The following is a 288,358-nucleotide window of genomic DNA, read 5'->3' as shown; positions in this document are numbered from 1 at the left end:
TTCAGGGCCTTTGATCGTGCTGTCCACAGTGCCCATACTTTCCCTTTCCATATTATCTCATTAGTACAGTTTCTTATCATGAGATCCCTCTACCAGGAGGACTGAGCCATTTTGATGGTAGAGTATGATGTTACAGGAACATCACAATAACCATCTGCTAATGGAAGTGATGTTAGAGGAGCTGATACTAGATTGCTAGGGTGTGGTTTCTCACATGAGAAAAAATAGGTAAGCTGATGAGCACATCTGCTTTTTCATTTAGAGATATGTTCTTGTAAGAAACTTCTAAAGAAGTAAGTACATTAAGATTTTCGATTCGCCATGCCTTAAGCCAGTGGTCAGCAAACTTTTTCTAGCAAGGGCCAAATAATAAGTATATTAGGCTTTACGTGTCATATGATTTCTGCTGCAACTACTCAGCTCTGGTCTGGTAGCATAAAAGCAGCCATAGACTAAATGGAAACAAATGGAAGTGGCTGAGTTCCAATAACATTTTATTTAAAAAGCAGGTGGCAGGGGAATTGGCCAACAGGCTACAGTTTGCCAACCCCTGGTTTAAGCCCAAGATTATCTATTCTCTTGGGTCATTTTAGTTTCATTCCTCCCATGTGTTCCAGTTCCCCTAAAGAACGACACTGATTAAAATAAATTATAATGAGTGTCCCACAGTATTGGCATGTAAACACACACACACACACACACAACTCTGAAATTTTGGGCCTCTTAGGAAGTTATTCTCCTGCTACTGAATCTAAATCTTAACTTTTGAATTAAAGTTATTTCTCTAGTCTCTGTATATGACTTTTGTTACTGAAGACAAGACATCCTCAAGCGAGGACAGATGCCCTAAAATTGTATCACCATCTGGTCAAACACAGTGGGAACCAGTTGTCTTTGAGGGCAAGGTGTGAACACCTGTTCTCTCTGCAGATTGAAGATTTACTGTTTCAGGTATATGAAGTTGTATTTGCCCACAGCTATGGCAGTTAAGCCTATTTTTTAAAGCTTGAGCAAATACATCCTCAAGTTGGGCCATGGTCGGCTGATTTATGACTCAAGAACACTCAATTCCCACATTGGAATCTGACCAACAGTTACATTGTTCTGTACACTGCCTGCTGCTTCCTACACAGATAATTACCGGTGGCTAATTTACAGATGCCAGCGGGAACAGAAATGGAGTGAATGGCTGCCCACAGAGCTAGGAATTGGATTTTATCAGGAGTCACGGTGAAGAACGTTTGCTCTAAAAAAAAAAAAAGTTCAGAAAAGTGACTAGTTAAGAAATATGACAGCAAAACGACTAATCCAAAGGGCCCTGCAGTATTTAAAGGCATTGCTTTAGAGTTAGATAACCTGGATTTAACCCCTAATTGCTCTACCTAATAGACGGAAACTTGGCTGAGTTACTTCACCTCTCTAAGTTTCAATTACTCGCCTGCAACAAGAAAGCAATTGCAGGATATGTTTCAAAGCTGTGAGGACTAAGTCAAATAAACACATGGAGACCATTTATCTCAGTATCTGGAACATAGTAAATAATGAATGTGTTGGTTATTATATTCTAATTCATGCCTTCAATCTAGTGTTTATTAAGTTTTCTTCTGTATTCAACAATCATAAACATCTCTACCTTCCACATTCATTCAGAGTTATTGGAGATTTCCAGGGCATTTCATTGCTTATCTTACAGAATAGAAAACTCCACTTTGATAGTTGGTAAGAACATCTCACAGTCACCCTCAGAATTGAGATGTAGATAAACAAGGTGGTAATGATAAAGTTATCGCAAATTGATGCAAATAGATATGAAAACTGTTTACAGTTAATATATAATACAAATAATTTAATGTGTGGAAAACAGAATAGTGTCTACACATATGTGCTTAATGTATGCCAGGTATTACTATTACTATGATGATGGTGGTGATGATGATGATGATGATGATGATGTCAGAGGAGAATGCAACTAGGAATAATAGAAGAAAAAGAGTGGGTTTTCATATGTATTGGATAGCATGACTTCCATTTTCACTTGATTGATGACGCTTAGCAACAGGTGCTATTACAATAAAAATATTAGGGTCCTAATTTACTGATAAGAGTGCAAATGCTGGCATATTTAATAGGGTTCAGTATTTTTTCATTTGATTAAGAAAATGAGTTTGTACCTTTTATCTTTCAGAGAAGCAACAATCCACAAAGGCTCCAAAAGAACAGCAAGTACATTCTGCTCACCAATATGATAGGTTATTTTACTCAATTGTTGACAAATTTGTGAAATCTGCATACCAGAAATGTTCTCTATTTTAAGAATTTTGACTGCTAGCCTGATAGGGATTTGACTTTCTATCTAGTACATGATCAAGGAAAGGAGTCTCTTTTTCAAATGCAACTTCATGATTGCCATTTAATATTCTGGGAGGCAACGAACCTTATAGTAGTGATTTTTAACATCCAGGGAGAGCTTGAGAGTCTACAAAGTGCCATTATGTCCATTACCCCATTTCCATGTGAGACAGGCTGCATGATTTCCCATATGGCTGTACTTCAGAAAAGTTGCTCACCCCGGGTCCTTCTAATGGCAAAACCCTGAGGTGACTGCTCTTTCTACCGCATCATGGTATTCTGTGGCTTTAGCTGAATGCATTTCTTCTGTGCTTACTTGAAAGCACAGGGAAGATACTTCCTCTTCCCTCAGTGTCATCTGAAGGTGGAAAGATGAAGGCAGGGAGAACAAAGAGCAATGCTCCCTCACTTTTTTTTTTTTTAATTTACTAGAGGCCTGATGCACAAAATTCATGCAAGAGTAGGCCTTCCTTTCCCCGGCTGCTGGCACTAGCTTCCCTCTGGCACCCGGGACCCAGGCTTTCCTCGCAACCCCAGCTTTGTCTGGAAGGTCATCCGGAAGGACATCTGATCTAATTAGCATATTATGCTTTTATTATTATAGATTTATTGAACCAGGCTAAGCCAGCTCTTTATTTTTTTACCTTTTTTTTAAAGAATGTGATTGCTCTCCTGTAACTAGATGCATTGGCACCTGGGTAAATCATGATAAAAGCAAGGAGCTGGCAATGATAAGGAAGACATCACATGGGGGATGTCACAATGGGGGACATTTTGGGGAGGAGCCCTCTTTGGCCACTCGATTTGTTTCTTTTTCTAAACTCCTCAGTCACACACTGAGACAATGAGGCAAGTCAGGAGGGCTGTTCTTGGCTTCTTAACAGCGAGCTAGGCTCTAGTTCATTTACTCTAACGGTGCTTGTTGCTGGAGGTGTCACCTGTTTGGAGGAAGGTCATTTCAATCAGACGGCTGCACCGAAAAGCCCATTTCCTCTTATTCCGCTAGCTATTGTGACAGTCTCAATTTTGAAGGAAACTAAACCCAAGCACAGAATGTCTGGCAGAATTGCCCAAGGGTCGTGGCAAGGCCAGGGAAAATTTAGTGATCACGTCACTTTTCTCTGGTAGAGGTCACAGCTCAGGAAAGCAGGGTCACTGAGTCAAGGAGTTACCAGTACACAGTGTTTTGTTTTGTCTTATTTCCAGGGCACCTTATAGCCACCCATTTCCCTGTAGGCGGGTCCTGCTAGAGGCTCTCATGTTTTCTCTTTCTTTGACACTGCTTTCTAACTTCTTACACTATTTAAAAAAATACACTCCCCCCCCAACACACACACACATTTTCCCATTGCTGTTATAAACATTAAAACGATGGTCCTAGAATTTACCCCATTTTGTTCTTCCTTTGTTCTCTTTGTAATGTTATTTAACTTGATCTGTTGTCCCCTGTGTTTTCTATAATAGGACTTAGTTTGTCCAAAGGACCAGTTTGATTCAAATTCAACTTTTTGGGCAAGAATACTACACAGGTGGGTCTGTGTGCTTCTGATCGGGCCACATCAGTAGGCACACGATATCTGGCTGTTCCCATGTCTGAGTCCCTAAGTAGCTTGCAGAACTTTGGACCTCGCCATTTGTCACCACTTGTGTGAGCCACACTGAACAGAGATCGTAAATGAAATCAAACTCTGTGGCCCAATACCTGGAGAAAGGTAATTTGAGAAAGGTTTTGCGGTACCTTTTATGAAGAATACCTAAAGATATAATTAGAATATTAAAATACTGTAATGAGGACGGGGTGGGGCCAAAGCTGATATGATGTCACAGTGGCGTGTGAAAACTGAACAGGAGGCTGAGGCCGAGGAGGCAACTTATAAGAAGAAAGCTCCTAGTGCCCTTCAGCAATGAGCATGCCTGTGAGTCTCTGGTTGAGACCATCCCAGTGGCTTCTCTGTTTCTTCAGATGTTGATTTTAATTCTGCAACATCTACCAAAAGCCTATATATCCAGAGAATTTGCTAGGTTTCATGGAACACTTAAGAAGGTGAACCAGTCAATTTCTATCCCTCAAGATGCTCATAATTTACTAGGATGACACACAAAGTTGCTTTAATCTAGGTCAGGCGGTGTTAAGTGCTGCAATAAAAATGTTTATGTCAGGGCCAAGGAAGCACGGTGGAAAGAATTACTAATTTCTGAAAGACAGAATAAGGGAATTCACAGAGGATTGGGCATTTGAATTGGATTTGAAGAAGATAAATGGATTTCACTCCATGGAAGGGAGAAGAAAGGGAATTCCAGTTCACAGAAATAGCTTGAATAAGAAAAAGAAATATTTTAAAGTGTGTGATGTTTTCAAGAAATGGTCGAAGGCTCATTCTAAGGAAGCCCACGGTACATGTCAGTACATAGAAAAAAAGCCTAAAAGCTACATAGAAACACACCAGGAAAAGAAGGCAGAGGATCAGATTGGGAAGAGTTTTAGAAGCCATGCTAAGGATTTTTGAATTTTAAAAAGTTTTTGGAAACTTTTTAAGAAACATTGCAAAATTTATAATGCAATCAACATGAAAATTTTAAATTTTTCATCAACACCCGCAATCCTATACCTCCTCTTATTCTTTAACCCGATAGATGGCACCATGCAGTTGGTCATGTTACAGATCTGGTCCTCAACCTCATTTCCTTTTTCCTCTAACATCTCCCACTTCCTATCTGTCACCTATCCCGTGCTTTTCCCTCCCAAATATTTCTCAACCTACGCTAATCTTCTCCATTCCTGCTGCCACCCATCTGGCTGAGCCACCTAGTGCAGCTACTACATTCATCACTTTCTGGTCCAAGGCAGTGTTCTCAGAAGCCAGGGCACATTTGGCATTGTCTGACGACAGTTGTGATGATCACAACTGGAGCCGGGGTGCTACTGGCATTTAGCAAGTAGAAACCTGGGATGCTGCTAAACATTTTACAATGCATAGGGGAGCCCCCAGACACAACAAAGAATTATCTGGTTCAAAGTGTCAATTATCTGGTTCAAATGGCTGTTGAGAAACCTTGGCAAAGGGACATTCACTCTTCCCATCTGCCTTTTCCCCTGATAAAATTTCTCCAAAGCAGTCTGTGTAATCTCAAAAATAAACATATTTTTTAAGTGACATTTCTCCGCAGTACTGAAACCCAAAATGGACATCCATTTTAAACTAAAATGACAAATCCTATCAAATAAACCCAGTTATTCCAATAATTAATTATTGTCTCAGTGGTTAACATTAGGAAAACATTGTCTTAACATACACTAGTAGACAACTTTCTCTGCATTAATTTCTCTATAATGTGGCTGTGTACCTGCTCTTGTTAATTTCTTTTATAACTATTGTTTTTTACATTTAAGAATATGCTCACTATTAGAACCTGCATATATGATATTCAGTGTTTAGTAATCAAACTTAATTAAAATCCCAAGAAAATAAAAACAATGTAAACAATATCACATTCACTAAGCAAACTGACATCACAAAGGGAAAAATAAAATGAAATTATCCCTGTTATAAACAGTGCTGCTAACATTAGCTAAACACAACTATTTCAAAACAAACATTAAAAAATAAAATGGCAAATTTTGTCACTGTCAAGTTACCTGCTTCCCAGATCTCCTCTCCTGATGAGATGGTGCAGGACCAAACTCCCAGTAGATGTGGGGGAAAATGTTCCTTAATCTGAGGTAGGATTTCAAATGAAACTCCAGAGATAGTTGATTTCTTCTATTGGAAATGGATATAGTGGGGTATAACTATATTAAATTTATATTGTTTTTATGTTAAGCAACAATATAACAATGAAACTAATTGTGTCATATCCTGCTTAACATCCTCAGTGGCTTTCTTTGCCACTGGAGTAAGTCTACATTCTTGCCTAAAACTTAAAAAGCCATGCAAGTTTCCATCTCAACACAAGCCATTCTCTCCAATCTTACCATTTGGCCTTCCTGCACTTCTTCCAGGTCCTTGCACATGTGGTGCTCACTCATCCTTTTATCTCTGCTACTTTACATGTGCTTTTTCTGTCTGGAACAATCATCCCTCCCCTCCTCCTAACCTTCGTGCCAGGCTTCTCTATCCTCCTTACTCTATTTGCTTTTGGCTATAGAGTTTACGTGTGTTGTTTTATTTACAGTGTTGGAAATTCCCAATGTTTCTGTGAGGCTCCTTTAAGTTTTCCAGAAAGTATACCCCACCCTACCCTCAATTAAAAAACAGAACTATTAGAAGCAAAGCAGTAGTTTATGAGTTGTAAGTGTTGTGCTCCATCAAGACCAGTTTCCTTCACTTACAGATTGTGTTTTTCATAGCACAATTATGATAGTATACACCTGAATGGAGCCCTCACAAACTACCATTCATAGTAAAGTAAATGGAATCAACAAGAAATGAAAGCAGAAGAGTACATCAGTAGGAAGCTGGAGGCCAGAATAGAGTTAAAACTCTTTGAAGATTCCACACAATGTTCTTAATCATTCTTTGATACTTCCATAAAATTTCCTAGGGGTGATCACTTTCTTTGTATGACACTGGATCCCATAGTTTAATAAATCTAGTTAAGATATTATCATCTCCAAGTTAATTATTTCTGGATTATTTTAAAAACTAACTCTTCCAAGGTAGAATATAATTTTCATCCTGAGAATAATGCTTTGACCTTCTCTTTAGAAAATTTAAAAATCATCTTAATGCTTAGTGATTGGGAGGCTGTGTTGCAAGACTCACCCTATGATATCAGGAAGTCCATTTTGGCTCAGTTTGAATTCTGGTTTCCGACAGAGCTGTGCCCTTGCTCTATAAGTCTTCTGAATTTTTAGCTGATACTATTAGGGAGTAAAATATGATAATCTGTCAAACTGTCAATGAATGCTTTCCTTAAATATAATAGGAGCTTTATGACCAAATAACAACATTATTTGAATTTTACTTTATTTGAATACCAAGTCTGCATTTATGTATAAGATACAGTATTATGCTATATATATATATATACAGGGGTGGGCAAACATGGGTTTTCAGCTATAAATACACAAAAGAGTTTATTATTGTGTTATTATTTATTAATTATTGTATTGTTTATTTGTGTTAAAACTATAAACCTACGTTTGCCCACCCCTGTATATTATTGATTTTAAAAAATTATACCCGGCCTGGCTGGTGTTGCTCAGTGGTTGAGCATCGAGTCATGAACCAGGAGGACACTGGTTTGATCTCAGGTCAGGGCACATGTCCTGGATGTAGGCTCTATCACCAGTAAGGGGCATGCAGGAGGCAGCCAATCAATGATTCTCTCTCATCATTGGTGTTTCTATCTCTCTTTCTCTCCCCCTTTTTCTCTAAAATTAATAACACAAAATAAAATAAAATTTTTAAATTATACCTGGCTATTCAACTAGATGGTCAGTTTTTTTAAGGGCAAACAAAGACTGGCCTCATAGAGTGTGCTCTGCAATGTTTTGAATATTTGAATTCTTAGAAGTAATACTTTTAAAATTCTGGGGAAAATGGGGTAGCATAATTGTTGGGAGCTCATTTGGAGTAAACTGTTATTTTGACCACAGAGAGAACAATTATGTTTAATACTGTAATTTCTTAGCTCAGAAAAACATATGGTAGCCAAGAGGGCTGGAGAGGTGTCAGAGTGGAACCTACTTAGGGTGTCTTTCTACTAATTATGGCATTTAACTAAAAAACAAAACAAAAACAAAACAAACCCAAAAAGGGTACACAGTGTGGACAGGGCCTCCCTTAATCAAAGGGATTAACATTAGAGAGATAATGAGCCTGAGAGAACTGCCCAGCAGTCAGTAGTTTTGCCTTGTGAGATAAGCCACAAGTGAATCCTGTGCTAATATAATACTCATGAATAGAATTAGTTTGGTTTGGCTAGAGTTCAACACAAAGTTGGGTGCTTTAAAAAAAAAAAAAACGTTTTGTCTTTTAATGTTGCAGATTTTATTTAATAATTCTGATGTTGTATGTCATCTTTCTCACGTGTTAAAGCCTCTTGAACTATACACTTTGATTAGTTAATTAAAACATCTAGAATGGGGCCATCTAGATAATAGGAGCAGACAATTTGGGGGCGAGTCTATATTCTAAGAACTGTACTACGCTCTGCCTCCTGCCGCTGCGTCGGTGAGTGTGGTGGATGGGGAGCTCCAGCTAGCTCGAATAAAGACTCTTTGCTTTTGCATCAGAAAGAAAAAAAGAACTGTACTAGATATTTTACTTGTATTACCTCATTTCCCTTTCAACAAGCTCATACTGTGTATACTTATTTCTTCACTCAGTAATATTCTCCCATTTTACAATGAGAAAACTGAGGTTCAGAAAAATATATTTAACTTTGCTAAGGTTACTGTTGTAGGTACGCACATATAACTATTTGTTAAGATCCATAATATATAGATATGATCCATGACTCAGTAAGAAAAGATAAATGGTAGAAAAATGGACAAAATGCCTCTCTCGCCATTTTACAGAACAGTAAAAATACACCTATGAAAAAATTTAATCTCATGAGATATGTATAACAATAGGATTCAGGAGAAAGCAAGGGTGTGAGACTTTAGCTTTTTTTCATAAATGAGTTTATTTTTCACTCTTGCACAACATCATCCTTATTTCGCTCTTCATTAGCCATCTTTATCTCTATCATCCACTGCTTAGCTTGATGCACTGGTAAGTAAAATGTACTTTTGAAAGTCTCAAGTGGGTTTGCTTTCTTTGTTAAGGGTATAGTATGCCTTCAAGACACTATTTGGGTCAAATTCCTAATTTTTGCCATTATCTCAACAGCAAATGAGTCATGCTTGTCAGTTAAATGGGAAAAATGAAGAAATTGATCGATTCCCCTAATTTAAAAATCATCAAGTTTATAATTGCACATCTTGAGCTGATTTTTAACAATATAGACTTAGGTTAAGAGAATGAGTTGGCTTAGTTTATAGATTCATGCCTCTGGCCTTTACTACACACCCTCGTTTCCTATGCTACCATTTGTCACTGTATGTGAATAGTCAGTTCACTTTTCCCCAAACACTTGAAATTCTGACACAAGCCTGACACCATGGCAGCCACTTAAGTTTTATTGTCAAGGACAAAAACATTCTGACTTAGCTATGAGAAGAAATAATGTTTCTAGGTTTCCTTACTTAGAGAGTTCCAGTTCACCGGAGTGCCTTGTCTTTTATTGCTCGAAGCCCTTGGAATAGAGTAAATCCCCTGCCTCCCAGAGAGTCATTAGTTCCAGAGAATAAGGTTGTACGTTGTCACCTACATGCTCAGGAGGAATATTGCGAAAGGTTAGTTATTTTCAAGGGGAAAGTACAATGAGGTCATGGAGAAGTTTGAGAAAGAAGAAAAACGTTGTATTGCATGATTGATAATCCATATCGGACATAGGCTATTTTTCTTTTTGTTTTATATCACGTGATTTTTGCCATTCACAAATTCTATATTCTAGCTCGTATTCTGATTCATCATTCATTCAGTTTCCAACACATTTATCGAGTGCCAATTACATGCCACGTCTCCTCTGGGGATTTATGGAACATGAGTGAACAAAACTAACAAAAATCCTTGTCTTCAAGAGCCTGGATTCCAATGGGGGGGAAACTGGCAATAAACATCATGAATAAGTGAATTAAATGGAATTCTGGAATTAGACAGGTAACATAGAGAAAAGGAACAGAGCAGGGTAAGGGAAGGGACATTGGATTGTTGACAGGGGATGGCTGCAATTTTGAATCGGGTTTTCAGGCTGGGCCTCCATAGGAAGGGGACATCTGAGCAGAAACTAGAGGAGGAAAGGGGGTGTGCCAGGTTGTCATATGGAAATTGCACTCTAGCTAGAGAGAATAGTCAGTGTAAAGGCCCTGGGGCGGGGGCATGCTTAGTGCACTTGAGGGACAGCAAAGAGTCCAGAGTGGCTGGAGTGGAGTGGGCACAGGGAAAAGTGGGAAAAGGTGAATTCTGACGGTGAATGGCAGAAAGTGGTGGGAGAGTCAAGGGTGGGGCAAAGGTAGACAATCAGAATTTTGCAGACCATTGACATAAAAGGAGCTTTTACTCTAAGTTAAGTGGGTGCCTATGGTGAGAACAGACTGCTAAGGAGCACGTGAGTAAGAAGAGAGACCAGTTAAGATGTTGCGTCACCAGGGAGAGATGTAGGACTCAAGAGAAAGAGGTTAAAGCATGACTTTAAGGTTTTAGGTCTGAGCAGCGCAAGAATGTTTCCACGGACAGAAATGGTGCTGACTACCTGCACAGCAGGTTTGGGGGCTGGGGAAAGATCAAGAGTTTGGTTTTGGATATCTTAAACATGTGTAACCCATTAAAACTTTACATGGAGTTGAAGACAGAGGTTTGGGCTGGAGATAAACATGCAAGGCCTGATACACATTGTTGCATTACAAGTTGGCTGTCTGATTGAGATGGCCAAGGGGTGATTACATATAGAGAAGAGATATTGAATGTGAACTACAATTGGGGGAGGGGGGGTATATGGGAAATTGTATGTTATATGCTTTTTCATCACAATAAAAAGTAAATGAAGTATAGAGAAGAGGTGACAGAGTGCCCGGGACACTCCAGGGTTAGGAGATCCAATAGAGAGAAAAGTTGATGATGCAGGAGAGTTTTCAATGCCTGCTTCAGTTTCCTTTCCTATCATGAATTTTACTCTCGTTTCCTTCGGTCATTTCTCCTTACAGTGCATTTGCTCCTTGGCATATCTGGCTGATACAGACTTTGGAATGCCACCAATCAGCACCTCTGCTCATAATAGAGCAAAAGTGATTCAGAAGCAAAAAGAAGGCTGTGGAAACCGACATCACATAATGGACGAAGCACTTCAGATTTTAACAGTCAAGCTTTGATTAAACATGAAAACCTGCTTTTTGAAAAGTTAAAGAGTTTGTGATTTACAATACAATTCTAGAAAGAAAGCATGGAAATAACGAGGCTGTCTGCTCCCCTGATGTTTTAGGGGGGTTTGGAAGGGCCTGGTTAAGTGTGGGACCGTAATTTACTGAAATGTAGAATTCACCTTCAGTGCTAGTGGTTTCTGTGGTCTTCAGTTACCAGAAGCCAGAGATAGAATGGATATTCTGTAGAAAATGTCAGAGAGTGGAGACAAATGTTTGAAATACTCTAATATTGTTCCTGCTTTGTCGCCTCTTCCGTGACCTTCATCAAGTCATTTAACCTTCATGCTGAACTATTCTTCAAGTCCACTCTTAGACTTGAGTTACCCAAGCTTTCACATCCCTGTTTGATTTCCCATACTCATGGTGCTCAACTTTTGGCCCTCCTTAGGACACCATTGTCTTGTAATCATGGCAGGAATTTAGTTGTGGGATGTTTTATGTTGAGGTTATTTGCTAAACAACTATTTAAGTATGTGTGTGGATGGGAGCGGGGCAGTTGTGTGGGTGTGGAGGATTTCTTGCTTTTTCTCTTCCTTTCCTCTGAAGGAAAATGAAAAATAACTTCAAGTTGAGCTCTCAGTTATGTAAGAGTGGCTATTCAGTGATGTGTACACAGGAGATGCCTTAGAAAGAGCTATTTTGCAATTTTCAAAAAAAAATTCTAAATTTCCATACTGTTTCCAGTAAAAACATCTCAAAGACTCAGAGCCTCAAAGTTCCTGAGCATTAACCAGTTTCTGGTGCCATTTCCTGCATATTAGTAGCACACCTCGTATTCTTAAGCTTGAAGTTTGAAGTGTTGATTAAAGAAGAAAGACATAAAGACTATAAAGAAATAAGATACACTTGTGTTAATAACTATTGTTAACATTATTTTGTGAAAGCAAGTTAAATGACGCATCATCTGTTCCCCAGCCATCATTTTACCATTTAGGTATGCTGGGAACTATGAGGACTTTTAATAACCTCCGATGCTTACTGATTTACATGCTTATAATTTGATACCAGCAAAGTATATCACTAGAGAATCCAACAATGAAGCCATAAAACCTTCGATTTACATCTCGGGGCTATCGGAAATGAAATTGTTTTTCCTTTGTGGGCTGGCATTGAAAAAGAGACCTCAGCATTAGTGGGAAAGAGATTCGAGCTTGGTAGTTTCCAAGGAAGATCAATTTTTCATTTATTAATAATATCTCCTTATGTGGTACGTAAGTGGAGGATAAATAATTCTGTCTGTACCATGGGTATTCTGTGGCACTTTTAAGTGCTTTTGTTAAGTGCTTTCTCATTTAGTTAGAGAACAGAAGTAGCTGCTGAAGAATCTTCACTTAAGATCTGGCTGTAAATTATTGCTCCCCTGTAGCTTTTCTGTGCATATGTTTAGGGAAAGGGGGGTTGTTAAGGAAAAAAATGCAATTGTATTCTGCTTCCTTGGCTAGGAAGCACCGGTGTGACAAGTTTCTTGTAAGTCTGATTCTCAAACAACAAAATAAAGCTTTGTGGCAAGGAAATTGATTAACAGGAAGGTACTGAGGATGATGACCTTTCCACAATGACAAAGTAAAATGAAATTGGTTTGCAGTTAGAAAAAAAAAAAAAAAAAGGGAAAACTAAACAGTCATTAGACCGTTATCAGGTTGCTATAAAAGGTGATATTTTTCCTTCCCTCATGATGAAAGAATTCTTAGCAATTCATAGAAATGACCAGTTCAGTTATTGATGGAATGGTTACCAACTTCTAGGACAGTGATGGTGAACCTTTTGAGCTCGGCATGTCAGCATATTGAAAAACCCTAACTTAACTCTGGTGCCGTGTCACATATAGAAATTTTTTGATATTTGCGACCATGGTAAAACAAAGATGTATATTTTTGATATTTATTTTATATATTTAAATGCCATTTAACAAAGAAAAATCAACCAAAAAAATGAGTTCGCGTGTCACCTCTGACACGCGTGTCATAGGTTCGCCATCACTGTTCTAGGGAAATCTTGAAGACAGAGAGGAGAACAAATGATCCCTTGTGGTTTCTACCAGCCCAGACCTAGTTTAGAAAACCAGGTAGTGAACTTTATAGAGCTCTAGAAAAATGGGTACACAGTGGACAACTTGGGTTTAATCATCAGGTTACACAGTTCGTGAGCAATCGGATTTCCTTTCTTTTGCCCTATATGACCCTAAACGTTTTTTCTTCTGAGCCCAAGGTCACAACTTGGAGAAAATAATGGTGTCTGTCTGTATAGGGAAGGATTCAGAGGTCATATCATTGGGAAGAAAGATCTTAATTGATTAGTGATATCAGGAGGAAAGGGGAATGGCAATGTGTGAGGTGTCCATCATCCAAATTCTAGACCAGAGGTTGGAAAACTTGATCTGTAAAAGGCCATATTCTAGACTTTCAAGGGCATACAGTCACTGTTGCAACCACTTAGCACTGTCATGATAGTGCCAAAGTGTCCATAGACAATATGAGAATGAAAAAGTTGATAATGACTGAGTTTCAATAAAACTTCACTTACAAAAACAGGCAGCAGGCCCGGTTCAGCCCATGACAGTCATTTGCTGACCTCGGTTCTGTAGACGATTAACCAAGAGGTCCCTGAGTCAGAGTTGCTAGCCCTCTGCTGATGCTATCACACCCTCTCCAGACTCTCATCTTTGTGTAGGCGCTTCACACACTATAGAATCTATCATGCTTTCACCAAGACTGTTGGACAATGTACTTTCCCAAGGGTAAAGGCTGCAAAAGGAAGAAAGTTGTGTTAGAGTAAAAGCTGATGCTTTGTCAAGGGAAGTATTTAGGTAGCACGGCTCGAAATGCATGTGCACAATCTGGCTACATTGGAAGCTAACTTCTGGAAGAATTGTCAGAGCATAAAATTAGGTCTAGCCGAGGAGGAATGCAAGCCCCAAGGTCTGACTAAACTGAGACAACAGGATGAAGGAAATTAACAGTGTGATAACTGATAAGCTTCAAAAATACAATGTTTTTCATAGCAATCAGTGCCTCTTGAGAATAAGAGTTTATGTGGTTTATTAAATCTTTATTGCTTGAGTAGATTAGAAACTCATCCTGCACAATCGGAATGAAATGACTCCAATTGTAACAATACCTTCTATGATGCCTCCCAAATCCTGCCAAGTCACTCCTGCCCAGGCCTGACTCGGAACAGACTACCATTGTCAGCATGCTTCCCAGAAAGGAAACTTTAATCCACTCCTAGTCAGAGGGAAATTCTAGTTTCCTGCCAAGACAGTCGTACATTCTGGCCCAAGTATAAGCCAAACCGACAAGTTCCTATGTTACAAGATTTGAGCAATGCAGGCTCACCTGTTGAAAAACTTCTTCCTCTAAAATTTACTAAATTGCATGAGATTTCCAAAACTATAAAGCATCTTATCTCAAGTATGCAAAACAAAGGCACAGAGTACAAAGGAAAATAGGAAAAGGTGTTTTAGGATTTTTTTTTTCCAGTTATAGCAGAGAAAGTGTGGGAATAAAAACAAGGCTCTGAATTAGGCACATCAGTTACAAGAAAGAAGCCAAGATTCTTTTTGAAAGAGGGGAGACTTCCAGTTTCATGAAAAATCTGAAACCCAAAATCTAACACCCAAGGTCTGCGGTGTTACTATTTTTATGGAACCATCTTTCCAATCTCAGTCATTCAGAGTTATTGAAATAGTAATCGCTTTTGAAAAGAAGGATCTAGTTAGACCTAATATAGAGAACGGTATATAGTCACTGAATACCATGGAAGTATGGCAGAGTATAATTTTTTACATTATGGCTCAGGTGTGCATAAAAAGTAATAATGCCCTTTATCTACAGTTGGGGACAAATGCAACTGGAAAAGACAACTGGAACCCTTATTTTTGCTGCTGATAGAAAAAAATATAGAGGAGAACCAAGATGGCGGCATAGGTTAACGCCGGAGTTTGCTGCTTTGAACAACTACTTCAAAAGTGAAACTAAAAGACAGAGGGACATCACCCAGAACCACTGGAACGCTGGCTGAGTGGAAGTCCTACAACTAGGAGGAAAGAGAAACGCATACGGACACTCAGAGGAGGCGCAGTGCTGAAGTCAAATTCTGAGGTGCGGAGTGCGCGCGCGGAGCGGGCTGGCGGCGGAGGGCGCGGTTGGCGTTTTCAATCGGGAGGGAGTCGCAGACTCTGAGCTCCAGATCCGGGCGAGTCTTTAGGGACCCAGACTCAAACGGGAGAAGCGGGTCTGCCTGGCTTTGGTCAGAGCGAGTGCAGCTTTCCCTCCGAGCTTTGCAGCCATTGCTGGGACTCAGAGAGGCAGAGCCCCTGGGGACAGGACTGAGAGCGGCCATATCTGCTCTCTCTGGCCCACCCTGTTGATCCTGTGCGACCAGCCCCGCCCAAGCCCTGCACCGAGGCATTTGCCGGATAGCCTCAGGCAAAGGCTAGATTAGCACCTCCCTAGAGGACAGAAGTTCTCTCACTGCTGACACAGCTGATTCTCATAGCCACTTGGCCTGGAGGTCAAACCCTCCCTGGAATTAGCTACAAGACTGCACACAAAGGCCACTAGGGGGTGCACCAAGGAAGCATAACAAAATGCAGAGACAAAGAAACAGGACAAAATTGTCAATGGAAGATCTAGAGTTCAGAACCACACTTTTAAGGTCTCTCAAGAACTGTTTAGAAGCCGCCGATAAACTTAATGAGATCTACAAGAAAACTAATGAGACCCTCGATGTTATATTGGGGAACCAACTAGAAATTAAGCATACACTGACTGAAATAAAGAATATTATACAGACTCCCGGCAGCAGAACAGAGGAGCGCAAGAATCAAGTCAATGATTTGAAATGCGAGGAAGCAAAAAACACCCAACCGGAAAAGCAAAATGAAAAAAGAATCCAAAAATGCGAGGATAGTGTAAGGAGCCTCTGGGACAGCTTCAAGCGTACCAACATCAGAATTATAGGGGTGCCAGAAGATGAGAGAGAGCAAGATATTGAAAACCTATTTGAAGAAATAATGACAGAAAACTTCCCTCACCTGGTGAAAGAAATGGACTTACAGGTCCAAGAAGCGCGGAGAACCCCAAACAAAAGGAATCCAAAGAGGACCACACCAAGACACATCATAATTAAAATGCCAAGAGCAAAAGACAAAGAGAGAATCTTAAAAACAGCAAGAGAAAGAAACTCAGTTACCTACAAGGGAATACCCATACGACTGTCAGCTGATTTCTCAACAGAAACTTTGCAGGCCAGAAGGGAGTGGCAAGAAATATTCAAAGTGATGAACACCAAGAACCTACAACCAAGATTACTTTATCCAGCAACGCTATCATTCAGAATTGAAGGTCAGATAAAGAGCTTCACAGATAAGGAAAAGCTAAAGGAGTTCATCACCACCAAACCAGGATTATATGAAATGCTGAAAGGTATCCTTTAAGAAGAGGAAGAGGAAGAAAAAGGTAAAGATACAAATTATGAACAACAAATATGCATCTATCAACAAGTGAATCTAAGAATCAAGTGAATAAATAATCCGATGAACAGAATGAACTGTTGATTATAATAGAATCAGGGACATAGAAAGGGAATGGACTGACTATTCTTGGGGGGGAAAGGGGTGTGGGAGATGCGGGAAGAGACTGGACAAAAATCGTGCACCTATGGATGAGGACAGTGGGTGGGGAGTGAGGGCGGAGGGTGGGGCGGGAACTGGGAGGAGGGGAGTTATGGGGGGGAAAAAAGAGGAACAAATGTAATAATCTGAACAATAAAGATTTAATTAAAAAAAAAAAAAAAAAAAAAAAAAATATAAAGTTATTCCTAAAGGTCTTTAGTCCATTTCAAATTAATTTAGTAGTCAGATTTCTTTTCAGGCCTGTTTGTTTCTTTTCTCCAAAAATCTCCCCTGATCTTCCTTTCATGCCAGGTTGGCATCAGGGGAACAGAGAAGCCTCGCAGCCTCTCGGCATCCTTGGTACAGCTTTGGCATCCTGCTGATATCTGCTTCACCTCTAATCTCTGGGTTTGGGTGTCTGTCTTTATTTCATCCCCTATGAAAGTAAACATGGCTATCATTACTTGAGGTTTTTACTATCTACTAGAGGCCCAGTGCATGAAATTCGTGCACTGGAGGGGTTGTCCCTCAGCCCAGCCTGCACCCTCTCCAATCTGGGACCCCTCAGGGGATGTCCAACTGCCGATTTAGGACCAATCCCTGCAGTCGGACATCCTTCTCAGAATCCAGGACTGCTGGCTCCTAACTACTCGCCTGCCTGCCTGCCTGATTGCCCCTAACCGCTTCGGCCTGCCAGCCTGATCACCCCTTAACTGCTCCCCTGCTGGCCTGATTGACACCTAACTGCTCTCCTGCCAGCCTGATCACCCCCAACTGTCCTCCCCTGAAGGCCTGGTCACCCCCAACTGCCCTCCTCTGCAGGCCTGGTTGCCCCCAACTGCATTCCCCTGCAGGCCATATTGTGACAACGTGGGGGTGGCCATCTTGTGACAGTGTGGTGGTGGCCATCTTGTAGTGGCCATCTTGTGATGATGTGAGGATGGCCATTTTGTGATTATGTGGAGGCAGCCATCTTGTGATGACGTGAGGGTGTGAGGGTCAATTTGCATATTACCTCTTTATTATATAGGATATGGTTAGAAACAACCTTATCTGCCCAACTGCTGATAAGAGCCCACCTTGGTTCTTGTTGGGATAGAGCCTCTAAGTCCTAGCCAAGTCCTCTCTCTAGCCTCTGATGTAGGCCCTCAAGTCACTGTCTCAAAATGGGGGTGTGGTCTCTAGGCCTCGCCATTACACAGCAAATTGCCATTTCTGGCCTGTTGCAACTGCACCGTGTTGGCCCAGAGTCATCTTGAAAGGTGGTCTCCCCTCAAGAAACCAAATGGGAAGCGGAGCATTTCCTGTACTTTACCTCTTCTGACCTCTTTGGAGCTTCTGTATTCTCAAAGGTCTCCTTAATTCAGGTCTTAGTTCAAAGGCCCTAGGATTGGGGAGGTCAGATCCTTGAAAGACCCTGGCACAGTCCTACTCCTCATGCTCACTCTGTAACCTCTCTTCTTCCTACTTATGGGATTTCCACTTTCCTCACTTGTCTGGTAGTGGCTGTCCTATGTCTGCCTTCTGCACATCACAACAGACCATTGTTCTCATTGATCCTACCCTCCCATACCCTTTAGCAGGGGTGGGGAACCTTTTTCCTGCCAAGGGCCTTTTGGATATTTATGACATCATTCGTGAGCCATACAAAATTATCAGTTTAAAAATTAGCCTGCTTATATTTGGTCAAACATTTAATTAACTCACCCCTAATGCCATGTCAGGACCAACCCAAATGACTTTGCAGGCCTTATATGGCCCGTGGGCCTGACGTTCCCCACCCCTGCCCTATAGGCTTAGGTGACTGATTATCCTGCTTCACTTGGGACTGTCCTGATTTTAGAACTGAAAGTCCTATGTCCTTGGAAACCCCTTGGTCCTAGGAAAACTGGGATGGTTGGTCACCCTACCTGTGATAAATTAGCCTCATGGCCAAGTTTTAGTAGCCAAAGAGCTTTAGGGGAAGGGAAATTGATTACTCAGAAAGGAACCATATGTGCAGAACTGAAAAATATTTTTCTTCACTATAGAAATAATAGCAGAAAGTTTGTTCCTATTACACCTAGCAACTAATTTGTTGAAAAGGAGCTGAAGTCACTGCAGAATTAAAATCTGGCTGGAAGCTGATTTGTTGAAAGGAACATGGCTGCTACATTTGTGAAAACTTTTCCTCTCACTGTAGATATTTTTGATCCAGAATGCTGATCAGGTTCAAAGTTTTGAGCCCCTTGAATCATTTAAGAGAATATTTTACTGCAAAATAAACTGAGTCCTGAAATAAGTCTTAAATATAAACAAAATGGATATTTTCATTGTGTTAGAGCACTGTTTATTCATTTTATAATAATGTTTGAAATTGAATTAAAGATGAGGATAGAAATGAAAACTATCAGTAAGTTACTAAAACCACACTTGATTTGGGGCAAAGGAAGTCAAAGAAAGCCCCGGCAGCATATCTGGTTGTGGCCATGAGGGATCTTCATGTTGACGGGTGGTAGGCAGCCTGAGATGGGCTGGCCTGTGAGTGTCCTGGAGGGACCTAGAAGCAGAAAACATGGACCAGCATCTCAGGCCTGGCAGTGTCTTAAAGACATATGCCAAACCCAGCAATGATTCAGGAAACAGCAATGAGTCAGAATTTCTAAGAGATAGTAGCTGCCTTCCAGGCAGGTGTGGATGAAGCCTAGGTGAGAGGACGAGGATCCTGGGTGAAGGATGTCTGAGCCAGGTGGACAGCTGTTCAACATGGGCAGGGCAGGCAGTAGAACAACAGGGCATGGTTGATAGCAGGAAATAACCAGTAAAAGCAAGAAGAAATTAATACCCTAATACAAGATTTTTTTTCATGGAGTGGGCATAATGGAGCAGAAACGTGATAACCTGAGAGCACTTAGGAGCCCAGTGACATTCACTGGGGCTGCTGACATAGGATATGATCAGATGCTATAAAGACTTAGGGTACAGCCCTAGCCTGTTTGGCTCTTTGGATAAAGTGTCAGTCTGCAGACTGAAGGGTCCCGGGTTCGATTCCGGTTAGGGGCACATGCTCGGGTTGCGGGCTCGATCCCCAGTTTGGGGCATGCAGGAGGCAGCCGATCAATGATTCTCATCATTGATATTTCTATCTATCTCTCCCTCTCCCTTCCTTTCTGAAATCAATAAAAAAAAATTATTTAAAAGACTTAGGGTACAAAGTGGGTAGACTTGTGCTATAGATGAACAGAACATGAGGCCACCATGTTCAAGTTCAGTTGGTCTGGACCCTGAGACTGGATGAACCTTCAGTTGGGGAGAACTCGGAGGAGCAGGAAAAGTAAAGACAATTCCATGGGATCAGGAACATAAGGGCTCAAGTGCTATTTTACTAAATTGCCTTCGAGGCTGCTTACATCCACCAGAAATATGTCACCAGAGTATTTGATTGAAGTATGAAATTAAGAGCTGGAAGGAATCCATTTGTTTACATATTCAGGTTTTTAAAATTATTTTTATTGAATTTTTTTTTGAGAGAGAGAGAGAGGAAAGGAGAGGAGAGAGAAAGAGAAACCTAGATGTGAGAGTAGAACATTGATGGGCTGCCTCCTGCACACCTCCTACCTGGAATCTAGCCCAAAAACCAGGCAAGTGTCCTGACCAACCATCAACAATCAAACCAACAATCTTTTGGTGCATGGGGTGATGCTCCACCAGCTGAGCCATCCAGCCAGGGCTACATGTTCATTTTGAATAAATAAATATTTGTTGGTTCTCTATTACTTGCCTATGTTGGGTGCTGGGAATGCAATGGTGAAAAATCTCAGCAAGTTGAGGGAAGACTTGGATTCTTGAGAGAAGTGTCAGACAGATACACAGCTACCTGTGGAGCTGTGCTAAGAGCATCAGAGAGGCTGTAGAGACCCATCGGAGGGGGCACCCAATTAATTGGAGGGTCACCCAATTAATCTAGGCTGGGTATGTGTGTGTGTAAAGGGCTTTCAGCTAGTATAACCTCATCTTACAGCAAAATAACAGAAAGATTAAGTAAATTATTTTATGTCACCTAAAACTTCAAGGCGTAACATCTTCTGCAGCAAGAACAGTGTCCTCTAGGACAGTGGTCGCCAACTAGTGGTCCACGGACCACTAGTGGTCTGTGAGGTCTGAAAGGCTGGCGACTGCTGCTCTAGGAGATCCTAGATACCTGTTAGGTAAGGCCTGGCAAAGCTCTCGATAGGACCAGTGGCCCCAGCTCCTCCCTCCACCAGGGCGGGGCAGCACATATTCTCATCTCTCAAGGCCTGTAGATGATATGAGCACAGGCATGCAACTCCCAAGAGTGGCTGGCATGTGAGCTCAGTTCATTTCTCCATTGGAAAGGCCACTTTCTTGCTTGTCCTGTGTAAGACGATGGAGTTACAGCGTGGAAGGGAACCCCTCCTGGAGCACAACACACAACATGGCCTGGCCTCCATGTACCCTCCATGGGATGCTGACAACTTGGAGGATGGCGGGCCTCGTCTTGTCTTACACACCTCCTGCTTGTAAGTTTCCCTAGTAAACTTATCTTCACGTCTGCACTGCATAATGTTGTGCTGTTTGCCTTCATCTATCCTGTCACACTTCCCTGCATCTGCTATGCATTCAACACAGATGCAAATGTTCAGGACAAAACCTTGAATGGGTGTAGAAACAATCCAGCACGAATCTAGAATTCAATAAGGACAGCTCAGTGTCCGATGCAGATTGAAAAGCAGAGGATTGTGGCCCTACTTCATATGGTAACCTCCATCGGGAAATGAAATAACTTACAGAGTAGGTGCTAAATGTTCTGGTCACCTTAGGTGAGAAGACGAAGTTAGAGGTAACACACTCTGTTTAGTGGAACTCCCATGCAGTGCTGGGAATAGGCGACCTATGATTAAATTTCAGTTCTGCCACTCTGACTTTGAGAAAGTCACTTTTCCCTTTTGTTGTTAACCCTCACCCCAGGATATTTTTTCCATTGATTTTTAGAGAGTAGAAGGGGGAGAGGGGGAGAGAGAGAGAGAGAGAGATGAGAGAGACACATTGGTTGCCTCCTGGTTGCCCCCCAACCAGGGTCGGGGATTGAACCTGCAACACAGGTACAGGCCCTTGACTGGGAATCATACCAAAGACCCTTTGGTGTGCAGGCTCTAACTGCTGAGCCACACCGGCCATGGCTCACTTCTCCTTTTAACATCATTAAACATTGGCTATTATTAAGAATATTTTAAGGTTATTGTGATAGTTAAATAAAAAAAACAAAGTAACATAGTAGCATAACAGAGCTTAGAACAGAACAGATGCTTCATAAATGTTTACCGAATTCAGTAATGCTAAAACATATGCATTAATAGTAAAGAAATCCAAGAACACTCAAAACAGCATATCATCAAGTGTTAAATTGTGTGGAACACAATGGAGGAAGTCCTGGAGGCTTATTCACAAGTGAGCTTGATGAAAAATTAGCTGTCACATTCGCGTAATGAATTTCACATGGACTCAGTCACAGGATGCAGCCATTTGGATGCTGAACCAATAATTTTAGTTTTACATCAGATAAAAAGTATTTACATTTTTGTCTGTTTTTACAAGCAATATAGACACACGGTAGAAAATATGAACAGTCCAGAAACTTTTAAAATCAAATCAACTGCAAAACTCATTTCTAGAGATAACCATTATTAAAAAATGTACATATTCTCAATGTATCCTGCCTTTTTATACCCTGCTTGTTTTGTTTTTTTAAAATATATTTTTATTGATTTCAGAGAGGAAGGAAGAAGGAGAGAGATAGAAATATCAATGATAACAGAGAATAATTAATCAGCTGCTCCTGCACGCCCCCTACTGGGGATCAAGCCTGCAACCCAAGCATGTGCCCTGACCAGGAATTGAACCATGACCTTCTGGTTCATAGGTTGATGCTCCACCACTGAGCCACACTGGTTGGGCACACCCTGCTTGTTTTTAACTTATATTGTATGGTGAGAAATTTCTCATTTCTTTTTAAATTTCTGGAAAACTGTATTTTTAATGGATGCAGAGTATAACATATTGTTTATGGATGTATTACATCATATTAATTCTTTTGTTTTATGACAAATGTCTCTTTTCTCTTCCTATTTGCAATGAACATCTCAAGAGATTCAGCGTTTGCCAGTATTTGAGAACATTTCCTTAGAATAGAGTCCTAGAGGTGGAATTGAATTATCAGGTCAAAGTGTAGGAGCATTTTAAGGTTCTTGATATGAATTTCCTAATTGCTTTCCAGAAAAGTTGTACAGAGTATGTCTATCAGCCACAGTTTATGAACAAGTCACTGTGGCTATTGAGTTTAAGGAATTTGATTTAAAATTTTTATTTCATACTTTACATTTAAATAGCATGTGTAACTAATGGCTATAATTTGGGACAAAGCCGGTCTAGAGTGGCTTTCTCTGACTAGGAAGGGCGCCATGGAGGCTACAGGGTCAACTGGAACACCATCAGCTTCCTAGACCTGTGGTCGGCAAACCGCGGCCCCTTGAGTGTGGCTCTTCCACAAAATACCACGTGCGGGCTCGCAGGTACAGTGAGATTGAAACTTCGTGGCCACACTCAAGGGGCCAAAGAGCCGCATGTGGCTCATGAGCCACAGTTTGCCGACCACTGTCCTAGACTATGGGAAAACTCCTCCCATAGGTGGCAATAGATTGATGGTCAGCCTCAGCACTTGATTTGGGAAAGTTTTACTATTTTTGTGTGTCTTTATAGGTATTTTGGTGGACACTTGGGAATTACTGCATGGAAGAATGTTAACAACCATTCTAGAGCATAAATCTACCATATCATTCTCCCTCCCTCCCTTCCTCCTTTCCTATCTTCCTTTCTCTGTTCCATCCCTCCTTCCTTCCTACCAACTATAAGTTTGTGAACAATGGTGAGGATTTTAAGGACAAAGTTTTATTCTACTTCCTTCCACTTTGGGCCCTTATGCATAGAAAAGTAAGTGCTGAGTTTTTTATGGCAGGTAGGTAGATTAGCACATAATGAAGAAATGCTGTCTTTCAAATTCCAAGTTTATCTCCTTAGCCATTTTACAACAGTATCTTCCTTGAGGACATTTTGAAAGCAAAGAAAATGAATTTCTATGTATTCCATGACATGAATGTGTTTTTAGGGAAGCCCATTTATAACGAATTCATCTACTAATTGGTTAACTGATTACATAATCCATAAACATGGTGAGCTCAGTTTCCTGCAGATCTCTGTGCTAGTTCCTGTGGAGGAGAAAGGGGATAAAGTGACAGATGCAGAGTCTGAGGATACTTCTTTTTCTGATTTTTTAATTAAAATAATGGTCCACAAAAGACAACAATTAACTAACACTAGGTTATATATTAAGCATATTGACTTTATAGTAAAGAATGTGGTTATTTGGAATTGGGACTGCCTAGAAAATCTGGGCCTTGGATGGCTTTTATATGCATTGAAACATCTCTTGCTTGAGAAAAGTTGATGTTCTTTTCTGAGGAAATAAAATTTGCACAAAAATGTAGCCCTCCCAAGAAGCAATGTTGAATTCTAGGGGATTAAAGTAATTTAATTTTCAATTAAAAATTGATAGTTTTATGCCAGTTTTGAGAACTGCTCACAAACACAAAAAACTTCTTTAGTACCATACCTTTTCTTTATAATCATATCTCACCTTCAGCTTCAATGTTTCAATAAGATCGAGGGTAAGTCAGATGGGGTGGCACACTGAATTCTTACATTCCACACATATGTATTATATGTACTACATGCCAGGTGCTGGGCTAATGCTGGTCCAGGGAAGAGAGGCCCTTGAACCAAACACAGACTGAGAATGGATTCACACTTGACATGAGTGGTTTCTGCTGCGGCGCGAGAACAAAGTGTGAGAACCTGAGAGATGCTTGTCATCACAACAGGGCGGATGCGTTACTGAGTGCAGGAGGAAAGCTTTGGTATCATGTTTAAGTCCTCAACAGACCTTTTTTTTTCTGCTGCTTTTGCCTTGGTAAGCCTCTATAGCATCAAATTGAAGCAATTTTAGGTGTAAAGGATGGAGTGAATGAAAGGGACGGAGGCTGGTAAAGGTTGCTGTGAGCCACATTGAGAACTGCTGCCCTAGAGGGTAAGCATAGTTTTTTGTAAACTGGTCCTTAGCTTTTGTGTTTGCATCACACTTTCAACTATTGGGGGTTGTATGACAAAGCTACAGGGATTGAAAAGCAAACACTGCTTCTGTTGTTGTTTTCTCAAAAGCACATCATTGAAAAGTTAAGAGATACTAAATAGCTAAATAGACTTCCTTGAGAATTTTATGCTTCAATCTTCCCTAAACTCTACTGTGTAATTTTTCAGTCAATATTATGTCAAGTGTTTCATGACTAGGGAATATGGTATAATAAACGTAAGAGAAAGATCGTTTCCCGGTGAGAGAAACAGAATTGGCCTCAACTACATGCATGAATTTCAGATGCCTGCAGTTTATGCTTTGGGGGATTAGAAGAAAAGAGCTGCAAAATTACAGACAATGGGAAGCATAGAAGTGTTACTAGAAAAAGTAAATGATTAGAGCATGTAGGCAAATAATCAAAGTACATTGAAGGGAAAAAATTTCTAAATTCAAAGAGGTCTTAAAACCTAAGAATGAACTATAAAAATATGGATGGGCAGCTAAGACTTGGAGGGAAAGGAAGATTAATAGAGGATCATTAATTAGCTCATGCTGGTTAAATTCACAATGGTGGCAAGGCAGGATTTAAAATAACACATTATGAGAAAATGTCAGCACAACAGTGTATTCATTAGAGAAAAATATCAAATATGTGGAGAATGTTAACATTCTATTTAAAAGAATGCTTATTTTAATGAATGTGATTGTGTCTAGACTACAGAAATGGTCTCTTTTTTTTTTTTGTCTTTTAAAAATATAAGATCCTTGAAGTGACATCCAGTCTATTAAAACAGTCAATTAAATTTATTTTTAGAACTTCCCAAACCATCGAGTATGACATTCATTCAAAGTTACCTCTACCCGCACTGTGAAAATAGGAGATATTTTTGGAGAAATCTCATTTCATAATAATATTTTATGGGAGAATGCTGTAGCCTATTTGTATACTTTGCTCGATAGTACAATGTAGTTTTGTAATACTGTTTTCCAGTATAGCCATACAAAAAATTCCTACTTTTTCTATCCAAAAGAACTGCCAAAATCCACAGTGATTCCCATATCTTAAGTTTTTCTCATCCCATTAGAGGTAATGACACACAATACAATCATTAAAGAGAATGGTGTAGAATGAAGTAATCGACTCTTAGGTGAAAAATTAAGTTGTATGTATGCTCACTAATTAGATATATGTGTTGGCAAGAGTAGGTTTTCAGTTGTGAGTACACAAAACAGAGTTAATAAGGCTATTGTAATAATCATAACCTGTACCTCTTTTTCCATACAAACAACTGAAAACCTGTTTTTGCCCACCCCTATACATCTATAAGTGACTAACACATAGAATAAAATATATATACTATGCACGCAAAATGTTAACAGTGTGCTGTTTTCTGAGAGTTGGCAAAGATGGTGGTGGGGTTTATGATTACAGAGAACTTTCACTTTTTATGCTCTTTTATTTTTGTGATATTTGATTTTTATCCTAAAAGTGTGTATTCCTTCAAAAATTTAAAAATAAAAGTAACATTGCATTTTATTTATAGTCGAGAGTTTCAAAGGTAGATGTTAGAGAGAAGAAAAAGTCTTAATAAAGTTGGAAAGAGAAGTCATAAAAATAACTACGATTTAAGGTAGTAGAAGCAGAAATGTATTAGTATTATAGCAACATACTTCGGCATCAGAAACTATTTCTAGATATAAGATTAGAAATAATCATATACCTCTTAGAATCATGGCGACAGGCACAAATTCCACTCCTAGATTATTTTGTCTTTATGAATGAATAAAGGTGTAAAGTCAGGATAGAAAAAATCAAATGCTCTGAGAGGTTTCAACTTATACTATTGGTAAACTTCTTTTTTTATCTTCATGGGGAAACTATTAAGAAATCAGTCAGGTGGGGCTGACCCAACCCCCAACCTCTATAGATGGACAAAAATGTCTAACTTCTGGGAATCTCTTAGCTTCATGGGGCAATGTCATCCTCATTCTCACGGGCGGGATGGCAGGTAGGAGAGAGGCAGAGATAATATGTGCTCTAAAAGGGTTTAACTGCATAGAGGTAAGAGAAGGAAGGGCCTCCAAACATTATTTGCCAAATGATCTTAACAAAGGCTCCCATAGAAAAGGGGTCTGCCCATCTCCAAAACTGAAGTCCGATGGAAGCATAAACAGAAGATTACATTGGAAGACCCTGGGGCCAGCCTGAGATACTGTACTCACTAGAAGAGCAGATATTCAGTGCCCTGGTCAAACTGTTCCAGGAAAAGAGGCTAAATTCTCAGAATACTTGTTCTATGACTAGAGTGACCATTTATTCCCGTTTGCCCAGGACAGTCCCATTTAGCTTCTGTTTTCTTGGCATAGTTATGAATAGTTTCCTCTTCTACTCTAAAAAGGATCCTGAAAGATAAATTATAGGGCATTCTTCTTATGGCTGGACTGTTGAGGAAAAGGTAGTAGATGTGGTAGGTTGTTGATTGATTGGCAAAACCGTGATTCCCAACCATCTTTTCTATCATCTTCCATTACAATGTCCAAGAAAGTGAAATACTCATTTTTGCAGCCTCCTTGCAGCTAGGATTGACCATCACAGTTTTGAAAAACAAGAACTTTCTGGGACAGTTCACCAATCTATTGGTACTGACTTCTCTTTTTCCTGTATTGAATATGGAGGTGGTACCTGCAGTTACCTTGCAACCCAGTGAAAGGCCAAGGAGATCTCAGAGACTCAGAGCAGTGAGCTAATCTGAGAACAAATCACAACTCTACTGGTTGTAGTTTCTTCTAACTGGGGTTTCCGTTACCTGCAACTAAAATCATTCTCAATATGCACAATAGGTTATTTTTTCCTTACTTTAGATTATTCCATGAGGTGTGCTAGACCTGGGAGTCAACCACTCTTTTTGGTATGCAGCTAACTGCCTTTTGTTGAGGTCAAATCAGTCCTTTTAATAATATCTCCCATTTATGGGTACTACATACAAATGCCAAAAGACTAAATGATTGAAAGAATGTATCTAGAGTGGGGATGAGGGGAACTGGGGGTAAGCAACAAGTTCTCTTCTTTTATCACAGGTAGTTCTTATTTGGGGAACACAGCATTTACTTTCTGAGAACTTGAAGGACTGTGCATTTGGCAAGGACCGACTAGTTTTCATCTTCCCCACTAATGGCTTAAGGGGAGGAAAAGATAAATCTGATGTCTTCGGGATACATATGGAGCTGAGGGCCATAGTTACTAATGAAGTCTTCTCCAAAGGCCCATTTGGATGTCTCAGCATAGGAGGTAAAGAGGCTGCCCAATCATCTCTTACTTTTCCAGGAGTCAAAAGACCTCAGATTATCTTGTGTTCACGAGAACAGTAGAAGGATAAGATACTGCTACAATCCCCACATAGTTCAGGCTATCTTCCTAACCAAGGACACTTCACAGCTAATGATGTACACATTCCAGACCTGCTGGGATGCAAACCTACCTAAGTACTGGTCCCTCTTTGGTAACATTCTTTGAAGGTGAAACTGACCCTCATCACACAGCTCACACATTGTTATAGGTTCGATGTGTTTATCTTGCCAGGTTAGGCAAAAAAGAGAAGGTGCTCACTAACAGAGGTACTTTACTGCAATGCCCACATAACAGTTAAACAAGCTGTTTACACTGCTGAATTATTACTCAAACTATTTAAAACTTATATTTTAATCTGAACTGAATGAAGGTTAAAACATGCTTTAGAAAAATGCGCTGATTTCTGCATTATGTGTACAGTATTACACAAAGGATTTTACTCAATTTTGGTGCATTATTTTGAATAGTGTCTCTCCATTTTAATGAAGTTATAATACTTTTTTTAAAGGATACAGATAAAAACCTTTAAGACAAAGGACCCAGTACATGCTCTCCTTTCACCAAAATGTGGCAGGCAGGTTTGATTCCTGGTCAGGGCACATACCTAGGTTGTGGTTCAATCCTGGGTCAGGAAGCCTATGAGAGGCAACCGATCGATGTTTCTCTCTCACCTCTCTCTCTCTCTCTCTCTCTCTCTCTCTCTCTCTACCTCTCTCTCTAAAATCAATATTCTCAGGTGAGTATTTTTTTTTAAATAAAGCAATATCTTAGGAGTGTGCAATGGTTGTTACTGGCTGCTATTAGCAATATGCTGTAAGAGATGAGCTCAGGAAAGAATTGGCTGCTTTGGAAGGAGATATCAAAGAGAATAAAGTCCAGAAATTAAATACCTTAGATGGTTGGAAAAATGTTATTCTGCTGGACCTCAAAACAGTGAAAGATAAGACAAATGTTTTGAGTACCTGAGATCCATTAAAAATCAGCCTTAGGTAAAAATTCTTTCAGTAATAGCCAGCATTTACATATCTAAAAACTCACTCCTGTGCTATGCTAAATTTAACTAAATTGATTATTAACCTTGAGATAACTTTAGTGATTTAAAGAACTGCCAGAAGCTATGAAATTTGAATTTTATAAAAATATGTTCTGGATCAAATTCTTAGGCAGAGACCCCGGTCTGACTGGAGCAGACCACGGTGGTGGTTAGAGGAGATGATAATGGTGACTTTTCCCATGTGGGGGAGGAAGAGACTTTACTCTCAGAGTTCTCTCGGCTGATCTAATAATTAAATCTACATGAGACGTTAGCCAGAGAAAATAACCAAATTTAATTACATAAGTATGCATGGTAACCCCAAATACCTGAGAGAATCAGAGACCCCCACATCCATGAGAGGTTCAAAGCCAGTTAGAAGGAGGTGTATATGACATTCTGAGCTAAGGATGAGGTAAGGTACCTTGGGGCTTCAGAGGGGAGGAAGGTCATTCAGGACAATAAGAAGAGCAGCTGTTCAGTAATTAGTAGTTTGTGCTGCCCTATAGAGAGGTCATAAAATGTTATTTCTGGTGATAATGCTTATCGTGGGAGATATAAGAGTTTCTTGTGAGCCTGCAGGGTCTTGATTGACTTCAGCTCAAAATAATTCACATGCCAAAGTGCCATGTTTTGGGAGGCCTGTTTTGGACCCCTATACTCACTTAATCAAAATAATACATGTTATACACACAGTTATTGAGCACTTCCTACAAGGTGGTGGTGGTGGTGGTGTGTCAGCTGTAATGAGAAACAGTTTGGGTGTACAAGAGCAAAAGTAACACAGAGAGCTAAAATACAAAGTAAAACATTAAAAACTGCCAAAAGAGTGGTAGAAAAATGTTATAGGATTTTAGAATTTAAAACAACTGTCAGCTAGAACATTGATGGAAGACCCATGTCATGCAAAGCATTTGACTTGGGCTTCAAAGGACAAGTAGGGCTTTGATATAAAGCAAGAGTGGTGGGCAAGGACATCATAGGTGAGTAGGAAAGCATGGTTAAGGCATGAAGTGGGAAAGGGTCCTATGTATTTAGGTGAGTCATCTTTAGGAGATAAGCCAGAGATTTGCGGGCCCTGGATTTGACACCAAGAATATGACATTTAGGTATTAATGTGGGGACTTTCAAATACGATCAGCAACATAGGCACATATGGTAGCAGAATATAACATCAACTGGAGAGAGAATAACGGAGAAAGACCTGTTTGCAGATCATCACAATAGTCTTGGCAGTGGAAATGGAAAAGAGGGACACACGCATAACATAAGAAATTTAATAGGCTCAGGGAAATACTTGACTATGGGAGGCAGAGGATAGGTTCAAGATATAGAAGAATTTATAAGCCTTGATTTCTCAGTGTGGCTATACTTTTGGAAATATATGAATGCATTGTATTTTATAAGTAATGGCCAATTTAGGAATCCAAAATCCTGAACTGGTCATTACTTTTCTTAGTTAAATAAGGAATGAAATGTTTAAAAAAATATTTACAATCAGTTGCCCAAAGTAGCACTATAAATAAGGACAAACATCTCTTAAAATTCAAGGAAAGTGTATTTGATGTCTTAGTATAAAAGTCTCTATGTTTAATGACAGTCAGACATGTAAGTATTTCTACTTAACCACCTAAATTTCTAAGTCATGGTTGCTATAGGGAATTATGGTTGTTCGCTTTAAAGTTATTGAAATGGTTGAACGTTGATTTTGTCATAAAAAAAAGACCTGAGCATGTTTGAGTACAAGCTATGAGAACTGTCTTTGAGGCACTGAACCTCTGTTTTGTGGCGTATACGCAGGAACAATAATATCCAGCTTGAAAAGTTGTGATGAATAAATGAATTAATGTATTAAAAGTGCTCAGAATGTAGCAAACTTTCAATACATGTCTTTGTCTGTATTTGCTACTACTGCTACTACCATAGACATTTTGGGCTCATGTCTAATGTAAGTGCAAGGAAGAGTTCTCGGGAGATCACTTTGTGCAACTTGGAGGTCATATAAACACAATTACACAACACCAAAGATGAGATTAAGTCCCTCATCATGAAGTCTGGGGTTAGCCACCAGCTCATGTGGCCTTTAGTGAGTGATTTCATTTCTGTGGGCTTCATTGGCCAAGTGAGGGATTCTTGTTACATGATTTCCAAGATCCTTCCCAGCTTTATTTTTCTATAATTGTGTTCACTATGTGTCCCCCCATACAGAAGGGGACAAGAATTATCACTATTTTATTTACCATTATTCCTAAAACCCAGCACAGTACCCGGTGCTTAGTAGGTCCTCAACAAATATTTGTCCTGTGAATAATACTGTAGTTGCACTGAAGTTCATCTAATGAAGTGACCCATGGACTGGGGAGATATGCTCCAAAGGTCCCAGCTCTGTGCAGCACTCCCTGTAGGGAAGGGTCACTGGGAGTCGAAAGGACAGTCCAAGAGATTCACAAGGTTGGAGGGGAGTTGGTATCAACTGCATGCAAGTGTGGGGCAAGACCAGCCCCATTCCAAAGCTACACAGCTCAATGACTGTCTGAATGTCAGCAAAGTGGGAATAGGGGGAACATGCCTCAACATAGTAAAGGCCATAGATGATAAGCCCACAGCCAACATCATATGCAACAGGCAAAAACTAAAAGCATTGCCCTTAAGATCAGGAACAAGACAGGGATGTCCACTTTTACCACTCTTATTCAACATAGTACTGGAAGAAGAAATAAAAGGCACCCAAATAGGAAAGGAAGAAATGAAACTGTCATTATTTGCAGATGTCATGACTCTGTATATAGAAAACCCTAAAGACTCCACCAAAAAAAAAAAAACTAATGAATTCAGTAAAGCAGAGGATATAAAATTAATCTTAGAAATTAGTGGCATTTTATACCAGAATAAACTATCAAAAAGAGAAGCTAAGAAAACAATCCCATTTACAATTGCAGCAACAAAAATAAGGTACCCAGGAATAAATTTACCTGTAAAAGACCTGTACTTGGAAAATTATAAGATATTGAAGAAAGAAATTGAAGAAGATACAAACAAGTGGAAGCATATGCCATGTTCATGGATAGGAAGAATTAACATCATTAAAATGTCCATTCTACCCAAAGCAATCTATAAATTTAATGCAATGTCTATCAAAATCTCAATGGTGTGTTTCACAGATCTAGAACAAATATTCCAAAAATTTATATGGAACCACAAAATGACCCAAGTAGCCTCCGCAATCTTGAGAAAGGAGAACAAAGTTGGGAGGTATCATGTTACTTGATATCAAACTATGCTACAGCCCTAACTGGTTTGGCTCAGTGGATAGAGCTTCAGCCTGTGGACTGAAAGGTCCCAGGTTCGACTCTGGTCAAGGGCATGTACCTTGGTTCTGGGCACATCCCCAGTGGGAGGTGTGCAGGAGGCAGCTGATCAATGTTTCTCTCTCATCGATGTTTCTAACTTTCTATCCCTCTCCCTTCCTCTCTGTAAAAAATCAATAAAATATATTTTAAGAAAAACTATAATACAAAGGCATTGTAATCAAAACAGCATGATATTGACATAAAAATAAGCTTATAGATCAATGGAACAGAATAGAGAGCCCAGAAATAAACCTATGCCTTTAGAGTCAATTAATATTTGACAAAGGAGGCAAAAGACTTTTGGGGTAAAAACCTATTCAATAAACAGTGCTGTGAAAATTGGACTGATATGTGCAAAAAAATTTAAACTAGACACCTCTTTACACCATATACAAGAATATACTCAAAGTGGATTAAAGACTTACATGTAAGTCATGAAACCATAAAAATTCTAGAAGAAAACATAGGCAGTAAAATTTCAGACATTTCTCATAGCAATATTTTTGCAGATCTGTCTCCTCGGGCAAGGGAAACAAAAGAAAAAATAAACAAATGGGACTACATCAAACTGAAAAGCTTTTGCACAGCAAAAGAAGCCATCAACAAAATGAAAAGGCAACCCACTGAATGGGAGAACACATTTGCCAATGATATATTTGAAAATGGGTTGATATCCAAAATTTTAAAGAGCTTATACAACTTAATACCAAGAAAACAAACAATCCAATTAAAAATGGGCAAAGGACCTGAATAGACACTTCTCCAAAGAAGACATACAGATGGCCAATGGACATATGAAAGAATGCTCAAAGTCACTAATAATCAGAGCAATGCAAATTAAAACCACAATGAGATATCACCCGACACATGTCAGAATGGCTATCATCAACAAATCAACAAACAACAAGTGTTGACGAGGATGTGGAAAAAAGGGAACCCTTGGGCATGTTGGTGGGAATGCAGACTGGTGCAGCCACTGTGGAAAACAGTATGGAGTTACCTCAAAGAATTAAAAATGGAACTGCCTTATGACCCAGTGATTCCACTTTTGGGAATATAACTGAAGAAACCCAAAACACTAATTCCAAATAATATATGCACCCCTATGTTCATTGCAGCACTATTTATAATAGCCAAGATTTGTAAGCAGCCCAAGTGCCCATCAGTAGATAAGTGGATAAAAAAGTTGTGGTACATTTACACAATTAAATACTACTCAGCAATATATATATATGTATATATATATTTTTTTTTTAAAGGAAATCTTACCTTTTGCAACAGCATGAATGGACCTGAAAAGTATTATGCTAAGTGAAATAAGCTAGTCAGAGAAAGATAAATATCATATGATTTCACTTATATGTGGAATCTGATGAACAAAATTAACAAACAAAATAGAAACAAACTTGAAGATTCAAAGAACAAAAGACTGACAGCTGTCAAAGGAGAGGGTGAAAAGAATTAAGGAAAAAAACATCAAACAGGCAACAGTATGGTGATTGCAAGAGGGAAAGGGGGGTGAGGAGGTAGAAGATGGCAAAGAGGGGATAAATGGTGGTGGAAGCTGACTTGACTTTGGGTGGTGCACACACGATGCAGTATGCAGATGATGTATAGTTGTACATTTGAAACCTATATCAGTGATGGCGAACCTATGACACGCGTGTCAGAGGTGACACGCGAACTCATTTTTTTGGTTGATTTTTCTTTGTTAAATGGCATTTAAATATATAAAATAAATATCAAAAATATATATCTTTGTTTTACTATGGTTGCAAATATCAAAAAATTCTATATGTGACACGGCACCAGTTAAGTTAGGGTTTTTCAAAATGCTGACACGCCAAGCTCAAAAGGTTCGCCATCACTGACCTATATGGTTTTATTAACAAATCTCACCCCAATAAATTCCATAAATTAAATAAAATGGCCAAAAGAAAATAAATACATACATACATGCATACATCTTTAGGAAAAGACTAGCTCACTAAATCCAAAACATACATGGGATTCAGACCCCCAAGAATTATAACTTCCTTGCATAACATGTAGAAAGGACCAGTGAACTTTGTGAGACCATGTGCCCAAATAGAAAGCAAGCACTTTGACAAAAGCAAATATAAATGCTGAGCCATCACACATAGATGGCTGGGGAGCCAAATTAGGAAAGGAAAGCAGAGACTCCTATCATTCAATCCAAGAACTGAAAAGCAGCCTCCTTAATGCTGACGAGGGAAAGTGGTAGTAACTTTGATTTCTAACCAGGTGTGCAGGGTTTTCCCCCCACCATCCAAGAAAGAGATGACGTCCAGAACTTTGAACATGGTCTGAAACGCAAGTCTTTTGACATTAACAACACTAAAAAAAAAAAAAACCTATCAGCCTCTATATAAACCCCAAATGTTCAATAACAGACTCTTAATCATTGGAGATCATGTAGGTGTTTCCTAATAACCATTCTTCTTTGGTAATAATGGGGTTGACTGGATCAAGGAGAATAAAGGGAAAGATGAGGTGGTGGCAGCCTGGGAAAAACAGGCTAAGTGCTGAGGTATGACTATAAGCTTCCTAACATTGGACACCTTCCAATGGTTATAAGATAAACCCATCTTGCTGGAGTCTTGTGGGAATGAGGTAATCAAAATTATGCTAGTGCTTATTATGCATAGAATGATGAACAGATGTTTTCAATCTCTGAGGAGCCAACAAGTAGGAAAGGGCACACACTGCAGCATAAAGTATGTCACTGTTTCTGCAACTTTGCTGTGTATCAGCATTGCCTACTGAATCAGAATCTCTTGGGGGACGGAGGGGTGACATCATTTGCATATTAGCCAGCACCATGGGTGATACACATAGAGGTGGTCTATGGGCCACATTTACATAAGCCCTGCACAGAAGTGAACCAGAAGGAAAAACTCTCCAGAAGTTGGGGGTGTGGAGGGGGGTGGGGTGGTAAAATCTCCAGAGTGAAATACTGGTGGGATTAAACAAGGATCCTGCTTTCTTCACGACCTGTGCAACGTTCTGAAAAGCAGACGGAAGAGGATTTGGAGGCCAAACATGTCCGTTCAGAATAAAACCTCGTTGGCAACAACAGCAGAAGGTCAATAAGTAAAAGCTAAGAGGTCTAGACTGAGCATCATGCTGCTGAGTGCCTCAACGAATCACTTTACTCCTTGTACTTCTCTGGGCATGATTTTCTTCATGAGGAAAATGATATTAGCTTAGAATTTCTAGGTGCCCGTCTTAGTTTTCTATTACTTCATAACAAATTCCCGCAAACGTAGCAGTGGGAAACAACACGAGTTTATTATCTCAGTTTCTGGAGACCGGAGGCCAGGCTTGGCAAGGCTGGATTCTCTGTCCCAAGTTTCACCGAGCTGAAATCAAGTGTTGGCCTGGACTGGTTCTAGTCTAGAGTCCAGGGTCTCCTGTCCTGCGCTGAATTGTGTCTCCACACAATTCATATGTTGAAGCCCTAACCTACTGTACTTAGAGATAGTGCCTTTAAGGGGGTAATTAAATTTAAATGAGGTCATAAAGGTGGGGCCCTTATCTGAGAGGACTACTGTCCTCATAATAAGAAGAAACAACAAAATCTCTCTCCTCTCCTCTCCTCTCCTCCCCTCTCCTTTCTTCTTCTCCTCCTCCTCCTCCTCCTCCTCCTCCTCCTCCTCCTCCTTCTTCTTCTTCTTCTTCTTCTTCTTCTTCTTCTTCTTCTTCTTCTTCTCTCTCTCTCTCTCTCTCTCTCTCTCTCTCTCTCTCTCTCTCTCTCTCTCTCCCTCTCTCTCTCCATATGCTCTACATCACATTGCCCCAAGTTCACACAGAGGAAAGGACATATGAGAACACAGTGAGAAGCCCACTGTCTCCAAGCCAGGAAGAGTTCTCACCAGAAACTAATCCTGCCAACATCTTGATGTTCAGAACTGTGAGAAATTAAATTTCTCTTCTTTAACCACCCAGTCTCTGCTGGCTTGTTATGGCAGCCTTGGCAAGTCCAATACATCCTTCAAGCTCACATGGTTATGGCAAAATTCAGCCCCTTGTGGTTGTAAGACTGAGGTGCCTGTTTCCTTGTTGAATGTCAATGAGACACTATTTTTTCAGCTCCTGGCGGCCACCTGCATTCCTAGCCATGTGGTCCCTTGCATCTTCAAGTCAGCAACAGAGACATTCTCCCACTGAATTTCCCTCATGATTCCAATCTTTGACTTTCTCTGCCTCTGACATCTAGACCCAGATTTAAAGAGCTCATGATATTAAGTCATGTCTACCCAAATAATCTCTCTGCTTTAAAGTCGTTTGATTTGGGACTTTACTTAGATTTGGGAAATCTCTCTAAGTAGCACCAACATTCGCGTTTGATTGAACAACTGGAAGAAAGTATATCCTCAAAGTATTTTACCCTAAAATACTTTATATACACTGTTAAAATACCTTTTAAAAGTGAGCATTTGCAGCATACCTACAAAAGAGGAAAACAGAAAGAGAAAAACAGAGAAGGAGAGAACTTAGAATATATTGAACATATATAAAAAGAACAATAATATGATAGGTTTAAATACAAATATTTGGGTAATTACAATGAATTTAGCCTTATAAATAGTCCAACTAAGAGAAAAACATTGGTAGATTTTAAGAAAAAATAACTTAATTCTATATTCCTTATAAGAAACATGCATTCAATCTAAAGACACCAAAAGGCCTAAAGTAAAAATTGGAAAAAGATTCACTATGCACTATACAAACACTAACCAAAAGAGAGTTTATGTGTCTATACTAACATCACACAGAATAGACTTTTGGGCAAGAAGACTTATTACAGACTAGAGGCCCGGTGCACAACATTTGTACACTGGGAGCGGGGGGGGGGGGGGCAGGGGGGGGACATGGGGGTCCCTCAGCCCTGCTTGCACCCTTTAGCAGTCCAGGAGCCCTCAGGGGATGTCCGACTGGAGCGGGCCTAAGCCGCCGTCAGACATTTTTAATGCTACCACAGTGGTGGGAAAGGCTCCCGCCTCCATCTCTGCACTCGCCAGCTGTAAGCCCAGCTCAGGGCTTCTGGCTGAGCAGCCCTCCCCCTGTGGGAGTGCACTGACCACCAGGGGGCAGCTTTTGTGTTGAGCATCTGCCCCTTGGTGGTCAGTGCACATCATAGCGACCAGTCGGTCTGCTGTTCGGTCTATTTGCATATTACCCTTTTATTATATAGGATGAGGAAGGATATTTTATAATGATAAAAGTACCATTTTAGTAGGAAGCTATGATAATTTAAAATGTGCACACACATAATAATATAACCTAAAAACAAATAAAGGAAACATTGTTAGAACTAAAGGAAAAGTAGACAAATTCACAATCATACTGAGAAAGTTTAACATACCTTTATGAAGAGTTGACAGGACAAGCAGAAAAAAAGAAGCAGTTACGGATTAGAAAAAATTTAAAAACATGACATTGATCTATTTATACAGAACACTGCCCCTAGGAATTGCTGAAGACACATTCTTTTCAAGTATATATGGAATACTTACCTAAATTAACCATGTATTGGGCCATAGAATAAGTCTCAATACATTTCAAAGGATCAAAATCATTCAGAATATCCTATCTGATCATAATAAAATTAAACTAGAACTCAATAACAGAAGTATGACTAGAAATTACCCACATTTTTCCAATTAAACAATACATTTTTAATCACCAATGAGTCAAAGAAGAAATGACAAAATTAAAAAAAAATATTTTTAATTAAATGCAAAGGAAGGTATAAACGTACTGAAAATAGGACAGTACAACTAAACCTGTATTTAGAAGGGAATTTAGTCTTTAGAAAATATATCTAAAAGGAAAGAAGACTGAAAATCAATTATCTTATCCTAACAGAGATACCAGTAATTGGACTTGGGGCCCACCCTGTCCAGTCTGACCTCATCTTAAGTTGGTTACTACTTCAAAGACCCCGTTTCATCCAAATAAGGTCCTATTCATAGGTATCAAGATTAACCTTCAGCATAACTTTTGGGGAACACAATTCCTCCCACTACACAAAATATTGAAAATATGGCCTTTCTAGCACATTTGTGTATAGATGCTAACTTAATCAAAACCAAGCAGATTTGTTGTGTGTTAAGGGCCATTGGCAAAAACACTTGGCTTAAATACATCAGCTGGGACTCAGAGTGAGGGCAGAGCCACGCCCTGAGGGCAGGACCAGTCAAAAGGTTGGATGCCACTCAGTCTGACTTTCCCCGCCCAGTGTTAAGGGGGATGGATCTCATGATGTCGAGCTGGCTCAAGGCCCACCCAGATGTGATATAACTTCCTATAATTCAAGTATATAATTAACAGCTTTCGGTGCTGGCGCTCTCTCTGTGTCTGTCCCTCCATCAGAGGGCAGGCTCCCTCTGTCTGTCCCTCGAGTCAGGGGGCAGACACCACACCCAGCCCAAGCTTTTAATCTATTTTGTGCCTGTCTTTCATTATTCTTTAATCCCAAAAGTGCCTCCTAACTTATACAAACCGGTTCATGTCTCCCCCTCCATGCAGGATGTGGAGAAGGGAGACCCCAGCCCCAGTCGCCCAGCATAGTTGTGGAAATTGATAAACTGATTCCATAATTAAGATGCAAATAAAAGAGTCAAGAATAGACAAGGCAATTTTTAAAAATAAAAAACAAAGTAGTCAAAGGACTAACACACACGCCAGAATGTCTAAAATAAAAAGATCAATATTGCCAAGTGTTAGCAAGAATGAAAGCAATTACAACTCTCCTACGCTCCTGTTGAAAGGATAAATTGGAACAATCACTGTGAACGATTATTTGGTAGTGAGATAACACAAAGAATCAGATTGTCAAATCGGACTCAGAAGATTCAAAGGTCATATCCCATGTCAACATATAATTACAAGGTAATTGTGACCCACGGGCAAAGCAAGGAGAGATTGGTGACCCATAATGCCACTCTCCACATTCTTCTTTGTCCTGTGAGGAGGATATAAGCAATGCATATGGGCATCACATATGCCAGTGGGAGCTCTTTCAGGTGTGAAACATCTACATTTTCTATTCTGATAATTAAATAATTTAGATGACATTTCCTGAAAGCCGTATTCCATAAGGCATACATTTTTGGTTTGTTTACAAAGAACAACATAAACTCTTCAAGTATATGCTGCTAAAAAGCATTCCATAGATAAGAACTCCCACAATAGTAAATACCATTAGTGTATCTGCCAGCAGGTCTTTCATTAGCATGTTTATAAAACGGTTTACCTGGGTCATTTTTCTTTCTTTCCCAGGCATCCCCACTAAAGAGAGAAAATTGATTGCAGGACTGCTGTCAGATCTTCCCTTCCCAGGCAGTATATCTGAAAACAGAATACATGTTTAACCTAACGCACGCCAATTCCACTCCTATATTTCTATCCAACAGAAAATTATACTATATAGACACCAAAAGACATATATAGCAGCTCTACTGGCGAGAGCCAAAACTGGAAACAACCCAAATGTTTATCAACATTAGAAAAGAAAAATAAATTGTGACATTTTCATAGATGGATTACTATATGGCAATGCAAGTTAATGAATTACTTCTATAGCCAACGAACTGGATAAATCTTGCAAACACGATGTTGAATAAAATCAAGTATCAGAGAGTTTTACCTTATATACTATATAACTCCAGCCAAATAAAGTACCATAAAAGGGCAGATGAATCTATGGTGTTGGAAGTCAGGGTGGTGGTCACTTTAGGATGCATTAGCTGCTCTGTGGGGTCATGGGAAGGGCTTCTGGGGTGCTGTAATGTTCCACGTCTTTTAAAATGGTGGTTATGTGTGTGGATTCACATTGTAATCATTTATTGGTCAGTGCAGTTATGATTTGTGCACGTTCTCTGTGTTATAATTTCTTATTAAAGGGGTTTTAGAGTTTTTTTGCCCTGGCCAATGTGGCTTAGTTAGTTGAGCATCATCCCATGCACCAAAAGGTCACCAGTTCACTTCCTGATCAGGGCACATGCCTGTGTTGCAGCTCGATCCCCAGTAGGGCCTGTGCAGGAGGCAGCTGATAGGTGTCTCTCTTTCACATAGATGGCTCTCTTTCTCTCTCTCTCTCTCTCTGCCCCCTTCTTTCTTCTCTCTCTAAAAAAAAAAATCAACAAAAACATATTTTTAAATTTTTTTTAATTCCCCGCCACAAAACCTGCCCTCACCATCTCATTATAAGTGAATGGCTTTGCTTCCTACTTCGCAGAGAAAATAGATGTCATCAGTAAGAATGCCTCATCTTCCTGCCCTACCTGATGGAGCAACCACTCTCCCTTACAAACTCATCTGCAACCGAACCTAACCTGCCTTTCCTCCAAGGCTAGTGGAAGAGCTAGCCCCCTCCTGCCCAGGTAAATTCTCCTTCTCTTTTCAGGATTACCTCCTTAAGAGCCTCATGCCATGAGGTACCCTCTCCTCACCTCTCTAACTCGACTTTGTCCTTCTCAGTAGCATCTGCATTTCTCATTCTGAAAAAAATCACATTGTGATCCTAGGTCCCCCTCTGGTCACTGCCCCCTTATTCTTCTTTCCTAGTACCACTGCTTGAAAGATTTATCTGTGCTTGCTTTATCTATTCATCATCTTATATTCCCTACTCACATCACTGCAATCTGACTTTGCCCCTGCCGTTCCACCAAATGCACCCTGACCACCTGATGGCTAGACAATAAAATGGATATTTCTCAGCCCTTATTTACTTATCTGAAGCAGTTGGCTTCTTCTTTCTTTTTTTATTAATTTTTTTTATTGACTTCAGAGAGGAAGGGAGAGGGAGAGAGAGAGATAGAAACATCAGTGATAAGAGAGAATCATTGATCAGCTGCCTCCTATACACCCCTAACCAGGAATCAAACCCTGACCTCCTAGTTCATAGGCCTTTGCCCAACCACTGACCACGCCGGCCAGGCATCTTCCGCCTTCTAGCACTGCACATTCCTTGTGGGCATTTACTTGAACTTCCCTGGCTGTTTCTTCACTGCAGAGGCAGTTCACAGTGTGGTCTTTGCTTCTTCAAGGCCAGCAGGAGAATGCCTGCTAGGCCTACCTAGGACAATTTTGTTAGACCCAGGTCTCACCTCCGGACTGCTCCATGGGGAGGCTATAGCTCTGGTTTAGAGATAGAAAGGCTCAGAAAGCACCTTTCCCTAAGGCCAGAACTGAACCTCAAATTCTGGTCTAAGGCTCAAGTTTAGATTATTTCCATTTCTGAGTGTATCCCTTTTGTAAGTGAACAAAGAGGGAGAGAGAGAGAGAGAGAGAGAGAGAGAGAGAGAGAGAGAGAGAGAGAGAGAGAGAGAAGGAAGGAAGGAAGGAAGGAAGGAAGGAAGGAAGGAAGGAGGGAGGGAGGGAGGGAGGGAGGGAGGGAGGGAGGGAGGAAGGAAGGAAGGAAGGAAGGAAGGAAGGAAGGAAGGAAGGAAGGAAGGCTACAAAATCTGGAAGCTACTGAACAGATCTAGACCAGAGGATAATTTATCTTCTTACCCCTTCATTCTCTATACCTTCCTCATCTTTCCCCTTTCAACTACTCAGTACTTTAACTACATCACATCCCTATAACTTTGCTACACCATGCAATGTGATTACATCATATTCACAGATCTGCCCACACTCACAGAGTGGCTTAGACAAGAGCATGGGTCACTGGGGGTCATCTTGGAATTCTGCCTACCCCAAGGCTCATCTCAGAAAGGGCTCCTAGAGATCAGATGTCTGAAGGGGAACTTGTAGGATTAATATAGACTTCACCAGGAAATAGAAGGGGGATGGATTGATCCCCACCCAACTGAGGGGATCTCCTGTCACCCTTACAAGCCACTGGACAACTCAAAGGGCCTTGGCCCAAATAAGAAATTCTGCCTGGAGTCAATGGCACCTCTGAATGGGAGATTTTCCCCTGAAGGCAATGCCCAGGTGGCCCATAGAAGGTGGACAAAGGGACAAGAAATCAAAATCTTGAAAGGAATATGAGAGATGGTGGTGTGGTGTGTGTGTGTGTGTGTGTGTGTGTGTGTGTGTGTGTGTGTGTGTGTTTACATTTATCAAAAGAAGTCATGGGCTTGAAAAATTGAACAATGCTGCGGTAGATATTGATGCATGAACAATGAATGCATGATCAGATCTAGGTAAGGGGAAGACAGTGTGAAAGCAAGTGCAGGGTCCTGAGCAGAAGAGATCTGCCGTTCCCATCCCATTTCTTCCTCCCGTGTCAAGGTCAGTGTCCGAGCCTATTGATGACAGTATCAGCTGCTGATTTTTGAACTCCTATGAGTAGCCCTGTCATAACACGGAGCTGGATGCATGTTGTCTTAGCCTCACAACAATAGAAGGTAAAATGACCTTCAGCTTACAGATGAGGAAACTTGTAAGCATGTTTTTCGAACAGCCTGGCTAGTTAGTGGCCAAGCTGGATTTAGGCCAAATTGTCTGACCCCAAAGGCTGTACTCTTAATGTGATTCTTAGCCCTCCCACTCCCAAATAACCCCCAGCACCAGCTCTGTGCCTCACAAGGTGAGAAGCTCTGCAGTCATCATCTCATTCACACCTCGAGACAGCTCCATGGGGAGGCATTAGCTCTGGTTTAGAGAGAGAGAAAGGCTCAGAAAGCACCTTACCCTAAGGCATAAGTGCCTGAACTGAACCTCAAATTCTATTCTAAGGCTCAAGTTTAGATTATTTCCATTTCTGAGTGTATCCCTTTAGTAAGTGAAGAAAGAAAGAAAGAAAGAAAGAAAGAAAGAAAGAAAGAAAGAAAGAAAGAAAGAAAGAAAGGAAGGAAGGAAGGAAGGAAGAAAGAGAAAGAGAGAGAGAAAGAAAGAAGAGACAGAGAAGGAAACTACAAAATCTGGAAGCTACTGAACAGATCTAGACCAGAGGATAATTTATCCTCTTACCCCTTCATTCTCTATACCTTCCTCACCTTTCCTCTTTCTTGATTACCACCCCTCCACCCACTCACCCCCCCCCACACACACACACACACACACTCTATTTCCTTGAAGCATCTACATGTGAAAGAATCCATCTTTTATACCTTGGGATAGATTTAAGATAATACATTACCCAGGGATATGTACTTTTTTATTGATTTTGAGAAAGAGAGACAGAGAGATTTGTCGTTCCACTGATTTATGCATTCGTTTGTTGATTTTTGTATGTGCCATGACAGAGATGGAACCCACAACGTTGGCATATCAGAATGATGCTCTAACCAACTGAGCTGCCTGCCCAGGACTAGGGATATGAACTTTTAGGCCTCATTCCAAACTGTGGAATCAATGGCCCTGTTCCCAGTTAATGAATTTTAGCAAACATAAGGGAAAATTGGCAGGGAAGAGGACACCTGAAAGTTTGGTAATAGATTGTCAATTCACTTTTCTCTGGCTGTGAGATTGGATATCGGCTAACTTCCTAAATAAAAAGTACATATATATGATATTATATATGTGATATATATGATATATGATATATATATATCTATAGATATATATAGATATATATATATGTCAGAAGTTTTAGGGGTTTTTTGTTTTGTTTAAGAGACTTGGGAATAAAGAGAAAACTATTATATCATTCTTATGTCTTAGGGCTTCTTCAAATCCCCAGTTCTTATCATTCAAATAATCTTGAAATGTTAAATTCTGTTCTTCTAAGGCCACCAATCATATAGAATTACTACCCTATGACCTCGTGTAACCTTCATTACCTCTAAAAGCTTTATCTCCAAATACAGTCACCTGAGGGGGAAATGCAATTCCGTCCATGGCCAAGACGAAGGGTATGTGAGATACGTGGGGTCTCAGAATGAACAGCAGCTGGTCTAGTTGCGGAACAGAATTTGATCATCATGTGATTGTGGCACCAGGTTGTCTAAATTAATCTTTATTGAGTGCTTTCTCAAACCAAGTTTCTTGAAAGGATAGGAAATAAAAAAGCAATAAGCTTCTGTAAGACACACATCAAGCAGTAAATGCCTAAATTGATTGTTCAATAGAAGGATTTTTTTTTTAAGTTTCTGTCTCAATTCTACACAGCAACCAGTCTTGACTTCTGTGTCTTCCTTTTGCTAACAAAATTAAAACAAGGAACTTCTGGGTGCACAGATTTGTGTTTTTGTGAACTGAGCCCGCCATCCAGTGGCTAGTGTGGAAATTGCACACGCAGAGCTTACAGTACTTCAACAAGTTGGAGATAGAACTGCCCCACACCCCCTGATGGCAGCAGCAGGGGTCTGACCTGATTCAACTACTAACTTAACACCGAAAAGTTAGAAAACTGGGGAACCCAGAGCCAGGAAACCTCCCATATGAAGCCTGATAGGAAGGTCTTATAGGAAGAAATCAAGTCATGCAAGAGCAAGGACCTCTGGCAGATTTAACCCCCTCCCCACAGAAAAGCAGGATCCAACCAACAGCTTAGCCCCTCCCTGAAAGCAGGAATTATGGGGAAGAAATTCCCCTCACAACAGGCAACAATAATAATAGACACCTTCCCACCTCTTACAACCCCATTCCCTCTCTCCCTCTTCCTCCGAGTTCCCCTTCCCCCTTCCCCTCCTCCTCTCTCTCCTCCTCTCCCTCCCCTTTTCTTCCCTCTTACTCTCCCCCTCCCTCTCCCTCTCCCTCTCCTGTACACACACACACACACACACACACACACACACACACACACACGCACCTTTTACTCTTTTGCCTCAGTGCTGGATCAACCAAGTTCATGATGAGCTGGGAACATGGCTCTCTCTCAGGGAAGAAAACCTGGAGCACATCAGGCTAGCTTTGCTTCCACGTTTGTGAGACCTTTCCATCTGTATCTGTTACTGTTCTTTATGTATCTTCCTTGGGCTCATGTGGATGATATTTTTGTACCTAAAGGATCTAAAATGGTCAAAATTGAATATTTAGTAAATTAACTTCTAGGACCAAGATACACTCCCTACCTATTTCCCATCTCCAATTAGGCCCAGCTGCACTGTCTAATGAGCTCCCCAAAATGTGTGCAAGGAGCAAAAAAGACATTTTAAATCCCCAATTCTTTAGCGATAATATAAATATGCACCCAATTTAAACAATATGCATCCCCTCAAATACTAAGTGTCTAGAGAGAAATTGGACTCCAGAAATAAAATCCTCTTGTATGTTATGGCTGGGGGGAAAAATGAATCCCTAAAATATTCCCCTCCCAAATTCTTATTTTGCTTAGTCTTAGAGACTCTTACCTTGATCCCTGGGTTGAGTCAGGTCCCTGCTTCAGAAGCCAAGCTAACTTTCACGGAATGAGCACCTTCATCACCTCCCAAGTTGAAATAACCACACTCAAATCTCTCCCTTAAACAACTTGTCAAAGAGCGTAAAAAGGAAAAGAAAAAAAAAAAGAAGAAGATACCAAGCATAGCACCAGGCCCAAAATGTAGAAAACAGAAATGACCAACTCCTGTGCCATAGTTACTCCAAACAAAAACAATCTTCTCCAAACCCAGTATTTAAAACAATCCCATTAGGAGAAATATGCTACCAAAAAGGAATTGTGACATTATACACCTGGTTTCCTAAGAAAAATAATTCATCATACCTATCGCAGCCTCTCTAAGAAGGGCATTTGAGACAACTCTGCCTCTAGCATGTTGGGCAACGACCTCAGGAGCTTCCCAGGTGAGATCTGAAACTGTTCCCCCTCGGGGGCAAGGAGAGACCTAAGAAAGAGATGCACCACCCAGATTGGTGGGTGGCAGGTTTAATAAGCAAGGGAACTTACTTAGGAGACTTTTTGGGCGCCCCAGGAGTACATCTCCACACCCACCTCCCCACCAGAATCTTCTGTTAATAGAGGTCTGAATGGGGTTGAGTCCCGTACACCATCCAGATGGTTTCAATAACACTTTGCTCTCTCAAGGCTGTGTCCTTGGAAATGGCTCCGGCTGTGGGAAGGGAGGGTGGAACCTACATTCCAAGAGTCAGGAAGAGGTGGGGAGCCTCTGATTGCTGGGATCCAGCTCCAGGGTCAACCAGAGTCACATCCTCCCGTGACCTCTTCCAATGCAGCACAAGAGAGGGATTGGCAAGGTAGTGCCTCCAATTCTCCAGGTTTTACCTGAGATTCTCTTTCTTCCCCGGGACTCATTCCACACATTTTAAAATCTTTTAATGCTCAGCTTCCTTTTGAGTCTTGTGTTTCTGGCATCTTCCTACTTAACTAGTTAGAAGCCAGACGGGAAAGAGTGATGTTATAAATTGTATGCTCCTCAAACAAGTGAACAATTTACTAACAGTCACAAGAACCCCTCCCACGCTCAATCCTGACGGGAACACAGATCTGGCATGTTTTATATCTGTCTGACCTGACCGCTAAGATCTCAATCTTTTTCCTAAAGAAATTCTCTTCCTCCTCCTCCAGCTCAATTAGCAGCCTTTTCTTTATTTTCCTTTCACTTTCCAACTACAGTGAAAGTAGGCCTGGTTTTATTGTGCTTCACTTAATTGTGCTTCACAGGTGTTGTGATTTTTAAAAATTGAAGGCAATTTCCCCCTTCTCCTCCCACCCCACAGCAAAAAAAAATAACAACTCCCGCCCTAACCGGTTTGGCTCAGTGGATAGTGCGTCAGCCTGCGTACTCAAGGGTCCCAGGTTCGATTCCGGTCAAGGGCATGTACCTTGGTTGTGGGCACATCCCCAGTAGGGGGCGTGCAAGAGGCAGCTGATGGATGTTTCTCTCTCATCGATGTTTCTAACTCTCTATCCCTCTCCCCTCCTCTCTGTAAAAAATCAATAAAATATATTTTTTTTAAAAAAAATAACAACTCCCATTATTGTGTTACTTGCTTTATTGCAGTGGGCTGGAAACAAACCCACAATATCTCTGATGTATGCTAGTACTCCTATTCTGAAGTCAAGCCTAAAACCCAATTTTGCCAAGTCTATCCCTCCTTGAGTTTCAGGAAAAAACTTGATTCTTAGAGATACCTGTATTCTAGGCACAAGCCCTTCAATTTTCTTCTATGTTCCGGGTTTAGCATAATTCAAATGAATTTATTCTCAATCTCGGGGGGCAAAAAAGATGAAATAATAAGCTCACTTTGAGGACCCATGAATTTACAACATTTGACACTCAATAGTGAGAGACCCAGTTTTTCAGAAGGTAGTTCTTTGCTCCCCACACATTAGTATAGCTGTAGTCTCTGGTACTGTGATTTATCTCATAGGCATATTTTTACTCTCTCTCTTTCAGGGCAGGATCAATATTTCCCCCCTCTTTTATTTACATGCCCTCAATTTACACCTTTGGTAAATGTCCATGTTTATTTATTTTATTAAAGTCAAGCCTGTGTGTTACCTAAAAAGTAGTGACTAATCATGAATCAGGGCTTCTGGCAACAAAAGACAATCCACCACTCTCATCCTCCTGTGCTGGCAGTCATTACAGAGAAAATGCTGATGGAAAGATAAGAAAATATAGAAGCCCTGGCTAGGTGGCTCAGTTGTTTGGAGCATCGTCCCATACACTAAAAGGTGGTGGGTTTGATTCCGGGTCAGGGCATATACCCACATCAATGTTTCTCTCGCTCTCTCCCTGTAAAATCAATTTTTTTTAAAAAGAAAATATAGGAAACTCTACTTCTTACAACTAAAGATGCAGCAGGAGCTTCCTCTGGAAAGCATCATCACTCCTCTAGTAGAAAAGCAGGGAAACTGAAAGGCCTGAGGTTGCAAGAGGCTAAAAAAAGGAAGTTTATAGATGTCCTACTCCCTCATCTCTTTCTGTGGCCTCTTAAAAAAAAAAAAAAAAAAAAAAAGCTCCTTAGGCCTGGCCAGTGTTTCTCAGTGGTTGAGTGTCAAGCCATGAACCAAGAGGTCCCAGGTTCGATTCTCAATCCCTAGTAGGGGGCTTGCAGGAGGCAGCCGACTGATGGTTCTCTCTCATCGATGTTTCTATCTCTCTATCCTTCTCCCTTCCTTTCTCTCTAAAAATCAATAGAAACATATTTTTTAAAAAAGAAGAAGAAGAAGAAGAAGCTCCTCAGGAAGTCTGTCCAATTAAATCTTTTTCATTATAAATGTTATTTAAAGCTATTTAGATCACTGCCCTAAGGAAAACTATTGTTTTCACTCTCTGATGCCCTGAACTAACAAACGGGGGTAGTTAAAGGTGACCTCAAACCCTGTACTGTTACTAGTATGATCACAAGCTCCAGTTCTGTAAGGTGTGGAGCACATTCAACCTTAAAGCAGCACACGAGGTGAAGGCTTTTCTAGTAAATAAACTCAGTGTTACTGGAGAGCTGCCCAAGTCAGAGGAGGCTCTCTTCTCCTTGGCTCTTGTCATGCTCACAGGAAAAAATCCAGACAAGTGACAGAAAGCAGTGTTGAAGCAACGCAAGCTAATTTATTAAGGAAGCAAAGAAAGTGAATGTATTAAGAATACACTTGGCATAAAGCACAAGTGGGCAACTCAGCTAGTCTGAGTGCCCCTCCTGGTGGGGGTTCAAGAGTTTTATACCTTTCCCTCCTATAGGTTTCAAGGTTTACCTGCTTGATAGACTAGATTCCAAGTTCCCCTTTTACATTGTTGTGACTTTTCCCAGAATTTATGAGAACATCTGGTGATTTTATCTTGGCAAATGCCAAGACTGCTGACTTTTTTGTTCAATGGGTGAGATAAACTCCCCTTACTTTCCCCTCTTCCTTCCCCTCTGCCTGCCCTAGCAGCTATCTATCCTGCCTAAAACAAGGAAAGATAAGTCCCAAAGCCCTTAGACCAGTGGTCCTCAACCTTCCTAATGCCGTGACCCTTTAATACAGTTCCTCATGTTGTGGTGACCCCCAATTTCATTGTTACAAATTGAACATAATTAAAGCATAGTGATTAATCAAAAAAACAATATGTAATTATATATGTGTTTTCCGATGGTCTTAGGCGACCCACAGGTTGAGAACCGCTGCCTTAAACATTGAACTTTCTGGTGACTCTGAGTGACACTGAAATGGATGTTTGTTCTGAAGACAGATTCTCTTCTCAGTCTCTTCCTCAGGGCCCTTATCCTGGGAGCATTTGGAGGTTGGATTGATAAGAACAGGCTATCAAACAATCAATGGGTTTGAAGGATGTGGACAATGGCTGTTCATCAGTCTGAGAGAACTTTAGATGACGCTGCATAAGAAGAACCCTAGCAAATAGGGCCCCCATGAAACAAAGCATTAAAGAGGCAGAGAGCTGCTTCTCCCAGGATATGGAAACTAATTTTAAAGGAATGAGTAATTCAGAAATAAAGATGAATTTCATATTGAGCCTGAAGGGGTTCCCCTGGGGTCCTTTTAAGAAAGCTTGAGTTCTTTAAGAGCAGACTGAGAATAGAGAGTGAGTCACTCATTTCTCTCACAGATTAAGCACAAGCCTCCAGGAAGCAAGATACTGGCAGGCACCATTTAACATGACAAAAGGCAGAAAAGTCTCAGCTAAATTCAGTCCTAAATGTAGGCAGGTGGCCAGCAATTCATTGTCTCAACACCCTGCTGTCACTGAGAGTGAGTCACTCTCTGAGCCCAGCTAGGAGGCAGCTCAGTGCCCCCTGAAACTGCATTTCTTCAGAAACCACCATCTATCTGGGCCAGGCCAAGACAAAACTGTGAAGCAGACAAGCGTGCCCCTAGCATCTTCCCAAGGGACACTTTTTTTAAAAAAAATATATTTTATTGATTTTTTACAGAGAGGAAGGGAGAGAGATAGAGAGTTAGAAACATCGATGAGAGAGAAACATCGATCAGCTGCCTCCTGCACATCTCCCACTGGGGATATGCCCGCAACCCAGGTACATGCCCTTGACCGGAATCAAACCTGGGACCCTTCAGTCCGCAGGCCAACGCTCTATCCACTGAGCCAAACCGGTTTTCGGCCCAAGGGACACTTTTGCAACCCCTTTTGGCTGCTGAGCAGAAGTGAAATATCATCTCCCCTTCTCTGAGATACATGAGTCTCCTGATTTGTCTTATTGTGAGGACCATCCTTAAGAGAATTAGTGCAATCAGCACCTCTATCCATGTTACAAAAACATCTCCAAACCCTGGACCCAAATTTGCATCTCCAGGTTGGAACTCTCTCCTGAATTCCATTCCATAAGTCATTCTTCTCTACTTTGCTACCAGCACATTTCAGAAGTACTCCTAAACTCAACAGAGACACACTGATTATCTTCTCAACCCAGCCCTGCAACACCTCCAGTACCCCGCCTTGGCTAAAACACCACCATCCAACCACTCACCCAAACAAGAAACTGGGCACCATCCAGGTTCCTCCCCCAACTCCAAAGCCCAATAATTGTATCATTTTAATATCTTTAAAATGTATCTCTTTTCTCTGCCCCCACTACTTCATTACTGGGAAGCAATTTTGGTTACAAAATTGAAGTCATTCCTTTTAGTTGTGATTTTTTTTTTTACTATTTAGAAGAATAAAAGGTTAATTATGTTTTACGTTGGAAGATAATTAATTCTATACTAGAGGCCCGGTGCACGAATTTGTGCACAGATGGGGTCCCTTGTGGTGGCCTGCAAGGATCAGGCCCCAGCCCATGCCCCCAGGCTCACAGCCCCAGCTTGCAGCCCCAGCTTGCGCCCCCAGCCTTGCAGCCCTGCAGTCCCACCTGGCACCCTGCTGTGGCCTGGCGCTGCCCCCTTACCTGCTCCACCATCCCACCTATGGGGTGATCGGTCGGGGCTGGCCCCAACCCACCCGCCTCCTCCCCCCCCCCAACCCCCCGGCTCCCTCGGCACCTTGGAGGCCGGCACCCCATGCCCCGCTGCCACTGGTCACTGACGTCCGCCATGTTCCACATTGCCCCCTGGTGGTCAGCGCATGTCATAACGAGCGGTCAAACTCCCGGTCGAACAATTTTCATAGTAGGCTTTTATTACATAGGATTGAATGTGAAACAAACGAGGCTTTGTCTGAAATTATTGAGAAATACCACCTCTACTTTTGTTAGCATAGGTAGCTAGTTAGTATTAATAAAGGAAGGGAGCAAAGGGAATCAGACATAATAAACTGGTGAGCTGAGCTGGACAATAAGCCTGCTTCACCAGGAAGTTGCAGCATTCAAGGGTCCCCAGGAGACCCCTGCATCCTCCACCCTCAGGACCTAGTCCCTGAATGGCAGGAAGGATGCTTACTGGTCATTAGCCAGTATCACCAGTGGAAGAATAAAAACATTTAAGGGGACATTTCTCTGCTGGGTGCATGCCCTGTAGGAACCCAGAGGCACAGGGGCAAGTCCTTCTACTTAAGGACTGAACATTTGTTTCCCCCCACCCCCTGAAAAAAAAACAAAAATTCCTGTGTTGAAGCCCCAATCCCCAATGTGACTATATTTAGAGAGAGAGCTCCAAGGAAGAAATTACCGTTAAATGAGGTCATGGGATGGAGCCTGATCCAATAGGATTAGTGTCCTCAGGAGTCACCTGTTATGTCAAATAGTCCTTCTGTCTCTAACTTTGTTGTCAGCTGTCACTAGCAGTTTCTTTTCTCTTAAAATGCCCCTTCTAATTTGCTACAAAGTACCTGCCTCCTTAGCACAGTAGGCAGCACGTCAGTCTCATAATTTGCGACAAAGCTTTATTTTAAGGAATCAGCTCTACAAGCGGATTCTACGTGGATGGACACTCCAGCAGGCCTCCCTCAGGAAAGCCTCACTCCCAGATGGATGGTGATGTGGGTACATCTGGAAGCCCAGGCTCCGCACTGTCAAACCCGCCCCCCCCCCCCGCCCCCCATTCCACAGCTCTCAAGTCAAACTGTCACCTTTTTAAACTACTTCGAATTGCCTCCTGCCAATCTCTCTTCTAATAGAAACTGGTTCCCCACGCTTTCTTTTTCAACTGTTAAGTGTTTACATATTATTAATGAATATCAATTAATCCTCTTCCAATGAAGGGTTGATGTCCCTTCCCCATGGGGCACAGCGAAGCTGGGCTGGCCCCTCAGAGATGGTGTTGCAGTCAGGGCAGCTGGCCTTGCATTCCCTCAGACACCGGTCAGTCCTGCGGGCTGCCCCCAAGCACAGCCCTGGGCAATTTCCAGAGGGAGCTGCAGGCTGTCTTCGGGCTGCGGTCCCAGCACTGGGGGGACGAGTCCTTCCCCGTAAAGAGGAACCGGCATCATGGCATTGACGCCAGAAAGGAAGTGTAGATAGAGCGTGTTCGTGTACTGAAAGTATCCCGCTTAGGGAGCAGACGCTCTAGCCATCACGCCTCAGAAACTACTAACAACAAAGAAAAGAAGGTGTTTTAAAGTGCTGATTCCTGGTGCTGTTATATTTAGAAACGAAGAAACAGTTGAGCCGATGGGGAGCAGCCCCTGAATGCTGATGTGACAATCTTCGGGGTCAGGGGACCATTGGAAATCTGTACCCAGAAATGTCAGAGGCAGTGGGGCGGCCCCGTGGCTTATTGCTGTGTCCCAGCTTGATCCTCAGGGAAACCTCAGATTTTGAGATTTCCTTGAGACACCAGTGGAAATGCGTGAGAGTTGGTTCCGGAACTGGAAATAGACCAGAGCATGGGACCATCAGTACGTTCCTTTGCATTTAAGAGCAGCTTCTCTACCTGTTCTAGGTTTAAGCCGTGTGTTCTCTGAGCCAGGGGAAGGGGCAGCAAAATGGAAGGAAGGGCAGAAGAGGGGAGGCAGGAGGGAGGAGAAAGGAGAAAAGGAGAACGAAAAAGCAAAATAATTCCCCAGCTGGTGTTGCTCAGTGGTTAAGTGTTGACCTATGAACCAGAAAGTCACGGTTGGATTCCTGGTCAGGGCACATGCCTGGGTTGCGGGCTCAATCTCCAGTAGGAAGCATGCAGGAGGCAGCCGATCAATGATTCTCTCTCATTGATGTTTCTCTCTCTCCCTTCCTCTCTGAAATCAATACAAATATATTTTTTAAAAAAAAAAGAAAGAAAAAGCAAAATAAGACTGAAGGCCCTGACCAGTGGGTTAGAGCATTGTCCTGATATACCAAGGTGTGGGTTCGATCATGTCAAGGCACATACAAGAATCAACCAATGAATGCATACATAAATAAGTGGAACAACAAATCAATGTCTCTCTCTCTTTAAAAATCAATCAATCAATAAAATTTTTTAAAGGCTGAGAAGGGGGAGGATGCTGCCCCAGTGTACTACCTCAAATCAGGGCCGTATGCCCCTGTCCCCACCTACCAACGCTGATTTCATACTGGAGAATAAACACCATTCTACCTACCAGTGTTGGCCTGGAGAACATAGTAAAGCTTTATCACATTTCCTCCCCAGCACTTCTAGCAAATGATCTACAGAAAGACACAGTCCTGCACTGAAACCGAACCCTCCCACTTAAAATAAAGTGAGTGAGAGACAAAGCCAGGGAGAGTGACACCCACTGAGAACCGAGTAGTGGGAGCTGACAGCAATCTTTTACATTTACACTCAAAGTGAGACTGTGAAAGGAAGCACCTATTTTTCAAGTGACTCGCTCTTTATAACAAAGCGTTCAATGCAGAAAAAAAGTTTAATAGTTCAGAACTAGCTTTGGGACTTCATATACAGGAGCATTTCTTCAAAATGTTTCTCCTGCAAAAAACTGGACCCCATCTGTGGGAGAAAACAGGATATTTTGAAAGGTTGAAGAGCCAAAAAAAAAAAAAGCATCCTTTAGATTTTCTAAATAGTGTACTAGAAAATTCTCTTTCTTGCACTGAAAGATCCCCTCAGAATGTTAAGGATACATTTACTCCAAAAGTAGACTACCGTGAGATTTTCATCTTTCTACTTTTTTTAACAGGTCTCTTAGCAAGACATCCAGCAACCTTGGCCTCCTCTCACCCAGGTAGCTGAAAACTTTTACAGGTTAAGACAGGTGTGGGAAAATTGCTTTTATGACTAACAATACAGTGAATTCCTATCATAAATTTTTAAAATGTCATTCTTACATAAATTTAGCTAAAACTGGTGTAACCTGAACCAAACCACACTTACAGGAAGGATGCTATGAAGTATAATCCTCGTTATGCAACAGGCTGGCTTCTTCCTCTTCATTTTATGTTTGGAGTTCAGCCCATAAATGCATAGAAACACTGTGTGGAATGATTAAAAGTAACTAGGATAGGCCATAGGTACTCAGAAGCCAATTACATATTAGTTTTTCACACCAAGTTGTTTGTTGTTGTCATTTCTGGAGAGAAGGTTTCTGTTTCCTTTCGTTTTTCTTTATTTTGGTGTTAGAAAATACTCCTGTGTGCTGGGGAACGTTCATTTTGTTATTAAGCCATTGACGTATATTTTTACATTCATGAACCAGGAATTTCACTGAAGAAATGATAAGGTTGAAGCATTTAGCCAAGAATATGCTTGAAGTTTCCACTGGGTAAAGGGGAAGGACTGGGGATGGGGGACACACTTCATAATTTCCTTTCCTTCTGAACTAAATGCTGTTTCTAACTCCATCGCTAAGGCTGACTCCAACACTTCTAAATGCAGCCTGTCTTACTTCTTTTATTTAAAAGAAGGTGAACATGAAAAAATAAAATAAATAAAAGAAGGTGACAATAATGTTGTTATTCCCATAGATATAAAAAATGGGTTCGCTTAGACAGACATTCCCCAGCCACCATAAAGTATTATACAAAACAAAACCCCAGTTCCAGCAACATTCTGGGACCCTGGGATTTCAGAGGCATGGTGTCTCCAATTTAGTGACTTCTCCGCCTCAACAAGGTCCTAACGTTTCTGTGACCTGTTTCTGTGCCTGGCTCCATTTTCTGCAGGAGTATGTCTTCCCAGGCAGGCATCGCCTGGCAGGAAGGGGCGCTCAGAGCAGAGGGAAGCATCAGATCGCAGCCCGTCAGACACCGCAGGAATAAGCTGACACACGCAGCCTGTCACAGGCAGGAAGGGTAAATAAAAACGTATCACTTCAGCTGTGCTTCTGCTTCTAAACGCGCCAGTGTTGGAGGGTGCGGACCCCTGCTGGGATGGCAGCGAAGGTGTCAGTTCACAATTTCACAGGCCCCAGGGCTAAGAATTTAATTTTCTTTCCCATCAAGTTTTGAAGTGTTATTTCTCTCCTTTTCTCAGGAGCACAGAGAGACTGACATCGATGCAAAAGAGAGAACTGGTTTGTTTCAGGGTTAGAAAATTACCCTATTTCTGCTTAGCACAGACTTCTGTGAAATTCTAGGTACGGTCTATGTTGTACTAAACGAGTAATTTAACTAAGGTGCTAAGAGGACGTAGAGGGGTCATCAAAAGTCTCCACTTGGGCCCAGCTGGCGTGGCTGAGTGTCAACCTATGAACCAAGAGGTCACAGTTTGATTCCTGGTCAGGGCACATGCCTGGGTTGCAGGCTCGATCCCCAGTGTGGGGCCTGCAGGAGGCAGCCAATCAATGATTCTCTCTCATCACTGATGTTTCTCTCTCCCTCTCACTTCCTCTCTGAAGTTAAAAAAAAAAAAAAAAAAGTCTCTACTTGGGTGGATCCATGAAAGCTTCCTGGTGTGACCCTGAGCTGGGCCTTGAGGAGAGAACCAGGTTTCCCTGGATGTAGAACATTCTAGTGCAGTGGTCGGCAAACTCATTAGTCAACAGAGCCAAATATCAACAGTACCACGATTGAAATTTCTTTTGAGAGTCAAATTTTTTAAACTTAAACTATATAGGTAGGTACATTGTTATTAACTTAATTAGGGTGCTCCTAAGGCTTAGGAAGAGCCACACTCAAGGGGCCAAAGAGCCGCATGTGGCTCGTGAGCCGCAGTTTGCCGACCACGGTTCTAGGAAGACAGAGAGCATGAAGGTGCGGGGCACCCACGGTGAGCGTGGGGCTGGGTGCAGGACACATGACCTGAACTCCTGGAAGGTAATAACATATCCTTCCGTCACTTTTAAAAATAGCCTCAATTCAATAGCTGAAATACTGAGTCCCATATAACAGTGCAAGTTCCCAGACTTAGCTCAGTGTTGGATTTTTCCGTCCTTCCACTTTTGCTGACTTCAGTTCAGAAATGGGGAAGTGGGTGTGTAGTTCTGCCCTCTGCTCTCTCCTGGCTCCTTCTTCCTTGCAGAGAAGCTGTGATTTCAGACCCCTCCTGGGGTGGCAGGGGAGGCAATGAGTGAGGAGGTGTGGGATTCTTGCATCACCAGTGTTCCCACAGGGGCCTGGCTGCAAGCTACACATGAGATGTGGTGGCGCTTTCCACAGGTTCTTCAGAAGGTCCTCGAGGTTCCCGTGACCCCAGGGGCCTCTTGGCAACTCCTTCTTCAACCCTTTGGCAACCAGAGGCAGTGTCACCAGCCTCCTCGTGCTGCGTTTTCCTCACTCCACCAGTCAACCCTGCACAACAGGCCCCGAGAAGACCACCCACCAGGTCTCCCTCCCACTCGGCCCATGTGTGTCCACAGGAAAGTCACACATCCTGGGCCTGACGAATTCCAGGAGAGCAGGCTGCTCCCAGCACAAGCACCTCTCCTGGCTCTGCCACCACAGCAGCTTCAGTCCCCCTGGGAACCTAGGCAGGTGCCAGACCCAGTTCCCGCATCTCCCACTGTGGGGAACACACTGCAAAGCTACCCAATTGGCCTCATGGAAGCTCTTGCAGGAAGTTGGAATTAGAACACCCTGTCAGCCCTTCTCCAAAGGAGGCCTGTCTGTGCACGTGTGTGTGAAGAGACAGAGGTAACTGTATTCATCAGGAATCCTCTGGAGGGAAGCACTGACTTTCCCCTTGAGCCAATGTCATGATAAGTCTGGAGGCAGAAGATGAGTTCCCGCCAAGGGCCTGGCTTGTGCCTACAATAAAAACCGAAAAACGAGTGAGGGCCCATGCTGCTCAGGGGGAAGAACCTGAAGTTCTCGGGAGAAATTAAGGTGGGGAGGAAGGAAAGGAGCCTTAAAGCTGGGCACAGCATGAGGACACCCCTAGTGATGTAACAGCCCCGAGGAGACTTTGGGAAGGACAAGAACATCCAGATAGGTTTACTGGCTGTGGAGCGTACACATGAATACACGCCGCCTGCTGAAATCCTTAGGGAAGCCCAGACGGCTCTTAAAGTCTTCCTGTGTGAATAAATGCCACTCCAACCGGTGTACAAGGGACGGAGTTGGAAAGAGAATGCACTTCTTGACACAGAAGCAAAGAACATGCTAACAACCTGGGATTCTTTGTGTGTGTTTTTAAGTCATGGAGTGAACTCGATTTTTCCAAGGTACACTCAGCAGAGTCCAAGCTGAGTATGCCAAGATCACTGAGGGAGACAGGAGAGGTGAGGGGGCGGGGGGTGGTGACCAACCGACATCTGGGATATCGCGTATGATGGGAAGAATTTGAGAAAACTCAAAAAATTCTTTCCATCTTCAGGAGACTGTAAATTAATAGGATTTAATCCTATTCAGTACTGTTAGGGGTAAATAAAGCAGACACTGAAACCTGGTGAGGCCCACCTGAATGCCCCAGGACTCATCAAAAGCAAGAAATAGCCCAACATAGCACAATGGTGGGAACCATTCTTCCTAGAGGCAGAGGCAGAGTTCTGCTAATGAAAGAATTACTCTTTCCTTCATCTAGGATTAGACTGTGTTGTTTATTTAAAATTTTTCCTTATGGACAGTTGACTAGTTGATCGCCTGGCAGTTCCATGGACAGGAAATTACACTAGAAAGGAAGCATTGTTCACCTCCCTGGACTCCAGCCCATTCCCCTGCCTGGAAACGTGGGCAGAGGCAAATAGCAACATCTTTTCTGGGAAAACTCATAGAGAAGCAAGGTGGACCCAGACAGGCACCAAGATCTCCTCCTGTGGAATGGGTACATGAATATAATTAAAAGGTAAATGGCAAAAGAGAGGGAAATTAGAAATAAATGTAACAGAGAAAAAGTTCAATTCTTAACCCATAAAAATTGTTTCATAATTTTGTGCTTTTCAAAAGACCCCATTTTTAATGAATAAAGTACAATTACCAAGAAACTCATGAAATAATGTTTGACTCTCACTAATAAAAGAAATTCACATTATATATAGTAGTGGGACCATTTTTGACCCATCAGGTTGGCAAAAAATACAAAAGAATGATAATGCTAGTGCTGGTTAGAGGCTAAGGAAATGACTCAGAGTGTTGTATGGAGAACAACTTGATAATAAGTGTCAAGGCCTTAAAATGGGAAGTCGTGATCCTACAAGTCCATATCCAGGAATTTATGCCAAGAGGATTTTCATTTCTTAAAAGTATTTTAAAAGATGGCCATGGCAGCACAGTGACAACAAATAGCAATATTCTAAGTACCCAAAATTAGGAGAAAAGTTAAAAGCATGGCATGGCATGCAATATGCTGTGTAGCCATTAAAAATGTGTTGTGGCCCTGGCCGGTGTCTCAGTGGTTAGAGCGTTGGCCTGCGCACTGAGAGGTCATAGGTTCCAGGGCACATACCTCAGTCAGGGGGTCAGGGCGTGTGCCAGAGGCAACCAATGTGTCTCTCTCACATAGATGTTTCTGTCTCTCTCCCCCCGCTCTTGCCCCGTCTCCCTTCTACTCTCTCTGGAAAGCAATGGGGAAAAATATCCTCAGGTGAGGATTAACAAACAACAAAAATGTGAGTGAACATGACAAGGTGTCAGAATTTATATCAAAGTGAACAAGAGAGCAAACCCTCATTGAAAACCATAGTTAATTCTGAGTGGGGAGGATATAGAAATTTTATTTTTCTAATTGCATTTCTATTTTTTCTAATGAACACGTACTGTATTTGCGACTTTGCTTTTCAGTTTAATACGAAGAGAGTTGGTGCCAAGCTGCAAAAGGCCTTGTGTTCCAGGTGAGAGGTTCTTAGAGCCCTTAACAATGCAGACAGGCATTTGCAAACACCCGGGAGCTTACTCCTGGCTTGATTCTCCTCCATTCCCCTCTCTACTGAGTTCGGCATCTCCTGAGTATGGTCTAAATATTTGAGAAATAGAGTCCCAGGACCCCACAGGATGTGTGTGAACGGAAAACTTTGCTCAGAGAAAGGCTGTTTAAATGGCCCGTTTTACAGAATAAATTTAAACAGTGAAAGACTCCAGGTGTTTGCTGGAGCTGCCACAGATGGGTGGGTTACACAAAAGACGTTTGGAATCCAAGACGGAGGTGTCGGGAGGTTCGGATTCTTCGGGGCCTCTCTCCTTGACTTATGGACGGCCTTCTTCTTCCTGTGCCTTCATCTGGTCTTTCTTCTGCAAGTGTCTGTGTCCTGATCTCCTCTTCTAAGAACACCAGTTTATGTTGCATTAGGGCCCACCCTAATGTCCGCATTCTAACTTAATTTCCCCTTTAAAAACACTATGTCCAAAAACAGATGCTGAGGCACTGGGGGTTAGGACTTCAATGTACAGTGGGGCCTTGACTTACGAGTGTCCCGATTAACGAGTTTTTTGAGATACCAGCTGTCTCTCGGCCGATTTTTTGCATTGAGTTGATAGAGTAATTTGAGTTAACGAACTCCTTAACAAGCTCGGTCTCGGAACGAATTATAAGTCAAGGCCCCGTTGGGGGAAGGCAGGAGACACAATTCAGCTCCTAACACACGGCTATCCCGGGACTACGGCTATCACAGATGGGGATGGGTGGCAAGCAGTATGGTACTTAGCAGAGGCTTCAATTCTATCTTCAAGACACTTAGAATCTAGGTTTGGAGACCAGATGTAATGAGTTCTCTGTTAGGGGGTAGGACAGGTAAAAAGAAAAAAAGTGTTTAAGAAGCTCCTTTTTAAACTAGGGAGCCACGGAATTTTCTCAGTAAAGGTCCAAAGAAGATTTCCAGTTGACAAGAGAAGTAAATCCTATTATGCCCAGCACAATAGGAACTGGTTGACAGACTTATCTAGACTTAAATCCCTGCTGCTCAAAAATGAATGCACAGAGTCCAGCTTCTATGTGGCTCACAGAAACTGGCCCAGAATAAACACCTCTCTCTCCTTTAACATCTTGACACATTAGCCACACACCTGAACCCCAAACCAGAAACCAATGCTCTGGCTTCCTGTGCACCATATAACCTGAATTACCAGAATTAACCAGTAGATGGTGGTCTTGAACCAGTGAAGTAAAGGTTCCTTTAGTCACTCCCAGCATGAAAATGAGCCAAAGGAACAAAAAAACTGCCTTTTTTGTTCATGTGTTGCTTTCATAATGCAATGTACAGATGCCATATTGTGGAATTGTATGCTTGAAACCTGTGTAGTTTTACTGACCAGTGTCGCCGCAATAAATTAAAACATTTTTTTAAAAGAAAGAAACTGACAGTTTCTTGCTGGATGCTTTAAACTGTATAAAATTCAAGTGAATCAATAAAAATAATAAAGTGCCCCCATTAGGTCCCAAGACAAAGAGGGCCTAGGGGCTTGATAAGCCCATCCTCTCTAAGGCTTACGGAGTTCCAGCGACACCTTCTTCCCCTGCCTTGTTCCTCACTATCTTGCACATTCAGCACTCCACAGCTTAAAAATCCCTAACCTTAATCGGCTACAATAGGCCTTCGAAGAAATTAAAAGTAATTTATATTCAGAAATTTTAAGACTGTCTTAACAGATACTGATTCATGAAACAGAATATTATATCGACTTCCAAATATTTTATTATTCCAACTAAGCTTAAAAGGTTTTCTTTTTGAAAGTTTCTGGGATGCCCATCCCTTTGTACCCTTCGTTCAGTGAAAAATAAATTACTTTGGTACACTGAGAAATTTACCCCTGTGCCCTTAAATGTCAGAATTACGTAACTCCCCTGTCATTAAGCAAACCACTAACAGCCTTCTGATTACAATGGGGCTGCCCCTGTCACATTCCTATAGGCGAAGTGTGAGGATAGCTAACCTTTATTATTCCTACAGTATATTTAGCTCTAAAATGACTTCAAGGTCATTCCACGGGATCTTTCATGCTCTTAGTTAATTCCATCACAGCCCCTGTGAATAGGAAAAATCAATCTGGTGGGAACACAGTGCTTTTGTATTCTAAACAACTGTCAGGGATTCCTCTGACAACACGAAGATAAAGTAATTAATACTTTCTGGAGGAGACAGCATGAGATATTCAGAAATTCCTTGTTTTTAAGAATGAACCTGAGACTGGACTGGAGGCCTGAGACTACTGAAGAATGGTGCTGTATCCAGGAAATTCAAGTTCAGTCCATCTACTCTTACAGTAAATACTCTATGTGCTGTGACCATTTTGTACCAGTTACCTGCACCTGGTAACAGATTCATACAGCAGAGCTTCCAAAACACACTCTGCTGGTGGGGAGAGGGGCAGCCTGGAGAGGGGAGGAGAACAAAACCACAGGGGAACTCATGGGAAATGAGAACTGGGGAGATCTTGGAACCTCTGTCTCTGCCCAGGAGCGTGTGCTTTGTCATCCACTTGGCAGAACCCTGAGATTCTATATCCTTCGCCAATGAAGAAACGTCTCCTGGGTCTGTGGGAGCGCCTTTCTATCACCCACATGACGTAAGGTTGTGACAACTGCACACAATTGGAAGTAAAACAAAAAACCCTCATTGAGACACATTTAACACCAGTAAAGAGAATTTGATGCCCCATGTAGCTGAAATATCCAGTTATGTCTGACTTTAGGAAAGGCTTGAACTAGGAGCCCAGAAACATCACCAGCAACCTGATTTTGTGCCATGTTTTCATCCTGCCTACCTCAGAGCTAGCTTCGCTAAAGGATGATTCTGCATGATCCTGAAACTGCTCCAACGTTCCCAAGGTTCACACTTCTTTCCTCATTAATAACAGCAGGGGAAAGAGCATTTTGGTTTAGCATTTCCATACAAATCCTGAGGTTCACTCTGATTGGAACAGCTGAGGACACGTGCCCACCCCAGATCCAAGGGCTGTTGCCAAAGACTAGCTCAGATGAGGTCGCAGGTGCCTTCGCATGTCAAGGCCAGAATTATTCTCCTGTAACAACCCAAACAGAAACCAAGGGCCACACATGACGGAAAGGCATCAAGTCCACAACAAAATTCATTTTCTCTCTCCTTCTGGTATTGCTGTGAGACTATTCCATATTTCATTTCAAAGTGGTACTTAAAATAGCGGAAAAACTGGAAGCAACTTTAATGTCCAACATGAAATTAGTTAAATAATTCATATATGTCTTCTGTATAATAAAATACCATATAAACAGTTTTCAACCTCCTAGATCTCAGGACCCTATTATATCCTTAAAAATTATTAAGAACCCCATGGAGTTTTTGTTAATGTAGGTAATAGCTATCAGTATTTACCATTTTTAGAAATTAAAACTGAGAAAAAATTTAAAAATACTTATTAATTTGTTTAAAAATAGCAGTATTACATGTTAACATCAATACAGTTTTTGGAAACCCCACTCCCAATAGTGAGAAAAGTGACATCATCATCTGGTTTAACAGAAGTGTCTGGATTCTCAGATCTGCTTCTTCATTCCATCTGCTTCGATATGCTGTCCTGGCCAAAGTTTATGAAGAAAGTTTGATCTCAAACAGGTATGTGGTTGGAAAAAGGAGAAGTATTTTCATAACCTTTCCAGATAATTGAAGACATTCTTCTTTGAAACTATATCCAAACTGGACAAGTGTTAGTGTCTTACTGTGCTATGTGAAAATCCTTTGGTCCACTGTGCACTCTGAATGGATCTTTTGTTCATGCATGATTTTATTAGACACTAGAGGCCCAGTACACGAAACTCGTGCACAGGTGGGGTCCCTAGGCCTGGGCGGCAATCAGGACCAATCAGGTACCCTGCCTCCCCTCCTCCTTCCCTCACTGCCTGCGTCTGCCGCCACCCACCCCCAGTTCTGTCCCAGCCTGGGACCTGCCAGCTGGGGGAGAGGGGCCAACCGCCACCACAGCAGGTGGGTGGCAGGTCAACCAGGGCCTACCGGCTGGGGGGAGGAATCAGGAGGGTGGCCAGCAGGCCCCATCGACAATCAGGGCCTGTGGGCTGGGGGCAGCTCCTGCGTTGAGCATCTGCCCCCTGGTGGTCAGTGCATGTCATAGCAACCGGTTGTTCTGGTCACTCTGGTCGTTCCATCCTAAAGGTTGCTTAGACTTTTATGTATATAGACTAGAAGCCCAGCGCACAAAATCGCTCGGCTGTGCTCGCAGCCCCGCCCACCCGCACCAGCCGTTGGTCGTTAGGGCAGTAGGGCCACAGGCCTTTTATAATATAGATGTATTAATCATTCAGAAAATATTGGTTGTCTGAGTTATGCAGATCTTTTAACTGTTGCCAAAAATCTATAATGTTTAAAAAAATTAACCCTTTCCATCTCATTAGAAGACTCTGTGTTATGGTGTGGGAAGCTGTCAAACTCCTGGTAACAGACACAAGTTTTTCAAAATTATAAATTTCTCTAGAACTCTCCAATTTTATCATTGGAGACAAATAATCAGCAGTTTTCCTTGAAGTGAGAGGATGACTTTGCTCAGTTTTCAGGAAATGTCCACCTAACACCCACGTCTGGCTAATCACAGTTTCCCGTCCGTCATTCTTTTCAATAGAAGTGGTGTTACATGGGGACAACTCACACAATCAAAGGAGATGACCATCATGCTTTGGCAGCTGAAGAGCTTTATGTATACTGGCATTTCATCACACAGAGTACTGAAAAGGACTAAGAATTAGTACAATCAATAATTCGGTACCATTGCCTTGCTTTGCACTAACACAGTGGGTGCCAACCTTTTGGACCTCACAGACCACCAGTGGTCTGCGGACCACCGGTTGGTGATCGCTGCACTAAAATATCAGTGGTTTTACTCCCTATTACTTTGCACCCTCATTGCAAATATCAACATAATACAAAAGGCAGATAATATCTTGGTATTATGAAAATAGTTCTGGCTTTGCAGACCCCCTGAGAGGGTCTTAGGGACTCCAAACAGTCTGCAGACCACACTCAGAGAATTCCTGTACTGCATAAAGCCACAGAACAGATTCTGTGGAAGATTATTCAATGACAAAACTGTTCAAATAGAAATGACCAATAGAAAAGTGATTATATAAATTATAGAAGAGAATATTGTTACTGTAAAAAAAACAATGAGATCAATATGTACTCACATAGAAAGATCTTCATGATATATTAAGTATAAAATTTGCTGCCGAAAATTATAGCATGATCTCATTTGTGTTAAAAAAAAATAATATGTACAGATGCAAATGCAAAAGCATGTAAATGCAGAAGAAATGATTAGAGAACCACATGTCATATATATGACAGAAGTTACCTTCTAGTAAAGGCTGGTAATGGCATGTGAGGAAACTGGACTGTGGGGACTTCCATGTTTTAAGTGCAGCTTGAATGCTTTACAAAGAAAATTCTTTCTTATATTATTCATGTAACAAACTTAGAAAAGAAGTAAATATAAAAAGTTATGGCAAATGTCATAAAAGGGGTTAACTGGTGGGACTATTGGTGATTTTTCTTTTTTTCGTTTTTCTAAAACAATCATACATATATTTCTTCATTAACAACAGTTATTTGTATTTACCAAAGTCAATTAAGGCTATATGATAAACTGCTTAAAGCTATATTAATTATGGTTTACCCAAATCAGAGTCAAGAGTATGGGTTTCAGATATTTAAGTTATATGTATGACATTAATAGATTTTAGAATCAAATTCTGACACCCTCAAAAAATGTTATTAAGTAAATGAAGGCTTAAAATAGATTTATATATACTCTTCATAACATTCAGTATAAACAACATTTTTAAAGTTTATTATTTAAAAAATAATAGAAATATTGTAGAAAATGCAGTTTTTTAGTACAAATGGTGTCTTTTGTTATATTCTTTTCCCCTATTTACATGGAACCCAAAATGTTTCACTTTCACAGCTCTGGTTCATTTAACAACGTGTAGAGGAGTACTGTCTAAAGAGAGTAAGGCAATTTGTAAAATCACTGTTTTCCTCATGTACAAGACAGAATCTGGGTAATACAGGAATGTTTTACATCACGCACATTATCACCACACAGCTGCTAATCTGTTATCTGTATCATATCACACAAATTACATTTTCCAGATATACTGCCGATATAAAATGATTAGAAAACTGGGCAATAACAATTCTTAAAGCAATCTTAAAGGAAACTCAGCATTCTATGTCGTACTCAGAAGACTCAATTTTATGGAAATTGCACAAGGCTGTTTTAAGATGCCAGCTGATTAGTGAATAGATGAATTTTACTTTGAGATGAAATAATTTTTAAGCTTACATATTATTTCCCACTCTTTTCAGAAATAAAATTCAGTACCTCTCTTATAATACAGCAGGACAAACATAATTCTTCTAGCAGCTGCCATTTTAACTAAAAAGACCCTTCTTTTTTGTTTTGGCCATTGATTTCTTGCTGGTAACAGCTAAAGTCTCATTTCCTTTGGCAAACCATTCAGGTAATTTTCTCTGTGAGGTTTTGGGTGAAGTCTATAAGAAAGAAACAGAAAAGGAATAACAGATTACTAAATATACAGACATAAGCCTTCTCTTGCCAAATAAAACAAAATAGTGAAATCTATACAATTTATTTCTGGATCAAAAAGTAAAAAAAGAGATACAAGATCACTTGATACAAGATGATACAAAATGATACAAGAGATATCATTGCTTTAGGCAATTTACTTGCCATCCTGTAGTGTATGCTTAGACACTCAAGTACAGACACTCAACTCGGGAAGGAAAAAGCTAGGTATCATTTCAGGTCTACATCCCATAGTGTATGTGCTTTGAGGTGACCAAAAAGGTGAATTTAATGCTCTGAGGAAGATATCCGCTTGGGTACGTGTGTGCACAAACATGTGTGCATGCACACCCCGTTATATTAGGCATCTGAAAAAGCACGTAACTTCTACACGTACAATGGTAGATGGAGTAAAATGGTTTAGTTACCTTCAGTCCCTTACAGAGTTACTGAGACATAGAAGATACTCAAATTAATTTGCCAAATAAATTTAAAATTTTTTTCATTTCATAGACTTTTGAGAATCTGCTAAAAATCAGAGATCTGCTTCTGAGAAAAAAAAAAGACAAAGGTATCCATGTGCAATACTTTGCACAATTTTAGGGGCCCGTGCACCAAATGAAGCCTCAGAACCCTAAAAATCCCTGAAGAAAAATTGTTTTAAGAACCAAAGACAGTGATTGTGCACTAAACAACCCACACATGAACAAAATAAAAGTTGTAAGTAGGTAAGTGTTCCATAAGGCTAAAATTGTATTAACTTGTGTTATCTTAGTTTGAGGACAAGACAGAGAAATCATCCTACCATTGGTACACTGCGGAATCCAGCAGAGTTAGTTTAGTTATCAGAAATATTTGAAGAACTTTATGATATGGTGGCCTCATCTCAGTTATAATGTCTGCTAGCCAAAGGTACAAAAGTATGGTTTATTCCACTTAAAAAATGAAGACTATACCTATATATTGTACATTAATGGCTTACTATTTTATTGTGTTTTCTATGTTTAAAAAATGGTTTCTAAATATTTAAGGATGGTGTGTGGGGGGGGTGGGGGTGGGGAGTAAAAGATACTTGGCAAAAAAACTCTAAAGCCTATATTTAAAAAGGTAAAAAGTGCTCTGGCTGGTATGGCTCAATTGGTTGGAGTGTCATCCCATACACCAAAAGGCTGTGGATTCAATCCCCAGTCAGGGCACATACCCAGATCTTGGGTTTGAGCTCCAGTTGGGTAGTGTGAGGGAAGCAACTGAATGATGTTTCTCTCTCACATCAATGATTCTGTCTCTCTCCCTCTCCCTTTCTCTCTCTAAAAATCAATAAAGGTCGTATCTTCAGGTGGGGATAAAATAAATAAGTAAAGCCCTAACCAGTTTGGCTCGGTGGGTAGAGCGTCGGCCTGCGGACTGAAGGGTCCCAGGTTCGATTCCGGCCAAGGGCATGTACCTTGGTTGTGGGCACATCCCCAGTAGAAGGTGTGCAGGAGGCAGTTGATAGATGTTTCTCTCTCATTGATGTTTCTAACTCTCTATCCCTGTCCCTTCTGCTCTGTGAAAAATCAATAAAATATATTTTAAAATAAGTAAAAATAAAAATGGTAAAATCTGTTAGCTGTTCCAACTTAATTAAAGAAATCAAGTATAGAAGAAAGGACTATTCACATTTTTTCAAAAGCTAAAAGTAAAAAAAAGAGGAAAACCAAGATGGCGGCATAGGTAAACACCGGAGATTGCTGCCTCGCACAACCACTTCAAAAATACAACTAAAAGACAGAACAGACATCATCCAAAACCATAGGAAGGCTGGCTGAGTGGAAATTCTACAAATAGAAGGAAAGAGAAAAGCACACCGAGACTCAGAGGAGGTGCGGCGCGGAAGTAAAATACAGAGGTACAGAGGCGCATGCGAAGTGGGCTGGCGGTTGAGGACACGGTTGTCTTTTTCAATCGGGAGGGAGTCTCAAGCTCTGAGCTCCAGTTCCGGGCGAGTCTCTGGAGACCCAGACTCATACAGGAGAAACTGGACTGTCTGGCATCGGTCGGAACTCGAGGGCAGCTTTCTCTCAGAGGTGCTTGCAGCGATTGCCGGGACACTGAGAAGCAGGGCCTTTGAGGGCAGGACTGAGAGCAGCCATAACTGCTCGCTCCGCCCTGTTGATCCCCTGGGACCCCGCCCCGCCCAAGCCCTGCACGAGGCTTTTGCATATGAAAGGCCTGACCCTTTGCAATCTTATAATTACCTAACAAACTGCAGCTGGCTCAAGGCCCCAGGGCAACTTGCATTGCGTCACAGCTGACTCCTGCTGGGTAGCCTCAGGCAAAGGCTAGATTAGCACCTTCTTAGAGATCCAGGAGCCAGTGTGCCCCGTGGTCAGAGTGGGACCATCCAGATTGCAGCTCCTCAGATTCATAAAGGACACACTCAGGGGGCAGACTCAGTGAGCACCAAAGCCCCACTGAAGCAAGTCTTGCCCTGGAGGGGTGTCTCCAGCACAGAAGTTCTCCCACTGCAGACACAGCTGATTCTCACAGCCAATTGGCCTGGAGGTCAAAACCTCCCAGTGATACCAACAACAATCAAGGCTTAACTACAACAAGACTATGCACAAAGCCCACAAGGGGGTGCACCAAGAGTATCTACCTCAGGTAATTGGGGAGGCTGAGCCACTGGGCCCGATAGGACACCTAGCACAGAAAGCCACGCTATCGACACAGCGAAGCATAAAAAAAATGCGGAGACAAAGAAACAGGACACAAATGACAGAAATGGAGGAAAGCAAACTACTGGATATAGAGTTCAAAACCACACTTTTAAGGTTTTTCAAGAATTTTCTAGAAACCACCGATAAACTTAATGAGACCCTCGAGGATGTGATAAAGGACCAACTAGAAATTAAGCATACACTGACTGAAATAAAGAATATTATACAGACTCCCAACAGCAGACTAGAGGATCGCAAGAATCAAGTCAACGATTTGAAATATGAAGAAGCAAAAAACAACCAGAAAAGCAAAATGAAAAAAGAATCCAAAAATACGAAGATAGTGTAAGGCGCCTCTGGGACAGCTTCAAGTGTACCAACATCCGAATTATAGGGGCACCAGAAGATGAGAGAGAGCAAGATATTGAAAACCTATTTGAAGAAATAATGACAGAAAACTTCCCCTACCTGGTGAAAGAAATAGACCTACAAGTCCAGGAAGCGCAGAGAACCCCAAACAAAAGGAACCCAAAGAGGACCACACCAAGACACATCATAATTAAAATGCCAAGAGCAAAAGACAAAGAGACAATCTTAAAAGCAGCAAGAGAAAGACAGTCAGTTACCTACAAGGGAGTAACCATATGACTGTCAGCTGATTTCTCAACAGAAACTTTGCAGGCCAGAAGGGAGTGGCAAGAAATATTCAAAGTGATGAATACCAAGAATCTACAACCAAGATTACTTTATCCAGCAAAGCTATCATTCAGAATTGAAGGTCAGATAAAGAGATTCACAGATAAGAAAAAGCTAAAGGAGTTCATCACCACTATACCAGTATTATATGAAAGCTGAAAGGTATCCTTTAAGAAGAGGAAGAAGAAGAAAAAGGTAAAGATACAAACTATGAACAACAAATACACATCTATCAATAAGTAAATCTAAAAATCAAGTGAATAAATAATCTGATGAACAGAATAAACTGGTGATTATAACAGAATCAGGGGCATAGAAAGGGAGTGGACTGACTATTCTTCGGGGGGAAAGCGGTGTGGGGTATGTGGGAAGAGACTGAACAAAAATCGTGCACCTATGGATGAGGACAGTGGGGGGGGGGGTGGTGAGGGCGGGGGGGAGGGTAGGAAATGGGTGGAGGGAAGCTATGGGGGGGAAAAAGAGGAACAAGTGTAGCAATCTGAACAATAAAGACAATTAAAAAAAATTTAAAAATAAATAAAAGTAAAAAAAAAAAAAAAAAAAGAAGCTGTTTAATATAGCACCTTTTCTCCTGAGCACTTATTTCCTCACAGGGAAGAGATGATCAGGAGAAGAGATTATTAGATTTACTATAATGTTTGCCTTACAGATAATAAATATTAGGGATATAAAGTAGCACAGATAAAAGGCATCTGGGTAGACATAAAATTGACACAGAAATATTTATTATTCCCAAAAGACCTTAATATCTACATCCCTTGTAGCCACAGACAACTAAAGTTGCTTACGATTAGAGTTAGGCCCCTGAGTGCATTTAGAAGAAGGAGAACAGCCATAACTGGTTTGGCTCCATGGATAGAACGTTGGCCTATGGACTGAAGGGTACCAGGTTTGATTCTGATCAAGGGCACATGCCCGTGCTGCGGGCTTGATCCCCAGTAGGGGCATGCAGGAAGCAGCCCATCAATGATTCTCTCTCATCAATGATGTTTCTATCTCTATCTCCCTCTCTCTTCCGCTCTGAAATCAATAAAAATATTTTTTAAAAAATAGAACAGTTAAGACAGCGGTTCTCAACCTGTGGGTCGCGACCCCTTTGGGGGTCAAATGACCCTTTCACAGGGGTCACCTAAGACCATCGGAAAACACATATAAAATTACATATTGTTGCCGTAGCCGGTTTAGCTCAGTGGATAGAGCATCGGCCTGCAGACTCAAGGGTCCCAGGTTCGATTCCGGTCAAGGGCATGTGCCTTGGTTGCGGGCACATCCTCACTAGGGAGTGTGCAGGAGGTAGCTGATCGATGTTTCTCTCTCATCGATGTTTCTAACTCTCTATCCTTCTCCCCTCCTCTCTGTAAAAAATCAATAAAATATATTTTAAAAAATAAAAGTAAATAAATAAAATTACATATTGTTTTTGTGATTAATCACTATGCTTTAATTATATTCAATTTGTAACAATGAAAATACACCCTGCATATCAGATATTTACATTACGATTCATAACAGCAGCAAAATTACAGTTATGAAGTAGCAACGAAAATAATTTTACGGTTGGGGTCACCACAACATGAGCAACTGTATTAAAGGGTCGCGGCATTAGGAAGGTTGAGAACCACTGAGTTAAGATTATAACAAAGCCAAACACTAAAACATAGCATAAAATCTAGGAGGAAAAAACCTGAAGTCATATTGTACCCAAATACCATGGGATAAGCAGGAACTTTGAACCCAGACAGAACTAGGTTAAGTTCTAATGGAGTCACTTGATAAATGAATGACCTTATGAATGTTCTTTAAGCCTCAATTACTTCACACAGAAAATGAGAATAACAGTACCTAACATTACTAGATTATTTGGAGAATTAAGTGAGAATAAATGCAAAACATCAAAACACATTCTGATTTATTCATGACACTCATTAATTGGTAGCTAATATATGAAGTCTTTTATCTTCTGTAACATTTCTGTAGAATATGATCTTCAGCATTTTTCCTATAATAATAATTTCATTTCAGCGAGAAAAAGGGAAAGCTTACTTACACTGTGTGTATCTTTTGAGTCTCAACAATAAGTATCTGAGGAAATTTTAATTATGAAGTCTAACTCACCTACCAGAAACAATGCCTGTCAGAGATGACTTCCTTCATCAGTAGACTAAACTTCCCAGCAATCACAATAACATTTTAAGGTGACATTTACATCTTCTTGATACTCTAAATTCTATTAACAAACTATTACCATTAAGTTGAGTATACAAAACATTAACTCATTTGCTGATTTTATGTGCACATATATAAAGCAAATAGAGAAATATCTATATTTGTATTTCATTTCATATAAAACAAAGATATATCTAAATATATTAGTTATCAAGCCTAATGTATTTTCACAAAAACTATTTCACTAATCAATGTTACCTGTAACTGAGAATCTGTAAATAAATCTTCTATTTCTGGATCACTGGATGGCTGACTCCAAGAAGTTAGTGCATTTCTGTGATTCTTCTCCTTCAGAGAAGAATCACAGGATGTTTTCCATCAATCTTTAACATTTTTTAAAAAATATATTTTATTGATTTTTCACAGAGAGTAAAGGAGACAGAGAGCTAGAAACATCGATCAGCTGCCTCCTGAACACTCGCCACTGGGGATGTGCCCGCAACCAAGGTACATGCCCCCGACCGGAATCGAACCCGGGACCCCTCAATCTGCAGGCCGACGCTCTATCCACTGAGCCAAACCGGCCATGGCAATCTTTAACATTTTTATGGCATACAAAATATTTACAGCATGCACTATTTTCTTTTTTTCTTTTTTTTTTAAATATATTTTATTGATTTTTTACAGAGAGGAAGGGAGAGAGATAGAGAGTTAGAAACATCGATGAGAGAGAAACATCGATCAGCTGCCTCCTGCACATCTCCCACTGGGGATGTGCCCGCAACCCAGGTACATGCCCCTAACCGGAATCGAACCTGGGACCTTTCAGTCCGCAGGCCGACGCTCTATCCACTGAGCCAAACCGGTTTCGGCCATGCACTATTTTTTTATAAAACACTATGCCTAACAAAGCAAAGCTTAAGAAAATTCTTATTGAAATACTTCCATCTGTGACAACATGGATGGATCTTGAGAATATCATGCTAAGTGAAATAAGTCAGATGGAAAAAGTCAAGAACCATATAATTTCACTCATATATGGGATGTAAAACTGAAAGCAACAAATGAACAAACAAGACAAACAAAAACGCATGGACACAGACAACAGTATGGTGGTTCCAGAGGGACACGGGGAGGGATGTAATAACGGGTAAAGGGGGTCAAATATATGACGATGGAAGGAGACTTGACTTTGGGTGGTGAAAACACAATACAATATACAGATGACGTATTATAGGATTGTACTCTTACAACCCATATAATTTTATTAGCCAATGTCACCCCAATAAATTTAATTTAAAAAGAAAATTATTATTCTGAGGTATTGAATTTTAACAATGATTGCAGTAATATTACTTATAAGGCATTTTTATGAGTATCTTAAAATAGTTTGCAAATAATATTGTATATTTTAATTTATAATGAAACTCAGTGGCAGGGCAGGAGATTCTCTCTCCTTTGGAAGTCAGGAAAAATAAGAAGGAAGAAAGCGGCCGAAACCGGTTTGGCTCAGTGGATGGAGCGTCGGCCTGCGGACTGAGAGGTCCCGGGTTCGATTCCGGTCAGGGGCATGTGCCTGGGTTGCGGGCACATCCCCAGTGGGAGATGTGCAGGAGGCAGCTGATCGATGTTTCTCTCTCATCGGTGTTTCTGACTATCTCTCTCCCTTCCTCTCTGTAAAAAAAAATCAATAAAATATATTAAAAAAAAAAAAAGAAGAAGGAAAAAAGCGATGCAGAAGGAGAGGGTGCTAGGAAGATGGTAGAAACAGCAGCATAGTTTTAAAATTTCTCTGAATCCCAGCACTAAATCAAATAGAACTAGATACGAAAAACAAAAATTCATCATCTACTTTTACAATAAAGAAAGCTGAAAGGTATCCCCGGGAAACTGAAGCTGTAAGCATGTGAAGACAAGCCAAAGACCTGCCTGGTACAGCATCTGTATGGGAGGAAGCAGAGGCAAGCAGTGAGGTGCCTGAGCACAGGAGAACTTCAGTCTACTGGAAAGCATGACAGATGAGCAGAGAACAGCATCCGAAAGTGGGAGGGCTTTTGCAGGTGGCTGAAAGGGGCCCACAGTAGCCCTTTGAGTGGCGACAGCAGCTGGCTCCTGAGAACTCTCCTGACCAGGCAAAGCTGCCTCCCAGGAGAAGGCCCCACTCACGGGAACTGCTGGGGTGAAATAAAAACCAAGCTTGACAGGCCTAGCAGAGGCACAGGGAGGAGAAAGCCCGGGGGGAAGTGGCAGAGGAGGGCGCCTCATAGCCAAGTTTCCACACTTGGAACATTACACAAGAACCACAGGCGGGATTGCTCTGTGAACCTGGACAAACTATCCTGAACCATGCCTTCTTAGGAAAGTGCAGGAAAATTCATTTCACATGAAAATGAGCAACAGGAAAGTATCACGGTCAAATCCCAGACACCAGAAAGACTTTCTAAGACACAGAATAAAACTAACTTCTCAAAATGAGCTGAAAAAGATTAAGAAAATAATTCAAAACATGAAAGAACACCATAAATCAAAATCAGAAAAACTCAAAACTGAGTGAAGAAAAGCTAGAGAGAGAATTAGAAATGAGAAGTAAAATTTAAGAAAAGTTTCCTGAAATAAACAAAATCTTAAAAACTATCAGAAAACTTTCTGAAATAAAATATTTACATATTTAAAGAACCCACTGTGTACCTCTGTATATTAATTCACAGCTACCACATATTAAGACATAATCTTCCTCCTTAAAACATAGGCATGACTAGGCCTCTACCTTAACAACATCAAAATAGTTGTAAATCTAACAATGCACCAACTGATAAAAAAACTAAATCTTGTCCTGACATTATTCTCTTTCAGAAGCCTCAGAATTATAAGAAGAAATACACAAAGGGATACAACCAAGTCAGTAGAGACAATGAATGTTAATACATGAAAGATCCTGAAACTAGGACTCTGATAGACAGCATTGGAGTAGTTTTCCATAGCAGGAGGTAGATGAAAGAAAAAATACTTTGGCTGGCTCACTCACCTCTTAATCTACTTCCCAGCCCCCAAACCCTTGTTCCCCTAAATGGGAAAAAAGGCTAAATCCATCCCCCCCAAAGTCTCCCCACTCTGTTGTTGGGAACTGATGTTATTTCAATAGAGGAAAAGCAAAATGCTGATGTGTGGTTAAAATAATACTTTATATAAATGTATTTCAATATTCAAGAAAAATTAAAAATTACACCTTTTTTCTGTATTGATAAGTAGAAGTTGGAGAAAAATAAGGTCTTAGGCACCTGGTATAGATTTCAGAAATAAAAGGCTGGCATAGAAGCCAAATCTCACTAATATCACCCAACATATACTTTCTTTAATGTCCTTCTTATAGCTAACTCAATTGTCAAAATAATGTAATGAATTCTAATAAATCAAATTTCATGAGGTTATCTGGAACAAAACTATAAACAAACCTAACTGAAGTACATCTACACTAATAAAAGAGAAACATGCAAATTGGTGTCACTCTGCTGCGCCCACCAGCCAATCAGAGTGACTATGCAAATTAACCCAACAAAGATGGTGGTTAATTTGCATACACAGGCGCAGAGTGAAGACTGAAGGCTCTGGCCGGAGTGCAGACTGAAGACTGAAGAGGCGTGGCTTCTCCGCTGCGGCCGGACCAAAGGCCTGGGTCCCAGGTGCCGGAGGAAAACCGGTGCCGGCAGCCAGGGGAAGGAAGGCCTATTGCGCGAATCTTTGTGCAACAGGCTTCTAGTAGTTAAAGACCAGTTCTATTGAGAAAAGGAGTTTAACTGTTGGAAAGCCTATAATGATTACATTAGAACTGAAATGGAGCTCTTAATTCTCCAATATAAATATTAGTAACCGCCTACAACCATGCTGAATTTATCATCTAGGAACTAAAATAATTTTTAGTTAATTATTAGTTTTCACAAACACATATGGAGTCCTGTAATTTTTGACCTGGAAGATACTGAAGGCCAAATTTTCAAATGTACTAGCATACCATCATTTAATAGTCACATTGCCAAAGAATAGTATTTTTCTCACACCAGACACAGAAATAATTTTCAAAGTGTTTTTTTAAATAAAATGTGCCACCTAAAATAATACTAAATTCATGGTCTTTCTCTGATCTTGCAAAAAGTGCACTGGCATACGCTCAGGACCAGGAACCATGATTACCCTGTACCTGAGCTGATGAATGAGAGAATGAAACACACACCAGTTTGGGAGGCATTTATACTAGAATTTGCTTTCATTTTCATTAATCACATAAACTGTCATATACTTAAAGACAGTATTAATTACCTATAAAAGATAGGTAATTTCCAGGCTATATGAGGTAGAGAAAAAATTTAAGTTAATACTCTACACAATAAGCTAAAATGACAGACTATATTCACCTTTTGTCATGTAAAAAATCACTTTTCTCAGCTCAGAGTGATGAAAAGCAACGGAAATACAGCACACAGATTTAAAAAGTAACCTTATATCAGAATTTATGACAGTTTAAAAAATAGCATTCAAGTGTTAGAATATGCAAATTGAACATTTTATGAAAATTCTTCATATAATTAACACCTTGGTATCAGGGCCTACTTCTTCCTTGCTTCTCTTAGGACTTGAACAGCTCGCTTCGGAGTTGGGAAAACATCTCTTTTTGTTGGAATCACATGAAGGTTGGCATAACAGTCTGTTGTCACAATCTTTTTCCAGGATTTCAATTGCCATATGGATAAGGTACGTGTCAATGTTTTCAGGAACAAACATTCTAATGAGTTTAATTTTATTCAACTCTGTAAAGGATGAAAAAAATAAGACTTAAAAATATAATACACAGAACATTTTCAAAAACCCATGAGCTGGAAATGGTGAAATATTTTGGAGGAAATAAAGGAGGAGGGTGGCCAAAGAAAATGTTCCGCTTTCAATGCCGCCAGTCCTACAGAACAGAAGTGGGGTAAAATGTGTCCCTTACTCCTGCACCACCTACACCCTTTACCTACACGATCCAAAATCAGGTCAGTGTCGTGGATGCTGCATAAATTATGTTCCACACTGTCTGGGAATCAAGGCCACCATTCCCAGAATTGTTTCTAAAGGAATGACATATGCTTCAAATTCCAAATATCAAGTTAATGTGTTGAAAATAATTTATTCTTAAAATAGAAGCTAACCTTACCTGTAAATAAGATGCCAGTAAAATGATCCTTTCAATGGATTTGGTAGCATAACATAACATGTGAATTATTTAAAATGCATATTAGTAACTAAATTAGTTTCCTGGGAAAGGTGTATCTTATTTTCAGAATCAAAGGATTTTTAATTTTTGTAATTCAACAGAACTGATTCAGACTGTCAGTCTCTTTACACCTTTACAAATTATGTAGCCATGCCTTTCAGACCACTATTGATGTTTCAAGTACTTCCTTCCAACATCACATTCCTCTGCAATTCTCCAGCTTAGAAACTACTATTCCCTCCTCTTCCTGTGATTTAAAAAACTGGTATCACACATTTCTGACACGCAATTCAAATTAACAGCCAGACACCAAGTATTTTTAAATGACACTCTGAAAAGATGATCTTTAAATTACTAGTTTGCAGGTTTATATTCTCCTTCCTTCCAAAGTTCTTATCTTGCTACTCCAAGACAGGACTTCCCAAATAAAACTGCAGATTAAAAAAAAAAAAAAAAAAAGTCAGGAAGAGAAGGTAACACAGCTAATACATATTAGGATAGTGGTCTAATTATTTGGCTTATACCAGTGGTCGGCAAACTGCGGCCCCTTGAGTGTGGCTCTTCCACAAAATACCACATGTGGGCGCGCACCTACAGTGCGATTGAAACTTTGTGGCCACACTCAAGGGGCCAAACAGCCGCATGTGGCTCGCGAGCCGCAGTTTGCCGACCACCGGCTTATACTGTTTCTAACTTTATTCTAACTTTAAAGCTTTAAAATGTAAAACTGATGCTAATCACAACCTTGGAAATATAAGATTACCTCTAAATGTAAAAAAAATCAGCAATGTGACTACCATATCTATCAACCAAACTAAAATTTTATTTGTCCCTTGGTCATATCACGCTAATACCACTGAAATTCTGCCAATCTTACTACTTCATCATTTTTAAAATCATCATCTTTTGTATTTATCTATCATAATTTACTTAGAGTTCTCTTCCATTTGTTTTCAATTTTTCTTTGGGAAAAAAAAGTTCGGATGAACATTATATTACAAATATCTTTCCAACTTTCTAGATTCTCAGAAGAGGGGTTGCTAGTTCAAAAGTTGTAATCTTTGATATATATTGCCAAACTACCTCTGTTACTCTGTTGTCGATACCAAACTACTAGCCAGTTACTGAGCACCTGGAATATGGCTAATATGGCTGATGAACTCAAATTTTAATTTTAAGAAATTCTAATGCAAGTATGCAGCCCTCAAGTGTCATAAGAAAGCAACTCATCAATGACTAATTTCTCTGGTCAGAAGCATGGAATCTTATTTTACAATGATGAGAAACTGTTATTTTATGACCTTTTCATTAAAAGCTTGATTGAAAGTCAAAAATTAAATTAAATTTAAAACTGATACTTTTAAATATGTTTGGAAATAAATTGGGTACCTTCATTTACTTTATTCAAATATGAATTTTATCAAAGCTTTATACAGACTAAGTATTTCAAATTAAAATTTAGCATCAGAATTGAGATATATTATGAATATAAAATACCTACCTGATTTCAGAAGCTTAGTACAAAAAAACCTCATTAACAATTTTTATATTCGTTATATGTTGAAATGACAGCATTTTTTATATATTGGGTTAATTAAGTCATATTAAAATTAATTACATCTGTTTATTTTTACTTTTTAAATGTGGCTACCAGAAAATTTTAAATTACATATTTGTCTCATGTTACATTTCTTTTTGGAATAGTGCTGCTCTAGAAAAACCATTTAAATTTTCCAATACCCTAGCCAACTAATACACTACATTGTACTAAATTAATTTTCTTCTGTGGATATTTAAATATTGAATAAACATGCCTCCATTTCACTTAGAAAGAAAGGAACTCCTACCACTTGCAACAGCATGGATGGACCTGGACAGCATTATGCTAAGTGAAATAAGTCAGCCAGAGAAAGATAAATATCACATGATCTCACTACTTGTGGAATATAATGAACAACATAAACTGATGAACAAAAACAGATCCGGAGACAGAGAAACATCGATCAGACTGTCAAACCTCAGAGGGAAGGCAAGGAAGGGTGGGGGAAAGGGGGAGGGATCAACCAAAGGACTGTATGCATGAATATAAGCATAACCAATGGCCACAGACACTAGGGGGGTGAGGGCACGAGCAGGGATTGCGGGGGGAGGGGAGGGCGGTAATGGGGGGATAAGGACACATATGTAATACCTTAATCAATAAAGAATTTTAAAAAAGCTATTAGATCATGAAAAAAAATAAATATTGAATAAACAAACTATACTAGCACATCCTTAGTCTCATCATACTATAAATGTAAAATATAGAAACCGATTTTGGGGGATACAGCGACACATCTTGTATGATCACATCATCATTAGCTAAATGAATTATTTTTAAAAAGAAAAAATAAGCTATTTTATTTCATTTGGAACTATTCATAAAATAAGAATGTCTCTTTTTTCATAAAATATATTGATATATAAACATTTGCCTACGGTATTAAACTATTAGTGATTTAATAAATTATAGGTGTTATACTGTACTTAGAATATAATTTCAAGATATAATTAGAAAATTTATATATTTACCTACATATTTCTTATAAGTACTCTTTATATTTTTATCTTAAAGTCATCCTACAATATACATATGCCAATAAGTGGCATCTAGCTGTAAAGATGCATGTTATTCTGCCCTAACTTTCCAAGCAGCTAAGTGTTAAAAATATCTACTGGAGAGTGAAATAATAAGCACTGGCTGCACTCCTTCGTTGCTTTAGAAGAGATCATATTACCCCTACTTTTGTTGCAGGTCCCTGGGAAGCCAGCCCTAATTTCCAAGCACATGCACATAAAAAAACAGGAGAATGAAATTATTCAAAATACTATCCAGGTACCTCATTAAATGTCTTGCTTAATTTATTATTAAGCATAGCTAGAATCTAAACTCCATAAAAGCAGCAGCTTAAAATTATATAAACATGATAAAATTCAAAGAAAAACAAGGTACAGATTTACAATATTAAATTAGGACAAAAATCTACATAGCAAAAATACTCTATTAAATTAAAATACTCTATTTTTAGGAATAAGATTATACCATAATAAAATATAGAAAATTCTCAATTCAGGATTGTATAAAATTTAAATGCCAATCAAACTTGTTCATTAAAATACCAAATTATAAAATATAGCTACAGTTATATAAAAGATCAAAATAACATCTCTGAATCATTAATATACTATGTATATCCTCATTTCTTTTCATTTATGACACATTTTTCCAATAAAAGAACAAATAGTTTTTATCAAGGAAAAATAAGATTTCAAAAGCAAAATCTCACATCGATAAATTGTATCCTACAGGCTATAAAAGTACAATCAAAGGAAATAAAATTTAGAGCTCATGGTTCTTGCAATCTCAACTTTGGCTTTGGCAGTAAACTACAATAATATGCTTTTTCATATTATATGTACAACCTACATATGGTATATTGACAGAAAAATGAAACGTATTCAAAAGTATTCTACATTGATCTTTGGAATTTCAATTTAATATTTATCTGAATGAAAATTTATTTGCAGTAAGTATACAATGGTAAAGACAAATGTTTTAACTACTGTTATAGTCACTAATGATTACAAATGTTTTTCTCATGTCCCTAATATTTGTGGAATCAGGCTGTGCAATTATAGAGAATTTTCCATGTTTATATATCTGCTGGATTTTAGTATTTCTTAATTTTAAAAGTGATAACATAAGCAAATTAAAATTTTTAAACTCAGAATGTAGAGGGTACTACATAGAAGATATTTAAAGATACTAGGTATAGCCCGGTTTGGCTCAGTGGATAGAGCATCATCCTACAGACTGAAGGGTCCCAGGTTCAATTCCGGCCAAGGGCATGTGCCTTGGATGCTGGCACATCCCCAGTGGGGGGGCGTGCAGGAGGCAGCTGATCGATGTTTCTCTCTTGTTGATGTTTCTAACTCTCTATCCCTCTCCCTTCCTCTCTGTAAAAAATCAATAAAATATATTTTAAAAAAAATAAAGATACTAGGTATATAAATATAGTAAACCCTATATAATTAAGTATATTTATTTTACTCATCAATTAGAGGATTATAAACCCAAATCCTCTACCAGGATTAAAAAACTGCATATTTCTTTCTTTTAAAGAGTTGGCAGCACAACTTTGACATGATCTAGTAAAAATGAAAGCTTGCTCTGTCATTAACCTTGATGTGAATTTAAAACAATTTACAGTCCTCTAGGCCTCAAATTCCTATCTCTGAAACAGGATGCCAGTAGGAAAATGAAAATATAATGATTTCCAATTTCCTTTCCAAATAAAAAATTCAACAACTTTACAACTATATGATTTAGAAAGCAAATTAGCATCCCCCTCTATTCTTCTCCATAGCCAAATAAAGTAGATGTTGCCAATACTTGACTGAATAATAATCTTAAATCTCCCATTTTCCCATTCATAGTTTTGAAACTTCCCTTCTGGTATACCTATTAACCTCATATTTTTTTAATTAGCTTCTAAAATAATAGAGTATTAAAGTAATTACAAAGGGTATATTTAAGAAGCCACCATATCTTGCCATCTACTTCTTCATCATGATATTCCCCATTACTGCTTATAATACCTAATACAATGTAAATGCTATGTAAATAGTTAGTATACTGTGTTGTTTAGGGATCAACTTTCTGGAATTTTTTTTCCCAAATATTTTTGATCCACAGTTAGTTGAATCCATGAATGTAAACCTGAGGATCCAGAGGGCTAACTACTTACCAAGTGCCAGAGCATTCTGCGTAGTATCTAATTATTTCTCACAACTCTGTAAGAAAGGCATATTCTCCCTCCCTGTTTAAGAGAGGAGGAAAGTGAGGCTTGGGGAGACTGGGTAATTTGCCCAAAGTACCATACATAGCTCCTTTGCTCTTACTAACTAGGCCAGTGGTTCTCAACCTTGGCTGCACATTAGAATCACCTGGGAATCTTTTTAAAATCCTGATTTCTGGGCCGCATCCTCGGGAAATTCTGTTTCTTTGTTACTAATGTTGTGGCCTCACCCCATAACAAAGAAACAGAATTTCCGGAGGATGAGGCCCAGAAATCAGGATTTTAAAAAGATTCCCAGGTGATTCTAATGTGCAGCCACGGTTGAGAACCACTGAACTAGGCTAACACCGTCCATCTTCAGGATTTAAGGAAGGCAGCTAAACAATCACAAACATGACTGTCAACAGGAAAAACCTGCCTATTCCAACAGCTCATCAAAGACACTCATTTCTCTGAGTCCTGAGAGAGGGGCCCTTACTTAATACACTTGAAGTCTCATTGCCAGGATTAGAAATTGCGTATTTTTTTCTTCTAAATAGTTGGCAGCACACGCTTAGTATGATATAATAAAAAAGAAAAACTTCAGTTCCCTGGATTCTACTTAGATGACACTGCCCAAACTTGCCCGTGTCTCTCCTTCCCCTATGCTTCCATGGTTGACCGATAGAAGGGATGGAGGTGTTCTTTCTTAGACCTTCAGTCAAGTCTTGCTCAGGCTAGAATTAATACTGCCTTCTAAGGGGACTTGAATGTCTTTGTTCTGATCAATTGACTTGCTTTTAAAGGATGATCTTACTCCTCTCTTTTAAAAATGTTGAGGGAGGTGGGGGGGGGGGGGGCGATTGTGTAGTTATTCCCAAGTGGGAAAGAATTTGAGATAATAAAAAATTATTTGCACTGCAACCATATGCCCACTGCTCTGTCCTAACAGTCTGAATAAATTTATCAGATTTATTGAGTTATTAACACACCAGTTTATATTTGTACATTTAGGAGGGGAAATCCTCTAATGTACCTCATTCTATTTAAAAATGTCTGCAGGGCAAGCAAAGTGAGCACAGTTGAGGTTCTGCAGCAAAGTAAGAAGAGGAAACCCTCCTACAAAGGCCTAGCGACCTTGGCCCATCCCTTCAAGGTCACAGTGAAGTCCCACTGACTGTAATGATTAGAACGGCTGCTTAAGTGAAACCAATGACAAGGAAGCAGAAAGATTTAGGCAAAAACTAGGAGTAAGTCTTGGGGAATGAATATAGGAAAAACTGGGTATCTTCCCCCAAGTGAAGAGGTAGAAATCAGGAAAGAATGAAAGTGCTCTGTTTCAGGATTGGTGTGTAAGTTGTCATCTGAAGCTGAAAAGAAAAACATGAATTTCTCTGACTCAGGCTTTCCCCTGAGTGATAATGGGAAGAAAGACTGTTTTTCTAATACAATAAAAAACCTTACAAAAGTAAAGTTTTCATAGTAGCATGAAGAGTTGATGCTAAACTGAAAAATATTAGTGGATTGCTTGTTTACTTCATCTGGGTTCAATGACTCAAGTCATTAAGGCTGCAGACCAGGGTGGTGGTGATCACCTGAGTTGATGGGAGGGTTTCGGATAACATCAGTAATAATCTTCTGAACCTCTGGAGTCAGGCCTGCTCGCTCCATATCGACTGGGTAGCCAGCTTTCACCGCTTGGGATAAGTGTATGCCAACTGCTGCAAGAGGCATAATCCTGTTCTCAGCTACACTCTTCTAGAGAAACAGCAGCAAAACAACCAGTCAGTTTTTTAAAGTTTCCACTGTACTCTATGAAAACAAAATGTCCAAAACCTTCGGGTAATAAATGTTCACTGAGAAATAAACAATGTACTCAACCTTCACTTTATAATAATCAATTTCTTTAAAACTACCTACATTAGAGAACTCCAAGATTCTACTTTTTACAATTATTATACTGAATACAACATAATTATCCAGCATTAGCTAAGAAATCAATCCTCATCTCTCCACAATTATTCACTTTAAAACCCATTAGCGGCAGAGAGTACTATGTTAAGTCTAAAACCTTTGAAAATATAGTAAACTGTAATCCAATGTTCTATATACTTGAAATAATATATCATGTGCCTAGAATTGAATTAAACAATTGTGTTAAAATTGAGGATACTGTTACATATTTCTGTAGCTTTTATACAACTGTAGCTCCAAACTCATTTAAGATTATGTATGAGATACAATATTCTTTTAAACACTCCAAGAGTTTAGTCACTCGGCTCTAAATTAATTCGTAATACTCTCTTTTAATACAACCTGAAAGTCTGAATTTGGATTGGATTTGTGTAAATGTTGACACTTCATAGAAAAGAGCCTTTAAAGCAATAATTTCATCCTTCAAAAGTAGGTTTTAAATTACTTTCATTAAATGTCTACCCTTTCCTACTAGACAGTGTACACCATGTGTGCAGGGTTACTTGATACCAGGCATCAAATTACCTAAAACTAATTGCATTATTGCTCCTGATTAATTAGTCCTTAGGCATGTTTAATTTTATAGTTAACTGGCAAGACCGTCTCAGACTCCTGGGAGGTAGAGATAATTACACCATGATATTACACAATAATATACAACCAAATAACAGCAAAGGACATAAATGAAGATATGCAATTTTTCACATTCTTAACCATGACTATGTAATATAAGACATAAAACCTCATATCATGGATGAGTATTAGCATGCACTTTATTCAGAAAATTTGAAGGCTATACTAAATTTTCTTAGAAACTATATTCAGTTATACCACGCATATATGGTCAAATTATGCATTATAAGTATATTTAACATGTACATTTAAGTTACTACTTAAGAGGCAGAACTTTATTTCCTATTTATCATGTAATTTGTTTCAAAAATAGTACACTGGAATTATTTGGTTTCCTGTGGAATGGATTCTGTACTTTTAATTAAGGAATCTGACTATCAAATTAGAACATCTATTAAGTAATTAAGACAAGCTATGAATTATTTATTCTTATTTCTATTAGACCTTAACCAGTATAAAAAGTGTGTAATGTGGCCTAGTGGATGAAGACACAGAAGAGAAAAACCAGGCATTGGACTAATCAATTTATGGTCAGAGAGAATAAGAATTCAAATTAGTAAAACTTAGCTGGAAGCCTCATTCTATCTTTATTCCACTAAGGTAAACTCTCTATTTTGGACAGAATAAGGCAAAAGTAGGTTTATAGTTACTCATATGGAAAATAATACAATAATTATATAATAATACAAAACTAAACTCTGTTTCATGTACTCACAACCATAAGCCTACTTTTCCCACACCATATATTTAAAAAATACTCAACAGTCTTAAGGATTTATGCCAGAACAGTGAAGAAATATTAAACGTGGCTATTTTTCACAGTAGATTTTTTTTCAAAGAGCATCAGGCATGGTTAAAAAATAGAACAGAGCCGAAACCAGTTTGGCTCAGTGGATGGAGTGTCAGCTTGCGGACTGAAAGGTCCCAGGTTCGATTTCGGTCAAGGGCATGTACCTGGGTTGCGGGCATATCCCCAGTAGGGGGTGTGCAGGAGGCAGCTGATCGATGTTTCTCTCTCATTGATGTTTCTAACTCTCTATCTCTCTCCCTTCCTCTCTGTAAAAAATCAATAAAATATATTTTAAAAAAAATAGAAGAGAACTAAAGGATATAGAGTGAACAGCAAGTATGGTGTATATATAAGTACGTACATATTTATATGTTTGTTCTTCACATTGCTCTGCATATTCCTTTTTTTTAACTTAATGTGTCTTGGAGGTTATTTCTTATCAATACATATGCTGATAGTTTCTAAACTATTAATCCAATTTTTTAAAAAAGTTTTACAATATGGCTGCTCTAATATCCCTGAGCTATAAATGTGTTTATCAGTACCTCGGATATAATCTCTATAAGATAATCATGGTCAACCTATACTTGCTGTTTTTACTCAACTGACAGAAGTAGGCTTAGCAAAAAGAAGATGACATTCTATTCTAAAATTAAATACACAATGAAACAATGTAAAATATTATAGGATTAGAAGAAATGTACCCCAAGTCACAACTTTAATACTGAAAAGTTGATAAAACGTGTTTAGATAAATTAAAAAATTCCCTCTAATATGAATGTAACACTTACCAAAGACATCTTCTTTTCTTGGAATAAAGAATACGTGATGGCCGTAGACGGTGGGAGGGAGCATTCTTTGTCTTTTGCCACCAGGCTTTTCTTCTGTTCTTCTTGAGGATTTGTACTTGAAAAGAGATCTGTCTACAAAAGTTTAAAAGCAGCACAAATGGTGAATAATAATATCAACATAATGATAGAAAGGTTATCAATATGATCATTAGGCCTTAGAGGGTAAAAATAACACAAATAAAACCTCCAAGGAAGAGGAAAAAATTCCCTTTTTATGGGGAGCTCGAAAAAGGTGTTTGGTGTTACTTTTTACATATTAATTTTAAAAGGAAAAATAAAGCTAGAAGGAATCAAGTGTTTGTAATAATAAATGTGGCTATAGAACTAGAAATCCCTAGTCTTTCCTTTAGCCAATAAGAGGAAAGAAAAAATGAACTATAATGTAGACCATTCTGCCTTTAAATATTAAGTCCCCAAGCCCCCTAGAAGTGAATGTTAAATGAATAAATAAAAATGATTAATATTCAAATGTAGAAACTATAACCACAAATTCTGCTAACATATCTTAAAGAAAATTTCTCATTAACTACATACAGTACATTTAGTTAAGAAAAATACATACAAACTGTGGCTCTTGAAGCATTATGTAAATTCTTAAATATGATTCATTAAGACATTTTTTAAAAAAAAAAAAGGGAGAAAGGGTTAAAAAAATAAAATTAATGAATACTAGGATTTTTTTAAAGCCTGAAGAAAGTAAAGGCCAAGTAATAGTTATGATAGAATTAGTACATGATAGAGGATTCACATCGATATAACAATAGTTTTCCTCCAAAATGCCAACTTTACCTTCCAAACGTAAGAACCAATACTAGATTAAAATAATTAAATCCAACAGAACTTGGCTTACTGTAACCCACACTAGTCCCTTGCTATCCTAAACAAAAAGGGAGTCTGCAGATTAGTTCACAGACACCTGGGACAACTGCAGCTTGGCGAACAGAGAAGCCAGACAACACCGAAGACCTAAGGTCTCCAGGTTGTTTCCAGGCACCGCTAGGCTTTCAAAGAACACATTACATATTTTATTAAATGAAATTAAAGTGTTTCCATCTGAGACCTTAACACGGTCAGAATTGGCCTTAAGTTTCTAGGAATGACTAAAATCAAACTCCATTAGCCAGATTCTTCAGGATTACAGTGTAAACTATACCTGCAGGCAATCATGGGATACCCCTATACCAAGGTCTTAGAAATGTGATCACTGGGCGTTATACTGGCAAATACATAAAGATGTTAAGATATATGGAACAAAATCATGCCACCATCTGTAAATGTGTGACTAAAAGTGTTTGGGAACATCAGCAAATTCATATGAGAGTAATAATCTCAAGAAGATAGGGCTAGAATGTGATTCTAGTAAGCAAAATATCTAATCAAATCATGCTCTATGTAGATAAAAGACTATGTGAACAGAGAACAATCAATTATGAAAACATAAGTAGGAAAGGCAGAAAAACAAAAGTACGCAATGCCTATCCAAGCGCTGTTCAGATGAGAAGCAGCCTTGGCCAACTAGATTTGAATATTAAAGTTCCTTTGGCAAGTAGTGTGTAAGAATGCCTCATCCTGCTTTTGCTGCTGAGAGCCTATTTAAGACACTCTCAGGGTTTCCCTTATTCAATTCCAGGCTCGCTAAACAACTTCAGATAAGCCAGTTTCTAAAGGAGAGAACACACTCATTGGGTCAAGTGAAACTTTCCAGTTGTATTTCTCACTACAAATCAATGAATTTGCATTCTAATATATATACTTATATTTATATACACACACATACACATAAAACCAGGTTCACAGAGAAGAATAATGCAAATCTACTCCCCAAAACATAACTATTTTGTGACAAGACATAAGACTTTTAAGATTGCATGAATGAGGACGGAAACTCTAGCCTAGACCATGGCAAATGCCAGTGTGGCAGCCAGCTAGGCTTCCCCAGAAAATATGTAATCTGTCTTGATACATGTTTTCTACAATCTGCAATACACAGCTATTCTGAAGCTTTAAGATAGAAACAGAAATATATAACACCTGCCTGTTTTGTTTAGGTGTACTGTATGCTCAGAACACCAACTGTCTACCCCTAGGGTTATCTGATTGGAATTACCCTTTGTGTTAATGTGAGAACACAGCCCTGATATTCTTCTGAAGTATGCAAAGTAAAATGCCAAAAAGATTTGGAAAGCACATTTTTTTTTGCCTTAGGTCAGAAAATTCAAATTCTAAAATTAGGCACCATGTATACGATGATGTCATATAGATGAAAAAATCAAACAGAAACATTTCTATTTTTCACCAAGGAGTAAACCAATATTCAACTACTATAATTTTTAATTAAAATTCCTAAATGATAGGATATGGATACAAAAATTACATTTCTTTCCCAAATAAAAGCTCATAAATATATTTCCTCATGTATCTATAGATAATATAATGAACCACAAAGATAAATAACCTTATCAAAATGATTCCAACATTATTCAACAAGGTGCTGGGGTCCAACCCAGTGGGTCCAGGGGTCCCCAAAGGTGTGGACGGAGTCGGCGAAGAAGGAATGACACGGAGACAGTGTTCAGTTGATCAGCAGCCTAGCCAGGATCTCTAGCCAGGATCTCCAGCCAAGTTCTGGTCTGGATCTCCAGAGAGGTTCTGCTTACGATCTCCAGCCAGGTTCTGTGTCCATGTTGTCTTGCTAGGTTCTCCAGCCAGGTTCTCCAGGTTCTCCAGCCAGGTTCTGTAGCCAAGTTCCCTTGCTAGGTTCTCCAGCCAGGTTCTGTCCAGGTTCTCCAGCCAGGTTCAGTCACCAGGTTCTAGTCAGGTTCTCTTGCCAATTTCTGTAGTCAGGTTCAGTCCAGGATCTTTTGCCATGTTCTCTCGCTAGGTTCTGTCTCTAGGTTCTAAGGCCAGTGTCTGTCCAGGATCTTTTGCCATGTTCTCTCCAGCGAAGTTCTTCTGTCTCTAGAGAACGTTCTGTGTAGGTTCTGTGCCAATTTCTGTCTCTCTCTCTCTCTCTTGCTGTCTTGTTACATCTGTATTTATACTAGTTGATTCAATCCTATCAATCTCTATTACAAAGGTGAGGGCGTTTCTTATCTCCATTCCAGGGAGTAAAGATTATGTAGCTTAAGCATGATTGTTCATAGTTAAAGTGATTAATTACCCGCCTGGCAGTTAGTTAAGAGATTTTATTCCCTCCCTAACTTCAGGGGAAAATCCCTACCTGGGGAAACAACCTTTCTCAGAGACCTTGGTTAAAACACATAGTGCCAAGAAGGTGAGCAAACATATTAAGAACAGTATGCCATATATCCAGGACCCTTGAAACAGCAAGCATGGACCGGCTCCCGGCAAATTCCCCCTTTTTTATTTTTTAAAAGCAGGCATTAAAAAGAAAAACCTGAAATGCTCTCTTGTATCCATTTTAAGAGTAGGATTGGCGCTTTCCGCTATTACCTGAGGCCTGATCTATCACCCCAGGGAGAGCTTGCCAATCCTGCACTTTCCCGGGGTGGAAAGGCTGCAGTGGGGTTAAAGATAAGGCTTCTTGGGCCTACCTCCTCCCATGCCTTTACATTTACCTTTCCTTCCTCAGAAAAGCATGGACATACTTCTTGTATAAAACGTTCTGTCTGACTAGGAGTAACCTTAATTCCTCTGCTAGCAAGCATATGTGTTAAAAGATCAATACAGAGTCTTATTTCTTTAGACTCAGTATGGCGCATCTTCTTAATCTATAAAGATCAATACAGAGTCTTCTTTCTTTGGACTCAGTATGGCACATCTTCTCAATCTAAGAATCAATACAGAGTCTTCTTTCTTCGGACTCAGTATGGCACATCTTCTCATTCTAAGTTCTGTACTATCCACCTTCTTACCCTACTTATCCTCTATAGGGGGGTCTGCAGTACCCTGGTGGAGTCCTATCCGTCCCGAGTGTGGGGGTTCTCAATGGGGGGTCTTACCTAAGGGAATCCTGTTCCAGGGGTTCCCAAAGGTGTGGACGGAGTCGGCGAAGATTATCCACCCTCTTCCTACGGTGGAGTCCTATCCATCCCGAGAGTGGGGCTTACTTACCTAGGAGTCCCTGTTCGGGCGCCAGATGCCGGGGTCCAACCCCAGTGGGTCCAGGGGTCCCCAAAGGTGTGGACGGAGTCGGCGAAGAAGGAAGGACACGGAAGCAGCATTCAGTTGATCAGCAGCCTAGCCAGGATCTCCAACCAGGATCTCCAGCCAAGTTCTGGTCCGGATCTCCAGCGAAGTTCTGGTCCGGAGCCCCAGCCAGGTTCCGTGTCCATGCTCTCCTGCTAGGTTCTCCAGCCAGGTTCTGTAGCCAACTTCCCTTGCTAGGTTCTCCAGCCAGGTTCTGTCCAGGTTCTCCAGCCAGGTTCAGTCACCAGGTTCTAGTCAGGTTCTCTTGCCAATTTCTGTAGTCAGGTTCAGTCCAGGATCTTTTGCCATGTTCTCTCGCTAGGTTCTGTCTCTAGGTTCTAAGGCCAGTGTCTGTCCAGGATCTTTTGCCATGTTCTCTCCAGCGAAGTTCTTCTGTCTCTAGAGAACGTTCTGTGTAGGTTCTGTGCCAATTTCTGTCTCTCTCTCTCTCTCTTGCTGTCTTGTTACATCTGTATTTATACTAGTTGATTCAATCCTATCAATCTCTATTACAAAGGTGAGGGCGTTTCTTATCTCCATTCCAGGGAGTAAAGATTATGTAGCTTAAGCATGATTGTTCATAGTTAAAGTGATTAATTACCCGCCTGGCAGTTAGTTAAGAGGTTTTATTCCCTCCCTAACTTCAGGGGAAAATCCCTACCTGGGGAAACAACCTTTCTCAGAGACCTTGGTTAAAACACATAGTGCCAAGAAGGTGAGCAAACATATTAAGAACAGTATGCCATATATGCCAGGACCCTTGAAACAGCAAGCATGGACCGGCTCCCGGCAACAAGGGACTAGGATCTTTAACTTTTTTAATTAGTTTGTTACAGGTATCATTATGATTATAGTATGCGGTTTCTATCTACTTTTTATGTATAGTTAAAAAAATAGTTGTCTCCTTTTAGGATTTTTTAAGTAGCTGCCAACTATGAATTCATCTTTGGAGGAGGTAGACATTTTTAAAACATTATAATTCTCATAAAATGTATTTCTACAAAGTGATTTTAACTTCTTTTTCTTAAATGGCCATCTTAATGGGTTTAATCCCATGTCCTCATATTTATAACTTTTGACTTGTATTATGACAATACTTAAGTTTTGCTTCAAAATTTTAAGTAAATATGTTAAAGCTTAATGAAAGTGATGAATAACAAAGCTGGCTTAATAAGCACTAAAATTTATTAATTTATTTCGTCGGTAAATGGTTTAAATGTGTACAACAATGCAGGCATAATTCCTAACCACCAGAAATTAACAGTCATTTTCTCTATCCAGAGGCTCAAAAGTCCCATACCTATCCTTTGGAGTGTTGATATTTTTACCCTACTTCAATTTACTCTTGAGGAAGGTCTGAGGAGGATAATTCTCTCATTATTAAATCAAACCACTAACTCATGAAGAAGATCCTACCATCAAGTGTCCAAAGAGAAAAAAAAAGTATTCAATTACTACTGGTATAATCTCTTTTTATCAAATTGTTAAAAAAATATCCAATATGAAATATAAGGCATTTTCATGTGATGTCTTACGTAAGCACTAGAGGCCCAGTGCACAAAATTCATGGCCTGGTAGGGTCCCTAGCACCTGCCGGCTGCCAGCCAGGTACTCCCTCCCTTCCCCTGGCCACCTGCCACCGCCGTCAGGGGCCACCCTCCCTTCCCGGTCGGCCCCACCGCCTGGTCAAACTCCCAGATGAACTCCCGGTTGAGGGGACAATCTGCATACTATGCTTTTATTATATAGGATATTAAAAGAAAATTTAAAGTTACCAAAGATATACTATATTAAAAGAGGGATATGTTACATACAAAAACCAGAAGAGTTTCTGCTTATAGTTACAGAATTATTTCTAAAGTGCGATCCAGTCACTGGAGTCGCATGTGGAATTTAAGAAGAAACCCAAACAAGCCTGTGAAAATGGTCATACGTGGTGGAGCAAGAAGAAATCAAAGGATACAAAGAAAGCGCTATTACGATGGACAAAATGCCATGAAGCCTACTTAGTTTCAAAAGACAGCATGACTGGCAGGGGAGGGTAATTAGGGATACAACAAACAATAAGAAAAGTAGTCAGAGAAAGACAAGTACCAGATGACTTCACTCGTATGTGGAAATTAAGAAACAAACTGAACTACCAAGCAAAATACAGACAGACTCATAGATAGAAAGCAGACAGACTGGGAGAAGGTGTGTGGAGGGACTGAGCAAAAAAGAAAAAAAAAAAAGAGAGAGAACTCACGGACATGGACAAGAGGGGGGAGCAGGGAAGGGGAATGAGTGTAAGTGAAAGAGAGCATAGTGATGGAAAAATAAAATAAAATAAAAAAATTTTTAAAAAGAAAGAAAAACCAAGTGGCTGAACCCCTTACCAACTTATAACAAGGATAACTTTACAGCTTTAATTTCTATCTATACTTGAAGGTAAATAATTTATCAACCTAAAACACAGTACTTATTCAAATTTTAAAAAAATATCTCCCAACAAAATAGAAAAACATAAATAGCCTGGACAACTACTTCAGTATCATCTTAAAAATCAGGTAACTAACATGTTCTTATTAACTGATTTACTGTAGAAACAAATCTGAATTCATTTTCTACGTATCTGGTGTGGAAATAAAAATAAAGGGAGAAAATGTTGCGTTTGAAGGGTGTTTTTGAAATTGTCAAAAATATTTATTCCTTCAGAGCTCCTTACACCACAGTATTTTACCTGAACGCTATTGATGTGACAGAACTGTTTGATGACTTCCAATAGAGGGGCCAACATAGTAGCTTTGCCTTCAGAAACTCCATTGATCCTTTTCACATTTTCAACTGTAGTAGGTCTGTCATTTAAAAAAATTTAAGTCAATAAATCACTGAAACATTATATTCTAGCAACATAGCTGATATTTAGCTCTTTTAGTAATTTATGAATAAAAACTCCAGCACCACCATTACCACAAAAACACAGTACTAATTGGTAAATAGGCTATTACCATAAACATTACTAATTGGTAAATAGGCTATTATCATAATGTTCTACTCCATTACTGACCGTATCATTATTACTATTTTTATAGATATGAAAAGAAAAACTATGAGGTACTAACTGAAGACAACTAAGAGGCTAAGAAACTCAGAAAATTTCATGCAGTGCTTATAAAGTGTTTACCTGTAACAATAAACCAAACTACTTTAGTCTTTTATCTCAATATTTCTTATCCAATATCCAAGAGACTGTATAATGTCTCCTTTCTAAAAATATGCCAATCTAGTGATATCAAATATTTTCACTGAATATTGCAAGGTGGTCTGTGATTATTTATTTTTAATGAAATACTTATTATAAAATAAAATATAAGTACTATGTAATATTAGAAAATTCTACACTAATGAAACATCTCATGGATGAAACTTAGTGACATAAACAATTTTTAAAATAAACTTTTATTTTTCAATTACAGTTGGCATACATTATTATACTAGTTTCAGTTGTACCACATGGTGATTAGACATTTATGTAACCTAAAAAGTGACCACTCTGACAACTCTAGTACCCGTCTGACACTGTACATAGTTAACAAATATTACTGACCTTATTCCCTAGGCTACAGTTTACATCCCCATGACTATTATGTAACAACAATTTTTTAAAAGGAGGCATAAGAGGCAAAATTATCAAGCAACTATTCTTCGGAAATAATTTCTCCTAAATAGTTATTGACCACATAGTATTTAGTAAACATTGTGCTAGGTGCTTTGAAAGACACAAAAAGATGAGGAACATATTATTGTTATTCACAGAGATAAATATCTAGATGATATATGTATGTCACTAATAACAAAAAAATAAAGCATTGTGTGATAAGTGCTGTAGAAGCATCTTTAAAATTTGTATTTAGAAGTCCTTTATGAATAACAGAGACAGGCATTACTTTGCTAATACAAACTTCATGGAGAAAATAATAACAAAGCCAGATTTTGAAGAATTTCCTAACAGGAGTTTTGGGGAATCAAGGAAACTACAAAGAAGAAGCACCATCGTAAGTAAGTATATGGAGGTTGAAAAGGGGTCTTCAACAAATGGTAAAAAAACCTAAACAAGATAAACCATTTAAACTGTTGTGACTCAGATGGAAAAGTAGGTTTAAGTTCATACATGGAGGGCCTTGAATTATAACCTAAAGAAATTAACATACTGGGAATCTAGTTAAGCAGAAGTATACATGATAAAGATTAATTTGGTAGTCTTATATGAGATGAAACAGAAAGAGAGAGACTGAGGAAAGAGGAACTAGTTAAAAGGCTTTTGCAATAGGCCAAGGGTAATGGTCCAAACAAACATGGTGATACTAAAACAAGGGAGGAAGGCAGAGGCAGACATATCAGAAACATTTAAATGAAAAAGTCTAGAAACTTCAGAGAAAAGTAAGAAGGGGACATAGGTTAGAGGAGTGAAAATAATATCATCGGTTTTAAACATACGTGATTGGGCACATCATGGTCTGACTAACAAAAACAAGGAATTCAGAAAGAAGAGTTTTGTTATTTGAATGAAATCCATGTGAGGAGTGTTTGTGGATTATGACAGATTGTTTATGTACTGGGTCTGATTGCTGGAGACAGTTGGTTCCCATTCATGTAGAAGCCTGAGCCTAAAGCTCAGAGAAGAGATCATTGGTAGCAGCCTGAAGATTTGGAAGTCACCAACGGATGTGACAGATACCTAATCCAACAGCTGTGACAGTTAGAGCCATAGTCATTATCACTTAAGATATGTTTTACAAACCTATTATGTTAGAAGAAAATTAGGTTAGAACATAAACAAATAAATAGTTTACCTCATTTTGGCCATATCCAACAGTATCTTATTTGTTGCCAGGATAGCTGGAGGAATATCCAAGTTATTGGCAAGTTTCTGCCTAGCTTCTAGCAATTTGCCATATAATACAGTCTAAACAAAGAACAAAGAAACAACTCAATATCTAAAAAAATATACTTAGAAAAATCTAGTCCTTCATTTTAAGAGCTTCAGGTATTAAATTTTCCCTGAGGATGAAAAACAAAACAAAACTGAACTCTATCTCAGACTCTTAACTAAGAACAATTTTTTAAAATACTGGCAACAGAATTTCAAGCATGCATAGAATCCTGACCATCCTCTCAAAAACTACCTGCCTTTTTACAAAAGTCATACCTGAGTCTCCTGCTCTTGAGCCGAAATAACAGGTTCTGAAGACTTGTAAGATTTTCCTGGTGATGGCACCGTGATGCTAAAATATTTAAAAGAAAATAAATAATAAAAACTCTTCTTTCTCCAAGTTCATTTTTTATTTCACCCCAAAATGAGACTATTAAGTATATTTCCAAGTCTTATGCTAACGTGTATTCTTCCCGATACCAGTAGGGCATTGTTACTTATATGGCAGCTAAGATTTTAAACATCTGGGGTCAAATACATTCATTACAATGGTAAAGTTAAAACTGTAATACGAGTTCATCACAAAATTGGTGTACTTAAGCATTTGCCACATCTTCCTTCTCAACCACATACTTTGAAAGAAAATACTCCTTCCCTATATAGAAGATAACATTTTTTTTGTTTTTCAGCCAAGAGGGACACAATCTATGATCCTTTGCTATGATATTACTAATCTTTAGATAGTGGGGAACATCAGCATGAGATTAATGAAATTATTCACAATATTCTTCAAAAGAAAACAAAACTAAGCAAAAGTAATTTTGCTTTTGACTCCTAAAAAAGGATAAATAACATCCAATTAGCAAACAATATTGTATGAAAGGTACTAGGCAGCAAACTAGATAGAAAATCAATATCTATAAGCACATCTCATTTATTAATTATAAAGAGGAAAAGTTATAAAAATGAAACTGTATAGAACATCTTATATGAAAGACACCAAATTTAAATAAATTCCTGCTTTTGGGGAGAAAGGGAAGAACATGTTTACTATTTAAGAATTATAAATTTCTCTATATCAAGAATTCAAAATTTGCATGTAAAGGAAGATTTCATTTTTACAGTGATCAAATTCTATCACTGAAATTAAATAGATTTGAACCCGAAAAAAAATAACTACAGTGCAAAAAAAAATCAGTAATATCAGGTTACTCAAGAAAATTATAAATGTGTTTTAAACAATATAATGATATTAACCATCATCTTATCATTTATGGGAATCTTTATAATAATGTACTATTGCAAAATGGTATTTTAAGTTATTTCACAAACAAATTTTATTATCATATATACTAGCAAAATTCTGGGTAACATGTTCCTGAAGCAGAAATACACATGGAAAATGTTAAATGAAAAACCTTTTGCCTATGAATATTATTACAAGTACAAAGGAGAAAGGTTCAAAATAACTATAATGAGTATCATCAAAGAAGTAAGTGAAGATACTGTATCCATGAAACAAAAAAAGATTGCTATTAAAGAAGAAAGAGTGCAAGAAATAGCTCATAAAAGCTAAATATGTGATAACTGTAATACTTACATGCACAGCCCCTGGACACAGACAATAGTGCAATAGTGTGGTGAAGGCATGAGGTGGGGTAGCGGTTGGGCAGAGAGGGGCAAAGGGGGAAGGAATGGGGAATATCTGTAATACTGTCAATAATATATATATTTTTATATATCCTATATAATAAAAGCCCAATATACAAATTGTTGACTGGGAGAGTGGAAGTTTGACCGCTCGCAATGATGTTTGCTGACCACCAGGAGGCAGCGCGGAACATGGTGGGCATCAGCGACGCAGCATTGGCAGCGGACGGCAGTGGAGGTGCTGCTGACCCCGATGAGAGTGGGACCATGGTGGGATTGTGGAGCAGGTGAGTGGGTGATGCCAGGCCAAGGCGGGTGTAAGCAGGGGCCCCGATCGCCCAGCAGACAGCAACCAGTGCGACTGCCCAGCAGACGGCAACCAGTGGCAGCAGCAGTGGGGGATGGGGCCACTGCCTGGCTCCCAGGAGCTCAGGGAGCCGGGCAGGGGCTCGATCACACCGCTGATCACTCTGCAGACAGTGACCAGCAGTGGCTCTGACACTTCCATTACAGAGAAAGGGCAAATAGCAATATTAAAGTACTAGAGGCCCGGTGCACAAATTTGTGCACTCGGGGGGGAGGGGGGGATCCCTCAGCCCAGCCTGTGCCCTCTCCCAGTCTGGGACCCCTCGGGAGATAACGACCTGCTGGTTTAGACCTGCTCCCTGGGTGGCAGAGGGCAGGCCCAATCCCTAGGTGCAGCCCCTGGTCAGGCTCAGAACAGGGCCGATTGGGGAGTTGGGGCGCCTTCCCCTGTCATGCACAGAGCAGGGCAGATTGGGAGGTTGCGATGCCACCCTCAGTCACGCTCAGGGTAGGGCCAATTGGGGGGTTGGGGCACCGCCCCGTCACACTCAAGGCAGGGTTGATGGGGAGGTTGCGGCGCTACCCCATCACGCACAGAGAAGGGGCCCATCAGGGGGGTTGGGGCTCCGTACCCTGTCATGCACAAAGCAGTGCCAATCAGGGGGTTGGGGCGCTGCCCCCTGTCACGCACAGAGCAGGGCCCATCAGGGGGGTTGGGGCTCCGTACCCTGTCACGCACAGAGAAGGGTCAATCAAGGGGTTGGGGAGCTCCCCCGTCACGCACAGAGCAGGGCCGATCATGGGGTTGAGGAGCTCCCCCTGTCACTCACAGAGTAGGGCCGATAAGGGAGTTGGGGCACCGCCCCCTGTCATACACAGAGCAGGGCGGATCAGGGGGTTGGGGTGCCGCCCTCTATCACCCACAGAGCAGGGCTGATCAGGGGGTTGGGGCGCCGCCACTATCACACTCAGGGCAGGGCCGATGGGGAGGTTATGGCTCTACCCCGTCACACACAGAGCAGGGCCTGTGGGAAGGGCGGGTTGGGGCGCCGCCCTCTATCACCCACAGAGCAGGGTCGATCAGGGGGTTGGGGCGCCGCCATTCTCACACTCAGGGCAGGGGAGGTTATGGCTCTACCCCGTCACACACAGAGCAGGGCCCATGGGGGGGGGGGGTTGGGGTGCCGCACCCTGTCACACACAGAGCAGGGCTAATCAGGGGGTTGGGGCGCCTTCCCCTGTCAGGAACAGAGCAGGGCCAATAGGGAGGTTGTGGCCCCGCCCCCTGTCACACACAGAGCCTCAGGGCAATCAGGGGGTTTGGGCGCTGCCCCCTGTCACGCTAATACCGGTGCTGGGAGGCATACTACCCTTTTACTATATAGGGTAGAGGCCTGGTGCATGGGTGGGGCTGGCTGGTTTGCCCTGAAGGGTGTCCTGGATCAGGGTGGGGTCCCCACTGGGGTGCCTGGCCATCCTGGGTGAGGGGATGATGGCTGTTTGCAGCTGGTCACACACCCTTCAGGGTGGGGGTCCCCACTGGGGTGCCTGGCCAGTCTGGGTGAGGGGCTGAGGGCTGTTTTCAGGCTGGGACTGAAGCTCCCAACTGCTCCTTTTCTTCTTTTTTTTTATTCTGAGCCAGCTTTAGCTCTGAGGCTCCAGCTCTTAGGCCTCCGCTCCTGAAAGCAGGTATCTGGTTTGTTTAGGTTCTACAATCGAAACTCTGTATCAACTCCAGGTCTGAGATCCAGGCTAGCTGAAAGCTGGTTTCTGGGGTTTTGTTTAGCTTCTATTTTTGTAACTATGTTTCAAACTGCTAGCTCAGAGGCCTGCAGCGGCAGGCGGGGAATGTTGGAGTCCTCCATCACTGAAGCATGCAAGCCTCATGTTAGTTTCAAGCTGCCTGGCTGCTGGCCGCCATCTTGGCTGCCAGTTAATTTGCATATCGCCCTGATTAGCCAATGGGAAGGGTAGCGGTCGTACGCCAATTACCATGTTTCTCTTTTATTAGATAAGATTTCTTCTAATTATTTTCCTTTCAATATGCACGAATCTGGGCACCGGGACATATATATATATTTTTAAAAAATAAAATTTCATTAGATGGGAGGGGATATAAAGTCAAAGAACTCTCCAAAGAGAGTAAAAAAAACAAAAAGTTTGAAAATAGGGAGAAAAGCAAGATTAGTAACAGGAACACTAAAAAACAAGCAAAACAAAGACAATTATTATCATCAAATAAAATTAAGTTAGTGGTGGATATAATAACAGTTTGGCTTCATAGTATATAGTATTTAAATAGATGTAACAATGTAAAAACAAATTATTAATGTGACCAAAACTTGAAATATAATTATGTTGGAGAGGAGGGGGAATGAAGGAGGTGAAAGAAGGGAAGGGGGAGATAAGCCCTAATCTCCCATTATAGGATGTCAACAGAAAATTTCTAAAGAAAAAACCAAGATGGCGGCATAGGTTAACGCCGGAGATTGCTGCCTCGAACAACCACTTCAAAAAACAACTAAAAGACGGAACGGACATCATCCAGAACCACAGGAAGGCGGGCTGAGTAGAAATTCTACAACTAGGGGGAAAGAGAATATCATACCCAGACTCAGAGGAGGCACAGTGCTGAAGTGAAATACTCAGGTGCGGAGTGCGCGCGGAGCGGGCTGGAGGCGGAGGGTGCGGTTGTTGTTTTCAATCGGGAGGGAGTTTCAGACTCTGAGCTCCAGATCCGGGCGAGTCTCTAGGGACCCAGACTCAAACGGGAGAAGTGGGACTGTCTGGCTTCGGTCGGAACTCGAAGGCAGCTTTCTCTCCGAGGTTTGCAGCGGTTGCTGGGACTCTGTGAGGCAGAGCCCCTAGGGACGGAACTGAGAGCAGCCATAACTGCTCGCTCCGGCCCGCCCTGTAGATCCCCCGGGACCCGCCCCGCCCAAGCCCTGCACAGAGCCATTTGCCGGATAGCCTCAGGCAAACGCTAGATTAGCACCACCCTAGAGATCCAGCACAGAAGCTCTCCCACTGCAGACACAGCGGACTCTCATAGCCAGTTAGCCTGGAGGTCAAATCACCCCCGGTATTGCCGACAACAATCAAGGCTTAACTACAACAAGACTGCACACAAAGACCACTAGGGGGTGCACCAAGAAAACATAAAAAATGCAGAGACAAAGAAACAGGACAAAACTGTCAATGGAGGATATTGAGTTCAGAACCACACTTTTAAGGTCTCTTAAGAACTGTCTAGAAGCCGCCGATAAATGTAGTGAGATCCTCAAGAAATGTAATGAGACCCTCGATGTTATGATAAAGAACCAACTAGAAATTAAGCATACACGGACGGAAATAACGAATACTATACAGACTCCCAACAGCAGACCAGAGGAGCGCAAGAATCAAGGCAAAGATTTGAAATGCGAAGAAGCAAAAAACACCCAACCGGAAAAGCAAAATGAAAAGAGAATCCGAAAATACGAAGATAGTGTAAGGAGCCTCTGGGACAGCCTCAAGAGTACCAACATCAGAATTATAGGGGTGCCAGAAGAGAGAGCAAGATATTGAAAACCTATTTGAAGAAATAATGACAGAAAACTTCCCCCACCTGGTGAAAGAAATAGACTTACAGGTCCAGGAAGCGCAGAGAACCCCAAACAAAAGGAATCCAAAGAGGACCACACCAAGACACATCATAATTAAAATGCCAAGAGCAAAAGACAAAGAGAGAATCTTAAGAGCAGCAAGAGAAAGAAACTCAGTTACCTACAAGGGAATACCCATACGACTATCAGCTGATTTCTCAACAGAAACTTTGCAGGCCAGAAGGGAATGGCAAGAAATATTCAAAGTGATGAATGCCAAGAACCTACAACCAAGATTACTTTATCCAGCAAAGCTATCATTCAGAATTGAAGGTCAGATAAAGAGCTTCACAGATAAGGAAAAGCTAAAGGAGTTCATCACCACCAAACCAGTATTATATGAAATGCTGAAAGGTATCCTTTAAGAAGAGGAAGAAGAAGAAAAAGGTAAAGATACAAATTATGAACAACAAGCATGCATCTATCAACAAGTGAATCTAAGAATCAAGTGAATAAATAATCTGGTGATCATAATAGAATCAGGGACATAGAAAGGGAATGGACTGACTATTCTTGGGGGGGAAAGGGATGTGGGAGATTCGGGAAGAGACTGGACAAAAATCGTGCACCTATGGATGAGGACAGTGGGCGGGGAGTGAGGGCGGAGTGTGGGGCGGGAACTGGGAGGAGGGGAGTTATGGGGGGGAAAAAGAGGAACAAATGTAATAATCTGAACAATAAAGATTTAATTAAAAAAAAAAAAGAAAATTTCTAAAACTGTTAAGTCAAAAAACGGTAATCTAAGCATGTCACTTAGATATATGGTGGAAAGTACCAGAAACACCAGCTGGAACATTTGAGGGGGACGCTTCTATAGAACAAAACCAAGTGGGTTTGGGTAGGGTGTGAACTGGTATACACTGTTATGTCTTTAGGTATCAATTGACTTTAAAAACCATGTACATGTTTTGTTTTTGTTGTTAATCCTCACCTGAGGATATTTTCTCCATTGATTTTCAGAGAGTGGAGGGAGGGAGAGAGACAGAGAGAGAAACAATGATGTAAGAGAGACACATCGATCAGTGGCCTCCCACACTCTCCCTGAACCAGGCTGGGGACTGAGCCTTTAACCAAGGTTCGAGCCCTTGACTGGAATTGAACCAGAGACCCTTAAGCCCACAGGCCAACCCTTTATCCACTGAGCCAAACCAGGTAGGGCTGCATATATTATTTCAATGAAAATGCAAATGAACTTTAAAATAATAGTTATTAATAGGTAGCATCTTTCTCACTTCCATAAACCAATCTCATATATTAAAATTAATTTCTGGACCACTCAACAGGTACCTCAAACTCAGTGTGTCTATCACGAAACTCTCATTTTAACCTCACTTCCTAAACTTTCAGCCCCTCAGCACTGTGTTCCCCTTATTGCCCAGGGAAGGAAATGACAACACTTGCACCTGCAAAGACAGAAACTTAAGGGTTATGTTCAAATCCTCCGTTTTCCTTAATCCACCTATCTTTTCAATCACTGAGCCCTAACAATCCTGTCTCCTACCTATCTTACAAATCTATTTCTCTCCACATCCACTGCCACTTCCCTCATCTAGAACACCACCACCTCTTGCAAAGGCTGCTGCATAGCCACTTAACCTGTTTGTCTACCACCCTGATCCTGCTGAAATCCATCCCCTCCACTCCAGTCATCTGTCAAGGATCTGCTCTCTGGGGTGCACAGGCCAAATCCGTCTGTGCTGGTAAAGCTTGTCAGCTAAATATGGTCTTTTACATTTTTAAATGGTTAAAAAAAATCAAAAGAACATTCTGTGACATGTGAAAATGATATGAAATTCAAATTTCAGTGCCCACAAATAAAGTTTTATTGGAACATAGCCACGCTCATTCATTTTACTATCATCTATGGCAGCTGTGAGGCCATAATGGTGAAGTTGAGTATATTGAGACAGATAGCACATGGCTCTCAAAGCCTAAAATATTTACTATCTGACCCTTTACAGAAAATGTTTGTCAGCCGTGTTCTCAACCATACATTTGGTTATGTCACTGTTTTACTTAAAACCTTTCCTTAGCTCCAAACTGCCTTCATGATCAACCTGAGTGCTTCAAAGGAACTGCATATCCTGGATCCTCTTTAATTCTCCACCCTTACATTTTACCACCCCTTTGTTTCCCTCTACCAGGTCATCGCTAGTGTTCTGTTGAGTTCTTCAATCATGTCATATGCTCTCATTTTCGGTTTTAGTATGTGAGCCATTCCTCTGCTTAGAAAACCTCCCCTCACTACTCTGGACTGACTTAAACTTAAGCCTCAAATGTAACTTCCAAAATGTGTTTCCAAAGTGTTATGACCCTGGATGTTTATGCTCCCTTACCTGCACATCCCACTAGAGCAGTGGTTCCCAACCTTGGCTGCACATTAGAATCACCTGGGAATCTTTTTAAAATCCTGATTTTCTGGGCCGAATGCTCTGGAAATTCTGTTTCTTTGTTAATAATGTTATGGACTTACCCCATAACAAAGAAACAGAATTTCCGGAGGAAGAGGCCCAGAAATCAGAATTTTAAAAAGATTCCCAGGTGATTCTAATGTGCAGCCAAGGTTGAGAACCACTGCACTAGAGTATAAACTAGTCTTCGTTATGTATCCAGTATTCCCCACTGAATCCCAGTGCCTACACTAGTAAAAACACAGTAAATGTTTAGATGAAGAAATGCTTCAGCATGCTGAGTGAATATACTGTTTTGTACACTCCTTAAACCAGTTTTTTTCATAAAACATAACAATCACATACTACATATCCAAAAAAAATAAACTGTTTGGGGCGGGAGACTGGTATTATGGTAAATGTTTATGTCAGATCCAAAGCAGTAGTATCTAAGTGAGAAAATCATTAGAAAATGAGATTAAAGCACATTAATTTACTTTCATCCAATATGTATGTAAACATTAGAGGCCCAGTTCATGAAATTCGCACACTTATGGGTGGGTGCCCTCAGCCCAGCCTGTGCCTCTCACAGCCCAGGAGCCCTCAGGGGATGTCCAGATGACAGCTTAGGCCTGCTCCCCAGACATCCTCAGCACAGCGGCAGGAGAGGCTCCCACCACAGCCGCTGTGCTCACCAGCTGTTAGCCCGGCTTCTGGCTGAGTGGCACTCCCCCTGTGGGAGCGCACTGACCACCAGGGGGCAGCAGCTGCATTGAGCATCTGCCCCCTGGTCAGTGCACCTCATACTGACCAGTCGTTCTGCTGTTCAATTTGCATTTTAACTTTTCATTATATAGAATAGTCCATTTAATTTGCAATTAAGTCCTAACAAGTTTTTCAAATGCCTCATCTTAAGACCTTCTGTAATTCTGTACTTTCTCCACACTTTTATTAAGTCAGAAAGTCAAATATTAAACTTGAAAGTACAATACAGGGGTGTGCAAAAGTAGGTTTACAGTTGTGACTATGCAAAGCAGTTTATTCTTGCATTGTTTATTAATTATTGTATTATTTTCCATACAAGCAACTGTAAACCTACTTTTGCCCACACCTATAGTACATTGCCTTTATCTTCTACCAATTCTAATACCTACCATTTTATGTTGCCATAAAGTCTTTTCTTTTTAATGTGAGTGAGAATATCTATTTCATACAAAAACAATTAATTAATGTTTAGGTGAAAATATATATTTCATACAAATGTAAGTAATTAGTGTTTAGATACTAGAGATGGACAAATATAGGTCTGCAAGTCAGCTTTGCCATTAACTGTATGCTTAACCATTGGTATCTTCAACTATAAAATGAAGATATATAATAGTAGCTACATCATAGGTTGTTGTAAGAATTCAATGTTCAATGAGGGAAAAGAGAGACATATGTAATACTTTAAACAACAAAGAATTTCAATTAAAAAAAGAATTTGAGCCGAAACCGGTTTGGCTCAGTGGATAGAGCGTCGACCTGCAGACTGAAAGGTCCCAGGTTTGATTCTGGTCAAGGGCATGTACCTTGGTTGCGGGCATATCCCCAGTGGGAGATGTGCAGGAGGCAGCTGATCCATGTTTCTCTCTCATCGATGTTTCTAGCTCTCTGTCTCTCTCCTTTCCTCTCTGTAAAAAAAAAAAAAAAAAAAATCAATAAAATATATTTTTAAAAAATAACAAAAAAAGAATCTGATGTTATCTACACTAATAAAAGAGTAACATGCGAATTGGTGTCACTCTGCTACGCCCACCAGCCAATCAGAGCAACTATGCAAATTAACCCAACAAAGATGGCGGTTAATTTGCATATGCAGGTGTAGAGCAAAGACTGAAGGCTCTGGCCAGAGTGAAGACTGAAGACTGAAGAGGCGTGGCTTCTCCGCTGTGGCGGACCAAAGGCCTGGGTCCCAGGTGCCGGAGGAAAACCGGTGCCAGCAGCCAGGGGAAGGAAGGCCTATTGCCCGAATCTTCGTGCAACGGGCTTCTAGTTACATATAAAATGCTTAACACTTAGCATCGAGTATGGCAAACAATACTCTACCCACAAGTATTAGCTATTATAATAAAATTCTCAGTATCATTTTATATGTCTGTTTAAAAATTATAACATTGGAGACTTATGCTTTAACTTTCTTTTGCCAGTGAAATGGCCACATGTCCGCTAGGCCTTTCTCTTTAGGACAGAGAGAAAGTGCTGATAAAGTAAATATAGAAAATAAAAATTTTGAACTGTACCTTTTTGTAGGAATGTTACTCCCAGAAGAAATTTTATCAAGTGCTTTGTAGGAATACATCTTCTTCAAGTTAGACTGATTTTAAATATAAAGAATGCCATTTTTAAAAATTAGAAATTTCAAAAAACTTTTAAATATGAAGAAAATAAGAAACAACATCTTACAATTACAATTCTTCCTCTGACTAATGAAATTATCAAATAAATTAAGTTCTTGATTACTACCTTTTAGGGTTCTAAAAGCAGTTAGAAATGTAACATAATGTCCCATTCCTCCCAAATCTATAGAAAATATACGATCAAAAGGATTCTTTGAGACATAGCAAGAGCCCAAGTTACAAAAATGATTCGATTACATTCTGCATTACTTTGATAAAGCAGAAAAAGCTCACCTAAAAATTTAAATCAGCAGATTTTTCTATTACCCCCATGTTCTAATTAGCTGGCTATTACCCCCATGTTCTAATTCTCTGGCTATTTAATCTGTAATAGTTATCTAAGATCCAAAAACAAAGCAAGAATGTTGTATGTGTGTGACTTTAATCAGATTATTTAGAAACCAGGCTTATTTTTCTATCTGGTATACTAGTATCATAATATGTAAACACACACACAAAACTTCAAGACAAAGGAGTTATAAAATAGGTTTAAAAGATAGTGTTACTTTCTCACATACTTCTATTAACCTCAGAAATCATGTACTGCACATTTTTTTCTGTTCATATTACTTCTCCAAATTTTATGTTCTGTTATGTATAGCATTTTCCTCTTTAATTGGAGGAGAATTAAAATATAAAATTTTAAAATAGAAGTGAAAATGAAATAAATAAAAAATGAAATAAATAAGAACCACCTCTTTAATAAAAACAAACCTTCTCTGCAGTTAAGTCAGTGGGCACCTGATGAGAGGAATGCTGCTTAGTGCCTGGAGACACAGTTTTAGAACTGGAAAACAATAAAGTTTAATTATCGAGAATGTTAAAATGTAATTATCTAAAATGTAATAATCTAATATCCTGAATGTAATTATCTAATCATTGTATCTCCATGCTCAGAAAGGCAGATGAGATTAAATTACTTTTAGAACCGATGATTTTTAAAATTGATTTTTTTTTCCCCCAGAAAAAGCTCTGGAGTGTTTTAAGCTCTTTAAAGTTAAAGTTTAAAGCAGAAGCTTTTTAAGTTTAAAAGAAAAACTGATAATCTAATGCACAACACAGTGATTATAGTCAACAAATACTATGTTATAACTTCAGAGTTGCTAACAGACTAGATCTTAATTTTTCTCAACACAAAAAAGAATAATTATGTAACTATAAAAAAAGATGTCAGCTAAGGCAACTGTGGCAATTATATTGCAATAGATAAATGAATCAAACCAACACACTGTACACTTCATACTTAACCAATGTTATGTCAATTATATCTCAATTTTTAAAACCTGGTAAATGACTGATAACATGTAAAGATACTAAAAGGTAGTCAACAAGTGTATCCTCTCCCACCCTGTACACATCAGCAGGAAATATGGTATATGGATTCTTCAACATTGACCTCAATGCTGCTTTTTTCATCAATGAGAAAGCAGCTTTCCAAATACTATCCTCAACTACTTCCTATCAATCAAGAAAAGTGTTCTATGATTTATCTTTCTCCCACTGACCCAGACCCCCAAATGTAAAAAAAAAAAAAAATGCTGAAAAATGAACCTTGGTAGATGAATCTTCCTTGGGCACAATTCTTCATTAACTTGAAGGATAAGTTGCTGAGGAGATGATCCTGAATTGGCTTTATGAAGCCAATTTCTACCCTATTGAATGCAAGAACAATCTCTTAATGCATAGTGAGGAAAATTAATCAGACAGGTAGACTTCCACAGTGTTTACCTTTTCTGTAAGGGTGCAAATCTTTATATATTTGTTACTCCCAGAAACTTCTGCCAAGAACCCCTCAGTCATGAGGTGATAGGAAAAAGCTCTCCACCAACTCCTTGTTTGATCTTTGCCGCTGCCAAATAATTTGTGTCTGCGATATCTATCTGGAAGACGCTGTGAATTCTGAAATCAGGAATAAAAAATCAGTCTCTAAATATGCTTATTTACTGAAAAAGGCTAAATAAAACACAAAGCTGTCTGTTGATCCTTTGTATTTAAAACTAAATTTCAGCTTTAAAAATCTATAAAATTTTTATCCATCCTGCTTGCTCTGAATACTTAAGTCACAAATAAAAATATAATCAAAATAGTGTTCCTTTTGTGTCTTAAAAGTAATGGCAGGAAATTTCAATTTCACACATAATTCACATGCATTTCCCAATGTATAGGTTTGAGTATGTTTGAAATATGTAACCTTTGATATTTAGACCTTTTAAGAACATACATTATTGTGTGAAATCAGTGATCATAATCTACAGCCCTAGACTACGAGTATGGGTGTTAATGGCAGTGTGTGTGCAGTGCAACAGCCCAGTTTACTTCACCCACTCAGATATACCACTCACGAAAAGTAGGTTGCTGCTTTTGAGGTATTTTGTCCTAAGTGAAGAGAGCATTTCAATGGCAGACTCTTCCTGGCCATCAAGTTCTATAAATGTGGGGAACCTAGTCTGTCATGTCCTCTAATGGAGGTGCCTCGCCCACCTTCACTCTCTATGAAGTACTTTTCCAGTTACTTTGCCCTCTTACTACCTCTTTTATTCATCCCACACATTAAATATTGCTTTCAAATGTATATAGTAGCAAATGAACATGGGGATTTAGGGAAAACTGCTCCTATCTAATGTATGTGTGGTGTACATGGCAGATTGTAATGCAAGGGTCATTCTAACCTTCATCCACTGCAACTTCTACCACAGAATGTGGGTAGTTACAAATACTATTTCTCAAGCTCCCTTCCAGCTGGGGTTCTGAATATAATTTAAGTTCCACTAATCAGAGGCATTTACGTGACATCTATAAGCAGAAAAGTGAGGCTAGGTGACTCCTCTGTTTTTGCAGGTGCATGACTGTGGAGCTGTTTGCTTTTCACAAGAAAGTGTTAGCAAGAATCTAGCATACAACTGCTAGCTTCCAAGTACCAAGAAGCATCCACTTTGTTGACACAGATCACACACAGCAGGTTTGGGGTGGCTCCCAGAGCAAGAGAAGTAGAACCTTTCTGGTTGTTACAGCTCCCTGTTCAGTGCTATGTGAGGTCAGGTGCTGTATTGGCAGCTTCTAAAATTGACAAATCGCTTCTCGATCACAGAAGAGGCAGCAGCTTGTGGTGGATTATTTTGTAGTAAAATCATATCAACAATTCTATAAGCTATTTAATTAAAGGTACCCAGTAATAAGTACCTTTCTGTTTAAATTGACTGATTATGAGCTTTCTAATATAAACACTATATTTTAGGTTGTATTCATGTTCCAAAACATTCAGTCCTTGAACACGTCAAGAGGTTAGTGTTTTCAAAACATTTTAATATAAAATGCCGTCTGAAATTTTAGAAACAGGTAGAGCCTGTCATTCAACATTTTTACATTTTGTCTGTATTCAAATGCAAATACATACAAATATTATCTCTTTAAATAAATTCCTAGAGTTCGGAGTTTAAGATATTTATCATCTTACAGATCAAAATGACATACAAATATATTAATTTTGTCTAAATTCGTTAAGGTGTATAATTTACTAAATTCCCAAAAGAATTATATTTATAAATTTTAAAACGATATCAAGATCACTGAAATGGAAGGGAAAAAAAACTTGCCTTATTTTCACTGTAGTTAATGTCTACAAATTTTCATTAAGTAGTACTTTTTAAAAAGTTTTACACCTTTACCTAGCAAGGGTAATATAAAATTTCACAAAGAATAAACTTCTTAATTTGAGGACTCCCAGAAGAGACTGTCAGTATAAGCAGAATGACTTGGTTTTCAAATAATAGGTGAAATCTGATCCCTCTTGTGACCAGCACAAGTTTGTCTAGGAGCCCACTTACACTTATTTGTTGATACTGGATACTACTGGATTAAACCAAATTATAACAAGGATAATTTTTATAAATTATAATTCAACTGGGATACACAGGTTTTGAAAATGACAGAGACAGAAGATATTTTCATAGATCTCAATTATATTTAATCTATCCTTTTCAACTTAAATTCTTTTTGTAAAAAAATGAACTCATACCAGCTAAAACCAAGTTCCTGAGGCACACTATTATTAAATTTCTAATCTAACTTGTAACTTAAAGTAAATTTTTAACTCCATTCTGAATCTAAAACATCAGTACCCAAAAAGTTAACATGTTTTTAACATATTTCATTAAAAGTACTTATGACTAACTAACATGTCCCTTTCTAAGCAAAATAAAAACTCAGAAAATATGTACATTAAACATTCAGGTATGTAACAAATAAATGCTTATTTTAATTCTATATATAAAGTGAGAACTTTAATCTCTACTTTTAAGTACATTTTTTAATAAATATACATATTTCCAAAGAATTTGATCTCGCTTTTGATTTATTCAACTAATATAAACATATAATACTTAGCTTTGCTCTACCGTCTTCTAAATCAGGAATAAAATCATATAAACAAAAGGACTACAAACAAAGCTCTTTATTACAAAGGTCGTGACTTACTCATGTTTACCTGCAATTGTCAGCATAATATTGAAACATTAATCAAAAAAAAGTAGCTGAATTGACTATTTATGTATTGGTAAAGTGAAAAAAAGAAAACTTCCTTGGAATTCTAAGTACTTCTGATAAGAAACAGAATAGAAGGAAAGAAAAAAAATATACTGCCAAATACTGCTTTTACTGGTACAATAATCGCTGAGATTAAAGTTTTACTCAAAGAATTTATTACTTTCCAGAGCACCAAAAGATACAATTTTGTTCTACTTGTCCCTTGACACAATGAAAGTTAACTTTTTTTAAATTATCCTAAGAAAAACCAATCTAGGGATTATCCAACTGCGATGTAATAAACTTGCTTCCAGCCTGAGGTTCAGAGCTGAACATCAGCTTGAAATATGAAAACAGCAGTAGATATGATACACACAGCTTCTGTCAAGAGTAATGAATGTAGTCCTTAACTGGAACTTAATATGACTCTCGGAGTTCCTAATAACTCATCTAAAGCCAAAGCTACAGTCATAATGCAGCAAACCTCTGAAGAAAAGTATAATAGGAGTAAAAGAACTATGAAGGTGATTCACAGATATACTTACAGATCCTTGGAGAAATAAAATTGGAACCCCAACTCCAAACATTTCTCCTAAGATGTTCACGGCAGATAAAAGCTGGAATGCTTGTAGACCAAAGTCCTGTGGCCTATCATCTGAGTCATCAATGGAAAGGCAATTATACAAGCTAAATAAAAATAATATGTTAGAGAGCTTAGCTAAAGCATGTACCTATAGAAATAAAAATATAGTGTAATAAATAGCCAAGTAAAAAACATCGCAAATGTGCCAACTGCTTCAGCAGCTATAACGTTCATTACAGCCAAGAGCATGTGAAGTATGTAAAATATGAAATGAAAACTATAATGTAGCATCACAGGTATATTATAGTGATGGTTCTCAACCCTAGTGCCCTAGAACCAATTTCACAGGAAGCTCCTCAGACCAAAGACAGAAGGAAAGGAAGTTCAAGCAATCAGAGAGCAGAATTACAGCTCAAAGAGCTTGCATTACTGATTATATCAATACTAGAGGCCCAATGCACGAACTTCGTGCAAGAGTAGTAGGCCTTCCCTTCCCTGGCTGCCAGCACCAGCTTCCCTCCGGCACCCGGGACCCAGGGTTCCCTCGCAGCCCCAGCTTCATCTGGAAGGACATCCAGAAGGACCTCCAATCTAATTAGCATATTACGCCTTTATTATTATAGATTATTATAGATTAGACTTCTGTGTTAGGTTTTGTTGGGAGAAGAGGTTTGGTATCAAAAAAAAATTTTTAACTTAAAAACAAAACTATGCAATAAATTTTTAGTTTAAACTCTGATGACTGTAAACTATGACTCACAGATGATAAACTTTTCATTTAAGTCCTTTTTAGAAGTTAAATTCCTAAGCCATCCTTCAGGTAGATTTGAAGTTATCATTAGTACAAATGTGAAACCTTTCAAGCAGGTTGAGAACAAAAGGACTCCTTAGAGAAAATCTACTAATAATGTTCAACTACATAATTCATTTGCTTTCTTTATAATAAATATCTTTGAAATAGCAATACAAATATGTTCAGTATCCCAGATATAATATGCTTAGGGGAAAAAAGACTTGTTTATGGTCCGAGCTTCTTTAGTAGGATACTTAATTTTCTTTTCCAAGTATTTAAATTCCCACAAAGTACCCCTGGTGCTGTTTTATACAAGTTTTTAAAAATATGTTTTTATTGATTTTAGAGACAGAGGAGGGAGAGGGCAAGTGAGAGAGAGAAACAATGATTGGCTGCCTCCTGCATGCCCTCTTGGGGACGGAGCCTGAAATCCAGGCATGTACCCCAACTGATAACTAAACCAGCAACCTCTGGTATACGGGATGACGCCTAACCAACTGAGCACACCGGCCAGGGCCTTACAAGTTTTAATGTATATAACTGTAATTATCAGTAAGTTTTAAAAATGTTTTAATTTCTAGTTTTACATCTTCTTTGATCAATGAGTTATTTTAAAGTGTCATTTTCAATTCTCCAAATGAATGAGAATTTGTTTATCCTCTATCTACTTCTAATTCAGTTGCATTGTGGAGAAATGTGGTGTTTGATTCCAGCACATTGAAAACGTTCGAGACATGCTATCATCTGGTACAGGTGTCAGAAAACTTTTTTTAAAGGGTCAAAGAGTAAACACTTTAGGCTTTGTGGCCCATACGGTCTCTACTCAGCTCAAACAGTGCAAAATGGCCATAGATCATACATAAACAAAAGAGCATGGCCACGTCCAGAGCTTGCCAACCCCTGCTCTAATACATAGTTGATTTTTTATAAATATTCCATGTATGTGTAAGAAGTGTACTCTCTAATTCAGTGCTTCCAAACCAGTGTGCTGCAAACAGATATAGGTATGCTGAGAGGTTAATCACTCAGACCTTAGGGGTCTGGACAGAACCCAGACTCAACGAGCCTCGGATGCTATACAGGTATTATCATGAACTATGTAGGCATGAAGAAAAATGTTTGAGATACACTGTTCTAATGGCTTGGTATAAGGTGTCTGATAAATCAAACTTGTTTCTATGTTGACCAAATTTTCAAGAGCTTACTAATTTTTTGGTTGCTTAACCTGCCAATAATTAAAAATTTGTATCAGACTCCTACCTTGATGGTGGATTTGTTGATTCCTTCCCGCTGTTCTGTCAATTTGTGCTTTGTAAATTTGTAGCATTGTTGTTTTTCAAGGTACACAGAACAAGTCTGTCCCCTGGGTGAAGGAACCATTTATCGCTACAGAGAGAACATTTCTATCCTAAAGAATATTTATTTTGTCTAACAATAATATAGTTACCACACCTAGGTATACAGTTAGTTCAACTAGGTATATCATTTGTTTTTACTATATTTTTCAATTAATATTCAGTGAAATTGATGGTATGTCCAGATGTGTGTAAAGTTTTACAAATTTAAACACATCCATGGAGTCAAATGCATAGACTCATCTAACCACCCCCACAACTGTTACCACCATAATCAGGACACACAACAAATTCATCACTGTAAAATACTCCCTTGTGCCATTCCTTTGTAATCATACCTTCCCCTTCCTAAAACCTCTGACAACCACTGATCTTTTTTTCATCCCGATAGTATAGTCTTATGTTTGGGAGAATATCATATGAATGGAATCATACTGTAGAAATGGCATTATTTCTTCTTGTAAATGTTGGTATAATTTGCTGTCCAAACCATTTGGGCTAGGGAATTTATTTTCAGAGGTCTTTTTACACAAGGATCCAATTTCTTTAACAGTTGCATGATTATTCAGGTTATCTATCTCACTGTGGGTTTCATTAGCTTGACGTTATCAGGAATTACTCCATTTCATCTCGTGCACAGAGTTACTCATAGTGTTTCCTTATTTTTCTTTATGTCTGTTGGGTCTGTAACGAAATTCCTTTCATTCCTGATATTGGAAGTCTGTGTCTCCTATTTTTTTGTTATAAGTGTTTATCAATTGTATTGACCTTTTCAGAGAATGAGCTTTGGAGTTCATTGGTTTTCTCAATTGTTTTCCTGTTTTCTATTTCATTGCCTTGCGCTCTTATCTTTCTTATTTCCTTCCTTTTGCTTCCTTTTAGCTTACTTTGCTCTTATTTGCTTCTTAAGATGGAAGCTTAATTACTGATTGGAAACTTTTTTTCTAAGTACTTAATGCTCTAACTTTCCTTCTCAGGATTGCTTTAACTACATGCCATGTATTTTATAATCTAAATTTGTCATGGTTTGTTTTTTGACCCAGAATATGGCCTGTGTTTGTGAATGTTCCATCGGCACCTAAAAAGAAAGTATATCTGCTACTGTTGGGTGGAAGGTTCTATAGGAGTAAATTAGATCCAGTCTGTTGACAGTCCTGTTCATTTCTCCTATCTTCTTACTGATTTTGTCTAGTAGTTCTATTAATTACCAAGAGAAGAGGTTGAAGTCACCTGTAATTTTGGATTTCTTTATTTCTCCTTTCAATTCTGTCAGTTTTGTTAAATATATACACATATGGAGATTACGTGTTCTTGCATTGATGGTTAACTTTATGTGTCAACTTGGGTAGGCTCTGGTACCTGATTGGTCAAACGCTAATGTAGATGTTGCTATAAAAGTATCTTTAGATGTGATTAATATTTACAATCAGTTGCTTTGAATAAAGGAGATTCCCTTTGGTAATGTGAGGGGGTCTCATCCAATCAGATGAAGATATTAGAGGGCCAAAATTGAGTTTTGCTGAAAAATAAGGAATTGTGATTCAAGACTGTTAACATAGAAATCCTGCCCAACTTTCCAGCCTGCCAGTTTGCCAACCCCCACAACTGCATACGCCAATTCCTTAAGCTCTGTGTGTGTGTGTGTGTGTGTGTGTGTGTTTCTCTGAAGAACCCTAACTGATACATTGGTAGACTGACCCGTTTATCATCATGTAATATCCTTATTTTCCTCTGATGATATTCTTAGTTCAGTCATATTTTTAAACCAATTCTAAAAATGTCAGCCTTTAAATGGTGTTTTAGATCATTTACACTTAATGTAACTGTTGCTATGTTTAGATTTGGGTCTTCCACTTTATTGGTTTGTCTATTTATAAAGCAAAATACTCTAATATTGTTTGCTTTGTCATTTATTTAAATATCTTTTTTTATTTTGTTTTAAAAAACTATAATACATGCCCGGCTGGTGTAGCTTGTGGTTGAACGTCAACCCATGCACCAAGAAGTCACCAGTTCGAATCCTGCTCAGGGCACATGCCTGGGGTTTCAGGATCAACCCCCAGTAAGGGGTGGTGCAGGAGGTAGCCAATTGATGTTTCTATCTCATTGATGTTTCTACCTCTCTCTCCCTCTCCTTCCCTCTCTCTGAAATAAAAATACATTTAAAAATAATGATATATAAATAACTATAATACATATCATTCATCAAAAATTCAATTAAAAATTATTTGCAAAGCAAAAGAAACAGACTTTTAGAATGTCCATCTAGAAGAAGAAATATTTACCTGATTTTGCAATTATCACAGCATTTTTCAGTTCCCATAATACCCAATGAGGCCTTCCGTAGTTGTTTATCTTCAAAATGAGACAAGATGAGTCTACCCAAGAGAAGATTTAAAATTAAATAAAAGAACAAAAACATATATGTTAAATTCATTGCTGAAAATAATGAGGTGAATTAATTGATTCACCTGGGACCTCATTATTTGGCTTCAGTTTACTGAGGCAAAAAGAAAGTTGCCTTAAAAATTCAGCACATATTCAATACCAACAAAATATTCTTTCTAAATACTTCTAATTATTTTGCAAAATTTTTTCTTAAAAGAGCACCACCCATAAATCTATGTGATCAATTGATATAAATAAATAATACATACTGTCGCCGACATCTGCTGGAATGGAGATATTTTTCCATCTTTGCCATCATCTTTAATTTGTATAATCGAAACTTTTCATTATGTATCTCATTAAGGCGGTGCCTGTCAATTAAAAATATCACAGGAATATGTAAAATTGCATTAGTGATTTTGTTACTTTTTAGTTATCTAGTTATTTTATCACTCCACACCCCTATCAAGACAAAGGCCACTTGTATCATTCCAGAGTTATGTGCCCCTTGCCAGTCAATGCCCCTCACAAGAAGCAAGCATTTTTCTGATTTTTTTATGAAAATTATTTTTGAAAGAATTCTACCTGTGTCCAAGCATCAATTTTTAGCTATCTTTGAAAATTTTTTATAAACCCTAAAGTTTTTCATTTTGATTTATATGCTACATGCTTTTGTGTAATCCTTCTACTATATATAAATTTTCACCTTTGCCAGTTAAAAGTTATTTTTTTCACTTATGTTACAGGAGAAACTAAAGCAGCTACGTAAGGAATACTAAAAGAGGTTCCAGATCCAAACATGAAATTAGATCCCTTTTAACGCTTCAGAGGATTTCTCTTTGTATTATAGGGTGCTATTATGGGACACCACTAAAGTATCGGAATTAAGTTCCTTCCTCAAACAACTAAAACTGATGTGTTTTCTATAAAATTAAATTTATTTTAAATGGTTAATAACGCCAAAGACATGTTTGTTTGTTTTAAGTTAATGCTGCTGTAACTCATCCTGACTGTTTCTTCCAGTCTTTTGTGAAGAAATTCTACGAATAGCAGATATCACATGACAATCTCCTAAACATATTGCACATCTTTCCAAGAATTCTTTCCAAGAATAAAGAGAAGTTTGAGTTGAATATGTTTTGGATATTTCAAAGGAAAACAATGATTTACCTATAAGATCTGGGTGATAATACTGATCGTCATCTAAACAGATCTCACTCACTCATATTTTGACTATGCCAACTTCTGACTGATAATAATGCCTCTGTACAACTCTCAAGGATGACACTAGCAGGGAATCCAGTTAACTGATTTCTGCAAAGCCTGAACACACAAATGATGTCTTATTCAAAACATTCTTATCATTTGACACCACTAACCACCCTTCCATATACAGGCCTACGTTGGAGATATTGCAGGGTAGTTCCCAGGCCACCACAATAGAGCAAGTATCACAATAAGCATGTCATAATATTTTTGCTGGGGACGGTCTTGCTTTCAATTTTGTAAAAGAAGCAACCTCTGTGAAGCGCAATGAAGCAAAGTGCAATAAAACAAGGTATGCCTGTAATTTCCTAAAAGTCTCTTCCAACTGTTGACTTTCATTCCTAGATTAGCATCTAATCTCATTCTCCCTAGATCATGGGCTAAAAATCAGTTCTTTTTGCTTTAGTTTACTTAGCTTACCTCCTTCTCAGAAAGAGCAAAGAAAAATGCCTACACTCTAAGAACTAGATTCACTCTTATATTTGGTTCAGATGATCTACATTTAATCTTCTCAGTGTCAATAACAAATTTTTAGAAAATAAAATTACAAGTCTCTAACATCAAATCAAATAAATTCTTTTCTTTTGGGACTATTACAATATTTAAAATACAAAATCCTATTGAAAAAAATAAAATTTCTACAAAACAATACCATAAATAGGAATCAGTTAGAGCCAATGGAAGAATTGAGATTAATTTGCAAATTATTTCCTTAAAAGTTACAATACATAGTAATTTGGGTTTGACTGTTTAAAATAATGGCAAATGCAGACACTGAGACTTTACCAATGGTATGGCTTCTGCAATAAGAAATATAAAATTACACATTTACAATGATGGCTGGACAAGTTTCTTCTCTCACAGGATCCTAAACATTTTGTGAATTACAGTGACTTTTTCAGTTGAGAACCAGCAACTTCATTTATTAGAAAACTTTTTGCTTTGTCTGATTAACCCTAGTTTTATTTCCCTTTGGGTGGACGCAAAAAGCAACCATCTACCCTAAAGACCACTATCTGATTACTAATCTGTTAAATCTCAATGAAAAAAAAACATTTAAAGTATCTTTTGAAACCCAGAAAAATAGGAGATATCACTATTGGTAAATCTGCAAAGCTACAAAATAGAATTCAGGCTGTCTTCAGTACCTTCAGCATAATGCCCTAATAAAATAAGAACTAACAGGAATCAACTTACGCTTGACACAATCCCCAACTTACTAGTAGCATGCAGAGTTGTATTCTATCCCAGTTGTGGACACCAGTGTCAAAAGGAAAATAGTAATTGTCCTGTTTAAGAGGATGGTTTTATTGATTATATGTTAAGCAACAAAAGCTACTGACTGCTCTTAACTAGTAAAAGAAAGAGCTTAACGTTTATAGCAAACATTTTTACACCTAGTTAATCCTTAATTCTTCTTTCAGGTCTCAATTTACCCTATCACTTCCTGAAGGAGGACTTTCCTGACCTTTCAACCGTAAACACACACCCCATTATATACTCACTACTCGATGCAACTTTCTTTCCTAGCACTTAACATAATTGTAATTTTACACATATTTGCCTGATCCTTTAAAAAAAATCTTCTGATGTGTGAAATTTTCAAACAGAAAAAGAGAGTAGTAAAATGAACCCTATGTATCTATAGTTGTATGATTCTGTGATTAGGATCCGCCATTCCCATTACACTGTAAACTCTATGAAAACAGATACCATATCTGCTTTTATTTATCACTGTATCCCCATCAGGAAGCGTAATGCTTGGAACACAGTGGGCACTAAAAAAGGGGGGCACTGTTAAATGATGAATAAATTAAAACTGTATTGGATAGGCATTCTCATAATTTTAATAAAATGGGATAATATGTCCATTCAAGAGCTCAATTTATCCAGCTACATGGAGGTGCATTTTGAAAATTCTTCATCTTGGCAGGCCCATCAGTTACCACATAGAAGTTTTTTTTCCTGAAATTTTCTCCCCTATGGATGAGAGAATCAGTTGCTAAACCCTGCACTGAAAAATTTTGCAAGGTGAAGTTTTCCTTTACAATATAAATTTCATAGAACTTAAGTGGCAACAAAATAGCTGTTTAGTATTTACATAGAATGGTTTTCCTGCATTTAAACACTAAACACTTAAATTCTTTTCATGACAGTCAATCAGTAAAGAACAACATGATTATCACACGCTGTCAAGGGCAGCTGGCATGCTCTCACAGAACTAACAAAGGAAACAAATAGTAAAGATATCCAAATAGGGATGATCAGAAGTCATTTGGAATGAGCTCCATGGGATGAAAAAAACAGTAATGAAATTAATGGCTTTCTAGGAACATATCCCAAGAAAACAGAAACACCAATCTGAAAGGATAAATGCACCCCTATGTTCATAGCAGCACAATTTACCATAGCTAAGATCTGGAAACAGCCTAAGTGCCCATCATCAGATGAATGGATTAGAAAACTGTGGTACATCTACACAGTGGAATACTATGCTGCTGTAAAAAAGAACGAATTCTTACCATTTGCAACAGCATGGATGGAACTGGAGAGCATTATGCTAAGTGAAATAAGCCAGTCAATGAAAGAAAACTACCACATGATCTCACTCATTTATGGATAATTAAGACCATTCTAAACTGATGTACAAAATAGATACAGAGGCAGAGCAACATTGAACAGACTGTCAAACTACAGTGGGAAGTCTGGGGAAGGTTGAGTGGGAGGGATAAGAGATCAACCGAAGGACTTGTATGCATGCATATAAGCATAACCAATGGACACAAGACACTGGGGGGTAGGGGAGGCCGGGGGAAGGTCAAGGGGAGAAAAAAAAGGAGACATATGTAATACTCTTTGTAATACTATAAGCAATAAAACAAAATTTTAAAAAAAAAACTTGAGAGCACCCAAGGAAAAATAAACAGCTCACCGGTGCACAATATTAGGAAATCATTACATGGGATCTGTGTTACATTCCCTATAGAATCCTGATTTAGTTAATTCTTCATACTAAATAAGGTCTGGCTAAAATAGGTCCTCTCCTCTGGGTGGCAGCACTTACCACAAATGTTCTTAGATGTCCTCTGTTTCTTTTTAAATGCACTTAAAGCACATGACTTGAAATTTTTGATGCTGCCTCAAATGCTTTCAAAACTTATATGGAAAGAAAGAAAAAAAATCTGCAAGTGTGAAAGCAATACATGTTTTTACCTATTTAAGCAAATGTCTGCTGGAGCCCAGAGTAGGTGACAAGAACTTTGAAGTCCATCCCGGCCAGCTCTACCTATCTCCTGGTAATAAGATTCCATTTCCTTAGGCGCACCATAATGGATGACTTTGCGAACGTCCGCTTTATTAATGCCCATTCCAAAAGCTATGGTAGCTACGACACACTGAGAATAAATAACAACATAGTTTGACAAACATTTAGCAGAACTAAAATCTTACATTTTTACCTTTTAATAAGAATAATTAGTTCATTAGCTAAAGTCCTTGGCATAAAACTGAATTTAATATGATTTTAACCAATCACTTACAGATTAAACGATTACCCACCCAATTTACAGATTAAGGATCAGTGATCATAAATTAGAACTTATTTCCTCTCTATAAAAATTAAAAGTGGTTTTTCTCTTTAGCGATAAGTACAAGTCACAAAAGAGGATCTTAAAATAATTATTATATTAAATGAGACTTTTGTGTTATGAAGTTTCAAAAGTCATTACCTGATTGCATAGTATTATAATATTTTCTAACACTGTTCTAAGATGAAAGGAAGTGACTCATTAAAAGTGGTAAAATAAAACATGAATTTATCTCTGCATCTTTAAAAGGATAAAACTGGTAGAACAGCTAATATACTGTAGTATGAAGATTTACATAATTTGAGAAATTTAAGGGAAGAATTAATGACAAGAACACAAAAAACTAAATAAAGATTTTTAAAAGTATTAATAACAATACATGAAATTGCGCAAGAAAAGTAACTATAATGTACTGCATGGCTTAGCAATAAAAACCATTTACAGATAAATAATTATGTATACATATTTGAATATATATTGGCTAATCAAAATTTTTATGCTAATATTGATAGGAAATGAGGTTAGATATAAATAGGAGGAATGAGGGGCTGATGCTTTTCATTGTAGATGTGTAGAGTTATTTAGTTCTTAATGTACATGCATAACTGATAAAAATTAAAATGCCTTTAAAAATGTGTTAATATGGACCAACATTAGCAAATAAAAAGAAAATGCTGTACAACAAAGGTGAGAGAAAAATAAATATAGGTATGGAAATATGTTAAGAAAAAGCTTTGAGTGATTAAGAGTAGGCAATTTTGCTGTATTTAAGAGTAAATAAGCAACATCATTCTAATTTTATTTTTTAAATGTTATGTCTTATTCAATTTTTCCAGCTTTATTGAGAGATAATTGACATATAACATTGTGTAAATTTAAGATATATAATGTGATGGTTTGATATACATACCTATTGTTAAATGATTATAATAAGATTACTTAACACATTTATCATCTCATATACTTCATTTGTGTGCGTGTGTGTGCGTGTGTGTGTGTGTAGAGAACTTTTAAGATTTAATTTTCATCATATGATACTAATCTTAGATGAGACCAACCTATTCTCTCAGGTGTAAATACAAGATATTTTACCAAATAATTAATTCAGCCCTAACCGGTTTGGCTCAGTGGATAGAGCGTAGGCCTGCGGACTGAAGGGTCCCAGATTCAATTCTGGTCAAGGACATGTACCTTGGTTGCAGGCACATCCCCAGTAGGGGGCATGCAGGCGGCAGCTGATAGAGGTTTCTCTCTTATCGATGTTTCTAACTCTCTATCCCTCTCCCTTCCTCTCAGTAAAAAATCAATAAAATATATTCAAATAATTAATTCACAACCTCATTTCAGAAAGATAAGAAATTCAAGCCATCTTGAAAGCTCAAATAAAATACAAAAGAACATAAAACTAAAAGTTAGGATTAAAAGTAAAAATGAATGATCATAGACTAAAAATGCAAATCTACACCCAAAGGTGGTTAGATTTGGTTATGAATAATCAGAAAGAAAAAAAGTTTTCTACAATTATAAAATAGAAAATACTAAGATTCTAAGGATCACCCAGTCCAAGACATTAAGAGCTAGGGAAGTGAGCCGGGAAGATGAGCTCTACTTTTATGCTCATACTAAAGTATAAATCAACTATAAAAAGACCGGAGTGTGAATATTGAGAATTCTGTATATGTATGCATTCAATAGGCACTCAATAAATACTCAATGGCAAGTAGTCAATACCAAAAGCACCAAACTATTTTATATAGATGAGGAAATGTATGTTCATCTCTTTAGAAGGTGTGTGAGAACTCTCACTTCGTATGTGCAACTTTAGAATTCTTTATAATGGCAAAGAAGGAGTACAATGCCCAGTTGTCAGACACAAGAGAAACCCTAATGTCAGCCTAGGGCAGTGGTCAGCAAACTGCGGCTCACGAGCCACATGCGTCTCTTTGGCCCCTTGAGTGTGGCCACGAAGTTTCAATCGCACTGTACGTGCGTGCCTGCACGTGGTATTTTGTGGAAGAGCCACACTCAAGGGGCCGCAGTTTGCTGACCACTGGCCTAGGGTGACACAATCAACATTAATGTATTAATTTTCATAATGTGGATAAAAACTTGTGACATCCTGCCATAAAAAGGGAAAATATAACAGCACATACATGCATATACCCTTCCGGTATTAGGTTTGATGGGTGATTGCTGTGAGGCTTTAAAGCCATATTAAGAGCAATGTTTCAATGAAGCTGCATCTTGGCAGGAAGCCCAGAAGCATCCAACAAGTCTCCCAACACAACAAATTATATGTAGATAAAGTTTGTCCTCTCTCGTGTCTCTTAGGAGATGTTTTTACCCAAATGAACAATGAGCAATATACCATAATAGATGAAATCATGGTCAGTTCATGGCTCAAACACCAATTGTAAAGATTCAGTAAGCAGCAGCTAATATATTTTTAAAATATATTTTTACTTATTTCAGTGAGGAAGAGAGAGGGTGAGAGAGAGAGAGAGAGAGAGAAACACCAACGATGAAAGAGAATCATTGATAGGCTGCCTCCTGCACACCCCCCACTGGGGACTGAGCCTGCAATCAGGGCATGTACCTTTGACCAGAATCAAACCCAGGACACTTCAGTACACAAGCCGATGCTCTACTCACTTAGCCAAACCAGCCAGGGCCAGTTAATACATTTTATCTGACGATTTTCAAGCTCCTGAGATAATAAAAGTATAAGCATTTAAGAATATGGATAAAATCTCTATTCTAGGCAGCTGTGATAGCAGTTCATATCTCTAAAAAGAAGAGGAAGAAAGAGAATAGATACTTTCAGGCAGATGTGCAATACAACAAGACAATTCATAGAGAATTTTATAGGGAGAGCACACACACCAGACATGAGTTAAGTTGTTTGAACAGTTAACAACCACCCCAAAGCAATACTGAGGGGGACTGGCCCACAGGCTTACAGTGATTGGATATGATGCTGACGGGATGAAGTTGTTGACTTAAAACCTACTAACGTGGCTTGAATTTAACTCTTTTCAAATATTCTGTATGGCACCCAGGGAACCAGGATTCCAATCACTACAGTTTGAAATTATGACATAACTTCAACCACTGTAACTCTTCACAGTAACTTCATGGATACCCTTCCTCTCTTCAGTTTTTCTTCTTCAAATCAAACCTACTTAGTGTTACCAGTCTCATGTTTCTATAATATATATTATCTTGCCCAGAAACACAGAATAGACGGTTCTCAAACTTCATTCTGCGGAGCTCTGGGGATTATAAGATGCCCACAAGGACTGTCTTAAAGATAAGGAGGCTCTTGTACCCCTTTCTTTCTCACATCAACTTTAATAAGAATTATTCTACTTTAACCTGCCTTACCTATTATATAAAATTTCATTTAAGTAAAAAATTACAAGGCTAAAGTAGTCTGGACAATGGAGAGGCACTTCACACCAATCCCAGCCTGCCTCTTTGTAAGTTTTAAGGCCCTGGCCAACCAACCCACTCAACTTTCCTCAGTCTCTAACAGCTCTGGGTCTCTAACAGTTCCTCCTTCCTTTGTACCTTTACTCTAAGTCATTCCTACTCCACACTCTCTCTCTCTCCAAGCATTCTGAACTATATACAATTTCCTGCACCCTCATTTCACAGGGCTTTGCACATGCTAGCCCTCCTTCCTGGAATTCTATAAACAATTTTCCTTTTCCTTCTTCACTTACTGGCCTTGCACACTTGACAAACTTCTATTCATTTGTTCAGACTCTACTCAAATTGCTTTTTCCTGGGTGGACCATCCCCATTACTTAACCCACATAAACAGATAGCGTTCCCACCTCTGTGCACCTAAGCACTATATACAGGTTGCTAGCCATACTAGTCTGTAACAGTTTGTTCACATAGCTACCTCCCACATTAAACTCTGATTCCCTTTATTAGAGCTGTTTTATGCTCAATGTAAAGAAGGCATTCAATAAAGATTTGGTAAATAGAGGAATATGTTACCACTATGGAGGATAGAGAGTAATGATGATCAATCTTCACCTGAATTTCATCTCTCATGAACTTATGATGAACCTCTTTCCTTGAACTATTATTCATGCCTGCATGGTATGTTCCACAGGCTAAGTTCAATTTCCCAAGTTCAACTGTAACTTGTTCTGTCATTTTCCTGGAAGGACAATAGATGATAGTTGGACCTTCAAATTCCCAGGCAGAACTAAAGAAAAAGAATATAAGAACAAATATATATATGATTCAGACCAGTTTAAATTTTATCTATTTCATTTTTCCTTTTAAATTTTTTAATTTCATTTTAATTAAATTTTAATTTAATTTTCCTTTTAGTAAAAGACTTAAAGAAGAAAGCATAAAGAAAACAATGATATATTTAACTACATAAAAATCTAAAACATTATGGTGGGTCAAATGTGAAAATGAATTATGTTAAACCCTAAACACCTTTGACTCAGTTTTTGTCCAAATTAAAACCAGAGACAAGTTTTATTTATTTAAGCAGAAGCCTTGATAAAAACTTAGAAACTATTGGAAATGCAATTTCCATACTTTTGGAAATACAAAGCACTAGTTTAACAATTAGTCTTCATTTACATAAGGTAAGTAAATATTTACATAGGAGAGCAAATAAAATTTATAATACATTATTCTTATTCTCTCTTGTGATCATAAAATTGAGTTTCTATGTTTACAGAAAAAGCAAAAGCTTTCTTGTAATATTATAAGATCATTTATAGTTCAAAGAAGTATTTACTAGTAATCTTGAGACTATGACTGTCATAGACAACATTTATTAGAAAGTCTGTTTTAAAAACCTGTGCTTATTTACTAAAAGTGTAAATGATGATTTCCATAGACCTTATTTAATTCCTTAATATATTCATTTCCATAAATACATTCACTTCCATAAATACATTCATTTATGATGACTTAATGAATATAAAAATAATGTTCTATTTTAGATTTAGGAAAGGTTATTTAATTTCTAATACATATATCCTTTGACACAATTTCAATTTTAGTAATTTATTTTACAAATTTACTTACACCTTGGCTAAAAGACACATATACACAAATATTCATAGCAAAAGTATAATAGTGAAAAATAATCTAAATGTTGATTATTATATACATTCAACTATAAAATACTAAGCAAACATTAAAAAATAAATGTAGCCCGGCCAGTGTGGCTCGGTGGTTGAGCATCAACCTATGAACCAGGAGGTCATGGTCAGGTCACATGCCCGGGTTGCACGCTCAATCCCCAGTAGGGGGCATGCAGGAGGCAGCCTGTCAATGGTTGTCTCTCATCATTGATGTTTCTATCTCTCTCTCCCTCTCCCTCTCCCTTCCCCAAATCAATAAAATATTTTTAAAACATTTAAATGCACATAAAACCTTCAAGAAGGACTATGGCAAAATAATTAAAAACATAAATAGAGGGGGGAAAATTAGTGAGTAATTACAGAGTATTACTGAATAAGCTACTCAAATTTTTAATAGTGACCAAATGGGGCTTCCATATCAAAAACTCATAATACATAACTTCATGGAGTGAGATAAAATACAAATTATTACTTCTAGAAATTATTTTTTAATGTGCAAAAATCTCACTTAAGCATTTTTTTAATTTTTTTTATTGCTTAAAGTATTACAAAGGGTATTACATATGTGTCCATTTTATCCCCCCGCCCTAGACAGTCCCCTAGCCTCCCCTATCCCCCAGTGTCTTATGTCCTTTGGTTATGCTTATATGCATGCATATAAGTCCTTTAGTTGATCTCTTACCCCCCTACCTCCTGTCCCCCAACCCTCCCCGGCCTTCCCACTGCAGTTTGACAATCTGTTTGAGGCAGCTCTGCCTCTGTATCTATTATTGTTCAAAAGTTTATAATGGTCTCTATTATCCATGAATGAGTGAGATCATGTGGTATTTTTCCTTCATTGACTGGCTTATTTCACTTAGCATAATGCTCTCCAGTTCCATCCATGACGTTGCACATGGTAAGAGTTCCTTCCTTTTTAGAGCAGCATAGTATTCCATCGTGTAGATGTACCAGAGTTTTCTAATCCATTCATCTACTGATGGGCACTTAGGCTGTTTCCAGATCTTAGCTATGGTGAATTGTGCTGCTATGAACATAGGGGTGCATATATCCTTTCTGATTGGTGTTTCTGGTTTCTTGGGATATATTCCTAGAAGTGGGATCACAGGGTCAAATGGGAGTTCCATTTTCAGTTTTTTAAGGAAACTCCATACTGTCTTCCATAGTGGCTGCACCAGTCTGCATTCCCACCACCAGTGCACAAGTGATCCTTTTTCTCCACATCCTCTCCAGCACTTGTCGTTTGTTGATTTGTTGATGATAGCCAGTCTGACAGGTGTGAGATGGTACCTCATTGTTGTTTTGATTTGCATCTCTCGGATGATTAGTGACTTTGAGCATGTTTTCATATGTCTCTTGGCTTTCTGAATGTCCTCTTTTGAAAGGTGTCTATTTAGGTCCTTTGCCCATTTTTTGATTGGATTGTTTATCTTCCTTTTGTTAAGTTGTATGAGTTCCCTATAAATTTTGGAGATTAGGCCCTTATCAGATATGACATTGGCAAATATGTTTTCCCACACAGTGGGTTTTCTCGTTGTTTTGTTGATGGTTTCTTTTGCTGTGCAGAAGCTTTTTATTCTGATGTAGTCCCATTTGTTCATTTTCTCTTTAGTTTCAAGTGCCCTAGGAGCTGTATCAGTGAAGAAATTGCTTTGGCATATGTCTGAGATTTTGTTGCCTTTGGATTCTTCTAGAATTTTTATGGTTTCCTGTCGTACATTTAAGTCCTTTATCCATTTTACTTAAGCATTTTTAAGAAAGGAAAAAAGTTAACCAAAATGTGGATATTGTAATATCCTATACATTAAGACCCTAATTTAAGAAAACACAACTTGTTATGAAAAGATAGCAAAGATACTTAAAGGGAAAAAAAAAAAACAGTAAAAAATGGATCTACTGTGAAACTACTTCTGCATAAATTTAATAATACTGAAAACTAGAAGTGCATATCTGCACAGTACAGACACAGAAAAGTTTATAAAGCTGAATGACAAAATATCAACGGTGATTACAACTGAGGGATGAGATTGGAAGACCAAAGTACTCTGAAATTTATATGTGTCTATATTGTTCAAATACTGTGTCACTTTTTAAATTTTTAATAAGGAGAATACATAATAATTTGAACTTATACAGCAGAAAAAACAAAAGAGTAAAAATGTCTAATACCAAAGGATTCATTACTTTGCCAAGTCGTTTACTTTTTAAAAAGGCTGTTATTCCCCCACAATTTCCTAAGGGGGAAAATCTATCTTCCATTAGATTAGGGAGGTGAGAGAGGCTTAGCTATCAAATTTAAATGTATCATGAATACAGAAAACAAGGTCAGAATTTAAGAAACATGTTAGCTCAATGAATAGAAAAAATGAGAATACTGATTTTTTAAAATGGCAGAATTAAACGAAGGAAAGAAAATGGAAATAAAAAGCAATCCTTTGAAGTTTTAATACCCTCCATCTCACTGCTCCTTAAGAGGAAAACTTCTACTTGCCTAAGATCTGTAGAAAGCATTCTGACTCCCAATGATTCCCTGCTACAATTACCCTCCTTGGAGGACTGAAAAGGAAGTACAAAATCCTCCTTGACTTGCTTTCAGAAAACCCACTGTCACATTAAATAGCAAAATCTTGGATGGGCTTGAATGTTAGGCTAAGGAGTCTGGACTTTAGTCCACAGGCAAGAGGAAGCCACCAGAAAAGAACACCAAGATTTGGGGATATGCTTTCAAATGACAAATCTGACAATTATGTAGAGAATGCAACAAGGAACACTGAGGAGGAGGAAGGTCACTCACATGAAGTGCCTAGGATAGTACTTGGCACATAATATTGTCTCAAAAGTGTTTATTAGAAGATGACTTTAAAAAATTCCCTAAAACTCAAGTTTGTCATATAATTAGTGAAATCGATAAAATTCAGATATGAGACTCATTTGTTTATGTGTTTACTTGTCAATTATTAAGAGTGTATGTCCTACTGGGCTGGTGTGGTTCCGTTGGTTGAGCATGGTCCCATGCACCAGGAGGTCGAGGGTTCAATTCCTGGTCAGGGCACACGCCTGGGTAACAGGCTCAATCCCCAATAGGGGGTGTGCAGGAGGCAGCCAATCGATGTTTCTCTCTCTCTTCCCCCCTCCTTCCTTTCTCTCTCTCTCTAAAATCAATAAAAACATATAAAGAACTCTTTAAAAGAAAGAGTGTATGTCCTATTCAAGCAACAGCCTGAAGTATAAAAATATTAGAACTCATTTCTTATTTCAAAAATTATCGCAGTCACTATTTTGATCATATAATGCCACGCTTGACTTGAACCAAAGCTAAGTAGAATTTGAAGTATGTTAAGAACACATTAGAAAGAAATAGAAAAATAAAATAATTTTTTTAAAAGTTACCAAAATTTATCAACCATGAAATCCTCACCTTGTTTTTTGGACAAGAAATTGCTTCAGATCCTGAAGGATGTTTCCAGTTTTTTGTCCAACTTCTAAATACAAGTTTGGTCTATCAAAACCAGTACAGGTAATCTGAGGATTCTTCAGGTTTAAGCAACGGACAATATCTTCCCGGATGGAGGAACTTGCAGTAGCAGTGAGAGCAACTATTGGAACCTGAATGAAGTTCATCAATTTTTCAAAAAGGAGAGAGCTAATTAATTCCTAAAAATTCTACTGCCTTTTTACAAAGACACTGTGAAACAATGACAGAAGAAATAGTGTTAAAATCCAACTTTCAAATTAACTTTTTTTGAGAAGAAAAGAAACTTCCTACTTCTGTGTTTCTCAGCCTCTAAAATACATTTACATTTTAAAAATCATGAATCATTTAAATAATATACTAAATCCATTAGATTTCAAAATGTAGTCTACCTTGCCTTATTAAATTAAGGCTTCTTACTAGCTATCTACCTTTCCATTTATTTTTTTTCATATTTGTATATGTATTTGTAACCGTGCTGCTATAAATGGGGGTTCTGTTATGCCGTGTTTTTTATTAATCTGTAATTCACAAATTATAAACTCTTTCATTCACTGGAAATCTAACTATGCAAAGCAATGAATCTTTTTTTGTCTCTGATATTAAATATATTGGTTTATAGCTTCTCAGATCTAGAAGCAAAGCTCTCAATGACCAGAATATCCTCTCTCCAATTTCACTAAGTAAATCATGACATACTACAAATAAGAAAAATGCATAAAATGAAACATCTATTATTAATTGACTCCTTGAGCAACCAAGTCATGTTCTATTTTCAGCTTAGCACAGACTTTTTGACTGGATTAGCAGCCAAAGCTGGAGGCACAGCACATACCAGGAAAAATATGAATACATAATCTTTCAGAAATTCTAAATAAGTTATAACAACATACCTCCCATGAAACTAGATTTAACATTTTTGTCCCTATTCTCATAGGGAGTTATAATCAACTATGCTATTGTTTCATACTCAGAAAAAAAGTAGACTAGGTCTTAAAGTTGTTCCTAAATCATTAGCTGTTCTATATCCAAGAATACAACTTTCTTAAAATACTCTTTTTTTTTAGAGAGAGAGAGAGAGAGAGAGAGGGAAACATCGATTTGTTGCTCCATTCTATTTATGCATTCATTGGTCTTCAATAGTTGATTCCTGTATGTGCCCTGACCGGGGATCGAACCCACAAACTTGGTGTATCAGGATGACACTCCAACCAACTGGGCTACCAATATCCTCATAAAATTGCTCTCAGATATACTACATCTACTTTAAAAATCAGTGTAAGCAATTCTCTTTTATGTAAGTGAAAATGTATGTGCAATTTTAAAAAAAAAAGCACTTATAGAATTTGAAAAATAATTTATTAAAAACTAAAAACTACTTTTACAATCAATATAGCTCTAATAAAAAATTATCTCAAAGTTCATGTAAAAAGTGTCAACTATGTTTGGGAGTCTTTTTTTTTCTTTCATGGAAAAAATGTAACAAAACCAATTTGACCAGGTGATTAGCATTTTTGCATCCCTATCCTTAAATTATTTAAAACAGTAACCCCCCAAATTAACGTCATTAATTTCTGGTTTATAATCAGACAGTTCTCTGAATTTAAAGAATACCTGCCTTACAGTTTAGAGATGAATAGGCCAATTTATAAAGAAGTTAGATTCTCTAATCAAACATATAAAATAAAAATATTGATATCAAATATAAAACTAAGAACAAGGGAAGTTTAAATATTAGGCATTCTTGGGACATGCACATTCTCACCCACACAGCAACAAAGCATTTTCATCAATTTAAGTGCTTTACTGAAACAATTTATAAATGCACTAATAAAATACCTGCTGTTTAACTGCATACACAGATAAAGAAAGAAGTTTCCAGGATAAAAACTATAGGAAAAGAGGGTTTAGTTTGGTTCTAAGTACCATATGAGTGGATGGGCAATGCATGTCTGAAAATAAGGAAAGAAGCATGAAACATGACACCTCTTGAAGAAGTTAACAGAAAAATCAGGCAAAATAGCAGCACATTAGTGAAAACCTCTGGCTTAGACTCAGTTGCCTGAGTTCAGATCCTGCTTTTGCCACTAACTAGATGTGAGATTTTGAGCTGTTTGTTTCACTTTCTAAACTTCGGTTTCCTCATCTATAAAATGGCTACAAATAATAGCAACAATCTCATGAAGTTATTATGAAGCCCAAATAAAACATATTGTGTACTGAACATAATGCATAGTACACATTAAGCACTCAAAAAGTTTCAGATATTACTGTTATTGCAACAAGTAAAAAGAATTCTATACCAGAACTCCAGAGCCCTGGGCACTGCTCCCAGATTTGCCACTGACTTTGGCAAGGGCTAACTTCTCCTGGCCTCAGTTTTTTCATCAAAATAGAGAGAACGCTACAAGATGTTAGGCTCTCTTCTAACAAAAATTCCCATTTGCCACTAGAAAATCCCTACTCAAGTGACCTGCTAACAGTGGGGGAAAAAATCACAATAAATTCAGTCTTTTGTCTCTAAGATTCTAAAAGGTTACAATTAAGAATGTTGCTTCCATAAACAGAAAATAGAATAAAGTAATGGAATATATTAAACTTAAAGAAACAACAATTATTTACTTTCACTTCAGAAATGAATAGAATCTTTTCTCTTAGAAGCTTGTTGTGCTTTATGACATTTAAAATTTATAAATGAGGATAAAGCTTAAAAATAATATATAGGTTGGTTATGAGAAAGGTGACCATACATCCTGGTTTGCTGGGACACTCCCAGTTTTTGCTGTCATCACGACATAATTATTAATAGTTTGCACCCATTAATTATCAAAAGCAAACTGGGTTGGATGGTAATTATACTGTCACCTATATAAAGTTCTTAACTCATAAAACTCTTATTCTTTAAGCTGGCAAAAATGTTTCCTTGGTAATAAGTATCAAGTTTTATTAAAACAAACAATAAAATAGAAATTAATCTTGTGACTATAAATTTAGGGATGACTTAGTCATATATATACTTCAATGGTAAATAACTACAGACTCAGAGAATACAACTATTCCATCTGCTTCTAAATTTGGGTCATGTTGCTAATCCTAACTCTATACTCCATAATACTAAGGTAGGACAGTAAGAAGCTAGGAAAATTCCTAGGCAAGAGGAATGGGGAAACTGAGACAAAATAATTTAACAAAACCAAACAATTTGAACAACTTACAGACAGCAAAACCTTATCTTCCTTGACCAAGGACACACGAGAACAAATGGATTCTACCTCTCCTCCCTAACCAGAGAATAAGTATCTTAAATTACTCTGGTTAGAGAGATAGGCAACAGAGACCCAATTAATGCCAGTTGTACCAGCCAAGCCCAAGGACAGATGAAGTCTGGGGAACAAATAACAAAAGCCCGATTCAATCCAGACAGACCCAAGATAAAAGTAACACAGTAAAGCCAACCAAAGAATAATCCAAAACTCCCCTATATGCTCATTCAGATGAATCAGCATATTATAAGCGCACCTGAAAAGCTGATATTCTTCTGAAACTCTCCCTCCCTAAATTTTGCACCCACAGAAGAGAGATAAAAAACCTCAAGACTAAGGATGCCAGTGTGGATTCTCTCTGGAGTACGCACAGGACATTTCTCGGACATGAACTTTTTATTTTCTTTCTCTTAAAATCTAAGCGCGCCCACAAGACTTACAATCAGGGGAGCAGTGGAGCTCCTGGGCTTCCCCCTGAACCTGTCTCCAAGTCCCTCTCTTCCCTGATTTGCCAGGGAGCTAAAAGTGGTTCCCAGTGGCTCACTTCTTCCACTATGACCTTCCCACTGAGCAAACAGCAGTCTTCCCTTGGCTCACTTCTTTCATATAACGTGTCTAAGAAGCCAAAGCAAAGCACTACTCTCTCCTGTTATTTCTTCTACCTCAAGCTCTTCCTTAGTTTCACTGACCCCAGCTTTAATAAATGTACTCTCAAAATCACCCGGACTCATGTTGTGAAATCTTTCCTGCACACACTTGGGCTGGTCTGAGGCAGACCTGCTGCGGGCGGTCCTTGTCTGTTAACATTCTCCTGCTTCATTCATTCATTCCAATTAGTTACTGAGTGTGTACTATACACTGATCTTTGTGAAAGGACTGGGGAGAAAGTAATGGAAAGAAGCGCCATGTCTCCTGGATCTCACAAGTTCTCTTATTTGGACTTGATGGGAGTTTAAGACTGATGTAGAGCTTTCTGCCTGGGTGCTCTTTCTTCTGACTCTCTCCAAATTGGAATCTGTATACCAAACAGTTTAGTGATTTCTTTGCTATTTTTTAATTTATTGAAGTAATGTGGTGTGAAGCACTGCAGGTTAACACCAATTGTCCCAGTGTAATTGCAGTGGGAAAGAGAAAAAAAGACACTGAGAACAGTGAGGGAAATGGGAGTCCCACAACCACCAGGTGGCATTTCTCACCACTTAGCTAATAAAAAGGATTCAGGAAAACACTAGGGGAAAAAGATTTCGGAGCCATTGCTTGACAAACACTCTGCGCTATACTGAATCATCCTAAGAAATGAAAATTTTCCAATGGAGTCCAAAGTCAGACATAATAAAAGACTTAAATTCAACACTAAAATGTGTTTAAGAGCTGCATAGAATATTTAAAACTCCTCTAACACAATCCTTCTAGATTCAAAGGCCTAGGAAAGGACTACAGAAAGCAATCTTCTTAGTATCCAAAAGCTTATTTTTTTAAAACCATTCTAAATTACTGGAAAGCAGTCCTAAGGTACACTGGCTTACTGACTTTCACCATACAAATATCTTCTTTTTCTATACATGTACCATTAACATTATTGATCTTTCTATATCATTCATACTGTTCCACGTAACACGAATTGTTTGGTGTTATTGCTCCTATTTTTATAGGTATAAATCTAATCTCCTTTACTGGAGTATGAGCTATTTTAGGGCAGAAACTAAGTTTTATATTTATTTCAAATTGTTTGCTTTAGAAACTAGCAGTTTCCCACTGTGTAGCTATTGGCCAACTCTTCTACTTACTACCTGTGGGAGAAAGTTACTTATCTGATTATCAGTTTCCACATCAGATTCATTTATTCATTTACCCCATTATTTATGGAACACCCACAATATGCCACATACCGTTCTAGATTTCATAAACCAATCCATCAAAAACTCCTCCCTAATAGGAATATGAGAAATATTGAATGTTGAAGGAGGGGTTAATTTGAAATTTTCCTATGGTGGCCTAGGAGGCCTAAATAAGTAATATTTCAGCAAAGACCTGAGAGAAGTTAAGGGATCACACCATGTGAATTACCTGGGTGAAAATAGTCAGGGACAGGGAAGAGCAGGAACAAAGCCCTAACATAGGAGCATGCTTGGCATGATTGCAGAAAATCAAGAAGAGAGTAGCTGGAACCTAGCAAATGAGGAGACAAATACTAGAGGATGATGTAAAAAGACATTGTACTTGGCAAGCTTACCAACGGGAATGCTGCCTTTAGAGAGCCCAACTCCCTGAATGAATTTCTAAAGTCATGACCCCACTCAGAAATACAGTGAGCCTCATCCACAGCAATCAGAGTAATACCTAGTAAAAGAAGAAAAAGAAATAAGTGGGGGAAATAAAGTTCAAAAAGGAATAACTTCATCTAAGTCAATATTACCTTCTTCACTCAGAATATATATTACAGAAAGAATAAGTAATCAAATCAAACTATTTGGTTCATACAAAAACACAAGCATAAATAGCATCAGCTAACACCAAAAATCATTACTGAGAAGAGCGGGAATACATAGATTAAAAGTGTATGGAGGAAACATTTACATATCATTATTCCTCAGAAAAATGAAATACTATTACCTGTCCTCAAGACTATCACCCATGAACCATCTGTAATGGTAACGCCCCAAGAAAAGAGCTGTTTCATTTTTCTTTGATAATACTTTTAACTTTATCTCTTCGATTAGCCATCAGGAGATAGATCAACACATTTCTAGTGAGATTAGGTGTATGACTACCCATAATTGGTCACATTTCATACCAGAGAGTTCCTCTAAAATGCCAGTATTAAAACACAGTAGATAATAGTACCTAACATTTATTAGTTACTCTAAAGATTAAATTAGATCACTCACATAAAATGCTAAGACAGGGCCTGACATAAAAGAGATCTCAATTAAAAAAAATCATCACTACTATTATATGGTTATTAAATGTTCACTATGATCCAAACACTTTTCTAGGAACAAAAAGATTAATAAAATGCAATCCATGATCTTGGGGAGCTCATCATTCTAAAAGAAGAGGGAGAGATTCAAATAAATAATTTAATTTGTTGAGATTACCAACTATGATAGAGTTGGAGGAGAAAGAAGGCAAAAAAGAAACCTACTAAATATGAGTAAGGTAGGCTGATTAGCATCAAAATTCTCTGATTACTACTGAGTGCCTAAGGAAAATTCAATGTTACCACTATAGTTATTTTGGCTTTAGAAACTAAATAAGCCAGATTTAGGTTAAAACAAAGATGGTGGCTCCTCCTTTATTTTAAAACCTTCCTTAAAATTACAGGTTTGACCCTGGGCCTGTGTGGCTCAGTTGGTTGGAGGATCGTTCTGTACACCAAAAGGTGGCAGGATGGATTCCCAGTCAGGGCACAAACCTGGGCTACAGGTTCAATCCAGGGTCAGGGTACATGCGAGGGGCAACAGATTGATGTTTGTCTCTCACACTGATTTCTCTCTCTCTCCCTTTCTCTCTCTCTCTCACTCTCTCCTCTCTCTAAAATCAATTTTTTAAAAAGTTACAGGTTTGGCCGAAACCGGTTTGGCTCAGTGGATGGAGCGTCGTCGGACTGCGGACTGAAGGGTCCCAGGTTCGATTCCGGTCAAGGGCATGTACCTGGGTTGCTCACATCCCCAGTGGGGGGTATGCAGGAGGCAGCTGATCGATGTTTCTCTCTCATCAATGTTTCTAGCTCTCTCTCTCTCTTTCCCTTTCTCTCTGTAAGAAATCAATAAAATATATTTAAAAAAAAAAAAGTTACAGGTTTGACTAACTACCTTTTAATGAAGCTGAACTTTGTCCCTCACAATGAGTTTAGGCAAGCTTTTGCCAACTTTCACTTTTAATGTGCAAGTCCAAGTGTCTGACCAAGTCCTGTACATATTTCATTTTGGCATTCCTGTCACTCAAGCCTTATTTCCAAAGTTAAAAGACAATTACAAATGTGTTTGATTTTAAGAAGTCTCCTACAAATTATGTTTGCTGCTTCTGTTATAAATCCATACTACTTAAATAATGTAACATATATCATAAAAAATTTGATTAACTAAATGTCAGACCACTGTACAAATAAAATTCTGAATATATTCACTTTTGTGAGCATTTTACAATTTCCTGCAAACAGAAGCCAAATAAAATATTTCCAAAAGAATGCTCAACCTTTTGTTCAACATTGAGAGGCAAACAAAAAGAGCATTTTCATCTATAATATGCAGAGAATTCTGCCACAATGCTTGCAGTGTTCATAATTTAATCCATTACAAATAATAAAAATAAAAAATTAGAACTACCTGTCAAAGGATCTAAGTACAGACATAAGCTAATTATTAACTCCATCAAAGAAAATGCTAAAACAGACAAAATACATCCAGACCACTATGGACATAGACCCTAACTTTTTACTATAAAACCAGGCAATTTGTGTCTCTAGTTAGGCTTAATCTAAAGTAAAATATTCACAAGAACTTCATACAACCTAATAAGAGACACACCAAATTGCAATAAGGGAGTTTAACAGCTGATGGGTGTGTTTTTTGGCAATATATTTAATCTAATGTTATTTTCTGCCTTCATTTTTCTGTTGGTTTTAACACATACTAAAAAAACACAAATTTGTTTTCATTACACCATGAGAAAAATTGTTAACTGTTAATTACCTATAGAGTTATATGCAAATAACCATTAAATGAGATAGTGCAATGTTGAAAACTCTGCCTATGTGAAATGATTTTAATACATAATTATATAAAACTAGAGGCCAGGTGCACAAATTCGTGCACCAGCCGGGTCCCTCGGCCTGGCCTGCGGGATCAGGCAAAAATCGGCTCTCCGACATCCCACAAGGGGTCCTGGATTGTGAGAGGGTGCAGACCAGGCCGAGGGACCCCACCAGGGCATGATCGGGGCCGGGGAGGGTCACAGGAGGTTGGCCAGCCAGGGAGGGACCATGGAAGGCTCCAGGGCATGTCCATCCCATCTCGCTCAGTCCCAATTGGTTGGAACCCAGCAGCAAGCTAACCTACCGGTTGGAGCGTCAGTGCACATCATAGCGACTGGTCGACCCCCTGGTGGTCAGTGCATGTCATAGCGACTGGTCGCCCAGTTGACTGTCCCCTGGTGGTCAGTGCATGTCATAGCGAGCAGTTGAGCATCCTTAGCATATCATTAGCATACTAGAGGCCCAGTGCACGAAATTCATGCCCTCAGGGTTGGGGCAGGGGGGCATGCCTCAGCTTGGCCTACGCTGTCTCGCAGTCCGGGAGTACTTGGGAAATATCAGTTGGACATCCTTAGCGCTGCCACAGAGATGGGAGAGGCTCCCACCACTGTGGCTGCACTCATGAGCCGGGCTTCTGCCTGAGCAGTACTCCCCCCTATGGGAGCGCACTGACCACCAGAGGCAGCAGCTGTGTTGAGCATCTCTTCCCTGGTGGTCAGTGCATGTCATAGCGAGCGGTTGAGTGGCCTTAGCATATCATTAGCATACTATGCTTTGATTGGTTGAACAGGCGACAGGACAACCAGACACTTAGCATATTAGGCTTTTATTATATAGGATTATGCTTTGATTGGATGAATGGACGATTGGATGACCGGGCACTTAGCATATTAGGACAACCAGACACTTAGCATATTAGGCTTTTATTATATAGGATTATATAATATTAGAAAACTAATATTGGCTGGTTCAACTGAATGTTGGAAATATGTGCATTTACAATAGAAGCCTTGATAGCAACTCTTGGATAGCTGAGCTTAACATCAAAAAAGAAATAACAGACAAAAAAATTTTTAAGTACAAAAAAATGGTGTCAGCTCTTGACTAATTCTATATTTAAATTTTCTAGGAAAAAAGCTCTACTTATTATCTAATTTTTTAAGTTAATTATACTCGCTGGAGGCAAATAATCAAAGGTACTATGGTTTCCAACTCTGACTACACATCAAAATCACCTGTGAAAACCTAAAAATGCCAGGGCCCAAGCCTAGGCATTTAATCAGAATTTTCACAATGGAAGGATCCTATATTTTTCAAAAGTCTGAAAGGTGATTCTCTTGAACAACAAGGGTAGAGAATCACTACACTGATTTTAGATTAAAAATATATTTTTAAAAAATTATAATAATTTCATAGAATCTAAGACTCAATACTCATTCAACAATACATGTAAATGCCTACTATGTGCCACATACTGCATCATGGAAATATAAATAAGAATGGGCTTTTTTCCTCAAAAAGTTTAGAGTGTAGCAGAAGATAACATACATAAACTGGTAATTATAATACAGGAGCCCACAGTACTTTCTATGGCAGAAGGAATTCCAGTCTTCTATGGGATACGACAGTACAGACACCAAGTTGGAGAGTCAGATTTCCTGGAAGAGTTAATCCTATATAAAAGTGCAATATGCAAACCGACCGAACGGCGGAAGACCGGTCACTATGATGCGCATTGACCACCAGGGGGCAGACACTCAATGCAGGAGCTGCCCTCTGGTAGTCGTGCGCTCCCACAGGGAGAGCGCCACTCAGCCAGAAGCTGGACTCACAGCTGGTGAGCACAGCAGCAGTGGCGGGAGCCTCTCCCGCCTCCACTGCAGACGATCAGTAAGGAGCAAGAGGTCCCAGACTACGAGACCCCTGGACTGCAAGAAGGATGTCTGACTGCTGGCTTAGGCCCGATCCCCAGGTCAATTGGGTCTAAGCCAGCAGGCGGTCATCCCCCCAGGGGTCCTGGATGCAAGAGAGCACAGGCCGAGCTATAGGACCCCATTACCCCCAGTGCATGAATCTCATGCACCGGGCCTCTAGTGTTTAAAATAGACTTTAAGAGAAGTGAAATCCAATATCCATCCATAAGTTTAACTTTAAAGGGTAACTCTATTTAATAAATACTTATAAGGATCCTATTGTATCACTTACCAATATTAGCCTGAAGTTGCTGAAGCAGGTACAAGTTACCTGAACAGAATTCTGGAGTTAAGTAAACAATTCGGTATTTGCCTCTATAAAAACAAAACAAACAACAAAAAATAGGACAAGAAATATTCTACAATAAAGAAAACAATAGCCTAATAGATTACAACTTAAAACCAAAATACCTGATAAATTTTTAAATAATACATTATGCTAATTACTAAAAACTAAATATTGTGTGTATGTGTGTATATATATATTGTTCTTTGATTTCACTTCAACTCATCACCAAAAAGCTGGCAATGCCTGTCAGGGAGTACTCAGTGTTAAGGTACTCTCTAAAATTAATAAACATGTCCTCGGATAAGGATTTTTCTTAAAAATTTTTAAATACCATTGGTATTAAAAATACTGCTGATACATACAACAACATGGAAGACTCCCAAGGCATTATGAAATTCCCAAGGATGAATGAAAGAAGTCTTACACAAGAGTTCATATTGTCTGACTCCATTTACATGAAGTTCTAGAACAAGCAAAACAAAAGTATGGGAGAAAGAAACTAGAACAGTGGTTTGCTTTAGGTCCACAGTGGTCAGCAAACTGTGGCTCGAGAGCCACATGCGGCTCTTTGGCCCCTTGAGTGTGGCTCTTTCACAAAATACCACGTGCAGGCAATTGAAACTTCACGGCCCATGCGCAGAAGTCGGTATTTTGTGGAAGAGCCACACTCAAGGGGCCAAAGAGCCGCATGTGGCTCGCGGGCCGCAGTTTGCCGAGCCACAGTTTGCCGACCACTGCTTTAGGATGAAGGGTAAAGGATAAACTAGGAAAGAACATAAAGGAACATAAAAGAACATAAAGACAGTAATGCTATGTATCTTGTTAAGAGTTTGAGTTACATACTTATATGCATTTATTAATACTCGGTAAATACATGTTTATTGTTTGTATAATAATATACAAATATTTATATTAATATATCTACACTTATTTCTCTGTGTGTCTGACAATTTTATTCTAGTAAGGAATTATGTCATAATGAGATTAGTGGGGCAAGAGATCTAGAATCTAGTCCCTGCTCAGCCATTAATTCATTGAGTGAGTGATATGGGGCAAATTACTTTGAGCCTCAGTTTCCTCATCTGTAAAATGGAGCATAACTAGATAACTCTCCAAAGTTCTCTTCCAAAATCAAAATTTTACAATCCCGTGATTCAATGTTAACATTATAGTTGAGAACTAAAAATAGATTTCTTTCAGTTTGAAGGATTTTAAAATTAATAGTTCTGTAAATGCACTATAGAAAAGATAATACATTTTAAAATCATGGATATTTTGTTCATGTGTTAAATAAAAAATTTTTGCATACAAAATTTTCTCACATATCCTAGACACCTGATCAGAAATCATACAAATTACTCACAGTTTAACATCCTTTAGAACATTTTGTGATTGTGCTGATCCCAGAAAACAAGCTGAAATGTTGGACATTCTAGAAGGAAACACACACACATAATGAAGCCACGTACGTACACACTACAAATATCAACTTCATTCTTAAGTGAGAAGGAATAAAGAAATATTATTTTAAAAATACATTCCTCTTCTTTGCAATCCTCGCTCTTTTTGTAACTTACTAATTTGATAAACAAATTCCTTCCAGGGCCATATTAGAAGGCAGTTTGTTAAGGTGGTTTTTGGTTTTTGTTTGTCAAAAAGATTGCAAACTCGAATTAAAGATGTTTAAAATTTTTTCATAACTAAAATATAGGGTTCCATGTATACACTTCATACGGAGAGAAAGAGAACAGAATTGTGAGATATACAATTTAAAATGGCATAGAGTTTGGTTTTAAGAAACACTTATTGGGGCCACCTGGTAGCCTTGAATTACAGAGAACTTAAGAAGGTAAGTTTTTCCACTAACATGTCATTTATTACTTATAAAAATAAAGTAGCACTTATAGTAATGTGTTCCTGGGAACTAGATTTTAAAATACATGATAGATTAGAATTTTCCTTCACAGGAGAAGAAAATGGTGATAATGTGGCAATGAAAACATTACTTACCTAAGCTGGAGCACTTGGTCTTCCATCAAAGAAATAAGAGGAGAGATGACAAGGCCAATCCCGCCTACATAAACAGGTGGATACTGGAAGCACAGACTCTTTCCATAGCCTTGAAATAAAAATAATATGCTCACTGAAATAAAAATAAAGACTTGGTACTTTGATTTCTTCTTACAATGCACCTGAATGAGATAAAGGATCACTTACTAATATGCTATCTTCGTAAGAGCTAATTCATGCATAAATTTAAGCATCTACTCTCAGTTCACGCTCTTCTATATTTCACGCCACCTGTAGTTGTCCCCATTACCCATGGGGGATATGTTCCAAGACCTCCAGGGGATGCCTGAAACCATGAATAGCACTGAACCCAATACAATCTCTTTTCCTGTACATACACACCTATGATAAAGTTAAATTTATAAATCAGACATAGTAAGATTTTAACAATAACTAAGAATAAAGTACAACAGTTATAACAATCTCCTGTTATGTGAATGTAGTCTCTCTCTCAAAGTATCTTTATTGTGCTGTACTCACCTTTTCATTTAAAGGCAGCATTTTACAGCTTCTCTCTAGCATGTCCACATTACCAGCATCACTACTCTTATGCTTTGAGGCCATTATTAAGTAAAATAAAGATTACTGAGACACAAGTACTTCAATACTGTGGCAGCAGATCCAATTATAGAGATAGTTACTAAGTGACTAACGGGCAGGGGGAACAGCGTGGATACACTGGATAAAGGAACTGTGAGAGATTTTATCCCGCTAGTCAGGATGGTGAGCATTTTAATTATGAATTATTTATTTCTAGAATTTTCCATGTAATATTTTCAGACATTGGTTGACAGCAGGTAACTGAAACCAGAGAAAGTAAAACCATGGGTAAAGGGGGACTACTGTTATTTGCATTCTGAAAGTTTAATGAAAGAACAGGCATTTAAAAACCTTTACGTTTTATTTTTTTAAGTATTAGGTTATTTGCTTAAGCACAACTTACCAGTTGCCATGACAACAACATTATCTCTTCTTTCTTCCAGTACAGAATGAATCACTTTCCACTGAACCCTGGAGAGTGAAAACACAAAAGGCTGATTTGTTTTACTACCAAGAAACCCAAGAGACAAGTTCAAACCCATTTAATTTTTCCACTTCCTCTAATAGAATTTATTTTACATTTTGGGCTTCAATATAAAAATGTCTGAACCCTAGAACTTTAAATGTAAGTTACATGGATGCATACATGTGCACTTAAGATCTGCAAATGTACATACACTTAAGGTTTGACCATTTCCTTTTATGTAAATTTCACATTAAGAGAAAAATAAATAAATATTTAACTACAGTTAGTGATTTATATGCTGAAGTACTCCAGGGAGAGTGGAACGATATTCACATTTACCTTGAGAAGCATTTTAAAAACTGGATGAATTAAGGAATGAGTAGAGAGATGATCGATGAGTATGTGATAAAGAAAGTATATTAAAATGTTGAATATACAGATATTCATAGTAAAAAAATTCTTTCAACTTTATTGTTCATCCTTAAATAAAATATTGAGGGAGAAAATCAACTGGAAAAGCGATCTTCCAGTATGCCGATAACAACCTATTCTTCCTTATCTGAGTGCTAGTTACACAAGGTGCCTAAAATGTGAAAATTCACAGAAAAGTGCATATAATCTGTACATTATATGCACTTTTCTGTACGTAAGACAGTTAATTTTTTTTTAATTTTAAGGTCAACAGGAACAATTTTTTATTTTTCCATGGATTCAATTTTAAATTCCCAGAAGAGAAAAATATCCAATGTAGGTATCAACATTCTTATTAGATTTACTCAAATTTACTTGTTCCTCATCGCATAATAATACTTGTAAATGTGCCCCCTTCAATGTTAATACAGTTAAACATGTTAAAATGATAAGATTATCATTGTTCTTCAAACAGTTGTCTTATGAATTTCTGTAACATCAGCATGCTATGGACAATCAGATGCACAAAATAGGCACATGGATACATACTTAACGAAAAACAAGTCAGCATTAAATTAAGATTCATTTACTAGTGTATTAAAACTATTTTCTACCCAGAACTCTCTATGGTAAGAAAAGCCAATTTTCCTTGCTTATAAAAATAATGTATACTAGGTAGACATGAATTTTATACAAATATTACTTCAAACTAACTTTGTAGGCACTAATAGGAAATACAGTGTCGCATATATAAACTATAGTAAAGTTGTACTACTATTGTTAAATAGATGGATTATTTGCCTTTTTTCTCTTGTGAAGAAAATAATAAATATGTAATTTAATTAACTGAGCTTACAGCCCTGTGAGGTGTGTCTCAGTTGGTGGGATCGTCTTATGCACCAAAAGCTTTCCGGGTTCAATTCCCAGAGAGAGCACACACCCAAGTTGCGTGTGGAGGGCATACAGGAGGCATGCAGGAGGAAGCTGATGGATGTTTTGCTCTCACATCGAAGTTTCTCCCTCTCCCTCCCTCTCCCTCTAAGAATCAATGACAATAATAATTAAAAATTAAAAAACTAATTGAGATTACACTCACGGCTTAAAACTGGAATGGCCAAAGTAGGTCTTGAGGCAAATAACTTGCTTTTCATTGGGTCCTGGTATTGAATGGTCTTAAAATAAAATAAAATAGGTACTTATATTAAAACTAGAGGCCCGCACAAGTAGCTCGCTTCCGCTCGCCTCAGCTGGCGGCCCCGCCCATCACCCCTTGTAGCTTGCTGCCCCGCCCTCCGCAGCTCGCAGCTCTCCACCACTAGTAGCTCACACCCACCCTGCGAGCAGCGAGAGCCACTGCTTGTTTGGTCGTGATGGCCACGGGCCTTTTATGTAAGAGACAGACGTTCATACGGTGAGAGGGAATAAAAGTTTTACTTCATTGGTTTCTTGTAAAGAACATAGTGATAAGTACCAAAGGTTACTATTTTTCTGTCTTTTAAATCCAACCAATTTAGTCCTCTGGGCACCAGTCATGACTCCAGGTAAACAAACACCTTAACAATTACCTAATTCTAAGGATTAGAACTTTATTGAGGTTCACGCTTTGCCAGCACTGTAAAAAAAAAATGATATTTTGGAATTTGCTATCCTTCTAAAAATCAACATTAGACCCAACCATAGCAAGTAATAACACCAATCCAAATTTTATAATATAACCAACTAATAATAACCAGAAATTAGATTACAGTTACAAATGAAATCCATTGATAAAATAAAATCTTCATCTTAGTTACCACTCCACCTAATCTTTGACCAAAATTCTCGTTGCATAGCACAAGGAGATATGCTAACTTTACTCTCAGAGTGGCCAAAAAAGAGCAATGAAAAGAATCAAGATAACTCATCTCTAAACAAATGAGAAGTCATTATCATACTTTTCAGCTTTAACAATTCTATACAGAATGCTAAATTGATTTGGATATAACATATATTTATTTAATTCAAGAAAGCTAGGGGGAGAACATTTTTTTTAACATCTTCATATATTTTCCACCTATAAAATGTACCTTAAATTTCCATATTATAACACTGATAAAATCTAGCTCTAGAGAGTGTTCTACTTCTTGAGAAGATCCGTAGTTTATCATAATAGATGCTATTACTTCACTTAAATAATAGGTTTACTTAGTGGATTCTTACTATAGTTAGTATACACAGTATAAAAATCAGTCTATTTTGCTATTTGACATTGTGCCACTTGTTTTAAGTAATAAGCGCCTGCAAAACAGATACTATGTATCTATCCCATCTATCTATATAAAACCCTAATATGCAAATCAACCAAACAGCAGAACAATGGGCTGAGCGACCAGTCGCTATGACAAGCACTGACCACCAGGGGACAGACGCTCAATGCAGGAGCTGCCCCCAGCCCACAGGCCCCAACTGGTGGCTGGGGTGGCGGGGCCAGCGAGCGGGCGGTGCCAGGCCAAGACAGGTGTGAGCAGGGGCCCAGATCACCCCGCCAATCGCCTCACAGATCAGCCCTGATCGTTGGCCAGGCCTAGGGACCCTACCCATGCACAAATTTCATGCACAAGGCCTCTAGTTTATAATAATGTTTAATATCAGTCATTAATTCTTTACTAATAATTTTTTTATAATTTTGAAAAAAATATAAAATTCAAGATTAAAAGTTTCACATCACCACATCCACCAAATGACACTTCCATTACTCTACTTTTATAAATAGTAAGATTGTGCTTTATGAAGACCAAAGCACTAAGGGATTTAATGACAAGTTTATAGGAATTAATCGACTACATGCCACAAAACCCTTGACCTCCAAAATATTTATAAACTGGGCCCTAAATTAAAGTCACTGGTAGGTATCAGAGGTGAGTCATTTCATATTTCAGTGCTTACCTTCATTTTCCTCTTCCTCTTCAATAGCTTCATCCTCATCTTCATCTTCTTTACAGGGAACATTCAGATTGCTTTCCACATCCATGCATTTTGAATGAATTGGATCTACTGTGCGACTATTTAGGTTTTCTAAAGACTGGGAGTTTAAAAATAATTTTAAAAGCAAAACCATAGACAATGTCGTATCTTTTTCACCAAACACAAAAAGAGTATTATTAACAGAGCCTACAATTTTATCCAAAGCTGGCAGATGTGCAAGCAATTACACAAAAGAACATGTGTGCTCCAATTTAAATATGTGCTCAAAAATGGTTTCTAAGGCAAAAGGCCAAAGATGGAATACTTTCAGCATAAACAGAGGTCATTAATAGCATATAAGGAACTGTACCTAAAAGAGTTATCATAGCCGAGACCGGTTTGGCTCAGTGGATAGAGCGTCGGCCTGCGGACTGAAGGGTCCCGGTTCAATTCCGGTCAAGGGCATGTACCTGGGTTGCGGGCACTTCCCCAGTGGGGGATGTGCGGGAGGCAGCTGGTCGATGTTTCTCTCTCATCGATGTTTCTGGCTCTCTATCTCTCTCCCTTCCTCTCTGTAAAAAATCAATAAAATATATTTTAAAAAAAGAGTTATAAATTTTGAATTTATATGATTTAAAACATTTTTTCTTCATCATACGTCAATGTTTTCAATTCCTAAGAAGTAGATGCAGATTTTAATATTATTTTTGTAATGATTTTCTCTATATTTACAGGTCACTCATATTCTTTTTGAGTAAGCATAAGGTTTAAACTATAAGCAAACAATAAATGTGTTTTTGATATTGTCAAAACAACAACAAAAAGATTCAAATACTTTTAGGCAAGAAATATTACAAATGTAAAATAAAGTTTTTTGTTTTTATTTTGTCTGACAATACCTGATTTCCTTTCCTAAATGAAGATTATGTAGTTAAAGACTGTTAGGATATTTCAAAATTGTTTCATTTGTAAAATTATTTACGGAGAAGTGACAGGAAGAATTATTAAACTACAGTTCTAATTTTCTCCTTTTATTAAAACTTCCATTTAATAAATTTGACTTTAAAGGTTTTTTTAAAGTATATTCGTTTCAGGCCTGGAAAAGGAAAATAAAAGTTCTGTTCCTGATTGTTTATTCAAGTTAACAAACATACTAGAAAAGCATTTTAAAAATAAAGTTCTCTCACATGGGCACCAAGTTGTCATCTAAGAGGTTCCATATATAATATGCTTATAGAAGTCTATAAGTATCCTATAAATTCACTACCTAAACAGCATTCTTCAGAGAAATGGTTAATTAATAAAGGAATATGATTTGGCACTTATGTTCTATTATTACTACTAGCTATTATTTATTAAACACTTTACAAAATGCCGGGCTCTACTAAGCTCTGCAAAAGTAACACCGTAAGTAATAACTACAACTGTTAATTTAGAATCAAAAAGGCTAAGAAACCTGCTCCAAGTCACACAGCTAATAAATGAGAAGCTGGAATTAACCCACATCTAAATTCAGAATTCACATTCCTAATCACTACCCAATACTCTGCCTCAAAACTAAATAATCAGGAGCCTAATCTCATTTCATTTTTAAAAAATATCACATCAATCTAAAAATAAGAAATAGTAAGTACACGTAATTGTGAACTTCTGCACTTCATTTTCACTTAATTTGGCTGAATTCAGACTTTTCGTTCTATCATTCTTTATTCACAGACTGTTGGGGGCCAGATGTAAGCTGGCAAGGTCCTTGCACCTGAAGGGGCTAGCAAGGCTGGGACCCTTACCCACACAGTTTTCCCAGACTTGTTTGGATGGCGATTATCAGTAGAATGAGAACAGCCTTTCATGGCTTACCAAGAAGTCTGTAACTATTTACTGAGATATGCTATACCGAGAACTTGTCCTTCTGCTGTGTCTCTCCCTTAGAGATTAAGAGGAACAAAGAATACATTCCTCTTGACAGACCTCCTATTCAGTGTGTTGTGTATAAATAAGATTGTGTGGCTAATAAACTTGCTTCAGTTCTTCGAGAACTGGGGTCCTCCCAACCCCGCTTTCCTGTCTTTCTTTCTTTTCTCAATTCCCACCTCCCTGCCTCAGCCCGGCTCAACTTTGTCAGGCTGGCTCAACAGACCTGACAAAAAAAACTAGAGGTTGGGTGAAGGGGTAGAAAATAAAAAAAATTATGCCCTGCCCTAGCTGGTTTAGCTCAGTGGGTAGAGCGTCAGCCTGAAGATTCAAGGGTCCCACGTATGGTTCCGGTCAAGGGCATGTACCCTCGTTGCAGGCATATCCCCGGTGGCGGGTGTGCAGGAGGCAGCTGATCGATGTTTCTTTCACATCGATGTTTCTAGCTCTCTATCCCTCTCCCTTCCTCTCTGTAAAAAATCAATAAAATATATATTCCTAGAGGCCAGTTTAGCTCAGTGGATAGAGTGTTGGCCTGTGGATTGAAGGGTTCTGGGTGCAATTTCAGTCAAGAGTGCATGTCCAGGTTCAATCCCCACTGGGGACATGTAGGAGGCAGCCATTGAATGATGTTCCTATCTCTCTCTCGCTCTCCCTTCCTCTCTGAAAGCAATAAAGATATATTAAAAATAAATAATCTATAATAATAAAAATGTAATATGCAAATCAACCGAACGGCTGAACAGCAGAACAACTGTCTGGATGACCACGCTATGACATGCACTGGCGCCAGGACAGCCAAAGTGGGTGTGATGTGATTGATCGGGGGGGCCCGCCATCACCCCTCAATCGCCCCGCAGAGGGAGGCCCAGGCCACTGGCCGGCGGGACAATCAATCAAGGGAGAAGTGGGGACTGGGGTTGGACATGGGCAGCACCAGGCCAAGGTGGATGCAGGTGGGGGCGGGGGTGGGGCCGGCTGCTGGCAGCCAGAGGGAAGCCCAGGTCCTGGCAGCCAGAGGGAAGCCGGTGCTGACAGCCGGGGGAAGGAAAGCCTAACCTTGCATGAATTTTGTGCATCGGGCCTCTAATAAAACAATAATTTCCTTTTGATAACAGGAGAAAACTGAACCATTTACAACATTAGAAGATTATATATAATAAATATAAAATATTCACAGTACATAAAACCAAAGAAAGAAAAAATAATAATGAATGTATAAATACAGAACTTCTATATAAAAGGGGATACACATGAATGGCAAGAAAGAAACCTATTTCAATACTGGAGAGCTGAACCACAATCCACCCTCAAGGAAACGATTTTTAAAAAGTGACCTAAGAAGGAACACAGAAAACATATTAATATGTCTTATAGTTTGTAAAGATTAGTATTCTACTACTAAAATATTATTCATAGAACATATCCTATATAATAAAAGCCTAATATGCAAATTGACTGAATGGCAGAACTGGCAGAACAAACGGTTGCTATGACGTGCACTGACCACCAGAGGCAGACATGCAACACTGGAGCAGGCCAGCCAAGGCGGGTGCCAGTGACCCCTCCTCCCGCCCCCCAATCGCCCTGCCAGTCACCCCATAGATAACCTCTGATCATCGGCCAGGCCTATGCACCCTACCTGTGCATGAATTTCGTGCAGCGGACCTCTAGTAAAGTATAAGGAACTATGAATTGGAAAGTAAAATCTAATGTTACATAATTGATAGCAATCTCATTGTAGTGGAACCAGTTTAGAATTAGGCAATTTTTTAGTTAATTAAATGTCCTTTGGAAAGAACTGGAAGTAATTTTCCATAATTTTAAACATACCTTAAGCATCTCCATTTCTAAATCTTCATCACTTTCAATTATATAAGATGTATCTTCTTCATTATCCTTGGAAGGTAAATCCTTTAAAAAAAAAAAAGAATTTAAAACATTAATTTCAGTTTCATTGACTCCATACCTCTCTTCTACAAAATATTCTCTTCTCTAAGATAAATTTATAATACATATTTATATGTTTCTATGATAGAGAGACAGAAGAGAAGGAGGGTGGTAGGGAGGAAAAAGAAAGGAGGAATTAACATAGAAACAAAAAAAAAACAAATAAAAAGAGAAAGAAATATAATTGGAAAGATTAAAAAAACATTAAACTTGAAATAAAGTCCACACTATAAATGAGAACACAAAGTGTCAAGTTCAACTATCATTAAACAATGTCAAACTGTGTTTCCCAAAATTTTTGAGCGTAAGAACCTCTTTGCAAGGTTGAAAAATTCTACACAAAGTCGGGAACAATCAATGATCATAAAAATACCTTTAAGTAAATCAATATTTTATAAATAGCATCTACATATATTTGAAAAACAATGTCAGATAAGTTATTTATTTAGCTACTGCTGATATTTAGATATGAGGAAACTTTACAAAATTTTGGCAATCCCCAGAAAGCAAGTGTCTAACAGCACATGAATCTGCACAAAAGAAACCCACAGAAGAAATATGGAGGAAAGATCACCCAAAAATGTCTAATCTTTAAACTGTAAGTAGGAAAAGAATGTAGAACCTTAATTACCTTGAAAATATTAAGCTTAAAAATTTTTTTTAACTCTTTCACATTTTAAATGAGGTACTTCATGGATAAATAAAAAATGCTACTAATTATTACATAATAAAAAATGGCGATAATTAGGGTAAATAATGTCAGTCAGATCATGAAATCCTGATAATAATTCTGAATCATTATATGAAACATCATTTCAAAGTATACACATAATATGAAATTTCTAAAAAATTAAAGGGTAAAACAGATGTTAGCAGAGATAGCTATTAGGTAAAAGGCAGGAGGAATGCTAAAATAGTAAATTCCAATAAATGTGTGCTGACACTATAAAATCTTTCCACTGCAAAACTGTAAGATGCTGCTTATTATACTGTCAGAAGTAGCAAAATATGGCTCACAAGCCAAATGCAGCTCACTTTTTGCTTTTGTTAATAAAATTTCATTGAACCACAGACAAGCTCGTTTGCTTACATTTGTCAATAGCTGCTTTCACACAGAAATAGGCAGAATTGAGTAGTTACAACAGGGTCTGTGCGATCTACAAAGCCTATAATATTTACTATGTGCCCCTTCACATTAAAAAATGTGCCAACCTCTACGGGTGAATGAAAATTGTTTTATCTTTATTTAGTACCTCAGGAGATTTGCAAACAATATCACTAAAGTTCTTTTCCTGAGCCTGCTGTTCCAAAACTTGCAGTTCATATTCTGTAATATCTAGCGACATCAGACAACCCCCTTCTGTATTCTCGTTCAGTTTATTGTGTTCTAGTCCATCTTCTTGTTTCACTTCATTTCCAAGCACATTTTCTCCATCCTGCAGAATTAAATTATCAAGTGTTGTGTCCCATGTCTCCTCTTGTCTCTGTTGTACTCCACCAGCTTGATCTTCGAATGACAGTAAGTTAAAATTAATGCTGGACCTAGGTTCGGTCTCAGGAGAACCAAGTATCACCTTCCTCAGTGAATGCAGATTTTCTGAAATATCCTTCAATAGTATAGAAACCCTAAAAAAATGTTAAGAAAGGTTAATTCAGCTTTAATTTCATAAACTATAAGGACAAGTTTTAATGCTTTTGGACAAATAGCTTTCTAAACTGACCTTTACTTCAAGGACACACTGTTTTGTTTTGTTTTTATTTTTCAATTACATACTGGATTATTGGATTAAAGTTGCTCTTCATTCCCTAATGCCCACTATAGACTTATAGCTGGTAGGCTACTCTCTAACCAGCAATGCACCTCTGCAATCAACAGGTGACTTGTATGTTTATTAAGTGCAGCAGTGTTCGGTCCCAAACTAACTGTTTATACCAGTCATACTTTTTATCACAATTAATTTAATGAAATGTAAATGACAACAATGATACATAACCACTAAAAACAAAAACACTATTTCCTTGAATTCTAAGTTGAACATGCAGAAAAACTTAGCAAATTTCCCTTTAAAAGTAAGTTCTCTTTGATTAACTGTAGTTCAAATAACCATAAAAATTTGGAGGACAAATCTTAGGAATCTATATTCAGATTGCTTCAAGGGTCTTGAGTTTTCACTCCATTTTACAGAAACTGAAACTGGAAATTATAGATGATACACATGGGTATGTTTAAACAAGAAACACTCTGCAAAACTCCAAACATCAGGCCCATGCTTAATGAAAAAGCCGTGATGTACAACAGAAAATTAGAAATGCATACACGTTGATACGTTAAGTTAAAAGAAAATGTTTATGATCCCAGGTTTTACCTTATTTTTTTCAATTTACTGATCAAACTAGTCCCAACTTTGTTATAATTCAAAAATGATGATGTTTTGTATCTTCAAAAATCTCAACTAAACACAAATTCTTTGGAATGAAAAAAAAAAAACAATTCCCTTCAGTGGGCAAATATGAAGTGAAAAAATATGAAGATGTATAGAATAAATATGAAGTGAATTTCTTAACTCCTTAAATATAGTTGCTAATATAGCATTTTAACTAAGTGACTTTAAATGGCTATATTATAAACAAACCTGGTTAACTAAACACGAAAACCACTGCTAGAGTATAACATGAGACACACTATCTTGCATATTGGTTATAGGGCTTATTAAAGCAATTTTTAGTTAATAAAAATAGAAATTAAAGGGAGAAAAGGGATTCTGTTGAGCAAAGACAATGTTATACAATTTAATGCTTTTGTTTAGCTCTTCTAATTTTTCTGAATTATAATCAATACTTAATAAAATATGACATGACCTTTAATTTTATTAAATTTATTGGGGTAACACTAAGTTTCAAGTGTACAATTCTATAATACATCCTCTGTATGTTGCACTGTGTATTTACCACTCAAAGTCAAGTCTTCTTCTGTCATCATATATTTAACCCCGTTTATCCTCCCCCACTACCCCCATCCCCATTCCCCTCTGGTAATCACCATACTGTTGTCTGTGCCTATGAGTTTTTCTTTGTTTATTTGTTGTTTTCTGTTTATACCACACATACGAGTGAAATCATATTGTCAAAGTGACAATAATCAAAACAGCATGGTATTGGCAGAAAAGCAGACACACAGACCAATGGAACAGAATTGGTAGCCCAGAAATGAACCCACAAATATACTGGCAAATAATTTTCGACAAAGGAGTAAAAAACATGCAATGAAAAGAAAGAAAGCCTTTCAATAAATAGTGCTGGGAAAATAGGAAAATCACATGCAAAAGAATGAAACTAAACTGCTATTTGTCACCATACACAAAAATTAACTCAAAATGAATCAAAGACATAAATATAAACAATTAAATACATAGAAACCATAGAGACTAAACTTATGGGCCTTGGTCTTAAGAGAGGATTTTATGAATTTGACCCCAAAGATAAGGAGAGTAAAAGCAAAAATGAATTAATAGGACTATATCAAACTAAAAAGCTTCTGTACAGTAAAAGAAACCATCAATAAAACAAAAAGGCACTCAACCAAATGAAAGAAGGTATTTGCCAATAATACCTCGGATAAGGGGCTAGCATCCAAAATATATAAAGGACTCATACAACTCAACAATAAATAATAAATAATCCAATTTAAATATGGGTAGAGGACCTGAACAAACACTTCTCCCAAGACTTACAGATGGCCAACAATATATGAAAATGTTCAAATTCAACTATTATATGGAAAAGGCAAATTAAAACCATAAGAGATACCACCTCACACATGTCAGAATGGCTATTATAAAAAAGACAAGAAATAACAAATGCTGGAGAAGTTGTGGAGTGGAGTAAAAGGAACCCTCATACACTGCTGGTGGAAATGTAAATTTGTAAAGCGACCACAGAAAACTGTATGGAGGATCCTCAAAAAATTAATAGAGCTACCATAATAGATAGCCTCTTCTGGGTATCTACCCAAAAAGTTTGAAAACGTTTATTCATAAAGATATATGGGCCCCTATATTCATTGCAGCATTAATCACAGTGGCCAAGACATGGAAATAACCTAAATGTCCTCCCATGGATGACTGGATAAAGAAGATGTGGTACCTATATACAATGGAATACTACTCAGCCATAAGAAAAGATGAAATACTACCATTTGCAACAACATGGATAGATCTAGAGAATGTCGTGCTAAGTAAAATAAGTCAGACTGACATGACTTTTAAAGTTTCATATTGATGATTCAAATAAAGATTTGGTCATTCATGGGAATAAACTATCAAAAGTTCTGAGTTATTTCATGAGTTATTTCCATAGTGAAAGCACCGTTTTAACCACACTGCAAAGTTGGGCTCAAGCTTAAGTTGCCAAAGTCAACATCAAAAAATCAAAAACAAAATTAAATTCAAACCTAAAAACTCACTCTAACACTCTACAATTCTTCAAATCTTATCAAGAACATTTATCATTAATACATAGATATACACATATAAGACCTGTATGTAAAACATTAGTAGGAACAGATATGCGCCCCAGTTTAATTGTTAAATGCATGGGGAATGCGACATATAAACATAGCAACAATGACACACAGATTGACAAGTCTGTAAGGGCTCATTTTTCCTGTTAACGTCAGAGAATAACACATTTCATGTAGGATAATTATTTACTCTAAACACATCAAAAGTTGCACTGCCTTCTTCAATAATGCATAGGATTATTGCATTATTCCTTCTTTCTTAGGAGTATTATTATGTATTTTAGTAACCTACAGACAACCTCAGCACCCAGCAGAATGTAAGTACATAAAGGCAATACCACAAATACGTACTGAATTTAAATCAATGACTAAGTAGTACTGTACAATCCAATACTTTCCCAGGTCCACTGCAGCATAAAGCTATTCCCTTGTTAACAAACCTCAAACTGCTCTATTTTAAGAGTCCTTAAATTTTTATAGTTTTGCCCTCCACTTCGGAGCTAATTAACTATAACTTCCAGCTGTTGTCATGTACATATCAATCCTTATCCATACCTGGTCTTTATTTTAACTGGATATCCAAGCTTGTCAAAATGTATCTAACAACAGAAAGCAAATATGCTCTGACTGTGGCCTCATGTACAGTACTCCACTGGAAATACAGTTAAATGAGCTTGAATTCATGTTTACGGCATGTATTTTGGCTGTTCAAGGCCCTTTTTCGTTCCCTTCGGGTTCTGAGGTATAATCTAGATAAATGAGGCATTACTGTAGACTTATTACAAAGAACCTGAAATCAGGGATTTATCTAGTTCTTGTTTTGACAATAAAACTTTATAAGATGTATCTTTACTAAAAATGAACCTAGTATTTTCCATTCTCAAGTTTTAAGGGAACCTATATATCTTTGGCATTACAAAACAAAGCATTCAAAGATATTTTAATTGCTGGAAAAAAATCAGAAATGTACATAAACATCATGGAGGGGGAAAATGAGAGGTATATCTTTCCCAAAATCTCAAAGTTACATAAAAACTACTAAAACAAATTGCTAAGAGGAAAAACGACTTTGAAAAAGAGCTGAATTTATATATCATATTTGAAATCTCTCTATCAAAATATCACAAATCTCACCCAGCAGAGAATACATTAACATTCATTTGTCAGTCAGAATTCTATTTTAACTGCTTCATATTTCTACAAAGTATTTCTGCCTCAAAATTATATTGCCACATTGTAAATCATTCACTGTTCCAGAGCAATCTTCCTTTTAACAAGGAAGCCATTCAGAAATTAAGACTAGGTCAAGGCCTGGTTCCAAAAGGAGTTAGCTACCAGCACCAATCAGTCCTATGTCCTATGTCTATTAATCCAAATATTTCAAGTTCTCTATTTCATTAGCTATAAAGTGATCTTTTAAATCTGAATGTCTCTTACTCTAATAGTCTACTGATTGGGTAGAATTCTTATGTAATAATGAGATAATAACCAGAATAATGAAGCTAGTAGGAATATGAGTTGCTTTTATTTATAGATTTCAAATGAGCAAACTGTAATGAAATAAAAGATGCCCCAAAACACAAAGACAACTTTGGATAATAAATATTTTCCTTCACATGGACTTATTCATTTTATTTTCCTTTGCTGCCTAAGATATCCTACAAAGCAGACAGAAAAACCCTTAACTTTTTGATGCATAATTTAAAACTGGAAAGATAGTTCTCAAATTTATACAGTGATCTGTGTGCCTGTATTCGAACAAAATTATATAAGTCTACCTTTATGAATAGTAATTCTTTATATGCAATAAGAACTAACAGAATTGATTTTAAAAAATTATATTTAACCTCTGTGGATTTTCCAATTTCCTAAAAGTGTCAGGAAGATGCTTAGCCAGATCCATCATCTCCTCAGAGATTGAAGTCAATTGTTTCTTCACATCACTAGGTAGTATTTCTTCCTCTGGAAAAAAGAGTCAATATCAATTTGCAAGCCAGATATATTTATTTAGTCATTTATTTAAACAGCATTAGGGCTTACATTTTCATTTTCTTTCTTTAAATAAATGGCAACAAAAGACCTCCTTATCCTGTCTCTAAATCACTTTACTTCCCTTTCAAATTTTACTATTTAAATTCTAGAATAAATTCAATATGATCTGCATTCATACATATTACAACCCAGTGATTATCAACCAGGGCAGAAAGAAAAGACAGAAATGAGAATCTGAACCCATCTGCACTATTTTAAAATCAGAAATTAATATAATACCATATGGGCTGCTTATTAAATATAATTTGGTAAAACAAAGCCTTACCCAACAGCCATTCCTTACTGCCCTCATCAGTCATCAACAAAATAAAATGCAAGCTTTTATAACCACTGATCATCTTCCAAACATTCAACTTCATTCTGTCTGGCACATATTCTCCATTTACACCACAAAATCTGCTCTCATTTCCCAAACTATTCCCCAGCTTAGAATTTCTTACTCTTCATTACCAATTCTCTTGTCCTTCAAAAAGTCTAGCTCTTCGGAGGCATTTAACATCGTTATTACTAATTGCTGAAGTTATCTTATGATCTCAAAATCACATCCTCTCATTCACGGAAGATTTTTAGCACCTGGCTCACTGTCTTTCCCTTCGCTGCTGCTCCTGTGATAATTCCTAGTGATTTCAACATTCACAGAGATGCTCCACCTAAAAGTGTAGCATTTTCAGTTCCCTAATCCCTCCATTTCCAACTATCTTTTCCTCAACTGACCTCAGCCACCCATTCCCACAGTCATCTATAATAATAAAAGCATAATATGCTAATTAAACCAGATATCCTTCCAGACGACCTTCCAGACTAAGCAGGGGCTGTGAGGGAAGCCCGGGTCCCGGGTGCCAGAGGGAAGCAGTGCCTGCAGCCAGGGGAAGGAAAGCCTACCCTTGCATGAATTTCATGTATCGGACCTCTAGTGACCTTATAACTTCCAATGAAGTCACCACTTCCAAACTTTAAGCATTCCAACCTCTGAAGACCAAAATGCTCTCTTTCTTTCAAAGATGCTTTCCCCATACAACAGTTCTCTCACAGTTTCAGAACCAAATCCATTGACTCTACCTTTTCCTTACCCATTATCCTTCCCACTACCACTCTTCACCATGTCTCACTTTCCTTGCTTATCCATATTAATCATTCACTTGTATGGACTCAGCTCTTTTGCTCCTTCATCCCTCCATTGGTACTTACCTGGATCAACCCCCTACTCTACTGAGACCCAGCTTTTTTACCTACTTGATGCCTGAACCCAAGTAGTTGAATATAGATGAAAATAAAACACAACTATGATGACTCACAAATAAACTATGATGATTCACCTCACTTGGTTTTAAATTCATGACACAGATCTCCCACTTTCAGTAATGATTGTTAATCATTCTACATTTCCCACTTCCCACTCTCAAGATGACTATTTCATACTTCTTTTTTTCCTCCAGCCTCCAATATCAGCTTATCCCTCCTTTCACTCAGGGAACAACTCACCTCTTATTTCACTAAGAAATAGAAACAAGAAGAGAACTATCTCATCTTCCCACCCCCAATCTGCCAGTTAGTCTGTATAGAATCACTACTCCCATCTACAGCAAAATTTCTTGAAAGAGTCCTCCATACCCACTGTCTGACATTTTCTCCTCCCATTTTCTACTAAACTGACTCCAAGTGACTTTCACCCCCACCAGCACAGCTGCTTTTGGAAAGGTCACCAATGGCCTTCCACTGTCAAATCTAATACTTAATTCTAGTTCCTCATCTCACTCAACTCTCCAAGGTATTTAAAACAGCTGGTAACTTCCTCCTACTTAAACCGTTTTTCTTCACTTGGCGTCTGAACACGCCTCCTACACTTGCTCCATCATTACCAGTCCTCTCAGTCCTCTTTGCTGCATTCTCTTCCTCCTGGATAGAGTCCTCTTTGCTGCCCTTGCTGTTAATGCCTGGGCCTCTTCTATTCTTTACTCCACTCACTCCCTATTTTATCTCACCCAGTTTCACTGTTTATCTACCATCTGTATGATTCCCAAGGTTACATCTCCGAAGTCAACCTTTCCCCTAACTATGGAATCACATTTCCAACTAAGATATCTTCTTAGACATCAAAAAGCATTAAAATTTAGCCTGTCCAAAATGTAAATCTAGATTTTTTTCTCACCAAAACGTGCTCCTCCCCATAATCTTTCAACTAACTGATCCTTCCCTTCCATTCACTCAGTTAATCCAACCGAAGTATCTTGATTGTTCTCCTAGTCTAGACATCTCACCCCTTATACAGAATTCATTAGCGAATCCTTCACAATATAAATCTTCAAAATATATACGGAATCTACCATTTCTCATCTCTATTGCTAACAGCCTAATCCATACAATTATTGTCTCTTGCCTAGACTATTACAATAGCCTCCTGACTGACTTCCCTGCCTAAACACTTGCCCTCTTATAGCAGCCAGAAAAAAATCCTTTTAAAATAAAATTTTAATCATGTCATTCTCCTGCTCCAAATCCTGTAAGGGTGTTCCCATCACTTATCACTGTATTTATTTTAATTAATAAAATATGAAGTCAGATTCATAGCCTATAAGGCCCTAAATGATCTATCTGGCTCAGGCTACTTTTCTAGCTTCATTTCCTGCTACTCTCACCCTTACTCATTTCACTTCAGTTATACTCACTATTCCTCACACAAGGCAAGCTATCACCCTGAGAGGCTTTGCTCTTTCTTCCCTCTATGCCTGCTATCTCCTACCCTCAAATATCCATGTGGCTCCTTCTCTCCCACTTCCGTCAAATGAAGTGAAGGCACTTGGTCTGTTTCCTTCAGTGAATTTCCCCTGCAACCGAAACAGTGCCTGAGCCATAATAAACATCCAGCAAATATGTTACAGAAACAAATATTCCCTTTCCAAACCAAGCTTCTAAAATAAAGTTGTTTACACCTGTTTCTCACATTCCTTAGATCTTAGTCCTCTGTTCATGTTAATATGATTTCCACACACACCATTCCACTACTCCACTAAGGTTATCGCACCTTCATGTAGCAAAAAGCCTGTGGACCCTTTTCTGTCTTAATGGCAAATGCCCTAAAGGACCACTTTTTCATTGAAATACTCTTTTGTCACCCAGTACACCAAAGCTGCTGTAGTAAAAGGTTACAAAAAATTGCCATGTTGCCAAATCTAATTATTAAGTCCCCAGTTTCTCAAACTTTCAGCAGAATTTAAAACAGTTGATAACATCCTCCTACTTAAAACATGTTCTGCACTTCGCCTTCTGCACACCACACCTCCTAATTTCCTTCTATTCTTATGGCTACTCCTCTCTTGTCCCCTCCTCCATGCGAATATTAAATACTAAGAGTTCCTCAAAGAGGAAGGGAGAGAGATACAGATAGAAACATCAATGATGAGAGAGAATCATTGGTTGGCTGCCTCCTGCATGCCCCCTACTTGAGGGAATCAAGCCTGTAATCTGGGCATGTGCCCTTGGCCAAAATCGAACCTGGGACCCTTTAGTCCGCTGGTCGATGCTCTATCTTCTGAGCCAAACTGGCTAGGGCTTAGACCAGTGATGGCGAACCTTTTGAGCTCGGGGTGTCAGCATTTTGAAAAACCCTAACTTAATTCTGGTGCTGTGTCACATATAAAAATTTTTTGATATTTGCAACCATAGTAAAACAAAGATGTATATTTTTGATATTTATTTTATATAGTTAAATGCCATTTAGCAAAGAAAAATCAACCAAAAAAATGAGTTCGCGTGTCATAGGTTCGCCATCAATGGCTTAGACCCAATTCTTTATCTCCAACTCCCAATTCTTAATTTTTAACTCAAACTGTCTTCCAAGTTACAGGCTGTATATCTAAGTGTCTATTGGCTACCTCCACTTCGCTATAACATAGGCTTCCTTCATTTAATATACATAATATCAACTGTATGACACCTCATCCCCAAATATTGCTTCAACTCTTCAATGCTCTTCATCCCTGTTGCTCATGCCAACAACACAGAAGTGATCCTTGACACATGGCTCTCATCTTCAACATCAAATTCTGTTGAGTCTACTGCTCTATTGAATTTACTCTGAATCAATCCAAGCAACCAAGTCAGGTCACCATCACCTCTCACTTGGATTACTGGCACAGCCTCCTAATAGGTCTTCTTCCCACGGGGACCCCTGCCTCCTACAATCCATTTTCTGCTCTACAGCCCAAGTTATTATTTAATGTAATTCATGTCACTCTGTGGTTTAAAACCCTCCATAACTCTTAGGAGGAAATGTAAACTCCTTAACATGACTTATGTGCTTTTCTTTTTCTGCCTCTGCTTCATTCCTTACCCTATCATATTCAATAGCTCATCACACTGCACTACTTTCAATTGCCCATAGATACCATGATTTCTCTTTACCTCTGAAACTTTGCACCTGTTACCTCCTGTGCCTATAACACTTTTCCTCTGCTTTTCAGCTAGCTAACTCGTGCTCATAGGTCTTGCCTTAAATATCACTTTATCCAGAAATATTCTCTAATACCTCCAAATATGCACGGGATGCCTCTCCCATGTGCTAACCATAGCACCTTGTTTTCCGACATCAAAGAACTCATCTACCCACACTGCAACTACCCTTTTTATTCATCTTTACCCCCCACAAAATGAGAGGTTATCCTCTCAGGAAACAGATTCACACTCCTGTATCCCCACATAGTGAAGCTACAAAACCCCAACCACAGAAGCCTAATAAGCAGCAATGCTATGGAGAGAAAGCAGAAAGTCCTGCTTTGCCACAGTAACATGCCGGAAACCCTAAGCCTTGGCCAAATAGTTGTTAAACTAATGTCAAAACTGCTCAGTATTCAAGAAGTTGTAACAATACGAAATACTTTGCACAGGTGTGAATTTTGTCTTTTTTGAGCTAAACCTCACAAAAGAGCAAAGTCAAATTTTTTATTTTTAGATCATAACATACCTTTATTTACGGAAAACAATTGCACAGAATCACCCAAAATTTGTAATTTTTGATAAATGATGAAACCAGCCTATGGGAAAACAGAAAAATGAAAAGAGCATACTAACGATCCCCAAAATTATGACCCATCTTTACAAAAATCCAAAATAATGATTCCCAAAGCACCCAAAAAGCTAAATTCAACCCATTATGTTATGCAGAGATATAAATGTCTTCATTTATTCACCACAACAATTATGAGAATGGAGAAAGTAAGCAGCCTATGCTTTAAAATAAATGTTTAAGTTCTCATGTTTTAACATCTAATATCACAAGCAGGTATCCAACCAAATAACTCAGGAATGGAATTTAATAAAATACACTCAAGGGAAGTATGTTTTGACTACAGATACCCATTACGCCTATTTCATTAAATCAGCTGAGAGTGTTAATAGGTGTATAAAACAATCCTCCTTCTGGCTACTGTTGATACAATCAAGTCATACTGATTTTCCATAAGTAAAAATGCTACAGAATTTGAGCTAGCTCTCAACAAGTTTTATGATTTTTTTTTAACAGAACATAAAGGACAATTACCAACCTATTTTCCAACAAAACTGACTTTTTTTGTTTATAAATAAAAGGAGTTTCTATTCTTAAAAAATAGACACCACCACCCGCCCCCCCAATAAAGGGGGAAAAACGATATTCATGTACAAGTGGAAGTATAAATTAGGGAAAAAGAAATTCACTGGAACATAAAATATGCTGCTTGAAAAAAAAATACTGATAGTGCTATATATAAAGATAAGCCCAGATTTCACTATGTACAAATATATAAATATGAAAATGCATCTGACTAACAGCAGTGAAAACTAAATCTGGAGGCAATTTTTCTAAATTTTACCACGTTTTAAATATAAATATATGAAATAAGGCCAGCTTCCATATAAAAACTGTCTTGTAATTATTTTTATTCTGAAGATGCTTATAAATCAAACATATCATCAATACCATTTGTGTGTACTCAGTCTCAGCTTATTCACCTTTCATGTTTTCAGAGAACTCACATTTTTTACATACAGATTGGACATTATTTTGGTTTCATGACGATAAAAATAACTAGCATTGAACAATCTGCTGATTGGTACTTGTTAATTAATATTGAGACTTAACAGCTTCACTAAATGCTTTCCTAACATTTTTAATGCCAAACTGATTTAAAATATTTTAGTTGAGTTTGTGCCACTACCACAATAAATTTTTTCTAAAGTAAATTATGTTAGGTTTAAAATATACATCATAGTCTAAAAATCTTTGGTACGTACATAAGCATCAGTAGCTGCATACAGTTTCTGGACCTCAGTGAGAGGATAATTTTTCCAATTGCTACAGCGGATAGACTTGTCTTTAAGAAGCTGTTTACCAAAGAGGTGTTTAACCAAACCATTGAGGCTCCAGGTCTCCGTACTTCTTAGCTAGAAATAATGAACAACCAACATAGCAAAAATTACTCCCTTCTATTTTCATATATTCCTAAATACTACCAAATGCCCATGCTATATATAAAGTTGGAAATATTATACCAAAATATAAAGCATAGTCTTTAATTTTGTCATTAAAAATTTCATTTGCAGCCTACATTATAAGAATTTAATTCCCCACTATAGTTAAAATTCTTAGACTATAAAAGTATTGTTCATGGAAAAGAACTGAATAGATTGGTACACTTTCTACTTCCCAGCCATACTTGGCTAAATATGAGAATTTAACCTAATGACTACATTAATAAAATATGTGAAATATGGGTGATGGAATTGATGGTCAAAGTTCTATTGATGGTAAGAGCATCCTACCACAAGAGCTGCATTAGCCTCTTCCTTTAAAAAAAAAAAAAGGTATTGGGTATTGATATAAATGGATTAACAAAATAAACTTAAAATACAATATTTAAATTTGAAAATACGTGAAACAGTACTAATATGGGGGAGGTACTTACTTAAAGAAACTATTTACTAAGAGCAATAGATTAGAACTGAAGGCTCTCATTATGAAACACTCATTTGGGACTTCTTTATTACAAAACCATACAGCTTAAATTATTTTTTTTTAAAGTCTAACATTCAGATTGAAGGGACATTCTATGAAACACAAATTTATCTTGTTTGTGAAAATACTATATGTATTATCACTACCTTTTCATTGGCAACATCTGTTAGCTCCACAAAACTCTTCAATTTGATGTCAAAGTCGCGTAGAAGTTTCCACTGATCTCCTTCAATTCCAACACCAACCTTTTTAATTGCTTCATTTTCAAGCAACATTTTTAATCCCTGAGGAAAAACTGTAACATTTTATTATCATTTTCATAGGCTCTATCAGGTATGATGGATTTATTTTCTACTTCTGACATATTATATTTTTATATTTGTATTTACGTTCATATTAAGTCAAAATTCAGAAATACATTCACCTTGAGTATTTCCTTTTTTACCTAAAGCAAAAAGCCCTGATTGATGACAAGAAAAACAACTACTTTGAATGCTACCTCTGCTAACACTAATGGTATATTTCTGGTCCTTTGCCCCTCTAAACTCCAGTTCTTTACCCTCTAAGCAGGAATAATATCAATGTCTGAAAGAGATGTGAAAATTAAAAAGGGATCTGAGTGAATCAGGTGGAACATAAATACTTAAATAAACATAAGGTAATGAAAGAAGTGCCAGCTAATTCAAGAACTTAATTTTATAGGGAAAAAGTTAGCATAATATAATTATCTACAACATAAAAAATGAAACAAAGAGAAGGGATACCAACCTGACATAGAGGAAATATGAAACAAGTAACATTTGCTCTCTGACACACACAGCTGAATTAGTGCAACTCTGCTCAGTTTCCCTTTACTGTATACTGGTGGCCATTCCATGTCGAATCCTACCACATCTCCATCAGACAGACTCATGCTACAGAGGAAAATAGTGCAAATTAGTTATATTAAATGTCAACTTCTGCATAACTAAAGATGGCATTCAACAAGTTAAAAGACAAGCCACAGTTGGTAGTAGATACCTGTGATAAATACAACTGCTAGTGAATAGCCAGAAAATATGAACAAGTCCTTGAAAAGTTACACAAAAAACACACACAAATAATCCAGTGAAAAAAAAGGAGAAAGACATGAACAGTCAATTCCCAAAAGGAAGTCCAAATGGCCAATAAAACCAAATAAGCCCGTGAAGACATGAAACCTGACTAGAAATCATAGCAATGCAAATTAAATCTACACAATATCACAGCTATATGACCAGCAAAAGTTAAAGCCGCACAACATCAGTGCTAAGAAGGATATCTACCCGTGGGACCACTCATATACTGGTGAAGGTTTAACTTCTAACATCCTCTTGGCAAAAGCTTTGACAATCTCTAGCTAAAGATGTATAAACACTAACGCCTGGCAAGTTTTTCTCATAAATATATGAAACTCTATGTGCACCACCAGACAGAAATGTCTAAGGATGTTCATTATAATACCGTTACTACTGACAAAAATGGAAACAAACTACATTTCCATCAAGAAAAGAATGGAAAAATTGTGGCATAATGAAATAATAAAATATTAAATAAAGGTTAAAATAGAACTATATACACCAAAAAAATCTCAAAAACATAAAATGTTGAGTGAAAAAGACAAGTGGCCAAAATATACATATAAATGAGAGCATTTTTTAAAGTTTTGAAATAGGCAAAAACTATATGATATAAGATTATGAATATTATAGAAAACGCGAGGGAATGCTAAACATTGACCTCATGACAGAAGTTATCTCAGTGGGCTGTGGAGAGGAGAATCAGAAAGGGCCTAGAGTGGCCGTCAGCAATATTTTATTTCATTTCTTAATAAAGATTTGAAGAAAATGAATATTAAGATTTGATAAAGCTAGGTGGGATATATATAAGTAATGCTTATATTATTATCTATTACTGTTTATATTTGTCTGTTTCACAATTTTTAAAAATTAAAAATGTATTTTAAAAACAAATTTCAATGCAATTTCTGCTTTGGGTCAAGATGGAATAACAGTGATCAGACATACCTTTCTTCCCTGAACAAATAAAAAATTGGACAAAATAGCCCAGTCAGTATGGCTCCATGGTTGAGCATCAACCTATGAACCAGGAGGTCATGGTTCAATTCCCAGTGAGGACACATGCCCGGGTTGGGGGCTCAATCCCCAGTCGGGGGTGTGCAGGAGGCAGCGGATCAATGATTTTCTCTCACCATTGATGTTTCTATCTTTGTCTCCCTCTCCCTTCCTATTTCTGAAGTCAATAATTTCAAAATAAATCTATAATAATAAAAGCATAATATGATAATTAGACCGGATGTCCTTCCAGACTAGCTGGGGCTGCGAGGGAAGCCCAGGTCCCAGATGCCTGCCAGCAGCTGGAGGGAAGCCTGGGTCCTGGGTGCCTGCCGGCGGCCGGAGGGAAGCCTGGGTCCCAGATAGCAGGGGACACCAGTGGCAACAGCCGAGGGAAGGAAGGCCTACTCTTGCACAAATTTTGTGCATCAGGCCTCTAGTAAATAAATAAATTGGACAAAATATATAAACAATAGTTTTCAGACACTTGTCAATAGGCAGTACAGGACTGTGCTCTCTGCGGGAAGGGAAATAAAGGGTGAGCCCTACTGCCACCCCAGCTGTCTGCCTGGAACACTTTCCAGACAGCAAGAAGGGAGAAGATCCAAAGCACAGCACTGTGTTGGGGAGACAGGGTCAGGGCCAGAGAGGTTGAAGCAGGAGGAAATTGTGGGTTGAGTTCTAGAGAGGAGGAAACAAGGCAGGTGAGGACATTCAAGCACAGAGTGAAACTATGAGGCTGGACAAAGAACAATCAGTGACAGTAAGCTTAACAATTCCCAGGGCTTACATAGAAATAAGAGGCATTCAAGTTCAGAAAAGTCAGCGAAGGGATTCTTGCTGATCACCTGGAGCAGTCAGCAAAGACACCAGAAGGCTCACACCTTATTAGATGGCTAAATTACTCCCTAAAGTAAAAGCTACTGTAAAAACCTACCCTGGCAAAGCTTAAAAGTAAGCCTCAAAATGTAAAGCTGATACTGCCCATCAGAGCAAAGCTCCTTTCTTTGAAGGAAAACAATAAAATCTGGCATTCAACAAGATAAAATCACAATGTCCAATCAAAAATTCCCAGCCATGAGAATAAACAGAAAAATGTGACACATAAACTAGTATAAAAATCACTTAATAGAAAAAAATAATTAGAATAATGAAATTAACAGACAAGGACATTATAAATATGCAGACTATGTTCAAAGATTTAAAAGAAAACATGAGGCCTGGCCAGTGTGGCTCAATGGTTGAGCATCCACCTATGAACCAGGAAGTCAGGACTTGATTTCCAGTCACGGCACATGCCTGGATTGCGTGCTCAATGCCCAGTGTGTGGTGTATAGGAGGCAGACAATTGATGACTCTCTCTCATCATTGATGTTTCTATCTGTCTCTTCCTTCCTCTCTGAAGTGAATAAAAATATATTTTTTAAAAAAAGAAAAAGAACACATGAATATCATGAGAGCCAAAATGGAACATATTTTAAAGTATATAAGTTCTACAGAGGAAAAATAAAATAAAAATAAAAATTTACAGGATGGGATAACAAGTCAGACACTACAGAACAAAATAAGTGAATTTGTAGTCATGGCAAAAGAAACTATATACATACTGAAACATAGAGAGAAAAAGAAAGAAAAACAACAACAAAAAAGACTGAAAGGAAAGAGAGCCTCAGGACCAATGACATAGTACCAAGCTATCTAACTTGTGTGTATAGAGAGTGCCAGAAGGAGAAAAAGAGTAACAGGATAAAAGAAAAAAACATTTGAAGTTTTAAATCTGATAAAACTATAAACAGATCCAGAAAGTTCAAGGGAACGATAATGGGATGAGGACACCTGAATGCTATTCCTAGAACACACCTACCACCAGAAAACTATTAATAAGTACCTTACTTTAACTCTGCTTCTTTTAACCCAATGTAAAATAGTTTAAAACAAAACAGATATAACAACTTCAAAAAAGACCTGAATCAATTCCCTACTACTACTCCATGTAAAATAGTTCCAAGAGCTTTAAACTGAATTATTGCAGTCTTATTTTAACAAGACAATTTTTAAAACTATTAACAGTCATTTCAAATGTTATTTTAAGGACCATTTGTTGTAATAGTTGTTAACTAAATTCAACAGAGCCAATCACAACCATTATTCAATACTACTATGTTGGTATCCTATCTAATAATAGACAAACATAGTAATTAACCATAACTTTGCTACCCTTCCCATTGGCTAATCAGGGTGATATGCAAATTAACTGCCAACCAAGATGGTGGCCGGCAGCTAGGCAGCTGAAGCGAACAGGAGGCTTGCTTGCTCCAGTGATGGAGGAAGCCAAGGTTCCCCGCCTGCCACTGCCGGCCTCTGAGCTGCAGTCTAAGAAACAATGTTGCAATTATAGAAGCTAAACAAGCTCCAGAAACCTGCTTTCAGCCAGCTTCGGCCTCAGAGCTTAGAGCTACAGTGATGGTAAAAGAGTTTCAATTATAGAAGCTAAACAAATGCAGATACCTGCTTTCAGCCTGCCACAGCCTCAGAGCTGGAGCCGGGCCTCAGAGCTGGAGCCGGCTCTCAGCTCCAGTGACAGCTATAGAAGGCAAATAAATTCCAAAATAAAAAAATAAAAAAAAATAAAAACAGAAAAAAAGGAGAGGCTGGGAGCTTCAGTTGCCCGCCAGCCTGAAAACGGCACTCAGCCCCTCACCCAGACTGGCCAGGCACCCCAGTGGGGACCCCCACCCTGAAGGGTGTGTGACCAGCTGCAAACAGCCATCATCCCCTCATCCAGGCTGGCCAGGCACCCCAGTGGGGACCCCCACCCTGAAGGGGGTGCGGGCAGCCTGCAAACAGCCCTCAGCCCCACATCCAGGCTGGCCAGGCACCCAAGCGGGACACCCACCCTGATCCAGGACACCCTTCAGGGCAAACCAGCCGGCCCCCACCCGTGCACCAGGCCTCTATCCTATGTAGTAAAAGGGTAATCTGAAAACTGACCCTAAGAGAAGAAAGACTGGGAATAACTGGTCACTATGACACACACTGACCACCAGGGGGCAGACGCTCAATGCAGGAGCTGCCCTCTGGTGGTCAGGGCGCTCTCACATGGGAGGAGCTCTGCTCAGCCACAAGCCAGGCTGATGACTGCCAGTACAGCAGTGGTGGTGGGAGCCTCTCCTGCCTCCTCAGCAGTGCTAAGGATGTCCGACTGCAGTTTAGGCCTGCTCCCCGCTGGCAAGTGGACATCCCCCAAGGGCTGCTGGACTGCCAGAGGGATGTCTGATTGCCAGCTTAGGCCCAATCCCCTGGGGAGCGGGCCTAAGCCAGCAGGTGGTCATCCCCTGAGGGTTCCCAGACTGCGAGAGGGCACAGGCCGGGCTGAGGGGACCCCCCCCCCAACAGGGCACAAATTTTTGTGCACTGGGCCTCTAGTACTATATAATAAAAGGCTAATATGCAAATTGAACGGCAGAATGACTGATCGCTATGATGTGCACTGACCACCAGGGGGCAGCCGCTCAATGCAGGAGCTGCCCCCTGGTGGTCAGTGCACTCTCACAGGGGGAACACTGCTCAACCAGAAGCCGGGCTCACAGCTGGCAAGCGTAGCCCATGGCAAGTGGGCCTAAGCCATCAGTCAGACATCCCCTAAGCATTCCCGGACTGCGAGAGTGGACAGGCCAGGCTGAGGGATTTCCTCCCCCTGCCCCAGAGTGCATGAATTTCATGCACCGGGCCTCTAGTTTTCCTAAAATATAAAGGGGCACTTGGAATTTGAATAATTCTTGCATTTTTTTCCTAAGTTGGTGAGATAAACATAATATATTCAGTAGTTCTATCTTAAGTGTTAAAAGTAAAATAATTAGCTAAAGTAGTACAAAGGCTTATGAATGAACAAACAGGCAAACAAGTAATTTAATTCAGTAATTTTAAGTTTTTACTTAAAAAAGAATTAAAACTTATCAGTGATATTCTACATATATAAATAATTATCCATTGAACACACCTCAATTGCAAAACTCAGTATACTTCAAATATTACATTAGTAATCTTCTAAGGTCCAAATTCCAATGAAACTAGGAAATTCAAGTCTCTTACCTAATATCTTCTGATAGGAAAGAACAATCATTAGGTTCATAACTGTACACAATGGATCCAGTGAATTCTAAGTAGGGGAGGTCATCTTCAAAAACACTCTTCTGAACAGATGCCTTGAGTTAAACAAAATGACAAAAAGGTGCAAATAAAGTTCACATTAAATAATAAATGTTAATTGAAATAACAAAGCTCCTTGAAACATTCAAATTATAGTTCTAAGTTTTAATAACTAATATTTTATAGCTTAATGAAGTCATAAAGACAATGTAACAAAGATAAAGCCATCCACTGCACAGTTATTTTTCTAGCAAGTGTATTTGCAAACTTCTAATGCCATTTTCATAAAAACATTTATTTTATTTTATTTTTTTCTGTAATTATATTAGTACTAAAGGTCCAGTGCATGAATTCGTGCACTGGTGGGGTCCCTCGGCCTGGCCGGCAATTGGGGCTGATTGAGGCTGTCTCGCACAGTCCCAATCAGGCCGATGGGGGCCGCCCGACTGGGGAGGGACCGTAGGAGGGCTCCAGGGTGTGTCCAGCCCTCTAGCCCAGTCCCAACCGGCTGGACCCCAGCAGGAAGCTAACCTACTGGTTGGACCCCAATAGGAAGCTAACCTACCGGTTAGAGCATCTACCCCCTGGTGGTCAATGTGCATCATAGCGGTCGACCAAACAGTCGACATTTAGCATATTTTATTATATAGAATTCAAGATGTAATAATGCTGCCAATAAAATGCTAAAGACTGGTTGGTGGATCTTAAATCTATGAGGACCTAAATTTGCTCAATCATAAAAATTCAGCAAAGTAAATACTGTCTAAATTATATGAATTGCCACAAACTAGTTAGGTCAACCATGCAAACTAGATAAAAAAGTAAAGTACAGAGTAAGAATTCTCATTTTGTAAACCCAGGTGAAAGGTAATCCCATTCACTCAATCAATGACTAGATTCTTGTTCATTTACACAATAGCTACTCTAACTTAAATAATGACCTGAAGTTTAAAAAAAGGACTGACTGACTCATTTTTCAGTCAAGTTTACATAAATTTCCCATCTGAAGGAAAAATTGATGAACTACACACCTTTCCTTCTTCTACAGCACACCTCTTATTCTGCATAGACATCCATTCAGGAAGTTTCCGCAGCTGTAGAGTTTCCAATTGTTTTTCATTCATCTTTAAAAGGTTTTGTTGCAAAATCTGAAAAACAATTACTTAGTGAATAAATAAATACAATCTTGGAAGAAAACTCACAGTGAGGCCTGTCACTATTACTAAAGAACCAAACAACACATATGTAGAGTCAGTTATAGCATCTGGGCCCGAATCAAAAAGAAAAAAGAAAGAAAAGAAAAAGGAACAGATTCAATGTGCCAGATCTAATAACTATATGTTTGGCATTTCTTCTTTTTAAAATAAGTGAGCTGGTTTAACTGACTTCTTAAAGTTCTAGCAAATTCAAAATCCTATTCTATGATTTTGATCCTTTCAAAGTATAATCTTTATCTCATTAACAATGAGAATCCCTGGGTGTATAAATTGCTATGAATTTTTTGACATCTTCAATTTTCTTATTAACTGACTTAAGATCTAAGTAAACTCAGCAAACATATTTGTTCACAAGTCTACTTGAAAAGGAATTTTGAGACAAATAACAGTTTTTCTATATTAAGGTTTTTTCTTTCTTCTCTCTTTTTTTTTTTTTTTTTTTTTTTGCTCTTGGCCTAGCACGTGAATAAGTTTCACTAAGAATAAAAGTTTCCTAAAGGATATTTTTTAAAAACCTGTTACTAGCCTTGAGGTATCTCCTCAATGTAAGTCAAACATCAAGAATGGTTATAAAAAAAAAAAAAAAAAAAGAATGGTTATAGAAAACAATGAATAAGAGAACCATACATATTCACTTTGTTAAAGGTAAAATGGATCCATACCATCATGTGACTTATTCTAAATTGAAGCAGCCTTAGTTCTTAATAAAATTTTCAAGTCCCAACCATTTCAAATTTCTATTAAAGGAGCAGCAGCTTTGAACATACATTTACAGATTCTTATGATGACATATGAGATTAATTTGAAATAAAACAACTATGTATTATTTAGGGATAGCCTGCCATCCTTATTGATATTTAGCAATATAAACTCTGAAGAAATTAAACAATCTAACAAGTATCCATTTTAATTGCTCATTTTCCCAAGCATAAACCAAAACTGAAAATATTAAAAATTTATGGAAGGAAAATTGTAAAGATTACTTTAGCAAAATTTTCCATATAGAACAAACTCTACCACTCTCATGCATTGGGAGGGAAAGGGTTAATAGCAGGCTAGTAACTCACACTCCCTACAAGGCAAAGAAGGAATAAAAGACCACAACCAGCCCAGGCCTGTTAGAACATGATCCTGATAAGCCAAGGTTACAGTTAGATTTTAGGTCAGGACATATATAAAAATCAACCAGTGAATGCATAAATAAGTAGAATAACAAATCTCTCTCTCTCTCTCTCTATCTCTCTCTCTCTCTCTCTCTCTCTCTCTCTCTCTGTCTCTCTCTCTCTCTGTCTCTCTCTCTCTCATATCAATAAATTTAAAAAATAAGGGACTTCAACCAGGATCCTAATAAACAAAGAGTATCTACCTAGACAGTCAAGTAAGCTGTGTAATTAAGAAAATAAAAAAGAGCCCTGGCCAGTGTGTTCAGTAGTTAGGATGTTGGCCGAGCAGTGGAGGGTCACAAATTCCACTCCCAATCAAGGGCACATATCTGGGTTGCAGGTTTAATCCTCACCACAGTAGGTCAGGGAAGCAACCAATCCATGTGTCTCTCTTCTCTCTCACCTCTCCCTCTCTCCCTCTCGTCCTCTCTCCCTCCTTCCCTCCCCATCCCTCCATCCCTCACTCACTCCCTCCCTCATTCCTACTCTAAAAATCAACAGAAAAAATATCCTTGGGTTTGGATTAACAACAACAACAACAACACAGGAGATCCCAAAACCTAAATAACTTCCTTTGTGCAATTTTTTGCACACATTGCAAAACTATTACAAAATCATAACATATCCTAATGCAGAAGAAAAGAACATTTCTGGAATCTGTGTCTAACCGCTGGGGTTCCTCCAGAAAAAAGGAATATTCCAGCTGTACTTGGTGCTTGCCTGTATTCTTTGAATCATTAGCAAAGTTTGGTGTTGGGTAAAATCTATGATTCACTGAATCAGAATTGACAACTCAAGTCTTGAGTGTTACCATATGAATTATATGTAATAAGATAAAATATATAAAAATGTATATGCTTTATTCACTGCAAAACATTATCCAAATGTTAGTGATTATTCTTAAGTTTGTATTTGCCACAAATGAAAACCCTTGACAGGAGAGTCAAAAGTTGGTATTCAAGTGTGTGTTTTGTGTGTGTGTGCATATGTGGTCTGTTCTTAATCTTAAAATATATTTTATAAAGCTGGAAAACAAATTTTTGCTACACAGAGTAGATCATTTGAAAAACTGCCAGAAAATTGAGATTTCTGTAAATAATACACGCTATAAAAACAAACTATAAAATCTTGGAATTCTGAATTAATTAATTCACACTGCCAAAACAAAAATAAACTTCAATAACTCTTCCCTGTAGCCAACTGCAATGCTAAAATCATTTTAATTTTAAATGCCTAATTTTCAGATGTAAATACTCTCTTTTGCACATAAAATTCTGTCTAGATGTTTCCAGGCAAAAAATTGAAAGTAAACTTCTGTACAAATCTAACATCTTTGTCAAGTTTACTTAGATCTTGGGACAGATAAAAGGCATAAAATTAAAGCTGTAGAATAATTTGCAGTAAGGAAATTCTTCAACATACATGAGGGTTTTAATCATTGATCAGAAAGACTTTTCTTGGAAGGGCTAAGTCACTGAATAATAGAATTTTTATTTATATACTTAGATGTTACATTGTTGAGTATGAACTTTGACACATCTTTTTCTAAAATCAATTCTTATCATTTTGTAATACTTCACGTTGTACCATTAAAGGATCTTAAATTTCTCTTTTAAGTAAATAAAGTGTTTCGAAGTGTTTTTATTTGCTTTGGACTTTCCTGGAATCATCTTGCCTATCCATCTAACACAATCTGCCACTTTTCAACCTTTATCACTTTTTTAAAGACGGTCTTTAAACAACATACACCTAGAACTTTTGTTTATTTTTTTCTGTGTTTTTCTGAATAGCCCAATTTGAACATGTCTGTCTTTCAATGGGGAAATTCACCTCATTCACAGTTAGTGTAAGAACTTGAGTTTTCCCTTCCATCTTACTTTGATTAGTATTCACCTTACTTTCTTTAGTTTCCTCTTATTCTTTTTCTATTTTTTTCTGACTAGATGAAACTATCATTCATACTCTTTTTTTCCCATTGTCAGGGTTAAATTTTCACTTTTTCCATCCTACTATTACTGTACTATCTGAACAAAACAATAAAACTAAATTCCTTCTCCACTGAGACCCTACATTTACACCGTCTCTCTCTACCTAGCTAGGCAAAACTCCTAAAATGTTTTCACTTCCTCACCCTATTAACTGTTTTTTGCTGTTATGTGGCTAGTTTTCTTAATATTGTTCATATAATTCAAGAATTCTTACTATTTTCTAAGCACTTATGTTATCTCACCATCCATTTAAGTATAAACGTATGTGTAAATTTAAATATATACCACAATTTACTAGTATATATTGCTTACTATATATACTAGTTTCCTCTTCTCTTTATCTTGCCCTTTCTTGAATATCTCTTCTGACTCAATTGTTTGGTTAGCAGACTTTTTTCAATTATTTTCTTCAGGTGAAATATGTAAGTAATAAACTCTGATCCCTGCATATGTAAAAATGTATTTTTTCAAATAGGAGAATGATGCATTAGCTCAATGTAGCAGTCTTTCAGTTGTTTGTGGATTTTTTTTTAATGTCTTCTACCTTTTAATGATGAAGTAAGAAGTCCATTGTTACCCTGGCCAGGTGGTTTTGTTGGTTGGAGCATCGTCCCAAACACCAAAAAAGTTGCAGGTTCAATTCCTGATTAGGGCATATATAGGGTGTCCCAAAATTCACGCAAGATTTGAATTTTGCGTGAGCATTAACAACAACAACAAAAAATAAAAGCCTACTTTTACTTAGTTTATTGAATCAGATTCTAATATCTGTTGCCCTTTGATTTCAATCCCTTCAATTTGATAAGCATTACCAAGTACCAATTATGGCCCAGGAGCAGGGACAATGAAGACCAATGAAGACCACGGCTTTGCGTATGTGCCAGCAAAGCCGTGGAGGCCATTTACCCGATGTGCTATTCCATACATAACCCTATACTGCATACTTTATGAATCAATAAAAAATTTACAATTTTTAATTATAAACCTGTGTTTTCTACCAAAATTACTTCTTGCGTGAATTTTGGGACACCCTATACCTTGGTTGCGGGTTCAATCCTCAGTCTGGGCACATAAGGGAGGCAGCCTATCAATGTTTCTCTCTAGCATCAATGCTTCTTCCTCCCTCCCCCACCCCTCCCTTCACTTTCTCTCTCTCCCTCCCTTCCTCACTCTCTAAAATCAAGAAAAAACATATCCGCCCTGATCGGTTTGGCTCAGTGGATAGAGCATTGGGCCTGGGGACTGAAGGGTCCCAGGTTTGATTCCAGTCAAGGGCATGTACCTTGGTTGCGGGCGCATCCCCAGTAGGGGGTGTGCAGGAGGCAGCTAATCGATGTTTCTCTCTGATCAATGTTTCTGACTCTCTGTCCCTCTCCCTTCCTCTCTCTAAAAAATCAATAAAATATATTTTTTTTAAAAGAAAAGAAAAAAAAAAACATATCCTCAGGTGAGGATTAAAACAAAAGTCCATTGTTTTTCTGATGCTTTTTTCAGTTGTGAGTAATCTCTTTTTTCCATCTGGGAGCTGGAAAGACTCTCAAGAATTTCTATGTTTTAAAGTTCTTAAGTCTATTCTCCTTGGGATCAGTGAGTCCTTGGGAAGAACTCCTTGCCAAATCTTTTCTTAAGATCAGAAAAGCTCCCCTTGCTATGGATTGAACCGTATCTCTCCCCCCAAAAAAGGTATGCTGGAGTTCTAAACCTCAGTATCTCAGAATGTGATTTAATCTGAAGATAGAGCCTTTATAGAGGTAATCAAATTTAAATGACGTCATTGGAGTGGTTTCTAATTCAAAATGAGTGGTGTCTTTATAAAAAGGGAAAATCTGGACACAGAGACGGACATGCATAGAGGAAAGATGATGTGAAAAAATACATGGAGGAGACAGTCAACTACAAGTCATGGAAAGAAGGCCTGAAACAGATCCTTCCCTCACAGTCCTCAGAAAGAACCAACTCGGGAGAGAAACCAAAATGGCGGCATAGGTTAACGCCGGAGATTGCTGCCTCGAACATCCACTTTAAAAAACAACTAAAAGACGGGACGGACATCATCCAGAACCACAGGAAGGCTGGCTGAGTGGAAATTCTACAACTAGGGGGAAAGAGAATATCATATCCAGACTCAGAGGAGGCACAGTGCTGAAGTGAAATACTCAGGTGCGGAGTGCGCGCGCGGAGTGGGCTGGAGGCGGAGGGCGCGGTTGTTGTTTTCAATCTGGAGGGAGTTTCAGACTCTGAGCTCCAGATCCGGGCGAGTCTCTAGGGACCCAGACTCAAACGGGAGAAGCGGGACGGTCTGGCTTCGGTCGGAACTCGAAGGCAGCTTTCTCTCCGAGGTTTGCAGCGGTTGCTGGGACTCTGTGAGGCAGAGCCCCTAGCGACGGAACTGAGAGCAGCCATAACTGCTTGCTCCGGCCCGCCCTGTAGATCCCCGGGGACCCGCCCCGCCCAAGCACTGCACAGAGCCATTTACCGGATAGCCTCAGGCAAACGCTAGATTAGCACCACCCTAGAGATCCAGCACAGAAGCTCTCCCACTGCAGACACAGCGGACTCTCATAGCCAGTTAGCCTGGAGGTCAAATCACCCCCGGTATTGCCGACAACAATCACCCTTAACTACAACAAGACTGCGCACAAAGACCACTAGGGGTGCACCAAGAAAGCATAAAAAATGCGGAGACAAAGAAACAGGACAAAACTGTCAATGGAGGATATTGAGTTCAGAACCACACTTTTAAGGTCTCTTAAGAACTGTCTAGAAGCTGCCGATAAATGTAGTGAGATCCTCAAGAAATGTAATGAGACCCTCGATGTTATGATAAAGAACCAACTAGAAATTAAGCATACACAGACGGAAATAACGAATACTATACAGATTCCCAACAGCAGACCAGAGGAGCGCAAGAATCAAGGCAAAGATTTGAAATGCGAAGAAGCAAAAAACACCCAACCGGAAAAGCAAAATGAAAAAAGAATCCGAAAATACGAAGATAGTGTAAGGAGCCTCTGGGACAGCTTCAAGCGTACCAACATCAGAATTATAGGGGTGCCAGAAGATGAGAGAGAGCAAGATATTGAAAACCTATTTGAAGAAATAATGACAGAAAACTTCCCCCACCTGGTGAAAGAAATAGACTTACAGGTCCAGGAAGCGCAGAGAACCCCCAACAAAAGGAATCCAAAGAGGACCACACCAAGACACATCATAATTAAAATGCCAAGAGCAAAAAACAAAGAGAGAATCTTAAAAGCAGCAAGAGAAAGAAACTCAGTTACCTACAAGGGAGTACCCATACGACTGTTAGCTGATTTCTCAACAGAAACTTTGCAGGCCAGAAGGGAATGGCAAGAAATATTCAAAGTGATGAATGCCAAGAACCTACAACCAAGATTACTTTATCCAGCAAAGCTATCATTCAGAACTGAAGGTCAGAGAAAGAGCTTCACAGATAAGGAAAAGCTAAAGGAGTTCATCACCACCAAACCAGTATTATATGAAATGCTGAAAGGTATCCTTTAAGAAGAGGAAGAAGAAGAAAAAGGTAAAGATACAAATTATGAACAACAAACATGCATCTATCAACAAGTGAATCTAAGAATCAAGTGAATAAATAATCTGGTGATCATAATAGAATCAGGGACATAGAAAGGGAATGGACTGACTATTCTTGGGGGAGGAAGGGGTGTGGGAGATGCGGGAAGAGACTGGACAAAAATCGTGCACCTATGGATGAGGACAGTGGGTGGGGAGTGAGGGCGGAGGGTGGGACGGAAACTGGGAGGAGGGGAGTTATGGGGGGAAAAAAGAGGAACAAATGTAATAATCTGAACAATAAAGATTTAATTTAAAAAAAAAGAAAAAGAAAGAACCAACTCTACTAACTACTCCAAAACTGTGAGACAATTTCTAAGTCACCCAGTTTGTGGTAATCATGGAAGCTGTAGTAAACTACCCCTATTACTAAGTTAATCAACTGCCATATCTATTCTTTGATTTCCTTCTACAGCTTTTACTCACATGCTAGTGAATTTTTCCCTGCATAAATTTCTTCTCCTAGTCCCTATTTTTTCCTTCCTGACTACCACCTCTTTAATTTTGTTCTGTATTTTAAGATACTTCTTGCACTTAATTTGCAAGATGTTAATTTCACTCTCAACAGTGACACTCCTCTTTCAGTTTGGCAACAGAATTTTTATAATGTTAAGATCTTGACTGTTCTAGAAAGTTTCTTTGTCCTCTAGTTGAGCCTCCCTAAATGTGCTTATTATTTCTTTCTTTTGCAAAAACTATAATCTAAATAGTTCAAAGAACTGTTTGAATAGGAGTTTCCTTTTCTGTGCATTCTATTGTTGTTTCCACTGATACTGGATTCCTTAGGTGGACTATTATTTTACTGGGCCTGTATAACTCTACTTACCATCAGCGGTCATCAGCCCTTAGCATCCCTCAGGAAGCTGCAAACAAGGGACCAAGAGACTGTTAAGTTTTCTACTGAACCATCAGGAGGCTATTTCTCTATTCACAGATCTCCAAAGTTGCAATCTCGAGGGCTAGCCTGCCAGCACATTGAGCCCCTCAGTACAACTCCTCTAGAAGTCCTCTGACAGGAACAATCAAGTAAGCTTCCTAGGAACCATCAGTTGCTCAGTTCACTCAACTAACATCTATTTATAGTTTTTATCTGTAGTTTTTGGCCATATCTGTTCTACAACATTTATTCTACTGAGTATTTCATTCAGGAATTATGTCTTAATTCCTTTCCTAGTCTCCAATTTTCCTTTCCCACCATTTTCAGTTCTTGTATAAACATAAGTTCTATTGAATCCATTGATAAAACTTATAGGGACTTAATTAAATTCTTGTTTATAAATTATTTTTTATCAAGGGTCAATTATTCACCTTAGTGAGCTTGATATCTGTTGATTTTCTTCAAATGCATGACTCTCGATTGCCTACTTAATTTATAAATGAAGGCCTACACCAGGAATTTACATTTTCAAGTTCAGGGTACATCCAGAAAATGAATATATTTTTATGGCACACTGGAAAGGGCAACTAGGAATGTGATATAAAATTTTGTAAAACTCTTATTATATCTTCGTAATAAAATTAAAATTTTCAAACTCTTTAAATAAAAAACTTGAGATTAAACACAACTTTTATATATTAGATTTTATGCTTATAAAGGCTACACATAACTCCTGATTAAGACTTTTTAACATTATTTTAATATTCTATCTAGCAACCATTGCAAAGAAGCTTTATTAGCACAAGCAGTAGCAAAAGGAAAAAGAGGAGGCAGCTTTGCTCCAATACGCTGGAAACTCCTTTTTCATGATTAATCAGACTTCCAACAACTCAATCTCTTTAAATTGTACTTCAAGAGTGCTAAAATCTTTCAATTTAATAGCTTCTCCCTTTCTTCTGAGAAGTATGTTAATTCCTTCTGATGATGTAAGTAGGTTTTGAATACAAATGAATTTTTTTATAACAAGTATTTCAATATACTGCTAAAGCTCTGTCTCAGGCACACACTGACTTCACTTTCATTACTTCTTCTTTAGGATTCAAATAACACCCATTAAACATCACTTCTAAAACTATTTTAACTTTGCTCTCTCAAAGCTGAAATATTACTCTGAGCCCATAAACTTTGTCAGTAGACGTTAATTTATATCCACATGATCATTGCACTTTTAAATTAATTCAAGTGCTCAAAATGTCAGTTAAGGATATCATTTTTTGAAGCCAATAACTATACTTCAACAATCTGCAAAGTAAGAATCATTCACACAGAGTAATTTAAATTTTTCTTTTTAGTTTATAAATCTTCCTTTGGACTGTCGACACTTTTTAGCAATGAAATAGCTAATCACATTTATTCACCTAATGCTGAAAGAAGGCACTGTAGCAGCTTGGATTTCATTAGGCTCATCAATTTTATGACATCATTGAATGTGGAATTCAGAATTATAGGAAATTTTAATATTACAAGAACTTCTCTGTGAATACGATATCAGGTGTATGTTTTTTACATTGAACTTAATGTAAAGACTTTATACCTTTCTGTTACTACCAATTCCCAACTTCCACCATTCCATTATATCTTGTATGTTTCAAAATACTCATTGTTTTCACTTCGAATATTTCATCCTCAGTTGATTTTGGAACTTCTCTACCAAGTAAATAATGTTGTTCCAGGTGTTTTTCTTCAAGAATTCTATACAGCCTTCTAATTAAGGGGCACTGCCAATATTTATGGATTCACATCTGCAACGAACACCTTTTGAATTAAATAATGTTCTGGATTAGTATCGTCTTTATGAGATAGGCCAGTAAGCCTGGACAAGTGGAACAGGGAAACTGAGGCAGACAGCTGAACAAACTAGCAGAGCAATTTATAGCAGATACAGAAGGTCATCTCCCTGTAATAATATCTAGGCCTCAGTTGTATTTCAGCCCCAGACCCAGAAAAGCAGCAAAATGAGGTGGGGGCCATGAGGACCAGCTGCAATGACTCAGACCCCCTGCCCTGACACTGACCGATCAGTGGAAATCAGGGCCCTAGGGAACCACACCTAGAGAACTGTTTAATATTCGGCTAATACCCTCCCCTGAGACCTCCCCTGAGATTTCCACCTGAGAGAAAGAGATAAAACCTCAAGACAAAGGACCCAGGCAAAGCTCGTGCTCACCCTCTGGGGAGCACCCCCAATCTCACCATTCCCTTTCCCCTCTTTTTCCCTCACTTTTCCCCCCATAGGCTTGCATCTCCTAAACCACAGGTCCTCAAACTTTTTAAACAGGGGGCCAGTTCACTGTCCCTCAGACATTCCACACATGCGCACTGTGGGCCTTAAAAGCAGCAAGAGAAAGAAAGTCAGTTACCTACAAGGGAGTACCCATACGACTGTTAGCTGATTTCTCAACAGAAATCATGCAGGCCAGAAGAGAGTGGCAAGAAATATTCAAAGTGATGAACAGCAAGAACCTGCAACCAAGATTACTTTATCCAGCAAAGCTATCATTCAGAATTGAAGGTCAGATAAAGAGCTTCAAAGATAAGAAAAAGCTAAAGGAGTTCATCACCACCAAACCAGCATTATATGAAATGCTGAAAGGTATTCTTTAAGAAGAGGAAGAAGAAAAAGGAACTCTTGCCATTTACCACAGCATGGATGGAACTGGAGAGCATTATGCTAAGTGAAATAAGCCAGTCAGAGAAGGATAAACACCACATGATCTCACTCATTTGTGGAATATAATGAACAACATAAACTGATGAACAAGGACTGATCCAGAGACGGAGAGGCATTGATTGGACTGTCAGGCCTTGGAGGAAGGTAGGGGAGGGTGGGGGTAAGGGGGAAAGATCAACCAAAGGACTTATATGCAAGCATATAGGCCTAACCAATGGACACGGACAACGGGGGGGGGGGGGGGGGGGGGGGGGAGAGGGCATGAGCGGGGGGGGGGGGTAGGGGGTAACGTGGGGATAAGGACACATATGTAATATCTTAATCAATAAAAAATATATTAAAAAAAAAAAAAAGAATGAGTGGATCTTCAGAATGGACCATAGCTCCTTCAATGCCACCACCATCCACTTCTGAGCCTACTGTGTCATCTCATACTGGCCTGGAGCATTACTGCACTCTACGGCTCTGAGAATCATGCTAGGAGTGCCCACCCAGCAAAGTATTTATTTCCCAAGCTGCAGAATCGTGACTAAAAACCATGAACCCAGAGTAGGGCACTGGCCCAGTTCTTCCAGTCCCTCTACTATCAGTATCACCATAAGCATTATTTACTAGTCAAAATTTTTAATGACTGGTTTGATGGTCTAGTACAAAAATTAGTATATCTAACCAGAACCTAGGCTAATTGCAACTAAACCATCTTCCTACTAAAGGCAGGCCAAGGAAGTATTTTCATGTAATACAAAGATTTCTCTCAAAATACTTCTCTAGTTTTTATGCCATTTTACCCATAGTTTCATTTTTAAGAATCTTACAAAAATAACCAGCATTTCCCAGAAAGATTTCTAACAAGGATAGTCATCCATGTTATATATAATATTTAAAATATACATCATAAAATATTTAAATATAAAGTATACATTAAATATATAAAATATATATTTAAAATGTAATATATATTTATAATAAAAGGTTGACAACAAAGGAATATGATTAAATAAGGTATCCCGTAAAATAGAATGCTATGCAGTTATTAAAAACATGTTCTTATAATTTATCAAGTGAAAAAAAGCAAGTTAGACTAATTAAAAAAATAAATGTATTTGTATATGTACACATATTACATAATGTGTAATTATATTAAAAAATATATCATATATTTGTAAAGGTCTGGAGAAATATACACTAAAATATTAATGGTTATACAACTACAGATGGTTTTTAATTTTCTTTATACTTTTCTACATATTCCAAATTTTCTATAAGAAAATGTGTTACTTAGTAGTGGGGTTGGGGTATGCCAGTAAAAGAGGGGAAGATTTTTCTTCAATGAACAATCAAGGCTACATTTTTTTTATGCTATAGAATAAGAGTCAGCAACTTTTCCTCTAAAGGGCCAAACAGTAAATATTCTAGGCTTCATAGACAAATTGTCTCTGTCACTACTACTCAACTCTGTCATTGTAGCACAAAAGCCATGAATGGCACCTGAATAAGCACAGCTATGTTCCAATAAAACTTTATTTATAGATAGTGAAACATGGATTTATATAAATTCTTTCATTTTTTTTTCAGCCACTTAAAAATATAAAAACCATTTAGCTCATAATCAGTACAAAATCAAGCATCCAGTCAAATGTGGCCCACTGGCCAGTTTGCCAACTGCTGCTAAAGAACAAGACAAAATGCTCTAAGACTGGAAAATGTCCAATGCTGCTGCTATTAACAACCCACTATAGGTAGTTTTTAATAACCATAATACATTCATAAGATATCTAATAAAGATACAACTTCTTAATAAAGCCTTTTTAAAGAATAGTTGCAAAATGGACCTATGATAGCTAAATTAGTGGGCTTGTTATAGGCTTAGTAATATTAGTCAATTAAATAATAAGAGTTTATATGGCAAAATTATAGCATATTTTGAAAGAAATTCATCTTAAGTGATTTTATTTGACAGCAATTAAATAGTAAAACAAACTGTCTACTGAAGGCACTTCTAGTTCATGTCAATAGAAATCACAACAGTAAAATTTAAGTTAGAACAATATTAGGAAAATTAAGACCTATCACATTCCAAATTAACTAAGAAGTGGTAGCTTTCTAATAATCTAGCTTTTAAAACATACTTTAGACCAGTGGTTCTCAACCTTCCTAATGCCACGACCCTTTAATACAGTTCCTCATGTTGTGGTGACCCCCAATTTCATTGTTACAAATTGAACATAATTAAAGCATAGTGATTAATCACAAAAACAATATGTAATTATATATGTGTTTTCCGATGGTCTTAGGCGACCCCTGTGAAAGAATCACTCGACCCCCAAAGGGATCGCGACCCACAGGTTGAGAACCACTGCTCTAGACTTCATTCTAGAAGACTAGAAATTCATCTCAAGAGCACAATACTTTTCCACTTAGAATGATGCTATCTTCTAAAGAGTGGGCAGACTTAACACCAGTCTCAAGAGAAAATTGGGTTGCAGTGGATTAGTCCAGAGATGTCATTTTTCCTAAAACCTCGAAGGTAAGGAAATTAATACCTATTGTTACACAGTAACTGACTTGCCTAATTTCTTGAGGGCTAAACTGAATAAAGTATCCCAACCTTTTTGAAATACATCCCAAAAAAGAAAATCACACTGGTAAATTCAATGGCACATACAAATAACGATTGCAAGTCCAGGACAAAATTATCAGTAAGTAGTTCAATGCCACAATTTTATACTCCCCAGGGATTCAACTAAGGGAAGACAGACACATGCCCAGAGAAGTTGGGGTGACATAGGGAATGTACTTCCCTGTCAATCATACCTGGTGACAGAGATGGTTTTGCCAGAATGGGTGTGGCCCCAAGCAGGAGAACAGGAGAACATTTGGGAATATATAATCCCCTAAACAAAGGAGTTTACTCTCTTGGGACTCTTGTTCCTTTGGGCCCGCACTCTTGGTTCTCTTGTATTGGCCTCTATAGCCCACGGCCATTCGGGCCCCACACACAGTGGACTAATGGACTGCAGCAGGAAAATACAAGCTAGGCTAGCCTGATGTGAACTGGACCTGGCTCCATGGAAAGGAAACTGGACGCTGGCTCTGATTTTAGCTCCACTGAAGCCCTGGCTACACTTCTTCTATGACTGGACTAAGGAAAATAGGACTTTGGAAACTCAGCAGTGTAAAACTTTCTACTATATCTCACCCTCCCATGGGGGCCTCTGGAAATGCTTATTCAGGGATATTCCAAAAACCCTCCTGGAGCAATCGGGGGAGACAAGGCCTCTCCTCTCCTGTAACATATGCATACACATAACCTATACTTTATTATAGAAGACTAGAGGCCCGGTGCATGAAATTCGTGCACCGGGGGGCAGGGGGGAGAGGTGTGTCCTTCAGCCCAGCCTACACCCTCTCCAATCTGGGACACCTCAGGGGATGTCCGACTACCCCACTGGGATTGGGCCTAAACGGGCAGTCGGACATCCCTCTCACAATCCAGGACTGCTGGCTCCCAACCACTCGCCTGCCTGCCTGCCTGAATGCCCCTAACCGCTTCTGCCTGCCAGCCTGATCACCCCTAACCACTCCCCTGCCAGCCTGATCGATGCCTAACTGCCCTCCCCTGCTGGCCCGATTGCCCCCAACTGCCCTCCCCTGCCGGCCTGGTCGTTCCCAACTGCCCTCCCTGCTCTGCCGGCCCAGTCACCCCTAACTGTCCTCCCCTGTAGGCCTGATTGCCCACAACTTCCCTCCCCTGCAGGCCATCTTGTGGCAGCCATCTTTGACCACAGGGGGTGGCCATCTTTGTGTGTTGGAGTGATGGTCAATTTGCATATTACTCTTTTATTAAATAGGATGTAATTTTTTAAATCCTTGCCGGAAGTTATTCTTTCCATTGATCATTAAATAGAGTGGAGGGAGAAGTGGGAGAGAGAGAGAAACATCAATGAGAGAGAGGCACATTAACTGGTTGCCTCTCACAGGCTCCCCAAACGGGGCTTGGGATCAAACCCACAACGGAGGCTTGTGCCCTTGACTGGGAATTGAGCCTGCGATCCTTTGTTCCCAGGCCGACCGCTGTAACCAAAGAGCCAAACAGGCCAGGGCTAGTAATTTTTAAGGTATTAACTGTATTGTTTTTGACAATTCTTTTCTACTTTCAATGCACTAACAGGAATAGGAGGTGATAAGAGAAAAACAAAGAGGAATCAAAGAATCCATGACAAAGCTTTCATTAAATTCCCTAAAGAGGCCTTCAAGACTTTCATTAACCTATTGATAGATTTCTGCTAATCTTAATTTCCATTCAAATAACCTAAGCAAGCAAACTTTAAAAAGCTAAATTAAACTACCTATTAGTATTTGGTTTGGCTACAGTAAGTCACTGCAATTTTAAAAAGTTAACAGGATGATTTTTTTTTGAGACCTAGCTCTTTATAAATACCCACCAAATTCTCATTACTGTCAAATATTACATAATATATAATTTGTATTATTAATAAGTATAAATAAAAATTTGTGTTAATGAAGTCAACTGAAATAAAGTGTAAATGGAGCCAACCAAATAAATACAATGAAACGCCATTAAAATGCTAGCAACAAGGAAAAAAGAGAAAACCTCTCTCTATGCTGTGTCAGTGTGAAAAGCCGCACTGCCCATAAACCAGAACGGGACTTGACCTGAACTGAATCCATGGCACAGTGAAGTGCTTTATAACTGAATTTCACTGTCCAACTGAATAATTCATTATTTTTAATGAATTTCCTCTGTTCTGTAAGTAGCTATAGCCAGTCAGCAAAATCAACCATTATAAACTGGGAAACTGCAAAGAAAGTTTTCAAGTAAGTCCATTTAAAACCTGCTTAGTCTGCCTATTTTCCCTTTTATATTTATTACTGTTAGTTCCTATGGCTTGAGATGAAATTTTATAGGACTCATTATCAAGTGGAATTGATGGCTGCCTATACAACATCCATTCCATCCTACACCCTTTTTTACAGTACCATAAATTTAACTCAGATAATGACCAGTTACCCACAAAGCCAATGTGGGTAAGAAAAGCTGCCCCCACTCCAAGCTCCCCTGGTAAACCCAGCGGTTCTAAAGGTAACCCCATTCCCCTTGCCACAATGGTGACTCAGAAATTCAGGCCTAAACTGGCATTCCCCTAGATTTAGTTTGAGAAAAAAATATATGATTTAATTCAAGCCAATGACCCAACAGGGAGTGTTGGAGGGAGGGGGAGTGTCTGAGAATGGCACTGTCTTGCTCTTGTAAGAAAGCTACCAAAAGAGATGTCCTCTATTTAAGAGGGGAAGCCACTGTGATGAAAGTTAGCCTGAGGACAAAGCCAGCACACAGAAGGCAAAGATGAGAAATGAATCTTAGTCAATGGACTAAACCAGTCTTCAAGTCAGTTCTACCTCAGCCTTTAAGTTACATTTTAATAACAAATTTCCTTATCTTTTAAGCCTGTTTGAATCAAGTTCTGTGCTTGAATTGTAACTAATATACAAACATAAATGAAAATAAAATTATGGGGTCAATCCTTTTCTTCCTTTAGTCACTTATCCTATATAATAAAAGGGTAATGTGCAAATCGGCCAAATGGCAGAACGACCGGTTGCTATGACACACACTGACCAACAGGGGGCAGACGCTCAATGCAGGAGTTGCCCCCTGGTGGTCAGTGAGCTCCCCCAGGGGGAGCGCTGCTCAGCCACAAGTCAGGCTGATGGCTGGTGAGTGCAGTGGCAGTGGCAGGAGGCCAGGCTGAGGGGATCCCCCTCCCCTGTGCACAAATGTCATGCACGGGGCCTCTAGTTTTAAATAAATTATAATGATAAACAAAATAGCCACATAAAGTTATAATGATAAAATTTTCAAAATCTCATAGTTTAAAAACCTTTTTAAATAAGAATAAAAATCAAAATAACATTAAATAACAATTAAACATAAAATTATAACAACTAAAGGGGAGTGAGTGATAAATGTATAAATTTCACAGTAAGACCAAGTGAAGTGTGGGAGGACAAGTGAAAGATAAAAATGGAGATTGGGTGAAAAAGAAGTTGGAAAATTAATACACAATTCTAAAAGTAACCATAAATTTAGCCAATATAGTTCTTCCATAAGAACTTCTAATACAATCTCTTCAGACAGGGCAAGTTTATGTAAAATTAATAAAAGAAAAAGAACAGCAATTTTATGACACCTCCAAGAAGGCAAAAGTTATCTTCTAGTCCAGTGGTCAGCAAACTCATTAGTCAACAAAGCCAAATATCAACAGTACAACGATTGAAATTTCTTTTCAGAGCTAAATTTTTTAAACTTAAACTGTATAGGTAGGTACACTGTTATTAACTTAATTAAGGTACTCCTAATCTGGTCTTTGCTAAAAACGTCCTCAATCTGATTGAGGTACGTTCGCTGAGGTCGACCCCTTCCAACTCTCCCATCCACACTCGTCTTGTATACTTGTTTCGTCTATCTCCTTTTGTTCATCCTCTCTATATGTCCAAACCATCTCAACATACCTTTCTCAATCCTCGACACTACATCTTCTTTCACTCCACAACGTTCCCTAAAATTAACTTAATAAATTTTACTTAAAGTTTTAAGTCAACTTCGCACTGTATGTGCGCACCCGCACGTGGTATTTTGTGGAAGAGCTACACTCAAGGGGCCAAAGAGCCGCATGTGGCTCGCGAGCCGCGGTTTGCCGACCACTGTTCTAGTCCAATTATCTTTCTTCTATACTTCAGTGCCTTCAGTTTATGAATGAACAGCAAAAGCACATCAGGTGCCAATTAATGGATGATGTCTCATGCTTATAATATTAAAATTTCCAGGAGAAACAACAAAGCTTTGCTATTTTTTCCAATGGCTTCTAATTCTCCTGCCATAGACCAAGAAGTTCCCATATTTCTATCTTCTTAGCCTCAGAAAGACCTAAAGAGAGGGTGAATCCCTGCCCTCCTCTGAAGAGCTAGCCTATCAGACTAATGATGGAAGAGATCAGAAAAATGCAGTGACAAAAACACAGGAGTCAGAAAGAAACATAGGCTTGAAGTAGGCACAAACGAAGGTCACTGGTTTCACTTATTTGGGGAAGAATGTGAAATTATTTCAATTTCTTATTTCTTATGAAGAAGTTATTCAAAAACCAACCTTTTTCTTAATCCTCCTCTATATTAAGCATTTTATCAAAAAAAGAAAGACAATCACCTTTAAAAGAGGGTGACAGTTATTGCTAACCAGTTTTTACAAGAGGTAAGCTTAACTTTTACCAAAAAGCTAAAGTCTCCTAAAATAAATAATCTTTCCCCAGGAACTCTTTGAGGGGAGGTAATTTATCTATTTGATTAAAATCAGCAAATATTCCTGAGATAACCAGATTCAAGATGAGCATATCCAAATTAAGTACTTCTTTATCTGAGCCAGAATCAATTAGAAAATATAACGAACATATCTAAACTCAATAACAGCAAAAAATGACAACCTACTAAGAAACAAACCTAAGGTAAAATATATAAGAATCATCTTAAAAACGAGAAAAGTTTACTAAGACATCAAAAAATAGCTAGATCAGATATACTCAGTTCCTGAACACTTATTCTCAAAATTGTAAATATATTAATTAAGTTAATACACTAAAGAAGCAATACCAAGAAAAAATGTCAGCAGGATTTTCATGAAACCACACAAGTTTATATTTCAGTTCACTGGAAAGAGAAAATGTTCAGAACTGTAAACATTTTTTGAAAAATAAAACCAATAAGGGAAACTTACTCTACCAAATATAAAACAGCACAAAAACAACAGTAATCAAAATAGTGTGTAACTGGAGATACAGTGTTTAACTCGAGATATAAATCAATGGAATAAAATATAACATGTCCAGAAATAGATCCATGTAAATATAGAAATTTGACACATGATAAAGGAAGAATTTCTAATCTTTAAGAAAGAACAAAGTATTCAATAAACGAGTCCAACAAAACTGTCTACAGTTCCGATAAACCATTATCAGCAAAAATTAAATAGATTCATCATCTACAGTTTTTGCCAGAGAACAGAAACTGGCTCACCATTTTCAAAGACCTTTGGTAGAAGTTATCAAAATTTTAAATATGCATATCCTTCAAGCCAGTAGCTATATCTATCCTACAGAAGCACATGTACATATGCACAAAGATGTAAACACAGGATATACATCAAGCATGTCAAACTCACGGCTTGCCAGCCGCAAGTTTGATATGCTTGATATACGTTATGTCAGCTGTAATATAAAAATTCTAAAAGCAATTAGTACAGTAAACTAATAGTTAAATAAACAATGACACATCAATAATATGGCATAATAAATAGTAAAAGAATAAAATACAACTATATGTATCAAGATGATAAATTCTGTACATATGTGCTAAGTGAAACAGGAAAATGAAGTGTGAGTAATGCCATTTAAATTTTAAAAAATGAAATTCTGTGTCTATGTAAATGCAAAGAACAATCCAGGAGGATTCATATCAGTTAATAGGGGCCCTTACAGGGGAAAAAATAGAACTGAGGTCAGGTATATGAAGGGAGAGTTTTAACAGTCTATAGTTTCTTGTTTGTTTTTCCTCAATAAGCAAGATATCTCTTCTCTCTCTCTCTCTCTCTCTCTCTCTCTCTCTCTCTCTCTCTCCCTTCCTTCCTCCCTCCCTCCCTCCCTCTCTCCCTCCCTTCTTCCCTCCTTCTTGTTTACCGTACCTCTTTCTTTCACTCTGAGAGTAATCTGAACAGCCTCTGTAAATCATGAAGGTAAAAGTGACTTACAGTTTTCCAATTTGGGATCCTAGAATAAACAGAGTCTATCTGTTTTAGTAAAATCAAGAAGCAGAGGGGCAAAAAGAGGCTGACTACCTTAATACGTACTAGGAAAATAGTAACAAACTCATTTAGCAGTCCTCACCTGGGCCCTCAAAGCCTAAGGGCAAAGCATTTTGAATAGTATGACCTCAACACCAGTACCAGGAACCAAACCCAATTGTTTTAAAGCCAATAGGGAAATCCCATTGCCATTGCCACAGGGCTGTTGCAGGGATAAGAACTACAATCCAAGTCTCAGTTATCTCCTCTCCTTTTCCTATCCTTAATTACTAATACCAGATCCAAGGTGGTCCAACTGCAGCAAAGCTCAGGATTCTCCTTCCAAGGGAAAGAATGCGTTTGCTCCTGCTAGATATAAAGAAAGAAATACAAAAGATGGATGCTGGTGCACAGCCATCTTACAACCACACAAGAAATCACCCCTGAAGAAAAAGACCTTCATTGCTAAAGCCAGTATAATCTGGTTTTTCCATTAACTGCAACTGAAAGCATCCCTGTTGACGGAATGGGATAAGTAACACCTAATGCCAATTCTTGATCTGATTTTTTGAAACCTGTATAGAATTCCATTTTCTTTATCTGTATTGATAGTATACCCCTATTAATATTGATATCCCTATTGAATGTTAACTATTTCCTATAGATGACAGGTTGCTTGCAAATTTTATCACAAATAATGTTCAATGAACACCCTTGTGCGTACCTTCAGACATTCATATTATTATTTATATAGGACAGATTCCTAGATGTGAAATTACTAGGTAAGAGTGTACTCCTTCTCTGCCTGCCTTTTCACTGAAAGGACAGAACAGGACTGATAGCTGTGTCCTTAACCCCTCTTCCAAGAAAAAGCGGCAGAATGTATCAGTTACTCAGCCTGCCCTTATCTCGGCCAATGGGAAAGTGGGAGAAACTAGCCCAAGGCCAAGAATATGCTAGCCACCGCCCTGTCTTTGTGTAACCAGACCCTAGCTGCACCCTGCCCTTGAGTCACTAGCCCCCCTGCCCTCACTCAACCAACCAGAATTGGCCAAATCAGTGGTCAGAGTGTGCCCTCACCCCCACCCCCCACCCCAAGCCCTATAAATTCTTTGTTCTCTTGGGACTCGGGGGCTCTCTCTCGCATCCAGTAATGGAGGCAGAGGGGGACCAAGCTGGCTTGAAAAAAGACTCTATGCTTTTGCATCGGATTTGGTGCTCCCTAGTGATGTCCTTTGGGGGATCTTGAAATCTGGGCATAACATTCACCAATAAATTTTTCACAACCCTGAGAGATAAGGCAAGCCACAGAAGAAGTCTACACAGGAAACCAAGGAAGCTGCATTATAATAAGCATTTGGTGAAGAATTTCAAACTGACAACTAAGAAGACTTATGTCACCTGCCACTGTTACGAAAACACTTTGGTCAAAGAATAAAAGTCCATGAAGGCCTTATGAGTTGACTATGAGTTACTATGTAACCATATATAACTCAATACCTAACTTTCCAATATTAGATAGAGATCAAGTTGATGGTTCTTGACTTGGGTGTTAACGGACCATTACCATCATCACCATCACCATCAATACTATAGACATTTATATCTATATCCTATATTTTTTTTACTCCTTTTACTTACCCAGAGGGTCACAACCTTTGATGCACAATATTTGAGAGTGTCCCTATTTTCTGACTAGCTCTCCTCCAATAATCTTACCTACACCTTGCTCCACTCATCTGTTCACATGAGGATATCATGTCACTACCAGTGACTGAATCCTTCCATAATCTCAGTTCCAAGGATTTCACTCTCCAATCATCATCATCTCCTATTTTTCAAGTTCATTCCCTCTAGAAATTCAACTCAAACAATCTTTTGCACCAACTGGGACCTATACTCCAAAGATCCTAGTACCTTTCCACTCTGCTCACCCTGAATAGTCTTTATTTCCTCCTTGACCAATTTTGGTTTTTTCCCCAATTACAGTTGACATTCAATATTATTTTATTAGTTTCAGGTGTTAGACATACCTTGACCTTTTTCACCCAGCCCCACTTTCTCCTCCCTTCTGGCAACCATCAGTCTGTTTCTGATTTGCTTGTTCGTTTATTTTGTTCTTTAAATTCCACAGGTAAGTGAAATCATCGGGTATTTGTCTTTCTCTGTTTGACCTCACTTAGCATAATACCTTCTAGGTCCACCCATATTTTCACAAATGGTAAAATTTCATTCTTTTTATGGCCAAGTAATAGTCCATCACAAATATGTACGACATCTTCTTTATCCAGTCATCTTCCCCTTGACCACTTTAAATTTAAAAGTTGTAACCACTTCCTTGCACATTCCCTTCACTTCAAAATCCATCTCTGCCTTCATCGTTCTCTCTTGGCAAAACTCTAACCCTGATTAAAAACAAGTTCTCTGCCAACTCTGTGCCTGTAGCTATGCAGCTGAATGTAGATGAAAAACACAACCATGGTGACTGGTCTCACCTTAAATTTATGACCACCAACCTCAAGTGGGCCTTTAGTCTTCCTAGCAATTCTACAACTTTTCACTAATCTATTTACATCCTCCCCTTCCATTTCATACCTTCTCCTCTCTGCTTAAACCTATCACATCTCTTTCCCCATTCTCATTCTCAGCTTATGAGGTTGCTTCACATTTCCCTGAAGCCATCAAAAAGGAACTTACACAATTCTTACCCTGGAAAAAACAAAACAGAAACAGACTCAGATACAGAGAACATTTAACAGCTGCCAGATGGAAGGGGGTTTGAGGGTGTTGACAGGCCTGCAGAGGACACTGGCCTAGTAGAAAGTCCCGAACAATAAAGTGGCCCCAGCCTCATTTCGTGGAACAGCCAGCAGTCAGTCATCCTATCAGGCACAACAGGAGGCAGCGACTCCCAAGGGCGAGACAGCAGGCCAAGGATAAGGCCCACAGGCCCAACAACCAGCACTACTGGGTCTGAAGGACAACAATTGCCATCTAATCAGACAAGATCCCCCAGCCTCCGATCCTTGTGGTTTTGGCGCATAAAATTCAACCCCAAGGACAGTGGAGGCTGAGTCCTAAGGGTCCAGGTGGTGGCTCCATCCCCCCATTCCCTCTAATAAACTTCCCTCCTGTTTGCTTGCTGCGTCTGCCTAATTCCTTGAGCAACTCCAATCCGACAGGCATAAGTGGAAAAGGTGAAGGTGAGACCTTTGTAATTAGGAAAGGAGCAAAGGGGCCAGACATTACAGGCATGTTCCCTCAAAACAACGGGAGAAGGGGACTGGACAAAGGGAAGACAGACACATGCCCAGTAAGGTTGGGACAACTAGGGAAGGTACTTACTGTCAGTCATACCTGGGAACAGAGGTCATTGGCCAGAATAGGCATGGCCACTGCAAGGAAGTGGACATTTGAGATCTATAATCTCCTGAACAAAGACGTTGGCTCTCTTGGCACACCTGGCTCATGGCTCACACTTGGCTTCCTAGCATTCTCTCTGTGGCCCACTGCCATGTGGAACCCCTCCCCCCCCCCCCCCCCCCGCCACACACACACACACACAGACACACACACACACACACACACACACACACACGATGGACAAATGGAATGCAACTAGCCTGATGCTGTACTGGACCTGTCTCCAATATGGAAAGGAAATTCCAGACACTGGCTTTGCTTCTAGCTTTACTGAAGCCCCAGCTACACTCCTTCTATGGCTGTGCTAAGGGAAGTGGGACTTTCGAAACGCAGGGATTTAAAAATCACTTGTAAAAAAAATAATAATAATAATAAAATAAAAATCACTTGTTCTCCTGTGCAAGTCTCAGAAAATTCTTTTTCTCGGGATAGCAAGAAGTCCAGCAGCACCCAGTGGGGAAGAGGACCTCCCACTTCCTCCGATATCAAAGGGATTAAAAAGAACAAATTGGTTGGTTGTTACAGAATAGTCATGATGAGGATGTGAAACTGAATAGGGAATATAGCCAATAATATTGTAATAACTATGTATGGTGTCAGATGAACACTAGATTTATCATGAAGATCAATTAGTAAGTTATATAATCACTGGGGTGCACACCCGAAACTAATATAATATTGTATGTAATATTGTATGTCAAATGTAATTGAAGAAAAATATTTTTAAAAAACATTAAAGACTAAGTGATTTCAACTTAAAAAACCCAACATAATTTTGCTCAATTACACATAGCAAGTTATTTCTCTTGCCTCTGTTGTGTAAATGTGGAGTGGCTCAATTCCTACAGCGGTCAAGACAGAATGGAAAAGACACAATCCTTTGGGCAACCAGAGCGCAAGGCGGCGGCTGGAGGGGCCGGGAGGCACCCTGTCTGACTGCCTGCAGCTCTGAGAGGGCCTGCAGGCGGTCGGGCCGTTTCCGGGGTGCTCGGAGGAGGACGGAGATTCCGCTTCAGAGGACTCTCCCGCACCCCTGACGGAGGCCTGCTCTGCGGGCTGAGCACCGCCAGCGTCGGAGCAGGCCAGTCATCCCCCAGGTTCTGGAGCTGGCGGAAGCAGGGGTGGGGAGCACACGTTACCCGGAGAAGAACCAGTTCAACGGGCCTTCTTCAGCTGGAGGATGTGTGGAGCGCCACCACGGCACGGCCTGGAACCCATGGCATCCAGGCTAGGCACCAATTCAACACTTTATTCCCGCGCTTCAGCCCGCACGCCGGAGCGCCAAGGCGCACACTCCACAGAGCACCAGGAGACCAGCCTTCCCAACTCCTTCCTCCGGAGCCCGCCCCGCCCCCGTGCGCCACGCCGCGCCGCGCCGCGGGGTTGCAGCCCTCCCATCACAGCGCCGCTGGCTAAGCGGTGCGCATGCGCGGGGGCTCGCGCTGCCGCGGAGCGCTCCGGGAATTGTAGTCTCCGTGCGGGAGCCGCGGGCCTCGAGAATCCTGCATCCTGGCGGAACCTGGACAAGTCGGAACACTCTAGACACCCTGGCCCTTCTTCCCATCTTCACACCTGTCCCGTCACCTCGCACTCACTCGCTGGGCTTCGGTCAGGGCGCGCCCCACGGGAGAGCGCGAGATCGCCTCTTCCCATCAGCGGGCTGTGCTGGAGGAGGCGGGGTCCACTGCCCGCCCCCCGCCGCCACCCTCCCCGCCTCCCACCCCCTCCCCGGTCCGTGTCGGGCCGGTGCCCGAAGAGAGGCGGCGGCCCCCGCAGCGGCCGCAGGAGGGGTGGCGGTGGGCGCCGCAGGCGATGCCCCTGCCCCGCTGCTCCGGCGGGGGGCGGTGCGATCGGCGGCGGCGGCGGCGGCGGGGCAGCAGGCGGGGGGCGGCGGCTGCGGCGGCTGCTGCAGAGGGGCCGAGAGCTGGCGGCGGCGGCGGTCGTGAAGGGCATCGGCGACGGCGGTGATGGCAGTGCTGATGTGAGTGTCTGCTCGGCTGGGGACCCCGGGGCTGCCGAGCCCGAGCCCAGCGCCCGGCGGCGAGCGGGAGCGGGAGGCCAGGGGCGGCGGAGGGATGCTGCGCGCGCGGTGCAGCACCGGGGATGCCGCCGGCCGCCGCCGACCGTCCGGCTGGGCGCTGGGGCGGCCAGCACCCTGGGAGCCGAGCCCTGCGCGGGGGTCCCGGGCGGAGGCGTGGGCAGCCCAGGCCGAGGGGCGTCTGCGATTGTTCTCAACACCCTTCCCCCACCCCGCCCCGTGTGTCTGTTTGTCACTTGCAGCTGAAGATGGAAAGAGCCAGGCGAAGGGGAGGCGGCGGCGGCGGCCGCGGCCGCGGAGGCAAGAATGTAGGGGGCTCTGGCCTAAGCAAGAGTAGACTCTATCCCCAGGCCCAGCACGCCCACTACCCCCACTACGCGGCGTTAGCCGGCGCGAATCAGCCCGGGGGCGCGGCCGAAATCCAGGAGCTGGCCTCCAAAAGAGTGGACATCCAGAAAAAGAGGTTCTACCTCGACGTGAAGCAAAGCTCCCGGGGCCGATTCCTAAAGATCGCCGAAGTCTGGATCGGCAGAGGCCGGCAGGACAATATCAGGAAGAGTAAGCTGACCCTGTCCCTGTCGGTGGCCGCGGAGCTGAAGGACTGTCTAGGGGACTTCATCGAGCATTACGCCCACCTGGGCCTGAAGGGCCACCGGCAAGAGCACGGCCTCGGCAAAGAGCCGGGCGCCCGGCGGAGACAGAAGCACTTGGCACCCTCCCCACCCGTGTCCGTGGGGTCCGAGGAGCACCCCCACAGCGTCCTCAAAACGGACTACATAGAGAGGGACAATAGGAAGTATTATCTGGACCTGAAGGAAAACCAGCGTGGTCGCTTCCTGCGGATTAGGCAAACCATGATGCGGGGGACTGGCATGATAGGTTACTTTGGCCACAGTTTGGGCCAAGAACAGACGATTGTCCTCCCAGCACAGGGGATGATTGAGTTTCGTGATGCCTTGGTTCAGCTCATCGAAGACTATGGCGAAGGGGACATAGAAGAACGAAGAGGTGGAGACGATGACCCGCTTGAACTCCCCGAGGGGACTTCTTTCAGAGTGGACAATAAAAGGTTCTACTTTGATGTGGGCTCTAATAAATATGGAATTTTCCTGAAGGTAAGTGAGGTGAGACCACCTTACCGTAATACTATTACTGTTCCGTTCAAAGCTTGGACGAGGTTTGGGGAGAATTTTATCAAGTATGAAGAAGAGATGAGGAAAATATGCAACAGCCATAAAGAAAAGAAAATGGATGGCGGAAGGGCCAGTGGTGAAGAACAAGAATGCCTCGACTAGAGTGAAATTGAACTCCATCAGGCAAAATTTAAAAATCATAAATTGGCTAAAAGTACTGATCCGTAATCATTTGGAGAAGTTTTTCCTCTTTTTTTGGCCCTTTGTTATTAGTAATACCTCTATAGTTTATACTTCAAGGAGTCCGATTCTCATGTTATGTTATACATAGAACACTATAATTCTTATGGGAATTCCCACCTTCCCAGAGCTAAATAGTTTAGCTGCTTCATCTGCTCCAGACTATTGAAGTATGCAAATCAGCACAGAATGTGACATTCTGACCTTCTAAATACCATAACTAAGATTTACATTGCACTATGACATAATCCTGAAAAAAGATACCTATATTTAATCTGGAAGTGTGAATTACTATTTAACAAGTTCCCAAAAAAAGTATCCCATTCCTTCTTCATTAAAAGCTGCGAAGCTTCCTATAGGACAGTTACCACAGAACAGAAATTGACCTCAAGTATAATATAAACATATTTATTTATAAAAGTACAAGTTGAAATATATTAATTGTCCATTGGATAACTGAATATTAAACAGTACCATTAAAGGATAAAATCTTAGCGTTACTATAGTATTCCATAATTTAAAATTGTGTGGTAACTCTACAGTTTATAGTTGCCATATCAAAGCTATGGGAGAATTTTAATTGGTTATTCTAAGTTAGTTGCAATCCCATCTTCACTCCTGTTTATTGATTGTATCATAGATTTTTATTGACTTTCCAAAGTTTCAGGAATTACTTTTATGTCATTATTGAGGGGAAAGCGTCATCCCATGGCTTTGCCATGGAAATTTTGTTGTTTTAGCTTTTCATGCTAATTTGAAGGTTGTGAGAGGTTTTTTTCCCAAAATATATCATGGACTCAAGGTGTTATATTTTATGCTTCTTCTTTAACACTATTTCAGAGGGGTTGGTGCACCAGTTAACTGATACAAAAATACATCTGTAACAATATATTTTGGTAGCACTTTTGCAATTGCTACCCTTAAAACTGAGTCAACACTTCCAGTATAAACCTGATTTTTACAGGTGTTTTACTTCCAAGGTGGGGGGAGGAGAAATGATTTTTCTAAAAAACATTTAGAATGTAAATTTTCAGCCTGGGAAAAATATTATTTGAAGATTGGTTATAAATATATTTGAAAGGAAAATTCAGGCATTTTCCAAGGTGCTCTTTATAATACTTAAAAAGGTTTACGTTACACAAGACTCACCCATTTACATGTATTAAAAATTACTTTTCAGTAAGTGCCACAGCAGTTTTTCAACACCTACGCAATTTTTTAAACAAGTGGTTATAGTGTATATGTGTACCAACCCACCCTGTATTAACTGACTGATTTTTATCTGTTGAGCTGCATTTTATTCTGAATGAAATGATTGTCTTTTATCTTGGCTGTATTCCCCTCCCACACAGTAAGTCCATAATATCATGTTTAAGGGCCAGACACTGATTTCAACCCCCAAATATAGCTCTCATTGATGAGAGCTGGCTGCATGGATTGAGATCAGAATATAGCTCTTCTTTTATATGCTATAAGTAACTTGAGGTTATTTTAACAAATTTTTTTCCTTCAGAGGTTTTTCCCCAAATACATTTAAGGAAGATCATTAAGGAAGCTTTATGGTATGAATTAAGAATATTAATTTCACTGGTTTATGTGACTTTAAAACAAACATTCAGTAACCCAGACATATATGCTGGTGTTGGTTTGCAGATTGTATTTCACATTTCCTCAAGTAGTTTGAAGGAATGTCATTAGTGCATTATAATGGTGGACCATCTGGATCACTACGGGACAACTGAAGGTTAGAAGATAATGTTAGTCCTAGAGTTAATAGCACATGGTGGGTATTTAGACTCTAAAAGTATCAAGGATCTTTAAACAGTCCTAACTAAAGTAACTATTGTAGGTTTGATAAAAGTCGTTTTGGGTAAATGAAGGAGTGGTATGCACTTGAATTATTGTACTACTGATTGTTATTGCTGCCCATCATAGTGCCTATTAATAATAACCAACCTGTCAGATTTTGGCAAGCTGGAGCTGTGAATATTCCAGTATTTGAGTGTTCCTATCACTATTGTTGTGACTGTATACTCTCTCTTAAAACCTTCCTTTCTAAAATATTTATATTCGTTAAGTCTAAATGATTTCTTTTTTGGTTTTTAGTCTGATAAAATTTGAGTGTGTCTCTATATATACATATATATATGATTGTGTGTATGTATATATGTGTTATATATATGTATATATACATACACACAATACTATGTCAGATTTAAAGATAAATATCTTTAATTTATTGTATATAAATATTATTAGTTTAATTTTGCACTAATATTTAAGTAAAGAGTTCATTAAGCAGCCAAATTTTCTAATTGTATGTATACTTAAAAGTTTTTACCATCTCAAAGCTACAGATTGGATAGATGTTTATATACCATCTATTACTGGCAACTGAATATGCTTTAGAATCATTAGCCTTCTGCCAGTCCTTTTGTTTCATTTTTTCATAGTTAATGTATTCATTGAAAAATGAAATTATGCTATTTTTTTGATACTTAAAATTCCCAGTCAATCATTAGCCATAATCAAATAAGATCCAGTTCAAAACTCTGGTATTAGGACACGTATTGCCATGTATCTTGTAAAATAAGCTACTATTGTTATCTGTGCAATATACATTTTATTTATTGTCATTTGTGACATAAATGGACTTGCAAGTGTACATGGTAGTCTTCAAAATAACAGGATCCCTGCCTTGAAGACATTAAACTCTTAAGGCAAGAGGATATTAGAAGTCAAAACACGAGCATTAAAGTTAGTAACCAAAATTCCTAGTTCACTGTACAATTGTAAAACACTGGTGATGTTTGCACATAATAACCCAAGCATAATGTGGTACAGACTCAAACTGTAATAATATAAGCTAATAGTATGAAATTTGGAAACGGGTTCCTCATAATAGTTGGCAGTGTGCTCCTAGCAATTGAAAGCAGCACTAATCTGTTGCTTATATGCAAAAGATGCAATGTATTATAAAAGTATTAATGTTCTGCCACATTTTATAATTTTTCTTGTTAAAGCCCCAAATTGCCATGTCCCTTAAACTTGAGTCAAACACAAGCTTATTTGCACTAAAGAGCATGGCCAAAAAATAAATGACAGGGTGAAAAAGCTAGTTGGAACCTCTTGAAATAATTGGTTCTAATGGGAGAATTTCACATTTGTCTATTTGAAAGCTATATGATCCAGGCAGACAATCTGTCAGTTCACTAATTTAATAATGCACTTTACCTTTTGTATATAAAAGATGTACATTTATGCCACTTGACAGGTGGGATGTGTTTCAATTACTATGTAGTTAGAATCTATAGGATGATCTCTTGCATGCATATGTTTGTGTTGGAACTGCTGTACTAACAAGTTTCCATTAAATTGATGTAATGGAGAAGGAGGATAGAAGATGCTTTTAAAACAAAGCCCAATACATTTAACAAAGAATTTTAAAGTAGAGTTCATATTTGTATTTTTAAGGACTAGAATCAATTAAAAAACAAAACTATTTCTAACCCAGATTAATATTACAGTTGAGACTACATCTAGTTGAGACTCCCCATAATACCCTAAAAGTTAATTTTTGGAATTTGTGCTGACAAATTTTTTTGAATGATTCTGTTTCATTGTTGATATGTGTTTTAATGACTAATGAAAAGACAGTATATGACTGTATTAGAATTAAAAGTATGGTTGGCTGATCTGGTGTCATTAAGAAAACAGCCAGACTAAAGAAATAAAATTTCAAATTGAGGAAATGCAAAGTGCCTAAGGACAATTGCTGAGATAAATATATTATTTCAAAATTTGCAGAAGAACTAACTTTCACCAAACACAAATAGTATTGGGGGACTTATTGTATCCTTTCATCCTAAAATTTTCCTGAAATGTACATTTGAAAACTAGATAATTGTTGCTTAATAATAGGTTGTATGTACTTTACTAAGAAACACTGTGTACTAACAATTCATCGAGAGTATACTATATTTACTGCATTCATTTTATATCTATGGATAAGAATACATTATAAATAGTCATCCTATCTTAATATAATCATGTATTTATATTGTAATTTTGCAAATATTTTCCGTAAAATAAACATTTATCTGAGCTGCACAATTTGAAGAGGATAAAATTGGAATATACTCTCAGACACTCATTTTGAATAAGCAGCTACCATTGAAAAATGTATTATCATTCCTTTAGATTTTGTTTCATGGTTTATTTTAATATTTAAGTGAATAGGACTTAATTTGAATTTTTAAGTGGTGTCCTGAAAATAATTTTTTCATAAGTATAAGATTTCTTTTTCCTGCTTATTTCAAAATGTTTTTCATTAGAACTATTTATAAAAATCTGATTCCAAGCTTTAGGTAAAGACTTTGCTTAGTCACCACATAGTGTGAAGTGTGTCTTTACCAAAACACCACACATCTTTGGCGGGATAAAATCTAAAATAAACCACAAAGAGAAGTTAAAAATTTATTCTATGCCAACAGAATAATACAGGTATAATATTTATCACTGCCAAATAGGATTCTTAAAATCTTTCTGAAGTTTCCTTAAAGATTTCTCGAATTTCATAGAGAAAGTAGTGGCTAATGAATGACTAGCCCATGAGAGAAGGAGAATAAGGATGTTAGCATGCTGTTAAGACAATCCATAGTCCACAATGTTGTAGCAGTGAGGTACAGGGAAAACGTGTTTTCCCAATTTAATGTCATGTGAAAACTGAGTTTTTAGATTACAGTTACTCTGTTATGAAGTAAATTTACCCAAATTTATGTAGGTGGGTCTTAGAAAAACAATGTGTTAGTGTATTTTTTTGTATAATGTGGAAAAAGTCTTTTTCTTAATTTGACATGACTTTTTAAGTAATTTAAATTTATTTTAGTAGTGGGTTTTTAATCAATATTTTTTAATATGGAAAACATAATATTTAGAATCTACAGATGGGTAGAAAATGAAAAGTAGCAACCAATGTTACCAATTTCTTGTATATCTTTCTAGTTACTCTGCATATACAAGCATATGGGTTCATACATACATCCTTTTTAAACATACAAATTAAAACATATCACATACACTATCCTATACCCAGTAGTATCAATTTTAGATCTGTCATTGTAAGTGGATTCTTTCCTTTTAATTTTATACTGGTACTTGATCTAGCTAACATAGCATTTGATTTGAACTATATTATTACACAAAGAGAACCTTAAAATTTTTAATGAATCCCATTGGTATTTACTTAAAATGCAAATACTATGTGTATATATTAATTTTAAAATGTATAAATATTCAGTTTCCCTTCCCTATGCCTAGCCATCTTGCCTTTCTATCTTCCATCTTCCCAAAAAAGTATTGATCTTTTTCCTGAAGTAATACAGATCAGGACCAGCAGAATATTAAATTATTTAACCACATGTTATTTTAGATTAACTGGGTTCTCTAATGAAAAACACCCATATCAAAAGTTTTAACAAATTATCACTTTTAGTCCAATTTTAGTGGTTCTGTTACTATTACCTTATTCTTTAGAAAAAAGAGAATGAGTTATAAGTGCAAATGAATACTAGAATTATAGCGAAAAATTATGTTATACTCTATGGAAATCTTTTGATTTATTAACATGAGCTTTAATGTTTTTGGTGAGAAAGACATAAAGTTATTATGAATAATTAATTTAGCAATTTACTCAAATCCAAGACTAAACAAAGGGATAAAACTAGTCCTGATTGTTTAAAGCATTGATTCCCCATTGAAGGACCCAGGGCCAGTCAGATATCCTTGGGACCAGAAGATACCATGATGATTTGGGGAAAGAGTAAAGACTTTGATGTCGCAAGTACAACTAAACCACCTCCATTCTCTGCTGGAAAAATACAAAATAGCAAATATAATTGTTTAAAAATGATGTTACATAATTATTATTCCTGAAAATATGGACAAAACTACTTTAATAGTTCTCCCCCAAAATAATAATTTTCTTTTTATTCACATCAAGCGGGGGGGGGGGGGGGCATTTAAAGTCACTTTTCTAAGGACCACCAAGGAAAATTGTTATCTGAAAAAGTAAAGGTTTTATACTTGAATCCTGAAGGATACTATCTAATCATAAACTAAAGCAACCAGGGTAAAAGATCCAGTGCTGTTAGGCTTATCTTAAAGAATATGTGGGTTGAGAAAGAAGTTTTTTAATGGGTTGGTTTTTGTAAATTTTACGAAAATGTTAAAAAGGTTCGAAAGAAATGTAAGCATTGGTTTAAACTTTAGAATCATATCTCCATAATTGGTGTCATGATTTTGTTTGTAAAATGAGAGAGGTGTTGTTAGAAAACAGGATTCTCTTAAATATATATTTTTAAAACATAAAAGAGTTTGCTTTTTTTATTTTAATGACAAATAACTATCCTTTGAAGAATCTATAACATTGGTAAAGTTATCTGGGTATTTACTTGTTTAAGTTTAATTGGTTTAAATGTATTGTTCCTTATTTGAAGAGAGGGGTCAAAAAGGAAGGTAAATTCATCTTCAAAATGAGTTTTGCTTAAATTTAGGCTAAAAAATATTAACAATTTCCCACACTAATCAAGGAGTTCCCCATATTGGTGCTTTGTGGTAATATATGTCTTAAAATTTTTACTTTCTTTTGAATATCTCTTTTGAGTAATTTCTTATTCTGATTGAGGCCAGTGGCATCTACCAGTAAATAAAAACATATTCATAATGAATTAGTACTTCCACAGTGAAGTCAGTTTGTGATGTGAATATGAAAAAAATACTCACGTAAATGGAATATATAGTTTCTTCTTGAATGTTGTTGACTTTTTTCTAAAATTGAATAGGAGTTGTCTGTCTCTCATTTACCCCATTATACTTGGTTTCTGTGTTATTCCATTCAAAGTTTTCATTGTTCCCAGGAAATAGTAGGGGTAAAAAAAAAAAAAAAAAGTGGGGATGTGGAGAAAGTAATCCCTAAGAAAAGTGTTCATAGTGTATAAAAGTTAGAGTTGCTCAAAGTGTAAGATTGGGGAGGGGTCACTTTTGTTGGTTTTTGCCTTTATCAAAATAATGGTATAAATCTGATTATTGTATTTGATCTGATTAAAGTCAGAATTTATTTTATCTGAGACTCCTCTATAATGAAATACTTAATTTTTTTTTTCTTAAAGGAAGTGGTTCTATTGGATAATACTCTTCTCCAGGATATTCTTTGTTATTTGTTGTGGATTTAATGAGGTTGTTACCTAGAGGTGGCTGATATAAAATAAGAAAGAGAAGAGAATGGTATCTGCTGGTTATTTTGCTTGCTTGTAACAAAAGAAATCAATCTAACAGAAACAGAAATAAAAAAATAAGTCATTCTCAAAACTAAATCCCTATTTAACCTTAAAAGAGCATTTGAAAAAGAATAATAATACCTAATTCTGCCAGTGAATGGCCGGGCCTAGAGCAAATGATGTAACTTTTGTTAAATGGCTTCCTTATATGAAAAATGAACAAGACTGTGCTAAAAGCTAAGGTTCCCTCCTACTCTAAACTTTCATAATACTACTAGAGGCCCGGTGCGTGCACCAGTGGGGTCCTGACCTGCGGGGATTGGGCCAAAACCGTCTCTCTAACATCCTCCGAGGAGTCCTGGATTGCTAGAGGGCGGTTCTCAGGTGACGCACCAGAATCAGGTTCCCTCTTCACTGGTTCAGGGTGCATCACCCAAGAATCACAGCTGCCAAATCACTGCAGCTCAGCAGCTCCTGCATTGAGCATCTGCCCCCTGGTGGTCATTGTGCATCATAGCTCCCAAACAGTCAGTCATTTAGGCTTTTATATATATGGAACTGATTAGCCATATATATATATATATATATATATATACATATATATACACACACACATATCTGTTTAGCCACACAAAATAAAATTTTGCTATTTCTTTTTAAGGCCAAATTGTTGTATACTAACTACATAGCTATCCTATGCTTTGATTTTTTTAGAGAAGTATTTTTATTATCTATATGAGGTCTCATTCTTTGGAATCATCACTTGTTTGTACACATTCTATAATCATTTCTCATATTCAGCATGACAAGAGAACTTTAGCCCTTTGCGGTCCAATGTTATTTTTGGAATTCAGTCTGGTCCAAATTAATTGATGGGATTGAATGTTGAACTTTTTAATGTTCTTATTGCTCGACATTGGACCTGCTCCTAGCACCTGGTCTGTCGAGTCAGCCTCGAGGTTGGACCGAAAAGGGTTAAAAATAACATCACTTCTTGAAATGTCATTGCTTCTGAAATAGCTATATATTATTACATTGCTAAGTAATACACTGCAACTATCTTTGCCGTGGTCCCTGAGATTCAAATACTGCTTTTGACCTTTTTTTCCTTGGTCCTATTGAACATTACAAATAATGACATTTAACAAAGAAAATAAGGAAGGGCACTGAACTGTGAACACTATGGTTCTGTTTTAGAGGACCTATAAGTAGTAGGATGTGCAAAGATAACACATTATAATGGGTTTGTTTATTTGCTTTTATTCTTGAGAAACTGTAAAGGTTGATGATTGGGGGGGAAGGGAGGAAGCACACAAGGTTTCTGTCTTAGAGGCATTTATTTAGTCACCCTAGTCCTCCAGTTTGCAGTGCCACCACCACTGTCTATAGGGAAGATTAAAGAAGAGTGACACCTTTCTCCTTAGACATCTCGTTCTGGTACCTATTTGTTTATCAAAGACAATGCTTAAGAGTAACTAAAGTGTATTTTGCAATGTATATACACATGTAATTTTGTTAATTTCTTCCCTCCTTTTCCTCGCTCCATACGCTGTACCTGTTGGAAGTGGGTAAAAACACAATTTCCTCCCACTAAGACCATGGCCCTACTCCATCCTATTTATTTGTTCAGATAACAATTAAAACAATAAAAACTAAAGCTGCTCTTTGAAAATTTAGAAATTGCCCCATGAATTAGATCTATAGACTCTGAGAAGGAAGGGATAATACTTCACTCAATTAATTTCAACATTCTTACCATATTTCTATATAACATTCCACTTGGACTGAAAGGTCAGTTACTCCAACTCTTCAATACTCAGTGGATCTTCAGAAAATATTTTGTCTAGCATGATTTACAGGTAATTTCAGAAATGAATTAGCCTTTAGGAAAATTGCACCATGACCATTTTTAAAGAGAAGGCGGTAACAAAAGGAAAAATCAAAATGTATTAATACTAATAACTATTACTTATTGAATACTGACCATATACTAGGCATTGCTGGGCCCCTTATATCTACTATTTCTAAGTATCTTAACAACCCTCGTATCATCTCCATTTTAATATATTTTCCCAGAAGCTTAGAAACTGGTTCGATATTTCAGAGTTACATTTGAACCCAAATTGGCAAGCCAAAGATTGTGCTCATTCAGGCTACACTGCCTTTAAGACTTAATCTGAAATTTAGTCTGCTAACTAATAAAGCACAGTCTACCCCCAACCACCACTATAAATAAATCTGACTCAGATTACTGGGAATTATCTTTCCCAAACTGTTTCCTATAGATGGGTCTAGTTCAACAAGAGACATATACTTGCTTATATGAGGGTTCCTCTAGTTGGTTAAAGGATGGTGCTAATAAATACAATTTATTTGATCTTTAGTATAGTTTACATATTGAACCTCTCATTTCAACCAACTATTTGAAATAAATGTCAATAATTTTTAAAGGCATCAAATGAACATGTAGATGGATCATCTCAATTCTACCCTTAAGGGCAGAGAGAAGACAAATTACTCTTCACCATAGATCTACAATTTTATTTTCATGAACCAAAAATGAATGGTCATGTTAAATCAGTTGTAAATAAATCTTACCAATATTAGAGTTTTATTGACTTATTGCCACTTTTTCCTGTCATCTTACTCTTCCTACATTGTTCATTTTCATATTTAATTACTATGTTTCCTCTTCTTTAACTCCCAACAGGATAAACTGAAATGGCTGCCCTATGTATAGGTAGACATTTTTTTTCCACTAGGCCAGTGGTTTTCAAACTTTAGTGTGATTAAGAATTACCTACAGGGTTTGTTAAACCATAGATTCGTGGCCCCCACCTCCGGAGTTTCTGCTCCCTAGGCCAGCAAAGGGGGGGGGGGCGCGGGGGAGTGGCGTGGAGAAGAGGACCAAAATTTTCCATTTCTGACATTCCCAGGTGAACCACTGCAGCTGATATGGGAACCACATTTAAGAACCACTGCTGTAGGTTGATGTGATTTTACCTTAGCTACAAAAGATAGTGACGGAGGAACATGGTCAAAACAGCTGTAGCATCTTAGAAAGAAGATTCAGTGCTGCTCATTCTGCCTTGAAAAGTTTACAAATCTTAAAACAAACATTTTTTATAAATTGACTAGAGTTTAGGTTAAATTTATTTTATTTTATTTTTATCCTTTCACTATATTTAATAACTTTTCTTTGTTCCCTCTGATTTTTTGACAGTTGTCTTGAGATCATTCTGATAGGAATGAATAATTATGAATCTATATATGAAAAGCTCGAGTTCAAACATATGGAGACAAGCTTATTTTTAATTTATTAAATAATTCTGGGGTATAAATCTTAGTAAAGGAAATTGAATAATTTCTATACTCAAGAATTATTTATACAAATTTAGTGAATATTAAATATTAGAACTTAAAGAGAATTTACATTTCATAATGTCATGTTGCTCAGATGGTTCATAATTACTTAAATAGGCTAAGTAAACAGAAAATAAAGGCTAAAGCTTAAAATGCTGATTATCTCTTAAAATATATGTGGTAAATATACTAATTTCTTTTAAAAAGCATATATTTTCACCATCTTCCTGTGTCCTATCTATACAGACAGGACAGAGGAAATTATATATATATATATATATATATATATATATATATATATATATATACTGTAGTGTGTTTATGGTACTTTTTAAAAATTAACAGTTGAACCAATTGACTTAAATTTAGAAATACTCTACCTGAATTTCATTGAGCATATTATTTTAAAATGTAACTAATATATTTAAAAATAACTTATGTTTGCCAACCTGTAGACATTTTACAATTGTGTTGATCAAAATTAATAAAGCCATATCTTGTATGTAAATCTATTCAATTAATACATATGACTACAAATAACCTCTTAATAGCTAATCTAGTGGATCACATCCTAACAGAAATACTAAATTAATTCATTTTTAGAGTTTTGGTAGTTCTGTAAGTTCATTAACTTCTTTTTGTATCTACTACCCCTTCAATGATCAGTACTCCAAAAGAATGAATGAATTTCTAATTGTGAAATAGATTAACCCCTGACATAACAGAGATAGTGACCAACTCAAAAGGATCATTGCAGATAGTGAAACATTCTTTTCTCTATTCTGTTTGTATAATTGCTACAACTTAAATTTTAGATTTAAAAAATCTAAGTCTTAGAATTATAATTTGAGTAAGCTTCAGACAGAATAGAGATTTATAGATTTCAACTCAACATGAGAACAAACTTTAAGAAGCAGTGTTACCTCCATGTTGCCGGAATTATTTAAGTCAGAGACTGGACATGCACTTAATGTAGGATGCTAGAGGGAATTAACAAATCAGAAAAGAAATAGATTGTTATTACCTTGAAGATTCTTATCGACTCTGCAAAACAGGATTCTGGGGCATATACTTGGAACTCTTGTATTTAGGGTCTCTGTTAATTTACCAAGTTGAATAAAGAAGTGTGAATTCGATTTTTCTAGTATTATTCTGAAAACATTAAGAAAGACTTTTTTCCTTCCACCCCTTGTTATTGAAAAATAATATAAGAAACAGTCTTCAAAATTTCATGAGCTTAACTAATTAAATGAATTAGTTAAGATGGGTTTTATGAAATTTGCACTGCAAAATTAAGTCTAGCTTTTCTAATTTTTATGAGAAAATTTTTACTTAATCATCTTTTAGAAACAATTATAAAAACGAATACATTTATATTGCTACTCAGAAGTAGCTGCTAAGGATTTATTTGGAAAGACAGAGATAATACAGTGAATTGGAAAATCAAATGATTGGATATTAGCAAATAATGTTTATCTTTATAAAAATCCAAATTAAATTCTAGTTAAAGGTTGAAGCAATAAAATATTTTCATTATTTTTTTCTTGCACTATTTAACTTAAGATGGAAAAAAACCAACATAGTTTGCTAATTTCATATTAAATTTTCTGTTTTAGAAAATAGGTTTCCAAGTGAGTTGATCATTTCTGCAAATAACCTATGATTCTCTCCTGGAGAGTTTCAGGCTCTGTTAAGGATAGATGGATAGTTGTAGTGATGATATGTAAATTCAGGGACCTAGTATGAACCACTATGAAACTCACTTCTCACTTGGAGGGTCCACTTTTTCTTGTCACTTCTTCCAGTCAGCTGTGCTTTCTTCTGGTACGGTAACATTTCCAAATCTCTAGTGGACAATAATACCTTTTACAGAGAGACCTAAGTTGAAATATATTACACCAAAGTCTATAAACTATATCTGTATTACAACATTTCTAAATATTTAGCTAAGTAAATTTTACTGTGCACAAATATTGTGTGTGTGTGTGTGTGTGTGTGTGAATTATTAGAGAACCCAATCCTACCCCATCCCTTCCCCGCCCATGGAGAAGTTACTACAGTTGATTGTTACTATAATTGATTGCCTTAACTTGCTATATTGAGAATTTGAAATCTGCATCCAGAAGGAAAGAGAGAGAAACAGCATTGTGCCAAATATTTGCTATTTGTCATCCCTGCTTTAGAGCTGTAAAAGTTCTCATTGTAGCTCTAAAAATTTCGATCGTAGCCCAACAGCTGGCTCTTGCAGCACAAACTACCATTTGATTCACCTTGGAATGTGTCTATCCTGATACTTCAAAGAGATTGCTTTACTCCAACAGGCCCTCATTTAAAACAGCAGAGAATCTTCAATGCATCCCTGAGGAACTCAAAGCCTGGCCATGATGATGATGTCATCAAGACGCCCTTAAGCATTAAACTCCATATTTGCCTCAAATGAGTTCTAACCTTCCACTAAAATGACAGCAGTTTCTCCCGTTGAAATGTAGTTCAGTCATTCTCAAGTACTAGCGTACATCGTGCATTGCAAATGTAGGTTCGGGATCCCATCACCAGAGGTTCCGATTTGGTTGATCCAACGTGGGGTTCAGAAATTGCTGTTTGTGATACAAGTGGTCTGCTAGCCATTCTTTGTCAGGGACCTAGACTTGCAGCCTTTTATCCATATCATTTTTTCAGCTGGAATTGTTTAGGTTTTAATACTGTCAGCCATAAGTAACACATGGGAAAATGAGTTTTTATCATATTAAATAAATAATATCTAGGGCTCGCTTTAAACACAGAGAAGCTAAATACACAAATGCAAGTATTTAAGGTTTCGTACTATCATTTTGGCTAGCTTCCTGGGCAATAATCATGGGGAATGCTAGTTTCTCCCCCACCTCCTAAACTCAAGTTCAAACTACTTGACATTTCACCACTGAGTGTGTGCTCCCCAGGTTTCCCAACCAAAACATTCTGAGTCTTTCCAGCCTGAAATGTTATTTTCATAGGTGATTTATCTTTCATTTTCTCACAAGTTGACCCTCTAAATCTCAAATTACTTTCTCAATCCTTTTTTTTTTTTTTTTTTTTTAGTTATCTACTTACAATTTATTGGATGTAGAAAAGATATCCTTAGTCAATCTGAATACCTTACTCTCTGGTCTTGTTTGAATTTTTTTAGTTGTGGTTAAAAAAGAAGCACACATAACATAATTTACCATTGTAACCATTTCTTATTATATTAACCCTTCTTAACTATTTTTAAGCATTTTGTTAAGTATATTCACCTTGTTGTACAACACTCTCCAGAACTGTTTTTTATCTTATAAAACTCAAACTGTCCTCCCCTGGCAACCACCATTCTATTTCTCGGGCTTTTTTTTTTTTTTTTTTTTTTTAATCAAGATATTTGCTTATCCCTTCTCGCATCAATAATGGGTTTATAGTTATTGCCACTTAGCTTTCCAAGTATAATCCTTATAGTATTCCGTATTGTTGTAATTCTCACATGTAAAAAGGTTTACAATTAAAAGCAATTGTACTTACGTTAAGAGATTTTTTATAGTCTTTGGGTGTCTGCAAATACAGGATATTTTATCCTGGAATCTTTCCACTGATTTACAGGGAAAGTTAACCCTTGATTTCCCATGAGACCTACAGGACTCCAGAGGGATATTTTGTCTTTGCTTATTGAAGGTTTGAGGTTAGAGGGCAATTAGGCATAAAACCTGTAATATCTGTATATTTTTGCTATAAACATTCTAGGGTTGTTTTCACATTACTTATGTAGTAGATTGGAAATTTTTCTGGAATTGGACAGTGTTATTGTTTAATAAATGATTTTTAAGTCTAGGCTTAGTACAATATAACAGTTCCCTTCAAGCAGCTTTATTAGAAACATAATTTGGGAGGAAATAGGCATAAATAAAAATGCATTTCAGCAAATGGAGTGTTTCAAATGTTATTTTCCAAATCATTAACAGTAAGAAAAACCACAAGCCAAGAAACATTCTTCAAACTCTTATTTTTTCAAAAGCAAAAAGGTTGTCTTCTGTAATTAAATTTTTTAGAAATCAATAGTTTGAAATCCTGCAAGCAATATCTATGTAACTAACCAGAAATGCAATAATTATGAGCATTATGCTTATGATTTTGATGTAGAAAAAGATCTACCTTTTTTTGGCCTAAATTATCTTGGAACTGACACAAAAACTAGTTGATTATGATTCTTGGATAATGATAACTGAATCTTTCTCCACTTCATTAATACAATTTATAATATCAATGTATTATGATTTTTTCAAACAAATGCACCTTACTTAGAGCAATTTAAAATAATTCCATAATTTTTGTAGCCCCTAGATTTTTCTTTAATGATCTGCAACATGTAGCTAGTATTTACTTCAAAAGAATTCTTTAAAATTGAATCTCATTATTCCTTGGATTTCCATTATAAAATTAGGAATGTGTTCTTAGTAAGGAGAAAAAGATATTGAATTGAAAAATTTAGTGAAAGATTGTGGTATATCTGGCTGAGTAACATACTAAGCAATTACTTTTTTTCTTTGCAGAGCTCCCATCACTACTTAAGATCGTTCTTCTGTGCTCCCCATTATGACTCATAAATCACAGAAACTCACTTAGCACCATGCAGTCCTCCGGGCACATGCTCTCAGCAGCCTAGAACTTAACCTCTCCTCTGTAGTGTCTAACATAAACTAGGCACTAATATTTTGCCAGTAGGACTCTTTAATATAGTAAATCCAGCCTGAAAATTCCCCGAGTTCTGAGCCTTTTTTTTTTTTTTTGGACAATTATTTACCTACTTTATCAATTATAGTATTAAGTTTACTTAGACTAAAGCAGCCGTGGGCAAACTACGGCCCGCGGGCCGGATCCGGCCCTTTGAAATGAATAAAACTATTGAAAAAAAAGACCGTACCCTTTTATGTAATGATGTTTACTTTGAATTTATATTAGTTCACACAAACACTCCATCCATGCTTTTGTTCCGGCCCTCCGGTCCAGTTTAAGAACCCATTGTGGCCCTCGAGTCAAAAAGTTTGCCCACCCCTGGACTAAAGGATGCCTGTTTGATTTATGACTAAAGCTAGTTTGCATTCTTCTTCTTCAAGTATTATTAAACTATTCCTATTTAAGGGATCCTTTGGGTCATTAGGTAACTATGTGCGATTTGGTTTGTTAATCACCATTTATTGTTTGACTCTTTTTGAAAAGAAAAAGACCCAAATATTAAATTTAATAACATACAAGCTGGGATTCAAGCAACACCTTCCATTAAGGTGATTTGCTTCTGAGTTGAGACATACTACAGAAAATCTACATTATATTTGGTGGAAATTTTTTCATATTTTATGAGGAAAATATTTTAGGTAAACACAGAACTTGATTCTTAATTTAGATTTTCAATAATTTAATTCTAAGTAACAACTTAGTTTTAATAATTTTGTTACAAAATAACTATAAAGTGAATGTGAATGCTAAATTACTTGCTATATGTGTCCTATAATTAATAAAACCAAAACAATTCTAGTTGTGTATTATTTGGACTATTATTTCAAGCATCCATGGCATTTAAAGAATCTCACCTCTGCCCCCCTGGCACACAGCCGTGTGGTACAGAGGTAGGGGCGCTGAGATGCTGTGGAGGGAGAAGCCCTGGCTCAGTGTTTTCCAGCTGGGCTTGGAGCGAGTCAGTTAACCTCTGTGGACCCCAACTTGCTTACCTGGCAATTGCGGGGATTGGATCAGAACAGATGATCCCTAAGAACCCTTTCACTTTCTGTATTCCTGGAGTCGGAGAAACCTAAAGTTACCTTTGACTTCCTTCTGTGGCCTTTTCTCATTTTCCTCCACATCCTCTTTGTTTCATCTGGCGTTTATTGACCATCCTTTCCTTCTTGGCACCCTTCAGATTTCGTAATGGCTGCTTCCCTAAAGTGTTTCCGCGCACTGTTGCTTTAAGTTGCTCAGAACCCTCTTGACCCTGCCACTTAATTTTTTTTATCTCTTTTTTGGCCCCGTACACAAAGCTTTAAATAAGCCATTCTTCTAGTTCCAAAGGATGTTTTTAAGACATCTTAATCAAGTCTAAAACTTGATTAAATATATTTAAAATGTTAAGCTTAGTTTCCCATATAAATTCCTATCATTTTAACATGAATTTAAGCTTAAACTCAGAGACTGTTTCTTCCTCTTTTATGTTCCTCTCAATACCTAGCACTGTGCTCATGACTGAAATAATCTCTCTTTACCTAAAAACCACGGTCCTGTTCTCATTTTGCCTTAGAAATCTTGTTTCTTCAGGATCACAGTACTTAAAAGACAAATCAAAATGGTGACAAGTGGGAATGAAAGTGATAATTTTAAAACCTGATAAGAAATACTATGTCACTTTATTTCAAAGAATGACTCACAAATTAGGGTGTGGTAGAATATGGGATCTTTTGTTTATTGCACATTCTGAATTTTACTTCAAAAATATCCTTTCCCTTACTTTATAGATAAATGATCCTGTTCCATTTACTCAGTGGTTACTCTGTACCGGGCCCTATGCTGAGGAATAGAATTACAATAATTTACAAAATAAGAATATTCCACTGCCATTAGCTTTAAGTGTGCCTTGTCCAAAATTATTTGATTCAAAGCAGCTGTTGTAGCTTAATCAAACTGTCATTTTTTTATTCAACAGATATTAATCTGATTATCTGCCACGTGTCAGGCAGTGTGTTGGTGTATATGAGAAGTGTGTTTGATGCTATCTATTATAAAATGCTGCATGTTATTTTACCTTGAACAATTTATCCTTTAAATATGAGTAATTATCTATATTCTCTTATACTGCTCAAAATATATTTCATTGATGCAAATTTAGAGAACTACAGTGATACTATTTTAAACAATGATTCTGTCTTCCCCATGCCAAATCTCTTTTGATGTCCTAGGGTGAAAATAATAATCTGTTTCATCTCGCGTGCCTACTCTATTCAAGCTGTGATGACTTCCTGAGCTCTAGGTTGGAGATGATTGTGAAGCCCCATGCAGGCTCATCATAAAAGGTTGCTGTGATTTATCTGTGTGAGCATGGGGAACTGAGTTGGGGAGAGGATGAGGAATGCAAGGAGTAGAGACAGTTAATATCACATATTTTCCCTCCCTTCCCTAGACTTTTATATTCATTCATCCTTTCATTTAGTTCACTCTCATCACACATAAAATATCTTCACAAACTCCTTTTCTGTCCATATGTGTTTTACAAAACTCCATCAGTGTTTTCAACTATGAATATTTCACCAACGTCTTAACCAAATGAAATAAGCCTGATTCTACCATGATTGTAAAACAGAAATCATAATAATTTTCACTGTAGATACATTGCAATGAAGAGCCAATAATGGATAAACTCAATTACATACTGGTACAAAAGATTCATTTGTCCTAAAGATTTTTCCATAACTGGCCATTAATTCTGAAATATTTTCTAATTAAATTAAATGTAAAAAGAATATGGAGGGGGAGAGAATATGGAATTTTAAATTATAATAATCCTATATAATAAAAGGCTAATATGCAAATCGACCCAATGCCAGAACAACTGGTCGCTATGACGCGCACTGACCACCAGAGGCAGGTGCTCAATGCAGGAGCTGCCCCCTGGTGGTCAGTGCACTCACTCCCACAGGGGGAGAGCCGATCAGCCAGAAGCCAGGCTCATGGCTGGCAAGTGCAGCAGCGGTGGCAGGAGCCTCTCCCACCTCCACAGTGTGCTAAGAATGTCTGACTGACAGGGAGCAGGCTTAAGCTGTCAGTTGGACATCCCTCAAGGGCTCCCAGACTGAGAGAGCGGTCAGGCTGGGCTGAGGGACACCCCCCCCCCCCCAGTGCACAAATTATGTGCACTGGGCCTCTAGTTTATATGTAATTTCACATATTTTTCAAAATTCTTTTACATATTGCATCTCATTCTGATGAAAATACTGAGTTAGGTTAGTTTAGTTCAATATCACTAACCTCACTTAACAGATGGAGAAAGCAGGGCCAGGCAGGTTATATGACTTACTGAGATCATTTAGTGACATAATCAAATGCCAAGGTTTCTAAAGAGCCCACCACTCATTGAAACCTTCATAATAACACTATAGAAATTTTAAATGATAAATTTCAAATCAATTTGGTACAATTAAACACATGTTTTATAGCTAATTTAAATAGTTTCTTTTTAAATGTATTCTATGTATTTTCTTGTTTTTGTCACATCTCTAGGCTCAATTCCACAGTCAACTATCGGGTTTAGCCCTGGCAGAAGGCATATCAAGTCATTATATTGGTATTTGGTATACAGAAATACCACTTGCCTAGATTCAGCCTCTTCGCTTGAAATCATTGAGTCTTTGATCCCTCTCTATCATTTAGTCTTACTGCCTGGGCTTTCCACCCTAGTGAGCCTTCCAGGACTCAATCCTAATGACTAAAATATAATAAATTCCTTCCTGTCCTGTTGACCTAGGTCTTGTCCTGGCACCTACATTGCAGGGTAGCCTTTAAGCAAAAATGTTATTTAGAAAATTTTATACGTGAACCATCACACGGCTAACCATCCTATTAATTACCTAAGTTTTTATTGTTCACTCTAGAGAAGCAAATGATGTCCTTTAATGTCATTAATTGAGTTTTTAAAAGAAAAATTTCATAGCTAAAAATATAGGTTATCTTGTACCAATTTATTGTTTTACAATTGTGTCAATTTATGCTTAAGTGATTTTTATGTCACAATAGCAGTAGCAGCAATAATGACCTGTGGCTTAAAGGTTTCAGAGCAATGCTTTTTTTGTTGTTGTTTTTTTTTTTTTTTAGCTAATTAAGGCTGTGCCTGTGCTTTTTCTTTTCAATCATACTGAATTTTTAATATGCAGTAAGGAGCCAATATGTGAGGTAGGAGATGGCAATTTGAGGGAAATGAAAGCATTCATTCATTTATTCAACAAATAGTTATTGAGTTTCCTCCCATAGGTCAGGCATTATGCTAGGGAAATTGCTTCCTTTTTTTTTTTTTTCTTTTTTCCTCTAATCTCGGGTGGAGATGATGATTAATAGTAAAATTATATATTTTAAATGTTTTTGTATGAAATGTGGATTCAAGACAGCATGAACCTTTGGTGAGTTGGAATTAGAATTACACAAAGAAATAAATTGGAGAAATAATTATCTGACTTGATTGCAGATTTAATTTTGCCCATGAATACTTGTCATTTCAGGATATTACTATTTTCTTCTCAGACCAATAGACTATTTTTTACTTTTTTATTTCTAGAATTGTCAGATAGTGTTACAAGGTTATTTCTATAGAATATTGGGAACTCATGAGATATTTTGATTTTGCATGTAACCACTTTAAAGCTGATGAACACGTGGCACCTTGGGTTTGAAATGGTGAGGTAATCATATATTAGGCCCAATTACTGGCATTCAAAATGGTTTTAAAATGTGATATAACATATATATACTTGATTATGCACCAAGCAGCATAAGGTAAACTCTTGTTTCCGTCCCACCTACATGTTTTAAGTTAATTAGTCTCCTTGCCATACTTTGGAAAACCAAAAAAAAAAAAAAAGAAAGAAAGAAAAAGAATGAAGGCCATACAGCCATGATCACTTTTAAGTAGCATTTGAACCAAGTTTTTATTGATTTTTATGGCTTTAGAAACTAGTATTTTCAAGTAACAAATTTGACTGGGAAAACCTTTTCTATCCTAAGGTACCTTTTAAACATAAGACGTTTTAGGTCTCTCCTTAGGACCAATACAGTTAGTATGATCCATAAAAGAATTTGTCTTCTTTTTCCTTCAATAACAAAAACCTGTTTTGGTTCAGTACCTGCTATAAATCCCATGTCTTCTGTACACGATTAGTCATGGATCCCATTCTAGGATGTGCTGCTCTCAAGGGGATAGTGTGCAGACAGAGGTTTTGAAATGCAAAAAAAGAAAAATGCCATTCAACCTCTGATGCTTCAGCAACAATATTGTGTTTAGCAGTAATACGTTTTAACATTTTTATTAAGGTATAATTTACATAAAGTGAAATACTCCAATTTTAATATACCATTCGGTGAGTTCGATGAATATCAATACAGAACATTTTTCTCACCCCAGAAAATTCCCATAATCCCCTTCCCAATCAACACTCCCACAGTCCCCCCATCCTGCCTTCCAAAAGCAATCACTGCTCTTATTTCTGTTGCCACGGGTTAGTTTGTTTTGTCTATTCTGGAATTTCATATAAATTAACATGTACTTTTTGTATTTTGCTTTTTTCACTCAGCCTAATAGTTTTAAGATCATCCACATTGTTCAGTATATCAGTACATAGTACCTTTTTATGGCCGACTTTTTTTTTAAAACAGGCAAGAAACAAGCCGATCTTTACTGAGTATATTGACACATACCACTATTAAAATCATGGCAGCAAACCTGTAGTCATAATGGAGGGAGCAAAATAACCTCTAATTTAATATTTAATGATAGTGCTCCTAACACTCAAAGAACTCTCCCACCTTAATGCTATATGCATCAAGAGGTACTGTTTTTGGAAACTCTAAATTACTCTATTAAAAACAGAGATGCTGGGCAGGTGCATCGAAACATCCCTTTAATGTGACCTGCTTTAGTGTAGAATTTATCCTAAGTCTTATTTCTTACAAAAAGGCAGTTACATTTGAATTACCAAGAGAATCTCATTACTATACTTTAGTCTGTAGGAGGTCTTGCAGTGCTACCATTCTAAACTTCAAGGATGTATGTTCTAAACTATAAAGATGATTAACTACTTTTGAGCAATATGCAAGAATTCTCTAAGCGATTTATCATCATGTTAGTTGTAGCAATTAATTTTAATTAACTGCCAATAATGTTTGTTGCCATGTGGAAAAATGAGACCATGGTCCTTGTTCCCATCTGAGTATGAGTAATGATGCCCGTTTAGTGTCAGAAGGGTATGGGCCTGATTTCCAGTGAGTACATGCTGCTTGAAGGGTTTTGGAAAGTCCTTCCTTACCATAAATTAAAGCTGATAGTAAGTCATCTTTTCTACTATATATGGTTCTGGCTAATAAAAATTAGATGTTTGCTTCCTAGTTTTGGAATTAATAATGTTTGTGTTGCTTCTCAGTCAAAATGTTCTAGTTAATTGTCCTGTTTTTATTAACATGTATACTAGTAGCAATTTAAGTTAGAGATTCAAACAATAGCATAGCTATTGTTTTTCTACTGATATGTTTAAAACCAGAACTCTAATTTTTATAAGAAACTAGAGGCCCGGTGCACAAATTCATGCATGGGTGGGGTCCCTCTGGGTGGCCTGCAGGGATGGGTCCAAAACCCACAGTCCAACCCTGCCTGCAGCTCCTACCTGCCGCTCCCGCTCATCCCGGCCCCACTGTGCCTGCCCGATCAGTCCCAATCAGTCCCGAGCCATTAGCCCTGCATCTGGCGCCCTCCCAAGAGGAGTGGCCTGTGGGATCGGGTTGAACCCGGCTCTCTGACATCCCCTGAGGGGTCCCAGATTGTGAGAGGGCGCAGGCCAGGTTGAGAGACCCCATTGTGCACTATAGCGCTGGGGAGGGACCATGGAAGGGCTCCAGGGCATGTCCAGCCCATCTTGATCAGCCGGACCCCAGCAGCAAGCTAACCTACAGGTCGGAGCATCTGCCTCCTGGTGGTCAGTTCATGTCATAGCAAGCAGTTGAGCAGCCTTAGCATATCATTAGCATATTACACTTTGATTGGTTGTTCGGTTGTTCTGCCATTCGGTCTATTTGCATGTTACCCTTTTATTATATAGGATGATGTTCCCTTCCCCTCTTTGAAATTGGAAATGAGGCCTTGAATGTAAGGCCCATTCTTTAGGGCACACATTCATATAAAGTAGTAGGAGTAGGAACAAACTCCAAGCTACTAATTTTGCTGGCAATATAAAGTATGCTAATATCCACATTATATTGATATAATTTAAGCAGATGTATTCAGGATTTAAAAGGCTTTACATGGCATTGTTATAAAAGAAGAAGTAATGGTTTAAAGGTAATTTTTAATATTCACAACTGTGAACAACTGTTCAAAAGTTCCAAAACATTAAACATTTTTAGTTTAACTATTGTTAAAAATAAAATAAACTTTGAATAGTGTACAGATTCCCATCTTATCAGAGGAGGAACCAATTAGCACAGTATAGAATTTTAGAATTCAGAGAGACTTGGCAGGATCTGGTTTAACCTCAGCATTCACCTAGTCACCAAAATCACTATCTTTACAAGAATCCCACCTTTTCTGCACTAATTTCCAAGAAATTTAAGAGCCACTAGTTCCCAATTCCTTTTGCTATATATGTGTAACTGTCTTTTCATTCCCTTCTGACATTCTCCATATTCGTGTTGTAATTGAAGCTGTGAGAATTATTTCTTTGATTCTTTATGCCTGAGTTAGCTTAAGAAAAGTATAGCTTACCATATGCAGAAGCACAACCTTTAATTCATTTATTTTTTAATATATTTTTTATTGTTGATAGTATTACAGATATCTCCCATTTTCTCCCCCCCATTCCTCCCTCCTCCAAGCCCCTTCGCACATCCCCAGGTCTTCACCACCTTATTGCCAGTGTCCATGGGCTATGCGTATAAGTATATAAGCTCTTTGGTTTATCTCTTCTTGTCCCCCTAACCCCACATCAAGGTATGTCAGTCTGTTCCATGCCTTCCTGCTTCAGGTCTTATTTTGTTGGTCAATTTATTTTGTTAATTAGATTCCACAAATAAATGAGATCATGTGATATTAGGAAAGGTAATTCTAAATTTTAGAAATAGTTGTAGTAACAGTCAATCATATCATTGGTACTCTGGCGGACACATACCATATGGGCTTTGCCATCATGATTTAAGAGTGAGTAACACTGCCCTATTGTGTAAAATGAGTAAGACTACCTATTCTGTTGTCATGGAGAAACAAGAGTTTGCCAGCACAGCTTTTCCGTTGGGGGGGGGGGGGGGTAGTGAGAGGCAAGTATGTTGAGGTTCTTTGTTCTATTTTCTCAATCCCATTTCTCCTTTATTAAATCAACATATTTATTTTGCGTACAGCATGAGTTAAGCACTCTGCTAGGTCTGGATATGCAGCAGGCAACAAGATCTAGTCTTTGGCCCCAGGGAGCATGTGGTATAGATTCATAGCATAGGGCAATGCTAGATACCTGCCTACAGGGCAGAGAACATACATATGATCTTTTAAAACCCTGTGTAGTTCCACCACTGCACAAGCAATTTATTAACTTTGCCTTCCTTATAGCAATACAATGAGAAATAACTATTATAATTAATTGCAGGGCATTTTGGAAATGAAAAATGCTGTAAAAGAGCTGAGTAATAGGAAACAAGATTAAATGTTATCGTAGGAATGAATGATTCTCATAGGTATGTTCAGTATTTATGTCATCACTATAGTACTACTACCAGGGAAAAACTAAATTAGGTAAATACAATTGCCTACCTTTTGCAAAGTCAAGAAAATATCTGTGTATTAGCAAGAGAGATTGTGGGATCTTATATTATTTTGGGTATTACATGAGCTGACTCAGGTTGGCGTATCATATGTAGTGTGTAGTTTCCACATGTCTACAGCATCTATTAAGAGTCTGCATTTCAATGTTTATTTGAAGTAATTCTCTAACAGTTTTTAAATGCTGCCACTATCCAAGACCATAACGTACCAACAAGGAATTATTTTCTAATACTCAGAAACTATAAGAAGGTATGTTAAGTCATATAGAATGAATATCTAAAATTTCTGTGATTCGCCTATCAGTATCCTGGGTTTGGGGGGAGCTGTTATCAATGGTTTATCACGTCTGACCCATTTTGATTTTACTTATGTTTTTAATTTTTGTTAATTCTCTCAGAGGACTAAGATACCAATTTACATGCCATTTTCCATCTTCAGAAGATGAAGAATTTATAGAATTGGGTATTTCTTTTATAGGCTTTTATATAATCATTCTTTATACCCAAGATTGAGATTTCAAACTATTGAAAAAGGAAAGGGTTCTCTTTTGATAGTCATTTAATGTTCCATGATGATGAACTATTCCTAATTTTAACATGAGCACTTTTATATTTTTACCAGCATTTTCACCCTCATCAAATGAGGTACTACACCACAATGTTTAGCCTGTGGCATAATGGAAGACATGTGGCCTGTCATTGAGAATCATGATCTTATATTCTCACTTTCCTCTAAAGAATATGATTGGCCGTAACCAGTTTGGCTCAGTGGATAGAGCGTCCGCCTGCGGACTCAAGGGTCCCGGGTTCGATACCGGTCAAGGGCATGTACCTTGGTTGCGGGCACATCCCCAGTAGGGGGTGTGCAGGAGGCAGCTGATCGATGTTTCTCTCTTTCTATCCCTGTCCCTTCCTCTCTGTAAAAAATCAATAATAAAAAAAAAAAGAACATGATTGGAGGAGGGGGGTCTCAGATTATAATGACACATATCTCTAACTTCATCACACTCAAACAACAACAAAAAATGTTTAAAAAATGTTTAAAATTTAACTTTATATGCATGCCACTTAATTTCTAAATATATAGTAATATAATTATTACTTGGTAAAGACATCTTAGTTTTTATTGTCTTCCCCTGACTTAACAAGTGTATTAATATGAAAAACTTTCACACACTTGTTTATTATTTTATTTGTTCTATATATTGGTGCTTTGGTTTTTAATGTCATTTTGTTATTACATTAGTTCTATACATTTCCATTTAGTTCTTTTATTTAGAATAGAGGCAGAAGCATAAAAATGAATAGCCAATGCATCAAACATTCATATGCTTCATAGGAATGAGCAATTAAGGCTAGAAACCTCAATGTTTAATACTGTTCTCAAAACTCAGTTATTACATGCATTATAGCTTCAGTGATTAAAGAGAGTAAGTATAATAAGTAGTCAGATTAAAAAAGGATAAGTAAACCAATATGTTAAAAAAAACATATGTCTGTGCATTGCATGGCAGAGTATTACTAAAACTTACCTAAATAAACTCTTGTGATGTTTTTAGATTTTATGGCAATGCTTTGGCTAGACTTGGATTTGAATCTCATCATGACCAAGGTTCTAACAGTTATTTTTTTAAATACACTATACTGTATTTAGGAAGTTAAAATGCGTTGTCCTGGTTATATTTGTGCCAAGTTTGTGAAACTGTACTATACTATTATGAAAAAGGTAAAACTTTATATGTACTTATATTTTGAAAAGTAGCATTGTGTGCGTAAAAAAAAAAAAAAAGTAACTTGTGGCACTTTGGTAAAGGAATGTGCAATTAGAAAAGTTTATGCCATTTAAAATTGTTTTAATTCCCAGGAATTGCCTGTACTAGGCTTTAAATTCAAAACCAAAACCAATTTTAAGACTAGCACTTTTTTCCTACTGGCAGTTCCTCTTTTTCTAATTATGTGGAACATTTCATTTAAACCATTCTTTGCAGTGAGTTTGAACTTTCCTCCTTCATCCTAACCTCAAAACCCTTTAAAGAACATTTTAAATTAATCCGATGGTAATTGGCAAAGCATTTTAAGTATCATGGCTATTTAATCATGTGCCTCACGTTACTAAGTTCCTGAAATATAATATTCAAACATTTTAATTAGTTTTTATTGGTCATAACCAATTAAGTAAGTTGATGTCCATAAATTTGTAATTTATCTTAAAATCTGAAGCTGCCAGAACAACTATGTACACAGCTGTGCTTAAATACCCTCATATCCTCCATAAAGAGTTGGTAAGAAGAGAATTCTGTATGATTATGGCTCTTACACATACTTCTATGAGGTGACCAGTATTTTACTGTGACACGCTCATGAGGGGTAGAAGCATAGAAATGCTTCAACATTAGATGTTAGCATCAATACAGATTTTACACAAGCTGTTGCAATAAAATATATTTATTGTGCTTGTATTTGAAGAATTCATTTTAGATTTTTTTATAGTCTTTTTTATTTGAGGCTGCACAATCATTTTAAGTGTAAAGACAACAGAAGATATGCATGAATGAAATGATGGCCCTGTTTGCCATGGGATTAAATATTCTGTTGAATTTTTGAGGGTTATTGGCTGCTATATATTATGATCTAAGCTGGATTGTTCAGAAGCAACATGTGAGCCTTTTTTTTTTTAATATGTGAGTCTTGTGTACAAATCACAGCATTTAGAAATTACACATCTTTTCCTTTCCTCTCAAAATGAATTCAGAATATACAATTCAAATTTTATCTTTTTAAGCTCCTAATTATTAAAAAATTACCTAAAATGGATTAAAAGATTAAATGAAATAAGGATTACAAAAGAATGCTAATTAATTACAAAACCCATATATTATCAAGCTTCTGATATTATAAAGCCTTAAAATATTTTAGTGAAAAGTTAATTACCTGGAAATGAAGGCACTTTATGACCTTGAACTACATATTTATCTGTATAGAGTTCGTCTAAAGTACCATAAAATGTTATTTATCCTTTTATAAATGTATCCTACTTATGTGTCTTTCTAAAGCTTCTTATGTAATGTAGTAAGTCAAACTTTAACTTATCAGAAAATAGTATTATATAATATAACCAATGAACAATACAGAAATAAAACTCGAGTAACAAAAGTGATGTGATAGTGGCAAAACTGTTACCCTAAGTCTTATAATCATTTGAGATTACAATGCTAACTTTTAAGGCTTTTTCATTGAACAATTTTAGACAGCTTTTGTTTTTTAAATCTTATTTTTAATTGGTACTATCTTGTATTGAAATGTTGGTCCAATATAAAGGTAATCAAAACTAGTAAGCTGGCCTGCCAAAATTCGATTTTGTTTTATTTGAGGTTATTTTAACGTAACCCTAAAACATTAAGAAATCAGTTCTGTTTCTTCTGTGCTCAAGTCAGCCATGCCTGGCGAATCATCAAATTGAAAATAGTATCACGGATGTGTTGCTGTGTGTAGCTGTTTTCTCTTCAGAAAATTACTAGTTCATTTATATAGTGGATTTGATTCAACAGAGAAGCAACACATAATTTCTTTTTAAGTTAACTTTTTTTCCCAAGTGAAACCTTACATCTTCCTGACATTCATAAGGATAGGCTAGCTTTCCTCCAAGAATGTTTTTCAACAGAAGAACACTTCAAAGTGAACAAACCTTGCTTTCTTTCTTGTTTGGGAGCAGTTCATTTAAGAAAAAAACTATTTGTCTATAATTTTACTTATCTTTAATTTTTTCTCTGTGGTGATCATTCTTTCCATCACTAGTTTAAGAAGTTTTATTAAATATAAATGCTGCTTCATGGAAACAGTTATCATTGTGGAAAGGAGTCAAGTTTATTAGAGGTCAGTCTTCTCTAACCAAGGACAGGCTAAAGATAAATTCCATGCCAATTCTTTCTTTTGTTTCTTTTTATAATAAGATATATTAACCCAAAGGTGTGTTATGTCAAGGCATGAACAATCTCAAATGTACATCTATTGAGTATTTTGTGATGCTGAGTAAGTTTTCTCAAATTCTGTGATGCTAAATATTTTCCTTAGAAGGTTTTGTTTAATGTTAGATTGTTGTTCTGAAAGATGTTGGTCCTAGTGGGGTTTTTTTAAAAAAAAACTTGGAAAACAAATAAATGCATGTATTACAAGTATAGAAATGGTGAATTGTAAACTTACCATATAGTGCTGAATCTATTTTCAAAAATGTTTTGCTGTTAAAATATATAATATAAAATTGCTGCCATACTGTAATTGAGTACTTTTTCCTACATGACCCTGTTATCACTATTCCAGAATTAAAAGTTGGGCAGACGCTTGATTGACTCATGTGTCTGCATGGATGCTTCAGGATATATTCTTCTCTTGGTGACTGAAAATATATTTTCCTTGGCATCAGTGCATTGAGATCTGAATATACCTGTACCTATCTATTCTTATTGCACATTTCTTATACAGTAATCTTCTAATATGCCAAAATTGGCTTAGACCCAACTTAAAATTGAGGGTTTGTTACATGCTTTCTAACAGAAAGGTTTTCAGTGATATTCATTATGGGTTTGTACTGTGAAAATAGTGAAACTCCCTTTAAAACTTCACATATGCTAAATTTAAATTAATATTTTTTCTTTAGCTCACAATTTACCCTAAATCCAGAGAGAATATCAACCCTTTTCACTGTTGTCAAATCCAGCCTAAGGAACAGCCCTATAACACTACAAAGACAGTTGAGGAATAAGGAATGTCTCTTATGTTACACTTCAGAATAAAGAGACTGAGTGAAAGAAATGAAGTGAAGTCAACGCAAACGCAAGGCTTCTGTACTTGACATTCCTCCACGGAAGGGAAGACAAATGTCAACACCATTGGCATCCTTCTCAAACTGATCTTATGTGGAATATCTTCGACCATGCTGGAGTACTTCTTGACTCTTATCAGGTTTTTGTTTTATTTTGTTTTTTTTAAAAATTTATCAAATGTTTCAGTTTAAAAAACAACATTTGCCAACATTGCGGTAGAGAGACACAAATTTGAAAATACTTTCTTAAGAGATCATGTAACTATATAACTCTGAATTTAAAAATTGAGGAGGAGTGATCATTTCAGTCCCCTGCCTCTCATAAGAAACATGTTTTTAAATCTGTAACTGCTTTAGTGTTAACAGGGTACAAAGTGTTTTTTGTCCTGTATTGTACTTAACAGGTTCTCATCGATTGGTGATTGTATTGTACTGTATGAAAGCAAATCATAAATTGCCTTGTATTGTTTATAATGGACCATACCACGTACTTCTTTGTGTTTTCATGTCCCGAGTTTTTCAGTGATGCATGTTAACAGTTAGGTCCTAAAATTCTGTGGTGCTAATTCTTCCATATCCAATGGTGCTTTTGTGGATGCTAACTGCACACATGCTGAACAAAGCTTGAAGTTTAAACTTTCTTCCCTTCCTCTGTTTATATGAAGTAAAATAAAATAACTTGAATATGTCTCAAAGTATCACTGACAATCTAATAAACTGGTTTATATGTGTGTAATATTACTTTGGATTCCTATTTCTTTTTCAGAAAGCAGATTAGTTCTACTGGGCCCTCATATAGATCAAAATTTGATCTTACCATGTGTTTATTTTGTTATTTAATGTGTGCCCCCAAATTTGTGGTATCTTTGGGAATTTAAATCCAGTTGGCTTGGCTTCTCAATTCAAGTTTAGATCAGATCTATAAAAACTAGGCCTCTCAGACCTGAAAAATATGTAAGTTGAAGAGACCAAAAAATGTGCCATTAGAGAGCATTTGTTTATTTAGTACTTTATTAATAATGTTTTATCATCTGGCTGAGCCATGAGGTAACATTTGCAAGTATGCCTTCAAACTTTTATTGCAAGTCAAATGGCAATGCAAAGGTTATTCGTGTATGCTGATACCTAAAGTAAATTTCCACTCCACCTATATGAAAATAAGGAAACAAAATAAAATTGGAACTTTCCAGGACAAACTGAATGGCATAAACCCATGCAGTGGTCTTACTGCATTTTTAATTTTAGCACCTGCACTAAGAATCACACAGCATTGGGACAAGTGAAGCTGTTATCCTCATGGAGACACAGCGGTGTTCCTCCTAAGCCAGAGATAAATTCAATATGAAGGCAGCCTGCAAATGTTCATTCTTTCCTTGGTATTTTGCCTAAACCATGGGTGACCATCAATTTGAAAAGAAAAGATCAAAGCAAATCTGTTAAAGCTCCTCAAGCAACAACCATTGATCTCAAATAGATGATCAAACCTATCAATCTAGCCTAGTGGGTCCGACAGCTGAAATATCATTCTCATTCTGCTATGGATCTTTGTTATGGAAAGAGTGTAAGGTACAGTAATTTTGCCTCACATAGTTATTAAATCATATCTAACTCCTAACATTAGAAAATGAAGTTTAGATTACAGAGGCCACATGAACACTGGGCGTGCACCTCCAGGACTATCTTGAACAAATGCAGTTTTTACTAAATCACAGCCTCATGCCATTTTTACAAGTGACTTCACAGCATTCCATTTTATTAAACTGGCAAATAATAAATGTGCTACAAAATAATTCCAGGTTTTCTTTAATAAAAAAAAAGACCTATAGTCCTAGAAAGTAGGGCTAGGAATATTTTAGAGTATCTTTATTTCTGTGGTAATATTTTGATGTTAATCAAAAGAAAAATTAATTCTAATTTTATGAAAGGATGAGAGAATAAATACATTGTTTTTTGGGGAAAATGTGCATATTAATCTACATTAAAAAAAATCTCTAATTTTTATCCCCACACTTATCAGATATGTGTTATTGTTCATCATAATATTTATCCCACCTAAAAATTATTTTCACAAAAATTTTTTGGTTTTTGTATGAAATTATTTTTTTAATTATCAATCTTAAATAAAATGAGTACACTTTGTAAGTTGATTCTTTTAGGAAAAGTATATAGTCTCTCCCTCTTTAAGTGAAACCATTACTTAAGCTTTTCTAGAGTTACAAAATTGTATTTGTCTTTATTGTTTTATCAACAATATTTTGATAAGTTGTGTTTTCTGTTTCTAAAATAAGAATTTCCTTTGGGAATCTTAAGCTCAAGGATTTCATCTATAAACCCTGAATAAAAGTACTTTCAATAAAGATCCAGATGTTCTCCATTGGAGAAGGGTTTTTTGAAATAAATTTCATGTACATTATAAGTTTAACCCTTATTCATCTTAAGAAACTAATTTTTCTCATCAGAAATTGCTTTGAGTTTGAAAATGGACAATAATAATCTTTGTTTTTTTAAAAAGAGCCAATCTATAATTTACATCAAGCATGTCAAACTCAAAGGCTAACATGGGCCAAATAAACAAGCTTTAAGTTTATGTGGGCCACAAAAAAACCAAAAGCTTCAATTTTCATAGAAACGTAGGTTTATTTCGATAGAGACATGCTAAATGCAAATGGCTGAAATAAATGAGTAATCATTGACATAAAATAATAGAACATTTTAATAAAAATTAATATTTTTTCTTGAACATTAACTTACTAGACACTGAATAACCGCACCAATTAATAAGCGTAACGCAAATAAACCTATTTTTCTTATTCTCCAAAAGCGAAATATTTCCTGTTGCGCATACCAAACAAGTCAGTCCAAAACTAATGAAATGGCAATCCACTGCCAGTATTAGTGGAGAGAAATGGTGCACCGAGCAGAAGGCATGGAAGGGAAATGAATGCAACATGATTCTAGTAATCAGTCATTAGCAAACATTGTAGTTCATTATTAATAATTATGTATAACAGGATATTGTAAAAATTAAGTTATAAAATTTTATTAAAACATTTCTTACGTACCGTTATATTGGCTGGGCCACAAAAGTATTCGTTGTGGGCCGCATGCAGCCCGTGGGCTGTGAGTTTGCCATGCTTGATTAACATCATTTCTGAGTTGTCTTCATTAATTGTTGAAGTAGGTGCCTAACTGAGTTCACACTAAGACTAAGTCACTTTTCTTACACACACACACACTTTATCCTTGGGACAATGAAAAGTCTCCTTGGGAAAATAACTATAAAGTAGTATAATTCACACAAAGCAAATGTGTGGTGCTAGTTCATAAGACTGAATAAACCATAAAATGCAGTGAGCAGAGCATTACACATAATCTCCCAAATTAATCTCTGATATTCTGGGAGAGGTAGCTGAAGCTTACACTTTTTGCAAAGCATAATGTTTGCCTTCATAAAAGACTTAATGAAAGAATGACTCATAAAGATAAAAAGAACTTTGAATGAAAGGGTGGACCCATGGTTTTGTGTATTTAGAAGCTCAGTTTTATTAGTTCATTCTGGGTAAATACACAAGAAATTCTTTTTAGCAAAGTCATATAGGAAGCACATGGAGCATCAGATATCCAGTGGAGAAAATCCATCTACAACCAAAAATAGTGTTACTCCTACAGAGTAGGACTGAAAGGAGACTGTGTGTAAGAAGTGGACTTTAAATTTTGCTTTATGCTTTTAAAATTATTTAATGATAAGCAAGTGTTATTTTTATAATTTTAGAAATGAGTTTTTACAGGAAGGAAATAAATGCTAGATAGAAAAGAATACCTAAAATCAACTGATCAGCACATCCTCTTTCTAGTAGGAAAATCTATAATAATAAAAGCATAACATGCTAATTAGACCAGACAGCCAAACGACCTTCTGGGACATCCTTCTGGATGAAGCTGCAGTGGCAAGGGCCGAGGCAGAGGTGGTTATGGGCGATCAGACAGGCAGGCGAATGCTTAGGGGTGATCAGGCAGGCAAGCAGGTGAGCAGTTAGGAGCAGTGGTCCCAGATTGCGAGAGGACGCAGGCCGGGCTGAGGGACCCCCGAGTGCACGAATTCATGCACTGGGCCTCTAGTGTATTTATAAAATCGAATTAATGTCATAATGTTGTTTGACAAGTATAAAGTCGCATGGGGAAATAAGTAATATTAATGAAGAGCATCATGTTTTGACGGGCTCCATAATACAGACCTGCTAGGAAACAGAAATAATCACCTCAGCTCATCAGAGCAGTCACCCCAAGGGAAAGCTAGAGACCACTAACATGTCCTTTTGCTTTGAATCTTTTCTTCTAGAAGCCATGTGTCACTTTCAGTGTGAAAATAATATTGTTTATATAATACAATTAAACTACATATTGTTTTATAGTATAATGATTTTCGGCTCCTTAATGATATATCATTTTATAATTATTATTCAGCATTCAGCATTATCTGTACTTATATAGTCACTATATATTATTACATCATTATGTCATATCATCATTATATCATTATTAGTAATACTTATTATTATTCATTAACCATAATTATCATTAATCATTACTATCATTATGAATATCATTCATCATTAACAACAGCTTCAAATACAATACCCCTCTGACCATGACCTTCTCGATAGAGATTTTAGAAGCATCCAAATTCAAAAATAGCTATAATGAAAGATCAAGGCCCTCCTCCCTTGTCCTCATGGCAGACCTTGCCAATTGATCATGGCGTTCTTTACGAAGGATCAGACACAGCTCTAGAATCTGTCTCAACTCAGACTCCTGGCAGACACAAGTTGACTAGACTTAGCATACATGCTTGATGTATTTGCCATTCTGCCTTAGATGCCCACAGGTACATATACAAACCACCTGTCTGGGTCCTCCAAGAAGCAGATTCCAAGATGGGATTAGACGTGCAGAGATTTACTAGAGGAAATGACAGTGAGGGAAATGGAGAAGGAGCTGGTGGAGGAGCCATCAGAAGATGATGCAGGCCTGTCACCTCTGAAAGAAAAGAAAGAAGAAACTAGGAAGGTTTTTTTGGTTTTGTCTTTTTTACAGTTCTAAGCAAGTTCCAGCCAGGCTTCTGGACAGTCCATAAGCCAAAGTCACCCTACAGAGGCAGCCAGCATCTTACAGATATGAACATGCGTAGTACCCCTGCCACACTCGGGCATTGGCTGGGAGAGGCCATTGGGAAGCACAGCCTCAGTGCAAACGTGGTGATAGATTTCAGAGGCCCGCAGCTGGTCTGTGAGTCAATTAAGGGAAAACAGAGAGATGTGTTGTCGTGGCCACCACAGGCTTCTGTTTACGCTGCAAAGATCTACATCTCCTCCTAAGTTGGAGGACCACCTTCTCGTGGTCCCTACAGACCTTGATCCCTGAGGGAACAACTCAGAAAAGGGAAGTTGGTAAAATAAAGTACAACCCCTGGTGCTGCATTTGATCTCAGGGCCACAGCTGGAACTTTTTCTCTTCCTCCTCCACCATCATTCTAAATTACCCCTCACCCTCAGCCCTCACATTGGCAGGACTCGGCAGTTTACCTGGTGGTGTGACTCAGCCTTCGCTCGTGAGGGGTCTGATCTCTTGTAACCATACTGTTCTCAGGCCAAGATTACAGCACAGTTCCATTAGCAGATGCAATGGGGCTTGGAAGTACCAAGAGACTGCAAGAGGGAGCCATGTGGATTCCAGCCACATCTCTTTCTCCCAACACTATCTCCTCCTACTGATGTGGGTCAATTATGCTGGCCCAAGCTGCGATTCCTTTCCTAGCCTGCTGGTTCCTAGGCATGAGGAGTCCAAAGTGCCCAGGCAGCAGCTGTAACTGGCAAGAATGTCCCCCCATTTGGGGACCAGAACCTCCAATCCTGCAGAGCCCAGAGCTGAGGGGACAGGATAAACCAATAATATGCCTTTTACTTTGGAGAAGAAATCCTCACCATTGGATTTCCTAAAAACTTCACTGCAGTGGCAGGAGCCTGGATTTTCACAGGGTGCATTCTGGGGTTCCCGCTTCCCTCTGCCTCTCTATCCTTCCTCGAGTATAAGGACTAATGAGCCATGTGGCTTGCACTGTGGCAGAATCCTTTCCTACTGAGGGCAACTCAGAAATTTCCACTTCACTGAGTGCTGTCATTGCTTTTTCTCCATTTCTAAGAACCACCCTAGCAGTTTGCCCCATTCCCTGAGGTTCTTGTCAAGGTAAAAAAATCTTAGGTCCTGAGAAAGTTAAATTTCAGGTCCCTTATCAAGCACTCTCAAAATACAATCCAAGGTATATTTCTCTGGCTTCTGCCCGAACATGCTATTTCTTGCAGCTCTTCTGGAGTATAGTCTCTTTCCTTCTTTAATAATTCCCAGCATGTACCCACCAGGTTAAGGTGGGACTGAACCTGGTTCAGGCAAGGAGGAGCTAAGGGCAGCTACTAAAGGAAGCACCTGCTCCTGGTGAGGGAGCGGTCTCTGCAGCATCCTTGTTTGTTTGTTTGTTTGTTTGTTTGTTTGTTAATCCTCACCTGAGGCTATTTTGCCATTGACTTTTAGGGAGAGTGGAAGAGAGAGGGAAAGACAGAGAGAAACATCGATGTGAGAGAAACACATTGATTGGTTGCCTCCTGCACGCGCCCTGACCAGGGCCCAGCTGGGGAGAAGCCTGCACCAAGGTGCGTGCCCCTTGATTGGAATCAACCCGGGATCCTTGGTCCACATGTCAATGCTTAACACTGAGCTAAACACGCTGGAGCTCTGCAGCATTCTTTTAGCATGGTAGACGTGCTCTCTCCATTTAAAGGAAGGGTGGGACACCTCTGCAAACCTTAAGGATTTGGGGGTCAGGAGGCAGTCCTGCCAAGATAATATACTCAGAGGTGTCCATTTACAAGTCCCCATCCCACTTAGGGTCCCACTTTTCCCCAACCAGCACCCTGACCTTGGTATAACAGATCGGTCTTGGCTCAACATTCAAATATCTGGGGATCTCCGCACTTGTCTGAGTTTCTGCCTGTTCAACTGTGACTGCTCTTTCACACTACAGGAGGTAAGCTATCAAAAAGACCCTCTGGCTCCCACACTTCACCATTAACTTCCTGTTAGGGCTCTATAGCTCTCATTATTCCTGTGCTGGCATCAATATAGCTTAGCAATAACCAGTCGACCCTGCTGACTTTGAGGATATTGTTCTCCCCATAGCTCTCAAATGCCTTAATCATCACACCTGCAACAGCTTCTCCTTTGCCAGGTCATTTAGGAGTCACCATCAACGAAATCTTTAACACTTGAGTCACCACCTTAGGAAAGGGACTATGTCCCATCTATCAACCAGGTTAACATCCTTTTTGCCCACTGGATGGTCAGTGGGTCAGTCCCAAATCACAGTGTTTTCTTGGATCATTCTTGGTACCACTTGTGTTTGTCTAGGTCAATGGTCGGCATACTCATTAGTCAACAGAGCCAAATATCAACAGTACAACGATTGAAATTTCTTTTGAGAGCCAAATTTTTTAAACTTAAACTTTATACATAGGTACATTGTTATTAACTTAATTAGGGTACTCCTAAAGCTTAGGAAGAGCCACACTCAAGGGGCCCAAGAGCCACATGTGGCTCATGAGCCGTGGTTTGCTGACCACGGGTCTAGGTTATCTGAGAAGCAAAAGCTAAGAAAGAATTAGTTATGTAAGAAATTTATTGGGGTAAATGCTGGTGTGGGAAAATGAGGAGCTGGAGGAGGCTGGGAGAGCCATTGAGCCAATGCTGACCTGGCCCCTGTGAAGGAGAAAGGGAAGACCTCAGGCTGCAGCACTGTTCTAAGGAAGTTTTGGCAAGGCCCACAGAGAGTCCTCAAGCCAAGATGCCCTCAGAGCAGTCCTGTATCTTTCAGAAACAGGTCTACTTTCATTTCCCTGCCATGAGCAGGGGAAATGGGTTTTCGTGTGAACACCATGATGAAAGTCAGAGCACAGCAGCTGATGCTGTGGTTAATTATCCTGCAGTAGATCTGGGAGGCACATTCTCATGCCTCCCACACAAACACATAAAGGCCTTTGTGATCACAAAGAGCTCATCTCAGCCACTGATGAAGTGTTGATTTGAGAGAGGCGTAATTTTGATCCTTGGAAAAGAACTAACCTAATTGGAGTCTGAACTGACCAAGAGTAATAAACTTAAAATAATATCCTATATAATAAAAGGGTAATATGCAAATTGACCCTAACAGCAGAACCACTGGGAATGACTGGTCACTATGACACACACTGACCACCAGGGGGCAGATGCTCAATGCAGGAGCTGCCCCCTGGTGGTCAGTGCAGCACTGAGCTCTGCTCAGCCACACTCTGCTCAGGCTGATGGCTGCCAGCACAGTGGTGGTGGCAGGAGCCTCTCCCGCCTCCTCAGCAGCGTTAAGGATGTCCGACTGCAGTTTAGGCCTGCTCCCTGCTGGCAAGTGGACATCCCCTGAGGGCTCCCGGGCTGCCAGAGGGATGTCTGATTGCCAGCTTAGGCCTGATCCCCCAGGGAATGGGCCTAAGGCACCATGTGGACATACATCCCCCGAGGGGTCTCAGACTGCGAGAGGTCACAGGCCAAGCTGAGGAACGCCCCCTCCCCCCACACCAAGTGCACAAATTTTTGCGCACCGGGCCTCTAGTTTTAATATAATTGTCTAATCACTGTGCTGTACACCTGAAAACAATACAAAATAATATGGAAAGTAAACTGTAATTGAAATTTTTTTAATTTAAAAAATGTTTAACTTTTAAAAATATTTCAATATGCAAATATTTCTTTCAATATAAAAAACCCCTGCCGAGACCGGTTTGGCTCAGTGGATAGAGCGTCAGCCTGCGGACTGAAAGGTCCCGGGTTCGATTCCGGTCAAGGGCATGTACCTTGGTTGCAGGCACATCCCCAGTGGGGGGTGTGCAGGAGGCAACTGATTGATGTTTCTCTCTCATTGATGTTTCTGACTCTTTATCTCTCTCCCTTCCCCTCTGTAAAAAAAAATCAATAAAATATATTTTTAAAAAAATTATCCTTTGATTACATGGAAATTACTCTATATTCACTTTTTGTACAAATTTAGGGTTTTTTATTTTATTTATTTATTTTTTATTTTTATTTTTTATTTTTTTTATATTTTATTGATTTTTCACAGTCCACAGGCCGACACTCTATCCACTGAGCCAAACCGGTTAGGGCAAAGGATAATTTTTTAAAGATTTCCTATATGATGTAACCAATAGCAAACTTTGCTAGCATATTTCTTTAATAAAGAAATATAAAGGTCAAACTTTGCTAGCATATGTTTTTAATCATTTAAGTCTTTGATTTTACTTGATCACAAAAGTTATATATGTATTTTTAAATCAAATAGTACCTAAATGTATTACTTAATCTCACTCTTCAGAGATTACGCTTGTTAACAGTTCAGCGAATAGTCTTCCAAATTTACTTATATGCATATATTAACATATACATTAATTTTTAAACAAAAATTGTATTTGACTCTACTCAAGTACCCAATATCCAGATTATTTTCTTAACATTGCATTTTCTACTTCTCATAGGCGTTTTTTTCTCTATTTTAAACTGTACGCTTTAATGGTTTACTGCATTTACTATGCTGCATAACCATCACCACTATCTAATTCCAGAGTATTTTCACCTCCTCAAAAAGAAACCCTGTACCAATTCCTCCCTTCCCACAGGACTTGTCAGCTACTAACCTATTTTCTGACTCTATGGATTTGCCTATTGTAGACATTTTACACAAAAAGAATTATACAATCTGTGGCCTTTTGTGTCTGGCTTCTTTCACTTAGGATCCATAATGTTTTCCAGGTTAATCCACATTGTAGCATGTACCAATGCTTTATTCCTTTTTATATGTGTATAATATTCCATTGTATGCATATACTATATTTGTTGGTGGACATTTGGGTTATTTCCACTTTTGGACTATTTTGAATAATGCTGCTATAAAGACTCGTGTATGAGTTTTTACACATACACATGTTTTCAGTTCTCTTAGATATATGCCTAGGAGTGGAATTTCTGGGTCATATGGTAATTCTGTATTTAGTTTATTGAGGATCTTTTGTCCACAGTGGCTGCGCAATTTTCCATCCCCTTCAGTAAGCAAACTATTTTTTAAACTTAGGCATCTTTCAGTGTATAACGATTAAAAACATTATTTTAACAATTTTATATTCTATTGTATAAAGACATCAAATTTATTTAACTAATCCCCTAATAATGGGAATTGCATTGTTCTCAGTTACTTAACATTTCAACTAAGCTCTATTAAATATATTTTACAAATACTGTAACAAGTGAAGTTACTTCGTCAAAAGAGATGCATGTTTTAATTATTTTATTGAGATACTAGAGGCCCAGTGCACAAATTTGTGCACAGGTGGGATCGGGCCATCTGCCCTGATCAAGGCTGACTGGGCCAGGCCAGCCATGGGGGAGAGGTCATGGGTGGTTGGTTGGCCAGCCCTGCCCCTGGTTGGGATGGGGGTGTGTTTGGGGGTGGGGCCAGCCCGGGGGAGGGGTGGCAGGTGTTTGGCCAGCCAGCCCTGCCCCCTGGTCAAACTCCCAGTCAAGGGGACAATTTGCATATTAGGCTTTTATTATATAGGATAAGTGGCATAAAATACACTGTATATATTTAAAATGTACAATTTGGTAAGTTTGGGTTTGTATACAACCATGAAACCATCACTACAATCGAAATAATGAACATATTCACCACCTGCAAAAGTTCCCTTCCCATCTTCACACTCATCCTCATTCTTTCCCCAAGCCCCATGCAACCACTGACCTACTTTCCATCAATATAGATAAGTTTGCATTTTTTTAGAATTTTATATAAATTGAGTCACACAATAAATATACTCTTTTTTGTCTGGCTTCTTTCACTTAGCAAAATTATTTTGAGATTCACTCAAACTGTCGTATGTATCAATAGTTCATTTCTTTTATTGCTAAGTAGTCTTCCTTGTATTAATGTAGTAATTATTTTATTTATTAATCTATTGACGGACATTTGGGTTGTTTTCAGCTTTTGGATAGTATAAATAAAGCTGCTATGAAAAGTTGTATTCAAATATTGTTATGTACATTTACTTTCATTTCTCTTTAGTAAATACCTAGGAATAGAATGACTGGATCACATGGTAAGTATATGTTTATCTTCTTAAAAAACTGCCAAACTGTTCTCCAAAGTGCTGTTCCATTTTACATTCCCACCAACAATTCCTCCACATCCTCACCAATATTTGATATGATCAGTTTTTCTAAATTTCCCCATTTTTCCTATGAATATAGTATGGTACCATTTTCACAAAAAGAAGAAAAATACTATACATTTATATTTGCTTTCACATACAGAAAATATTACTGGAATGACATAGGAGAAACTGTTAACAACTGCTGCCTTAGGCAAGGAGAACTATCTGATAGATTAGGAAAGAGACATCTTTACTATACATACTTATTTTTTCTGAAACCGTGCACTATCAATTTAAAAATAAATTAAGGAAAAAAATGAATGTAACCAAAAAGAAAATTTCAAAAGAACAAGTCACTTATTCAAACAAAATTTCTCATCTCTAATTCCATACTCACAGAAGTGGCCACAAAAGCCCTTACCCATTCATCTTCAGGATCTTCAAAATTAGTTTCAAGCAAACTTAATTTATACAAGCTCTTCTCTCTCGCCTCACTACTTTTCCTTCCATATCTCCTTTTTGTCATTTCCAGTAAAGTTGTTTTTTTTTCTGATGCAATCCCACAGATCTTTTCATGATCTCTTTGGTTGTTTGTTTGTTTTACTTTGACCATTATCCCCATGACCATGGGCCTATAATAACCTAAGCTTCTTCCTCTTAGGAAGTGAGATGAGAGAAGATTAGAAACAATTATAATCTAACTAGAGGCCCGGTGCACAAATTCGTGTACCAGTGGGGTCCCTCGACCTGGCCTGTGGGATCGGGCCGAAACTGGCTCTTTGACATCCCCCGAGGGGTCCCGGATTGTGAGAGGGTGCAGGCCAGGCTGAGGGACCCCACCAATGCATGATTGGGCCAGGGAGGGACACGGGACCTGGCCAGCTAGGGAGGGATTACGGGAGGGCTCCAGGGCATGTCCAGCCCATCTCGCATCAGCCAGACTCCAGTAGCAAGCTAACCTACCGGTCAGAGCATCTACCCCCTGGTGGTTAGTGCATGTCATAGCGACTGGTCAACCAGTTGACTGTCTGCCCCCTGGTTGTCAGTGCACGGCATAGCAAGCAGTTGAGTGGCCTTAGCATATCATTAGCATATAACACTTTGATTGGTTGAATGGATGACTGGATGACCGGACACTTAGCATATTAGGCTTTTATTATATAGGATGTATTTTCTTTCCTCCTTTTTTGTTTCTCCTTCTTAGTGTCACTATCAATTCTAATGTTTTAATTTAATAGATTATCTCCAGTACTTATGACAGGGCCTAGCACATACTTGACACTCACTATTTATTGAATTGAATGAAAGAATGAAATGAGTAAATGAATGATACATCCTGCCCAGAGATGAGCTCATTTTTTCTGTGCAACCTTAAAAAAAATGCTCCCACTTCCAAATTTCAGGAGGTCCACAGCACCTGTATCTGTCCTAAAGATGATTTGGAGCTACCTTGCTCTTGGATGGAGAAATATGTTGTTAGATGCTTGCCACTATGGAGATATTTTGTCTGTCTTATTTTGTTATATTTTACTAGATCACCAGTTTATTATAAAAGAATATAACTCAGAAGTAGCCAAATGGAAGAGATACATAGATGGGGGAAATAGGAGAGAGCATTTATGCTTCCCTGGGTATACCCCTCTCCCTACTCATACCCCACATGTCCATCAAAGAAGTATTCCAGCCTGGTGTGGTTCAGTGATTGAACATCAACCTATGAACCAAGAGGTCACAGTTCGATTCCTGGTCAGGGCTCACGCCCGGGTTGCAGGCTCAATGCCAGCAAGGACTGTGCAAGAAGGCAGCTGATCAATGATTCTCTCTCATCATTGATGTTTCTATCTCTCCCTCTCCCTTCCTCTTTGAAATCAATTTAAACATTTTTTTTAAAAAAAAGGTAAAAAATCATATTCCAAATCCTATCCTTTGGAGGTTTTATGGAAACTCCATTACCTAAGCATGGTTGATTAAGTCATTGGTGATTGAACTCATCTCCAGCCCCTGTCCCCTCCCTGGGGGTGGAGGGTCTGGAAGTTCCAAATACCTAAACATGCACTTGGTTTTCCTGGCAACCAGCCCCCATCCACAAGGCTTTCCAAAAGTCAGGCCATTAACATAAACTCATGTGTCGTTAAAAAGGGCTTGTTATGAATGAGAGACACTTAACCACTCATATTACACTCTCATCACTTAGGAAATTCAAAGGGTTTTAGTAGCTCTGTGCCAAGAATGGGACAAAGACCAACACTATGGGGATATCCCACATAATTGCAGAGACTGCGCGCTGTGCTTTGAGTTTTCTCTGAATTCTCTAATCTCTCTGTCTCCCATTACTGCTGCGAGTCAAAGCAATTTGGCATGGTATGAACTAGTATGCATTCAACACCTCTCTCAAATCAGCTGGAAGGCTAGGGCTGCTAAATTGGAAAAATGTCCTTGTCTTTTAGGATGTCTATAACTTCTTGATTTGTAGGTGTCAGAGCAGAAGAGTGAAAATTTAAAAATTTCTTGACAGTTCTCAAAGGAGACCAGAGTGAAAGGTTAAAAACACCAACACCTACCAAACAGATTCAATGTCCTTCCCTCCATCTAACAAAGTGTAGCTACAAACAAAAGCTATGTCATCTTTCTATATATATTCTGTCCTCTGGCTCCTACCCAATAAGCAAAGGTCTACATACTGAAAATCACTAATTATACTCGGAATCCCCCAGATAGCAAAACAGCAAATATGTATTAGGAAAGAGCTTCAAGTTGAAGCCTGCTTTCTGTTTAGCAGAAAACACCCCCTCCTACTTAAGAAACTAGTATATCATTTCTTTATCACAGACCCATCATATGCTAAGACACTATGTTATTATTGCCTTTCACATAAGTGATTTTCTTTAACCTATCTCCTTTTGTGTATGTATTTGTTCGTTCATTGCACAACTGGTAGCAGGCAAAAAAAATCTAACAGAGATTTATCCCTCTGACTGGCCTGGGTCCTCACAATGTGGACAGAGACAATGAAAAGTGAGTGTAATCGGCTTTGACTTTCTGCAGATGGAGCATTGTTATTGAAATATAATTTCTTTCTCTATGTTGTAGTTCCTGGTTTTGCAGGATGGTTTGGTGTTTGGGCTAAAGCGAGATGCACAGCACCAGCCACTTCAATTCTCACTTGTTAATTATACTGGGAAACATCGCACCCTGTGTATGGATTTGAAATCACTGGCCACATTCCAACTTGTGAAAGATGAGTTATAAACAATCGCATGTCTCACCACTGAATAACACTAAATGCAATTATGTGGTTTTGCTATGTCAGTACTTAAAGTGGTATGTGCTCCTATGTGCAAATTTGTTGGGGGTTAAAGGGAAATAAAACAGGATGGCTCACAAACATCACTGAAATCTAATTTTAGAACATTTTCATCCCTTATAAAAGAAAATCCATACCCATCAGCTGTCAATTCCTATCCCCGAATCCCACTTCTCAGCCCTAGGCAATCTCTAATCTATTTTCTGTCTCTAAAGATTTGCCTGTTCTGGACATTTCATACCAAAGGAATCAAAGCTCATCCATGTTACAGCAAGAATCAGGACATTACTTAAAAAGAAAGCTTCTTAAATATCCAAAATAAATTCTTTGTGGGGTAATGAATAAAGTATATTGAAGGTAAACATGTAATTTAGTTATGCACAAAAATATCTTATTTTGGTTGTGTCAAGGTAGGGATTTTTTTTTTATTTGCACATTTTGATAGACAGCTGTATAATTTAAGTTCCGAAAACTATAATTAAAGAGAAAGACTAAAGCAAGCAGGACATGTTTTATACCTTAAATTTGGTAATATGTTTCTCCATGTCTGACAATTCATGGATATCATGGAAAGTTAACAGTTTTAGTGCACTAACACAGAGAAAATCTGAAGGACTGAAAGAAAATGAGTGCTTGAAAACTGATGCAGAGATTGATTTTCTTTAATCAAATACCAAGCAGAGGTCTGAAAACCCATTTTAGAGCAAGAATATTCAGTTGCCTCATAAATAATGCAAGGTCATAGGCTTTCAGTTGTGTAAAGGAACGTGAAAAATATCATGCCAACTGGCAGCTGCCCTGAGGGCACCAGGCAGCGATAATATCTTTCAGCAATTCGCCCCTAACTCTTCTCAATTTTTCATAGGGCCCTTCATGGTTCTTTGCTCTTACCTTCCTTTGACTTTCAGTTGCCTTCTCTCCCTATCCTTGAGCTGCTCTTCTATCACCTGATGCATCTTGCAGGGAGAAATTGAATACAAGTAACCAGGCACAAAATGCCCAAGTGATTTATCCAGAAGCCTAAGTGACAACAGCATTGTGGTGGGCTTTGCTGGGCTGTACACTAGGCCAACAAAGCTTTGATGAAGGCTTCAGCAAATCAGGAATGCCAGAAAAAATAAAAAAATAAAAAATGTATGTTTAATGTTATCCTCCCTCCCCTTCTTATTTCTTTCCCTTCCTTCCCACTTCCCTCCACCCTGGCCTTTCTTTCTTTCTTGTTTCCAGATGCTCTAGCCACTCTAGAGAGACAAGGATCCTCTTAGTCTAAGACAGTGGTTCTCAACCACTCTAGCCCTTTAAATACAGTTCCTCCTGTTGTGACCCAACCATAAAATTATTTTCGTTGCTACTTCATAACTGTAATGTTGCTACTGTTATGAATCATAATGTAAATATCTGATATGCAGGATGGTCTTAGGCAACCCCTGTGAAAGGGTGGTTTGACCACCAAAGCGGTCGCGACCCATAGGTTGAGAACCATGGTCTAAGACACCATTCATACAGGTACATACATCAGGATTCTGTCGATTTTTCTATGTTCTACCTGCAGGTATGGAGCGCATCTAAAATATTTCACCAATCAATAAATCTTGAAATTACCCATTTCTAACTCACTTCCTGCTATTTAACAAGTCATGTAATTATACCAGTAAACAGTCATTCTGACACTCACTCTACTAAATAGTAGAGCAACTATGCATCACAGAAACACCATCTGTGCAGGAGAGCCACCTCTGGTAATCTCCTATCAGAATGCACTTAGGTTGCAGTTTAATCTAAATAACAAACATGTTATAAAACTCATTTTATGCTGAGTTATCTTCAAGCAAACTACAGACATCCTAACATAAGAACTGCACCATAAACTTTCCCTCCCCTTGAATCTCAAGTCCCCATCTGAGTCTGATTTGTGAGCTTCTGTATACCATGCACAGCATGCAGGTTTTTCCACAGGGACTCACGTCAGAGGAGTTCAGGGATGTTCTCCATATGAATATGGTGAAGGGCAGGATGAACAGCAGCAAAAGCCAGGAAAGTCAATCCTCCTTTCCTTTGCCCCCACATTCAATCAGTTGTCGAATCCTGCCATGATTAAGTTTTGCTTCTTCCAAGTACTTTCATGGCCAGTAACCTAGTTTGGGCCCATCACCCTCATTGGACTCTGCTAAAGCACAATGACTACATCTAACCAGACTTTCACACAGTAGGTGCTCAACAAATACATCAGGGAATGAATCAACTGAATTACAAAGCAGAATCAAAACCAGAAAATGTGTAACAAATAAAGCAGGAGTAATCACATTAGCATTGTCCTTCAATGTATTTAAGAAACAGCACTGCAGATTTCAATGGAGAAATCAAACTTGTTACATAATAATGCAAATATACACGGAGGTATACCTATTAAAATTCATTGTTTAGAAAGCTGTCTGATGACATCAATACAAGAGTTAGGTTGCTATTTGCTTCCATAAGATTGCTTTAATGGGAACATGTACAAAAAGTGTCCAGTTGTTCAATAAATTATTACTGAGTACCTACTATCTGTTAAGCACTATTGAAAGAGCTAAGAAAGCGAGTCCTCAGGCCGAGGCTCTATCCACTGAGCCAAACCAGGGAGGGCTGGAAAATGTTTTGTCAGCTCCTCAACGTGTTAAATCATAGAGTTACCATATGACCCAAAAGTTTCACTTCTAGGTACATACTCAAGAGAAATGGAAACATGATCACACAAAATGTTGTACATAAGGTTCATAGCAGTGTTATTCATAAGAGCCCCAAACTGGAAACAACCCAAATATTTATCAACTGATGAATGGATAAACAAAATGTGGTATACCCATACACTAGACTATTATTCGCCAATATAAAGAAACAAAATACCAGGACATGAAATAACATACATAAAACTTTAAAATGTTATGTTAAGTGAAAGAAACCAGTCACAAATGACAGGATATTATAACTGCATTTATGTGCAATGTCCCCATTGGCATATCCCTGGAGGCATATCCATACAGAAAGCAGATTAGTGACTGCCCGGGGCTAGGGCTAGGGTGGGAGGACAGGGAGGCAGCCCTGGGAAAGGGAGGCTGTTGGAGTCCAGCCCCAGCAGGTCCAGGGGTTCCCAAAGGTGTGGACAGAGTCGGCGAAGAAGGAAGGACACGGAGACAGCGTTCAGTTGATCAGCAGCCTAGCCAGGATCTCCAGCAAGTTCTGTCTTTCATTGTCTTGTTACAACTGTATTTATACCAGTTGATTTTAATCCTGTCAATTTCTATTCCAAAGGTTAGGGCGTTTCTTATCTCCATTCCAGGGAGTAAAGGTTATGTAGCTTAAGGGTGATTGTTCATAGTTAAAGTGATTAACTACCCGCCTGGCATTTAGTTAAGGGGTTTTATTCCCACCCTAACTTCAGGGGAAAATCCCTACCTGGGGAAACAACCTTTCTCGGAGAGGTGACCTTGGTTAAAACACATAGCACCAAGAAAGGGGAGCAAACATATTAAGAACAGTATGCCATATGTGCCAGGTCCCTTGAAGCATATGCTGTGCAGATGTTTCTTCCCTGCAGCGACTGTGTCATGCAGCAAGGATAGACAGGCTTCCGGCAGGAGGAGAATATTAAGGGGTATGGGTTTCTCCAGTGTTGCTCAAGTCCTATAATCAGCTCCTCTCGGAGGGGGCGTGGCTAGGCCCTGAAGGGGGCGTGGCTGGGCTCTTGGGCGGGAAGGTGCCAGCTTAAAGCCAGGCTGCAGAGGTCCGCGCTGCTTACTGCGCCAGGCATGGAGGACGAGTACGCTTGCCTCTGCGGCCCGGGCCCTTCGCGAGGATGCCAGTGTCGCCAGCAGCGCCTGGGACCAGCTGCGATGGTGGCGGCCGACAGTAAGCCGGCCCCAGCCCCTGAAGGGCAGCACGTGGAGGCGGACATGGCGGCTCGGTCCTCCGCGGGGAGTGGAGGGATCAGGAGCCCCATGCCACCCCGGCCGCCCCCACGCTGCTCGCTGCAGCACCTGCCTCCCGAGCTGCTGGTGGAGATCTTCGCCTCGCTCCCCGGCACCGACCTGCCCAGCCTGGCCCAGGCCTGCACCAGATTCCGCAGCATCCTGCACACCGACAGCATCTGGAGACGGCGCTGCCGGGAGGAGTACGGCGCCGTTGAAAACTTGAGGAGCCCGGGGACGATGGCTGTGTCTTGTCGAGAACTCTATGCCAACTTGCTCCACCCATGCAGGCACATTTTGGGATTGTGGCAGCCAGATAACTGGCCCTATGGAGGACTGCTGTATGTAGTGGTGGAGGGCCCATGCGTTGTGGGTCGCACGTACCTGCCTCTCCATGACCCCCGCGTGGATGACTCCTTGCAGTTCAAGCCCGCGTTTAGAATTCGCCTGGCAGAGGGGAAATCGCCCACAGTGCAGTGCACGTACGGCCGCCGAGGGCCCCACAGCTGCCACGTGCAGATTCGGGAGGACGGGCTCTCCACCCAGTGCAACCTGACGCACCACCACAGGATGCCTGGTGGGAGCCGAGAGGATTTACGCGCGTGGCTGCGGGAAGAATGGGGGCAGACGCTCGAGCACATTTTCCGGGAGGACAGGCTGCGGTTCGTCCTGATGAAGCTCATCGACCATCAGTATGACGACTGCCGGAACTACCGCCGCATCTACCTCTCCCCGAGCCACCCGGAGGACCTCATCAGGCCAGGCCTCTTCAAAGGCACCGACCATGCCTACAACAGCCTAGAGGTTGTCATGCTCAGCTTCCATGGGAAGCATGCCAGGGCCACGAAGATCACGGGTGACCACCACGTCCCTGCTGGGCAGCAGATGATAGACATCCACCTCAGCCGCCGCATCCAGCTGCCCGATGATATCTTCAGCAATTTCAACAAGTACTCCCGCCTGGTCCAGGAGGTTCAGGAGCAGGTGATCCAGGAGCAGCAGCAGCAGCAGCAAGAAGACGGGACTGAGGACGGCGAGGGCCATGGCCGGCTGAGCCCTGCGCAGCCCCGTGTCGGGGAGTCCGGGACTGCAGCTTTGGAGGAGCAGCCTGTCCAGTTTGTCCTGCCTGCGGGCGTGAGCTCCAGGGACCAGAACTACCCCCGAGCCTGCAGGATGTGTTTCTACGGCGTGGGCATTGTTGCTCGCTCTGGCTCCGCCTACCCCCAGCGCATCCCTGGAGCCTTCATCCTGTTCGATGAAGACCACTTCGGGTTCATGTGGCAGGAACCCAATTGCCTCAGCCTGTACAGCAGAGTCCAGGTCGCCTTCCAGAATGCGGAGGCGCCATCCCCGCAGGCTTTCCAGGACATGCTGGAGAACATTCAGTCCCCACCGCCTGGCGGCCCCTTCCTTGCCCAGAGGCAACAGCGGGGAGAAGAGGCTTCAGAGGAAGAGCAGCTTCGTGCGCTTTTGGAGGTTTGACCTTCTGACCAGATTACCCACCGTCTTGTTTATCTGGTTGTTTGTTTTTAATCCCCTCCCGAGGAGATTTCTCCATTGATTATTTTTTAAATAAATCTTTATTGTTCCGATTATTACAGTTGTTCCCCATTCTCTCCCCCCACCCCCCCATAGCTCCCCTCCACCCAGTTCCCACCTCTCCCCGAACGGGTCTGGGACCTCAGAATCCCGCCCCAAACAAGCTCAGTGGATTCGAGAGTTTGTAACCCCTTCCGATTGAAAAAAAACCACGCATCCAGTTGCAGCCTGCCTGCCAAGTGACTGGTACCTCTGTTCTTGGCGCCTCTGCATTTCCTACTCAGTCTCAATGCGCTTCTTTTTTTCCTTCCAGTTGTAGAACTTCCACTGGGCCAGCTTTCCCATGGTTCTGAATGATAGCTGTTTGTCTTATAGTTGGTAGTTTCAATGTTGTCCATTGATTTTTGGAAAATGGAAGAGAGAGGGAAAGGCAGAGAAATATCCATGTGAGAGAAACACATAGATTGGTTGCTTCCTACATGTGCCCTGACCAGGACCGGGCCTGGACAGGCCTGCAACTGAGGTAGAATCCAACCCTAGACCTTTCAATCTGCAGGCCCAGGTTCTATCTACTGAGCCAAACCAGTTAGGGCTGAGCATGTCTTTTTAAAAAGAAAGAAAAAAAGAAAAGATCCTAAAATTAGATAGTGGTAATTGTTAGATTGTTACAACTCTAAAAATAATAGTAAACACTGAATTGTATACTTTAAAAGGGTGGATTTTATAGTATGTGAATTATATCTCAATAAAGCTGTTATTAAAAATAAAAGAAAGAAAAAGGAAAAAAAAGAAAGAGCTAAGAAAGCAATGGTGAATAAGACAGGAAGCAGTCTCTGCTCTCGTGGAACTTACATAGATTTACATCAAACTGTTAATGTTCCTTCTGTTCTCTTATAACTTTGATTATCACCAGCTCAAAATGGAAACTGTTGGAAACGTAAAACCCCTTTTGCTAAATTGTGTTAAAGTGTATAAGTGATGGGCAAACAGGATTTGTGTTATGAAAATCTGCTTCCAAACCAGTTTTTCAAGGGTAGATTCTTTCCTATTCTATTGTCAATCCCGAATGAGGTCTAAGTCATTCATTCATTCATTCATTCATTCATTCATTTTTAAATTGTTTTTAATGCTCTGGAGCTTACATTCTAGAGACAGACAATAAACAAAAATTTGTCAGGTGATAAGGAGTGCTATGAATGAAGGGAAAATAAAGTAGAATGTGAAGAATAGGGAGTGCGGGGGTTGGGACTAATCCCAGGCCTTAGGGAAGGTCCCTCAGGTATGTTGAATTTACATAAGACTTGAAGGAAGTGAGGATTTGGAAGAAAACAGCATTTTTGGCGGAGGGAACAGCAAGCCCAAAGTCCTTGAGGCAGAATTGTCCCTGGGATGTTTAAGGAACACCAGGGAAGTCTGTGTAGCTGGAACAGAGTTAATAAGGGAGAGAATTATAGATGAGATCAGAGGGTTGATGGGGGAAACAGGGCAGGTCAATGGTGATGTCGAAATCCATCATAAGGACTTTTACTCTGAGTAAAGGCTTTTACTGGAGAGTTTTAAGCATGTGTCACTATTTGACTTACATTTTAATAGGATCCAGCAGATCACAAGTGGGTAAGGTGGAAGCAAAGAAAACTGTTAAGAGCCTTTTGTAATAACCCAGGCAAGAGAAGACAGTGGCTTGAACCACAGTAGCAGTGGAGATGGTATAAGTGGAAGGACCATAAATATGTCCTGGAAGTGGAGCCACCAGGGTTTGGAAAATATCTTATATAATAAAAGCCTAATATGCAAATCAAATGAATAGCAGAATGACCAGTGGAGCTACCGATTGTTATGACGCACATTGACCACTAGGGGACATATGCTTAACGCAGGAGCTGCCCCCAGCCCACAGGCCCCAGGTCAGCCAACGTGGGTGCCAGTGGGGGGCCCCCCAATCGCCCTGCTGGTCACCCCACAGAGGGAGGTCACCGGCGATGGTGGTGGTAGGGTGATTGGGGCTGGGGGCTGGCCAGCAAGGGAGCCAGTGCTGGCCCCAGATCACCCCACCGGAGCGAGAGGCACCAGGCTGGCCAAGGTGGGTACCAGTGGGGCCCCCCCACCCCCGATCACCTTGCTGGTCGCTCTACAGATCGGCCCTGATTGCCAGCCAGGCCTAGGGACCCTACCCACGCACAAATTTTGTGCATCTAGCCTCTAGTATGAGATATAATATATCTAAATATATAATGCACATGGACACAGACAATAGGGTGGTGACGGCCTGGGGCAGGGGGTAAGGGAAGGTTAGGAGAGGTTAATGGTGGGGAAAGGGACATTTGTAATACTTTCAACATAAAGATTTAAAAAACATTTTAAATAAAGATACAAAGCTATTTTATATGTTATATATGTGAAATATAACAACATAGTAACTTTGAATTTGGCATTCTAAATACTTCTTGTACATTATCTCATTTTTCTTCTTTGTCAGATAACCTAAGTATCTATGTTACTATATTACTCCAAGTATACAGATATAGAACACCTAAGTAATGGGTTGGCATGCCCAAATTTAAGACGCATTATGTCTTACTCTTATTCTAAACTTATTTTCTTTTCATATACCATGCCCAACCGCATCAACACCATCATCCGAAAGTATGTTACACATGTTGTAAAAAAATTACATAAATGGATGGGTATTACTTCCAATTTTAGGGACTTTCAAACATAAAAACTGTCTTGTGCAATCTTCAAAATGATATGAGTAAGTGGTATAAAATAGTGATGGTGAAAGTGTTTTCAAAAGATGACTCTTTAAGAAAAATAGGTTATTTGTCATTTTTGGCCCATCATGATTGGGTTTTTACTATCAACTCACATAGATTTGTAGGCATTTGCAAGTTAAATTTTCATAAGAATGAGCTCTTCTCTGGCATGTTTTACATATGTCTTTGAAGCTCACCAACCTGGGTTCATATTCTGGCTCTGCTGCATGTGTGATACTGGGCATGTCCTCACTGTACAACAAAGACAATGATAGCACCTACTTCATTAGGTTTTTGGAGATTACACAATGTGCTCACCATAAACACTCAATAAATAATATCTTCTATCACCATCTTCAAGTTAGCAGCGTCTGTGTAGGTGAATCTTCAAATCTTTGTTTCCACCCAATGCACAAACAACCATTCATTGCAGTTAATTAGTTTTTAAAAAATCATTTGACCTAGTCCAGACAAAGCACCAGTTATCTGGTAGATTTTCTTCCCCCCACTGCCTTTCAATAGATTATTTTTGACCTTATATAGGAATAGACAATGGAAAAGAACTTTTTTTTCCCCTTCCAGCAGTGTTTTCTCTCTTTGTGAAAATTGCTACCAACAGGAATTATCGCTTAAACAGCAAGGGATGGCTCTCCTCTTTCAGGGCAACCCCTGCTTGTTCTGGACATTAACAGCCCACTGACTAGGTAGCAATGGAAACAGGTCAGTGTACTGCTTAGCATTTGAATTTGAGGCTTTCTCTCACTTCACTAAATAGTAGAAAGATGCTGCAGCAAAGCCAACTCAATTGTTTATCGTTGGAAGTGAAGTTTTTGAGGTGACATCGGGAAAAGAATTCCCTGAGCGCCCGCCCCCCCCCCCCCACCCCCACCCCCCCACCCCCCCCCCCGCCCAAGGGAGGTTGGGGTATTGTGGAAAGTTTTATTGATGATGTAAAATTAAGGGGGTTCCCCTCCAAGGTCCCATCTCTGTCTGTCTCGCCACAGAAGAAGTCCAATCTCCTCGTCAGCAGGGCTAGAATTAAGGCCACTGCCCAGAATTTCTCCTCCATATTAAACTCCAGTCTAGTCCAGAATTCTGCTAGCTTACCTTGTGTTCCCAGCTGCAGTCCATTGCATGGGGGGTCCGCATGGCCATGGGCCATGCTGCTGCTTAAGGCCACATGGCAGGAAAGTACGTGGTGGGCAAGTGTGGGTCATGGAGAAAGAGAGTGAGAGGGAAGGGAACAAGGGGCACAAGAGAGAGGGAACTCTTTGTTTGCGGATTTTACCCTTCAAAGATTCTGTGAGCTTGCATTGGGGCCCGCCTCCCTAGCCAGTGATACTTTCCCAGGTTAGACAGACAGGCAAGCACCTTCTCTACAGGTGCTTTTTTTTTTTTTTTTTTTCACCACCAGCATCCCCTTTAATAAAACGTGGAAGGTTGTATGACAGGGAAAGGGGAGTGAAATATGACCATTTACAACCACACAAAAACCTCTGTACATGTCTAGAGCCTGGCAGAGGGGAAGGCAGCAGGGCAGCGGTGGGCAGAGCCAGCCCTATTTGTAGAGGATGTCGTAGTGTCCAGGCTGGTAGAGAAGGTAGACCTTGGGCTCGGAGCCCTCGGGGAAGATGTGCTGGGTTGGTGGTGCAGCCCTCGCCGCGGTCCATGTACTCCACCTGGATGGAGACGTTGAGGGCCTGGGCCAGCGCGATGATGTGGATGTGATCGCTCTCCTTGCACATGGGCTCCACCTCCTGCTGGCAGAACTCCTCGACAGTGCGCCCACCCTCAATGAAGTGCTCGAAGAACTTGCTCTCCCGCTGCAGGTAGCCAGAGGTGAGCAGCCGCAGGTAGACCACCAGGTAGTCCGAGGTGCTCTGGTCGTTGAAGGAAGCCAGTAGGTCGGCTACTGAGGTCTGCTTCTCCACCTGCTCGATCAGGTCCATGAACGTGTTGTGGAAGTCCTCAATTGTGAACTCGGTGAAGTCCTGGGACACCAGGTCTTCTTTGCTCTTGGCAGACACAGCCTTGAACCTCTGCAACTCCTTGCTGTCATCCAGCAGCGCCTCCAGGTGGGAGAAGCCGGGGGCTCGGTAGAAGCAGCTCCCTTCGGGCCCGGTCTTGCAGATGTACGAGTACTTTTTGTGGAGGTCCTTGATCTTCTGTTGGTAGATATTGTCGTCCTCAGCATACTCCTTGTACAGGACCGAGAGCTCCAGCCGCTCCGAGACCAGGACTTTACTGCCCATGCACCCATCTCCCCCTTTGCTCAATCCCTACCTCCAGCGATCTGCGAGGAATGGGTGGGTGGTCCTCAAGGGAGCATGAAGCTATAACTTCCTGGTGAAGCTGCCCAGATGACCATGCTTATAATGTGTGGCCTCCCCATTGCTCATTTTCTATTATTCATATTAATAAACTAATTATATGATAACACACTCATTGCAAAAACAAACAGAAAACCCAGAATATATCTCCGCCTCAAGAAAGCTTTACTTTCTGCCCAATTTTCCTTGAAAAGATGATTTCAAACAAATTCACTCTTACTATGAAAATAAAGAAAGTTTATTTTGCCCTTTGACTCGTGTGTTCTGTGGATTTCTTAAACAAAATGCAAGCTATAGCTACCATCTCTCTTTCTTTGCCCTGGCCCATGGTGTGGCTCAGTTGGTTGGGTGTCACAGGAGGCTTTCAGTTTGATTCTGGGTCAAGGTCACATGCCTGGGTTGTGGGCTCAATCCCCTGTAGGGGGTGTGCCAATCAATGTTGTGATTTCACCTCTCTCTCTCTCTCTCTCTCTCTCTCTCTCTCTCTCTCTCTCTCTCTTTCTCTTCTTTCCCTTCTTCTCTCTAAAAATCAATAAACTGTTCTTTAAAAAAAAGAAGAATGCCACTCTTTAATGGGTTGTACCTTATAATCAATGTTTCATGCTAGGGAGAGGAAATAGCAACCATTCTGAATGATAAATTTAATCCCAAACATCAGCCTTTGAGTCAGAAAACGTCCCATCTTTCAAACTTATGGAAGTAAGGATGAATGTCATTTCTTAAGAAATCTCACCTTAAGTCTTTATTCTTCACTTCTCTGCATCTTTTCCCCAAAAGCAAAATCTCAGCTTGACAAATTTCTCACTTGGAAACTGTTCATTCACAGTATTTACAACTTGTTTTCAGGATAAACTACTGTATCCCTGACATAAGTATTTGTTACATAAAAATAATGCTGAATGATTTCTTGGTTTTTGAAAGGAAGATATGTGCAATGTAGGCATTTAATCAAAGAGAATTATGAAAGAGAAATCACTCCACCTGAATACTTGTAAGCAAACAATGCAATCTTGCAATTACTATTCTTCTACTTGCTTGAAAGTGATGATTTATTAAAGACAATGTAAGGGGAACAGTTCATACCTATGCTAAACACTTGCTAAAATCAGAGATGACTCTCCCCTGCCCCCTTTTTTAACTAAATCTAATTTGTTCTTTTAAATAAATTATAGAAAAAAGTTTTAAAATGCCAAAAAACACAGACACGTAAAAAGAATTTTTAATACCTATTTATTCTCTAACCAAAACAAAAATGACTACACTAGTTTTAGACGTCTGCTGGTAGAAGTTCTTTATTTTTTCTATGTTTAATCATATATAGCGCTCCCCACACTCTAAATAAAAGGTGAACACAGTGCTTCTTACAAACAAAAAACTCACAACATATCTCAGTTTCAAGTTTCTTGTGGCTGCATTGCTCTGCCATCCTCCTGCTTCCCTTTGGAGATCAGCTCTCTCCACTCCCTATAATTTTGGCTGGAACATGGAGCTTCCCTGTACTGGTTCTCCCCTGCTCCAAAGGTGTAAAGCATTCTGGTTCTTTTTTAAAACTTCTGATGGAGAAAAGATGGGCAATGATGACATCTAATCATAGTTGTAATACCTCAATTAGGAAGGGTTGAACGGGTTTGTTCCCCTCTATTCTTTAGTACTAATATTAGTATTTAGAATAGTTCCAATATTTAGACAATGTTAACATTAGAATAATTTATATTAATATTAGAGTAAGTAGTAGTGTTCTCCAACCAGAAATCCCATATTGTCTTTATGTGAGCAAGAAGGAAATTACTATTTAGTTGAGCCACTGAGGTTTGAGGATTTATCTGTTACAGAGCATTGTATACTCTAACATAGTAATTGCTATCAAAACTATACATTAAGAGCCACTAGAAGAGATCGGAGTTTTAAGAAGGACCATAGGTCCCTGAATGATTAAGTGGAAGGTCACTGACCAACCAGAGCACCCAACTGGGCCTTATGTAGCTAGACTTCTACTGGTTAAACCACTGCAGAGCATCTATTGAACCACTGGATTTTATCTATTAGAGCCACTGACATTACTTCCCCTAACTAACCAAGGTTGCTGTATGATCTACAGTCTCTTTTTGGCTGGATTGCCCTGCCATTCTCCTGCTTCTCCTTGGAAATTGGCTAGAACATGGAGCTTCCCTGAAGTCAACTCCAGCATTGACTGTACATGACCGTTTAATTTAAATACCCATAGTCATCAAACTGACCCAGTTCTCATTGTCACAAGTCCAGCTTCTCAAAAGCCAAATTCTAATTGACCCATCTAGAATTGGGAATCCACAACTTGTCTTATGAGCTGTGCTAGGGCCACAGTGGTATGTTCCAGGGGCTATGAACATAACATTATCTCGAATAAAAGCACTGTGGATAATAAAATAATGATTGCCACATTTATGACAGAGGCCATCTTTGCATCTGTTACACAGGAGCCCGCACCCAGACACTCACCTCCCTGAAACCTTCTTTCAAATTTATTCCTACAAAGAACATGGCCTCAAATGGGACATATGTTTCCTGTTATATACTCTAAGTCAGGGGTCCTCAACTTTTTAAACAGGGGCCAGTTCACTGTCCCTCAGACCGTTGGGGGGACGGACTATAGTTTAAAAAAAAAACTATGAACAAATTCCTATGCACACAGAGGTGGCAAAAACACCCGGCGGGCTGGATAAATGTTTTCGGCGGGCTGCATGTGGCCCGCGGGCCGTAGTTTGAGGACCCCTGCTCTAAGTTCTGGTTTCTTAAGGCCAGTTGGATAAATGGCTCCAGGAAATAGTGAGCCCATCAGAGAAAACCCTCACTCTATTTATAGGTTGCGATGTTTCCCCAACATCTGCAACACATTAGCCAAATATGGATTCAACACAGTAACCCTAACATCACAAAAGAAGTATAGGTAGAGTAACAAGCAGGGAAGATGTTTTAATCATTGTGAATCTCTCTTAATTGCCTTTGATCACTCATTCCTTCTACTGTCCTTAGTTAAGACTAGAAAAATTATACTTACACTATACTCAGTTTTAATAAGAATTATTGACTGGGACCATTATCATTTCTCCTGCATCTTCCACTGAAGGATGGCTGAGGGCTTGAAATGGCAGAACTCCTGAAAGGACAATAATCCAATATCTATAGGGAAATTTCATGCACCTGTAACAGGGAGTATGACTTCTGAACTCCCGTACAGCTAGCCACGAGAACAGGGAACAAATATTGAGTTCTTTTTGGACATCAAGATGATCCGGGAACCTATTTTGGAGTTCTAAAGGGATTTGAGGAAATGCTTAAGAGGTATCTGCCACTGCCTCTGGTATTGAGTGCAAGACTGAGGCAAAGGAAAGGAGTAAAGAGAAAAGGGCACATGCAGGGCTTGGGCAGGGCGGGTCCCAAGGGATCAACAGGGCGGGGCTAGCAGTTATGGCTGCTCTCAGTCCAGCGCTCAGAGGCTCTGCTTCTCAGTGTCCCGGTAATCACTGCAAGCCCCTCGGAGAGAAAGCTGCCCTCGAGTTCCGACTGCTGCCAGACAGTCCCGCTTCTCCCGTATGAGTCTGGGTCTCTAGAGACTCGCCTGGAACTGGAGCTCAGAGCCTGAGACTCCCTCCCAATTGAAAACGACAACCATGCCCTCAGGCACCAGCCCGCTCTGCATGCACCTCTGCACCTTAGTATTTTACTTCCGTACCGCACCTCCTCTGAGTCTTGGTATGCTTTTCTCTTTCCTTCTAGTTGTAGAATTTCCACTCAGCCAGCCTTCCTGTGGTTCTGGGTGATGCCCATTCCGTCTTTTAGTTGTATTTTTGAAGTGGTTGTGCAAGGCAGCAATCTCCGGTGTTTACCTATGCCGCCATCTTGGTTTCTCCATGACCTCATTATTGACTGTTGGACTTAAACAGATGCTTTAAGGAGCCTGCTTAAGCATTTGACTGTACAGGAAGATCATGACTACTACCAGTGGGGGCCGATTTAATGTCATGAGAGGCTGAGATGCATCGAGGATCTGTTTCCTGTGAGAGAACTCTGATTTCTCCATGGAGCGTGTACATAACAATTTTGACCATCTTATCTGTTCTTCAACTTTGCATTTTTATTCAAATATTATCTCTTTCTCTTTTGAGAAACACACTATTATTTATGTGGCAGGGTCCTTGCTTTCTTTTAGCAACATGTGTACATGTCTAAAGGAGGTTGTGTAGTTTACATGTTTCATCTTTTTAAAAACATCTAGAGAGCCCAGACCGGTTTGGCTCAGTGGATAGAGCATCGGCCTGCGGACTCAAGGGTCCCAGGTTCGATTCTGGTCAAGGGCATGTACCTTGGTTGCGGGCATGTCCCAGCGGAGAGTGTGCAGGAGGCAGCTGATCGATGTTTCTCTCTCATCGATGTTTCTGGCTCTCTATCCCTCTCCCTTCCTCTCTGTAAAAAATCAATAAAATATATAAAAAAAAAATCTAGAGAGGTTGTATTTACCTTCCCAAGGCTGGAAGGCATGGGAATTTCCTAATTTTCCACTAAAGGAATCTGTGTAAGTAGATAATTCATATATAGTGTGAATATATATCTAATCTTGTATGAAAGAGTTGCAACTGATTTTCATATGAGGATGTTTTGTGATGTAAATGTAATGCTACATTATAAGTAAAGTCTCCCTGTGTTTGAAGAGCAGGTTTTCATTTATATGTATTTTTGGGATAAAAAATAATAAAATTTGTAAATATAAATAAATAAAATAAATTCTGCTTCTGCCCCACCCTGTGTGCACACAAACACACACCACAAGGCCATCTTATTACATTCTAAAGTGTATTTCTCATCAACAGTTCACTTCAGTGTCTTGCACTATCTTTGCTCCAATATTTTCCCCTCCAAGTTCTAAAATGTTTTCAAAATTACTTTTTAAAGACTCAGAAGAGTGAGGACACTACAAATCATAGTATCAGAACTTGGAATGGTTTGACTTGCCAGTAGGAATCCAATAGTATTTATTTATCCATTAGTGTCTCTGATTTTGAGGCTTAGTCTAGTTTCATTATTAATAAGGCTTTCCTTGTATTAGAAATAGAAGTACCTTTCTAGAATGCTAACATTAGTGCTATGGACTAAATGTGACCTCCTTCTCCAAATTTACCTGTTGAAGCCCTAATTTCCAATGTGATTCTATTTGGAGGTGAGGCCTTTGGGAAGTAATTAACTCATGAGGGTGGAGCCCTCTGAATGGGATTAGTGCCCTTATTAGACACAGAGAGATGATCTCTCGCTCTCCACCATGTGAGGATTCAGCAAGAAGGTGGCCATTCACAAGTCAGGAAGAAGGGCCTCACCATGAACTGAATCAGTCAATACCTTGATCTTGGAACTCCCAGCCTCCAGAACGATGAGAAATAAATGCGCATTGTTTAAGCCTCCTAGGCTGTGGTATTTTGTTATAGCAGCCCAAACTGACTAAGACAATTAGACTAAGAGGTATTCAGGGGACAACAAGCTTTTGTCCACTCAATATGAATCTGAAAGAAATAGTACCTTTGTGACTCATGGATGCCTTATTTCTTTGCCTCCACAGGATTGCTTTTATAAGTTAATTTCATATAATGGTTTTAACCCACCATTACTGCAATTGACTTGATCTCTTAGGAAACAGGTTATAAAGAGGAAAATTTAATTGAATTATTGTTTTCTTGAAAAAGGCTGAGCAAATGGATATGGTGAGATTCCACAATATTATGAGTGTATTTAATGCCACTGGCTTGTACACTTTAAAATGATTAAAATGGTAGTTTTATGCTATATATATTTTACCACAATGAAAAAGTCTAAGCTTATATTAAAAATACACAGACAAGTCAAATACAGCAGTGAAAGAAAAAGCCATTGATCAATAAAAGGTTATATTAGTCAGTATAATAATTATTCAATATATTAGTCAGAACCCTTTGGTTCTCAAGCACAAGAAAGGAAACTTAAATTTGCTTAAAGAGAATGTATTGGCTCATGTAACTTAAAAGTAAAGGGATATTTTTAAATTTTATTTCAGGCCTGGCTTGATTCAAATAATCAGTGCTATCATGACTTCTCTATCTATCGGCCGTGCTTTCCTCTATGCTATTTTCGTTCTCATGCAAGTTCTCCCCAGATGATGGTAAAAGTAACTACCCACAGCTTCAGGCTTATATCCTATCACCTTAGCAACCACTGCAGAAAGAGAGTGACTCTCTCCCAATAGTTCCAATAAAAATCCTAGAGCTAATTTCATGGTCTGGTTTGGATCAGGACTAATTCCTGAACCAATTACATATCTAGGGGGATGGAATGCTCTAATTACCCAAGCCTTAGCTTTAGAGACGGGTAATAGAATCAGCCCATCTAAACCACCTGAACTGGGAGTGGGGGAGGGTGACTCCCTAAGGAAATTGAATGTTACCAAACGAAAGGACCATAGATGTTCATAGATGTCCAGTAAGGGCACAGAATAGAGACTCAGACATGTTTGCAAGAAAAATAAAATAAAATCTATTAAAAACATTTTGAGACTAGAGGCAGAAACAAAATTCCCTAACTTTGTTTGATAATAGTCCATTATTAGGTGTTTGCTTGCTTGCTAATTTTTTGACCCTGCATTCCTCTATAGCTACCTCTCTCTCTGTCGCTTTTCTTTTTGGCCAAGATTCTTGAAAGATTTGTGATTTCCATTTAGAATTGTCTTCGGAAATCATGAACAAGACTACAACTCCACTCCCTTTCTCTTTTACCAAAAGTTAACATAATGGGCAGCCAAATGCTACCAAAATGAGAACATCCCACATGTGAGATATCATTTGAATCTGTATTTTTGGCCTCGTACTTCATCACTTCCTCAGACAACTTCTGTGAGTGAAGGAAGGAATCAACTTTTAATGTTTACAATTACATAATTATACCTTCTGTATAATTATACCTTTTCCTTTTTTAATTTTATTTTTCAATTACAGTTTATATTCAATATCATTTTGTATTAGTTTCAGATGTACAGCGTGGTAGTTAGACAATCGTATACTTTACAAAGTGTTCCCCTGATATTTCTAGTAACCAACTGGCACCATACATAGTTATTACAACATTATTAACTCTACCCCCTATGCTGCACTTTACATCCCAAAACTATTTTGTAACTACAAATTAGTACTTTTTAATCCCTTCACCTTCTTCACTCAGCTCCCCCCACCTTTCTTCCCTCTGACAACCATCGGTTTGATCTATCTATAAGTCTGTTTATATTTTGTTTGTTCATTTGTTTTGCTCTTTAGAATCCACATATAAGTGAAATCACATGGTATTTTTCTTCACTTAGCATAATACCCTCTAAGTCCACCTATGCTGCTGCAAATGGTAAGATTTCATTCTTTTTTATAGCTGAGTAATATTCCATTATATATACCATAACTTTTGATCACCTCGACTATTGGTAGGCACTTGTCTTTTCTTGATGCTCAGTTGTTCTTCTTAGAGGAGGGCCACCAAACCAAGCAGATAAAGCATTCAAGTTCCAGCTTCTCAAGTTCCTCAATGTGGCACTAATAGTGCAAAATGGCTAACACACTCCAGGCTCATTTGACTTTGTCCTTGGGTTATCACTCCAGGCACACATGCACACGCATACACACACACTTCTTAATGTCTTGCCATGACCAGAAAGCCGGGAAGATAGTTGCATGATGGTAAGCAAAACACTAACCATGTAGCTAACAGAATATCACTTAAATCCTTCCCAACACCCCCAAATCATTTTATTTCCCATCCTCACAAAACTATCGGGAAATAAAATCACATGATTTATGTACTGAGCGGAGGAAATAACCCTAGTCTAGATAACACATCACCTTTCCTCCATGTTAAACTGAGGATCTTGTCATCATTATTTCATTGGACCAAACAACAGTCAGGAAGGGGGAGGCTAGCTCTTGAGACCCATGTTTAAAATACATACATGCTATCTTGAGTACATTTGTGAGATAGAGCAGACAGGGCTCAGGGCTCATCTTTTCTCACCAACAATCTACTAACTCAAGGACAAATTCACCTATCTTCACCTTGGGAGCCAGAGAGAGAGAGAGAGAGAGAATTTTAGTATTACATTAAAATATCATAAATTTAAATAGAGAGCAGGAATTGTCAGGGAGGGGCAGTCATTATGACGACACTGGAATAGGGAAGTAAAGTCCCAAATGAACTCACAGTCATTGGAAAGAATATTAAAAGGGAAAATAGGATTGAAAAAAGGAAAGACAGGCAAAAGCAGGTATATTTGTGATTCAACCTAGGAGAGATGAAGAAAACTGAAGCCAAATAGGTATTGTGCCTATTAGGGAAGAAGTAATTGAAATGTGGTGAAAATGGGTTCATAAAGCAAGAAGATCCTGCCATGCTATAGCATGAAACCAAATCCCGTAACTTAGAAATTGGGAAGAGATGAGAGAAGCATGCTGGGAAATAGCTCCCTCAGTCAAACCCAATCGAATGGACTATATTAAAGTTGTTCAATGTTTTTCCATCACAGGTTTACAAATTTCTCTGCATCTCTTATACTATTGTAGTGACATTATTGTAATTAGCTAATTATGAATCAGAAAAGAAGCAACATGAAGGCCAGGCATGTTCTCTGCAAAACATTGGGGGAAGGGGACTGGACAAAGGGTAGACAGACACATGGCTGGTAAAGTTGGGATGCCATAGTAAAGGTGTTTGCTGTCAGTCACACCTGGGAACAGACGTCATTGGCCAGAATGGGTGTGGTCACTGCAAGGCCTTGAAAATGTGTGATAGATAGCCCCCTAAACAAAGAAGTTCACTTTCTTGTGCTCTTGCTTTCTGGGGACTCATGTGATTCCAGATTTGTGGGGCTCTTTTGCTCCTGCTTCCCTGCATTCACCCACACGCAATGGACTAATGGACTGTAACTAGCCTGATGCTGTACTGGACCTGCCTCCAACATGAAAAGAAAACTCTGGACACTGGCTTTGCTTTCAGTTTTACTTAAACTTCAGCTACACTTCTATGACTGGACGAAGGGGAATGGGGCTTTGGAAATGCAGGGATATAATGCTACAGAAATAATGCTTTCTTACCATGTTTCATCCTCCAGTGTGGATCTCTGGAAATGTTTATCCCAGCAGTACCCAAAGAACCCCACTCCCACTACCAATGGGGATAGATGAGACATATTTTTCTCTGGTAACAGTAGCAGTGTGAATCAGATCTGAACAACTGAACATTGGTTCTAGAGAACGTCATGATCAGAACTTATGTTTCAGAGAAATTGCCATGTCTTAATTATCTTGTAGCCCTACACCTAGCAAAGTGGCAGGCACGTAGTAGCTATTCAATATATGCTGAATAGTTGACTGTTACAGCAGATGCAGTCAGAGCCTTTATTGGATCCTCTTGGCAAATCCTGAGGTCAGCAGCCATTGAGGTCTTATATTCCTTATTTGATGAAGGCTTCTGTTGTGTTGGTCTCTGGGCCTACTGAGAGTAATGCTATCAGTTATGAATGCTTGCCCTCACCTGGACACACACACACACACACACACACACACACACACACACATTTCCTGGTGCCAGGGTGAGTACAGGTTGCCTAGGGTTTCTCCTTATTTATTGGTGCTCAGGGCCTCCTAAAAGGGGACCTGGGGAGGGGAGTAGCTGCCTGATTTCTTATCTAGTTACCTTGCTGGAGGCTGTGTCCTAAAGCTGGCAATATGTTGACTCAGGATGGATGTCTTTGAAATGGATGCCTTGGCAACCAAAAGCTTAATGTCAACACTTATACTACCGCTTCCTAGCTCTTCTCTGCCTGGTGGCTTCCTCTGGCCTCAGAACTGTGCAGCCTGGCCCAGAACAGACCAGAGGTCGCCACAGGAACAATCCTCAGCTAAAGAGGGGCAGGAGTTGGTGGACAAAAAACCCCCACTTCCACCCGGCAGGTGTGGCTCAGTGGTTGAATGTCAACCCATGAACCAAAAGGTCACGGTTCAATTACCTGTCAGGGCACATGCCTGGGTTGTGGGCTCAATCCCCAGTGTGGGGTGTGCAAGAGGCAGCCAACCAATGATTCTCTGTCATCAATGATGTTTCTAGCTCTCTCTCCCTCTCCCTACCTCTCTCTGAAATAAATAAAAACATTAAAAAATATTTCTTTAAAAACCCACTTCCTTGCTCCTGGGTGAAGCAATTCTGAGGTGTGGTGTACACAGTCTCACAGAGGGTCCCTAGCACACAGAGCCTTTTTTACGTTTTCTTAGCTACAGATCAAGTCATCCCTCCATCACCTGCTCATTTAAGGAGTCCTTTGTTAACTTTCCTCTCTTCCCTGTCTTATATCTCCACTCCTTCAACATGCTTCCTGGTGTACCCTCTGAATAAACTACTCGCACCCAAATCTTGTCTTAAAGTTGCCTCTTGAGGGGCTCAAAAACTAAAATTGCTGATATGTAACCTATAAAGTCAAGTGACTTTCTCTTATTATTTCCTTGACCTTATAATTCCTTTCAGAGAGTCTAAATTTATTAGTCAGGGAGAAATATGGCTTTGAATTCCATGAGACAAATGTTGTTATTCATCACAGTGAATAAAGACAGAATAATAATCAGATTCCATTGGCTATCAAGTCAAAGTAAAATATTCATTTATTTAAAATTTTTGAGACATCTGAACACCAAATTGTGTTGAGCCAATCATTTACAACTCATTTCCAAGATACTTGTAGTAACACTAGTATTAATACCCAATATAGATCCCATCTATTTTCACCCAAATCACTTACCCTCTCAGCAGTTCCATTTTTCTTATTTGTGAAATGGAGATAATCATGCTTGCCAGCTCCTTCACAAGGACATTGTAAGGATTAATGAGTTAATGCTGGGGAAGCACGTTTCTGCCCTAGATGAATGGTGCTATATAAATGCAAATGATTGCATTACAGCTAGGCTTACATGTAAAACTGCAATGAATTTTAGATCCTAGATTCTTTCATAACATTGAGAAGTAATTCTAATCTGAACACAGCTTCTTCTGTTTTTTGTCCAAGAGAAAAAGCCATCAGTATGAAAGTTAACCCAGAATGTTAGAGTTGCTTCCGATGCTTTGTCCAGCACCTCTCCCTGCTCCCTAATGGTTAACTGGTTTTGTGTATGCTGTCTCCTTAGCTCCCTCCATCACCTCCTGTGCTACCAGGTGCTCCTATCACTCCTGGGACCCTTTTAGACCTATTTACATGAGCTGTCGGCTTCTATTAAAAGAGAATTATTCTGTATCTTTTTCAATTTTTACAGAATCCTTCACTCTGCTAATTCATCTCTTTGAAGTCTGAATAGGTGGATGCTGGGCAGTGGTCAAAGAGAAGTAAAGTTCCTAATATTACTTTGATCAAATATCCCCCTGCATAAAACTTATACAATTGTCCATGATCCTCAGGACAACATCCACACTCCATAGCTAGGCACTGTCTCATCGAACCACATGGCTCTTTCCATGCTCTCTGTCACTATCATCCTGCACAAAAAGAAACTTCTCTTACCCACCTTACAGTTCAGAAGATCTGGATTTAGTCCCTTTTTGTACCTTACTACATGCGTGAACTTGTATACATTCTTTTATAGCTTAAATTTTTTGTCTATGTAACGGGAACATGGTACAAAATCAAGGTTATGTAGAGGTCTTACTTGGGCTCAGTCACTTATACTGTCAAGATAGTCTCAACAACACTTTACATTCTCAAGGCTGTGTCCTTGGAACAGCTCCCACTGTGTGAACCAAGGGCAGAATGAACATTCCAAGGACAGGGGAGGAGGGGGTGAGGCGCCTCTGATTGCCTGGGTCTGTCTTGCAGGTCATTTGGCAGTCATGATTATTCCTCCAACAGAAAGAGCATTTGGAATTTAAAAATATGAGAGATTAAATTAAAACTTTCAGTATAAAGGCTGGAAGATAAAGCCAAGAAACTATCAAAACATACAGCAAAAAAGGCAAAGAGCTAGACCAGAGTAGAAAACTTCTGATACATCAGAGTTTCAGAAAGAAGACAAAGAAAATGCAAGGGAAGAGGTTTTCAAAGGAATTATATACATCTAACTAAGTTTAAGTCTGAACTAAGTTTCCGAATGGAAACCATCCTATAAATTCCCAGGATAATGAAGAAACACCTACCTGAAGCATAGCCAGCACTGGGATGTGTGAGTGCTCGCAGACGGTTGTCCTGTCGATGTTTCTTGTCACATTGGCTGTTTGAAGCTCTTCTCTAGTAGATTCGTCAGGATAGCCCATGGGAACAACACCCAAAAAACTCTGGGTTTTTGTATGTAATAGTTTGCCTATGCCCCTCTATATTTGAAAGTCTATGTCCAGGGAGCAGGGGTCAAGGGTAGGGGGTAGAGGAATTGGACTCTGCCATTCACTTCTTTTTGCCTCTATTAGTCAGGCATCTTTCTTCCATCTTCCATTCCGCCTGGTGTCAAGAGTGGAGCTTCTCTCATTCAGTTTCTTCAGATCATAAATCTCTGGTATTCTACAGTGGCTGGAGGGAAGGTTGTTGCTTCGCAGTGAAACGGGAGAAAGGGACTGGGACCTATTTTATATTCAGATTTTCAACTAATCATTGGTTTCAGCACCATCACTTACCTTCCACTGCTTCTGGTGCTTCTAGTAACTGATCCTTTCTGTGGTTTTATAGGAAATGGGCTTTCTCTTTTATGACATCCTCCTACACAGGCATGGAAGGTTCCAGCTTTTTCTATTTTATTAAAGTTATTTATCACTCTTCCCTCTGGTCCATCACCACTGGTCCATTGTTGTCTCTTTTTCTTATCTGTGTGGATTCATATTTTTCATATTCATTTTCTGTCATTTTAGTGGGGCCTTGAAAGGAAACAGCTATAAACAAATCTGTTCAATGTGAGTTTAAAAAGAAATCCTCTTCTATTGCTTGAATAAAGTATTGTTACTTTCTATAGCAAGGTCTTTTGACATGCTATTTCCTCTCTTGAAAAGGCTCTTTCTCCTTCTTTACCTCCAGGATATTCATGCACCTGGTGTAGTAGACTGAATCGTATCCCCCAAAAGATGTGTCCAAGTCAGTACTTGTGAATGTGATTTTATTTGGAATAAGATCGTTACAGGTGTAATTAAGTTAAAGATCTTGAGATGAGTTTAGGGTGGGTTTAGGGTGGGCCCTAAATCTAATGACTGACATTCTTTGAAGAGGAAGGAGAGGGAGATTTGAGACACACAGACACAGAGGAGAAGACTCAGAGGGGAAGAAGTTTATACAAAGACTAGAGGCCTGGTGCATGAAATTTGTGCACAGTAGGTGGGGGGGCTGTCACTCAACCCGGCCTGCAACCTCTCCAATTCGGACCCCTTCCCCCGCTCCCCTGCCGGCCCGATTGCCACCAACTGCCCTTCCCTGCCTTGACCTGCCTCCTCCACCAGGTCCCGCCTCTGCTGTGTGTGCAGCCATTTTGTGGCAGCCATCTTATGGTGGCCATCTTTGTAGTGACCATCTTGTGATGATGTCACACACAAGGACCACCTAGGCTTTTATTAGTATAGATGGAGGCAGACAGAGATTTGAGTGATGCAACCACAAGCCAAGGAACACCAGGAGAAAGGAAAGTCTGAAAGAGGCAAAGAAGTATTCTTTCTTTGAGGCTTCAGAGGGAAGCCTTAACAACATCTTGGTTTTAGACCTCTGGCCTCCAGAACTGAAAACAAGTTTCTGTTGTTTTAAACACCAAGTGTGTGGTTATTTGTTGTGGCAGCTCTAGGAAACTAATACAATTGCATAATTTCAACTCACTCTGCAGGTCTCTGCCTAAACATCACACTATTATAGGTCCCCAAATTAGATCCACCTATTATACAACCTAATTGCATTCCTTTGTTAGTATTACAACACTTTTTATTGTGTAATTACTTGGTACTTCTTTGTTTTGTATCTACTTCTTATGAGGGATAGGACCATATCAGTCTTCTCCATTCTTATGTCTCCCAGCCCTGACACAGTGTCTTAAATGTAGCAGATGCTCAAATTCATTCATTCATTCATTCATTCACTCCTCACTCACTCATTCATTCATTTATTATTCTGGAATGTCTTCATATTTTTCAATTCTACCCATCCTTCACGGTACAGCTGCAAAGCATTTTCTTATTCCAGCTATACTAGACCTTAATAGTATAATTATTTTTGCATATTACCATAATTTTAGCTGGAAAGAACAGGAAAGTCTTTGTAAAGAAGGTACCCTTTAAGCTCCCCACCTGCCCCCCCCCCAACACACACACACACAGAGCATCTTTCATAGTGGAACAAATAAATATAGGTTGGTGGTGATGGCAATAGCTCCTTCAAGAGTTAACAATCACTTATTATGCACTATGCTTAAGCTATCTTCTCCTCCACGTCCTAATCAAGCCTTAGGAGGCTGTCAGAAGCAGATGCAACATAACACTCCCACCACATCTCTAGTAGGGGAAAAAATCAGTGGCTCTGTGGGCTTTGGTGTCTGTAATTTTTAATCACAGTTTTACTAAGTATTCTCAAGGTTGAAGCAGTACATCTTTTAGCAGTCTTATTCTATACCTCTTTTTAACCTGTATATATCTGTTTTTGCATCCAGCACAGATATGTATTGTATAGGTATGTGTTCATATTATGTAACTATATGCAGTGGGGCCTTGACTTATGAGTTTAATTCATTCTGAGACCGAGCTCGTTAAGGAGCTCGTTAACTCAAATTACTCTATCAACTCAATGCAAAAAATCTGCGGAGAGATAGCTGGTATCTCAAAAAACTCATTAGTCAGGACACTCGTAAGTCAAGGCCCCACTGTAATGGTGTTCTCTTTCTACTAATTTATACATTCAAAAAGAAGGACTGTGTTTTATTCATCATTGTATGTCTCTCCCCTAACAAAATGCCTGATGTATAATGTGTACAGCATGCATTTGCTGAATAAACAATGTCACTTATAGTTAACCTTGCTCTGTTCCTGAAAATTCTCATTCTGGATCATTTCTAAGAGATGAACATTTTTTAAAGCTACGGTTATATGTGCAGCCACCTAAGGTGCCTGTAAGTCAGACCTTAAACTGGATGGGTGCTCATTAATTCTCAAATCTATATCCAGGATTCTATTTGCCTGTGTTTCTATGAATAGACATGGTGTGAATATTTATCCACAGTGAAGCAAAAGACAGGAATAGCTACACCCTTCTTTTATACCTCTAATATTAGAATGTGGGCACATTAAACATGATGGCAATTAAATAATAAAGAATACAAGCATGTGACCAGAAGAAGCCTGCAAATACTGAGGAGTCATAAACCACACACACACACACACACACACACACACAATCTAATAGACACAATGCCAAAGACCTACTGGCTCCACCTGCTGTTGTCCATATGGCTCACCCCACTCACCCAGAGGTCCAACTACCCAAGTAAAGTCCCTCAGAATAGCTGATAGATATATCACTATACCTCTTTTATCACTGTAGTGGACATTTGGGGGCCTCCACCCATATTCCTTCAGGCTCCTTTTATCATTTCTAAGGGCCATCCCCCCAATTCTGTGTTTTTTCTTTTAACAGTCCATCCAGTGACTCACTTGAGAGCACTTCCCAAGGGCTACCAGAGCCAAAGCCATACTTGCAGGAATACAGGTGTGCTTAGAACTTTGCCTCTCCTTGGTGGTGGTGGTGGGGGGCGGGGGGGAGGCAGGGGTTGCTTGAGTGTAAAAAAACCCACCTCCCTTGTCTAGAGTGGGTCTAACTTCAAAGATACCTACAATCCAGAGGGCCTGACAGGAACTTACTGAAACTGAGACTTTGCACACTTTTGCTTCACTTCTTCCCCTTCCATTCTGTTTCCCCATCTCCACATCTCCTGGAGGCATCTCATTATTAAATCACTTGTTCTCAAATCCTTGTCTCAGTGGCTGCTTTGGAGGAGCTGAGCCTAAGAGTTGGTTCTGAAAGGACCTAGGAAGCTGACTCTAAGAAACAAGTTCTAGAGTTGGGTCACTTGCCAGTCAGATGGCAACCAGGACTTCTTCACTGGAGTAAGTAAATACTGACAGCCCTTGTCACACTGTAGAATTGCATTCACTAAGACTTTCACCTATGGCGAATCTGGATAGGACAGAGTGGGAGGAGAGGCAGTGGCTTGTGTAATCTCTCTGTTGCTTGAGAAGTAAGAAGGAAATGGTAATTGTAAGGACTGTGGAATTGGTTGTTTCTGGGCACCACTGATGCATTGAAGAGACTCAGGTGTGAAAGTCAGAAGGCCTTCTTAGCATCACTTAAAAACACTTTGGATTCCAGAAACCAGAGGACATAGCATGCTAGAGACCAGGCCAGAACCTAATTGTAAGACTAGCAGAACTTCAGAGAAGGCCGAATTTGCAGCCTCATCCAGTCTCTTAGAATGAAGTCAGGGCCTTGTAGGGGAAACGAGTGTGAACCTGAAACTTGGAATAGTGACATCTAGGTAGATGCACTTGAGAACTTTGAAGCCTCTGGGTCTGCAGAAGTGGTCTATGCTGCTGGCTAGGATAACAGCCCACCCCTCACCTGGAGACTACATAAGACCTCAAATAAGACAAATGCCTTGTACTTCTCAAGACAGTATCTGCCTCGCCCCTCCTGGCCACTAGACCAACAACAAGAGACAAGTCTCACTGTGGCCTGATTAAGGAAGTGCTGACTTGCCACAGAGAGAGAAAAGGTATTCACTGAAGGAGCTGCAGGAACTAGCTAACGTTTCTAGTGGTGGATATTGAGGGTGCTGGACCAATGTTGGGGATAGTATACTAATCTGGAAAAGGAAGAGTTCCTTAATATAAGATCACTAGCCGGTCAGTCAGGATTTAATGGCTTGCTAATGAAACCAGAACTAATGTGTTGTTGAAATGGCTTGTAGAAGTTTGTGGGGGATGGGGAAATGACCCACATTGAAAGAAGTGGAGATGCCAGAAACACCTTGGCAGAGTGTTAAGAATGGTATTTTAAAGGCTCAGAGATAAGACCATGTCAGAATTACTCTGAGACTCAAGGACCTACTCTGTTTTTTGTGAGGGCCCAAAGGATACTCCTTTTACTTTCGTGATAAGGAATAAACTAGCAATGAAGACACAGAACTCTTGAGACACTCAGTTGAGACACTCAAATACCCAGGGCCACTGGTTTCAGATGCTGTGTGGAACTGTTCTTAATGACAATGGGAGTAATAGAATTCCGGAATCGTAGAGGCAGGTGGCAAAGACAAGGTGAAGTTAATTATTGTAAAGTTTGGCAGGGTTGGAATGGTTCATGGTTGGGTCAACTCACTAGAGTGAGCCACAGATGAAATGGGCTGCACTACAGCCCCATGAAGGAGTGTTCTTGAAAAAGAGTGGTGAGGGGAAATCCTCTTAGTGGGCTGAAGTTTCAGGTAGAGCACCTGGTCATCCATTTGTGTGAAGAGAGAAATAATCTGGAGTAAGAATATCATGGACTGTTGGGCCCATACTGTTGGGAGATACCAAGTTGAGGGTAGAGGTAGTGGGAGCAGTCCACCCCAGCATGAATAGTTTAATACCAACATTGTTTAGAATTACCACTGAACAGTGTTAAGAAAAAAACAACAATGAACTGACATGTAGGCATTTTTATTATTCTTTGTACATTCTCTTCAGACAACACACACCACACCCTTCTTGCCTATACACAAGTGAACCACTTCTCTCACTGTCCCCCTAATTCACCATTGCTTCTGGTACTTCCCCCCCCCTCCCCCCCCAGGCTAATTAGCTCCATAGTGGCAAGTTGATTACATGGAATCTCTTACACCTGGTAAGGGACAGTGATTGATCTTGACTAGGATCAACATAGTTTCTGAGCCTGAGTCCTTGCCCACAATATCTCGGGGTCCTGCATAGCACAGCCTCGCTTTGCATAACAAATGGACCAATTAAGAGCAAAGGAGGCACAGCATGGGCCCCTCGCCACAAGATCAAGTGGTCATATTACAGTTGGCATCACCCAGGTGCAGCTTGCCTGATGGAGTGTTGGAGTCATCTCAAAAATGCTCTTAAAGGTGCAGCTACGGCACCAGCTTGTGCAGAAGGCAACTAATTGATGTGTTTTTCTCACATCAATGTTTCTCGCTGTCTTTCCCACTCTTTTCTACTCTCCCTAAAAATCAATGGAAAAAATATCCTGGGGTGAGGATTAACAAAAAAAAAACAAGACAAAGGGAAAATGTCTGTGGGGGCTCGCCTTGACCCAGGAGAGTGCCCTGGGCGTTTCTAGCCAATAGCATCACTATCAATAAGCTGAGACTGGCACAAAACATTCAGTCTCTGAAATGGCTCCCTCTTCCACCTGCCAAATGTCAGCCGCTGCTTGCTCATGTCCTACTCTTTGCCAGCTCAGCCCTGTCCATTTCTCAAACCCATGAAAACCTAATCCGGGAGGAAATAAACTCTCCCCAACAGTGAATTGAGATCCCAACTAACAATGGTGGGAAAGCAATATGCGTTCAGTAGAAACTATACTATGAATTTCGAATTTTGATCTTTTCCTGGGCTGGCAATGTGCAGTAGATACTCTCTTATGATGCTGGACAGTGACAGTGAGCCATAGCCCCCAGTCATCCACTTGATCTTGAGGGAAACTGCGGATACTCCACAGTGTAATGTCAAATGCATTTTTGACTTAGCATTTTCCAATTACAATGGGTTTACTGGGTCGTAACCCCATCATAAGTCGGGTAGTATCTGTAATTGATATATCAAAGGTGAAGAGAGTCCTGGTTAGGTGTGTGAGCACTGAGCAGCAGCCTGCCTGTAATCTTCACACCAGCAAACAAACAGATACATTCATACATATTCACCACTTCCAGGTACAGCCATTCTGTCTGATTTGTCTACTTGGGTTCTCTGTCCCTATGCAGCTTTGCCACTGGAAACAAAACTTAGACCTGAATCCCAGTTTGGTAAACTATAACCTAAATGCCCTTCACCAAGTTTGTTTCACCCACCTCCTCTGGGACTCTTGGTACTCCTTGCAATGACTACTCTGAGTCCTCCCTGGGTTATGATCCTGGAAACCCACTTGATATTGAGAATCACTGCTCTCCAGAAATCCGGCACCTGGTACTGTGCCCATTGCCCTCAGAATCAAGATTCTCTTCCTGGAGAGTACTGCTGACCTAAAGTCACCTGAAGATTGCTACGTGCCCATGGACTGATTATGACTGCACAATGTGTTTCCAGGGAGAGTTAATGCCTCTGCTGGTTTCTCCTCAACACTGCCACTTTCAGGCCCTGGCTCCCTGATCCTGCTGGTTAGAATGTCCCAGCATGCCATGCAGCTCAGATTATGAATTATGACAGATGACTGAAAGAATGTTAGAACTCAAAGGAATCCACAAACCACACCTCTGAGGGAAAAACACATAACAGTGGATACCTTCTTTAACAGACAAGAAAACAAACTCAGAGTCTAAGTGTCTTATTTATTACTAGAGGCCTGGTGCATGAAATTTGTGCACAGGTAGGGTCCCTAAGCCTGGATGGCAATTAGGGCCGATCTGCGGAGTGACCGGCAGGGTGATTGGGGGCCCCCGGCTGGCACCCACCTTGACTGGCCTGGTGCCACCCACTCACCGGCCCCGCCCCCTGCCCCCTGCTGCTGCCACCGGTTGCCTCCCTCTGTGGAGCAACCGACAGGGCAATTGAGGGGCCCCCACTGGCATCCACCTTGGCTGGCCTGACACCACCTGTTCGCTGGCCTGTGGGCTGGGACCAGCTCCTGCATTGAGTGTCTGCCCGCTGGTGGTCAGTGCGTGTCATAGTGACCAGTTGTTCCACTGTCATTCTGCCATTCAGTCGATTTGCATATTAGGCTTTTATTATACAGAATGATTAAGAAATGATTACTTGACAGCCCTGGCCAGTGTGGCTCAGTTGGTTGGGCATCCAAAAGGTTGCCAGTTCAAGTCAGTGCACATGCCCAGGTTGTGGGTTCAATCCCTGGTAGGGGGCATACAGGAGGCAGCTGATCAATGTATGGTTCACACATCAATGTTTCTCTCTCTCCCTCTCCTTTTCTCTATCTCTAAAAATCAACTTTAGAAAAGCTTTTAAAAAAGAAATAATTACCTGACATATATTATAGCATTTTATGTATAACATTCAGAGTCCCATTCATTTGGATCTTTTTTCTGTTAACTTGGATTTATTGCCAACCTATGATAATTTTCGGGTTTCGTGTGTACACAAATAAAATTAATTTTAAAATCATCTATTAATCTATACCTATCAGATATCATTCTAGGTTTTAAAACAATGATATTTAAGACAATTTAAAAATGTTTTCAGCTTAATTGAGATATATTTGAGATAGCATTGTGTAAGTTTAAGGTGTACAATATAATGACATGATAAACATATATACTATGAGATGTCTACCACAATAAGAGTAACACATCTTTTACCTCCTATAATTACCATTCTGCTGTTGTTATGGTGATAAAAAGAATTCTTATGAGGTTTACAAAAAATAACAACTCCGCTTGAATAGAAATGGTAACCTTGATAGGCTGATAAGGAGAGTCACCATTTCTCAAATGGATTCAAATGAATAAAGTTGATATAGAGAGTATAAAGAAGATAATAAGAATGTGTATGAAAACTAAAGTAGTTTGACAATTTGGTTCTAAGCCAGAGTGTATTTTTTTAACTGGTCTTTTCAAAAAACAAAATCATGTTGTACTATATTTTCCTCAGTTTCTTATCTAAAGAGCAGAAGACTATATTTTAATAAAGGTTAGTAATACAAAAATGATAATAAATGGCTGAGAGAGAACAAGATTGAGAAGAAAAGATAGAGATGAAACTGGAAGGTTGAAAGCATTCCTTGAAAAAAAACAGGAGATCTTGATTGAATATAAATAATCTTAAAGAAAGATGCTAGGGCATTGTATTAGGCTGTCTGGCTGTTGTAACAGAATACCACAGACTGGATAGCTTAAACAACAGAAATTTATCTTTTCACAGTTCTGAAAATTAAAAGTCTAAGATCAAAGCAAGATGGTTTTGTTTTATTAAGGCCTCTCTTCCTGGCTTGTACATTTACACAATAGAATATTACTCGGCTGTACAAAAGAAGGAAATCTTACCTTTTGTGACAGCATGGATGACCTTGGAGAGCATTATGCTAAGTGAAATAAGCCAGTCAGATAAAGAATCTAGTGAACAAAATAAACTAACAAGCAAAATAGAAACACTCATATATAGAGACCAGACTGACAACTGTCAGAGGGGAGGAGGATTGGGGGGCTGGGTGAAAAAGGTGAAGGGATTAAGGAAAAAAAACAAAATTCATAGACACAGACATTAGTATGGTGATTACCAGAGGGAAAGGGAGGTGGAAGGAGTAGAAGAGGGTATAGGGGGGGATAGATGGTGATGGAAGGAAACTTGACTTGGGATGATGAATACACACACAAAATAGAGGAAGGGAAATGAAATGAGAACTGCAGAATGTTTATAATTGTTGAATCTGGATAATGGGTACATGCAAGTCCATTATTCTCTTTATTTGGAGGCAAAAAAAATGTTACAAACATCCTTCAGTATGAGTATAAAAAGATCTGATTATTTTTTCCCTCATGATCATACAGTATTACACAATAGCCTATCTAATAAAAGAGTGATATGCAAATTAACTGCCACTCTGTCACTCTGTCACAAAGATGGCGGAGCCCATAGCCACAAGATGGCAGTGCCCAGTCCCCTCAGCCTCGCCGCTGAAGTGTCCAGGCCTGTCACCGCTCTACCGCCGCCGCTGCTGCAATGTCCGGGCCTGTCAGCCCCTCCATGAGGCTGAGTGCTGTGTCCAGGGGGCACACGCAAGTGGGTGGGGACTTGACTCTGGGTCTTCTGGCACAGGGGGACTTGATGCTGGCCAGGAGGTGGACATCCCCCGAGGGGTCCCAGATGGCGAAAGGGAACAGGCCGGGCTGAGGGACCCCCCTGAGTGCACAAATTTTTGTGCACGGAGCCACTAGTTAATCTATATTAATAAAAGTGTAATATTCTAATTAGACCAGAGAGCCAAACGACCTTCCAGAAATCCTTCTGGATGACCTTCCGGACAAAGCCGCGGCAGGGGGGGCTGAGGCAGAGATGATTAGGGGTGATCAGGCAGGCAGGCAGAACAGTTAGGTGTGATCAGGCAGGCAGGCAAGCAGTTAGGGGTGATCAGGCAGGCAAGCAGGCAGGTGAGTGATTAGGAGTCAGTGGTCCTGGATTGTGAGAGGGATCCCGGATTGTGAGAGGGTGTAGGCTGGACTGAGGGACACCCCCTGCATGAATTTCATGCACCAGGCCTCTAGTGTAGTATATTTTTCTATATCTTTACTAATGATGTTGTTTTTTAACCCTTTTTTCTATTACAAATTACACTGTGATTTATTTATTCATTGATTAATTCAAAAATATTTATTGAGGGTTTACAATGTGAGGCTCTGGAATTTTCATGTACTTTTTCTATGGAGAGAGAGAGAGAGAGAGAGAGAGAGAGAGAGAGAGAGAGAGAGAGAGAGAGAAACTGATGTGATAGAGACACATGCAACCTAACTGGGCTGGGGATGAACCTGCAACCCAGGTGCATGACCCTGACCAGGAATTGAACCCATGACCCTTCGATTCACATCAGAGCTCTAAACAACACACCGGCCTGGGCCAGGGGCACTTTTAAAATAACTTAGAGTTACCCTCCCCCCAAAACACCTCATAAGTAATGCTTGCTCACTACCTTGTTATCGCCTGTTCTGATCCTGAGCTGAAACAGAGGGCTGCCCTTCCCTCATTGTGCAACCTCCTGTCCCCTCCCCCTGTTGGGAATCTTTGAATAAGTCTTATGTAGTATGGGTACTCTGAAACTGCACCTTCAATCAAAGCCACTCCGTGGGCTTCACTTCCCCAAAGTGGATCTGAGAGAGGCAGGAGCTATTGCTGCCCCATGTGGGTGGCTTGTGGCCCCTCATTCTCTGGCTTCTCAACACACAGGTCTGATTTGAACCCTGCATGCCCTGTGACTTGAGGTAAGTTGATAAACTCTCTAAACTTCAATTTTACTTCTCTATTATTATGATAACAATTTATATTTCCAGAATCATATCCTGGATTTGAGGTCCTGAATCTTGTATAGTTTTGAGAGCCCATGTTTAAGGAAAAGAATAAAAAATATTAATTCAAAAGTAGATATGAATAAGAAAAGATATAACAAAATACATATTTAAATAAATGCAATGACATCACAATATCCAATAAAATAGCATTTTATCAACTATCTTACACACTTCTAATATATGTTTTCCTCTGTGTTTAGGCTTCATTCCCTCTGAATGCCTCTTTGTATGATGTAAATGTTGTACTACCATTTTCTGTAGTAAGAATAGGAAAATAATTTAGTCTTCTAACTTGGCTGGCTAATTTTTTATATTATTATTTGACTAGGGGCTCAGTGCACAAATTCGTGCACCTTGAAAGGAACTGTGGGCCACGAGGCTGCGGTGGGCACCAGGGTGGGTCTTGGCCCATCCTCCACGCCCCCACCTGGCCCCCTGTCTGCCGGCACCACCGCTCCCACAATCTGACAGCACCAGTCCCATTTGCACCCACTGACTGTGTGGAGATTGGCGCCAGTGCCAGCAGCTGGTGCAAGCAGCGGCTGCTGCCCCATTTGCCCCTCCAGAGCAGGGGGAGGTGGAGAATCCCTGAGGGGCAATCGGGGTTGGCAGCTACCTCTTGCACCCACTGATGGTGCCGGCAGCAAGTGTGAGTGCTGGGTGGGACAGCAGCCACAGGAGCAAATAATTTTCAGTAACCACCAGAGGCTGGTTACTGAATGACAGAGACCGGCACCCCCACTCACCTGTTCCACCATCCCACAGTGGCCAACGCCCACCACATCTCAGTGGGTATGTCTTTTTCCTAAAGGAAAAACAAGAATAATCATACTTCTGTTCCTGCATACTACATAAAACTATAATAGAAATACTAGGATAACACCACCATTTTTTAGCACAATTACTTCTATTTTTTCTCTGATAGGCAGCTTAGTATGTTAAGCCAAATGAAAATAATTTTTTTTAATCATTACATGAAATATAATATGTTAAAGGATGATGGCAACATCTAGGGTATTTAGAATTCTGTATAAATGTGTCACACTACTCATGTTTTTAAAAAGGAGATTCCCTATATAGATTTTTTTCTCAAATGTTTTCAAGTAAGGGAGTTCCGCATTTCTAAAGACAAGAGCACAGATTGTGATTGTAATTGAGCTTGTCAATAGAACAATAACAATTGTGCAGAATATATGAGCCTTTCCCACAGGCCGACTGACCTTGATTCTGCATGCAATGGCACAGGCATGGGGCGGGTTGGGAGTGGCCCACACTACTGCAATTAGAGAGCTGGAGGTATAGAATTTTTCAAGTTCAGAAGGCTGGCTTGCTCCACCCTGTCGAAAGGATTGCTCTGTATAGTACTGTGTGCACAGCTTCCCTCTGCTGGATAGAATGACAATTTGTCCAAGTTCATTGAAACTGGAATTAATTTACCGAAGTATTCACTTAGCATTTAACAAATAGGACTACCAGGTATTGTGTTGAGTTTCAGGAATACAGACCTGGGGAAAACACAGTGCCCTCCCTCAAATAGCTCACAGAAAATTGGGGGACACATAAGAAAATTAGAGATTGCAATACAGTGTTAAGTGCTACAATAGCGGTAGGCACAGATACCATTAGATTACAGAGAAAATACTATTTATAGTCTACCTTGGCTTATTAACAGGTATGAACCTTGTTTGAGACCTCATCTGATAAAATTATCCAGAAATTCTGTCATCTTTACCTTGGAGATAGGGTTGACAGATAAAAATATAATATACCCAGTTAAATTTGAATCTCAGATAAATATTACATAGAACATACTTGCACTGAAAAACTATTTGTTATTTATCTGAAATTCAAATTTAATGGGGCATCCTGTATCTTTTCATTTGTTTTTTGCTAAATCTGACCACCTCCCCAACTGTGATTTGTCCAAGAATCCCAGGGGCTTCGTAAGTACAAAGGGGCCAATTTTGCTTTGAAAAGGCCATGTGGTGAAAGAACCAAGTGAACAGTCTACTATTGGGCTGCTCTTTTCTGTAGCCCATGCATCTGTCATGGCCAGTGCTACTCCCTCCACTCCATTTTACCTCTGAAACAGCATCACCTCTGCACCCTTGCTTATGTCTGTGACAGACATAATCTGGCTTCTTACAGAGGCCTCACATTCTTCAAGAGAAAAGAGTCTTTTTTCTCTAGTTTTGTGTTTTATGCTTGTGCTCTTAAGATTACACAGCACCATGGACGACCCATACTGTAGTGGCTGGTTTGGGAAGAGCTTTCACACTCGGCCCAGGCTAAGTGCTGATGTTGGCCACTGTCAACACACTCTCCCTTCCTCTATAAGTGCTGACCCTTGGGGAGCCTTCAGGGCACTCTTCTGCCAGCATGTCCCAGTGGGGATCATCTCCCTCCATCAGAGAAGTTTTATATCGATCCAGAGGTGGTCAAGGCCTCCCTAGTTCTACAGTACATGTGTACATTTTTCACATCAAAAGGGTATTGGGAGATGCAGCCATTTTTAAGTCATAGAAAAGTTACCACTCCATTCGTTCCCTGGGGAATTGGGTGCATATTTGCCTTTCAATTACATAACTACTCAAGAGATTTTTTTTCTACGTCAGTTACTATATGAAGAAAATGCTAGAAACTTTTTATTTTTGTTTTATTTTATTGAGGTAAAATTATTATATATAGTGTATATGACATATATAATGTCTATGACATTATATTAGTTTTAGCTGTAAAAGATAATCATTTAATCTTTGTATACACTGCAAGGTGATCACCATAATTAAGTCTAGTTACCATCTGTCACCATACAATTGACCCCCTTTACCCATTTTTCTCATTCCCAACCCCCTTCCCCTCTGATAACCACCAATCTGTTCTTTGTATCTATGAGTTTTGTTTGCTTGTTTTGCTTTTTAGATTCCACATATAAATGAAATCATACAGTATTTGCCTTTCTCTGTCTGATTTATTTCACTTGGCATACGACCCACTAGAAGTTCTATAGTTTCAGGCCTTTAAGTCTTTAATCCATTTTGAATTCATCTCTGTGTATAATATAAGATAGTGATCTAGTTTCATGTGTTTTTTTGCATGTAGCTACTTAGTTTTCCCAAACACAATTTATTGAATAGACTATCACTTTCCCATTGTATTGTCTTGGCTCCTTTGTCCGAAATTAATTGACCATATATGGGTGGTGATGCTGGAAATTTTCTTGCCAATAAATTAATAATTGACTAATCATTCAAGAGAAGTCATCATTTATTGGATTTGTGTTAACAGCGTTTGTTCAGCAGCCATTTCATGTGCCCAGCACTGCCTTGGAGCTATAGTAATTACCTAAAAAAATGTCAAAGATTAGAATTTATGAAGGTTATAACATCATTAAGAGCTTAAAACTTTAACAAAGCTATCTCTACTTTTGGAATTTGGCAAGAAAATTACCTGTTCTTTTCAAATTTTTGGTTAGTGTAGTACAATAAAAAGGAAGTGGGTTTGAGAGCCAAAGCTCTTAGATTTGAATTCTCCCTCTACCGCTTATTAGCTGCATGTGCTTAGGAAATGACTTTATCTGAGCCTCAGGTTCTCCAGCTGTAAAATAAAATTATGCCACTTTTCAGGATTGTTGTGAGGATTAAGTGAGAATATATGTAAAGGGCACAGTGTCTGGTAACATATACAAGATGGTAGTGTCACTCCAAAAACATTACTAAGCATTAAGCTTTAAAGGGCTAGAAAATATTCAACTGAAAATAAACTTGATTCAATCTTTTTTAAAGTATCATTAGTTTTATCTTGTCCTTATGGTGGATAGAGATAGAAGTAGACATGGAAGTAGAGAGAGAGAGAAGAGAGAAGAGAGAACAGACCAGTATGTCGTGATGCAAGGATGTTTTATATTAAAACACTTAGACAAACTAACCATGAAATATATCCAGAAAGTGACAGTGTCTTTCTGTATAGAGAGATGCTAGTTTTTTTTTCTGACCTATTCCTCTTCAATCTCATTTCAATGGAGTAAGTGTGTGTGGAGTAAGGGATTTCTTAATAGAAAGAGGGGAATATGACTTACTTATAAATATTTCATCAAGTTTGGGCAAGTTACTTCACATCTGTGGATCTCGGTTTTCAGAATCTCTAAAGTTCTTACCAACTCTAAAACATGAGACTTTGAATGGTCAGGTTGTAGATTACACTTGAAGTTCACCATTACCTTAGTAAAACCCTGTTACTGTTAACCCTACAACCTTTTGCCAAAAAATGCATTCACATTGGTGACACCTACAGGCTAGTCACATCTAGGAAAAGAAATCATAGTTAACTTAAGAAATTATTTTTAGCCGAAACCGGTTTGGCTCAGTGGATAGAGCGTCGGCCTGCGGACTGAGAGGTCCCAGGTTCGATTCCGGTCAAGGGCATGTACCTGGGTTGCGGGCATATCCCCAGTAGGAGATGTGCAGGAGGCAGCTGATCGATGATTCTCTCTCATCGATGTTTCTAACTCTCTATCTCTCTCCCTTCCTCTCTGTAAAAAAAATCAATAAAATATTAAAAAAAAAAAAAGAAATTATTTTTAAAGGGCTATGTTTAAATTACAATAGAATTTCAGCATAGACAAGATTTCTACCTTTAATATTAAAGATCTTATATAATAAAAGAGAAACATGCAAATTAACCGACCCTCTGCTATGCTCAAGCCATGCCCACCAGCTACACCCACCAGCCAATCAGGAGCAAGTATGCAAATTAACCCAACTAAAATGGCGGCAGCCACAGAGCTGAAGCGAGCAGGAGGCTTGGGTTGCCCCTGGCGATGGAGAAAGCCAAGCTTCTCACCTGCCCTGGCTGGCCCTTGGCTCCGCTCAAGGCTACAAAGTTTCAACTATAGAAGATAAATAAATCCCAGGGGGGGAAAAAAAGAAAGAAAGAAAGAAAGAAAGAAAGAAAGAAAGAAAGAAAGAAAGAAAGAAAGAAAGAAAGAAAGGAGAGGCTGGGAGCTTGGGTCGCCGGGGAGTGTGGTCAGCCTGAAAATGGCCATCAGCCCCTCACCCAGGCTGGCCAAGCACCCCAGTGGGACTCCCCAACCCTGAAGGGGCTATGGGCAGCCTGAAAATGGCCCTCAGCCCCTCACCCAGGCTGGCCACACCCCCATTGGTGAGCATCCCCGCTGGGGGGCTTGGCCAGCCTGAAAACAGCCATCAGCCCCTTACCCAGGCTGGCCAGGCATCCCAGTGGGGACCCCCACCCTGAAGGGGGTGTGACCAGCCTGAAAACGGCCCTCAACCCTCACCCAGGCTGGCCAGGCACCCCAGCGGGACCCCCACACTGATCCGGGACACCCTTCAGGGCAAACCAGCTGGCCCCCACCCGTGCACCAGGTCTCTAGCCTATATAATAAAAGGGTAATATGCAAATTGACCCTAACAGCAGAACCACTGGGAATGACTGGTCACTATGACACACACTGACCACCAGGGGCCAGATGCTCAATGCAGGAGCTGCCCCCGGTGGTCAGTGTGCTCCCACAGGGGGAGCTCTGCTCAGCCACAAGCCAGACTGACGGCTGCCAGCAAAGCGGTGATGGCAGGAGCCTCTCCCACCTCCTCAGCAGCACTAAGGATGTCCAACTGCAGCTTAGGCCTGCTCCCTGCTGGCAAGTGGACAACCCCTGAGGGCTCCCAGGCTGCCAGAGGGAGTCTGACTGCCAGCTTAGGCCTGACTCCCTGGTGATCGGAGCTTGCCTGCCAGGGAAAGGGACTGAGAGGTGGTCGGTGCACCTCATTCTGCCATTACGGTCGCTGGGCTTTTATTATATAGGATTAAATATGGTCTAAGGCAGGGGTAGGGAACCTTTTTTCTGCCAAGGGCCATTTGGATATTTATAACATTTATAACATCATTAGCTTAATAATTCACTTAATATAAATGTATTTGCTATGAAGAAAGCTCCTAGATTTATTGAATTTCACATCTTGCCTGTGGTTGCCTTGTCAGGGTCAAACCAAATGATTTTGAGGGCCTTATATGACCTGCAGGCTGGATGTTCCCCACCTCTGGTTTAAGGAGATGTGTATGGATGCCAAGTTGACAAGGAGTGGAGTTATGATTATTAAAGTAAAATCAACTTGACTGGGCCTCGGATGCCCAGACATCTGGTCAAACATTATTCAGGGTATGTCTGTGGAGATATTTTCAGATAAGATTAACATTTGAATAAGTGGATTAAGAAAAGCAAGTTGGCTTCCGTAACATGGGTGGGACTCATCCACATAAATGTAGACCTAAACAGAACAAAAAAGCTGAATAAGAAGGAATTTCTCCTATCTGACTACCTTGAGCTAGAACATTAATCTTCCTGTCTTTGGACTTGAACTGAAACATTGGTTCTTCTTGGTTCTTGAGCCTGCCAGCTTTGGAACTACACCTACATCATTGGTTCTCCAGGGTGTCCCACTTGCTGACTGCAGATCTGGAGGTTTTTCAGCCTCCATTATCCTGTGAGCCAATTCCTTATAATAAATCAGTCTCTCTCTCATATATATATATATATATATATATATATATATATATATATATACACATATATATATACACACACACACACACACACACACACACACACATATAAAAGAGAAACATGCAAATTGGTGTCACTCCGCTATGCCCACCAGCCAATCAGGATGGTTATGCAAATTAACCCAATAAAGATGGTGGTTAATTTGCATATGCAGGCACAGAGCAAAGACTGGAGGCTCCGGCTGAGTGAACACTGAAGACTGAAGACCAAAGACCGAAGACTGAAGACTGAAGACTGAAGAGGCTTGGCTTCTCCACTGCAGCCGGACCGAAGGCCTGGGTCCCGGGTGCCGGAGGAAAATCGGTGCTGGCAGCCAGGGGAAGGAAGGCCTATTACATGAATCTGTTCGTGCAACAGGCCTCTAGTATATATATATTTCTCTGGATAACTCTGATAATATGGCACCATTACTTCTTTTGAGGAAAAGAATAAAATACAGAGATGTAGAAGAATGAAAAGAAGTAGGATTTATTAATAACATCTTACTTATTTTATTCTGGCCAAAATATTCTACTTTAATGTAGGAATTCTCTTCTTTTAAGATAACTGTTTAAGTCCAAGTTTATCTTAGAATTGTATATTCAGAACATTATAGTATGCTTGCCAAGATTCAGCTCCAAGTAATTCTACCCAGCTCTATCAATATTCTTAAAAAGTAGTGATAACAGCAATAGCAATGTGAAAAGCATTTCTAATGACTTGAATATCTTGGATGTGACATGCAAGAATCTGGGAGGACAAGAAATAGATCAGTCTCTTCATCCACTTGAAGATAATGACTTTAGAAAGGAAAGGAGGCTAAAAGAAATGAGTACCTAGATACATCAGTGATGTTGAAAAATATTTTTGCATTTCTGGACCAGTTCTTATGAAGGGGTCATTCTGGTACACTTTTTCAATGATTTTATAATTTAATTCAAAAAGTTTTGCAAGGACTTTATATGTTCCTTGGCTAATGGCCAACTTCCTTAGCTAAGGCTTGAGCTTAGAGCAGTGATGGCGAACCTATGACAGGCGTGTCAGAGGTGACACGCGAACTCATATTTTTGGTTGATTTTTCTTTGTTAAATGGCATTTAAATATATAAAATAAATATCAAAAATACAAGTCTTTGTTTTACTATGGTTGCAAATATCAAAAAATTTCTATATGTGACACGGCACCAGAGTTAAGTTAGGGTTTTTCAAAATGCTGACACACCAAGCTCAAAAGGTTCGCCATCACTGGCTTAGAGGTAACAAACTCCAAGAAGTAGCCAATTCCAAAAATCAAGATTTTTAAGACTTCTTGTATTCAGAAAATTATTTATAGCATGCTCTGTCACAGCCCGATTCAAGGGCTATATAGACCACAGAATCTAGGTATTATGGGCCAGTTCTTTAGATTTAATTTCACAATTGCAGGCCTGAAACAATTTGCCTTATAATAAGTGATTATCGGGAAATGCAATGAGGCATCACTTGAGTTCCCTATCCCAACATCTTTACCCATAAAGATAGGTAAAGTGAAGGATGTTTCAGGCCTACAATGGACCAGAACGGCCACTTTAGAAGAACTATAAGGATGCCTGGAAGCTTAAAGCAAGACCCACTCTTCAGTTTAGGCAAGAGAGCCCAGGCCTCTGTCTGAGTGGTAAGGATGCCAGTAGCAGGTATATTCCATTCATTTAGTCATTCATTAAATGTTTGTTGAGGACCTACTATGTGCAAATAGTTTGCACTGAATACACATTGCACGTTAGCACACTGAACAGTAATATGGAGTCCATTCTTAACCAGGCCCCCACCCCTCACTTGCAGGTCTCCCCCTGCAGGGCCTCCAGGGCCTCCCATTGCGCAGGCGCAGATGCAACCCACTCAGACAGAAGCCTCCGCTGTGCAATACGCACGTGCCTGAGAGGCTCCGCTCTGTTCCTGAAGTTTCCTTGCGCCCCCCACCACCCCCGCCGGCCCCCCGTGAAGATTTAGATGCTGAGAAAGTGGGCGAAGAAGGCAGCTCAAGGTTTGTGGGGACTATGGGATGAGGTGAGGCGGTTTAGAAGCTAGCAAGGTTTTCGGTGACTTTGAGAGGGAAAGAATGTTACTATCACGAAGTCCAGGGGTTCCTATCACAAACCCAAAGGTGGGTGTCCGAGGGCCCTGGGACCTCCAACACTGAACGTGAAATACTAGCTTGTCTCAGGTGGGCTGGTTGCCACGCTCGCGCCCGCTCTGCCCCCCGCGTTAGGAGCCACGAGATAGCACGACTTAGCAGCTGGGGGCGCTGAGGCTCCGGGAGGGGGAAGCCCTCGACCCCCAGTTCTCCGTTGCCCGAAGGCAGAAAAAGGAGCGCCCCGAACCCTCAACCCTCCGTGCGCGGTGCACGGTGAGCGTGGAACGTTCGACTCGCGTTGGTCCCGGGCGGGCGCCGGGGTGCTGTTTCCTCAGGGGGTGGGGGTGGAGGCGGGGGCGGGGGCGAGAGGGGAGCGAGGCGGCGCCCCGCCGGCTGGGGGCGCAGACGGGGCGTGGCTTCGTGGGGCCGCCACCTGGACTCACGCACGACCGACGGGAGACCCCGGAGCGCGGAGGCGGGAACGCCGCCCGGTGACGGCTGCTCTGGCCTCGCAGCGGGGCGCTCAGCCGCCGGGGCACCCGGGCCGTGCGCGCGCCGTGTCGCCACCTGGCAGGACCCGCGCTCGGAGGATGCCCGCCGGCGCCGGCCGCCCGCGGTCTCGCTGCAGAAGCCGGTGGACGTGGGGGCGCTCGGGTAGGCGAGGGCGGCTCGGGAGGGGGCCCCGAGGTGAGCACCCCCCGGCGGCGGGCGGACTTGTGCGCCCGGGGATGCGGGGATGCGGTGCCGCGTGTCCGTGGCGCGTTGGCCGTTGTAAAGGCAGAGCGGGGATTTTGCGGGACTGCTTCGCCGTGGGCGCTCTTGGCTTATTTTGAACGTAGTGATGACTGTCGGGCCCCACAGAGCTGCGAGTGCAGAAAAAGTCTGACCGACAGGTAGGTTCATATGAGCCATTGCCTGCGCCCGTCCATGCTCCTACTTGAAGGCAGTTCCCATCCTTGCCTTGCTTGTGGTGGGATTTATTCTATTTGCTTGGAACGCTCAGTTTGAGGTTCACGGTGGTTGTATGGAAAACCTGTTTAGAAAGTGGGAAGGCGGAGGGCTGTTGGTATTAGTTCCTCTAAGGTTTAAAAAATTGTGGGCTCCAAGAGCAATGCGACGCACTCCAACACCGCGAGTGCATTGTTTGCTTTTTGGGGATTGGAGATGAATGTGGGGCTATTTCCAAGTATCAAGTCAAAGGAACACACAATTATAATTTACTTAAGTTTTGAATTTCCTTTTTCACTGTCGTGTGTTAGCTATAGAGGGTATGGAAGGGATGCAACTTTTGAGGGAAGTGTGATTGAGTTCACATCTAGAAATTGGTTAGTTTTTTAAATAATATTTTATTGATTTTTTACAGAGAGAAACATCGATCAGCTGCCTCCCGCACACCCCCTACTGGGGATGTGCCCGCACACCAAGGTACATGCCCTTGACTGGAATTGAACCGGGACCCTTGAGTCTGCAGGCCGATGCTCTATCCACTGAGCCAAACCAGTTAGGGCAAGAAATTGGTTATTTTTATTTCTTAGGTAGCCTTAAAAGATTTTAGGCTTCTCTCAAAATATGTCATTGCTGATTGGGAAGGAGGGTATTTTAGAGACCAAGGGACTGAAGGAGTAAAACCAGTGTTTAGGGGTATTTTCAATGCTCTGTCATGATTCACTTTCTTCAAAGCATCTCGTTTTTTAAGAATGTCTTTACCTTATTGCCCTGATATTTAAACTTTCTAAATGTCCTTATTCAGAAAATGTCAACATTTTTGAGAGAATGCCTAAGCATGTTGAATACCAATGCACATTTTTCTTTTAAAAATTTTATTTAAAAATTCATGTGACTTAATTATGTGTAGAGTTTAGTTGTAGAGTTTATTTGTAGAGTTTAGTTGTGAACTGGTAGGGAAAATAGCATAACTCTTAGTTACATTCTCTGAAATTTCAACTCTGGTGGCTAGTGATAATTTCAATTTTAGTATATAGCTCAGCCATATTTTATTTTTATAGTTTAATGCCTTAAAATTTAATCATTTCACAATATTACATATAGAATCATTATGTTGTACATCTGAAACTAATATGTTAAACATATCTACATTAAAAATGTTTTATACAACCAGTAAAATATAATTATAGTACTTTTATTAATTAAATCTATAATAATAAAAGCATATGCTAATATGCTAATTAGACCAGACAGCCTCTGGAAGAAGCCAGGTCTGCGAGGGCCGAGCCCCTTGCACAAATTTCGTGCATCTGGCCTTTAGTATATTATAGTATTTAACTTAATCACAAATGACCTGAGATCACTTTTTCTCTCAGTACATTAACTAGTGTACTTGGATACTTTTCAATTATAAAGTTATACTTTACTATTCTAAGGATGGCATACAATATCTGGATTGCAAACTTTTTAAATTAGGGGAAACAACCACTATTTTTACAATACCTGAAGATTAATTTTAGAAAAGTTGGCAGTTTGATTTTTGGTAAGTGTATTACTTTGGTCTGCTTTTCCTGTATTTCAATTCCTCTCTCATTTAAAAATATCTTTGCTTTCATGAAGGAGGACTTAGGGGCTTTGAAGCACCTACATGTTATCCAATTCGATGTGATGGAATCTGATTAACACTGCCAATCCTAAATGTGCTGCACAGTGGGATTAGTTTTCATCTAAGTCTTACTTTTTATTCACACTTTTTTACTTATCTTTATGTTCAAAAAGGAAGATTTTTTTCAGTTCAATTTAACAAACATTTCGAGAACACCGGTATTTTATTGATTTGATGTGTTTATAAGTGATACACTGGAGTGATTTGTTAGTACTTTGTAATAATTTCAGTTTTATAAAGTTAGTCCAGTAGTAGGGTTAGATTGATGGAAGATAACTTTTTAGAAGTAGCTGTATTTTACAAGGTGAGGTGCAGTTGTGTAATAAGGTGAGCATAGTTCAGAAAATGGTAAACTCAGAGTAAATGTGATGATTGCTTTAATGAGCAACTTTGCCTATTAGAATAGTCCCTAAAGTCTTGTAGGAATTCTATATCCTTCAAATGTATAATCCACATAATACAAAGCCTTTGTAATTACTGCTCTTTCAAAGCTGCTCCTGAGTCTGTCTTTAATTACAACAGCTGAGACTCTGGCAAAGCTGCAACCACTGCTTGCACCAGTGTGGCTGTGAATATATGTGGGTAATTAAATCCCAATCAGAACCTAATTTTGTTTTTGGAAAGCTTTGGTAGTGCTTATTGGATCCTGGATATACAAAAAAAAAGTATTTTGATTTTAGGTTTCTAAAAGGTTTAATCCACTGTAACTCAATTTGAGGGTTTTAAGGACAGTAATGCAACAAGAGAATATCACTGATTTGATCTAAAACCTGTGTGAGCACACATGCATCAAGGGTGGGAAATACTTTCCTTTTGCCAGTGAAGGTAAAACTTCATTTTTTTCACACTTTTTAAAAAATAAATATAAAAGTTAGCGCTAGTATAGTTACAGATTGAACAGCAAGACTGTAAAGTAAGAGTGTGTGTGTGTGAGAGAGAGACAGAGACAGACAGAGAGATTGAGAGAGGAGGAATAAGGAAGAATGAATAACATTATTTGTATTAAATCAGGATGAACCACTGTAATACTTTTTTCTAGAGGTCCTTAACTTGGGATACATGGACTTTAATGATTACTTGAAGCCGCTAATTGTTTGCAAAAAAAAATATGTGGATTTTGGTGAGAAAAAGATATATGGCTTCATCTCTAAATGGTGTGAGACACCCCTTCCCCAGAAGCAAATTTAGCATTAATGAATTTTAAAGGTTGCTTTTAGAGGAGCACATTTTAATTTTATAAACAGAAATAGCTAGATAGAGGCAGAGTTATCACTCAAACCTAGATAGAGTGTTGGCCTTCAGACCAAAGAGTGTCCTGGGTTCTATTCCTGTCAAGGGCACATACCTCGGTTTCAGGCTACTCCCCGGCCCAGGCCCTGGTCAGGGCTTGTGCAGGAGGCAACCAATTGATGTGTTTCTCTCACATCAGTATTTCTCTCTGTCTTTCCCTCTCTCTTCCACTCTCTCTAAAAATCAATGGAAAAATATCCTTGGATGAGGATTTAAAAAAAATAGCTTTCCCTATTGGACATTCCAAAGATGCCTTCAAAAACATAAGATTTAGTGGTGAAATATAACCCAATAGAGGTACAGTGATCATTAAAGCTGTGAAGAAAAGGAGAGTCTTCAGGGTAGATGTCAATGAACTTTTAATTTCTGAAGTCTGGTGGCTGCAACAAGTTCGTCCAGGCTTTACCAAGTTACCCGAAGGTGTTGCCACCCAGAGCAGATCCTTCTAGACTGGGCTCAGTGGCCAGATTCAATTGGCTTAGGGAGCTACTGGTTGAGGTAAGCCGCTGTAACCTCTTTTTTTGTTAAGTAAGTGTTCTGTGTTGTGACTTACAGGTAAAGCCTTGTTTCAAGCTCACATAAGCTTTTTTATTTATTTTTTAATTATTGTCAGTATTACAGATCATCCCTCATTTCCTCCTCCACTTTGCCTCCCTCCACCCAATTGCCTGCCCCACCAAGGCCTTGGATCTTAGCAGAGACTATGAGCATAAAACCAATTATCATCTGTAAAGGGAGATATGAACATTTGCTAGTAGAATTGCATATTGTAGTGGTGGTCAGGGAAGTCTATAAGCCCTTTGAACTTGGAATGATAGTCTTAAGTTTTATACATCCTTTACATTCTGTGTGGTGTGTTTTGTATGAAGTCATATTTAGCCAAGTAATAGGAAGCAACTTCAGTGAAAAAACAAATTTTAAAGAAAAGTTCCACAGCCTGGCCAGTGTGGTTCAGTTGGTTGATCGTCATCCCATGCACCAAGAGGTTTTGAGTTCAATTCCCAGTCAGAGCACATGCCCAGGTTGTGGGCTCAATCCTCAGTAGGGGATGTGCATGAGGCAGCTGATCAATGTTTCTCTCTCATGGATATTCCTATCTCTCTCTCCCTCTCTTTTCCTCTCCCTAAAATCAACTAAAAGAAAAATCTAAAAAATAAATAAAAAAAGAAAAGTTCCACAAATGCATCTTTCTCTCTAGAAAACCCAAAATTTTTGTGTTTGCCTTTGTCTGTCAAGCCATTTTAATCAGTTAAACCTAGGATTTTAGTTTTTGCAAACTTATACTTACCTATCTGGGGTATTTTGCCCATACAAATACAAACACTTGTATGTATGTTTGTTTTCTCTGAAAGCTAAAAAGAAAATAGGGCTTCACAGGTTTGTTTTTAAAGAATGGAGGAATGTTAAATTATTAATAACATTAAGCTATAAGATTTAAAAAGTTATACCTCCTTATTTGATTAAACATGCACTAATAATAGCCAACACTTACATAGCACTTTACTGTAAGTCAATCATTGTTCTATGTATTGAGTATATTAACTCAGTTCATCAGTACAGCAGGAGAGTGTCGATTAACTGAATTCAATAAGTAGGTATTTGTTTATTTTCCCACTTTTATATATGAAGAAAACGAAGCACAGTTAGTGAGGGACAGAACAAGATTTGGAACCAGGTGATCTAACTTTACCAAACTTCCTAAAAATATTTATCTTTAACCTCTGGCATCAATAAGTCAAATAATTTCTTATAAAAACAATCTATTTGAACTATTTATGCTAAATTTTTTAAGGAAAATTACTTGCTACAAATTTGTTACCTGAAAAAAAATCTAATGGCAAATTATTCTGTTTTGGTCACCTTATA

General features: G+C 39.0%; 3 protein-coding genes and 1 pseudogene across 5 annotated transcripts; 2 read left to right on the top strand and 2 right to left on the bottom strand.

Annotated features, from left to right (window-relative positions):
* Window positions 1–65,382: 65,382 nt before the first annotated feature.
* WRN (WRN RecQ like helicase) lies at window positions 65,383–194,448 on the bottom strand. The gene is made up of 34 exons (XM_081083049.1): window positions 194,241–194,448; window positions 170,286–170,402; window positions 169,198–169,310; window positions 163,781–163,926; window positions 163,159–163,307; window positions 162,292–162,441; window positions 160,985–161,054; window positions 155,820–155,934; window positions 150,707–151,079; window positions 149,337–149,417; window positions 145,575–145,710; window positions 143,746–143,821; window positions 142,176–142,243; window positions 141,173–141,281; window positions 140,526–140,594; window positions 139,106–139,188; window positions 134,378–134,484; window positions 128,828–129,015; window positions 124,331–124,505; window positions 119,910–120,091; window positions 115,700–115,801; window positions 115,328–115,420; window positions 110,857–110,998; window positions 107,519–107,689; window positions 107,342–107,442; window positions 106,505–106,577; window positions 105,635–105,708; window positions 95,639–95,714; window positions 95,283–95,395; window positions 93,170–93,284; window positions 86,242–86,373; window positions 83,649–83,811; window positions 76,576–76,790; window positions 65,383–66,372 (listed from the first exon to the last, which is right to left on the bottom strand). Exons 2-34 carry the CDS (start codon window positions 170,376–170,378, stop codon window positions 66,253–66,255), a joined length of 4,173 nt encoding a protein of 1,390 aa, XP_080939175.1. The 5' UTR covers window positions 170,379–170,402; window positions 194,241–194,448; the 3' UTR covers window positions 65,383–66,252.
* Window positions 194,449–194,971: 523 nt separating this feature from the next.
* Window positions 194,972–237,129, top strand: PURG (purine rich element binding protein G). Of its 2 annotated transcripts, XM_081083051.1 has the most exons (4): window positions 195,013–195,082; window positions 195,382–196,254; window positions 214,103–214,216; window positions 236,714–237,129. In XM_081083051.1, the coding sequence occupies exons 2-3, from the start codon at window positions 195,388–195,390 to the stop codon at window positions 214,211–214,213; spliced, it is 978 nt and encodes a 325-aa protein (XP_080939177.1). In that variant the 5' UTR covers window positions 195,013–195,082; window positions 195,382–195,387; the 3' UTR covers window positions 214,214–214,216; window positions 236,714–237,129. The 2 variants fall into 2 exon arrangements, with proteins under 2 accessions (XP_080939176.1, XP_080939177.1); XM_081083050.1 differs by lacking the exons at window positions 214,103–214,216; window positions 236,714–237,129 and having other exon boundaries at window positions 194,972–195,082; window positions 195,382–197,311.
* Window positions 237,130–243,837: 6,708 nt separating this feature from the next.
* Window positions 243,838–246,826, top strand: LOC308514392 (F-box only protein 31-like). Its single transcript, XM_081084561.1, has one exon. The coding sequence runs from the start codon at window positions 243,894–243,896 to the stop codon at window positions 245,532–245,534; it is 1,641 nt and encodes a 546-aa protein (XP_080940687.1). The 5' UTR covers window positions 243,838–243,893; the 3' UTR covers window positions 245,535–246,826.
* A 2,980-nt stretch (window positions 246,827–249,806) lies between these two features.
* Window positions 249,807–250,844, bottom strand: LOC308514130 (ubiquitin thioesterase OTUB1-like; annotated as a pseudogene). Its single transcript has one exon. The product of its transcript is annotated as a ubiquitin thioesterase OTUB1-like (transcript).
* Window positions 250,845–288,358: the final 37,514 nt, after the last annotated feature.

This window comes from Myotis nattereri (genome assembly GCF_964212035.1).
Source record: "Myotis nattereri genome assembly, chromosome: 2".
Classification (NCBI taxonomy): Eukaryota; Metazoa; Chordata; class Mammalia; order Chiroptera; family Vespertilionidae; genus Myotis; species Myotis nattereri.
Note: the sequence above shows the minus strand (reverse complement) of the source record. Positions and strands in the feature narration are given on the sequence as shown.

What these genes read in the sequence shown, in the direction of transcription:
- WRN (XM_081083049.1), bottom strand. Translation starts at nt 170,378, where the DNA reads ATGAATGAAAAACAATTGGAAACTCTACAGCTGCGGAAACTTCCTGAA. An exon ending in AGTAACATTCCTACAAAAAG is followed by an intron (nt 95,715 to 105,634) that starts GTACAGTTCAAA and finishes TAAATATTTTAG; the next exon opens with CATCACGGTGCCATCACCAG. An exon ending in CTCAAGAGCAGGAGACTCAG is followed by an intron (nt 95,396 to 95,638) that starts GTATGACTTTTG and finishes TTCTTTGTTTAG; the next exon opens with ACTGTATTATATGGCAAATT.
- PURG (XM_081083050.1), top strand. Translation starts at nt 195,388, where the DNA reads ATGGAAAGAGCCAGGCGAAGGGGAGGCGGCGGCGGCGGCCGCGGCCGC.
- LOC308514392 (XM_081084561.1), top strand. Translation starts at nt 243,894, where the DNA reads ATGGAGGACGAGTACGCTTGCCTCTGCGGCCCGGGCCCTTCGCGAGGA.